This window comes from Chlamydotis macqueenii, chromosome 7 (genome assembly GCF_036417535.1).
Source record: "Chlamydotis macqueenii isolate bChlMac1 chromosome 7, bChlMac1.mat, whole genome shotgun sequence".
Taxonomy (NCBI): domain Eukaryota; kingdom Metazoa; phylum Chordata; class Aves; order Otidiformes; family Otididae; genus Chlamydotis; species Chlamydotis macqueenii.
The window spans coordinates 36,227,484-36,494,343 of record NC_141562.1 but is presented as its reverse complement, the minus strand read 5'-3'; the positions used below and the strand labels follow the sequence as shown (position 1 = coordinate 36,494,343).

Sequence of the window (266,860 nt, the reverse complement as noted above, 5' to 3'; positions counted from 1 at the left end):
ACTGGAGGAACGCTTGGCGAAAAGATATGATATGGTCTAAGGTGACAGAGCTGGTTACTCAGGGAGTGGGGAGCAGCAGCCGAGTGATACCTGGCTCCATGCTCTGTCGGCTCCAGCAAGCCTCTCTGTTCTGGGCTACAAAAACACTTTCCAATCCAATAACCAGGCAACCTTCAGGTTCTTTGCTGAGATTGCCAAAGGTGCCCATTTGGGTACTGATGATGCTCTGTGTCTGGATGGCTGCTGACCAAAAATCCCATTGATAACACCTGCTGCGTCTGTCAGCTTTTGTTGCTACCAGATGTAATTGGATTTAAGTGGTGACACAGGAGTATGAGACAATCTGCCTCTTAAAATGTGATCTTTTGGACACAATAAAAACTTCTGAACCTTGGTCTGTCCTTTTGTTAATCATCCTGCCAGTGTCAAGATTCCATCTTTCTTTTGGATTTCTTGCTCAGATTTATTCCCACCCGTATCTGGTTTTTTAGACCGTACACCGGAACAGCTCGCAGGTCCATTTGCTTCTATTTTCTCTCCTTTGACATTTTCCTTGTCAAATTTTCTTCAGGAACAAGTATTTCAAGAGGCATTAGCTTTTCCTTGCTAGCCTGAGTGTTGCAGTAGTGGATTGTATCGTAATTGGGTCTTGTTCGTTACAACTAAAAGCCGGGCTCATTGGTTGTACGAATTTATTGGTTTGTAGCCAAAATCAATCTGTGCATATGTTTGTCATGCTGTGACACAGTTACTGGTTTTTTTTAAAGCAGTAGTTTCTCTGACAGCTTGGCTCGGTGTCCTCTGGATAATATCAATTTGTTGTAGGTAGACCTTCCTACTGAGTCGCAAATGCTTCCAACCCACCGGAGTCAGGACTGAGCTTGCTGACCGTCAGTGGGGCTGTGGCTGTAGCACGCTCCTGGTCTTGGGTCTTTTCTCGGAGCCCCATCTGCAGTTCAGACACAGAAACGGTGGCCTAGGTTTCTCAGTCCCCACATTGTTTCTGCTCTCTCATTCGCGTCTTGTAAGTCTGCCTTTGTGGACAACAAAAATGAGCAGGCAAAGCAATGGACTGATGAGGTTGACCTTGCTCATCAAGGAGGCTGCAGAATAGCAGTTTCTTCAAAGCAGCAAATGCCATTGCGCTGTCCTTGATCTTGGTTTTGTCCCTTTGGCAAATCCACAGTTTTGTCAATATTGTACATTAGGAAAACCATCATCTCTTCACGTAACTTCCAGACCAGTTTTGGTGCATGCAAGCGGAGGTACGGTCAGGCTTGTCTGCAGAAGAGTCACTGCCATGGAGCCATCTCCACAGGCGGTAGCTGAAGGACAGTTATGTGTAGGTCTTAGATAGCTCTGCCTTAGCTTCTTGGAGATATTCAACTGGATATCAGCCTCCTTCCTCAGGCAGGTGGTTCTGGATATATCACAATAACCTTGTGGTGGATATTTCTCCATTTGTTCGGCTTCAGACTGAGGCTGAAAGCACTGCTGGAAATACACTTTAGCCCAAGATTGTTTAGGTCAATTGTTCCTGCTGGTATTAAAGTTATGAATCATCTTGGCATCAAGGTGTGACCTTTCCTCTTTACACTATTATGTCACCAAAAAGAAGGCAGAAATGGAAATAGGAAGATGATTGCAATAAATTTCTCAGCACTGATCTAATGTCTCGTGTGCACTAGGAGTATTGTTCTCATAAACTTCATCTGCCTTGGCACAGATCCATGCTAGACTTTATTTCTACGAACAAAATCCTTCACTTCTTTTCCAGCACAACTTTCTTGGCATCATAACCCACCTGCTGGAGTGAGTTCTCTGAAGTGACAGCCCAGAGATTTCCATCCAAAACCGATACGGTCTGTCCGAAGAGCTGTGCTCCTGCAATGCCCAGTCCCCACAAGAATGATCTTTCCAAAGAGTGTTTTGATGTTGCTTGTCCAGAGGTGATAGTGAATAAAAACATTTGAAAAATCTAAAGTGTAGGTAACAGTGAGGGAGTAAATGTCAGATCTTGATCTGTATCTGCCTTGGAAACAGTTAAATTTGCAGTGCTGGTTACTTACTACAATTCTAATCTCTCACTAAAAAAAAAAAATATTTTCCCCTACAATAAAAACTCTTGAAATGAAATTTGACACATTGGAGTCTGAAATAAACTCTATTTCAAATAAAATTGTATCTTTGGAATAACATACATGAAAATATAGAGGGAAATTGCAGGGAGATTACGATGGGATTAAGCTCTCCTGCGCAGAGCCGTAGTGCTGCAGCCCTGTTGGGAGCTCTTCCCCAGGATAATGTTGTTGTTCGCCGTAAAGCAGAGCTCCTGGAGGATGCTCTTCCCTCTCTAACTGGAGTGTTGTTAAAGAAATGTTGGTGCTCGGAAGTTTGTCACCTTGTATTCCATCTTATTTTAGTTCCATTGAGTTCAAGTGGACCGTGGTACCCTGGGCCAGGTCCTCCAGCTGAAGAGCGGCCCCCAGGGACACAGCGGTGGGGTTTTGGGTGCTCATCGAGCTCTCAGGAGAGGGAAAGGCGCGTTAGCTGTCTCTGCAATAGCACTTTGCTCAACGTGAAGGGCAAGGAGGGTGGGAAGGGAGGGCAGCAGATACGGCGCATGAGAAGAGAGTGCACAGTGCTCTACCAGAGCATCTGGGTGCAGGCAGTTGACCCCAGAGTTAACCAGCCTCATCCTCGCTGTTCCAGAGAGGAAGGAGAGCTCCCTGTCACCTTCCTCCCATGTTTCTCCTCAGACACGCTTCCTACAGAATTGGTGCATTATCAGGATTTAGAGTAGTGTGAAGACCTCTTACATCTTGCAAACCACTTCTCCCATTAATCCAGAGGATTTTACAGCATATCAGTCCGGGTGTCAGTCCATCATCAAACCATACATGTAAAATGGTAATGGATAAGGGGGCCTACAGGAAAGACAGGGGAAAACTCTTCAGTAGGGCCTGTTGTAATAAAACAAGAGGTAGTGGTTTTAAAATAGAGGGAGGTAGATTTAGATTAGATATTAGGAAAAAATTTTTTACACTGAGGGTGGTGGAGCACTGGCCCAGGTTGCCCAGAGAGGTGGTGGTGGATGCCCCATCCCTGGAAACATTCCAGGCCAGGTTGGCCGGGGCTCTGAGCAATCTGATCTGGTTGGAGATGTCCCTGCTCCTTGCAGGGGGGTTGGACTGGATGGGCTTCGAAGGTCCCTTCCCACCCAAAGCATTCTATGATTTTAAAAGAAATTTGTAGTTTTCCTATGCTTTCGTAAAAACTCTTAGGAAGATGGAAAATGGCTCGCTCTGCAACAGAAGGTCTCCTGAATGCAGCTGGTGCTGGCGTGCAGGAGACGGTGTTGCTGTGCAAGGGCAGGAGGAGGCTTCCTGGCATAGCTGCATCTGCAGGCAGCATGCTTTGCCAGGGTGCTTGCGGTGGGAGAGCATTCCCACACAAGCCTGCCTTTCAATTATTAATAAGAATTGGACTTTCTCCTTGAAAGTCAAGAATGTGATTCATGTTGAAATTTTCTTCAAAAAATGTCAATATTTTGTGATGTTTTATTTTTTGATAGCATTATACATATGGCTCACCATTCCAATTTGAGAAAAATCTGAGAATTATATCATTTTTTTGATGAAAGGAAAAGAACCAGAGCATGCTTCCTTTAATTTCTATTTAACTGTTAGTAGGGGACTAATTACTGTGAACTTTTGTGTCATGATTTCATGTAACTTGTTTAAAAAAATATCTATTTATAATCTGATTCCTGTATTTTGACTAATCAAATAATTTGCAGTAATTAGTTTTCAGGATTAATAAAAGGAAAAGGAAGAAGCCATGGGAGACTAGCTCCATACTTTCAGCTTGCATAAGGAGTTACTTCTATTTACATTTAACTTTATATCCAGTTTGCAGCTATTCCTGGGATAAAATTAACACATAGCAATATTATTAATATCTTGAGTTTATACAATGCTTTGAATGTGCCAAGATCCTCCGGGGACCATTCCTACCTCAATGGAATTGGGTTTCTGCCCTGCCGTCACACGAGAGCTCCGCCTCGTAAACCGTTAAATTGTCCTGCAAATCAAAATTTCTCTTATCCAGACCATATTAGCGGGATCAGTCAGATACAGCACAATTCCCAAACCTCTCTTTTAACACTTTCACAATTTATTTCCAAAAGATCTGGTCCTGCATGTGATTTGATCAGGCAAGTGGTGCTGTTGAAACCAGCTGCTACGGTGGAAGTTGGGCTCAGGTTTATGTTGTCAGCTGGACGGTGGCCCTGGCAGAGGAGGGGATGGGAGGTTTGGGATGTAGAAACACCATCCGATTTCTTGCGAAGAGGAGGGGTCCGCATCCTCCCAAATCAAGACTGACACTCCCAGAGAAGGCAGCATCCACAAGTGACTGCGGCCAGCAGGCAAAAGAAGCTGTTGTGTGGGGACATAGAGATCGGGGGACAATCAGCCCAGCCAGAAGGTTGCACGTAGAGGTCACCATCAGCTATGGCTGTCTCCTGGTTTGACCGTACGCTCTCAGAGCCTGATCTGCACCTACCTTACTATCTGACCATCTTTTGGACAGGTGACTGCACCTTTGCATGCTACCGCAGCACAAATAATAGGAAGAAGAGGGGGACAGTGGCTAACCAAAAATCAACCTTCTGCTCGGGGCATGTGCCACTGGTCATCGCAACCAGCCCACATGTACCTGATTGCTCTGACTGGGGAATCAAAGCCAGCTGACTGCAAAGTCTAGGGTTATCGTTCCCGTGTTGGCAATGCCCACACCACATTAAGCCCTTCTAAAAGTGTAAAGGGTCTTGTAAACTCTAGCACGACATGATGGGTGAATAGTAAAAACAGGGACCTGGGAGCACCATATGGCCTTTGACACCTTTTGTTATGTTGCTTTATAACAATAAAATTGAAGCTTAATTATATTTACCAATACATTCACAATACTTATTTGGATCAGATCTTCCGATTTTAAAAAATGCTGAATTCTGTCTGTGTTCCATTACTGACAGTCTAGATCCCTGTTTGCTATTGGTGTAGTCAGTATGTTTTGTGTCATACCTAACACCTAGATAATATCTACCCCTGCCCCATGGAATATATGGTCCTTTAGGGTCAATATCCAACCTTGTAAGACTTGTTCACCTCAAACTGCTGTTGAGGTAGAGGTGTGTGCCTTCAGCCAAAGTTTTCATTGAGTACGGACAAGACAAAAGGTCACATGTTGTTGTCATAGAGTGGCAATTGTTTTGTGAGGAAATATATCGAACACTTCTGAAGTAAGATTATCTCACTCCTTTTCAACATCTGAATCTCTACAAATATTTCTAGATTAAACAGAGTTGGAGGAAAAGCATCCGAACGCTTGAAATAAAAGAGCAGGAGAGGTCAGCCCTGATCATGATGATATTTTTACCCTTCTAAGTGCTTTCACCTGGTACATTGAAAATACTTCTTGCAGAGAAAAGAAGCCTTCCTGAAAATGCCACCAGCTGTCATTTATAGGTAGTCCCTGTGTTTTTCAGTGGGTGTTGACACTACAAGGCCACTGCTTATTCCACTTCCAACATGCAGGTTTCCCAGTGAAGCAGATGTGAGTTACACCACAAACATGTACGACATGTCATGTCACTTCAGACCAAGGATTCGAGTAGCCCAGTATCTTCATATCTTCATGTAACAGTGGCCAGCCAAGGATGTGTGGTGAAAAAGAAGAAGTAGGTTAAGAGCAAGCACAGGGTCATCTTTCCACTGGAGTATATTCCCAGCTTCTAGGGAGTTTTAGGGTCTTCCACAGTCCTACCATTAGAAATTACAGTGCTAAATCAATTATTTTCATGTCCTACAGGCAAAAAAAAAATCATCTGTTTCATTTCATTATTATATTTCAGTAGAGATTAGAGCAACTAAATACCAGTGTCTTGCAGATAGAAGGTGCTGTTGAACTGCAGTGCTGCTCCTGCCGTCTGGTGCATGTTGCAGCTGGAGCTTTGCTCCTAAGTGAGAATTGCAATCTTTGCAGAGGAGCCAGTGTTTATTGACTCTGTTTTTACAAAGAAGTGTAGCAAAGCTAACCGTCAACGTTTGCCCCGCTTGTAAGGCTGTGTCGTTTCTCGTACCATTCCCACCACCACGTATCGCTGTACTCCAGAGCGTTCAAAGATGACTGACGCCTTTCAGATGCTCTCCTTCTCCTGTCCTCCCTTGTGTAAGCAGTGCGGTGTTTTATTTGGAAAGGTTTTGTTTGTGTTTCTGGCGCACATGCTGAGCATTTATGACGGAGGAGGCAAGTTCAGGAGTACATCTTGTACTTGGAGTGGAAGGTGTGTGGGTTTGCGATTGCTGTTGTTTCTTGTGCGAGCTGGCTGTTGGAATTATCTGCCACAGCATTATGGAGTGACTTGCAAAGATGTTGTACCTGGTATTGTGGACGTTACCAGCCGTGCTGAAACCTTAGGCCTTTTAGCAGAAAGAGTTGGGGAGAAGATAGTGTCTAAATACTGGAGCAGAAATCAGAGCCAGCCTCTTTTCTTCTTCCATACAAATCACTTCTGCTTAATTAGCTATAAATTCCCATCCATTAAGCTTCACAAATTCCAGGAACAGGGTAGGAATTAGTATCCTAAATTTACATATGGAAATCCAAAGCTATGGAGAATCCATTATCCAACACAGTATGGGAAAGGAAATACAGATTTCCTGACATCCGTGAGGTTGTCCTCTTAGCCAGCTGTACAACCCTAGATTATCTGAGCATGATGGAACAGGATGGAACGGCAAAGTTGCCGGTTCACATAGGAGAAGATTCCTGAAAATATGCTAAGGAGTACCAAGCTCCTCGTGTACCACCCTGTGCGATCCCTGCCCCAGTGAAGCCAGGAGATTGCACGCAGTCAGGAACAACCAGGAGCAGAACCTTGCCCTGAGGATGGACATTTGTCTTGTTAGGTACTAATTGTTCAATTCCAATTTTCAGCTATGGCACTGATTTGTAGGGATTCACACTTGCAATGAGTACACCAGGCACAAGGAGAAGCTTTTGCACTCCTGTGCAGAGAAAAGAGGGAACTGTTGCCCAAGTGTCAGCCTCTGTGGGGTGACATGGTCAAGGGGAGAGGAGAAGAGGTTTGAACAGCGAAAAGCAGGATATCCGAGATTTTTTTTTAACCCCAGCTGAAATATTTGGAGTCATCCTCTGTTCATTTAACAGGCCCAGCAGTTTGATGAAAGTGAGACAAACCAGAAGAACAGCAATGATAAAAAACGTCAGTCTTGGTAAGGAAATATTGGCTGCTCAAAGCCAGCTGAGTGCTTTCCTCTCACAGCCTGCCCTGTGACGGGAGGAGCGAAGCAGGAGAGGGAGAGAGTGATCACCTGAAGCGGCCGAGATGATTAAAAGTGTAGCTCCCTCGTCACATATGATGTTGTTGACACATTTTCTTCAAGCCCTTGTGTGCTGACTTGAGACTGGAAGGCTACTTTCTGAAATGGCAGTGTGCCTCTTGTAACAGGGCCAGTTTGTTAATAGAGAGATGTGTAAATGTTGGCAGCCTCCCTCCGTTTTCTAGCAGAGAGATAGCTACATTCTAAAATCCACCCTAGTTCCCCGGCTGGTACCGAACTGGGTGAGAAGAGCGATTTTGGAGCTGATGCGGAGGCAGCGCCCCCAGCCCAGCCCCTGGCTGGCTGCTCTCGGCACTGGAGTCACCACGACAGGGCGATGGGAGGAAGCATTTATCCTACTGCATGTAGCAACAGGCTTTGGTCTCCAGAGCTATCAATCTGCCGTCTTTCAGCAGCACTAAATTAACTGGGGAGGAATCTGTGAACGTGTCTGGAGAATATATAGGAGGAGTTCAAAAGTTTAGCGTGCTGTCGAGGCTGTATGCTCGCTCCCCGTATCGAGAAGGAGAATAGCTTCTTTAGAAAGGAGACCTTCCTGAGCCACCTGTTGTAAAGCAAAAAAAAGAAAAGGAAGCAAAATGATGATGCTGTTTCTGAAGCCAACCCTTGGTTTTGGATCCAACTACTTCTATGTGCCCCTGTACTTGGCACAAGTGAGGCCGCACCTCGAATACTGTGTGCAGCGTTGGGCCCCTCAGTACAAGAAGGATGTTGAGTTGCTGGAGCATGTCCAGAGAAGGGCAACGAAGCTGGTGAGGGGTCTGGAGCACAAGTCTTGTGAAGAGCAGCTGAGGAAACTGGGTTGTTTAGTCTGGAGAAGAGGAGGCTGAGGGGAGACCTCACTGCTCTCTACAGCAACCTGAAAGGAGGGTGTAGGGATGCAGGTGCTGGTCTCTTCTCCCAGGTAACTAGGAATAGCACAAAAGGAAATGGCCTCAAGTTGTGGAAGGGGAGGTTTAGGTTGGATATTAGGAAACACTTATTTTCTAAAAGAGTGGTCAGGCACTGGAGCAGGCTGCCCAGGGAAGTGGTGGAGTCACCATCCCTGGAGGTGTTCAAAGGACCTGTAGACGTGGCACTTCAGGACATGGTTCAGTAGGCATGGTGGTGTTGGGTTGACAGTTGGCCTTGATGATCTTGGAGGTCTCTTCCAATCTTAAAGATTCTATGATTCTATGATATGGGACTGTACAATGTGGATGTTACTGCAACAGTGTCCAATTTCTACTTTTCATCATCAGTGTCCAACATACTATAAAGGGCAAATACTTCAGGTCAGAATTTTTAATAGTTATTAGAGCAGAAAGGAACAAGGAAAGATGACAAAATTTCAACAGAATCCTTGTTCTCAATATGATGTGTCAGGATAGATTGTTACATTCGCTAAGTATCGATTTTGTTTTTAATTAAATATGAAGTCCATTCCTTTATGGTAGATCAAGTAACTAGATTTTTCCAAAGCTTCTGCAGGTTTATGTGAAAAATCATGTGACTCTGAATGCTGACAACTCATACACCAGCAACAGCTGGAGCCCAGTAATTCCACAGTACTTATGCAAAACTCCAATGGAAATGGATCTTTAAAAATTAGTCTGGCAAACTTAATTTCACACCAATTTCCTTATTTAGGAAAGTATTCATTTTTAATTAAAGATAATGTGGATATACACTGTACACAGCATTATTTTTTGTAGATGTTCACTGATGCTTTGAAAGGTTCATTATGCTTTGTCATGCTACGAATATCCGTACCGGACATCAGAGTACAGTGGAGGACTGAAAATCCACTTTAGCTATTTTACAAGCCTAATGATGCCTTGAAGATCCCGCAGTCTAGACAACTACTTGAAGAGGATATCAAACCCATGTAGGATGAGGAGACTTTACTGTGGTCAGACAGTGGATCTGTGGCTGAGCTGGGAGTAGACACAAGGTCCTACCTTCCTGCTCCAGACTGCATGTGTTGGACCATGCGAGGTAGCCCTTTTGGACAGATACCTTTCTTTTGTCTTTTTCATTTGTGCATTAGGTCTTCGTACATTTTGGGTCCTGCGAAAAGGAAAGAAGCAACTGCTTGTAGAGGTGGGCTTTTGCAATATCAGGAAAAGCCACAGAACTCTTCTTCCATTTTAACATCACTGTTGATAAATGTGTTCTGATGGACTACTCAGTTTCTCATTCATGGAGATATTTAGTACATTCCTTTAATGGTTGGTGATGCACAAATCAGTTTTAATATCAATAATGAACAATTTGGATGGCATTCAGATTCAAGATCTGCCAAAAAAAAATTTGCTACATGTCAGGATTTATTGAGTACAATACAATGAGGTTGCCAAAGAGGCTGGAGTTCCTTCAGCAGAAAAGTAAACAGATGGTCCCAGGAAAGTGAGCACATTCTTAAACACTGAATTGCATTTGGACAGAATGGAGTCACATCTGCCAAAGCTTGCTGGCCAGAAGTATGGCGGAAGGGAGCCATCAGAAACTAATGTGACATTCTTCAAGCTCTTTCACTTAATATTGATATTAGTAATCTAATAGGAATGTTCCAGAACTGCCAGGTGTCCTTTTGGTTGGCCAATTTGGAGGAAGGAGACATGATTAACAGTTAGTAACTGGATACGCATATGCACTGCGGTCTGAAGCGTTCATTGCTAAATATATCCTTTTAGGTCATCCATGTCCACCTGGCCTGGAGCTAAAATGGTAGACGCTCCTCATTTCAAATAATCTGCTTCTGATTTCTGCTACCAGAAGCCAAGAGATAATCTTGCAAATGTGCCTGTCCCTCTGAAAGCCTGGAGTTGAGAGAAGACACCAGACGTGTGAGTGCATAGCACAGTTATTCTGGAGATCTTCTCAGGCTTAGCACAGTCAGGGGTTCAGGATCAGGATTCAGGAGATGGAATGAGTAGGAGATGTTGGGAAATATATAGCTTGTATGAGTGTGGGTGTATGTGTGCTTGTGCAGTACTTTGTAAATATGAACTGCAGGGGAAAGGAAAAGACTGATGTGTTCTTCAGCTGCATTTAGATGGCAAGAGTGGGAAATTGTCCAGGATAGTACTGTGAGGAAGACACATCCTCTGGTTCAAGCAAAGTCTTCAGAAATGCAAGATGGGGTTCTAGCTCTTTGCAAGGAGTAAAAATGTTACTAAATCTGCCCATGACTCAACTTCCCATCTTAATACTCACCTCACAGGACTTAATTCATCAATAAATATGAAACATTAGGTTCTTGTACGGAAGGAGCAGTAGGAATGCGTGAACTGGGTATCACTGAGAATCACAGGAAGAAATCACGTCACTGCTGTGGTAGAAGAGGTTGTCTGGAGAGCAAGGAGCTCTGGTGAAGGTCGAGGTGAGATGCCTAACACACTCAGTGAGTTATACAAATGGTAAAATGTTAAAGAAATGCGAAGGTTCAGTCTGAGACTGGCACCTACGCAGCTGTGCAGAGGTAGCATACCAGCAAATGCGGTTGACCAGAATGTATTCTTTCTTGCACACGACAAACAAGTTAATGTCACCTTTATATTGCCTACCCAAAGAGCTGGCACGCGGGGAAATGGTGCAGCACATCTCACACAGACCTGAGTGTCGCAGCAACGGCACTCGTGGTTAATCAGTTCTTAGAAGATGCCAGGAGAAGTGGGAGCTGGGAGCTTCACCTTATCCCTCTTGTTTGCACCTTCCCGTCGGTGAGTCTGCGTACACCTTTGGGTACAGAAAGACCGATAGCATCTTTCCTAGGTACTGGGAGAAGGGGAGAGCGTTGGTGTCTTTGCTAGGTGTGAGGTTCCTACGAAGGGAGAAGTTGCTGTGAATTCTCCATGTTCTGGATATCTCTGTGGTGTGGCTGTTCTGCCCATGCTGCCTGTTTAATTGTGGAGCGTTAATGGTGTCGTAGGTAACGCACACTTTTGCCTTGACTTTCTCATATATATATATTATTCCTTGGGATCAAGGGTTTTTTCCTCTCACAACGCTAACGACTGCCATGTCCCTTTTCTACCTTTTCATGAGTCCTCCCTGCCTAGAACAGCCAAATTCATCCTCCACATCCACCCAGCATGAGTGTCAGTACTTCACACCTCAGCCTGTGCTAACCTCACTGCAGACAGGAGCAGCATCTTGGTGTTACAGGCAAAAACCCTCGAAGTGAAAGGGCTCACAAACCGGGTGCAACCAGCCCTTTCATCCTCTACCTCCAGCCCCAACAGTGACAAATGCGGCACAGACTTGATTTGAGCAAAACCTTCTGCTGCCATCAGGGGCGAGGGGAGGATGCTCAGCCCCTTACAGCGGTGTGCGGCGTTCTCCCATCACGGTACCAAAGCAACTCCTCTGCCGGCGTGAAAGGAATAAAATCTTTCCGTCAATCATCTGCGTGCGTAATCAGGAAAGGGGTAAAATTTTTTCGCCTGTGTTTATGCAGGACATCAGATTATATGATCGCAACGGTCTCTTCTGGCTGCAAAATCTATGAATATACCTCTGTGCTTACCAGAGTGTTTCATGTACGCATAGTGAGCCTATTTCATCTCTGGTTTAACTCTGCCGACATCAGTGAGTTACACCAAGGATAAATTTGGCCTTGTCACTGTGTTTTGTCCTGTAATTCAGTTCCTCCTTTGTTTAATGCTTTTGGCAGCTTAATATATTGTAAGTGCCGCGTACGTATAAAATGCATTTCTTTGAGGAAAGAAAAATATGCTAATATGCATATTCCTACTTTGTCTCTTTCTTGTTACCAGTTAATCAATCACCCAGAATGTTTGTGACACTTATTAAAGGGAATGAGTAGATAAAAGCACATGACTTTCATTTATGAGACCCTGATAAGTTGGAAGTACAAAGGATCCTACCAAAGGGAGTCAGTGTATACTAATGGGTAGAACAAAGAGCTGAGAAGGAAAAAGATGTTGAACGTGGATCCTGGTTCCATTAACTCCCTATGTGATCTCGTGTAACGAAGCTATTCCGCTTTATATGTGTGAGCAGCTCCAATCTGGAGGCCAGGCTTCAGTTGAATATCATTAAGCCAATCCTTCTTTTAAATGAAATACCTCTGTGCTGTCAGCTTTTAATTGCTATCAGCCAGCAATCCAGATTAAAATCCTGGAGCCTGGATCTGGGAAGATTATGTTTTTAGTCTGTGTTCAGATGCAGCTTCAAAAGAAAAGCAAATCCCAAATGCTGTGAATATCACTTATCTTCTTTCTTCCCTCTTCATTTCCTTCTGTATTCAGATTGAGTGGCAAATCTGCAAATTTTTATTCCACCTGGTTGCACGGTATAAACTGAGCAGTCTGCTCTTCCCTTGAGAGCTCTGAGGCCTTAGATAAACTTGGAAATACCAAGTTGAGGAGCAGGATGGCCGTTGATCCAACACGCAGTGTTTCTCAGAACACATTCCTGTCCTTTTCTGAGGAGAGTGGGTCTTCCCGAGGGCAGGACTGCCGTCCCAGTGTCCCAACGCGGACAATAGCGGCGGGGTGAGGGATGCGCTCTGCATCTGCAAGGCCGGGAGGAAAACCAGCGCTGCAGCCCAGTTGCCATGGGGTTGTCCAGGTGACGGTTATTACAGCTTATCTCAGCACGAGGGACCCTGGGAACCTTCATAGGCTAATTGACATTTGAGACACACTTCTCCTTACATATCCTTACTCCAAGTGTCCCCAGCAGGGAGGGAGGTGGCAGCCATCTAAGCATCTCGAGCAATATTGTGCAAGCGGAGTGGGGAGATCTTGGCCATGGGCTTGGCTCTGAGGCACAGTCCCATTCCTGGGGACGAGTAAATTCAGCACCACGGGACAGCAGTGCTCCTCGCTGCACCCAGGCAGGCGATGTCAGTCCTGGGGCTGCCCTCAGTGCGGCTCGGAGAGAGGATCGGGGTTGCAGAGCTGAGGAAAACAAACATTTCATGGGCGTCTTCTTGTGTTGCTTTTTCCTTACATTATTTCCTGTAGGCTGCTATAAAGCTTTTCAGTAGCTTTTGAAAGGCAAATGTTAAACGTGGCCTCTGAGAAAACAGTACTTGCCTCTGCGAGTTAATTTAATGGTTGAGTGTACGAGATGGTGACAAGTGGCAATGCACATTTAACCGGACAGCAGACCCCTCTCTGAAAGCTGGCCCTCTAGTAACCGCGGAGGTTGGGTGTCTTCTTATTAGAGTGTTTGGCTCCGTCAGAAGGAAGTTTGTGACAGGTTAACTCTTAGGGAAATGAACCAACTGCTTGGCCTTGTGCTTCTCAGAGGAACCTCCAGCTCGCAGTGTCATGCCCTCATACGCGTGTTGCTTCTCCCTGGGAAGAGCGTGGAAGAGGAGAGGTACAGGTCTCGAGGAGAGGAAGGGGTTGCAGAGGTGTGTGGATCCCCTGCTAGATAAACAGCTGGTCTGGGCACTGCTCAGAAGCAAGGGCTGAGGTCTGCTGTTTTCTCACCAGGTTTAAACGTGCAGCTGGATCGGGCCCAGTGCCCTGTCTGGGCAAGGGCAGAAGGAGCCAACGGACAAGAACATGGGGCCTGGGACAGTTCGGTGGCCCACCTCTGAGGCTACCAGGTCCTCATGCTGTAACTGAGCTGTGTGGTACATGACATGGGTAACAGGTGCCCATGGCAGTGTTGGTGCTGCAGTCAGTAACACGTCCTATTGACCACACTTGGATAGGGCTTTCATTTGAAAAGACGAAAAATTAATCAAATTTTCTGATTACCTAAAAAAAAAGATTATGACTAACCTTAACTGTTAATCAAAATTTACAGAAACAAATGTATGTGAAGTCCAGGCAAGCTAAGAAAAGTCACTGTATTGCAACCAAGGAAATATATTCAATTTTATAAATGGTAGGAAAGATGGGGAGAAACTCTTCAGCAGGGCCTGTTGCAATAGGATGAGGGATAATGGTTTTAAAATAGAGGGAGGTAGATTAAGATTAGACAATAGGAATTTTTTTTTTACACTGAGGGTGGTGGAGCACTGGCACAGGGTGCCCAGAGAGGTGGTTGATGCCCCATCCCTGGAAACATTCAAGGCCAGGTTGGCCGGGGCTCTGAGCAACCTGATCTGGTTGGAGATGTCCCTGCTCCTTGCAGGGTGGTTGGACTGGATGACCTTTGAAGGTCCCTTCCAAACCAAACTGGTCTGTGATTCTGTGACAGAGCATGGTCAGCCCTGAGGGAGAGCTGAGCTCTGCTCCTGGCTTTGACGCTGCTTCGTTAGCACCGCACAAGTCATTTTGTCTCTCTCCTTTCCCCATCTGCAAAGCTGGGATGATGACACTACCCTATTTCATAGCGTTCTTGGAGATTTGCAAGTGAACAATGATATTATGTTATTATTAACAAATTTGTACATCTGTTAACTCAATGCTGCAGCAGCATAACAGCATGCAGTACCTTGAATATGGTGTGGGGTGGCTGTATGAAACATACGCTGTTGTTATTTTGACTTCTTTGAATATTTTCTAAATTTGTCCCTTTTGGTTAGAACAATTACGTTATGAAGTTTGGAAACCGAGGAGCAGTATGCGGTGTAAGTGCTCAGGAATGCCTCATTTTGAGAGTCTTTTACGACAAAGAAGCTCGAAATTCAGAGAAAGGCCTGACTGTTAATGAATGAAAAAAGTAATTTGGACACAACCGGCAGTGCAGGAGGTACTTTTATTAGGTAAAGCAATGCAAAAGTTTGGCACGGGTTCAATAATAATAAAAGAGCAACTTTAAAGAGTTAATTATCTCCAATCCCTAAAGGAAGTAGATCTTTCCTATCATCGCTGAGGCCCTTTGTAGCGCAGCATTGGGAAAAACACGACATTTTGGCTGAGGGCCCAACACCTGGCCTGGGAATCGTGTTTTACGGTGGCCAAAGATCATCAGCTTCTGCTAGATAGAGTGCTAATAACGTGAAATTGGTGCTGAAGTTACCTCATTAGTAGGACCACAAGTAAACTCCGCAGCATTCTTTTATGGAAAAAAAAAAAAGAGAAGAGGCTTGGAGTCATGGTGTTTGTCTTGCTTTGATCTTGAAATAAAAGTGTCATTGTAGTTTCCTAAATAAAAAAAGGTATGGCTGTCGCTGGTCTGACCCTTCCTCATCAAGTCCTGCCCACTGCAAAAAATGGCAAAAAAAACCCCATAGAGACTCCGTCATCTGGCTTAAAAAAGGGAAAATTAGGAAGGAAAAAAACCAAATTTTGAGCTATTTGGAAAATGCTCTTCTTCCATTCACTCCAGCTGAACATTTCTAATTCTTTTTTTTCCTTCAAACCAGATACGGGTGAAATATTTTGATTCACATGTAGCGTGTCGCAGTGGTGCTGCAAGTGCATCGCGATGATTCCCCGCTCCGCAGCAGCCGGGACGGTGGCAGCCGTGGTGCTTTCCACCTGACAGGGATTTGAGGAGAAGACGTTGTGGTAGACGTGCATGCCTGTGTGCACAAATGCGTGTGGAGTCTGTAACAAGTTGAAGCATGACTAAAAATATGTATTTATGGGCACTTTTTGCACGTTACGACAAGTTGCTACAGGTTGAGGGTTTCGCTGGCTTGCCCCAGGCCATCAGGGATGAAGCACCTTGGCTGAGAACAAAAAGAGGCAGGTAAAGGAAAGCTGTAAGGTCCTTTACAAAGAAATAGCCTTTTTTTTTTTTCTATTTTCCGGCTGAATAGTCCCATCTTGTTTGTATTACCTGGGCAGCGATTAACTTGTGGTCTTATCTTAAACCTCCCCTGCGTTACGCAACCGCCGCATGGCCCTGTGATGGCGGAGCAGCCAAGGAAGATTTTAGCAAGGCTGGTGATTTTAACAAGGTTCAGACCTTTCCAGTGGGGAGGGACCCCAAGGCAGGGGCTGCAGCCCTCTTGCTGCGAGTGTGGGGATGAGAAGCCCCGGCAGTGCCGTGGGGTCCGTTGGGAGAAATGAGGTGCAGCTCCTGGGACCCCAGGAGAAGGGAGGACCCCAGCAGCAAATCCAGAATGATGGTTAAGGCGGTTTGGTCCTGAACCAAGACTCCTCAGCTTGATGAGGGGAAAATAAAAGCCAAAAAAAAGCAAGTAGTTTCTTTAAAGAAAGTAACAAATGTGAAAAAAAAAATTCTATAGTCATTTGCTTTGCTACGTAATAAATCTTTCTTTAAAAGCAAATGAATAGAACCAAAGAAGTTAAACTACTGGAAATATCTTACACATCTAGAACAAGTCTTTTCCCAAACAGTGTGAAATATTTCTGGTTTGTAAGGATTTCACTTCAGCTGCCCCTGTTCAGAAATTCAAGTTGGAAAGCAAGGCTGCCCTTTATTATGTATGCCAGCCAACAAGTCCCTTCCATCCTGTAATAACTGTGTCACAACACCTTTTTCAGATGCTTGATGGTATAACGCCGAGGTTAATTGGTTATGGAAATGGCTGCTAATGTTAGAAGTACGAGGACAATTTGTTCCCCTGAGCGGGAAGAAGACGCGGCGGCACGTGAGCAGTCGCATCCCCCGCCCAAGGCTGGTCTCCCTGCTGTCCCCACCGCCGTGGCTGTGGGATGCTCTCCAGGACACGTGCTGCTGAACTTCCCCTCCACCCTGGGCTCCCCTGGGCAGCCGCGCCGGAGGGGGACAGCTCATGTCTGTGCTTCTCGGTATCTTCTGAACCTCCCAAGAGGAGCAAGTGAGGCAGTCTCGCATGAGCCCCCGTGCTCAAGGAAGTCTGGGTGGCTGTGTCCCTCCTGCCCAAAGCTGGTCAAACGCCCATGCTCTGGGGATGATGGTGCTGCTTGTGCTGCATCTGCCATGGACATGGGTTTAAGATGTGCTCTGTACTTCTCCCAGAACCAACTTTCCTGTAAGTTGGGAAGCTAAATCCTCCTAATGGGCACAAACAGCATCCAGGTGGAAGCTTGTAGGCCATGGGAGGGTTTGGATGCGTTTCTGCTTTGGACACCCTCCCTGTGCCGGTATTTTCAGGTGACTGTGTGTAGACCAGGCAGGCAGCTCCCAGCCCAGCTCTGCAGTGACGGTGTGTCCCGTCTTGGTGAGATCTGATGCTGTTTAAAGCCAAACCTTGGTTTGGCTCGTTAGCCCTGGCCCAGAGCCCTGGGGGAAGTGGCCTTTGGTTCCACATAAGGGAGGAGGCTGGGTCCCAGGTCCAGCCGGAGCCTCTCCACCTCCGCAGCGGGGGTCACTGGCTGTCGATGGCAAGCATGGCTGATACATGGTGCAGCGAGCAGCAGGAGGGTTGGCTGTCTGGGGTGGCCAGCACACATCCTGGCAGGCACTGGTGCCTACACCAGCAAGGTGCTGCTGCCCCTCGGGTTCCCTCAGGCTACTCTTTGGGTTGACATCATGCTGTAACCCCAGCTTCTCAGTTAGGGAAGGAGCATGTACATTGCCAAATCCTCTATCTTGTATTCACCATGGGTTAAATTAACATTCAAAGTGCAACAATACACTGACATCACAATACTTCATTTTGCAGGTTTCCCTTGCTCAGTAATGGGGGGCATTTTACTTTGGCAAAGCAAGAGTTAACAATCCCATAGACATACTTATGTTTATAACATACTCATCAAAAGCTTTTAACCCAGAATAACATTTACACGAAGGCTGCAGAGCTCCATCGTGCTGCTAATGCTTACAAGATTTCCCTAAATACTTTTCCAGCAGCTCTTCTTACAGACAGAGATTCCAGAGGGAATAAGTGAGCGGGAGCCGGGCACGCTACCCCTGTGCGCATCCTTCCCAGCGATACCATTGCTGGGATCCGCTCACCTGCGTGCCTCGCTGGGGTGGGGAGCTGCGGGGGTCCCACACTCCCACGTGGGCTGATCCAGGGCGGCTGGAGAGGTAGTCGTGGCCACGGTGCAGCCAGGCTGACGCAAAGGGACAGTGACAGATCGGCTCATCGGATCTTGCACGTCTTGACGAGGAGGTGGGGAGGCTGATGCTCGAGACTTTGCCACCAAGACAAAGAGCTCAGGCAAGTGCCACCCTTCCAGGGAAGAAGGACGGGACCTGCAGTGCTGCACTGCATGCATTTGGCTTTCCTTTACACCTCCAGTAAAAAAGTTGAAGGCTCCTACCATTTCATTCATCCTTTTCCAAATGAGAGAGTGAATAAGGCTCCTCTTCCCTCCAGCTTCCTCATTCCCCAATCCAGTAAATAATGTGCCACTTAAACATCCGCCTTTCCCTTGATGACAATCTATTGCAGCAGAAGCACTGTGAATTTGGCTGCGTGGCTTCCAGGTGGGGCTGTGCTGGAGCAGCGTGTGTGCTCGCTGCCCTGCCAAAACCCCTCGCCCCCAAGGAATCCGGCTGGCGCCCGGCAAGGCACGGCATCCCTCTGGAGGGGAAGCATCCAGCTGAAAGCCTCAGCTATCGAGGATGGGTTTTGGTTTTTTTTATTTCTAGCCTCCTTGTGCTTTAGAGTATTCTAGACATTAAACTGCAAGGCTGGACCTCTGAATCCAAAATGCAGTGAGTGCAAATAGATGTAGTGAAGCCAACAGAGCCGGGAGGATTTACAAGAACTGAGGATCAGGCCCCCAGTGGGTACTCCACGGCGTGGTAAATTCTTACCCAGAGGCACCAACATATTTAGTCCTGACATGATGGGAACATTACCTACCTGTAGCGGCTTAATTTACACACTCCCCAACACCTTTAAGATGCTTTATAACCTTGAAAATCCCCTGACAACAAATATTCTCCGCTAGCATATGCCGGCGAGGAAGCGGTGCAGTAGAGCCGTACCAATTAAGACCGAACATTTCATGCAGCCCTGGTATTTTTTTATTGAGGTGCTGTCTATCTTTTTAACTAGGTTTGTTTTTATTGAAGCAAAAACCTGCCCTTTCAGATGAGCAGGCCAGTCTATCAGAGCTGACATTTAGTGGAAAACAAAGTGCAAGCATGAGAAGGTTACGAGAGCTGGCACATGCTTTAGCCCAGATTAGCCCATAACGGAACTGGACTCGTCTAGTTTTACTTTCAAAAAAAATCCTTCTGTCAGGAAATTTTGTCTTGCTCGTGAGTGGAGTAGGAGGCTGGAGCAGCAATGGTACTCGACAGCTGTAGAAAATAAAGGTTTGGGATTTATTCCGTTGTATCCACTCCAGAGTGGATGAAACAGGTCAGGTCTGTCTCCAGTCGTAAGCTCGGTGGCTACATCTACGGTGGCTTTATGTTTTGGCACCGAGGGGGACATGGTCAATGTGCAATGTGAGGCAAGGAGCCAAGCGCGGTCCCCTCTCCAGGACTGAGATTTGTCCCCAGTCCTGCTGTCCTCCACCCCATCACCCCATCACCCCGTGTCCAAGCTTAGCCCAGGGCAGCGCCTTCTCTCCGAATAACCTCAGCTTCCAGTGGGATTCGAGCCCTGGAAGCTGAGTCCCTCCCAGGCTGTCCCTCAGGCCTGGCAAGATGTGGTGTTGCCGGTTCCCAATTCCAGCAAATCTGGCCGTGAAACCGTGATCTGCTCCTTGCTCTCTCTGTGCAGCTGCCGTTGGGATTGGCAGGAACCTTCAGCTTTCTTAACTGTGGGTTTCTAATGGCCATTTTGGACCGCTGTAGGTAAGCAGGCTTTATTGTCCATGTCCAAATAACACTACATTAATTATGCAACCTAAACTTGTGCAGTAGATACCCGATGGCAGTCCTGACATTTGCTAACCACCGGGGAAGACTTTTCCTGGCGTCTGTTATTTGCATCGTACGGTCAGATATTGACCCCCAGCTGAAGGGCAAGGCCCCTTCGTCTTCAGCATGGCCCAAAGATGACGAGACTGGCCTGACCCTGGGTACGATGGCAGGAACGTTGGTCTTGAAACCACGGAGCCAGTGGTCTTTGCAGAGGATGGGGACTGGGGAGGGACTGGAAGAGAAGCAGTGTCTTCCCAGGTATTGGTGGGAAGTTTTTCTGCAAGTGAGGGAGTTATAATCCCGAGGTTTTGGAGCTATCCTCACTGAGCAGCGTAGTATTTTTGCATTTGAAAGGGTCTGGAAGCAATAATCAGTGGATCTCATGCGCAGGCTTTTGGGATTCGTGCTGTACTCTCAGTGAAACGGGAAGGGCCAGTCACGGCCGGTGGGAATCTACTTTCAGGTTTGTGCCAGAAGAACCTGGTCTACTCAAACAGGGAGCACAGAAATTAATCAAATCCACAGAGTAAAGATTTTTAGGAGAATATTTGCTTCTCTAAAACTTGAAGTCTGAGTGTATTTGCTTTTCATACAAATGTCATTATTTGCTGGTAACTATTAATGGTGGAGATATTTAAGTGAAATGTTTGGAGGAAAAGCTTTCCCTCTGCAATTCAGTGCCTTTATCTCCCTATTCATAGACCCAACTCAAAATTCTTTACTCTTAACATCATCATCTGTTGTCATAGAAACTATTGCCATACATAAGTACTCTAAATGACTGCAACTTCGTTGAATGGCAAGGGATCAAGATGGACTGTGATGGGGGAACACTTTAAGCGGGTTTATCTATCGACAATTGACGGCAAGAAGAAGTATTCTGTCTTTCAACAATGCAACGTGTACAACATTCATTTTTATGCTAACAAAATCACAGAATGGTATTTACTGAACCTTTTGTTTATCCAGTGTATTCTTTCCTCCGAGACCTATAAACCGCAAGGCTCTTTGTTTTCTCTAAACAAATCTGTGTAGTCCAGTTCTGAACCAGTTTTACTGGGACTTCTTGGTGAAATTTCCTACTGAGAGTTGGTGTTTACATTCCTTATTTCTTAAGTTTATGCTTGTTTGTACCTTGCTAGCAAAGAAATAATACATCTGCTTGGTTTCCTGTGGCTGAGAAAACTAGCACCGAGCTTTGCCTCTTTAGCATTTTTACACCCATCTATTCAAACGACCAGCAGAAATACATTCACCAAAACCAGTTAGATTTTAATCCTACAGGAACTTATACATCTCCAGTGAGTCTGCAGTCCTTTAAGTCCCGTTCATCTCTCTGAAGCGTGCACCGTTCCCAAGAAGCAGAACAGAAGGTCAGTTACAAGTTATCATCTTTTTTTTCCCCTCACTATAGCTGCAAAATGCCAGAAGAGCTTCAGTTTGAAGCCTGAAGAAACTGTTATGCCTGCATCATCTCAGTGGAATGCAAAGCTCAGACAGGTCCTTAGGATGTGTAAATGTCACAGAGATTCAGTTTTGCGGAGAAGTCATTGACACTTTGGTGACAGCACAGCAGTATTTTGCTTCTGGTTCAGTACAAATTACAGACAACTTGACATTAGAGACCTTCGAATGCAAGAGCAGAGTGAAATCCTACATGATCAACTGACTTTCCCTATTTACGAAAACACAGCTTTCATGGAGACGTCTCTTCGGGGACAAATTGATGGAACGGAAACGGAACGGGGAGAAAGCCGAGGAAGTTTCTGATGGTACCGCTTGCTCCGTGCTGAAACCTCTGACGTGTGGCTGTGACAGCCCCTTGCAAGATGCTGCGTGTAAATGTTCCTGGCACATCCTTGAGCTCTAACGTTCAGCCTGTGCTCTCTGAACTCCCTCTGCATAAAGCACAGAGATCCAAACCACTTAAATAAGAAAAGACCTTAGTAGCACTTCCAGTCCTTGCTGGTATTGTTTATTTCAGATAATTGCCTGTGTTCCTACACAACACCTCATCACAGCCCGGTGACCATTCCATTAAGGTGGTCAGATGAGGCCTGATTCTGCATTTCAAATAAGTCGTTTGCTGAAAATAAGACAAGAGAGATCACGGTTCTGCTCAGAACTACTGTGGGCCATGGGTCAAAGTAACACTTTGGGCTCTACAGACAAATCGGGAGTTGTGTTTAAGGGGGGACCAAGATATTGGGTGGATGGCAAAAGGGCTGGAGCAGCGGCTTTAACAGCTTGTAAAGTGAAGCTCTCATGACATTCTCCCAGCTGGATCTCATGGAGATCAAGAGAAAATGCAAACATTGCTTTAAACAGCATTGGAGAAAGACTTAACAAGAAAAAAACTGTGCCAGAATAAGTGAAGTGTGGTTTGCCCCAAAGAGTGACTGCATGACCTCAATTCCTACTGGCAAATGAAGACCAAATAAAAAATGCAGGAAGCATTTTTGTGGCTACACTGCCCATTTTTTTGCTTTCTTACAGGTTGGTAGGGTCTTTTTAACCTACGCCCAGCTGTGGCTGTGGACTGCCGACAGAAGCAGCGATCCCATGCCTTCCTCAGAATAAAAACAAGAGGTTCCCTGCGAGCCTGAGCTGCGTTGACCAGTGATGTCACGGCAGGGGCTGGGCCATCAGGAGGGACCTTGTGAGCCCTTCTCTGCCGTTAGAGTGGGCAAGACTGCTCCTTGGCAGCTCCCAGGGCCTTTCCAAGAAGGTTGGGGTGGCTCACACCTGGGGACCTGAGCACCTACTGTGAGGTCCAGGCTTTCAGCTGTGGGAGGACTTTTGCATTTCCATCCCATGACCAGGATCCAAGGAGCAGCAGCCCAGGTGACACCAAACTCCTAACTAGCGATGCCACTTAGTGAAGAAAAGTCATTGCAACTCGCGACGCCAGCCTAGCAAAGCTTGGGCCAATGGGAAGGCAGGCTTGATATTGCCTAATTAATTCAACTGTCAGGAAATTAAACTATCATGTACTTTGATATCTGTCTGTTTTCTCAGGTGCAGTTATATTTGAAGAGACCCCACGCCTCTTTAGCTGTGATCCCTTTTGGAAATAATTGGCGTGGTTTTGATTGATAATGTGTATTCCTCTTTAAAAGAAAACACACTATTTTTCATAATCAGAGGCTGAATGCGTAATGAGTGCTCTGGTGCTGCCTTTAGCATCAGGTCTGTCAAACTGCACAGTTATTTCCATATTGATGCAAACTAAGATATTACACTCCCTCATTACATTGACATGGCACATCTTTCACCAGTCAGCTTCCAATCATACGTTCCTTGCAAACAAAATTACCTTCATTTTCTCTTCTGCTACAGAAGAAACTAGCGGTGGAAATGTGCCCTAACAAGCTAATCAACTAATTTTTAGAATATGTTTGAACCATTTAATATTCTAAAAGAAAACAAGAAAAAGTTGCTAATGGGTATGCTGGCATAAACAGAAATAAATAGACAACTGGTTGACTGAACATTAGCATGCTTAAGTTTTATCGAAGTCACAGCGGAATTCATTTTGCAAGTCAAAAAAGCGAGATCTATTTGTATCCATAAGCCGAACAACCTCATTTACTGGGTACATTCCTCAGCAGATAACCTTGGTTATGAAGGTAAAAGAAAAAGAGGAAACTATCCTTTTATGAGCCAAATACTTCAGGCGATAAATTGATTTTAGTGGGACCAGTGTGTAGGGCTATGATAATAGTTTATGTGATGCTAATGGCCCCGCTGCTAGGAGAGAGGAGCCGGACTCTCGGTTATGGGCTGCCATTCACTGGGTTGGCAGGGAGCGAGGGTGTTTCCAAAGCAACATCCAGGGATGGGAAGAAAGGAGCGGCAGCTTTGCATCGCTAAATCCTTACTCCTGTCCCAAAGAGGCAATCATCAGCCAGGAGAAGAGTTGGTGTTTTAAACAACCCAGTTCCATGAAATGGGAAGGGTTGTGGCAAGCAAACTTGAAAGGGACCCCAGGTGGGGAATATTGACCAGAGAAAGCATTGCTACATAAGGAAAAACCGGGCAGGGAAGTTCGCTGCATCGGGTGAGACCACAAGGTGCCTCAGCAGCCCGTGGCCAGGTCTCTGGACATCTCCCGGAGCTTGGCAGGGACCCTCCGGTTCTTTCAGGAAACACATCCGTTGTTTTTCTGCGGAAAGATTACAAACCCTGTGGGAAGATCATCGTTCTGCCTCACATTGTATGGTTTGTTTTCAAAGAGGAGCTTGGTTACATTTCCTATCAAGATATAGCTCTGCATTTGTTACGTATGTTAATTTGCTCTGGAAAATTCATGAAAAAGCAAATTATTGTGCTGATACGGTGTTTAGCCAAAACTCCAGGTTTGAGTGTGGAACAAGTGACAGTTCTTCCCCGTGCCGGCGTATGATTGCAAAGCCCAGTTTCAAAATAGAAGGAGGTAGATTTAGATTAGATATTAGGAAAAATTTTTTTACACTGAGGGTGGTGGCACACTGGCCCAGGTTGCCCAGAGAGGTGGTGGATGCCCCATCCCCGGAAACATTCCAGGCCAGGCTGGACGGGGCTCTGAGCAACCTGATCTGGTTGGAGATGTCCCTGCTCCTTGCAGGGGGGTTGGACTGGATGGCCTTCCAACCCAAACCATTCTGTGATTCTATGATTCTCTAGCTACACACTCCACAGGACGTGAAGAGCGTGACTTTCAGTCCAGGCTCAACCAGGAATTTGCTTCTGCACCATCGATTATCCTCAGATTTCATTAAGGACCTTGAAGCTTGCAAGTTGATCCTGATATTTCAATGTCCAAATCATAGTCGTTCCATGCGCAGGTCAGCCTAAGGAATATATGGGGTGAGCTACACATCAGAAGCCATCATCTGGTAGAAGAACCCCATCTTTCCAGCTGTGTGTCTAAAATTTGGGCACTGTATTTTGCATTTATTTTCCCATAGGACATTAGATAATCCAGCCCCGAAGGCCATTGAGTTAGAGTTGCTGTAAAACCTGATATTATTTATCAGCTGCTTTTCCTTATATATCTGGGGAAAAATACCTTCCAAAGTTGACAGTTGCATGGGAATGCACCAGACTGTTCCCTGACGTGGGATTAAACAACATACTGCGTCGCAAGAGAAACATCTGCTTGTTCTTCAGCTGAGCAGCGACTGTCTCGGGTGAGGGTCCAGAAGAGGAGAAGGACGGCTCAAGATGAAAGCTTGCACTTCAGCTGGCGGGGGAAGGAATACATCCATGCTCCTGTAGAATATTTCCGCTCGATTGTAAAAATCAAGGCAGTGGCTATTCCAACAAATACCCCAGCACCACTGCGGCGTGACAGCCAGCAAATGAAACGGGAAACATTTCTATCATAAAATCATATCATGCTAGTCGAAAAGGCAGGCTCGAGAACAGATGTCCCAAGATCTGTGAGTGTATCATACCCGTTATGGATGTCTTTTAGTCTAGAAAACAAAAAGGGGGTGCTGCCGATGAAAGTGGCTGTTGGAAAAAGAAGGGTGGGAGAAGCTCGTGTCCGTTGCCATGACTCTGGCAGCCCGTACCCCACCAAATAGAGCACGCGGACGTGGAAGGGAGCAACATGTAAAATCAGAGGTTGTGGGCGGCCAAGGGAGAGGACTTGGTGCGTAATGCCGTATCGTGGTTCTCAAGTGGTCGGGCTGATGCGGAGCGCGGAGGCGGAGAGGCAGCTTTCCTCTCGTGTGTCCTTCTTAAAAGGTTTTGAGCATGCTCCTCAGTTTGCAGATTCAGATACAAATTTGTACAAAGAAGTGTGATAACTCTCCCTGAAACCTGATTTGATTTTCTGCCTTCGCTATCTTATCTGGCATGAAGGAGATTTAAGTCATACCAGATTATGAAGTGTTATCCTTTCTACTCAGCCAGAATATCTCCAGACAGTGAGCTTCCAGAGCTAAGCTTCAGGTTGCCTCTGACTGCAAGCTTAAATTTTGAAGGTGCTTTTCACCCGATCGCTGACTCCAAAGATACCAGCGCAGAGTCTTACGCCTGGTAATTTCTTTACATAAATAACAATTCTGCAAAAGATCCCTTTAATGACATCAATTATATCTAACTAAGTGCACTTTAAAGACTCATTTCTTTTTTTAGGGGGTTGTTTTGAAGCGTCTTTGAATTCATTAAGAGCAATTTTCCCTTTACAAACTAAAACCCAAGTTTCCCGTAGAAGCTCACCCCCCTGACAGGTACATTGTTCCACTTTCAGGTCTAGTTATTTACTTGCCAAATGCATCAGAGCCTGAGAACAGCTGCACAGATACAAAAATACACGACTTAACCTTCCTCTTTTTCCCAGCCAGTGAAGAGATGGGAAGGGAACATGCCATTGAGGGCATGTGGAGGGCTGGCCTCCATCCCCCGGGCTCCCCTGGCGCTGCCTATACAGGGAAAGGAAGGAAAAAGAGTTCAAATTTCATCATTTAAAGGTTAAATAAAGAAAGGTGTGAAAGTTAAATGTTTTGCGCTTGCTGTCCATACCCATTCACTGGACAGGCTCTGATACCAGACCCTTGGTGGGCATCATTCCATCCTTTCACCCAGGCCATGTTCCCAAGAGCATCAAGACCACCTGAAAATACAGCAACTTGAGTTTCAACTCATGATAGTTTTCCACAGCCTGCTTGCAAACCTGACAGAGCTGTGTCCAAAGCTACAAGATTTCTTCCTTCCCTCCTGCTTCTCCTGACGGCCACGGGAGGTCCTGTCCTGACAAAGGGCTTTTTTCCTTGGCGGAGAGAAGGAAACATTTCTCTTGAATTAGGTATGCAAAGCTTCATTCTTGGCCAAAGATCTAAACCTCGACTGCTTGAGAGGTTGTTTTACATTGTCACCATTCACGGTCCCTCTGGGCAGGGAATGGGGACAGTCATCTGTGCCAGCTCACACCGACATTGCAAGAATAACTACGTTAAAGACGTGAGGCACTCCGAGCTTATGTTCATATGGGTATCAGAAAAAGACCTCAATCATGCCATGTGAGCCCCTGTTTCTACTTAAAATTTCCCCGGCAATATAGAAAGATGCCATTCAAGCAGAGCAACGTGCCTGTGCGTGGTGGATGGCTGGAGAGTATAAAACAACAGCCAGCCGGCAGCTGATAATCTGCTTGTAAACTCCTGTTAGGAAAGAAAGACAATCCCATTTTACAGCAACCAGATGTTTAACAGAGTGTTTGTATTTACAAGCGCCTTAGGCTGTTGTTTTATGAAGGTCTGAAGAGGGCTTACAAAAATGTAAAATCACAACCAGCGTGCCATTCAAAGGCTTCTGGAAGCTGAGAAGTGCTGGGTATGGTGGGACAGACTGGTGTTCGTTTGTGCCCCGTGCCCTGGGTGGGACTGGTTGTTCCTCCACAACTCACCTAACCAAGTTCCTCTCCGCTCAGACTTTTCCCTGTTCTTTATCATCCATAATTGGATAACTTCTCTCCAATTTTCTCCTTGGAACGCTGAAGATAAGGTTTCTGTTTAATCATCCCACTTTAAGTACTTGCAATCAGACAGGATATTGCTGCTTTTAAAATAAGACAATGACATTTAATGACTTTCATTTCTTCCTATACAAAAGATTAATTTATATGCCGGAGTCATCTTTTTCCTTGGGAAATTCTCTCCACTCTTTTTGAAACAATTCAACCTGATTAACAACTTCATTCTTCTTTTACATTTCCGATGTTGTGCCTTTCACTGCAAGCATTTGCTTGTCATCTTTTTTACCAAGCGTCATTCAGCTTTGGTTTCTGAATTAGTCTGGAGGTAAGAAGGGTTTGAGGTGTATGAGGGCAAATGTGCCGGTGCTGCTGGTCTGCGGCGTAAGGGAGGAGGTGGGGAGGGTGGCTCTGTGCTGGGCTGATGGAGCGGCGGACAGCATCATGGCACTGGGAGATATGGCACTGGATGCTGTGGGAAACCAGAGGGATTCCCTTAACAGCTCCTACAGGCTCCAAGGAATTCAGGGGAAGGACTGTGGGGTCTGTGTGCGTCCTTGGGAGAACACAGGGTGGAAGCAGTGCTGCTGTTCAGCCTGGAGAAGAGGAGGCTCTGGGGAGACCTTACAGCGGCCTGCCAGTGCCTAAAGGGGGCCTGCATGAAATATGGGGAGAAACTCTTCAGCAGGGCCTGTTACTTCTGTGGTGTTCATGTATATTCTCTTAGCTTCAGAAAAAAACTTCATTTTTTCTTTCCAATCAAGCTGTTTATGCTTCTTTAAGTCACAAGGCCTTCTCCTGCGGTTATGGGATTAGGGTTTTTCAGCATATTGGAAAAGGTACTTGAGCAATCCCCATTATAAGTTTGGGGTTTTTTTTGACAGAACTCTTCTGGCCAACAGACTCAGCCCGTAATTGTTTTCTGGACTGTGAAACCAGTCTTTCTAATGGACCTGATCGTTAAATACAATGTTGAAGTGGGTTAGCATAAGCCACTTTGCTGCGTGAGAACTTCTCAAAAGCTCTAATGGCTTTTTCTACACTTTTCTGTCTTTGTGTGAGACAAATGGCTGAGCCCAGATGCTTTTATTTTCCCAGTACAATCTCTGTATGTGCATGGGTTGTCCTTTCCCTGGGTATTTAACAAATTTAACAAGGTTTGCATGGATACCATGTTTCCGTACTCCCGTTAGTGCCACAGTCAATTTTTCTTTGTGTCACAACATTACTCCCTGTCGCTGCCATTGCTGCTGAATGGCACTTTGTTTCCAGTTGAGTGGCATCTTAATTGTCAAAGATGGCACCTTGTTTCCAGTTCACACCTTATAAATAAAATCTTCAGGGGCCACCTCATGCACGCAGCCCCAGGACATCAGGAATCTCTTCATTTTTTCCTGCTCCTGCCCTGACCTAGATGTGGTCCTGGGTAGCGCTGGGTCCAGAGCCTTGCTGGGCATGTGGTGGGCAGCCCGTAGCTGCCCCAGCTCTCTCTCACGTGGGAATTGCTTGCAGCCCAGCCTTGAGGGCTTGGGAAAGGTGGGCGTGGAGATGCAGAGTGCGATTTGGGGCTGTTAAGCAGGTGCTAATCGTACTTCCCATCCAAGGGCTGTGCAGTATTGTAATGATGCTTTAACACAGCTCAGCAATCAAACACTAGAGCGTAATGAAAACAGGAATACGTGTTTACCGGAGTATAAAAGCAGATAGAGAACAGAATGAAAATGATTCTTCACTTAAGGGCACGCACACGTAAATACACGTACGTGTCACTTGACTGCTCCCTGACACTTAAACCCAAACACAAACCTCAGTGCTGGGGCCCGCAGCCATGGAATGGAAGTCATACGGCGGACTCGATTGGATCCACTTTCCAGATTAAGATCCTAATCTCGCAAATAACTCCAGGCTGCTGAAATCCTACAGCCACGTGATATTCTTTCTCCATGCGGTGTCTTCTACACTTGGCCCTGGTATCTGCCCTGTGCCCCGTTTCCACCAGGACGGCAGCGACTATGCAGCAGCTCACTGGGAACGCCGGGGTGCCAGGCAGGGCCCAAGAAAAATGCATAAGGCACTGAAGATGACAGATAACAAAAAGCTAAGTAGTCTAGGGGAAAAAAAAAGTCTGGCTCAGGACATGGCCTCTCCCATTGACTTGGTTTTGCTGGCTAGAGAGGCGGCTTTGATGCTGTTAGTACTCCGAGTGTAATTTTGGCATGGTAATTTCCTTGAAGGAAAAAAATACCGTGAAGTGAATGAGAGTTGACATGACAGATTGTATCTGCTGTGCCTGTTGGCCCCAAAGGCAGTCATTTGTGTTTTAAAATTCAGTAATTACGTATGTACACAAATGTTTCTAATGGGCCCCAACAGTCAGCGACGCGGGCCACCATCCCCGAGCGCTGCGTAGCAAATGTGGGAAAGATTAAAATTAAATAAACGAGCGAGGAACGCGAGGTTCACCTGGGTGGAGAGAAACGTCTAGAAGAGAAACCTCAGAATCAGGAAGGGCCACAGGTTCCCCTGTCGTGAGGAAGGGATGTTGGAGAAGTCTGACCACAACAACAAAGCAAAACCCACCGGGAGCTTTGCAGGGCTTTGCCGGAGGAAGGCCCACGTCCTCCTCCGAATGGTGCTGCCCGCGCGGGCAGGAGCTGTTAGGCGCACAAATGCACACCCTTTGTCCGGCTTAATCTGCATCTTGGGTGTGCCTGACGCGTGGGCTGGCTCTCGTGTGGATTTTTATTCTGTTCTGAGCAGCTGATTCCCCTCTTAAAACCCAGCAGAGACCCTTGACCGGGCAGGATGAGCTGTCGGGGCAGCGCCTGGTTAATGAACCACCGCGGCACCTTTGTTTCTCTGGCTGCCTGGTGCCCCATTCTCACTTGTACGATTATTACAGAAATCAGACAGAACCTTGCCTTGAGATATGATTTTCATAGTGGGATAGATTTTATTATACCAGCCGTACAATACCCGCCATTATCATTTTGATTATGTGCTCCTCTCATTTGCACTATTGGAACATTATCTGTGGTACATTCATTATTGCTTTATAAGAAACTGAAACTACGTCCTGAAGATGAATTGTAAGGAGGGATTTCTATTTCCTCCGATAGATACTTTGGCTGAGAACATTAAGTGGCAAACATTATTTGTAAAAGTTTATTTTATTTTATTTACGTAAACTCTAAAAGAAAGAAATAACACAGATATTTCTAACAGACAGAAAAGCCTGCGGCTAGTAGCAACAGATGACTGCAATTTAGAATTCATGTACTATTAAGAAGTTCTGATTAAACTGTAAGTTCCTTCGGAGGAAGGAAGTTGGATAAATGGAAGTCTGGCGTTGGCCCAGTGGGCTTCGATGGGCTCGCGGGGAGTGAGGGTTCAGTGGCCGCTCACGGGTTCCTTCTGCCGCCTCGACCCAGGGTCTCTGAAGATCAGATCCATCACGAAGCTGATGGGAGAGGGCAGAAGGTCAGGAAGATGTTTGTGCTTAATAGCCCAGTTGGGGTTAAAACAATGGGTTTAAAGAGATGCTGGATCACTTGTATGGCTGGTGAGCATCCATCACTGGAGCACGGCACGTGCCATGGGTGAGACCACCTTGCGCTGTATGTCTGCAAACAGAGGTGGCCTTTGCTCTGAGGAGTTTGCTCCCCACCTTTTCTCTGTGTTGCCTTTACTGGGCAGGAGGCCTCATCCTTCTGTACACACAGGAAGGGAAAACCACCAGCCACAGAGACCTGACCCAGCTCTCTCAGTGCAGGTCCACCCCTGCTTCCAAACCAAACGTCTCACTCCTGCCCAAAGTAGCTGGGCCTAAATCCTGACCTTATTCAAGGTCTAAAACTTCCCATGACTGCAATATAACCAGGTTTTCACAGGTCCTCTGCATGAACAGTGGCAAGAGCACCTGCCTCATGAAGCGTTCCGTATTTTTGTTGAAGATGTCCCAGCTCCTTGCAGGAAGGTTGGACTGTATGACCTTTAAAGGTCCCTTCCAACCCAAACCGTTCTGCGATTCTATGATTCTATGACAAATGTCGTGGCCAAGTAGGATTCAACGCTCATGTTTAAAGGACATCAGTTCTTTCAGCTGCCACAGAGCAGTTAAACCCCAAATTGTTGGTGGAGCTGGACCATCTTAAGGAACCTGCTAATATGTGAAGCCTGTTGCCAATTTTAAAAAGACACTTTGTGACTTCACTGGAAGAAATCACACTTCACTGTGTAGATAAAGGAACTTTTTCAGGTTGATTGCAAATCATAAATATTTGATGTACTGTAATTACTGGTTCTTAAGTATCATTTTCTAAATTATTATTATTTCTAATAAATGCGTAGAAACTTGAGATGGAAGAGTGAGTTAATGCAGTAACACTTCATCACTGAAGATCTGCATTTGTGAGAGGTCGTAAGTGAACTTGTCTTTCGCTTCTTCCCACCTACCCGTATCACAGACCCCTGCAAAAATTGGAATCGGTGCTCAGATGATCCCAAGCTTAGCAGGACAGAAGTCATGGGCTATGTGACACAATTTAGGCATTTCCTACCTGCATCACGCCCAGCTCTGTCTGATATTTCTAGTCTCCGGAGAACCGAACTCATCTAGGCACAAAGAGCTTTTAAAAATACCATTAGTCATCAACTAATAGAAGCTAAAACCAACAGTAATGCAGGCCCATGAGAATAAGGACTGCAGTCTTGCTACGATTTTATGCTCCCATTTACGCCTCCCGGCTGTGTCATCGTCGTGTCTTTGAGCAAATTAGTTAACCTCTTTCCTTCCTCAGGGCCATCAGTTAAATGGGTACAATAATTCCTGTGTCATGGGTCTGCGATAACGTTTAGCTGATGTTTGTAAAGCGCGCCGAGATCTCTGATAGGAGGCATCCTATGAAGCATGTTCACCTTCAAGCTGGTCAAAGGAGCAGGAGATGGGTGGCCCAGCAGGACAGGGACAGAGGTGTCGCTGGGGGATGAACCACCTGGGAGTCTGGAGCTCCAGTCCTTCTCTGCTCCAGCAAATCCAGCCTTGACCCTCTGGGAGACCACCTGTAGCCAGATCTCTGAATCCGAGTTATGTATCCCATCACCAAAATTTCCCACTTGGCAATGTTGGCCTTGAGCTGCTGGTGGTGAGCCAAGGGGTGCAGCTGCAGCAGCCCAGGTGAAGATTTCTCCTTCCAAGGCATCAAATGGCATCCTACAGCCACCGCTCCAACCACGGGCCTGGCACTGGCCGAGTCCCTGCTGGTGACAGAGGTGGGTGGCCGCAGTCCCCTCCCAGGCCAGCAGTTTCTGGACCCGCTCTGGATTCCTGGCGTTTGGCTGGTTTCTGCCTGACCCCTAGCGCTACCCGAGTGCACCCATTCTGCGGCTCAATTATTACTTACAAGTTGGTAAACAGAAGGAAAATATTCAAACTAATCTGGAATAAGTCAGATATACTTTTTTTTCACCTCTGGGGAGATTTTCAACTATAACAATGTAGCTTTGAGCTTCTGACAGATGCTAATGAATTGTTGTTTACATGTTTGATTTACTGCCTAAACAAAGATAAGACATGCTCTTGAAAACACATTGAATGCACAATCCAAACACATCCATTAAATCTGTCACAATAAACATGACAGCTTTCTTCTAACCTAACAACTGGCATGCCTCATTTACATATTAATGAGAAAACTGGGATCAGTCGGCACAAATTGCTTCTATCTTGCGAAGGGGAAGCACTGACTGACAGTGCAGCTCTCCGCAGTGTAAATACGATGAGTAAATACCTCTGCCATCCTAATGGATTTTATTTTTATTTGCCTATTTGGTTCCACGGTTATTGATTAGTTGTCTCTCGCGAACGGCAGTGACAGCCGATACGACTACGGGGAGAGACGTTAAAAGAGTTCCTACGGCTTCCCGGGTGCCTGAGGTGGCTGCTGGGCTTTGGGCTTGGCAGTTCCCAAAAGGGCTCGGTTGACGGCTGGATCTACCTCGAACCCCTCTCTGGTCTCCATCACCACGGGATTCATGTCACAGCGCTGTCAAGCACTCTCTCGTCCTTAAAACGTGTTATATTGTCCTTACATCAGGATGAACCGTGGGAAATTAAAGGCCCAGAGGGGGAAATACTATTAAAAACTGTGGCCCTGGGCCACTTTCAAATGTGACTTGGGAGCTAAATTCTTGAAGTTGTTGGATTCCTAATTCTGCAAAGGTTGTACCTTACTCCGTGCCATTAGCATAACAGTGCCGTCCGAATACCATTGAAATCGGAGCTTTAGGCATAGTGGTGACCTATAAATGAGTTTTTCTCGGACCGTGGAAACTCTGAAGTCACATCAACAGGGAGTTATGCACCATCTAACTTTTTTTTTTTCAGTATTTACGCTCTACATTACATTTTAGAATACTAAAAACCCACTTTATGTATCTGTAATTCTCTAAAAGTTAGGTATCTGGTCTTAGCTGGGTGCCTAGGCTCTCCCTGTGCCGGTGGAGACTGGCAGACCATGCTATCTACGGATGTCACCGGGCTCAGGAGCGTGGCTCTCCACTGCTTGTGGAGAAATCCCAGGAAGCCTCGTCCAACTTTTGGACAGCTAAGGGAGATAAGATGAATTGCACCTTCAATGTCACTGACTTTCAATCAGGTTTACACTCTGAAGTGCTTAAATTACCTTCTAGAATGGCACTTAGTTTTCTAAATCACCCAGCTACTTTTGGAAAATCAACTTGGAGCAGCGCTACGTGGCTGCGAAAGGCACTCCAAGCCTTGAGATGTGCTGACGTACTGAAGAGGAGATCCACGCTCAGCTTCAGCGGTGGATGCTCAGGATCCTCAGAAGTAGATCCCAAATTACCTTACGGAGCCTAGAGACCATATCATTATATATGACCATGTCATAGGTATTATTCTATATTACCATACCATCAAGGGATCACGCCATTGTACGCTGCAGTGGATTTTCCACAGAGCCAGAGGCCGTTGCAGCAGGGACATGGGAAGTTGCGCGCTCCAGGTCTGATGAAGTCATTGCAGTCCTTAAATCAGGCCAAAACCTGACTAGATCAGGAAGAACGGTATGGATTCAGAATCCAAGTTTTCCACAGAAGCGGCTTTCAAGAATTCAAACGCGGTGCTTCTGCCCATTATATATCTGTTCAAAGGCATTGGAGAGCTATTTGCAAAATTTTGATCTGCCTCTAGTTGTGCACTTAAGACATAGCTCGAGCTTTGGATTTAGGGAAGTTTCTTGTTGTAATAGTTTGCTCTGAAAGGCTGTATGAATAACACTAGAATGATCCAAACCGCTCCAAAGGACTCCAGGGAAATTAATGCACTCCTATGCTTTCGGTTTGAAGTTACATTCTTTTTGGTCTCAATGAACTATTTCTTTCCTACAATTGTGCACGCTGCTTTATTCTTCTGAGGCCCAGAGAACCAGAAATTTCAGAAGGCGAATTTATCTTCTGAAATTTATAGTCCTATTTCTAGATTAAAAGGGATGCGTTCAGTTACTCTTGGCTATGGATTTCTCCTCCTCTCCAAGACTCTGTTGTCTGACTCATGTCTCCAGACGCTAGTGGTTTGCCCCTGAAGTAGTCTTTCATCTGTTTATGGCTGAACAGTTTGTGTGCTACTGGGGCATGGCATAATAACAAAATTTGTATGAAATAATTAACATCAAACGAAGCAGATTTTGCTGTAAATGTTATTCCAAGCCAGCCTTACGGAACTACGTTCAAACGAGTGAACGCACCCGGAGAAACCCAGCTTTCCCCAAAGTGAAACAAAACCCCTCAGTTTCTCTGGTGACAGAACTCTTCATTCAAAGGCAGAGCCCCCAGCCTCAGCCAGGACGAGCCCTCCCTCGCCCTAAGAGGCTCTGGGGAAGTCGACGGGGTGTCTGGTAGAATAAGCCACTGCTCAACCATGCTGAGCAGAATTAGTCGCGTACAACATCCAAGCAACAAACTGATTTAATTTCACTGTCAATCAGCACAGAAAAAAGGGCCAGCATAACGCAGAGAGTCGCTTCCCTTCAATCTGAGAAGAGCTCTGGGGGAAATATTGTAAATGTCATAATACAATATGTTAAATATAGTAGTTAAAATACTGTTCTGCAGCCAAATTCTCTTCTTAGACACATACACAACTCCCCCTGGCAGGAGCGGGAGTTGTGCAGGGTAGCCCCAAAGGAGGAAAATCTTTTCCAGGGACGGAAGGGAGGGCTGCTCAGCGTGTGCGTGCCCTCTGAACGGAGCATCGACAGGGACCTGTGGGTAGGAAAATGTTCAGGATGACTTTGAAGGCTAATGAGGAATCATTCTGGAAGAGATTTTGAATCTTGTGCTGCAGGACGCTGGACTAAATCTTAGGTCAAGGCCAGCATTTCTGTTCCTCCGTGCTAATGAACCATGGACTAAGTAAGCACAGGAGCGAAGCCAAGAAGACCCCAGTCCTAATCCTGATTTTAACACTCCCTGTTTGTGGTTGCATGCAAATCACTTAAAGCTGCTTATTCCGCCCCGTGTAAAACCTTAAACGTAATTGTGCTGATAAGGGCAGCAGCTGTGGAGAGGCTGAACACTAGGGCTGTGCTTCCCGCGTCCTGCCATCGCTTTTTCTCATCTAAAATTACAACAGCTGCACGGGCAGAGATTGGCGTTAACTAAGGCCGTTGCTAACCAGCGAGCGTCGACACGGCGAGGTCCCCGTCTCCGGCACTTCCAGCTACCAACGGCTTCCAGTCAGTCAAGGCTTAACAGATGGATGAGACTAACGGATGGGGCAAAGCTTTGCTGTGGGGACAGATGATAAATACAAATAGATAAATATGGTTTTCCTGGTGATGGTGATGGTGGTAGCTTAGTCTTCATAATTATGGGAAAACTGGGATTCCGTAAGGAAGACGAAGACAGTGAGGAAGTAAACTTCTGATGATCCTGTGACACCAGGATCACCTGGCAGGAGAAGATGGTTTAAATAAAACACCGTGACACCAAATATGCCGTCATCGATACTTTCCATTCACTACACCTGCTCCCTGTAAGAAGCTGGAGGCATGCTAAGGCCATGGTATGACATATTCTTCATATTTGATCATATTCTTCTAGTGACCAGTGGGAAGCTACATAAAGTAGAAGCTGCATGGAGTAATCAGCACATGTGGACACTGAAGGAGGAACGAGTCATTACAGCTTGGTGCAGTATAACTAGATGACTAAAAAGAGGAAGAAAGGCACAATCCATCCTTTGGACCTTTCCTATGTAAATTTGTCTAATCCCTTTTAGATCCACTATTTTATTTTATTTTTTTAACGTTGACGCACCAAGGCAAATGAATTTCACAATTTCAATAGACTTTATGGGAAAAAAAAAATGAGTTCCTGGTGTTTGCTTTACCTCCTGCTCAAAAGTTTCTTTTGGCATTCGCTTATTCTTAGATTGAGCAACGCATAATCGCTCCCATTCCGCCTCCTCCGTGCCACTCAGGCTGTTACAGATCTTCATGTTATTTCTCCTTCAGACGTCTCTTTTTCTAAGCTGAGGGGGATACGGGAGAGCCACACGCAATATTCAAGAGGTGAGCACACATGAATTTCAATCGTGGCACAACGGTGTTGTCTGGTTCAGCAGCATTTTGCTGCAGTTGTGATGGTCTAAGGGTACAGGTGGCAAAGAGTTCACAGGCAGACGTAACACCTTTTATTACAGCAATGTATATAGGTGGAAAAATTAAACGAGCTTTCAGGCACACATGCCTGTAATATTCTAGTTGCCTTTCAGGCTGCCTAGGAGCTATGACTGATGTTTCTTCAAACTATCAGCAGTGGCTCTCAGATCTCCCTTCTAAGTGGTAATAGCTGAAGAAGAGCTCATCGGTGAGCACACAGAGTGAAGCTGGGGTTTTTTCCCTTTGAGCCTACCAGAATGGAATTTGATCTGCTGTTTTGCCACGGAGTCATTTGGCACTGTGAGACCCTCTGCGGCTCTCAGACGCCTTTGTGTTTGACTTCTGCACCATTTCGTATCATCATTTCATTATTCATCTGTTTTCCAGAGGAAATTTGTAAAAAGAGGTGAATAAAACGCAGGGGTCAAATTAGTGTACGTATTTCCTCTGCGCAGGTATCGATGGGCTCGATAGCTGTTCGGAATGAACAATCACTCCAACAGAAGAGTTTTTGCTGAGGTGTTGGCAGCTCAGTTCATGCGTCCTTTTTTCATGCTGGGTCCTGACCGTTCCAGTTTCCAGCTGAGCAGCTGTCAATTTGGGCTTACCTCACCTCTAGGATCCCAGTTGGGAAAGCCTTGTTAAACTCTGGTGTTACAAAGCAATCAGACATGTTTGTTTGTTTTTTTGTGACGATTTATGCTTTGCTTTGATTAGGCGTTTGATATTACACCGGTTAGGGTAAGGTGCAAGCAATCTCTTGAAACAGTGCCAGCACTAAGTCAATATTTCATTAAGACTCATTTATGAGAGAGCAGATGAAGTACCGTAGTGAGGTGTCTACATCTTTCGTATAAATCTATTTGGGTAAGGCAGCTGATTTTTTAGAATACATTTAGATACTCGGTATAGATATAACTTGTACAATTCCTAATGTGGGGACAGTTATAATGATTAAAAGTGCCTTGTATGGACAAAATTTATTCTACTTCCCTACAAAAATGTGATTGCAAATATGTGTGTGTAAAGACATTGATATTGCTACATCTGAAGGGACGTATGGACAAAGCTGTACAGAGCAGTGGGAAAGTTTGAAGGAAGAGCCTGGGCAATATCAAGACCAGGCTGTGCTGCTGCCTGTGGCAGGATTTATTGATAGCATTTTTGGCAAGGGTATATATTTCCTCCCCGGCTTTTCCGTTGCACTCAATCTCTTTGCTCTCCCTATTGCACATGGCTGGTCCACGCCACGCGACCCACGCTTGCCAGCTCGGCTAGGCTGGGAGCGGCATCGGGATCCATCCACGACGGTGCTCATCCAAGGCGGGACAACAAAAACGACAACGGCTTTTAAGACAACAAAAGTTGCCAAAAAGTAGACACAAAACCAAATGCAGAGCCAGCTGAGAGATATAAAAAGCAGAGTACGGGCCGGGCGTGTTGCAAGAGCTCTCCTTGGCAGACAGCATCTGTTGAAAGGACACGGCCTGTTTACACTGACAAGTGTGCGCTTCTCCTGGAGACTCAAAGGAGAAAATGTGGTTTGCTTATATGGGAGCCCACAGACACCTTTTAACCCCAAAAGAGATTATTCTCCAACCCAGTAGCACCATAATGCAGCACATGAGTGAGAAGCACACAACTAAGTTGTTGGCCAGCTGAGGATGCATCCACACGATGAGCTCCTCAGCCAGTACCACCGACAAGGAAGGCTTGAGCGCCGCAGAACGTCTCGTGTCAAGTGAATGAATGAAGTGAAATGTTAACGCCGGCCCTGACAAACGGTCGGCACCGGTGCCGCCGAGGAAGATTAATGCCTCCCTTCTCCTTACCTGCACCGACATGATGTTCTCCGACACTCAGATCCAATTGTAGGGGCTGAGGTGTAGGAAATGTCACCCTCGCTTAAAACGTTATCACGACATCAGCCTGTGATGATGTGGAGACAAACAGGAGGTTAACAGATAGGGCTTTATCTTCTGCATGCGGAAGAAGGTCTGCGTGTCTGCCGTCATGATAGCAATCGCTGTGGTATGAGCTTTCCTGTGCCGGGAGGGAAATTATAAAGTGAGGTCAACATACTCAGCGAGATGCTGCCAAAATATGTATTTCCTCTCTACAAACCTTTTTTGCAGAAAAGCCTCATGCTGGAGACCGTAATTAATAAAGGAAATATTTATACAGTGTCACAAAATTTACCAGTCACTTTATAAACATAGATGATCCATGTTCCCTGTCCCAAAGCACTTACAGTCTAAAAAAGGCAAGAGGCAGAGAGCAGTTTAGATGAGGGAGAGAGCAGGGATTATTAATGGTGAGAAGGAAGAGGATGGGTTGCAGGGGAGGCTTCGCGAGAAAGGAAAGGTTCATCATGGAAATGGAGGTGGTGGTAACAGGATGGCAGAGGGCTGGAGAGCCCCACGAGCTAGGAAAGGCTCTGGGCCCAGGGGAGCTAAGGGAAAGACGGAGAGACAGCGATGCAGAAGGGAAGAAGAGACGAGGAGTCGTTGCACGAAACGCTGAACGAATGTGCGGTGGAGAGAGGAGAAGTAGGAACGTGAAGCTGCAGAAAGGGGAGGAAGTGAGATAAAGGAAAGGAAGTTCAGGCAGCAAGAGTTAAGAACTTTGCCATTGATTTTGGAGACAAAGGAGGAAAATAAATAAGAATGATAAAGAAGTGAGTGGGATTAGGGGAAGTGCTTGAAGATAAGTGAGGCAAGAAGGTAGATAGCAAAAGACAAAGGCGGGTGGGCAGCACGGGGGAAGAATTAATTAGAGTCAGGCAACTGGAGGCAATGGCAAAGCAACCAAGGAACCCGATCCAGTTCTGACATTGTCATTTTTTCCCTCTGCTGGGGGAAAAAATAAATTGAGATAACTTTCAAACAGCAGGGCAATAAAACTGGGGCATTGCAACTCCCCCCAGCCCATCACTGCTCGATTCAGCCCCACGTGTGTGTTGGCTGGTGGCAGCAGCAGGCCGGGGTTGCGGTAAATACCGCGGCCGTGTTCCGCTCGGTGCGTTGGTCCTTTTCCAAAAACCGCAGAGTTCAGGCAATTCAAACAGGCAGTAGTTTCCAATATTCCCTCAGAAAGATAAAGTCCACGTATGTCTGAGTTTTGAAGTGGTAAAATGCCACAGTATTTTTAGTCTTTGTTTGATCAAAGAAAAATGAAACAGATAGACAAGTAAAAAATTACCCAGGAGCTGAAGTCACTGGTGATGTCTTTTATTGCACTATCATACAAATAGGAAGGATGTTCTTTTCATCTGACATAATGAAAAATGTATACCCTTTTCAAACTCACTGGTATTAATTCTGAAGTTAGCCCAAAAAAACCCCAGATGTTACCTAGAACTTGACGACTTCTGATTAATTTAATAGGAGAAATCTCTTGATATCAAATACCAGCTACTGTTCAGGAGAAGGTGAAGAGAATGTGAATTTTATTTTAAACTTGTCTATTACATACAAGTAATGATAAAGAGCAATTTTCAGACTTTTCTCATACTAATATTTACTGTTCATATGAGATTAATCAGGATGGAAATGTTCTCAGAAGAGGTAGGGATGGTTCGCTCCTGAGTAGGTGCAGCTCAGAGTGCTATCCAATCAAATAGGCAAAATAAGATGTTTTTTATCCTATGTGAAAAAATGTATTTTACTTCAAAATACAAGTGCCTTTGCATCACAGAGGTGTCAGCCAGCGCTGGAGCCATGTTGTGCAAAGTATGAGGGCACTTTGAGGAAGACCTCCTCTGTCCTGCCTTCCTAGAAGTCCAGCTGGAGACCAGAAAACAAAGTGGTGGTGGTGTACAACTGGGGACAGACACCTACAGTTAAGTGACTTTCCCAGGGTTGCACAGGAAGTCTACGGCAGAAATAAAACCTGAAATCAGCTCTCTTGGGTCCCGTCCAGTTCCTTAACCAGAAAACGCTCTCGCAACATCCTGTGCAAGCAAAGTCTACACACACGTGGCAGCCCCTGCAGAGCAGACCCCCAGCCACGGTAAGAGCAGGCTGTTGGGTCTCCTTCGGGGTCTTGCTCTGCACCTTTATAGAGCTGATGGTGAAAGTTCTGCTGAATTGAATGGCCAACAGTCAAGCCCTGAGGTGCTTTCATACAAATTATGAAAAGTATAATTAGCTTGTATTCACTGCATTGCAGCCACGAGCTCTAGCGTTAATGCATTTACCGTTGGTATTTGGTGATTAGCTTGGTGGTAGACCACACATTCCTGCTTTTGACTGTGGTCACCTTTGATCGGTGGTACATGATCCAGAAGATGAAGGCTTTCGCTGCAGTATGTAGGTAATTACATTCCTAATTTTATATTCCAGCAAATGATGGAATGAAAAAAAAAAAACGACTCACCAGCCACAGCCTGAGTTCTCATGATACTGAGATGCTTGGAAGAAAGGGGGAAGATGACTTTAAGTCTTGCTTTTGTCTTCCAGAAGGACTGGAAGCCCCTGTCCCGATGAACAGGCAGGGCTGAAAACACCTGCAGACACTCCTGATACCAGTTGGAGTGGGGTTTTTTTGATCATAAACCAAAGTGGGCCTTGCCCTGGAAATCACGTTGTGCACAGAGAGACGGGGATTTGTACATCAGAGAGCAAGGCGCGCGAGATGAAAGGACACATCCTCTTTCCTGCAAAAGGGCCTTGCAAGCAAATCAGGCAGTGGTTGTTTCGTGCACTTTTATGGTCGGCATCCTGTCTTCAGGTTAGGAAGATGAAGCAAATGATGTTCTCATGTTTGCATTTGATTTGTCAGCTGGGATATTTAAAATATGTTTCTTCTGTGTACTCAGGATTGCTTAGAGGCAAAAAGAGAAAAATACGTGGAAGCAGCTGTGAGATGCTCCTGTACAGAGTCTGGACGTACAGATCTCCAAAGTTTCTTGCCTAGCCACGCTTTCTATGGTCCTATGTTTGCACTACTTTTTTGCATAAGAATGAGATGAAGATCTCCTTGGTGACCATGCCTCCTTTATTAATCCTCCCAGTGCAGCTGCTATTCAAACGCAGACCAGTTTGCTATCCCAACTCTTTATACCCTCTCTCCTGGAAGGTGTGCACAGCATCGCTGCCAGGTGAAGAACTGTGGGAGCCTCATCCCACAGCTTTGCCACCGACCGTTCTTCACAGACTCAGTGATGCCACAGACAGTTCAGGGCTTCTCAGCAGAAAAATGCAGTTTTCCCGTCCCAAGGGTGATGGGCTGGGCTCAGACCTCTCTTGCCGTAGGAAGGAACAAAGCTGGGAGCTCTGGATGTCCAGGCTTCTTCCCTCTTCTGACATTTGGTTTTTATTAGGGCCACCTGTATGTTTTGTTTTGCTGGAGTAGCACTGTGTAGGCGTCTGCGTACCTGTGCGACGGAGGGACGACCTGCTCAGACTCCTCGGAGCGTGGTCCCCAGCGAGACCCTGCCATTTGCTCAGGACTCTGAAGGCAATTACACTGTTTTGGTTTTCTCCTTCAGTGCATGTATCGCTGCACATCTCTTTCTCTCTTTCACGTCGTTTTGGTGCTCTGCTTGCGTTTTCGTAGAGAAAGGCGGCGGTCTGGTCCCACACGTTCCAGGTCAGCGGGACTCCATGTCTGTGTTTGCTGGGGAGGGAAAGGGACAGGCTCAGGTTTTCACAGACTGAAAGGTCTGTCTGTTTAAGCTTTTTTTTTTTTTGCCAGATGAATCATTTTGCATGCTTTCGTGCTCTTTATCTCTCTCAGTACAGGGCAAACAAGGAAGGAGACAGTTTTGTAGGAATTACCCTGCATGAACCTTTCCTGTCCACTATCAGTTCTACAGCAGATCCTTATCCAAACCTCTGTGGTGGAGGTTTCCTGCAGGTGGAGGCAGAAACATAGTCTTTTTGTATTTCAAAGAGAGGGAATTTTTTATTTTTGAACAGTTTTCTTGCGTAATAATGATCCCCACTGCTTTGCAGGATCCTTGTCATAAAAGACTTCTGGGATGGATTAAACTCCTTGGCACCTCCTCAGTGATTAATCAGTCTCAATGGGCGTTTATTGCTCTGTTCACTACAGCACAGGAGAGATTATCCCTTAAATATACTTGACTCTTTTGGTACCATTCAATTACACCAAAAAGAGCCCCAACACATATACAATTATTTTGAACTACTTCTCCAGCGAGGAGCAATTGATCTTTGAGAGTCTCTTCCTCTTCTTTTTATGTTGATTAATAACCTTGGAGTTAGTCCCTGAGAGGAAAACATTTCCAAAAATAGATGACAGTTTCCATCTTCGTATTTTAATCCCCTGAGGGCCCTTTACATCCACAACGAAGCCTGGAGGAATTTTCCCATTTCTCCCCATCTTTTTTAACCTCACCGCCTCCATGACGGAGCCCCCAGCTCCCAGCATGGGGGAACAAAATGGGAATTGTTGGCTCCTCTTTGCTCCCTTCCTCTGTGGAGAATGGTTGGATCATGGAGAGGTGGATGGCTGCGGCCAAACAGAGGGGGATCTTCTCCCCACAAAGGCTCATGGGTGCTGGGAGCATGGGACAACCTGCAGCTAAAAGCCAGTGCGTGTCCCTGCCATGACAGCAGAAGGAATTTGTCCATGGGATGTAGATTTTTACTGCTGCTGAATTGTGATTATTGATCTCATTCTCAACATCTATTTTTTCTCTACTACCGTTGGCCTGAAGTTTGGTTCACCCATGACACCTTGCCTTGCTACTGAAGTTGGCCAGCCAAGACTGCGTCCCCCAACATGGGGTCCCTGCATAAATGAGGGGGTCACGCCAGGCCATGCCAGCCAGATCAGTGCTGCTGGGGCAGGTTAAAAACGTTTCACCTCCCCTTAGGGCCACCTTGTGTGCGCCTGTGTCCCATGAAAGGATGCCAACGTCCTCATGGTGAGGCACCACAGGGGAGGCCACACCAGTGGCCGTGGCAGGGGAGGAGCGGGAGAGCCCGATGCTTGCCAAGCAACTCTCCTCCATGGCTGAGAGAAGCTGGAGCATCACCCTCACCTACTGTGGTGGAAATTCCTGAGTAAATCATGACAGAAATCCCGGGAAGGGGGAGAGGGTGCGTGGGAAAGAGGGGGAGGGCAATGTGATGAATCGCAGAGCGTGGCCTGGGGAACCCACCTTCCTGCTGGAGACGAGCCCGTGCAATTTCCTACTTTTACATGAGACTTACGTCTAACGGCACATTTATAGCTGCTCTCCTGGCGAGCAGATGAGTCTGCTAGTCGGTTTGGGATTGGGTATTGTAGTTACTCTTATCCCAGGAATGTTTTTTTAATTCTATCCCGTACCAAATGAAAACAGCCAGAAGGAAGAGGTGACTGTACATCTCAGACCTTCCCATCAACCGTGAGCAAATAAAATCTCCTGTGTAAGCAAAGCAATGCTGCAAAAATAACCACTGGTCTGCCATCCTCCCTGCATCCAACCGCTGCTGACGGGGTTCGCGTTGCCCTGGCGTCGCACCGTCATGGCGATTTCCACAAGGAACGGGCTCCTTCAGCGCGAACGGCATCGCTCATGGAACGCTGCGCTCTTACCAGGAGAGGTGCAGGGCTGTTTGCTCTCTGCTTCTCGGCTCCGGGCGCGCAAACCCCGGTGCTGTGCGAGCGCCACGGCCGCACGTGTTTTCCCTTTAAAGGAATAACACGGTGTCGGTTTGCAAGCAAAATAATGATCTTTTGTTACTTTTCAGGAAATGATTTTTAATATTCTTTATTGAAGCGAGGGAAAAACAATTTAATTGTGAGGGCTGCTGTGAACCATATTTAACCTCTGAAGTACGAAACGGAGTGTTTTCAGATAAGTTATGGTTTTTAATCTAAGTTAAACCATTATGTACATAAGCACTATGTTTTTGCTATTCTAATAACTGCCAGCTTGGACTTACCAATTTTTTTTTATCATCTTTTTTGTCTCCCAAGACAGGCTGCTCCATTTGAACTTTAAGCAATACTTCACATTTTATTCTTCCTCATTTCTTTTCTAGAATGTGCAGTGCAATACTGTGTTCTTAAATCTGGGTGTGATTCTCTTCAGCATTTCTGGCTTTCCTAGGAGTTTTCAAATGTCTGGATAAGATTCCTGCTTTCGAGAAGTGCATGCAAAGTGGTTGCATTTCGTCCATCCTGGATGGCATCCAGTGGGCTGTTGTGAGGTCAACACTCTGATTAATATTTTACGTATACTTTACTAGCACTTGAAATGGAGTTTCTTGCCTGCAAAGATTAATTGCTGAATGAGCAATATGGAAACCATATTAGTCTCATAATTCATTTGGGGAGATAATCTTGGTAAAACATGGAGTTAATTACATGACAGCAATGGAGAGGGTTTAAGATTTACTCTGATTTCCTTACCCTTTGAGTAACGGTCCTTAGGTCACAACAAAACACTCTGCAGTAACAATTTCATGTGCAAGAGGCAAAAAAAAACATTTTAGGATAGAAAACTTGAATTTTTAGTTTGTCTGTAAGTAAACATCACATCGTCGCGACTCCTTCCCACTACTTTACAGATCCGCTCTGCCTTTCACGCAAAGGCCCAGAAATGCTTTACAACCATTAATTAATCAAAGTTTCTCGCCAGCCCTGTCCGTGGGTCAGGGCTGAGTGCCCCGGCCGCGGCAGAGGCAGGTCGGGCACAAATCGGTTCAGACAGGGAGGGAGCAGGCAGAGACAAGACGAGAGCCCTGGAGATCTGCACTGCTTCACCCCGGGCACGACTCACCGCCAGGTCATCCTTACAGAAGTATATTAATAACTCTTGTTTATTCCCACATCCGGCCATCTTTGTTATTAAAAAATACATCAGAACCACACACTCTGTTCCCAACAAACAATAATCCAGAGACACTCATTTTAACAAAACTTCTTAATATAATTTACCGAGTCTTCTAGCTGTGTTGACTCACCAAGATTAACTTTAATCTCATGGTTTGCTCCCTTACATACTCTTCCCCTGGAGGTACGGCACTTAGCTGGCGTGACTTCCAAGCCCTTCCCTCTCCGCAGGGTGATGGACCAACTTCATTCTCCAAGATCCATCCTTCTGTGGAGTTCCTTCCTATCAATGGGAGGAAGACAACCTTTTTCCTTGGAATGATTTCCTGTAGCATTTTCACCGTTCTCTCCCAAACACATATTAAGTATTATTAATATTAATATTAATAGGGGGTTGGACTAAATGACCTTTAAAGGTCCCTTCCAACCCTAATTATTCTATGATTCTGTGATTCTCAGTCTCTAAAAGATCTCAGATTTTTTGGGTTCTGGGCCTTTCAGTGTCCTTCAAGAATAACATCACTCACCTTGCCATGTTGAAGTCAACGATCACCTATGCACAACCTCAATTAATTGTGTTGAGCCCGAGTTGTGGAGTTCATATGCCATGAGCAGGTCTGTTCTGAGGGAGATGCTGACAACATTTGTCCTCCAAGTGGTATTGGCACCAGGAGGTTTAGTCTACAGGCAAGAAGGTCTGCACAAAGAGGCACTGTCACTAGAAGATCTGTCCCCACACGGGAGCAGACGCCCTGTCAAGCACTAGAGCCATTAGACCTGCTTCAGTTGCAGTCCCTCTGGCTCTTGCTGAGATGATCTCTCTTTACCACCATCACAACAGTCAGTGGTTTCGCTTTTACTGTCTGTCCCTTCCATCACCCACAGAGAGGTTTCCACCTTTGTTACAGGAGCCGGCACATGCCAATGGTGATTTCCTCCACAGCTCCTGGACAAGGCGGTGCTCTCCTGGGGATTGTTCGCTCTGAGCTGAAAGGGTCCGTTCAGCAAGCCAGCATAACAAGAGGTGGCCCCTAAAAAAAACTGATGCCCTGCTAAAAAAATTTTGACTGACACAGGAGTTTATCTCTGGGACATGATCAGTGAACAATGATGAAAAAGCCACTCTCTTTGGGACTAAAACCATCGGCTTCTAAACTCCTCAGGAGGCTGTAGCACAGGGACAGAATAAAAGGGAAGAGCAATCAGTGCTGGAATCATATTTCTACTTTGTAAGTCAAGCGGGCATTCTTACGCAGCGTTTTTCCACTCTAAGTCAGCTTATGACAACGGTTTCTACCAACACAAGCCGCGTGCTGGCAGACTCCCTGTCTCTTGCTTGAAGATAAAGATTACAATAGCATCTGGGTGGAGGCCTGGGTGAGGAAATGCTTCCCACAGCATCTCCTGGGATGTTGTCCGGAGCCCCGGCAGGCGTGCCTGCGATGTCCGAGACTCAATGCTCCTGCTGGGATTTGCAACGCCCAACCACCGAGCGTGCCAGCGGCCAGGTCTCACGTCCCAGGAAAGAGAAGAGCCCGTTGGGAGGCAGGTGGGTAACTCCACTCTTGTCGGCTGCAGGGCTCTGCCACCACACCGGCCAGCATGGGACAACGGAGGGAAGCGGGTCTTACTGCTTCCGCTTCCAGCTGGAAAAACAGAAATGCTGAAAGACCTTGCGAGGTCATGCCCAGCGATAAAGGACTTGGTCCTGCTTCGCCCTGAGCACTCTTTTTCCACATCAGCCAAGTCCTTAAGCATGTGAGCAGCCCTAATGAAATCAGAGGGATTACTCCTGTGCTTAAAATTAAATGCATACATAAGTGCTGTGCTGCGCCGGAGCTGGGTGATTTGGCATCTTGCAGGACTTGGGGAGAAAACACTGCACCTGAGGGGCTGCTCCCCATCTCTGAGCCCCAGAGGTGGCCGTGGGTCTCCCGGCAGGTAAAGCTCCATCGCCGGATGCCGGCCGCATCCCGCAGCAGCGCTTCCCTTGAGCGTGGCTGTGTGAGCGCTTTGCAAAAGTTTGGGAGCTCCTGGGTTAGAGGAGCTCCAGGACCCCATCGCCTCCACACAAGCGAGTCTCGCTGGTGCCACCCCCCGAAATCCGTCGCACCGCTGGCGGCAGACTGATGAGCACTACCCCCCAGGCTTTGCCGAAGTAAACTCTTGACGTATTGCTCGTCAGTCCCGCTGTCAGCTACACTCACGGTGTAGTGTATTCACATTTTTCCCTCCCTGACCCTCAACATCTCAATTTTCTGTCTGCCTTTGAAATCTTGGCTAATTAGGAGGCTACATGTTCCCTGTGAGACTGGCCTTTTGTGCAGAGTTTGTAATTAGAGTGACTGTGCAGTGCTCTATTAATTGCAAGAATTGTGATTTTTAGATTAATGAGTTAATTGCTAATATCTGCATACGACGTTCCCTCAAGATGTATTACATTACAGTAAATAAACCTTGTGTCTGGGATGGCAGACATTAAAGGAAACTGCCGTGATTAGTTTGAATGCTTTAGATAGCTAAAATAATATTTACTCAAAACACAATGTGTGTAAAACTGGGTTTTAAAGCCTTCTCTTTCCCCCAGCGCCCCTCGCTAGATAACATTTATAACTGATAGCTCGCAGGCAGGCGCTGCCGGGATGCTGCTCTTCCCATGGAAGTCCTCCACTGCTTTCCCGGCCCGTCCTCCTGACCCAGCCACACCCTCCGTAGAGCCCTCCATCTCCAATTACACTTCAGATCTTCTTTGGACTTTATCCCCCACGCTGCCTTTTCTCTTTATTTCCTGCCAAAGGGATGTGCCCGCCGCTTGCAGCAGCTGCTGCCGTCCCCATACGTGTCCCCAGCCTGCAGCAGCCAGTGAAGAGCTGAAGCTGGAGAAGTTGCAACAGGATGGAGGGAATTATCCATATTTAAACTCCCAGGCCGCTCCTGCTTAACTGTTGTGGAAAAATCCCATTGGAAATGGAACAGCCGGAGCTAGCCAAGACCTCGGTAACAGCTGAGGGGTTTTCGTCAGACAAGGAGGTGTTTGCTGAAAAGTGTAATTTTGGGACAGCTGAAACTTTGCGAAATCGTCACGATTTCGGGAAATAGTCTCATGCAGAAGAAAAGCCCCAAATGAAAAAGTTTCACCCATTTCCAGTTTGATATTTTCTGGATGAAGTGCCTCATTTTGTTTTGAAAATGAAATTTGATTTAGATATTTATCTAAACTAAATACAAATCTGTAGAGAACGATCGCCAACACCAGTTTAAGTGACACAAACCCTTCTGGGCTGGCTCCGAGTAGTCTTTCCCTTTTTGTACGTTCTGTATATTTGTTCAGACAAAACCTAGGCTCTACCCAAAACAATTTCCCAAGATCTCAGTTTGCTCCATGGACTGAGTTACTCACGTGAGTTATTCTCTTACTGGATAATGCACAGAGAGAAAGGGAGGATGGGTTCGTTCTGACTCAGTCGCTATAGCTTTAGGTACCTTGAGCTTTAAATAAAAGGGTTCGTTACATGAATTAAAATGTCCTAAATCCAACTGAGAAAACAGTAGCATTAATGACAATCAAAAAATCCTCTTCACATGCTGAAGTATTTTAGATTGCAGCATTTTGAGCCTGGTTAGTCAAAACTTGAGACTGCGTTGCTGGGAAGAGCAGCTGTCCGCATCGCTGCCTGTTTGTGCGCATGGTGATGTTGAGCCACGCATGCTTTAGCGAGAGGATTGCACGGTGGCTGGGCGTTATCCTGGTTCGGAAGATCTGACTGTATCTCAGATATCCACCCAAGTACTGCTGTGCCTTCCAGGGCTCTTCATCATCGTTACTGTGGATGCTCTTACTAACAGCTTTGAGATACAAAGGTGTGGTAGCAGAGGCCGTGTTTGTACACAAGATGTAAAGAAGGACATGTCCCAGAGAAGAGTCCCAAACCAGACCACAGTCTGTATACACATTCAGTACCTAAGACCTATTATCTCAGCACTATTAACTAAAAAAGTCACCTTGGGGTGTCCTGAGTCTCACCAGGTTCTCTCTCTGAACTGCATGGAAGCTGGACTCCAGGCAGTTCAGATTCACTCTTGCGTTGCCCATGGGTCAGATGATGTGTAGGCCAGTAAGACGCTCAAAGCATCCTGGATCGATTCTTAGTACATTGAATCCATGAAGAACTTGTTGGCCAAGAAGGTTGGAGCAGGTATGAAAGAGAATGGTGGAGAAGGAGTACTTGACAGGCAACAGGTCTCCTGTAGCAGCTGTCTCCATTGTGCCAGCCCCCTTGCTCTACTTCTTGCCTCCAAGAGGCAAAGGTTTACATGAGATGCCTTCACTGGGCATCTCACCTGGGATGAGGCACCAGAGACAAGCTTGCTCTTTTTCCCTTAACGTGAGTTAACTGAAATCTGGAAGTCCACCAGGGCTGTGACCATGCTAATGCTCTGGCCATCCTTGGTAACCTTTTGAAGATGTGCACCTGGGGTAACAACACCATTTAGAAGCTGGCTCCATTTGCCTATCATGACTGAATACATAGCGCTTGTCAAAACATGACATGGAAAAGGATCGGAAACGTCTCTTACTGGAACCTCCCACAAACCAAGGCAGAAGAGCGTATGTACAAAAACGCAAGACCCAGCAGAAGGTTGGTTGGATCACATGCCTCCGCGAAGATGCTGGAGCAAACAGGAGCATCCATCCTGTCTCCGTCTTTTGGGAGATTTTTTCCTGACCACAGATCCTGGGCATCAGGATTTCCCGGGGATTGAACGGCAAAGGTTGAAGGCATTTCTCTGACTGCCCTTTTCTGAAGTCTAATCAGGAAGTAGGAACAGAAGAGACCAGATTTTCTGTGACTTTTATCTTTCTCTTTAAAGGACTGGGTTCCTACAGCTTATTTATTGCCAACAAAAAAGTAAAAACGCTTACTTAGAAACTAAGGACCAGTCTTCAGTGCAAAGGTCTGTTGCTTTAATACCATTTCTGCTAAAGCAGCCAAAATCCTTGTGGGGACACAATTCAGTCGCTGAAAGAAATGCACGCACCAGTGCAGCTTGTTCCAATTCGGAAAGTAAAATAAGCAAGATGGTACGGGGCGTGTTTACGCCAGTATAATTATATCACAGTAGGACTTCCAGTGTATAACTATTTCAGTTTTTTTTTTTAAAAAAAAAGAAAATCGTATCTCTAGCTGTCACTGCTATAACGGTAGCACTGTTCTCGGGCGGACTGTCCTTTGCTGTGACGCATGCAATCTGGCACTGAGCAGCTTTTGGAAGGATGGGCTGAGATTTGGCTACGGGGCTTTGTTTGCCCATAAGCAATTCTTCCTTCATAACGAAGAAGAGAAAGGGTGAGTGCAGGTAGCTTTGCTGCTCGCGGATGGGTGGAATCACTCCCAAATTCCCACCAACCTCCGAGACAATGTCCCTTCTTTAAATTCCCAGTTAGAGACGGTGGCAGCCCTTCCTGGTGACCGTGGCCATCACAGGAGACTGTGCTGTGGGTCATTTACGGCAGCAGGTACGAGGCTCACGCAGCCCATCCCTTTGTGCTGTACCGACACCGGATAAACGCCCGGCGACCCACGGCTGCTGCCTTATCTGCGTTTACCTCCCTCGGTCTTGAGCTGACGCCACGCTCACTGCATCTCTGGTGACCAGAGAGATTTAAGACACAATTGTACTATCAATGAAATGCAACTTTTGCCTTCCAGGCACTGAAATCCTTGGAGGACCTCGTTCAGGGCTGCGCCGCTTCATTTTTTTGCCAGTAACTTCCTAATTAGCATAAAAATGAACAACCAGTGTGCTGGTGAATAGGATGCTGGCCAGGGACTGCTGAAACCAGCTTCTCCCTGACCCACCCAGGGACTTCATGTGAGGCACTTCGTCTCTTTTCCCCCGGTATTTCCTTTGACTCTCTAGCCTGCAGATGCTTTGGGACAGAGATGATCTTCCCAAGGACAACCAGCGTAAGGACAAGGTCAGATCTGTCCAGGCCAGCTCTGGTCCACCTTGCCCCAGCTCTGCTCTCTGACAGGGGTCGCAACGGATCCTTCAGGACAAACTCTGAGAAACAGCAAATATCCCTTCCGGCTTCCAACAACCGGAGGCATGAGGATTCCCTGAACCCAGGGACCATGTCTAGATGGCCATGTGCAGCCGTCACTGATGGACCTGTAGCCCATTAATTTATTTCAGCCCCATTTAATTTGGCTTCACGGTATTTTGGTGGCAGGATGTTGCGCAATTTAATTTTCTACTCGCTTGTAGAACCTGATACCTAATTGTGATTTGATACATTTTTCTCTTATCAGAATTCGTGAATACTCATTCCCTGTGCCCTTTCCCATCCCCTTCAGGGTTTACAGACATCTGTCGTAGCCCCTTTGGCCAGCTCTTTTCCAGCCAGATCTCAGATGATGCCCCGGGCAGGACTGTAATTCAAACAGCAAGTGACAGCTAGAAGACGGCGCCCGGGAGTCGGGTCCAGCCTGCCTGCAACGCTGAGGAGTACGAACAAAACACGTTTCACTTCAGCCACCGATAACGGCCATGCAGCGCGATTACCAGTGTCCCAGCAAATGGCAAATTAACTGGAGGGCCCAGTTCACGCTGTTGTTTCATTACCAGACTCCTTTCTATTGACATCATGATGTTAAATTTCCCAATAATTGGCTTCCAAACCAGTAACAAATGTGGAACTGGAGACTGAGGGCTGCGTATTCCCCATTAAGATACTGAAGTACGCTGAAAGCACAAGCAACCGAAGCCGGCCGGCGTTCATGGAAGGTGAACGTTGAGGAAGCCCACGGCAGACAAGAGCAGGAAGGCCCTGATGGGTCTTTATCGAATGACTCGTTGTTTAGAAACACCTGGCACGTACATCAAATTAGTGCCTCCAAATGCCCTTCGAACTTTAAACCAGCCAGATTGATTCAAGAACCTTTCATTAAACTTTCCTGGAAAGATTAAACATCAGCCATGTGTTATATCAGCGGAACAATTCCGCTCACGCGGTGACGACCTTAAGATGTTTTATAGAAGGGGTGCACAAATGCGTAAGAGCTCTGTGAGGCTTTTCTCCAGGTTTGTAATTCCTTGCTTAAGAATACAAAATAAATAAAATGAAAAAGAAAAAAAAATACCCCGATGGTTCTGCGTAATCATTTCATACGTGCGGGGTGGGGGGGGAGAACAGGATTATCAAAAGAGAAATTTCTTGTATGTTTGCATCCTTTTGCTCGTGTTTGCAAAGGGAAATGGATTTGAGAATTTCCCACCGACGCTGAATTCAGTGTCTGTAGCAGGGCAGAAGTAATACGTATTGCCTCTCGCTAATCATCTATTCAGTTCAAGAGTTCTCAGCATGTAACTCCTTTGCTTCCTCAATGGGAATAGATTGGCCGAGGAGGGATAACACCAACATATTATGAAAAATATTATCCGGCCCCTACTTTTGTGTGACTTTGTGAAAATCAGTCAAAATCTATATTTAATTTAATGTGAAAAAAGTGTGATACCGAGACCATCGTCACATCACAAAACAACCGCTACTGTTACGATCGATGTACTATTGAATTAAATTAGTTTCTGTATTGTGTTAGAGCATCCCACATGTTTTGCTGGCCTTACAACGCACTTGTTGCTGCGGTCGATGCCCGCGGAGGGTTGCCGTATTCCGATAACGTGCACGGGCACCCCTTTCCCCGCCGGCAGCCCCTCTGCGACCCCGCGTTTGCCTCTCTAATGCAACCGGGGCCCAATATTGAACAGGGAAATATTTAACGCCACTGGAGTCTTTTCAGCCACGTATCCTGCAAAATGCAGCGTCACGGTTCCGGGGCTGGAAATCCAGCACCGTAACCTCCGCTGCGCGGTGCACCAAAACAGTAATGTATTAACACGAGGTCGTAGCCCGACAAAGGATTTTAAGTCGGCCTAAGCCGGCGCTGCCATAAAACCAGCCCTGCACTCCCTGCCCCAGCTGCTCGCTCCCACCCGCGCAAGCCGCTCCCCGCGCGAGCACACGTTTCACGCGGCCGAAGGCAGAGGCAGGTTGGGGAACAGATCCAGCTGAAAATAAGCATTTTTTTTTTCCCTTTCCCCCAGGATTAGCGTTCAGCTGGATCCCTTCCCTGCTCCACTTCACCTTGCAGCTGCACAAACGCCCGTGCTGGCAGCCGGAGGAGGCAGCGCGGGCCAGGAGCGCGTGGCCGCGGCCCAGAGGAGCCAACTGCTTCTTGAGGCACTTGCGGCGGCAGCTGAGCACAAGGCTGCGGAGCGGCTATTTTTTTTCCAAGAGGCTTGTTTTTCTTTTAAAATCAGAAAGAACAGAGAGGTTTTGCGCAGACTGCAAATAACCCTCATCTTCCCAACGAGGAGCTCAAAGTACTCCTTGATCCGGTGCCAGGATGCGCGAGGCCGTTGCCTGTGGAGCTGCTTCTGGAGGCATGGAGCCGGCAGGGTGGGATGTAGGAAGGTGATTTGGGGTCTCGGCGCCGTGGTAGAGCAGACATGAGCACCCATGCTGGTTTGGGATCAGAGCCTGGGGGACCCAGCACCTCGAATACAAAGGCAGCATCAGTAGAAGATGACAAATGAGGGCTATCTCCCATGAGAAATCCACTCAAAATACTCCCATGGAAGTGGGGAAGGAAAAATACTGCGTATTATTCCTGGCAACCTCATAACAAATAATGTTACAGGAATTAAATACTAAATACCAAGCCTAAAATCGGGGTGGGGAGGGGAGCTGCTGATCTAATAAAGATCACGCGGTGCCGTCAGGAGCATGATCCCTCACACTGGATGGCATCCTTACGGAAAACCACACACAAAGTGGTCGGAACCACCCTCTTCATGAGCTTGCTGTCTTGGTTTTGACACCAAACGTTGGGTTTTGGACACCCCAGTAGAAGCACTTGGGTTACAGAGCAGTCTACCACATATGTTTTGGGCCAAACTCATCAATCACATCAGTTACAGCAGTGAAACGAAGGATGCATTTCTCCCAGTGCATTTTAAAGTTAAACTGGAGTACTAACGTTAAAAAAGTGAAGTATGCAGCAAAATAAACCAAATTCATTTCTCCAAATTGACGCACACAAAAATCCTTAAGGGAAATTCCTTAATGTATTCATATTCCTGCTTCTTGTACCTGTATTAGAGACAGTTAAACCAAATGCTAGGCCTAAGTTTCTGTGTGAACAGAACTGGTAGAAAATGAATGTATTCTGCCACTAATGTGCAAAAAATATGAGCACCTTCTTAAGAATAGATTATTATTTTAATGAGTAGCCATGATAAACTAGCCAAAACCAGCTACATTTTTAAAAACGGATAAAAAAATAACGGGATATCGCCATCGGTGCTGAGTACGTGGCGTTACTCAACACAAAAATTGCATTTCTAACGATCAAGCCTGGTCTCTGGCTGAGAAGGGCCGAGGCAGGATTTGTGTCTGCCTGTTCCTACGTAGCGCCGAGTAGCTCAGTCACGCAAACGCTCGGGGCCGTAAAATAACGGGTCTGTTCCAGTCAGCAGGCACTCGCTCTGGATCTGCGGAGGGAGATGCACGCGCTTACATTCATGCGCTGAGAGCCACCCAGCTGAAGTCGCTGACTCCTCACGCTACAGGAGCATCGCCTTCGCGGGATCACGGCCCATATTTGCATCTGCAAATCAACCTCTTTACGAAAACCAGATTGTAATTTTTTTTTTTATTTTTTTTTAGGTTCCTTGCAAGGTCTTGAGATGTACCAGCGTAGCAGGAGGTGCTGCACCCGGGCTGACGTGTCGCTGAAGCGCGGAGGGAGAAGTGTGATTGTGCTCCTCATGTGACGCGCGTTCAGCTGCTCGAAGCCAGCATGTGGGTCAGGAGACAACATTTCAACATCACCGTTCTCCTGACTCCGCTGCTAACAGACACCGAGTTACTCACAAGAGAAGCAGGTAATACCTCACTAAAAATCATGACCAATCCATCAAATCCAACTATTACGGACTGAGGGGCTACAGCGTTTCTGTTCCATTTTAGTGAGCAGTGAAGCTGCAGCGCTGGATGAGCACCGCGAGCGCTAAGGTTAACGAGCAGCGGCGTTATTTCGGGACTCAGAAGTGAATTTTTTTAAAAGTTTATTTGATTTCACCAAAAAATTACGCTGGGAGAGCTTGGTTCCTAAACACTGTGAGTAACTTTTCAGTACAGCTACCGATAGATTTAAATAGAGGAGAGGGAGAGGAGCAGCTTGGTTTTGCTTTGCTTTCCAAGCGTTCCTCATGACCACAGTTTTCAGGACTGTTCTCGCAGGGATTCTCTGTGCAACCATCCTCAATTTTTCCTTAAGGATGGGAGCCTCGGTCTTTTAAAACACAGTCAGAGAAGGAGACATGGGGAATCCGCCTTTGCAGCAACAGCCTAGTGCCTGAAACATCTCTCCAGAAAGTGGATAAAATACAGAAGTAATTTGGAGGAAAGAGGCCAATCCTCATCCTTCGGCTCTTGGCTCTTTCCCTTGCCCCAAAACCGAAACGCCCCACTCCGAGCGCGTGCTGAATTTTGCACAAACCAGTGGGATACTGGAGAAGTTGAAGCTCCCTCAAGGTCAGGCAGGAGCTGAATGGAAGTTTCAAAAGGTACAATTTGGCGTCTTTTCAGGCCGCCCACCCAACCTACCGAGTGTCTTCATCCCCAGCGTCTAATTACAAAGGCTATTTCACACTCGATGAACGTTCGATCGCAATCCAACTAGTTTGGAGAAAAATCCACCTGCCTGAGGATTGCCCCCTGCTAAACTCGAAGACGTTTCCTTCACAGCTTTCTCCTTTACAACCTGAAATCTAATTGCTCCAGTAATTAAATAATTGTTTGTGTCTTTGGCCTCAACATATGTCACTTTACTTTGTTGATATCATGACCTCAACGTTATTTATTAGGAGCAATTACTGGTTTCCGCGCCCCCGAACGCTGCACGCGTAATGGTCAACAAAGCAAACTGGCCCCAGCAAAGAGCGATGGTGGCTGTGGGTTAAAAAATCACCGCAAGTCCTCGGTCGGAGCAAATTGCTGTTATTCGTTGCGGCCCAAGGAGCTGCCCCAAATATTTTGACAGTTAGCAGCGTTGCTAAGGGTGGGCACCCAAGAAACGCCGCTAACAGGGAGACTGACTTTCACGGTGACGTTTCCCGCAGGCAGGCAGGGTTTTCTCTTCTTTTTGACTCTTGCTGAAGGGAAGAGTGCAGAATTGGATGCGTCTTCCAGCTGAACGCTGCTGAATCTCACTAAAATCAACTTGGAGGTGCCCGGCGTCACACAGAGCCCAGGTATCGCGTAGCGGCCATCTCGGCACCGACCCGACGGGGAATCTTGGTGAACTGGGGCTACGCACGGCTCCCGCTTTTGCGAGACGGAGGCAGCAGTTTGGGGGACAAATGATGTAAACATACAGCAAGGATCTACGCCGTGCTTCTAAGAATCGAGGTCTTAGGCTCTTCCCCATGTAATTTTGCCCACAAAAACTGATGCTCGCTTATTAATTTTGATGGGCGATCGATCTGGGTCCAGGGTTTTATTGGACTGGAGAAGGAATGTCTTTTTTCCGCAGGCTGATTGGACGGGATGCGCGTAACGCGGCAGGCTCAATGATGGTACAACAAAAAGATGGGATCACCACCTGCCCGCGTTCCTGCGATAAGCAGATGAAGAATGTCTGTCAAAACATTAATTCCCCAATCTAGGGGGGTGAGGCGGAATACAAATACACGCACGTTGCTCGTTATCTCGCGTTCTCGTTATCGCAGCCCCGGCGTGAATTACGCGATGGTGGCCTCAAACTGGGTGCTCGGCGGGGACGGAGGCGGCAGCCCCTCCGTCTTTGGAGATGTCGATCCCTTTATTCCCCGGCCCCACTGCATCCATTTCGGGCCCTGCGTGGGGGGCGAGGAGGGGTGGGGCGGCCAGTGGGTGGACACGAGCGGGGATGAGGGTGACACAAAGGGCTGCGGGGCTGCGCTGGGCGCCACCCCCCCCCAAAATCGCGGTCACCTGGCACTGCGGGCCGCCCGGGGAGGCGGGGTGGGGGGGCGCGGAAGCTCCGCGGGCGCGCTGGTGGCCAAACAAAGGCGGTGGCCGGCCCTACCCTGCCCGCCCCGCTCCGCCCCCCCCCCCAAAAAAAAAATCCTCGGGCCGCCGTTGAGCGCAACAAGCGCCGCGCACCGCGGAGCCCCCTCCGCGCCCGCGGACCTCCTTCCCCGCGGGTGGGCCCGGCCCGGATCCCCCATCCCTCTCCACCCCCCCCGCCCCTTCCTCGCTGCGTCTGTTTGTACTTTGGCTGATCCACTAATCCCCCGAGAGAGCCTATTTGTAGTGAAGAGTATCTATAGGGGGCGAGGCCGGTCCATGTGGGTTTGTGTCATTGGTTTGCAGGGAGAGACCCCGCCTATTGCCCAAAAAAAAAAAAAAAAAAAAAAAAAAAAAAGGCAAAAAAAAGAAAAAAAAAAAAAAAAGGCAGTGAGAGCTTCTACCTCTCCCTTCGCTCACCCAGCGCGGCGAGGGGGAGCGTCCGCTCCGCCCAGCACTGCCCGGGCACTTTCTGGCTTAAAAAAATAAAAAAAAATAAAAGAAGGGAAGAAAAAAGAGAGGGAAAGAAAGAGAGGGGGAAAAGAGAGAAAAAAGAGAGAAAAGAGGAAAAAAAAGAGGGAAAAAAGAAGGGAAAAAAAAAAGAGGAAGGGGGAAAAAAAAGGAAAGGAAAAAAAAAAAGAGCCAGCGGCCCTCCCCCAAGTTGCAATCAGCATCCTCCGCGCTGCCGCTGCGCTCCGCGGCCGGCTCGGCTGGCCCCGTCCGCTCCCGGCGGCGGGCGGAGCGGGGCGGAGGGAAGGATTAAGTTGTTTTTTTTTTTTTTAATTTTTTTTTTTTTTTTTTTTTTTTTTGTGTGCGGTGTGCGAGCGGGTGGCGTTTTTTAAGGTGGATCTCCGGCAGCGGTTGGTGGATGCGGGGAGATGCGGAGCTGAAGAACGGGTGCGGGGCCGCCGAGCCGAACCGCGGCGGCCGGGAGCAGGTAAAAAGGGGAGGAAGAAGGGGAAAAAAAAAAGAAAAAAAAAAAAAAGAAAAAAAAAAAGAGAAAAAAGAAAACAGAACCGAGGACATCTTTGCTTTCCTCCTCCGGGCTGGAGGAGGAAAAGAAGAAGGTGGGGAGAGGGAGGATGATGATGATGGGGATGGTGGTGGTGGTGGGAGGCGGCCGCGTAAGTTACGCGGCTGGGAGCGGAGCGGCGGGGCTTGAAGTGGGAAATCTTTTGTTGTGCCGGGGTTCCGCATTGTTTACTTTCGTCGCCGGCGTCGCCGACAACATCTGCCGGGGGATTAACGGGGGAGGAGAAGGCAGGAAAGTTTGGGCGAGGGGGGGGAAAAAAAAAAAACCGCTGCGCGGTGCGGCCGCCAGCTCCGCGTCCCCCGGAGCAGGCGGCCGCAACCGCTGGGTTGGTATTTTGGGGGGGGAGATGTGTCTTTAGGTTTTTTTTTAAAAAAAAATTAAAAATTTTTATCTTTTTTTTAAATAAAATTTTTAAATATTTTTTTCTTTTTTTTTTTTTTTGGCTCAATGACCTCCCTCGCCCACGAATCACTTAGCAACTCGGATTTTGGGGCCGGCTTCTCCGCAGGGTATCGTTCTTTCCTGCCTCATCCCGCTCCAACAGCACTCAAAATGCTACGTTTCCCCCAATATTTATCTTTTTTTTTGTTTGTTTGTTTACCCTCCTCACCCCCCAGCTTGGAAATTTTAAGCCTATCCTGATATCACTGGAAAGCAAAAGCAGAGGGGAGGGTGCATGGATTGAAGCGTGTTGCTCTGAGGTTGTCCATTTCACCCTAAAAATTAAAAAAAAAAAAAAAATCCCCTTTTTAACTTGCTAAAGGGGAAAAAAATGGCCTTTTGTCCTGGCGAGGGACGTGTCCCCAAGGTAAATCCTGCCTGGGGCTTAGCGCTTGGGACTTTGTTGGGATCCCGTGGCTCTCGGCGGGGCTGGGGAGGAGGAAAAGTGGGAGATGGAGATCTCAAAGTAGTCGAAGTAATTTCTTCTTTCAGCTCCACTTCTCCGCTGCCTTTGAATTGTCTGCGATGAATGTACGTAGCTCTAATTGAAGGACTTTAATCATTCACACTTGATTAAGTATACCGTGACCGGCGGAGAGGAATACGCGCGGCTCCCTCCGACGTGAGGGATGGTATGACATTTTAATCCCGTGTTTTTAAAAAACAGGAGTGAAGCAGGAAAACCGATAGCCGGTGACGGTTTGGTAGAATGGACCGTTGTTTTCACACAGATGGTGGCTTACCGGCGGGAATGAAATTGCAGTTATTGCAGATATTTTCTGGTAGGGGGGGAAGGAAAAAAAAAAAAAAGGCACGTACTTTTCAGTTTGTTTAAGCGGAGTGAAGAAAATAATGATAGACGAGATGCCTGGTGACAAAATGCTTTTGTTCCTGTTTCCATCAGTGCATAAGGGCGCCGACCTGCTTTAGCATTCTTTAAAGGTCTCTTTACCGAGGAAAATTGAAGACGGTCTCATTATAGGAGAGTGTGTTTGGAATACGATGAGGTATTTATGAATTCCAAGGTGATTGTTGAATCGCAGACGTTTCAATTACGCATCCTGTAGTCGGGGAAAAAAAAAAAAAAAAAAAGAAAAATTATTTGTGGCGATGTGTTCTGTAATCTGTTGTTCCCGGAAAGCTGATTTGTGCTCCAGCTCCGGAGCTGGCCGAGGGGCTCGGATCTTAAACAAAGATTTGTATTCTTCGCCTCACCAAACTTTCTGCTGCGGGGCCAGCCTGGAGTTCCTAGAAAAGCGATTGTTTGGGGAACGTCAGCTAAGGGCAAGTGTTTTTCTGGAAAATCCAGTGTTGTGAATGCAGGGCGGTGTTTTTAGAAAGGAGCTTTTTGGGTTTTGGAGGCGTTTGGGAAACCCACCTGTGAGCCGTTACTGGCTGCGGGGATGGGGCTTTACCCTTGGCAGCAGCAAACACGGGCGCGTCTGGGGGCTGTGGGCGGCCGCTTGCTCGGTCAGGGACCACCAAAATCTCTTTCCCTTTCAAAGTCATAACCAAGTATTTCTAAAACGGAATAGAAAATAAGAGAGTTTAGTCAGGGTGGTGAGCCACTCCTGTGCTCAAGCTTCCACTCGTGCTTTTCCTAGGAAAACGTTCAAAGGAATTTCCCCGTGGCACAACTCGGAGCACAGACCGTCGTCTTTAGCGCTGTCATTTCCGTACAGAGACTTGTCACCCGTGTCCGGTGACAATAACCCTCGGAATCGGGGGAAAACCTCCGCCTCAAAAGTATGAGGTCCCAGACGGGAGCTGGAAGTCGCGTAGCGAAACTTTTGGCCGGGAAAGTTGATTTATCCATCAGGCTGGCTGCCATTCAAATCAAACTTACTCACTTCAGCTGGCTCTTGTAAGAATATGCACATTCCACTTTAATGAAAAAAAAAAAAAAAACCAAAAAACAAAACCCCTGAATCTGAGTTTGCCCAACCCTTTGGAAAAGGTAGATTAATTTTTGCCGGGATTTTGGTGCTGTTTATTAGCTGTGGGAATTGCAAGTGGCTTCGTCTTTATGCAGAAGGAATGGAAGAGCTGCTCTACACACAGCACTGGCAATTTGCAAGTCTTCTGTTAAAATCTGCTGGATGATGCTGTCTCATAAAATCTGATAGGTGTCATGTTTGCTCCTCACATCAGATCAGCCAGTATTCCTTCCTCGGCGTGGTACTCCCGCTGCAGTAAGTTAAAGAAGTGGAGAGCGGGGCGGCTGGTGAGGAGCTCTTCAAACTGGGGTGATTACACCTGCCCTAGAAATTTGGGATTTTTTCAGAGTACGGGGACCCCTCACCTCCAGCGGTTTCCCTCCCCCCAGACCTGTTTGCAGCCCACTCCCACCCCCCCATTAAAATCACCCCTTTCTGTCTGTTTGGTTATTCGCAGAGCTTGAGAGCAGCAGCCTGAGCCACTCTCCTGGCTCCTGGGCTTTGGATACAGCAGAGAGTAAGGAGATGTGATACAGATCTTCGACCTTTTTATACTTGTTCTCCTGCTCCTATAGGGATTACGATTTTGTCTTTTATTTCCTCTGCACAGACCACTTAACCCTTAAAATGAAAATTACACTTGCGCTAAGGGTGTTGAAATTCTGGGCTCTGGCAGGAGAAATGGCACTGGTGCTCTCGGGCACGTCAGGGCTGGGCAGGGTGGGTGTGCGGGTCCCCTCTCGCAGGGAACACTGCGACTTTGGAGGGGAGGTGTTGGCAAATCGCTCCTGGTTTTGCTCTTGACTGGGAAAACACAAACATTTTAGCCAGGATTTGATGTTTTTGCCACCGCTGTGTGTGATGCTGGAAGATGCGATTCCAAAAGGCGCTTTGTCACGCCCAGATGCGCCCGGGCTGACTCTCGTTCCTTCTCCTGCGGTTCCTTTTTTCGTTCCTCCTCCTTTGCCAGAGGAACTAAAATAAGGACAAGTTTTAGGTGAAAGGATGAGCCCCGAGCCCTGATGATTTCTTAAGAACCAGGAATTACTTCCACAGGTAGAAATATCCGGCGTTTTGAGACTATTTTTTGTTTCTCCCCTCTGAGCTGGTAATGCTGATGGGCTGTCGCGTTTGGGGAACGTGGTGGTGAGATTGCAAAGAGAAAGCTGAAGACTTTTTGTTCAGCAGATACTGGACTGTTGAGAAACAAAAATCTTGTTTTGTCATATTTACCTTCAAGGCAAGAGGAGCCTGAGTCCCAATTTGCTCTGATATCACCAAATTGGACACCTTACTCAAACTTTCGGTGCTGAGACGGTGAGATGATCCCTGCCGCATGCTCGTCCCTGCTGCGTGGGCATTGGGCTTCGCTTTGGTGGGTTGGCTTTGTGCTTGGTCTGGTGAGGGAGGAGCACAGTGCTGTGGCCTGGGAAGGTCTCGGTGGTCCTGCGCGCAGAGCCGGTGGCGGTGTTTTTTCTCCGTAATAAATTTGTTAGCGACTGGGTTATGTTATTTGTAACTTCCAGGGGATTATTAAAAAAAGAAAGTGCAGCTGGAATAGTCAGAGGGGGGCAATGCGGGATGGAACCAGAGTGGCCTGATGGAGAGGTTTGGTGGGAGCGGTGTGCGCTTGCATGACATGGTTATTTTGGATAATTCAGCCTTGTTTGTCAAATACATGGTCTTCTGAGTGGATCAAAGTAGGCATCTGGATAGGCATCCATAAAGTCCCATCTGTTCTGGGGCTTTACTGTAAAATGCAAATAAACCCCAAGTTACTTGTATACATTAGTAGTAGATTTTAATTATTAATGACTTGCTCTGCTAGCCTTCTCTGGTAGTAATTTTGTGTATCCTTTAAGCCAATAAAAACCAGTGGTCATGCTGAAAGTAACTGCCCTGCTTACCAGCAGGCTTCTGCCCATCCCTCCGACCAGAAGTAGGTTTTATATGGTTAAAGGAACTTGCTTGGTTGTTGAATTTTGGGCCCTTCTTCCCCAGGTCCTCTCCCTAATCCCTTCCAGAAATCTGAGTGGTGTGGGATTATGAGGAACCTTTGCCATGGTGGCCAAATCAAGGTTGACCAAATCACACCCAAATCTTGACCAAAGGTCAGCTCAAGGTTGACCAGCTCTTCAGACCTGGGTGTGGAAAGCGCAGGCCACCCTGGCTGGGAGTTTTTTGCAGAGATGCTGGGAGGAACCTGGCTGAATTGATTTTTCACATGAGGACCACCGCAGTTCCTCCCGTGTACATTAACTTGTGTAATGTTGTCAAACACTCAACCACTATTTCTTTGCGACAATGCATACCAATTATTACTTAAATAGACCCCTGAAGCACGGTGCAGAGGGAAAATGTGTGGATTAGAGACGTAATATTTACAAGAAGCCAAGTCTTTAATGAGACCTGGAATAATGCAGATGGATTCTCTGTTGCTAAATATAACAGATATGTGATGGATGCTGCCTGTCGTTTGTTTTTTTTTTTTTTTGCGGCCCGTTTGCTTTGGAAAAAGAGTAACTTCTGGGCTGAGGAGGTTGGAATATCCTACAATTTTGTCCCTAAATTATCCTGGCTTTTTGGTTATTATTGTAATGACTATAATGTCTGGCTCCGCAAGCTATAAGCAACCCTGACTGGGAATATGGTCGAGCCCCTTGGAAGTGCTGGTGAGTTTTGGGAAGAGCGATGGGTGTATGAGGAGTGTGGGATCGGCCCTGGAAGAGGCAGAAGGAGGAGATGGAAATCTGTTAGTTTCTGTGCAGTTGACGGTCGTTGTCATCATCGTCAGGGCAGAAAATAAAGAAAATCGACAATTAAACACATGGCTGGCTCGTGCGCAGGCAGTGGGTGTTGTGCCATGGGGTGTGATGAGCTCTGCAGGTCCTCAGCCTTTCACTCCCTCTGCCTGTATGGATATTCTTGTTTATGTTTAGGGGAAGGCACTAAAACATCCCTGCCATCTCTATAAACAACTCCCTTTTGGCCGTGTTCGTGCCTGTCGGTGTGAGCACGGGGGCAGCCCTGTCATTGAGGGGGTCCCGTGACTTTTCTGCATCTTTTCTGTTCCAGCATCCCAAGCTTGCGTGCTTACATCCACAGATGTTCCTGTCTGAGGATTCCCCGTGGTGCAGGGTCTCCATGGCCGCCATTCCTCTAATGCACTAGGAACCTTTGGGCATAAGGAACTCATAGTTTATGTGCCAGGTGAAGTTTTTAATTAGAAATTTGCCTTCTGCAGGCTCCTTTGAATAACTACATCTTGGCTTTCCTCATCAGCTCTCCTCCTTGCTTTTATCAGCATACCCTTTAGTTTTACAACGATGTGTGTGGTGGGCGGAATGTCTTTTATTTGTGTTAGCTGGAGGGAAAACCCTGTAAATTCCCCTTTAAAAAGGTGCTTGGCCGAACAGAAGAGATGGTAGTGGTACCTGTAGAGCTGTCATAAAGTGTTGACTTTTTTATTATTCTTACACTGAAAGCCAGGTTCTGCATGAGAGGGGGTGTTGGAAGAAATCAGCGGTTTAAGTAAAGTAATTAAACTAAATTCTAGCAGTTACACTTAAAACTTGAGAGACTTCAGCTTTGCTGTGATTAGTTGTGGATGAAACTAATTTCATTCAATATACGGAGGAAAAACCCCTTTTCATCAGCTTTCATGATCTGGCAGTTATCTGGAGTGTCATGGTCCCACAGCACGAGCTCATGTAGGTTTTATATTTGCCCCCCGTCTGAGCTTTTTGAACGGAAGTGGTACGGCACAATGTTCGGGCCTAGAACTGGGATATCCAGAATTTTAGTGCTGAAACACCTACGCTCACTTCAGCTTTTCTTCTTTGCTAATGACAACAACGTTTCTCAGATTAAATACCTATTCTATCTATTTTCCTTTCCTACAAGGAAAGAGATTTTTTTTTTTTTATATGCTGTAATATTATTCCTAGGTGAAGCACCAGGACGACATATTTTTCCAATCCGCAATGTCTGAAGAGCAGAAAGCACTTATCTGTATCTCCGTATCTGGACAACAACAGTTTTGAGTGTTAGAAGCAGCATAGACAGATTTGGGGAGACAAAGTGCCTTTTTAGTTTTGTCTAGCCAAAAGTTCGATGTATTTCTTGAATTTGTGCTTTCTTAGAGGTGACCCAGCTTCGCTAAATACTGATTCTGGCCTTGCTTGGAGTATAAGTCCTCACTCTTGTTTAGACCCAGACAGTGACGTTGTGGCTAGTCATTTTTTGTTGCAAATTTTTCTGAAAAAAATTGTAATTGAATGATGTTTGAGGAGGAAGAATCTGGCCAAGTGTGTCTCCATGTGCCTGCTTCACCTTCGGCCATCGCTGTTCTGGCCTGTGCTCCGGGCTCTTTAAGGTGCTGGACGCTAAAATGGGGTGCAGCAGCCCTTATGATACGGTCAGCCAACATTAACAGAAAAAACCAAAAATATTGCACTTTTTTGGGGGATTGTGGTACAAGTGCATGTTAAACAGCAACTACTGTAGTCAGACCTTTGTACATGAGCCCCGGTGCCTCTTGTTGAAGAGTTTTACCAGAGTAAACTGAGCCAGCCGTGCGTATTTTTGACCGAATCTTGAAATACTGGAGAATTCCCCACAATCCGTAGCAATGCTGATGTCGTATTAGTAGAGAAGAGCAGTAAATGGGCCACGCCGAGCGACGCAGGCCTGCCAGCTCACCCTGTGCAAACGACTTGAGGGGTAGGGGAGTTGTTTAACGAAGGAAGGAAGGACAGCGATGCACTCAGTCTCCATCAGCACGAGTTTAGAACTAACTTTTCTTTTTTCATTAACGAACTCGGTTGATACAGGTAGCTGCGGGGATTTTAATTTACTTAAAATTCACAAGAAGTGCAGCTTGGTACAGCACTGTTGTTTTGGCTGGGGATGTGCAAAAGAGCGACTGGCTGAGACCCAGCAAAGTGTCAGTTCTTAAAATACAGTTGTAAAATCAGAAAAAAAAATCCAAGCATCTATTTCGAGCAGCCTCTCTGAGCGCTCGTTTTTTGTCCTTACGCTGCTTACTGTGTTTGCAAGCAGCCCGAGATAAGCTTGAAATGTCGCTAAGATTGGGAAGAGTGGTAAATAATGAAAAGGAGTGACCGCTAGTAAAAGCAATTTGTATTGCTTGGATACAAGCCGGTTGTATTTCTCAGATGACCAACTGTAAATTTCTCTGTCTAAGAGCAAACAACGCAGGCCGTACCTCCAGGATGCTGTCTGGAGAAATCACGTCTTTATAGAGGAGCGAGGAGTCACGAGCCAGTGCCGCTGGTGCAATGTTACGGCCAAAGGTTTGGGGTGCCGGTGGCTGCCGGGCTGGAGGAGGGATGCGGCCTCTGCCGTGTCGCCAGCGCCTGGCGAGGAAGGGCTGTGGGAACACCAGAGGAGTCGGGAAGGGTCCAGGACCTCCGTCCGCTTGACTTATCTTAGAGGGTGTCGGAAGGTAAATTGGTTAAGGCAATTAGTGTTGTCATGGGGAAAATAAATTGAATAATAAAGAGCTCTTGCGTCTAGCAGGCAGAGTTTTAACAAGACTTGATAGCTGGAAGGTGAAGCCAGTGAAAAGCTTGAGCCAAAGTCCACCGTTTTGGCACGGTTGATGGTGGATGAGGCTGCTGAAGGTGGTTTCTCCAGTGCTGAAGGCTGCTGGTGGTTTCTCCATTTTGGAAACATCAAATTCAGAGGTGTTTGTTCATTGGAGCAAATGATGCTTAAGCAGGGATTAATTGAGGTAAGTTAGCGTGCAGTGTGTTGGCTGGAAAATCAGAGTGGTCTCTTCTGACCTCAAAATCCCTGAAAGCTCGTTGTTTAAATGAGAGCGACCAGATGTTTGCAGATCCCGAGCACCAGCATTGGGGATTTTCTTCAAGAGGGTGACTTGCAGAGAGGAGACCTGTATCTGAAGGTGGAGATTGCAGGATGTGATCTTTAGCGCTCAGCGAAGATTGTAGGTTCTTCGTTTCCCCCCATTTCCCTAAAAAAACTCCTTGTATCAGTCTCAGGGCTGAGTTACCTCCAGTGTCAACACCAGGTACTTGGCAGTAGGTACGACGTTAGCAGGGCTGCGTTAGCCCGTATTATGGTTAATGCTGGGGTCAGATGCAAATTAATTGAGGTGCAGGAAGGAAATGAGGGAGAATTGCTTTTTTTTTTTATAGTCTGTGCCTTACCTGTTTGTGCAGAATTTATTCAAACTCCGAGTCAGCTCTCAGTGACCATGAGGCATCAGAAATAACTCCAGCCATGGAGGGAGACTTGTGAGCAGAAGAACACAGACAGGAGTGCAAACTGACCAAAACAGGTCAAACCCAGATTTAAAAATTAATTATACGTTGCTTGTGTCGTGGATGGAACAAAACCCATGCATTGTCGTTCATGGATGAGGTTTGTGTGATCACCGGGCTCCGGTCCATGATGGGCTCGTGTTTGCGGGAGCAGTCATGGTAGGAACGTTGTTCCAGATCCCCTCTGGGTATGTTTATGTTTGTATATATATCTGTTGGGTTTATGCTGGCTTTTTTAGGTCTAGAAGTTGAGTATGTTGAAAGCCTAGTTGCAAAGAAAATAGGGAGTGCCTGAAAACATTAACGCGTGGCAATGTTTAATGGTTTATTTGGCCACTCCAGCTCTCCGTGTGCTGGCTGACCTCTGCGAGCAAAACTGGAGCAAAATAGGAGGTGGTTGGTGCAATTAAAAGCAGGATAGGAAGACGGGCTCACGTGGTGACACAGCGTGGCCGAGCGCTGTGAATTAAGGACGTTTAGGTGTTTGGCTTTGTATGATTTAGCTTAAACAAACAAACAGCGCATTAATCTCATTACTCTAGCAAATGAAATAAACCTTTAAGGCACTTAAAACGCGCTGATGATAGTTAGCCGTCGGAGCGACGGGACCCGTTTCCAGCCAGCGCCTCACGTTACCCGCGTGTGCGAATGCTCGAGGTGCGGGGAGTTACGCCGGGGGTGGCGGCGGGGCTGGCGTGGCTGGGTGTGGATTTCCTGGGAATTGCAGATGCACTGGGAATTGCATTGACCTGGCTGGGGAGAGCCAGGGGCACAAAGGACGATAATTTTTTTTGCCACTGAGTGCCGGGCACTGTTGGCACTGGACATCCATATCTCTGCATTAGCTCTTTATCTTTCCTCTATAAAGATGTGGCTGCAAAGGTCCTTGTGGGGACTGCAATAAAAACCCCTAAAAATGTCATGAAAAGCGATGTGTTCCTACGTACCGTGTCTTTACATCGCTCTGGTAGTGTAATGGATGTGACAAACTGAAGCCCAGAGAGGTTGGTGATTTTTTTTTTTTAGTATCCTGTGCATTGCACTTACTTTAGAGGAAAACATAAGAATTTTATTAACTTTGATCTGTTGAGCAAGCCCAAGAATTTTCTGTTGTCTTCCAGTTCTGTTTGTTTGGGCTTTGGTTAGGCAGAGAAAAAAGTGAATAAAGTGTCGTGTTTATAAAATCAAGAATACCTAGCTATTTTCATACAAATCTCTTAATAGAGATTAAACACAAAATAAAGCAGAATGCATCAACAGTGATATTCCCATAAGAAATATTGTAACTTGTGTGCGGTGTAATTATATTTTGTACACTTGCCAATTAAGCAGTTACACTTTAGAGAAAAATGACTTTCAAGAGATGGAGGAAAAGTATCACAGTAAATCAAATAAAATATACATGTGTTAGAGGGTTTTGTGTATGCAGCTGAAATTTTAAAATTTCCTGCTGTGTTCAGGTTGCAGTGTGCATAGCGATGCTCTCTATCCTGTAGCTTTTGTTGAAACTGGAAAGTAGCAGATAGAAAAAAAAAGGTGTAAAATATAACAAGTATATTCCTCCCTGGGACGGCTGTATGCCATGTGATGCTGAGATGCTCAGGCAGTCCTGCTCTGCATCCTCACTCCTGCAGAGCTCCTGCCCCGTCACCCTGCCCCGTCGTCGAAGAAGGTGTGGGTACCAGCTGGCCCAAGGTGGACGCCCCTGCCTCACAGCAGGCTCAGGCTGCTTTTCTGCTGTTTTCAGACAGACTCATAGAATGGTTTGGGTTGGAAGGGACCTTAAAGCCCATCCAGTGCAACCCCCCTGCCAGGAGCAGGGACATCTCCAACCAGACCAGGTTGCTCAGAGCCCCGTCCAACCTGGCCTTGAGCACTTCCAGCGATGGGGCATCCACAGCTTCCTTTACTCTTGCCGTTCTCAGGGCAGTCGTCCTTTCACCCCTTCACCTGCTGCAGTAGCCCACCGCACGATGGCCATGGGACCACGCTGAGCCTTATTAGTGATTAAAAACCCCCGAACGAACCTCCTCCCAAGGACTTATTGCTTTCTTCTCTTCACCTTCACTGACAGCAATGGCACCTGCAGCGTGGGGAGTATGTAATGTCCTCCTTTGGCTAAAAAACTGACGTTTGCCTGTAATTTCAGTGATCGTCCTTGGGTATCTCGGACACCTTCAGAGGTTCGACCTGCTGTGAGGAGTTGTGCAAAGCAGTTCTCTTACGCCTAGAAGAAAACATCTTATTTCCATCCAGGTGTAAATGTGGTGGGATAGGCACCCGATGCCCAGCGTTGCGCCGGGTGGGTGATGCCGCCTCCGTGCGCTACAAGCCAAGACCTGAGTGCCTGAAATAACTTGTGTGGAACTGCGACCAGAAACGCCAGCCTTCCAGCACGTGGCCAGGATGGGCTTGCTGGGAGTTACGGGGAACTCCGTAAAGCCATAAGGAAGTTACCAAAGTACTGTTATTTGCTGAACAGGCGCAGTGTGGGGTCAATATCTGGTTAATTCTCTTTCCCAAGGTGCAAGGGAGTTTAAGTTGCTGATGGAAGAGATAAAAGATTTTTTAAATTATATTGTGAGGTCTTTATTTGAGGATTTCAGAGCACTTTGCGGAGCGGAGTGGGGCTGGATGAGTTGGATGAGCTGGCCAAGCCCATGCTGTGTGTCCGAAACGGGGAGCTCGGTGGCTCCTGCTCCCACTCAGCTGTGGGAGACCTTGCCCATACAGGATCTCTTCTGGTTTTTTCACTCTATATCGCTAAATACTTGTTTTTGTCAGTAACCCACAGTGCGACTTTAAAAATCATTTTCTACTGTACAGAATTAGGAAGATCTCACTTTAAATGTGTCAAACAACTACACTGAAGTGAAAAACCAACCCTCAGAAAACTCAGGATGAGGTCAACTGGGAAAAAAAGTGCTGCCGACAACTTTTCCTTGTGCCGTGGCCAATGGCCCGGTGGCCATCCTTGCCTCGCTGTAAGCCCAGGGCCACATCTGGCACCGGGACCTGGCTGCCGTGCCGGGCTCCTCATTCCAGCGCGTGGCTGCCATTTGATTCAGAAACGGGGATTCCTCAAATCGTAGTGTTTATGGGTGTTGTCTCCGCAGTTTAATGAATTGCTGGTGGTCGTTCTTGAAGGATGCATCACCTTCGTTGGAGGATACATCAGCATTTTCAGCGTAATCCCCTTTTCTTGTAAGGGTTTAACCAGCCCAGAGTGTAGTCTCCTGTGATGTGCATCTTTCCCAAAACCAGCTAATTTTAAAAAAAAAAAAAAAAAAAAGCTTTTGGGTAGTTCTGATGTCCTTTCCTGAGCTCTCTAACACAAAACCAGCCCTGTAAGTCGGATTAAGAGGGAATCCACGTGAACCAGGTGTTTGCTTTTGAGGCGTGGTTGCGTTTGCGAGGCACCGGACTGGCAGGGGTCGGCGGTGCCGGACACACCGGCCTTACGCGCTTGCGGCCTTGGAAATAAAATGTTTGCGGTCTGAACTGCTGGGGTTTTAAATGGTGATGTCGGAGCGCGCTTGGCGTGGTTTGTTGTTTCAGCGTTACAAATCTGCGTGCTTTCAAAGACTTACTGAAGATGTTTGTGTTAAAGCTTGCAGTGAGAGTTTAGCTTGAAGATGATGAAATAAAACAGTAAAATAAAAAACCCTTAAAATGTAAGTGTGATGCAGGGTAGGGTTACCAGCTGCCCTCCCTCGCTGTTGTGCTGGACCCTGGCTTGCAGCATCTCCATCCCTTTCGGGTGGTGCCGGCATCTCCCCTTCCAGCTCTGCTCCGGGAGGATGAGGACGCTCTTGGTCTCCGCGGCCGGTGTGAGTCTCTCACCTTTTTGCTTCTGACGCCGTCCCTTTGCTGCGCCGCGCAGTACCAAGTGCTGAATGCAAGTTGATGACTGCAGAGTTGTGTTTTGTTTTGGGTTTTTTTTTTTCCCCTCAAGCCCTGTGCATTTGGGTTCTTCAGGAGGCGGGCAGCCGAGGCAAGTTTATTTCTGTCCGTTTATTTTTAGCCTGATGCTTCTGGCCCCGCTGTTGACGCCCGCCGTTGCTTTGCAATCCCATGGTGTGGAGCGGTGTGACACGGAATCCGTGCCTGTGTGCGGGGTTTGTTTCCGCGGGGTGTTTACCTCCCTCGTCCCTGGCGTGCCCGTGTCGGTGGGTATGAGCAGCCAGCTCCTTCCATCCGCGCAGCGTGCAGACGGTGTTTGGAAGCGATGAGGGCTGAAGGGGTTGGAAGGGACCCTTAAAGGCCATCCAGTCCAACCCCCCTGCAAGGAGCAGGGACATCGTCACTGATGGTTTTTTGAAATTTTTTGCAACATTGAAGAGTTGCCTTGTCATACCTTGGGTTTATCCGTGCCTAACGTTTCCTCTTCTCCCTCCCGCCGACCCAAGCCTTTCTGCTAATTTTAATTTGAGAAGAAATAAGCAAAGGTATGCTTTGAGTATAAGGAGATGATTATCACAATAGAATAATTACGTTTTGGTACTTGATTTGATTTGTTAGCTGGAAGATTAGTCTGCAAGCAGAGAAGAAAATGAATGCATTGTTGACTGCAGGAAGTTATTTATGAGTTTTTCTTATGTTTAAAGGAATTCCCCCTGTGACTTAAGTAGCAGTACAATTTATGGCCTTTCATGTTGGATAGCTGAATAAATAAATAGAATCAAGACAGGAAGAATAAAAAGAAATGGTCCCAGGTTTTGTGGGTGTAAAGTTTCTGTTGTGGAATGCAGGAAGCGACGCCTTTGGGACACCCAGCCGGACGGATCAACAAAAATAATGCATGCGTTGCCCTGGAAGAAGAACGTGATCCCAGTGTGTTTTGCATTAATTATGTTATGGCAGGAGAAACACTTACGTACTCACATGCTCTGTGTGGGGTTTGTGTTAAGTTTCTATAATTTTTTTGGTAACTATCTTCATGGAATATTCCTCCCATGACTGCTTCTCCTGTTCCTGCTTCCACAAATCAAGCAAATGGCACGATCAGGGAGGAAGAAAGGGTGTGTGTGCTGGACATCCAGCACTGGGAGCTGCTGGTGCTATTTGGTGTGGTGGCACTGTGGCAGATGGAGGTGGGTCTGCTGGACATGGGCAAGGAGACACTCAAGAAGTGAAGGGGTGAGGTGAGGACAGGTTTGGACAGGACCGACTCCTGCAGAGGGGACTTTGCAGCCGTCATTGGAAAGCTCGTGTGTGGAAACTTCACTGAGAAGCCCATCTGAGTGGAGTTAGTGTGTCTTCTGCTGCTGTCATAGAGGACAGGAGGTTGGCATGGCCCTTCTGTGGGCCAGCCTCCTCAGATGAGTCCGTGTGCCTGGGTTGCTCAAGCAGAATCACGAAGTACCTGTCTCCCGGAAGCAGGCTCTTAGCACCAAGTGTGCGCTAGCACTTGACTATTAAATCTTGTCACTCCACACTCGGCGTTTTCATGTCGAGTCCTGGGTCAGCGGGGTGCAGTAAAGTGGAAATAAACGGCAAACCTCCTGCTCTGGCTCTGGCAAACGTCGGTGACGAGTGCGCTGATTCTGTCAGAGGAAATCAGGGATGCTCCTGCGCCTTGGAGCGGCGACGGGGGCCAGGCTCCACTCTCTGCCGTGCTGCCGTAGCGATGCTGATTTACACCAGCTGGTGATGTGGTCCAGAATTGTGTTTCGGAGTAGCTCAGACATGGATCAAACTCGCTGCATTTTGGGGGAAACCCGCTGGGCAGATTTCCTGTCTTTTCCAGGTGGTGTGTCCTGGTGTTGGCAGTGGCTGGGAAAAAAAAATGCCAGACAGAAAGCAGCCCAGTGACATCTCCCAAGGCTTAATTTCGTGAGTATAACCTTCAGGGTTTGAAGGTATTCTCAAGGGAGAGGCCTGCTTGCAACTACTGGGTATACAGGGTTTGGTGCTTGGTTCCTTCACCCTTTCTTTGGAAAGGCAGGAAGGGAAAGGAGTCCTGCCTGAAGTCCAGACCACTCGTTTCTGTGGACAAAACCTGTAAGAAGACGTTACGGAGGCTTGGAAAGTGCTGTGGACTGACTGAAGTTGATTTAAACATTAAAAAAAACTTAACTTTTGTGCTCCCCAGCACTGCAAACCAAAGGGACAGGTGGGACTCGACTTTGTTTTAAAATAGAGGGAGACAGATTCAGATTAGATATTAGGAAAAAAATTTTTACGCTGAAGGTGGTAGCACGCTGGCCCAGGTTGCCCAGAGATGTGGTGGATGCCCCATCCCTGGAAACATTCCAGGCCAGGTTGGACGGGGCTCTGAGCAACCTGATCTGGTTGGAGATGGCCCTGCTCCTTGCAGGGGGTTGGACTGGATGGCCTTGAAAGGTCCCTTCCCACCCAAACCATTCTATGATTCTCTGATCCTATATTTGTTGTTCCAAAGAGGGTCTTTGAGAGACTCCAGAAATCTTGGATACCCTTTGTGACGGGTTGTGGGAGGAAGGGTGGGGGACTGGGGACAGTCACTTCGTTGTCTTTCACAAGCTGAACCCAATTGGTGCGTGTTTTCCATGGTGTATGGGCACACACGTGATCACCTTGGGGAGAGCGTTGCTTGTCACAGACAGTGGTGGGAGGTTGGGTGTGGAAGCCCAAAGCAAAGTTCCTCTCCGTCCTTCACTACATTAAATTTGTTTATGGCCTGATGATGAATGTCACGCATGAATCCTCCAACAAAATGCTGATTGTGGTCCTGGCTATTTTCAGGCAAACTTGCTTTGGACACTTTCTGCGGTGTGATCGGCACAGAGTGCTGCCAGCGGGCTGCGTTGTGTCCCCGTTGCCTGGCACTGACGTGCTTTCTGCATTGCTAAGAGTCCCGTTAGTAATTTTCTGGTTTTTAAATACTGAGTGTGAACTTTAAGTAAGCCGGAGTTGGTGGTGATGGTGATTTATGTTACGATGGCCGTGCTGTAATTTGCTGTGTTATGCACCAGAAAGTTGAGAGCATTAGGATAAAGTCTTCCAATAACACGCAACAAATTCTCGTCGTCAAGGAGCAACCGTTGCATAGGTTGTGTTGAGTAATTATAGAGTACAAGGAAGATTTGATATAGGAATTGTAGCTTAATCTCCTGCACTTCATTACATTTTCCCTGTGGTGGTGGCGAGGAATGGGAGGTATATTTTATTTTCCAATTTGAGTCTGCTTGCTCAGGGTGGCCTTGCTCTTAATGTCGCTTCACGGGGGAGAATTTACAGCGGGGATTTCCATTAATGCTGATGAGAGTTATGCCCATGCACTTCACTGGCCTGGCGACGAAGGAGGAGAAAGAATAATTAAATTCTTTGTCTTCTAAAAAAATTAAATGACCCTAAAACGTCCGGTGTGTTGGTGGGAAGTAAGTGAGAATAGGAGCTGCCATCGTTGCCGCACTTGACCGTTCACCAGTAGCTGAAAGCGTTTTCCTCTCTCCCTCTTCTCTGTTACTTAAAATAAAGGGGAAAGGGAAAAAAATCCAGAAATGCATTCTAACTGTGGAAATAATAAATGATCTAAGGATAGATATTGTGATGATAAAACAAAATGTAGAGGTTTCTAAGCTGGAGTTGTCTGAAATGAGTTGCAGTAGGTTTTCGTTACGCTCATGATGAATGCACTCTTCCATTTAGAGCCATTAGGTCTAGCACCGCGCTTGATTTAAAGTAAGTGCAGTTCATATTTTTGGTTATAAATTTCAGGCCTGCTGGTAAGAAATCATCAAAAAGTACAATTCTTCATGTAAAGCAACCACAAATTCGTGTTAGTCCCCGTAGGAAACAAGAGGCAGGTTCTCCTCCCGCAGCTGGGTTTGGCTGGTCGGGAAGGGCTGGTTGCACGTCGGGGAGTTACAGCGCGCGCGGCGTTAACGGGAGCTGTTGTGACACGTCTTTTGTAGGGGAGTCTGTCGAGAGGGAGTGAGGAAAGGGCTATACTTAATCAGTATAAATGTCAGTAGCATATTTTAATAAATTCTTGATTTTGCTTGGACTGTTTGCAATTGCATATTTAAAAGGAATCTGCCATCCCCTTTGGAAGGTATGTGACATTTAAAAGATCTGTAAAGAAGATTGGTTTGACAGCTTCAAATTACATTTGAAAGAGTTTTTTCCTTTCAAAACAGAAAATGAATACTTCCTATTCTAAATGTCACCGCAAAGACATAAACATGTTTAATCAAATTATATATTTAATTTATGTAAAATGTAATTTTTTATTCATGCAAGAGACTCACTTGTTACATTTTTACCATCTCCGAAGCTTCGTAAAGTTGGTGAACTGCTGAATCTCTTGAATAAATCACTGCTCCGTGGTTTTTCAGATTATTTCAAAATAGCCATCGGCTTGCTATTGGATCTCCCTAATTCCAGGTGTTTGTGTTTCACCTCAGGCTGCCGTGCTGCCTTCATTAGCAGAGCTGAGGAGTTGGACGGGTCTTCCCATGGAGGAGCCAGGGTGGATGGGGTGGTTGTGGAGAACCTGTGGGCTTGAGGAGCCACAGCTGAGCACAAAGGTGGTCACTTGTCTTCTGCACCATCGCAAGAGGGTGAGGGCTGTTGACCATCAGCTTGCGTCCTCTTGGGCAGTCATTTCATGGTGAACCAAGGCCTCCATGATGTAGCTGCTGAGCCGAAACTGTGAGACCTCTCCTAGGAGGACAGGAAGAGCTGTTGGATTTGGTGTTCTGGACTCCAGCTTTCGTGACATGTGTAAAGGGCAGATGTCTGAAATAGCCCAGCAGGTCCCCACAAGATAAGGAGCTTTGGCTCCTGGCATGGTTGTCGGCCGTTCTGTGGTGCCGTGGATGAGGTCACTGAAGCAGCTACCTGCCCATCTCTGCCTCTGCCAGCAAAACCTCACAGGCTGGAGCCGCCAGCAGCCACGCCAGCAGTCCAGCACTGGCTGCCTTCAAGGATGGGCTGCTTTTCAAGAAAGGAGATTGAGCAGTAATCCCGGCCGAGTCCCGAGAGCAGAAGCCTGCTTTAAGTAGACATGTGTCATCAGGTGGTGTCACCCGGCTCAAGATAGATGGGCGTCATTTTTCAAGAAAGCTTGGGCTTTCTTCCTTCTTGAGAGGAAGCAACAGAAGAGGAATCAACGTGAAAAAGGCAAAGCCGGGAATTCAGCTGTTTCACCTTGTTTCTGTTTTTATGTCTGCAAACTTCGTGTATTTGCTGAGCAAATACAGATGCTAAACTCATGCTTGTTCCAGAAAAGGTCGGAACTGTTAGGTCGTACCTGCCCAGGGACGAATATAGTAAGGCTTGGCAAACCTTTGAGCATGCCCTGTTGTCTTGCATCCATGTTTTGGGATGACCAGGCAGGCTGTGGGTTAGCTTTAGGAGACTGGAGGATGTTGTGCAAGTTCTAAAGGTCCTGGAGACTGCTCCGTGCAGATGTGGTGTCTGTGGTGGCTCTGACCATCAGACCTCCATTGGAGAGGAAGACTTTCTTGGGTAAACCCAAAGATCTGGAAGAGTTTGGGTCTTTCAGCTCTTTTTTGCTATCAGCGAAGAGTGGTTGAGTGAATGAAGTAATATTGACAAAGCTATAATTTAGGTAATTAGCCAGCTGTCGTGTGTGTTGAAGAGGACAGGGAATATTTCTTCCCTGGTTTATCGTTTCCTTAGAAAGAAAAATGTATCCAACTGCCGTTGCTAAAAACGGATTCAGCAAACGAGGGGAGACGTGCATTTTTAGAGACCTCAACGGGAGCTCTTGAATGTTTTTTAAGCCCTCCTCTATCGCTTTACCTTCAGTGTTGGCCTGATGTTGACACAGTACAGGAGATAATAGATTATTTTGTTTTGCACCTGCTAATGTAAAATTTCCTGATCCTTCTCTGGGATTTGAAAGCACCTCTCTTCAGGCTGAGGGACACAGAGTTCCCATGTGGTGGGGTCAAAGCGTGGTCAATCAAAAGGGTTTGTACTCTGTCTCCATCCTTACGTTAGGCTGGACCGCAAACTCAGGCTGAGGAGAACATTCTGGATTCGGGGTATGTTTTATATTTATTTTTTATTTCTCAAAAAGAAAGAAGAACCTTGAAAATATTCCCAGCAATATTTATAGTTCAAGCACAGTGGATTGGTGTGGAGATTTTGGAAGACAGAGTAGTGTACAGTAGAGATCTTCAGTGTGTTCCTCCGTTATTTTTCAGGGGAAATGCACAGTCTAGAGGTTTTTTTATTACCCGTTTCAGTGTGAAATATGTTGCAACATTAAGTTGTATATTCCCATTGAAATATATGGCAGGAATAAAATTCCAGATAAAAGGTAACTGTTTGACGTTCTATATAGTTGTTGTCACGCTGTTAAATTAACATATTGACTACTAACTTGATACGTGACGAAGATGAAGAGGAAGCTGCATCAGCAGGATTTTCTGAGGGACCCTGTCATGCCGACATCGGGCACTGCCTTCCCTCGCCATCCCCTTTCTTCTGAACTGCAAACGCAGAGGTTGCCCTGAAATATCAACGTCCTGAGAACTTCATTTTCTAAGTAGAATAATCCACCCTGCCTCTTCCAAAAGAAAATATACTTGCGGTACATTTCAGCAAAGCACAATGTTTAAAATTTGTTTTTACCCCGCATGTGCTCTGCTGTAGAGAGTTTAAGTCGAAAATTAGGAGAAGGTGGAGGCAAAGTGCCGTTAGTTGGCCGAGCTAACGAGATTTCAGGAGATTGCAGTTCCACAGCATACACTGGCCAAAGCCTTCATCTTGTGGGGTGTAGGACCACCTCAATGGAGACAGTCAAAATTATTTTAAATCTTGTGTTATGTATTTTACCCATCGGTCCTAATTGCTGTCTTTTAAGCTCTTGCTGACCCACTACCTACCATCCGTGGGTTTTGTCCCTTGTCAGGAGGTCATCCTGCCGTTGCTATACTCAATGCCAAACCAGCTGTGTGCAGAAATACGTATTTTTGCTATCAAGGAATATTTTACACGTCTGGTTACAGGCTTTAACAACATAGCTGAAGTCTGGTATGAACAGTAAGTCCAGCCATGCAAGAATTTTGCGGGCAACCTGTAGAGTATGAAGTAGCTGAAGGCAAAGGTGTCTAAAACAAGAGCAAAGCCAGCGCGGGTTTTATCAGCGGTTTGACACGTTGCCGTGCGCGACAGGTCTTCAATGTCTGAACTGTCCCAGTGGAGGTGGAGGTTGTCCCCCAGAGCCACGAGTCTGGACCATGGGCACCTTTCCTGTGCAAGCTGCATGGAGCTTGTGGAGGTGCAGTCATGAACCACAAACATCTCCTGGAACCAGCAGACCAGGAGAAGCCATTGGGGGCCCAGCTGTGTCTGGGTTGTTTAAGGTAGTGCCAGACAGCAATGGAGATGTATGGGAGAGCAGTGCAGGATGGAAAGAGCGGACTCGACCTACCACATCCCTCTTTCCTCACCTTTTTCCTCAGCCAGGTTTATTTCATCTCATGACCTGGACTATAAAGCCTTGTGAGACGTGGGAAAGACGGAGATCTCAGTTTCTAGAGGGGTTTTTTTTGTGCTTGGAATACACAGTGGTGGCTGAAGCTGTGCTTGTGGTTTCTCTAGTTAGTACGTGTGAACATTTCTGAGCCACTAAGGATGCTGTATAAAAGCTGAGGTTTCTGCTGAAGGTGATGCTCTCGTCTGGACCGTGCTCTCGTGGCTGCTGATGCTCCTGCTCAGCTGGAGGTCACCATGGCCACAGCTGACACACGGGCTCTGTGAGTGCTGCTCCTCCACTCCAGCGCAAAGTGTGCCACGGAAGGGGTGGCGAGGACGGTACCTGGGGCAAACCTGGTGAGACAGCTCAGGAGGCACCACCAAACCCTTGCTGCTGACTCTGCCCTGGGAGCAGTGAGCTTGTAGATCACCACTGCTATTTCCAAGATGATTGTGTTTTTAAAGTATTTTAAAAACTAGTGCTCGGGGAGTGACTGGGTAGGGAGCAGTGTGTTGCCCAGCAGAAGTGCTCCCTGCCTTACCGCTGTCTTTCTGATACTTCAGAATTTCATTTCTGGTGGTGGCAGGACACGACCCTTAGCTGCGCCGGCGTAATCGTTTTGGCAACTTTTGATGCTCTTCCCTTCTGGCGGTCTGTGCGGTAAAGCATCCTGCTGTGTGTTTCCTCCTATGTGCTCGTCCTCTCACTGCCCGTTCCTGCTGATTTTAGGAGGTGGTGGGTCAAGTCCAGCGTCGTGGTGTTCCTGCCCAGACTCTCCTGTAAATATGAGCTGTTATTAAAAGATCCTGGAGATAACAGTTGTAGCAATCTAGCAGCAAAATGGAATAGCCTGGTGGTAAATTAGTTTTTTAGTCAAAATAGAAAGAAAAAAATGTTCATTTTTCCATTGTGACTGACAAACTTGTTTTTTCACACAATGTGCATTATTTCTTCACTTTTTGTACACGCGTTTTCCTCCCTATTTACAGCTTTACGTGTGTGCAACTTGAAACCAGCCAGTTTGAAATGTTCTAATCTCCAATTTTCCATAAACATTCCCGCCTGTACCGAGACCCCCTGCGCACCGAGTTTATGAAAACAATCCCCTCTCAGCAAAGATTTTTCTAATTCCCTGAATATAAGGAGAGAAATTTGTAATGGATAGGACCTTTAGTGTGATGTTGTGAGTATGGTTATCTACAGACATGGTAAGAATTACTTCCCAAGCATTTTGCTGAATAAAGGATAATTTTACACTCGTTTTATTGTTTCTGTAACTTAGTTTCTCATAAAACATCCTTTTAAATATGCAAATAGTCCTGCTGTGACAACATACACTTCCCAGTTTCCAAATACCTCTTTTGGTATGAATTACTGCAGAAGAATTGATTCTGCCCAAATGTCTTCTACTGGGCAGGTTTAATTGGGCAGGCTCTGCCGTGTTAAGCAGTGTTTAGTTGAGACCAGGAGGAACTAAAACCTTATGTGGCCATTGATCCCAGCATGAGAATAAAACCAGTCTTGGTGGTGTGATGTTCCTTGGTGGATCCTTCTCTGCCAAGACCCACGGCACCAGGGAAGGGAAGACGCCAGCCCCAACACCTGGGCTTACAGCCTTGCAGATCACTGAAAAATAAGATCGTGTCCTCAGGTGCTGCCATTGCAGAAGCACTGTTTTTCAGGCTGCTGGTGAGATAAATAATAATAAAATCTGGACTGTGCCCTGGGTTATCCTTAGGAATCAGCTGTGGATTTATACCAAAGTCCTTGGTGGCTTCCAGATATTTTCTTGTGCTGGAGTTTCCTCTTTCTCCTGTTTTCTTTTTTGGTTTTTTTTGGTTTTTTTTTTTTTTTTTTAATGCCCCAACAGTTTGTTAATGAGATTTATTGTCCCTTTGAAATGTTCAATGTCATGCGGGTAGTGAGCAGCGTGTCTGAGCACCAAGACCCTCTCTGGAGGCTGCCGGCAGTCCCATCAGGTGTGGCTGGGTGCAGGAGAGTGCAGGGGAAAATACTCGGAGCGGCCCTGACAGTTACAGGCTCATGTTTAGGGACCGTGTAAGTGGTGAAATCCTGAGCGTCCTGGCAAACCAGTGGGAGATGGGTCCACGAGAGAGCTGAGCTGCAGCCTGCGCGGTGCTGATCTCACCGTAGGGTTGGCGGAGGTGCTCTTGGTCCTTCTCTTACCAAGAGCCTTCATGGCATGTTTCAGGAACTTGAACTTCTTTGGCAGTCCTCATGGACAAAAATCCTAAATTCACCCAGCTGCAATCTTTACACCGTTCCCACCTCCCTCGAGTTACCTTCAGAAGACTTCGACTGAGTCTTACTGGAACAGGACCATGGCTTGGTCAGCTCAGCATCTCTTCAGTCTGCTTTCAGCAGCACTTTAAAAATGTTGATTGAGAACAGCGTTTGTGTGCATCTCATCCCAGGCCTGGCTTCTGTGCTCCTGGGTGCTCCAAATTACTGTTCCCATCTCTTGGGGCTTCTGGTTGTACGGGGATGCTGGAGGAAGACGCGCTTAGAGAAACTTTTTGGTAATATGGCTCCGTAGTCATGGGCAAAGATGGAACCAGGACTTCTGGATCGGCAGGTATGAGTTGCTGCTGCCGGTGCTAAAGTCATTCTGTTTCCATAGCTTCCAGGATTATTTTGTAGCTGTACTCCAGGAAAGGTGGGCTGATGCTTTTGGTTCCGAAACACCTGACCCTTGGCAAAGGATACCTCAAAATTACTTACCTTGCTTCACCTCTCCAGCACATAGCTCTTTTGTCTAAGATTAATTTGAATACAGCTTTTAATAGGTATTTCTCTCATGACAAACAATTTTTTTGGCAGTTCTGCCTCCTCAATTTCCTTCTCCAGCATCCTCGATAGCTGCCAGGCTCGAGGTGCAGCCCGAGACCTGATATTTGGATGCCAAAATCCTTGCTTGCCGTATTTGAAGTATCCATGGTAAAGGACCCCCTGGAAAGAAAGGTTTGCGGCAGGAGCTGGGCGAGATCGGTAGCGATGGTATTGCAGGCTGCGCAGTGCCGCTGTAATGTCGTGTGAAGTACTGTACCCTCGCATTATGTTTTCAGAAAAAAAAGGGTTGTAGCGAAGTGACATTTCCCTCTTGGTGTTCAGCTAGTCCCTTCTGTATGCCATGATGGACCGTGGGTAGCGCTGCGGAGGAAGCAAGGTAGGAAAATAATAATAATGGAAAACATGGGTTGGAAAAAAGGAGAAAAATGCAGGTTGGCATTTAGGGGGAAGAGGAATAGTTGATAAGATTACACCAGACCCATCCATCAAAAGAAGAGCTCTTGGGCCAGGGTTCCCGTCTGCAGTGCCCAGCCCAAGATGCTGCTCGCATCCCTGACCGGGTGGATTTTCCCAGCCTGTCTGAACTCACAGGGTATCGCACGAATTCAGGGGGGCTGCAGGGAGGATGGAGGTGGATGTGCCACCTGTGCCAGGCGGGAATGGACCGTGCTTCTCCTCATCACGCTGCGCCCTCCCAACGCACGTGAGCGCTGCTAAATGCATCCCCTCGTTTCATATTGTGTTTGCAGAGAAAGTCCAATTTTATTGAACATTAGGATTGAATTCTTAACTGACTAATCAATTTTAGTAGTAAGTTAAAATGCCTGGTATTAATGGCCAACCGCAGCCATTCGTCAGGGTTACAGTGGATTAACGCGTGTCAGCGTTTCTGCTAATGGCACCTCCATACCCTGGGCTTTTGGACGGCACTCGCGCTTCCATACTCTTCTAAACATCTGTAACGCGCCGGCTTTGCGCCTCTGGATTATTTTCTGCCTTCTTGACCTCTTGGGAAACGCAAGCCTAACCGACACGGGTGTCGGGCTTTTTTGCGCACTGGGTTTCGTGTCGAAAGAGATGGAAAAGGTTCATTTGTTCAACTGTTTGACTGTTTAATTTGATCTGGTATGTGACTAAAGCAAGACAAATAGAGTGGGTTTAATGAAACTATTCAACAATCTCTGGCAGCGCCGGAGAGCGTGAGGCATTAGAAAAATACAATTCAAGGAGTTTGACTGAACGTAAATAAGAAACACACTTCCGGATTCACTTACCAAATTCATTTGGCTTTTAGTATTTTATCATGGTAAGCGGGTTTTTTAAGCCAGTGGAGCAAAATTTTTTGTCCAAAACCACTGAAAATAGAAACAGGCCTTAAACCTTCGTCCATTTTATTTGGATATTTTTCAATTTGAAGCTGGAATTTCCTAAAATCTTTTCAGTTTGCAGTCTTCAATTAGCTGATTACTATAGATTACTTTGGATACCTCATCCAGCTGTCTGATAGCTGGATCATATTGATTGTCCTTCAATTAATCATGTCCCCTATTTTCATTTATCAAAACCAAAATACATGTAATTAACTCTGAAGTGATATAGCTCACCGTAAAGTGATTTTTCTGCTGCTGTAGAGATAACTCGGTAGATTGTACTAGTAGGAAATGGAAGTTGAAATTAAATTAACGGTATCATCTACATCACAGAAGAATAATTAAAAAAAACTAAAAGTGAGTGACCGTAGCAGGAACCCTTTGTAAAAAGCAGATGTTTGTGTCTGTTTTCTTATTTGTATCTTGAGGACTTTCCATCCTTCAGCTTTTGAACCATTGCCATCAAGATGCAAGAAGTGCCCCAAATTTCTCGCCGGGGGGGGAGAGGGGACTGAGGAGGTGCAGGGTGGGTAATTGCAGGGTTGTTGTTTTTTTTTCCATCAGTTGGCCAGTTTATGAAGAAACTCTACCAGATGACAATGTTTAGCTTTAAAAGCAACTTTATTAATTTGAATGTAATCTCTCCTTCCCCCAACGTATTGAAATTGGCCCAATGTGCTTCATTCCATGACAGACTGACTTGTAATAAATAATATACAATATCCCTAAACCAGCTTGCTTCCGTTGGCATAACGTTTATGAACAGCGAGTTTCCAAATTGTTCATCACGGTTGAGACTTTAAGCTGCAGTTTTATTCATAAACACAACTGTGTGTAAACTAGGGGAGAGCAAGAGTGGTTGTGTATGTCCTCATTCACACTTCCAGCCAACATGGACATGTTCTGTAAGTGCAGCCGTTTTTGTAATGCATTGGCACTAATTATTGAGGAACTCGTATTATTTCTTTTTTTTTTTTTTTTTTTCCCTTTAAACTTTATGGATGGGAATAGGTTTGTTTCTGGAGCAGAGGAGTTCCCTAGGTTATCTTAGGACTTGTCACCGATCCTTTGATATCCCTCAGGACCTTACACTGGAAAATGTTTGAATTACCTTGGTTATTTTTTTGGATAGCCAAAGTAAAGAGAAATATGCTTATAAAGTGTTGCCCAGAATTTCTGGTATACTTCATTCGCATGATGTCTGTGATGATACAGATTAAAAATTACTATTTTCTTTGAGCTGATCCGGTTAATCCTCGGAGAACAGGAGTTGGAGCTTTGTCAGTAGTGCTGCTTCGCCACCTCTTCAGCTTTCCTGCCTCAGGCACTTTGTTAGCAGCCATTAATATCTGCAACAGCAACCAATTATCTCATAATTTTAACGAAGGTATCAGAAAAGAGAAAGTGCTTGTTGGTTTGATGGTGGTAAATACATAGATCACAAGCAGAGAGCCTTTACTTCTATTATGCAAAATGATGAGTATGTAGCTGTTAATGGAATTTACTTTATACTGTGACAATTTATACTTCTGCGTGTCTGTGGAAGAGCTTTCCCACCAGGCTGTTTTGACAGCTCTCTGTAATAATATAGGAGAGTGATGTGTCTAACGAAGTCTCTGAGAAAAATATCTGGTTTGCATTTCAGAACGTGTCATTCAGGATGTTTTCCGGTAGGAGATAGCATGGGAGAGATGCCTTCCATCTCAGGCTGCCATTGTGGCCGTACCGCGCGTGCAGGGGCCACCGCCTCCGAGCGGGATGGGGGAAGGCGAGCAGGGTCCAGCCTTCAAGGAAAACTCGGTGTTTTCTGAAGTCGTTGTCAGTGAAAAGACTGGCAATAGAATCTGCTCTGACAAAACTGATCTGTGCATGTGTATGAAATGATGACTGTTGGAAAAATCGGTAAATAATGTGTACGTATCAAAACCATGCCGTCAAAGCAGTAAGCGAAGTGTAATTGGTTGGGGTTCCCATATGGCTGGAGCTGGGAGCGGAGGAGGGGTGCATCCATGCTGATGAGAGGTAGCTGTGCCTGCTGATTCTCCATGAGCTTCACGGAACCGCAGAGATCTGGTTTCTGAGGTTTGGAACCAGAGGGAGAAGAATTATCATCCTGTCCTCCCGTACCGCCGTAGCAGGGGTGTATGGCAGGCCACGGTCCTTGCTCTCTCTCAGCGAGGTGGCCGTGGCCAACGGGAACTGCGTGATGAACTGTCCTCCCTGTTTTTGGGCTGCCCAGCGTGGAGGTGCCTGGAGACCTTCTGGAGGTGATGGTGGAGCACATGCAGCCCCCCAGCGCTCCTCGGGGCTTCCCTGACCTCTGACTCAGAGAGGGCTTTCAGGGTGCAGGACACTTCGTTACGCATTAATTAGCTTCATTAACTCCCCTCCGCATTGGCAGGGCCATGTTTACTGGGAGAAGAGGCCGTTCCCGCAGCACTGGGATCTCCCACCAGCTCTTCCCACCCACGGTGCCGGCATGGACCAGGGCAGCGTGGGAGCTGCGTTCAGCCAGGAATGCGGCCGAGTTGAAGTGTTAAGTTGGGCTTTGTTGTTGTTTGTCTCTTCCTTTTCCTCAGCCAGCTTTTCTTCTCTGCTAATCCTCAGAAGCAGCCCAAGAAATGACATTTATGCATATTTCATAATGTGATTTCTGTAGGCACACAGAGCAAACAAATCAATTTCTCAGCAGCACGCTGTTTAAAAGAAACAGCAACAACCTGTGGGATAAGTTGCAGAAGCTGTTAAAATTAATTATAAATGGCAGAAGATATAGCATTTGGGGGAAAAAGTGCTAATGTGTGAAGAATAATAAACATTCAGTAGATGAAAAGGAACCCTCTGTCATCTGATTATTTAAACTTCGTATATTTATAAATATCATAACGTGTTAAAACAATGTACCGCTCGCTACAAACAGCGCATTACCATTTTATTCTGGAATCGCAACAGCCTAATCTCTCTCAAATATTAGCTTTCACCTTCCCAGGCTCGGGGTTTTTACTGCAGGTTCATTTCTGCGTGACTAGAAATGCACTGTAATATTTTTCCAAAAAAAAAAAAAAAAGCAGGAGTCCATCAGTGGTGAGCATTGATGGGGTTTGACTGCTCTATGGGATTAAGCTGCTCCGCAGGAGCTCCACGATAGATACGGTCTTGCTGAAATATCTTATTTTTATTGGGATGTTTAGGATTTACCCAACCTAAGTGAGTTTTTTTAATGCTACAGGCTTCAGCGAGAGTGGGGTAGGGTCTGTGCCTCTGGACCGCAGCGCTGGAATTTCTGTGCACGTAGCGCTCGAGTTTCCCGGAGTTCGTGGCACTGTCGTTTTTACAGCTATTGAGAAATGTGATAAACTTTTCTCAGATTGCCTGTACAGTGAACAAGTTAGGTTGTCAGTCAGCAAAATATGTTCTAATTAGAAATAAATTGTTCTTTTCGTCCTGCTTTTGCAGATTATGTGAATGGAAAATACTCGGAAGAGAGCGCGTTCCTGCTGGGGATGTCTTGTGGTCCTGGGTGGGAGGCTGCTCCTGGGCAGCCAGAAACGCTGCTGGGTGGCCAGCAAAGGGCAATGTGGGCAACGAAGGATGAGGAGCATCCCTCTGCCACCGAAGGGGCTCAGGGAGGTGGCCGGGATACGGAAACCTGCGGCAGAGTGATGCGCTGAGCGTCATGAAGCCAAAGGGCTTTGCCAAGTTGTGACTGGGTTTTGCCCCCGGTGAATTTGGCTGGGTTTTGCTGTTGGTTTCTGTGGCGCGGGGTTGGGTCTCCACCATGCCCACGAGCCTCCCCGTGGTTTTAGCAGTCGCTCGTTGCAGTTATTTCAAAATCCGCCGGTTTTTAAATTTCTCCTTTTCCCTTTTCCTGAAGGTTCTGACCTGATAACGCAGCGTCAAAACCGCTTGGTCCCCGTCACCCCGCGGCCTGTCCGATGCGATGTGACACTTGGTCCCTAACGTATGTCACTCCGCGCTAGCGTGTTCTCGCTCCTCGACTGCTGACGGGAAACCTCCTCGTTTCCACGGGTGCCATCTCCGGAGCCCTGCTCCGACCTCGGGAACATCGCGTGCCCGCCGTGTCCCCCCCAGTACAGGGATGCCGCACCGGTAGCTCGGCGGGGAGCGTTTGCCAAAATCCGCGCTGGCTCGGCCTTTGCGGCCGTGACCTGGTCAGCAGCAGCACGGCTTTGTCCCGGCGCGGGAAGGGAGCCGAGGTTGGGGAGCGAGGCCGTTTCGGCTGAAAGGCTGTTAGATTCAGGTCACTGAGTTTGGGCTGCCGCGTTTTCTGACAAAGTCTAAAAAATGCAGATTTGTAGCAACCCTCTGTTAATGAATTCAGACTGCTTGAATTTCGCACCGAATAATGGCCGGAATTACCAGAGATAGTGACTTATGAGATGTGATTGAATATCATCCTTTTCTCCAGATTAAATTGATAAAATGATGTAATATCACATTATTTTTATTAGCAGGCTTTGATACAAAAATCTCCGCGGAGCTGAAGATTTCGTTATGATAAAACAAAGGTACTAGAATGACAAAAATATCCAATAAATTTTTAAAACGTAGTATCCCAGTTTAAATGCAATTTTGTGCATATGGTGAGTGAATGCAATACCTCTTTACCCTCAGGCCGCCCACTTTCATACATTAAAAATATTCTATTTAAATGCAGATTTTGATTTGCTATCTGGCATGGCGTTCAAGGAGAGGAGACAGGAGAAAAGGAAGAGTGCATGCGCCTCTTAATTTAATTGCATGTTTCTTTTGACGCGCAAAGGTACCAGCAGTTGTTAGGTGTCAGGGCATGCATGTATAAAAAAAAAAAGCAAGCTTGAGTTCTGAAAATCTATAAAAGAGAAGATAATCTCACCCAAGGTCAGTCCAGTGAGATCTTAGGAGTGTAAATGTGTATATCTGTATGTGTGCATGCTTTGTCACACGTGTTACGAGCTCCCGCGTCCCTCGCGCCGGGCGGCTGGTTCCCAGCACCATAACCGTGTTGGCGCAGCCCTGCTGAAAATCAGGTCTCGGTTGAAAATATCTGCCTGCTAAACCGGAAAGGTTATTTTTAGCCAAGATCGGTGCAGTAACCTGGTTTCTGGTGTGGACCCGTGCGAGGTGCAGGCTGAGGGCCTCTCCCAAGCCTCGGAGGTGTTGGGGTGGGTGCCCCTTGTTCTCTTCGCTTGGCATCATCCAAATGGATGTGGGTTTCTGGAGTGAAAACCCAAATTCTTTTTTTTTTTTTTTTTTTTTTTTTTTTTATAACTGCCTTAGAAATTCTGGAGATTCACTGCATGGGGCAAAATTTATGGTAGTAAAATGCTTTGAACACCATGGAACTGATTTTGCCGTTTGTGTAAAAACCAGGGAGGTTGTGTTTGGTGTTGGCACTCTTTGTCTTCGTTTGTACGTTGTACGAGTGAAAGCCTGTTTTCAGAATTCAAGAATATTTGAATTTCAGTGCCCTGGAGCAAGTAGGTTGAGTAGTATCAGAGATTATCAGATTTAATTCATTTATTTTAAATGTAAATTGATTTGAAGCCACTGGGAGCCGTTAAAGCGTGCCGTCGTTGGCCTCCACTCTTCCCGTCTGTTATTTCTCCTGCTATCCACCTCTGTCCATCCCTTCTCCCAGTCTTTTATCAGACTGGTTTGTTCCTCCTGTCTCAGAGACCTGAGTTTTGGTGCTTTGTGTATTTCAGTGTCATGTATAGCGTGGTGCCTGTTCTCCTGACAAGCATTGACCAGTTTGGCTTTGCCGATGGCATGCTGTGGCCGCATCCCAGTCATCATCTCCTGTGGCTTGAGGTTCTCCATGTCCAGCCGATATTTCTGCCCCTTGTTTGTAACACATAGATGGGGATGGTTTAATTGGGGTGATTATTCATTATTAATAATGGTGATTATTCCTGTGGCCGAGCTGTGCCGGCTCCCTGGGCACAGCTTCTCTGCTCCTTCGACTTTGGTGCGAAATACATGTTTTCGGGGGCTGCCTGATTCACCACGAGCAGCTTATAGTTTCCTGTAAATATAAATTCAGGGCTGTGCCAAAAAATGCCAAATGTGTATTTTTTAGTCTGTATATAAAATTATTTGATCCCTGAGAGCATCGCATTTGCCAATTTTTCTCTCAGGCACAAAGATATTAAAATCATATTATGCACAATATGCGGTAGTAAAATTGAAGTTGCAATGGAAAGCAATGTTATAATTTTTTCCCTTTAATTTTAGTCTCAAAGAATCTGTCCTTCTGAAGAAAAGGTTATTTGTCCATTATGCTGGAGAACAGCAAAATTAGGTAAGAGTTATCCCCATAAAATGAGCTGCTAAGAGAAAGCAAGCCATGGAAACACTTGGGACTCTCAGCCCAGCTCGGTTTCCCGGCACAAACACAAACTCTTTAATTTCTTGATCATTGCCTGTATTGAGGTGGCGGGTGGCATTTGGGGGTGCGAGGGCCGTTCTTGCTCTTGGAGGCAGCACGGAGGTTGCTCCGCCTGGCACATCCACTCCTCAAGCTGGCTCGTAGAATCACAAATGGGTTTGGGTTGGAAGGGCCCTTCCAAGGCCATCCAGTCCAACCCCCCCTGCAAGGAGCAGGGACATCTCCAACCAGATCAGGTTGCTCAGAGCCCCGTCCAACCTGGCCTGGAATGTTTCCAGGGATGGGGCATCAACCACCTCTCTGGGCAACCTGGGCCAGTGGCTCCACCACCCTCAGTGTAAAAAATTTCCTGTATCTAGCCTGAATCTCCCCTTTTTTAGTTTGAAACTATTACCCTTCGTCGTATCACAACAGACCCTACTGAAGAGTTTCTCCCCATCTTTCCTGTAGCCCCCTTTAGGCACTGGAAGGCCACTACAAGGTCTCTCTGGAGCCTCCTCTTCTCCAGGCTGAACAGCCCCAACTCACATCCACTCCTCAGACCAACGGGGCGGCCTCGGGAGATATTTAAAATACGCCCTTCCTTTTCAGAAGAAGTAAATCCCAATGTAGCGCTCTCCTCATTCGACGTTCAAAAATAAAAGCGTTTAGAAAGGGCCACAGCCTTAAAACAAATGTTAATAGGTGAATAATAAACAGCTGATTTAAACATCCAAGGAAGCGCTGATGATGGTACCTATCTCCTGAGCGCTTAACTTGAGACTCCTCCATTTCAGGCTGATAAGTTTCGCTGCATTTCAGGTTATTTTTTATTCCAAACGTGGTGGGGGGAGGAAGAAAATCAGTGGAATTGGTTTACATATTGCTTTAACTACTCTCACAATAGTGAAAAGCTCTCATCAAGTATGTATCAGATTATTTTATTATGCCAGCATTAATATTGGAAGCACACACGTAATCTGGAGTCAGCAGGTTCATACACTACTATCTCATTAAATTTTCAGGCAAAAGCTGCAAAAATTAATTGGAGGCGTGTAATAGTTTAGAATGTGAGCTGGCTTATGGTAATATAAATTACGCGAGGAGAAGACAGTTTTATATACTGAGCGAGGGAAAACTGGTTTACTTTAATGAGAAGAGATAGAAATGTGGAGCTATTTTTTCATTACAGATGCACTCTAAACTGTTTGGACTTCCTTGATGAATAGAGTTAATTCTCCGCTACAGTTCCAATAATTCATGTTGCACAGTTTAATGACTTCTAGATAAAAACAGGATTGAAATGTTAATTTCTATGAAGAAATTGGAGCACTCTCATACATCACGCTTTTTTTTCTATTAAACTACTAGTTAATTTCACTAAACAAGTCTCTCAGAGATATTTCATGCTACATAGATTTTTGTATTTCTCACCTGCTTTATTTTGTTCCGCTGGCCATGAGCGTTGGCTACCGCAGAGCGCCGCTGAGATGTGGAAAAAATTCTGTTGTACTTAACCTGCTGTTATAATAATTAAAAGATTTTTTTTTTTTTTTTCTGCAGCGCACACGGTGGTGTTTAGGCCTTTTGGCGTTTTCTTCCGTATTTCCAAGTGGGTGCTGGTGATCCGTCTGGTGAGGGTTTTGGGTTCACGTGTTCACCACCCTGTTGAGGGGTGGGTGAGGGAAGAGCTGTTTTTTTAGGAGTTTCTCTGCTACCTTGCATTTGTTTCTGTTGTTTGATTTTGTTTTCATTGGCATGGACAGGTGACCCTTGCAGCAGCCTTGCCTTTCCCTTCCGTGCGGTGCCATACCGCTCGCCGGTGCGTGGGTTCATTTTACCGGGTGTTGCACACGTGCTCCGTCTGTTCACCGTCCGTCAGTTTGGTACTTCCAGTTTTATATCTGTGGTTTCATGTTTGTGCGCAATGTCTTCACGTGGAGACCCCACCATCCAACCTCAGTTAGCAGAAACCAGCATGGTCTCGCCTTTCATGTGGGATCGCAGGGCTTGCTCACTTCATGTTTGCTGGGAGCCAAAGCCCAGATGTGCGAAACCACCAACCTGTTTGGAGGTCGAACCTTTCCTGTCCATACAGTGAGGTGATGGTCAGATGGTCATTATTACTTTTTATTTGTTTGTGTTTATTTCGATGCAAAGCTGTTCTGCTTTTCTTTCTGAGCATGCTGAAGAACATTCCCCCGTAGGCTGGTAAGATGAGGGTGAGGGAGGTGCCAGGGCTGTCGCAGGAGTGCCAGGCTCCACTGGGCTTCTTGGTTCAGGTGCTGCAGTCGCCTTCTTGGTAGAGTCCGTAGGTGCACGTGTGTTAAAACAGATGATGCCATTTTAATGTTTCATCTTGGCTCTGTGCTGAAGTGTCCCTCTCAGCCTTGCTGGGACCCCGGGTACCATCAGGAGGACTCATGCCCATGGTGGAGACCTGGGGTGAGTGTGGGTGGTTACAGGGGCTCGGGTTCCCTGCAGGGCTGGGTGGGTCGTTGCCACCAGCGGTCCTGTCCCCACATCCTCTGGGGCTGGCGCTCCTTTTGCTTGTTAACCCATGCTTCTTGAGAACAGGTTTTCGCATTTTATGTTCGAATAAAGCTGGGGTTTGTGCATGCAAGAGGAACTTATAACCTTGCACTCTAGACGTACACGGGGGTTTTGTGTGTGCGGAGGTGAAGAAAGCATCATCTGGGTGCAAGCTCTTGCAAAGAGGTAAATTTATCAAGGGGAGCTTGGCCGGTGAGTCAGTGGCTGTGGGGACAACCACCGTGGAGCAGCAGGTGACCTTTCCGTTGGGACTGGGAGTGCTTGTACCAGCTCACCTTTCCCACACCCTCCTGGTGTGGCCATCTCCAAACCCCGGTGGGAAGCGACCCATCTCAGCATTTTCCCCAAAGAAGGAGGAATTTTGGGTCCTGGTGACGTCAGCCAAGTGCCCATCCAGGTTGGAAGGTGAGGGTCTGGCCACCGGTGGGAGGGAGCTGTGTCCCTCAGCCTGGTTTTCCCTGTACGGTGCCTTGGGCTGTTTGTCCTGAAAGGCGCTTTTATCCAGCGCCCTTGTACCGTATTGTGCGGCCCCGGTGTCTGACACCGGATTAAACAAAGTGTCGCGCGTGCGAGGTGTACGGTACAATTATTTTAACCCATTTTGCTTTCTAGTGTGGAAAATCTGCTTAAAATAGGACTTGCTGAAGTCATTGTACCATATACAAAGGAGTTATTAAAATGCACTCTAGAAATAGAAAATAGGATTAGAAGAGACACTTTGGCTTTGAGGCCTTCTCCAGCCGAAAGAAGGCCTCATGGCCAAAATGTCTCCTTTAATCTCGTTTTCTGTTTTCTGGTAGGAATTTCACTAACTCTCCTCTCCCCATCCCACCCCCCCATCTCTTTCTGCCCGCATGCTGCTATCGCACCACTTGGCTTTCTTCTCACAATTAGGGGCTCGTAAGACAAGAGGATAATTTTCTCCTGTCATAACGGCAAGGCCTTTTCTTTGTAATCCAAAAAAATCCTCCCCAAAAACTGAAGCCCAGTTTCTATCAACTGATTTTGGGTTGTTTGTAGGGTGTCTCCCATCTACCAGGATTCTTTGCTCTTCGTTCCTGGCGAAGGCTCGTTATGCTTGTGTGTCCTTGGTACAAAAACCATCTGGAAATCCTAATTATTTAACGTGAGGTGCTGCATTTTCTGTCTCTGATGGTAATTCAACAGCAGACACCTGTGGTGTGGAAACCTAAATATCTCTGTATCTCTGTATCTATACATCTATATATTAGTTAGAAATGCAAAAACTGCATGGTACACCAACAGGTTGATGTTTTAAACATGTCCTGTGGTGTAAATTTGACCTTTCCTGGATAATACTGAACTGATACCTAGTTGCTTCACAGCCTTCTAACATTTTGGTTCCTAAATGGAGTTTTTTAATTTAACATGTGAAAATTTGTGCCTTAGTTTAGGGGGGAAAAAAACCCCAAATCTTGCTGTAACTCTTAATTACAGTTAATTACTGTATTTCTTAATTAGAGTGTTAATTTCCAACTATTTAACTTCAGTGAAACAAAGTGAGAAGCAGCAGTCTGCACAGAACCCATCTAAAAGCAGCAGTCGTGCTGTTTTCATATTTTGGTGTTTTAAAGGAATCCTAAACACATTGAATTATTTCTGTAACTGGGAAGGACAGCAAACTTTGGCTGTAATTGCAGCAGGAAAATTCTGGGGGGAAAAAAAAAACTCTGTTTGAAAGGATTTGCATCCAGTTTGCAGGTTGGAGGAGGGAGAGAGCTGCTCAGAACTGTAAGCAGGGAAACGTTTGCGGAGGGTGAACTTGTAGCATCTCCTGTAGGTTCCTCACCAGTTGGAGTAATAAATGTTTGAAGAACTTGCCGGTGGCCAGATTTTGAAATGGGAAAACCTTTTGGGTCTTTACAGTTGAGCCTCAAAATCCTTCCCAGTTAATAACGGCGTTGTGTACCCACCCAAGGTCCTGCTGCGGCAGCTGGGGCTCCTCTGAAGATGCGTGCTTCAGAAATGCCACCTGCCCAGCCTTCCCAAGTCATGGCATCCCTGCTCCCCCGGGCGCCCTGACTCATGATTTTTATTTTTTCCTCCCAAAACAAAAGTAAGCGTTGGAAAAAAAAAAATCCTGGGATGTTTACTTGAAACGCAGTACCAACCGTGAGTGCATTTCTGCTTCAGAAAGGCCAGTTCTCCCTCGGCGATGGATACAAATGGTCAGATTTAAAACTTATAACAAAAGGTTAATTTTTCTTCCTTGACGTCTTGCTGACTAAGTCAAACCCCGAACACGAGGTCGGTGGCTGTTTCCTACGTTTCCAGAGACGGCTTTATACACCCGGGATATCAGTTTTGTGTCTCTTGGCAACAGATCGGTTCTGGCACCCCGAGGACAGGGCGCCCTGGCATTCTTCAACTGCCAAGAGACACAAAGCAGATTCTGAGGGTATTTGATGCCTCGCTGAAAATACGTTAAAATACATTTTGCACAATAATCATGTGTTTTGAAAAATGAGCTTTTTGGGATTTTTTTCCCCCAAGCCAGATCTCCTCCTTCCCCGTGTTTTTAATGCCTTGGCTCCCGCTGCCCTTTGTGCATGGACGCGTCTATCTGGAACGCCACTCACCCTCGCCCAGGGGTGACGCCTCTGTCGCAGAGCTCTTTTCTTTCCCTTTTCCCTCTGCGCGGAAGGAGAAATCTGCTAGAACCACAAGATGAAAACATTTTTATTTTTTTCCTTCAGGGAAACTGTCCACCCTGGAAATGGCAATCTAGCATTTTATTGAGGTGTTCTCCTCAAAAAAAAAGAAAAAAAAAAGTATAAAAAGAGATTATTTTTTTCTATTATAGGGCTAATTATGATGTATCTATTAGATGATCTTGGCAAAGTCTTAAGTGCCTTATGTGCATAACCAGGGCAAGTGCTGAAACCACGCAGAATAATTTATAATGCACGGCACAGCCAAAAATCTACTGTCATTCAGTTGGTGAATTAAATAAGCATCATCCCACCTGGCTTTGAACCCCGTTTTGTTACCACAAATTACTCATACAGTGCCGAGGAAGGATGACAGCCGGGGAGGAGCTGCACAGGTATCTGCTTGGGGTGGGCGGCACGGAGGTGCCCCTGGGGATTTCGGCAGTTTCTCTTGCCCGATAGCAATTGCCAAGCTATGGATGTGGGCGGAGGAGTCATTATGACCAAAAGCAGATCCCCACTTTTGTTTGGGTCCGCGGGCTGTTGACTTCAGCAGGACCAGGCTGAGGTTCTGCATGAGGGCACGGTGTGGAAGACCCAACTCAGAAGAGGTGGGTGCAGGAAAGAGGAGCTGGAGGGAAGGAGCAAAATGTGAAATTTTGAGGTTTTGAATGCGGTGTGGATGTGCTTGAGGAAATTTTGGGGAAGAGCCAAGCAGCAAGGCAGAGGTTTGGGGTGGTTTGCACTTGAGTGGCTCTGCTTGAAGGGGCTTGGGCTGGGACAGCGGTGGCTGCTCTGCCTCTGCCGCGGGCTGTGCGGAGCTGTTTGGGGCGTGTCTGATGATCGCCTGAGAGCTGCGCAAACGCGTCTCTGCTTTATTCAGAAAGGTAGGCTCTCGTTTCCTCGGCGCTTGTGCCACTGAAGACCTCTTACCTGTTGTTAAGGAGGTGCTCATCAGGGTGTGCAGATACTGGTGAGATGCGTCTGTGTCGGTCTTGAGCTAAACCCTGGTTCCTTGCAGGCTCAGAACAAGTGATCTTTGCCTTCCTTCCTTTCATGTTAGATTACACCCTTCTCTTTTCACAGATCTTGAGACTTGACTGTCATCTTCCAGTTCTAAACAGAGCACATGGGAAGATCTAAACAGGCAACTTACTCATTCTGCGTCTAGTGGGGACTTGATACGCTTGCCAGCGTGCACTCTTCTATTTTTTCCTCTCCATTAAATTATACGCTCAAGACCATTTTGAAATGTGCACGTACCCAGTGTTAATTTCAAGGAGCCAGACTTTTAAAAACACATACACTTAAGTGGTGATGGGACCCATAAAAAAAAAAAATCTATTTAAAATCAATTGTGTGCGAGAAGAAGTCCACAAACAAAAGGGCAGAGACAAGCATATCAGCTTTAATTTAGTACTGGATTCCCTTTGACAGGAGCCGTTTAGATAGAGGGCAAAAAATTATCTCACTGAAAAAGGCAGTGATTGATCACATGTTGGTAAGTGAATCAAGCCTGCGAAAAACAGAGGCGATTAAGGGACAAAGAGGAATTATCATATTACAATGTTGCTGCCTGTCAAACCTGCCTTGTGTTGTGCATTCATGTGTCACGTTGTGACATTCGATCAGCGCTTAACTCCCCGGGACAAAGGGATGGTCGTTAAAAATCTTTAAATGCTGCTAGGAATTGTGCTGGGAGCGTAAATCCGTGTTTTGACTGCTGACAGGGATCTTTATGCCCACAAGAATAGATAAGTGGGACCTGGCTGACAACTTATTAAGTAGATCTTTATGCCAAGGCGTCTCCAGCTCTTGCTCGACTTTGTTGTTGCTTTGCTGGCCAAACTGGGATGGGTCGGGAGGTGTTGGGGAGAGCAGGCTGGTGCTGCTCCTGGGGGAGGTGGAAATGGGTTAAACCAAGCAGGTTGGTCTCCACAAAATGGAAAATGGCCCAGGTGAAGCCAGGTGGTAGGCTGGTAAAATCCGCTAGGAAAATGGAGAACCTGAGGGTGAGGTGGAAGAGGATTTGTGGGAAGATGTAGGAGAAGAAAGCCCGTGAGCAGTAAAGCTGTGTATGGAGAGGCTGTCTGCTCCAGTGGACTTCTGGGGGTTAAAAGCAGCCGTTAATGAGGCTGGATAGAGGAGAGAAGACGTGAGAGAGATTTCTGCGTCAGCATTTTCCACGGTCTAGACCAGGTCAGCTTCTTTCAGGCGGTGGTGTTGGAGATGAACCCGTGGGACGCGGTCGGCGGGCGCATGCCGATGAGGAGTGACAGGTACGGGAGAGGAGTGCCGGAGAGGCTGAAGCAAGCAACCTCATCCTGCCAACACTGGGCCATTGTGACCCATGTCCATGTGGGTCTGTGTCTCTGGGGCGGCAACATCGCCCATGGTTCATCGTGTCCTGTGGTGAGATGCTGGTATCCTGCTCCTGGGGGGGAAGAAGTTTGTGGAGACCATGGTGCATTCAAAAACCTTCTCTAGAAATGTGTCGTATCATGAAAATACTGACTACACTTAAAAAAAGTAACAGATCCTCAGTTTTAGCATTTTGTGGTTGCAGGAGGTGCTCCCAGGGTACCACTGGTTTGGCTCTGTCCTTTCCCACCCGCGTGGCCTCTCCTCCTTGGACACAACAGGATGCTTGGACGTCCCCTGGGTTGCCAGGGCAGGAGCTCCATCAGAGAAGCTCCCTTCACTCTGCTGCTTTTCAGGGTCGTGCTCACATCTCCTTTTTTTGTTTTTTTTTTTCTGCCTCCAACACAAATGACTAACCCAGGTCTTGCCTGCCTGGGTCTGTACAACGTGTGTGGCTCCACATGGTTTACCTGCTTGGGTATTTTTGTAGAAAAAAAAAAAAAAAGCAAGGAGGACAGTCCATGCCTCATCACCAGTGCTTCTGAAAAAAACACAGTTAAGGATACCTACGTGACAAGGATAAGAGAAAAACAGGAAAATTCCAAATCTGGGTGGGTTTTTTTTTTAAAGGAACTGTAACCACTGGGGAAAAAGACCCAAGGGTCACTGTGGACAGCTTGATGAAGACATCTGCTCAGCGTGCGGCCGCTGTCACAAACGATCAAACAAGACGTTATGCCATCGGAAGGATGGGATGGGTGAGAAAATACGGAAAATACGATAATGCCCTTACGCGGGTGTCCGCAGTGTCCTGATGTGAGAGTTACGTGGAGGTCAGCCCCTCGCTCTGTGGCACGGGAACCCATCGGTTTTGAGAGGTGGCAGCTGGAATGGTCATAGCGTCACTTCTGCGTGGCTGAACAGATTGGGGCTGTTCAGAAAGATCATGTGAGTAAGAGGATTCATCGGAGGGGTTTTGTAAACTAATGCTTGACATAGTTAACCTTTCTCAAAGACCAAGAGCAAAGGGAAATCCAATAAAAGCAGAGATGTCCGTTGAGTGTTCTACAGGGTGACGTTTTTACCTCAGAGCTCACTGAAGCGCTGGGGCCATTGGGCAGCGGCGTGAGGTTGTAGCGGCGATGGCTGCGGGCGCGGCCGGCCCGCTCCGTCCTCCCTGCTCCTGCCATCAGAAGCGTCGTCTGCTTATCTATCAACAAGCATATTTTAGCCCGTTTGACACTTTTTGGCAGCACGAACTGAAACTGCTTTTCATACCATGTCAGAAATACGGTCCGTCACAGCGTGTTCTCCTCTGCTAGCAAATCCTCGCTAAGAATCTGAGATATTTTGAAGTCACATTCAATTAACGTGACTTCTTCTGGAGCGCAGGGCTTCACTCAGCAGTGTCTTCACCAGCTTCACGGTTTCCCTTCGTCATGCAGAAATGTTTCTTACAGTCCAGTCTTGATGCAAGTCACAGGGGAGCCTCATACATCCCCTGGTTGGGGATGGGGTATGTGGAATGGGCGTGTAAGGCCGTACAGGATGGTCAGGCCACAGCTTTTTTGGAGGGAAGTATGCTGCACACACATTTTTCTTCCTCACACTTCTTCCTTTGCACTCAAAAAGAGTTCTTGAACTGCGAGGGATGATTAATGCACAGATCCTGCAAAGCATGGTTGGCTTTTTAAGATTTGAGTTACTTGGAAATATGGGCTGGCTGCCATGGAAGAGGGTGCTGTAGGAGTTTATCTGCATACAAAATACTGGAAAGTCAAATTTTACAGTCATTTAATTTGTCCAGTGTTTTCAAATAAGGATTCTAAATGGATATATTTAAAACAGCGTTACCTCGGGAGAAATATTTATTTGACAGGGTCACGGCGAGTTCACTGGTACAATACTGAAACAGCACAATGTTGTTTAAAGGGAAGATGGAGAGAAACGCCTGCTCAGTTGAAAGCCTTGGATGTGCTGCCCCAAATCTGAGCACGGCGGTGGCAGCGAGCGGTCCCACGTCCCCGCAGGGCACGCTCCATTGCAGGTGGCTTTCTCTGCAGAGACAGCTTCCGTAGCTGCGTTTCACGTGTGTGTTTTAGAAATTTGCCTTTTTTTGGTCGGTTGGTTTTGTTTTAAATAGTTGTGAAGGTTTAAGTCGAAGGGTAGCAGCATGCCACTGTAACGGAGTGGCTGGGGCTCGTTTTCTGGTGTCACCCCAGTCCCATTAGTGGGAGATGTGGTCTGGGAGGTGTCAAAGTGAGGGCAGATGTTGATATACTAGCTATATAATTACATCTGAGCCTTAATCGGGAAAAGATTAATTAAAGTCATCCAATCCGTATAAAACCTGTAGAAGTAGAGCTCTCTGGTGGACTGGAGGGCTTCGTTTGGGATGCTGGTGATGGAGCAGGGGTGAGAGCAATGCCAGGTAGGTCACATCTTGTGGCCCGAGGACATCTGTCACCTCTTTGCTGTGGTCTGCTCTGCCGAGTGCACATCTGGCCAGAAGACACCAAGAGTGGTCCCCATCCCATCGGGTGATATTTGAGCCATCACCACGAAGCAGGACGCTGCTCCGTGCTTTGAGTGCGGTGGGTGAGATGGTGGAGGGCTCTTGGGGGAGGAGGGCTGCTGGCCATTGCCGAGGCCATTGCAAGGATTCAGAAATGTTTAAAGAAACCTGGCTTCTCCAAAGAGTCAGAAGCAGCTCCATCCAAACCAGGCCGGTGCCAGGAAACAGCTCGGATGGTGGAGTCTCCAGCCGCTCTGCCAACAGCTAATCCCCCCGCAAGAGCATGGGAACAAAACTGTGCCGCTCGCCCAGCTACTCCTCAAGCGCAGCCTAATTAATATTAACCCCGTAGCGCTGCAAAATTCACGCTATATTTTTGGTAGCTTCCGTGCTAAGCCTAGCGCTTTGCCAAGGATCACACACCAAAACACGGAGCGCGGAAGGAGGCCGCCAGGTTTGCTTGGAGGTAAACAAAAACCCTGGCACCTCTGCAGATGACAGTCTGCTTTGTTTTCCGCTCCTTCGAAAGCGCCGCTTCTCCCTGGGAGCGGGCTGGCGAGGCCGCGGAGGTGGGAGGACCCACGCCGTAGCTCATGGTACGTGCGGAGAGCCAAGCTTCAGAGCCCCCAGCCTTCATTTCGGTGCCAAGCCCGATGTTTTTTGTGCCCAGGAGCTGGATGCGTTGCTTGCTTAGTAAAACAGGTTAATGCCTCGCTGGGCTCCGCTACGCCAGCGGCTCAGTCAGTTCAAAACAAACAAAATTCCAGTTTGGACTGAGCTGGCCCAAAATGAAATGCCTTGTTTTGTTTTTCCTCCTGGAGTTCTGGGCACATTTTCCCCGCATGAAGTTTTCTAGTTGGCTGGAGCTGCGTGTTGGTGATGTGAAAGAGCTCCGGAGGAAGAGTGGATAAACATTTTGATGTCAAGGTGTCTAGCGAGGGAAAGTTTTCACTCAGGCTGCCTTCAAATTAGGGGGGTTTGGTGGGCGCTTCATCTCTGTCCAGGATTTTTTCACATTTCCATCTTGTAATCTGTGGACCAATAGAGCCAGGTTTTTAGGAGCTTTTTGAAATGAATCCATTCCAAAAATGAGAGTCAGAGGGCTGCTGAAGGCAGGTCTCTGCTGTCTGAGGCAGTGAATTTGGCTCACGTTTCCAACACTGAAACTCACTCAGTTCTCAGAGGAAGGATTTGAAAAGGAGGAGGAAAAAAAGCATAACAGGGGAATTGCGGGTGGTTCGGAGGAGGACGCTGCTGCCCCATCACTTCTGTCGCTCACCTCTCATGGTGGCACGCTGCATCCTCGCCCGTGGACACAGCTCCTCCATTTGCTCTTCTCATCGTCAGTAAAGATGTGACAACGTTTTTTTAAGAGCGGGAAGGCATGAAGTCGTCCTTCGTGCTGTCTGTAGTCGCATTGTGATTCCTCAGATGTCCAGTGATGGGTGAAGTGTTACGTCTGCATTCATGGGGCCCTTTAGGATGAAAATACGAAATTTGTATGTACCTTTTGCTGCAGTTGTTTAAAAGATGTTTTTTTTAAGTATTGTCATTGCCTTTAGTTATAAAAAGCAGACGTTGAAATGAAGGCTACGGGGATTTGAAATCGTGACCAGAGAAGTTTAGCCAGTGCCTTCTTCCTTCACAACTGGTGAACCCTCGGAGCCATTTTAAGCAGACCCAGGGTGAAGGTGTTGGTGGTGGTGATCTTTGAAAACAGGCAGAAGAAAACATCCACAGAAATGTGTACACTGAAGAAAAACCTACAACAGGAGGCATCCAGTGGGGAAAGGTAGCTTTAAAATGTCCCAGTTCTGAACGAGCTTTGGTCAGCATTTGTGTAGTCCAGGAGACATGTAGGGAAAACGGATTTCATGAGCTCCTGTGCTTAAAGAAGTGGTTGGTGTGGGTCATAATTCCCATCGTTTGTCTTTTTTGTGTTCCTTGGTTACCTCTTATGTAGTGGGTGTTACTCTTAGGTGATGTGTAGATGGACGTTCTGCTCCTAGGAGTAGTTCATGTGCAAGAAGCACGTCTCAGACCCCACAGCCTGTTTGCTCCTCTGCATTTGTAGCCACGGTGAGAAAATTCCCAGTAGCCTTGTTCTGTCAAATGCTTTTTATTTAAGTCTCCCAAGTTTTCTAATAAGTTTGCCCCTTTGTTCTCAAGTCAGTAGCTTTTATTATGAAATCCCTGGTGTATTGATAACTATTGGGGAAATTCCATGAGGCTGCTGGGCAGGAATCTGCCTTGATGACAGAGATGCTTCCAATTTTTAAGCAAAACAGCCTGTAAACTGTGCCATCAACTAACAAGTATGGGTTCCCTGCTGTGTAATGTGTGGGATCCTGTAGTATTTTTATTTCCAGGGTGATACCCTCACGGTAGCGTGTGGAGTTACAGCTGGGCCGCCAAGGAGCATCCTGCTTTGGGAAGATGAACGGAGAATATGTTCCTCAGAATTGCCATGCCTAATTAGCCTCAAGTTCTGGTATTAGGAGATGTTAATGAGCTGGAGCATATAAACTAACCGCAGGAAAAAAACCCTTTTAATGGCTACACCAGCGGTAGGAAGAGTAGTGCTGCTGCGGGGGGGAGCTGACTCACAGCTCGGGACCGGTGGCCATGGGGTACGGGGTCGTGGTGGCCAGCTTGGCTGCAGGGACCCCGTGGCACACGTGGACGTGGCCCGTCTCATCTCCGTGGTAAACCAGAGACGGGTCTCTCTAAGCTTGGTGATTGCGAAGAGGTGTGATCATTTTCTGTATGATCTGATGGTCTAATTAGCACAAGGACGGTCTCTTTTTTTTGACTTTTTTGTTTGTTTGTTTTGGACACACAGCCCTGGTGTTGACCAGTATACCCAGTACCTGCTGTTGGCCAGTATACCCAGTATTGCAAGCCAGCAGCGTACAGCTTCAGTTAGCACTGCCTGCTCGTATTTCTATGCTGTATTCCATTTACCTTTTTTTTTTCCCCTTTTTTCCCATACTGAAGAGAAAAGTTGAAAAACAGAACTAGGAGATTTAATTCATTTGCAATTCTGTATCAAAATTCAGAGAGGTCAGAGAAGTTCATTCTTTCTACTTCATTTTGGCTGATTTGACATCTTTCTTTAGAGGCAGGTGAGGAGGTTGCGCTTCCGTTCCCTCTCCTTCCCATGCACCTCCATCACGCACTGTTTTACCACACCAGCTATTGTATTCATTATTTCCAAAAAGTGCCCTGTGTACAGGCAAGCTAAGCTGCCGCAGTGTAAGATTTTTATTCTTCATACTGGAAAAAAATATCTTTTTTTTTGTTTCCCCATTGCTTTGAAACTGTGTAAAACAGACATGGGGGGAAAAAAAAAATAAGCCAGCTTGCCAGGCTCTTAAGTGAATTGATTGCATTGAAGAGCGGAGTTGGAGAGGAGCCAGCACAGAACCCCTGATCAAGCAAGAAAGGAAGGGATAACGTGGGCATGGCGAGGAGAAGAGCTCTGAGAGGAAGAAATGATTGAGATGGGGAGGGAAACGAGAAACTGTTGATAAAAGGGTGTTGGTTAGCTACCGGCGTGGTGCGAGTCGAGACGAAAAGAGACCCGCATCAGGTGGGGAATTGGCAGAGAGGGGTGCTAACGCTGGCCAGGATGCTGTCTGTGTTGGCAGCCACCATGTCGATACGTTCAGGCTGAATTTAAAGAAAGCTTATATTCAACTGAAGAGTGAAGTTTCACGAACTTTGTGGCCCAAAGGAGTCGGTTGGTGAGGTCCCTTCCGGCTGCGGACCCCTGGATTCCTGTTAGGCATCTGCCCTGGGGAAGTGGGACCTTCATAATATTTTAGCCATAAGCTCGGTGTCTTTAAGCAGGAGCTCTGGATTATCCTGTTGGAGTTGGTAGGAGCACATCTGTGTGTGCTGCAGCAGCTGGCCTGTAGTCATACAGCAAGTAGCCAGGGATAAAGTGCCTGTGTCATCGTCTGCCAGTGAGGGTGGCAGCTCCCGACGGTCGGTTGCTTCAGCACGTGGCCACTCCAGATAGGCTTTAGATCAAAGTTCCTGCCAAGACCTGAGAGATGAATGTATTTTTCCAGGATGGAGGATGAGCATCTGGGCACTCTGACAGCAGAGAAACTGCAGCAAGAGTGCTCTGCTTGCCTGTCGTAAGGGCAACGCAACGAGGTTCTTGTAGGAAGATGCCTTCCAAGCCTGACTTTGCACTCTGGTGCCACTGGAGGTGGCATGGAGGGGGCCACATGCAAACAGCGTCCTGTTATAAATGCTTCTTCTGGAGTCTGAGTAATGGGCCAACTAATGATTGCAGATGCTATAATCAACATTTTTTGTTAATGATTTAGAGCTCTATTTGCAAAGCAATTCGTTCTGCGGAGTTCCGTGGTACAATACGAGAGGGATGCTCTCCTGACTTCTTGTTGCCACAAGTTAATTGACTGAGGGCGAGCCCGGAGGCCTCAGCCCCGGGGTTATTTTAGCCTGATGGGTGTGAAATGAGCTTAAACGTTGGTCATGGATCTGCACTGCAACGCACTTGGATGTTCGGAAGAACCTGTGTGGTTCCTGATGGCAGCATAAGTGGGTTGTAGCTGTTGCCTGTTGGGTTGTGCCCTTCAATGACGTTCCTTGCAGTTCTCTGTAGGTTCCTTGTAGTTCTTTATAGGTTCCTTGCACTTTTCTGTAGGTTCCTTGCAGTTTTCTATAGGTTCACAGAAGAGCTGTTCCAAGGACGATGCAGGAATAACAGCTCTTGAGGATGGGGACCACAGGGAAACCATCCTGGTTTCTTACAGCAGCAAACGTAGAGTTGGTGCCTGACAAACCCAAACACTTGACCCGTCCTTACTGAGGGGCAGATATATCCTGAGAGCTTTTAAAAACCACTCAAAACAATCTGCTTTTGCTACTAAAAAAAAAAAAAATAGATGTGCTCTGTGTCTTCCCACATGACCAGGACAGTGGTTGGGTGCAAAGCAGATGGATTTTGTTGCTGCTGTGGCTCCTGGCCACACCAGGCAGGACTGGTGAGGTCCCACGCTCAGTTTTCCCTTTTGTCTGTTTGGATTTTCAGCTCATGAGCAGAAAGGTCTTGATTCACACTTGGCACAACATGGCTCTGATCTCAGCGGCAGATGCCAGATGCTGCCGGAATACAAAGAAATAATGAAAGTAACCCGAAATGTGTGAGTCAGCAGTAGGTGTGATGGGGGTGCCTCCTCTGCTTTGTCTGTCTCTCTCTGGCTTTTCTTACTCCATCCACTCTGCCATCAGCTTTAGTCTCAGCTTCTCGTTTTTGCTCCTATTCTCTTCCTCTGGCTGCTTTCCCTTTTGTCCTTCTCTGCCTTTTGCCGTCTTCCTCCTGCCCGCTCGTGTGATGTGACCACGTAGTAGGAGAGCGACGTTCCCTGCGAGGCTCAGAAGAACTTGACTTTCCCGGTAACTAGAAATCTATTTCCATTCCGCTTCAATTCCCTGGCATCCCTGGTACCGTTAATGCCGTCTCAGCAGCGGACCTTTCATTTATGAAAATTTGGAGTGTTCCTTCCTTCCTTCTCCAAACACGACGCTGTGTGCCGGTGTCATTGCAGAAGTGCTAACTGCTGTCAGTACCTCTTTGAAAAACGCTGAATCGCTTCAGTTCTTCATTGCGAATCGCTACTTTTATTTCCTCCTAACGCCACGCACCGTTTCTACGGTTCTGGAGGTCACTGGAGCTTTGTAAGCGCAGCCAAAAGTGTTTTAAATAGTCATTGTGCAGCATGGTGATGCCATCAATCTCCCGTGCCGTTATTCTATCTAGAAAGTTGAATTTGATATCCATTTTCGTATTTAAAGCGAAATTACTGGCAAGCTGCCATATCCTGTAAGGCACAGAGAGCGGTAACTCGTTCGTAAAGGTTTAGATGAGTGTAATAGTGTTACCTATTGGTTTGGGATATTTTTGACAAATCAAGACCTGCTGGCAGCCAAATGGTTTCTGAAGAGGGTCTTTTCTCCTTAGCTGGTCTTATTTTATGCTTTCCTTTCCAAGCCTGTCCACAGCCAAGCTCTGATAATGATTAGATCTTTTTAATTGGACTTTCCTAAGCTTCAGTTACTAGCTTGCCCAGAAATACTTTGCTTTTTGACTTATATATATATATATATGAAAAAAAAAAAAAGAGGGAGGAAGAAAAAACCCAGTAAATAATAGTGGAGTGTAAGTCTGTGGCATATTGAATTAATTTCCTGTTCCACTTCTGCATCAGCTAACCAGACAAATAACCAATTTGTTAAGGGCTCTGCTACTTCCTTCCATCGCTTGCTCACAATACACTTTTTAAGTTTTATTTCCTGGTTTTTCCATTTCAATTCCTCCCATCCCCTGCAGGTCTCTCTGTTTCGGTGCCAACAGCAACATACACCCAGTGAGGGAGGGCAGGGGTGATCCCGCTCTCTGCTACGCGGGTTTTCTGCAAGCTCCTCCGCTCAAAGGACACCGCGCTCTTTGACGAGCATCCCCTTGCCAATTCCCGAGGACCCAAACCCAGGATCCCGTTGGTGCCGCCTCTTTCTTCCCTGCCCTTGCCGTATCGGTGGCGTCAGGAATTACGGCCGTTTCAAGCGAGGTCCCAGTTTATCGAGCTGTTTCTGAGAGCGCTGAAACAGGAATATCGCCACGGCACAGCGGAGGACGGTGTCAGGGCTCTGTGTTGGGCAGCGGGATTAAGCGATCATAACAAACAGGGCTTTTATTATTTTCCTCTCCCGGCACGATGGGTTCTTCTGGAGACTGGTACAGCACAGGGTAACGAAGTGTGATGCGGTTGTTTGCTCCATTCGGTGTGTTTTGCGGGTTTATATTTATTGAGGAAATTGATTCTGGACACTCTGCCAGGGATGTCTTTCCAGAGAAATGAAGGCGACAGGGAGAAAAAACCCAAACATTTCTGGGTAAACTGCCTTCACTGCCAAGTGGTTCCTTGCAGATACACAATCCTATAGGAAAATCTGTAAGAAAAATAAAGATGTGTAATCTGAGACTTCTCGAGTGGCAGTTAAGGAGGGCTTTCAGTGTACTCTGATGGCTAGGGGAGAAAGTACATCCCTTCAATCGCAGTATTGTGTAGAGCATGATAAATATTTCATTACCACAGACTAGCATTTAGTTACTAAACAGCACGGAGCGGACTCTGCTCTCGGATGGTATCCGCATATCTGCAGCTCCGTGAAGATTGCATGAGTTGGTTTCCGCGATCGAGGACAGTATTTGGGCCAGACACTGCAAAGTGTGTGTGTAAAATACTCAAAGCCTAACGTAAGAAAACGCCTTAGACTGGCACCGCAGCAGCATTAGGGCAGCAGTTGTTCTCAATCTAATGGTATCTCTGCTTTAACCATAAAAATACTTCGGCCTAAGGCTGGAATTTGTAAAATAAGGTGAATTAGACTGTTTCATTGCTGATGATACAGGATTGTGAGTATTTGGACACACAGTGCAGCCTTGGCTGTCCAAGGGGTGGTAGCAAATGCTGCTTTGTAGGGCGAGCTGAACAGGCACAGTTGGTTAAATAATCTTCAGTCTTTTTAAGAGAATCATAGATATTTCCAGGTTTCAGGAGTTTCTGCGGGTGTTTGCTATCCAACGTGTACATTTTTGTTGGAAACGCAACTCAAGGGAATTGTGAACACAAGGTCTGTGAGGATGGGTGGTTGGGAACCGACATCAATGTGGATGGTGCAGCATTCGGCTGAAGCAGTTTAATGGATTTAGTGGTGGGGAAAAAAAGAACTTGGGCAACTTTTTACCATTTGAGTTTCTTTTTTTTGCGTTCAGTGTGATGCCAGGAAGCTCGTCGGAAACTGGGGAGGGAACACACGTGAAAACCAGCAGCAGAAATCTTGCCGTTTTCTGGTAGTGGTTTGTGAGCTTTCTGAGCAGCACAGTCACTTCTACTTTCTGGTTTTCCTGCTGTCATACAGTCATGGTTTTAAATTTGTCATGCTGGAGGGAGGTGCCAATATCAAACTGGGAATTAAGTGAATAGTTTTGACTGGAATTGAAAAGAAAGCGTTCCCTGCTATAAGCTAAATTTTAATTTAACCTCATTAGACAACAATGTAATTGGTGTTTAGTTAATCCTGACAGGTAAAAATCCAGAAGTAAGGCGAGAGGCATGTCCTCACCCAGAGCCGTGTTGAGTGCTGTGCAGGTTGGCGAGGAGATGTGAAATTCCTTGCTTTGCCTGTTTGCGTTCGAGTGACTCTTCGTGTCCCCTCACGTGCTTTTCCCTCTGGGACGTTTTTGGGGCCGCGTTTAATACAGGACAACGAGGACCCCCGTGAGTTATGGGATCATAATTCCATGCCGGATACTGTGAGAATGAAGCTTATTTTACAAGAATTCTCTTTTATGGAAATAGGGCCCCTAATTCAAACCTGAGTGCATTTTAAGAGACATAGACATGCACACAATAAAATCCACGGAGAACAATTTGCATAGAAAAGCCAGGAAGCAGCTGGGCTTACAGAGCGCTGAGATTTTAGGGCTTGTTTTCTGGGGGAATAGAGGCAGAGTCAGGCAAAAGAATTTGACATCCAGGCCACTTTGGAGAATTTTGCTTAATGTTGTATATGTTGGAATAATTTTTAAAAGCACAGCTGTGTGCTGGCTCCTGAGAGCAGGTAATTTCACCTAACGTTAATCCTGAGGTGGTTGCTCTTTGTTATTATCAGCTAACGGTAACGGTAAGGGACACTTAGTGTCTGGGTCCTACATGTGTGTATTTGCTCTTTCTTCAAGTTCTTTCCCATAGATAGAATTCAGCGCAATCAATGCCAACAAAATTATTTTGAAAGCAGATTAGATTAAAAATCTCATCCCTTACTCAGCTTCCCATTGGCATATGAGACGATCCTTGGAGAATTAAGATTTGTGTCAGTGACAGAAACGCTCGCGTGAGATGGCTCAGCCCCTTGCTGGCCGTTTTTTCTTTCAGTATTTGACGGAAGTGCCTGGCCAGCCTAAATTCGGTCAGAGTAGTAGATACTTCTGGAGGTGGATGACTAACCCTAGAGCCGGAAAAAAGTATCTGAGAAGCGATTTTCTGTACAAGGATGTTTGTAACTGGTTTTCTTCCAGATTGTGTTGCTGATGAGGGAGGTTTTTCCTAGCAGGAGGTCAGGACTGTTCGGGTTGGGAAGGCGTTATCGGAGCGTGGCCTGAGTTCATTTCCAAACCCCAGCTGGCTGGGGTCTGCGTTGGGAATACCTTGGGTTGGTTTTGTTGGTTGTATGTAGAAAAGTGATACCATTTGGTGATAATTTAAGCGCGATCCTTGCCCTCACGGGGCCGGGAGGATGCTTTCCGGTGATGTGTTTGGAGCTGGAGGACGGGAAGACGGTGCGGGCAGCCCTGGATCGGAGCCGTGGGACTTGCACGCGGTGGAGGCAGAACAACCTCACCCCCTCTTTCTTCCCCCATCTCCTGGACACCTGGAAACATCAACCCCATCATTTAGAGGCATGACCGTGGACGTTTGCACACACACACACAGATCTTGCCACTTCGTCTGTTGGTTGTAACAAAGAATTTAATGGAAAAATAAGCGAGGCTGTGACTTTAGAAATAAAGTTTGGGAGCCTCCCATTGTAACTGCTTTTGTTGGTTTTATTTAGAACAAGAGTAACTCTTTTTATAGATTTATTGCCCCAGCCTCTCTAAAAGGGAAGAGGGATGGGACAATCAGGAGTGATTTATTTCTTTAATGCATTTTAAATAAGTAGACCCCCAAGAACGAGGCAACGGTGCATAATTACATTACACTGCTCACAAAACTTGGGCTGTTCTGCTGCAGGCTGCTTATTTAACACCTGGGGAGCGTCACTGAATGGGCTGCTGGGGTTGAAAGCTGTGACTTAGTCTGGTTTGTACAAAATCTACTCTCTGGTAACAATTTCTCTCCCCGTTTCTGAAAGCTTAACAAACATTTTTGCCGTGTCGGGTGAAGCAGATTACCATAATGTTATCTTCCAGTTAAGGCGCTGCGTAGAGAGGTTTCACTGAGCGTTGTACGAAGTTTGGCTCCTGGTGTCCTGCCTCCTGCTCCCAGCATGAAGGTGGGGACCAGGGGATGGAGGAGGAAGGGCTGGGGGGTTTCCCTGGCTCACCCTGCCAACAAAGAGGTGCTGGGGCTCGGAGACCTTTCCTTTGGAGACAAGGCTGCGTGGAGAGGCACGGAGCTCCTTTCCAGATTGCCATCTCCTAAATGAAAGCAAGCAAAATCGATTTGAATATTACATTTCCCTACAAGGACCTCCTGCTAATTTATGTGTTTTTTACAATTGCATTTTCCTGGTTTTGTTTAGGTTTTTTTTTTCATCTTTATCACTTCCCTGCTGCTGACTAAAGGAGCTACACAACAGGGGAAAGTGTGACTAACTCAGTGCCGGCACGGGGGAAAGAGTGAGCCTGCTTCTGCACATGCTGGTGATAAATGCAGAGAGTAAACAGAACGGAAAAGGGGAGAAAACCAGCTTTTTTTTTTCCTGTAATCTCTTTTTTTTTTAATAGCAATATTAGTCATTTCTTCCAGCAAGTATAGGTTAAAACAACTTCCATCATAAGATTTCTCGCAGAAGCAGCAGTGTTTGTACTTCCTTCTGAAATTGTTTTTAACGTCTCTTGTTGTAAGAAAGACCGCAAAATGTTTTTCCTCTTTTTTTTTTTCAGTGTCTCCTTCAGTTTGACAGCAAGTCACATAGATGCAATTTTTCTCTTTCTCTCATGTGTTCAGGTCATGTGTCAGCTTGGCAGATATTTCCTATATCAGCCGGGAGGGAAAACGTTTAATCAATGGGAAGAGGGCAAGGGGATTCACCCATGCATAGGTCCTGAAACTGGTTTTAAGTTGGGTTGAAATGGAATAGATTCCAGTTGACAGCGTCCCTTTAATTAAGCAATATAATGCCGTTGATTTAAAGCCTGCAGAAATCAATGGGAAGACGCCACGGACTGCAGAGGGCTCTGGAACAGGTCCGGTCTCCTTTTGTGGTACAGAAGTGATGCTTCAACAATTTAAGAGCCTGGGGAGCCTGAGTCAGAAGCGTGGCGGGTGACCCGCTCGCGTATTAGGTCAGCGGCAGGGAAGAAATACAGATTTGAGCTCGGCCCTCGCTGGCTCGGGTGCTAATGAACGGCCACGTTTTCCCTTCATGAAGTGTTACAGCAGAGCTCCTTTCCTATTTTTCCACTGAGTATCCCAGCATGGCTTGGGAAAGGAAAGGGAAATCTATTTTGCGTGTAAACACAGTATTGCGATGTTTGTTTAATGTCTTTGTTTGCTTTGAAAGTTAGCCCCATACTAATGAATTTATAAAACCTACAGTATCCATAAAGCTGTCACTGGTGCAAAATTTAGTAATAACTCAGGTAATGTATTTAAACCACCAGTGAGTTTGCTCCATCCTTGAGTTGATAAATCGTATAGCTCCATTTGGTAGGAATCAGCAATTTTTATGCGGCAATTAATTTTAACGGCAATAGGGAGCCACGGGACTGAATTTTTACCCTTGGTTTTCTGCACGTGTATGGGAATATCCTCGTGTGTAACGTTCGGGTTGCAGAGCTGGGAAGCAGCGTGTGAGCGGAGAGAGCGTCGCTTTGCAGGCGTTACGGCCGCGCTGCTCCAGCTCACAGTCCAGCCTGCCAGTTAAAGCCTTCTGAGGGCTTCTCATCTTTTAAAATATATGTCAGAAAGACGGCAGATGGCAAAAACACATCTGTCCCCACGACCTGTCTCGCTTTGCCTTCTCCCTTCTGCATGAACTCCTGGTTGCCTTTTTTTATTGTGTGAGTCGCCACCATCAGGGATGACGCCAAAATCATGAACTTGAAGCCAGAGACGAGGAGATAAGTGTTTCTGAGGTGATTCCAGTTGTTTGTTTTCCCTTTACTGGTCTCTGATACCCAGCCTGGAAAGGTCTCATTTGTACAGTTGGCTGCAAGGCTATGGTGTAGGATCTGATCCAGGAATCGACAATGCCTCAGTTCTCATCGTAGCTCCGGCTACCAGATTTACATAATGGTAGCAGGTAGCAGGTCATTTTACTTCATAATTTATGTCTGTAACACTGACTGCATCCTCAGCAGTGTACAAAAACCAGCGTAGTTCCCCTGAAGCTAAAATTTGTCTTGTAGCAATAAAAAAATAGCAAGGGAGGTAATTTGAAGGGGATTTATTTATGATGCTGTTAAGTAACATCCACATTTTGGTTTTTGCTGTTTGTGAAACTGCCTGAAGAGAGCTGGGCTGCAGGGTGGCTTTGAGCATTGCTGAGCAAAACCCCACGGACATGGTAGAACCCGTGGGGTACATGAGAGTTTTGTTTTGAGGCACCCTCCTTGCCGTTCCTGCAGCAGCACAGAGGTCTGAAAGGTAAGCTGGGACCGCAGAGGATGAGCGGGGATGGTTCCTGTAGCTCCTGAGCCTTGTAATTCGGGTGTTGGTCTCCCATCTGTGACCTTGGAGCCATCGGTGGCTCCGTGAGTGCCGCCGGCTCGCGTCTGCAGGTGGGTCTGCGTTTCGAATATCATTTTTGTTACGACTGTGTCAGTTCCCAAAGTGGGGTGATGGCCCCGAAATGAGCTTCGGGGAAGTTATGAGTGAGGTCGTGAGCCTGGCAGAAATTTCATTTTGTCCGATATTTATTCTGCTGTTGGGGGTTGCACAGAGTTACTGGTCTGTAAAATGAGGTCGCACCCAGGAAAGAAAGTTTGAGAGCCACTGCTTTAGAGCTTGGATTGAAATTAATTATTTGTATACCTTGGAGGGTTGCATTGGTTTTTAAACAAGACAGCTGGGTTAGAAAAACAGTCCGAATCCGTTGTGAAATACGCTGTGTGACCGCCAGCTTTTGAACTTTGCACCCTCTTGGTGCGCTACCAACCAGAAATTTCAAACTGGCTGCTTAAAATTGGCCATGCAGTCACCCAGATATTTCCTCATGTTATTTCAAAAATCCCAGTGGCTCCAGGGCTGCGGAGGAGTTTGTTGTGGCCGCAGTTGGAAAAGATGGGCTGGTGCAGCGGTGTAACTTGCCGTATAGCCACAGATATTCAGGCAGCAGAAATGCGGATGCGGAGAGGCAGACTGGCCTGACTAAAACCAGCTTGAGAAGAAAAAGCCTAGCTGACATAGAACTGGATGTGAAAAATGCAATACCGAAAGAGTCAGCTTTCTGGCTTCGAAGGAAAAGATTCTCTGAATTTTTCTAAGCTTAAAATGCCTCTAAAATAATACCCTTTAAAAAGCCGAGTACTCCTCAAACACCGATTCAAAACGCCAACAATTCTCAATTTGCAAAAAGAAAAATCTACGGCAAAATTACTGTGGTTTTGCGCACAAAACCTGGGGGCTGTCTGGAAAACAAAAAGCTGATAAAACAGTAGAGCCAGGTGCTTGTGTGTGCTTTTCAAGGGGAATTTCTCTATATAATTTCTCCTTTCCTAATTGCTCCCTCACTACCTCTTGTCTCTTCTTTCTGCCAGCAACCACTCTGATCTCCCTACCCTCCTCTGCTCTTCTGATGCAGTATTGCACAGAGGATTATTTTATGATTCTATGATTATTTTCGAGGTGAATGTTTATATGCAGGCCATGTTTGTAAGAATGAGTCATTTATGTATTCTTTTGAGATGTGAAGTGCTGACTCTGGACATTTATTTGTTTTTCTACTTGTTGCTTCCTTCTTAAAAAGTCCCGAAAAAATATTGAAAGGTCTTCTGCTTAGTCTTGAATTGCTAATCCATTTCCAAATTGCTGTGCTTTGAGGATATCTGGTCCTGCCCGCCGTCCGTGCCCGAGGGATGCCGCACGGGAAGCTGCCAGCGGCTGGTGCTCCTCCAGTTGCAAACTCAGCACTTGGTGGAGAAATTTCTCTTGGCCTCGTTGTTATTGTTTGACTTGTGACTTTATGACAGCATATTCTGAGGTCCAGGGAAAGGGGGGAAATAAGCAGGAGAGGAAAGTGGGGTTTCGGTACGCTTCCTGCGCCACGGGGAGCCGTGCTCTGTGGTGGCTGCTGATAAGGAGGTCTTTAAAGCCACAGGTTTTCAAACCCAGCACATGGTTAGGCACCAGGGAAAATAGATGCCTTCTCTGTCTCTAAAGCAGCCATTCCCTGGCAAAGTCTCTGCCGTTTTGGAGCAGTCCATCCCCATACTGTTTGGCTGTAGGGAAGAAATAATACCGCCCAGCTCAGGGCTGACACAGATATTCAGAGCAGCTCCTGGACCACTGGAGCCCTGCCCCTGCGCAGAGAGGCGTGAAGAAGTGCCGAGGACTCAGAAGCAGCAGATGCTGCTCTCCAGCGTAGCTGTTGGCTTCCACATCCCTGCAGCCGTCGCTCCAAGTAGCCAAGCAGGGCAGGGCACTGCCGTGCTGGCATGTGTTAGATGGCTGAAATGAAATGAAGGCCGCATCAGAAAATTTGGATGGGTTCCTTCAGCTGTTTTTCTCCATTCGCCTCACTAGAAATGGTGGAGCGATGCAACAAGTTGTTCATCTTATTAGATGTAGCGGTGATGTGGATTCCCAGACAGGTCCCAGGCAGCTGCAGAGGAACGGATTGACTTGTCCTATTAGGCCGTGTATCACTGTGTGCATACTCAGTGCTGTTGGCCAGACTTTGATTAAAAGTACTTCATCCCTAGCTCTCTTCAGCCTACAGAGCATGCTTTGATTAGGCAGGACTTAGGATCGTCCTGTGCTCTGTTAGATGCACCATGGTCCCCAGGAAGGAAAGCGTTCATAGCTTGCTCCCCACTCAGGGAATGATCCATGGGGATATCTGATGCTGCAAGCAAAGCCAGGGCGGACGCTTGCAGGTACGATGCAGGCCCAAAGCCCTGCAATATGGCCTTGCCAGAAGTAAACCCCTTTGGTTGCCACCATAGCTGGCTGTGGTGGTGATGGCTGGCCACTCCAGAGGTGGCTTGTCCCATCACAGACACCGTCCAGCCTGCAAGACACGATGGCACGCGTGGCAGCCATCTCTGTATTCTGTTGGTTCATTGTGCTTTGAAATGCTGAAGCTTCCTTATTGCTCCCTCCTCCTCTCCCTCTCTCCCCTTCATTCCTCAGTTTCACAGCCTGCTCTCGCAAGCTTTGCATTTTTAGGGAACTGAAGAAATCATCCATCTCCCAGGTTCCTTGTGGGTGGCACTGTGAGAAGACCATGGGTGCAGGTGTTTACGCTCAGCAGTCACAGAGCCCCTGCACGCTTGCAGTAGGCCTGCGTTCACGACGGTATTTTATAAACCCCTGCCCGTGAGACCATTCTTCCCCGCGAGCACTTAAGATGGTGTCTACGAGTGTTGGCAGACACGGCACCGGCTCTGCGGCAGGCTGCCCCAGAGCGCTGATTGTATTTGCCTGCTTCCTAGCAACTTTGTGTGCTGGTTCAATTACAAAGGACTCGGGGAAAACGCGCTCCATCTGGTTTTCCAACCCCAGATGCGACCACCCCAAAGAGTGATCTAATTCTTCTGTATTTAGACTTGAAAACTTCTCACCAGTTGGTGGTGCGGGAAATCAAATACGAGTCCTTAGGAGCAATCAGATCCACATGCTGGCCTAATTGCACATGGAGCTCGACTGCTGCTCCTGCTCCAGTGTATTTGCAATGCTGCTGTCAAAGGCGTATTGTTAAGGCGAGGGGAAAACCCACAAATCTTAATTTGAGTAATAATTTAATGCGGTCCGATACTTTGCCCCTTCACGTCTGGTGCGGTGTGAGGAGAAGGCAGGCAGGACTCGCGGGCAGCGATGGTCTGTAGACCAAGGTTTGTGGGAAGGGGTGGTATCTCGACCTGCTTTTCAGTATGGTCGTTTTAGATCATCTGAGAGTGTTGTTCTTGTTTTAATGTGGGTTTTTATTTTTTTTTTTTAAAAAAGCCGCTGTTTTCCACCTCTGCAGACTGAACCAGGAGAGCAGGGTGTGTGGCGGGGAAGGAGAGGCAGAGCCTGAACTGGGGAGTTACTGGGCAATAGGAAAATGCCGCACAGCCTCGGGCGGAAAGCTGGAGCGTAAAATTTCCTCCCTCCTCCGTTCTGCAGAAGATGCAGTCCTGTAATTTCTTGGTTGTGAACTTTTTGTCTTTTGGAATCAGACTCTTATATCGTTTTAAGCTTGTTCTTAGGTGTCCGTGGCTCGTCCTTCCTGGCCAGCCCTGCGCTTTCCAACGCGTGCTGGGGACCCAGCAAGGGAAAGTTTGAAACCACTTTCCTGCACACGTCAAACTTCAGGCTGAGTTTTAATGGAGGAGGACCAGCCCGAAGTATTCCCTCTGTTTATTCAAGCGAGCCCTGATTCTCGCTGGTGGCTGTTTTCTGCCGGGGTTTCCTGTGGGAGCCCCCGCGCCGCTCACAGGAAGCGTAGCCAGGCCGGCCGCCATCGGCCTCCTCGGCCTGGCCCTGCTGGCAGGGCAGCGGTGGGGAGGGCAGCCGTGGAGGGGAGCCTGGCTGTCCACAAAAAAAAAGTGTTTAAAAATTATAAAAAGGCACGACCCCTTGGGACTCGTGTTTTGTCAACAAATCAAGCAGGCACTATTTTAAGCCGCTATGTACCTAACGCTTCCTGTTTTTCAGAAGAAACTTCTTGTTTTGTCGCTTTTATGTTGACGGATTTATTTTAATGGCTTGTTCCTGAGGCGGCGTGAAGGATTTTTTTTTTTTTTTTTTTCCTCCTCCCGAAGCGTTGCGGGGTGGTGGCCGGTGAGGAGGGAGGGCACGAGCCAGAGGGAGGGGAAGGCCACCCCCGGCCCTCTCCCCGGGGATCGTTGTGGGGTTCCTGGTGCACCGAGGGGCCGTGAAGGTGGACAGCCAGTGGGACGGCCGCCGCAGGGCTTTGGTCGTTCGCTAAGCCATGTGTGGTTCTCTTTCGAGGAGCGGTGGCCTAACCAATAAGGACAAAGTAAATAGCATTCATTTCCTGCTGACCTTTTAACACGAACAGATGTTTTCTCTTACAAGTACCATAGGCCACTTCAGTCCCTGACCTCATCAAGTGGGCTGCTGCTGTTTTCATACTCGGCAGTTTATAAAACTGCTTTTTTAACCTGTTTTGCTGAGACTCGGCTGCAGAAAGTGGGTCTCCTGCCTCTCTCAGGACCTGTGTGCCTTTAATGTTTCTGACTTTCTTTTCTCTGGATGGACCAATCACTTCCTCCTCATTTTTGTGCTCCACAGAGGATGGCAGATGTTTCCTCCGATGGGGTCTATCAGGCATCCCAGGGGAAATGAGTTTCCCTTTATAATATTTTCCCTAGCACTCCTCGCACAGGTTGGACTTGCAACCCCACAGCCGGAGCAGTACGTCCGTCACCCTTATCCCCGCTTGTGGTGGTTGAGCAGAAAGAAAGGGATCTTGGAGTCACTTCCAAGCTCAAACAGTCAAAGGGTGTCAGTGCCAGAGCTTTCGTCGGTGTGTTTTCCCTTCAGTGCTCACTACGATGCCGGAGCCATCCTGGCAGCTGCTGGTGCCTCCTCCTCTGCCGCCCTGTGGGTCTTGGTGCTGCCCAAAAGAGTCAAAATAATCTCGGCTCCGTCCCAGGCTGCTCTGCTTGGAGATCACCCAGCTGTTGCTTTTTTGCCGTGTGGTCTTCCCTGCTGCATCTCTAGATCTGCCGCTGCAGGTGGTGCTGGGTGGGGATCTGTGAAGGAACGGAAGCAGTTTGGGAAGCAACCATGGTGGGAATGAGCAGTGAAGCTTCCTCATTCCTGTTGCCTTTTGGTTTGCTTTGGACCAAGGGACGTGCAAGTGTGAGCATGACTTATGTGTCAAAGAATATCAGAGATGCCTAGTTCATCCAGCTAAAGGAAGTTTCTCTGCTGGTTCTCCTGGCCAGAGCCTGCTTTCTTCTGCCAGTCCTGCATGGAGACCACAAGAACAAGCTCTGGAGTGAGGTAACGGAGGAGAGAAACGTGGAGGAGGCTGTTGTGTATGGTATGTATGCATTTAAGACCTTAGCATGTTGGTGAAGAAACTTTTCCAAAGTTGGTGTTGCAGTAATGTCTCGTCTGGTGGCATCAATGGGGCAAGGTGTCTCCATGTCTGGGATGAAAAAAGTGGAGCGGTGGTGCCCGAGGGCTGTGCTGTGTGGTGCCCAGCTTGTGTTCCTGGGTTAGTGGCATTCGGTTCGGAGAGGGAATCATTTGCTCTTAATTTGGTTTCAGGTGGGGGACATTGAGGGTACGAATAAATACCAGTATGATTTTTAGTTACGCAGTTATGCCATCTGGAAAGGGATCTGTGTTAATGTAAAGCTAATGGAGTTACCTTCGTAGACTTTTTTTTTTAATGCTATACTGACCGTAGGTTGATAGAGATTCCCAGCTTGTCGCTTGTTGTGTTTTTCGCCTTTCCCTCGAGATTTTTTTCTTTTGTATTTTTCTTTCTTTCTGCTCTCCATACGTATTTAGCGGACTATATTCAGAAGTTTTACTCCGTGAGTTGTGATTTCTGTCCAGAGCAGTGGGTCTGTACAGGACAAACAAGGAAAAAAGCTCTTTCTGTGGGTCAGATCACCCTCTTTTTCCTGTTCAATTGAAAAGAGAAGTATGCAAAACCTTAAAAATTCCTGAGTATTACCCAAATGTTACCATTTTTATAGTTTTGAGTTTAGAGAAAATGACTCACGGGCATTTTTAATAAAGGATTGCTCAAAATAGAGTGGAGTGTGATTCACGTTTAAAAATCAAGACACAAGAGAGACAACAAAGAAGCCTTTAACCTGATACTCACTCTTCCCCGTGAAGCGGATGGCTGAGATTTCCCTCTGCCTTTCCCTCTGGTAGCGGGGGGGGAGCAGCACACAGGGAAGGAGCAGCGATGGACGTTGCTGAGCGGTCACACCTCTGCTGCTGGGGCGTTTGAGATGCGGTGGGAGCGGTGCAGGATGCAACCTGCCCCTGCTCCAGTCGCAGTGCACGTCCTCTGTCAGCCCACGTTCAGTCCATCCTGCAAAGCTACCTGCTAACATCTTCCTGGGCAGGCTGGTGGACAAAACGATTACATCCTAAACGTCTGAGTGGCAGGAATCCTGCCCGTCTTGTATGTTGATTTTTAGTTGTCAGTTTAATTAGGCAATGCCTAATTGTTGTAGGCAACTGTGAAGATGGAACCTTTGAGCCTGAAGCGGAAGGCGGCCTGCAGTTGGGCACCTTTTGCAAACACACCTGGCTTTCCCTCACCGGCACTCGGCCCCGAGCGTATGTCCAGCACCGCACCGGGTTGTTCTGAATTTTGAGGTCAGCCTGGCAGGAGAGATGTCACATCTACAGCAGAGCGCTGCTTGTAGGGACTTTGAGCGAGGAGCTAGCTTCTTTGGCTCCACCTGAAAGCAAGGAGTGTTCACAAAGCACACTTGTAACACAACCCCTGTGAGAAGAATTGTTTAACAAATAGCGAGATAATCTAGTTTGCCTTTTCTGCGGTGTTTTACTTTGCCCTGTGCTGGCAGTCAGCCTTTCCCAGGTTTAACCTTGCATAGAAGATTTTATCTTGCCAGTCTGCAGAGACGGCTGCCGGTTGTGGAAAACATCACTGACTTACCGAGTGGATTGCTGGGCAAAATCGATTTTACTTGGTACGTTCGTACGCTGAAGAGCGACATGATAGCGTCTGCTTTCCTTCCCCGCCGGCGAAGGGGAACTGCCCCAACACGTGGTGGAGACCCTACAGGAGTCTGAGAGTCAATGGAATGTTTTGGACCGTATTCATCACCGGCGTGATTCCGATGGCTCAGTTTCAGCTGACTGAACAGGACCTGCGGAACTGCCTTAGGTATACACGCTGATGTACATTTTGTGGCTGTCTTTACTTAAGTGTTAAACATTCCCCGTGAGCAATGAGAGCGGAGACCTGCCCCATGCTCCACGCGGCTTCTTTGGTTGATATATGGTGTTTTCTCTCCTTTTTGTCAAAGTGTCCTCCCTTCCAGGGATAATGCAATTGCTATGCAGTGCCGTGCAAATACTCTTCTGTATTTGTATCTCTTTTCTATTTAATTACACTGTATAAATGTCCCTGGTAAATTTGATAAGTTGGGTGAAGGATATTGATTTTCGAGTCCGTCTTGTGCAGGGCTCCTTGTAGTAGCGGCAGCTGTTCACCAGGCCCATTTCCTGAGGAGGTTTGGAAGGTTCAGCGTTTAACTAGCTACAGGATGACAAAGGAATTTCTTTCTCTGTGCTCCTGGTTGAGCTGCTGATTGCAGGGTTTAAGGCCGTAGAGAAAACATTGGTGTTGGGTACGTTTTTTTAAAGCCTTAGGTTCATGTCATCTGCAAAGGCAGGTGGGAAAGGAAATGGAGATACAGAATAGGCGCGTTGCTTTCGTTCTTGCAAATAAAGCTTTGGGAAAAAATGAGAGCGGGATGCTCCCGGGGTTGGGTGAGGTCCTGGGGCGGCAGTGAGGACGCCGGGCTTGTGTCCAGGCAGCCTTTCCTCCTCACCCCACGGCTGATGGCGGGGCAGGAGGAGCGGGAGAGAGGCCAGCAGACTCGCGGGGAGTCAGAAAGGAGGAGAGGGAGCGTGCAGGGTTAAAACGGGAGGACCAACGGTCTATTTTTAACTGCAGTTTTGAATGTGAAGTGTCACCAGTGTTAAAAAAAGCTCCTGGTAAATAGTGGGGAAGATCCACACGATAGTGGAAAGCCAGCTGCAGCTTTTTGAGTTTTCGCTGCTGTTTGTGAGGAGGCTGCGAACACTTGGTTAGTGTTAATGTTTTAATTTGCCTTTTCTCAGCCTGAGGTCTCCCTACACGAGGGACTTTCTTTAAACCCTGCTTAGCTTTCAGCCTCTTAAGATTATTTTTGTTCTTCAAGAGGAAAAAAAAGGAGAAATGTAGATATTTGTGCACTTTTCTATTGCGCTCGCTGTCTTCACATCCTCTTGGAACACAAAATGTTTTCTTTTCCTTTTTTTATGCTGAAAATTGGACCTTGATTTTCTTCTGGCTAATTTCCATGTGTTTCTCATACAGGATTTTAGCCTTGATCTATAATGCAGGCTTGTGGCTGTTCTTGCTAAAAGTTTGGTCCCGCTGGGGCTTTCGTTATAAATCCTTATTTTCAGTTAGCAAATTGCTGTCTGCAAATACCACCTCTCGGAGCCAGCTGGTTTGGGTGGGTAGAGGGGCAGCATCCCCACACCTCTCGACCATCTGCCCGTGGTTCCCCAGGATTTGGGAACCTGGGGATTCTACATATTTGCCTGCTCGTTGCGTTAAGGCAGGAGGCTGGAGCCATTGCGACCTACTATGTCAGTGACCCCTGGGATAATATATCCCGAAATAGTGGCCGTTTCTGTCTATTGTGTCACCGATCCAAGCATTAAGGGGACCCCGAGTAGGTGTTGCTACAATAAACCATAACAGCTCTATAGGAGCCGTCACAGTTCATTGCATCAATAATCCGTGTATTACAGCGTCCGGAGCAGGCCTCGGCACACAAAGGACCGTTGTGGCTCCAGATGAGCCTGTATAAATTTAGGTCAATAACCTGAGTGTTGTTAAATCCCAAAATAGCCTTGCTACAATGAGCTGGCAGGCTGATAATAAAGATGTGTAGATTATGCAAACCTGTGGTGGTTGCAGAGGATACTCTGACTTACCGCTAAAGGTTAGCGGCGGGAGAATTATTTCATCTTATTTATTACTGTTATCTAGACCTCTCTCCGCTCACTTGGCTCCCTCCTTCCCTCTCCTTTCACTCCTCTGGAAATTAAACCACGTGAGTGATGCTGCAAGAGCAGCAAAGGCGAGATGTGGAGGGACAGGGATGGAGGAGCGGGGAGGAGGCAACGTTTTGCAGATGAGCGGTCCCAGAGCCACCTCGCGTCCCACCAGGCTCTTTCCCATGGGATTTCATGGGAACGCTCACACATATCCATCCTGACTTATGCCTGACCCCATGGGGCTTGGTGTTGTCTGGAGTCTGGGTTTAGCATGAGGGAGCTCCAAGAGCAGGAGGGGTCTCCCAGGGTTCCCCAGACTCTTGGTTACTCCAAAAGCCACCCTGTGTCCTCATCCCTGACGCATTTCGTGATCCAAGCCCTCCTTGGTGCCCCAGCACCTGGCTGGGCTCTTCTCCTCTCCACTGTTCTTAGCATCCAACTCTTTCCTTCATTTCTCATTTCCCTCAGACAAGGCCCTTTTGTAGGTAGGTGGTGGGGAGAGGAATGCCTTCAGCACAGGACGGAGAGGCCCATTTGTATTGTGGGTGTACGGCTGAATGGAGACGTAGCCTTGAACCTTTGAACTCTTTTTTTTTTTTTTTTTTTTTTTGTGTGTGTAGAGTAAAGCTGCTATGTGCTGACAACAAACAGGACACACTCCGATGGAAAGAGGCTGTGTAGTGGGAACAGATCTCAGACCACAAGAAATGGGGCTTTCCACATTTCCATTCTGAGACTTTCCATTTGAGATTTTGCCAGCAGTCGGGCAGCAAAAGATGAATTAGCTGAGCTGTTAAAGGTATCACATGTGTTTCCCCCTTCGGAGACTTGTTACAACATATTTTTTTCAGTGATAGTAATAAGTGTTACAAACAAAACAGTTTTCCTCTTTGAATATTCCTTTACACAGAGCATCATCTACATAAAAAAAAAAGTACGTTAAGCAACATGAATAGCTTCAGGCTATTTTATTTCATGTTGCTAAATAAGTCAATGCAGATGAGGACTCTTTATGTAAGAGTGGCTTGTAAATATAAGCACTAAGATAAGGGCAAATTATAACTCCAAAGATTTCCTGGAGATAGATGAGCGTCACTGCTCCTTTGTGCTGTTCCCAGTCCAGGCAGAGCTCCCAGGACAGGCTCTGGGAGATTTGACGGGAAAAATAAACTTGTGATATAATGAGAAACACAGGGAGTTTGTTCCGTATGGGGGAGTTTGGTGGGCAAGTCTCCTGATCTGCTGGGGCATGAGGGGCTTCAGCTCTGCTCTTTGGGTGAGCTGGGTCCATCCTCAGTGAAGGGTGGAGTCTCCTGCCAGGCGACCACACCATCCTGGGGCATGATGGTATGGGCTGGTGTGCACCGCTGCGATCTTTCCCGGGATATGGGCACCCGTCCCCTGAGGAACTCATGGCTGGAGCCACTTGGATCTTCGTTGTCTGATCCTGAGTATGGAAGAATTAAGAAATTAGGCGTGAAGGGTAATGTTCCAGACTTGGAGACACTTCAGCTGTGCATCCTGTAGGTCTGTACGTGGGCTACGCTGGCAGGGATGAGGGTGCTGTCATGTTCTTGTCGTACGGCAACCCGCTGGCGCAGCAGCACCTGGTTACAACTCGCGGTGCAAGGTGGGTGCCGCTGCGGGAGTGGGCTGCCTTCTCGGACAGACTGCCAGGTGGAGACGGTGCCGAGGAAGACTGTGCTCGTCGAGTATCCCACGTGTTTGCTTGTAAGGATGCACTCATCTAGTTGCTTTTTTTGTTGTTGTTGTTATTTCTTTTATTCAGGAGCGATACAGAGCCAAGGACTTGAAAGGGTCACAAAGGTTGTGTTGGAGACCAGCGAGGGAAGAGGGCTTGGTTGATCGGCAGCACGGAGTCATGGGGATGGGAGAAACGTGAGGCTTTGCAGGGGGGCGCGGGGTGCGTGTGTGGCAGGAGGGTGGTACGGAGGTTGGGAGGATGTGGCTCTTGGCCACATGAAGATTTTGGTGTGCAGCTCATACTCAGGAAGTTTGGCCACCCTGATTACAACCATACGTATATTTGGAGATGTATAGAGAGATATCTGTCTCTTTCCTAATTTGATTTGTATTTAGATGGAGAGAGGAAAACCACTGAAGCAGGGGAGTGGGTGGCTTGGTGTGGTTTCCTAGCCAGCGGAAGCTGAAAACGGTTTAAAGCTCGCATTTAGCAGTACAGTGGTAACGAGAAGGAGATGTCTGAAGGTAAGTGGCCGTGTCCTACCTCTTGGCGGTGAGGAAGCTGGTTTTGCCTTTGTTCAGCTCCCGAGACTGTCGAGCTCTCCCCTCTAGCTCTGGAGACAGGTAGTGGTGATGCCATGGCACAATTTACAGTTTTTCTTAACTTAAAACACAAACTGTTGTTTGTGAGAGTAAAAAGGATGAAGTTTGCTGCATTGGAGTCAGGGAGAGGGAAGAAGTGACCTGAACAAAACCAAACCTTGGAAGCAACAATAGCTGTGCACCAATGTGTGTGTTTAACCAGGACTTTTTTTCATAGCTATTTCATATGATTTTTCTCTTGTCCTTGCTTTTGTTTGCTCCTCTATAGGCAGCATATGGAAAGGTTGAAAAGTGGCAATTACTAAATGAGAGCAGACAGAAACTGTTCTCCAGCAGCTCCAGATGGGAGTTAGTGATGCTGTTTCGCGTGCTGCGTGCTGGCGCTTCACTCTGCAGTATAAAATGCCCTCTAATGGCCAAGAAACTGCATAACTCATCCGACAAACCAGCAAACAGTCATCTTTCTCAGGGTTTTGAATTTGGCCGTACTGATTTTGGTACAGGAGCAACTAATGGCTTGAGTAGGGGACAATATTTGGTTACCCAGATGTGCTAACAGCGGAGGTTCACCTTGCTCCAGCATTAGTTTGCAAGTAGTGAAAATCAATAAGAAGCAATTTGAGGAACTCTGCTAAAATGTAGAACGAGATTTCATTTTTCAGTATGGCAGGGGCATTTGGAGACTGTAAGATTATTGATGTATCATTTCCTCTTGTTTTATTTGAAAAGTTAAGAGTAGTTTCCCAGCTAGTTATGTGCTGCAGCAATATCAGTGTGCGCGTTATCAGCGTCAGATACGTAGAAAAACAAGATAAGAGAGGCTGAAGGAGGCCCATGATTAATTAGCAGATGGATTAGGCACTCTCAAAGCTAAGTGGATAATTTGGGTTCAGCTCCTGGTTATTGTTTTGCCCATCACCAGGCCCGGAAGGCTGTCAGTGCAGGGTAAGCAAAGCATCGACTAGCTTCACTTCCAGTGCCAGGAAGAGAGATGATAGTTGTTTTCCTTAAAGCAATTTTCTTGCTGTCTGTTTGGGTTGCTTGTTTCTATTTTAGCTTTAGGAATGAAAGGAGTGCCTCTTCTGGTACTTCCTAGTTTTCCTTGAAAACTCACAGAGGATCTGTGGAGGGTTGTTACCACTTGACGTGGGAGCACGCCCGGGTCGTCTTTTCTTAAAGCCAAGAGCTAGGCACTAATGCTGGACAATAAAATTGGGAAAAAATATTGAAAAATAAAATAGAAGCAGAAATCCAGGGATCTCACTCTCCTCTCTTTTGTACCATGGCTATTCTGGCAACCTGAATATTGTCGTTTCAGTAACATCTTTCTAGCTAATGAGAGCCCACTCTGGAGCACAGTTTGTAACTGGAAATACAATTCTTGAAGAAACTTTTTTAAAAAAGTCCAGATCCAAACCTCTCTCATGCTTTCTGCGTCATTAAGATGCAGAGGAAGGGAAATGCTACAAACTCATATGATTATTTCTTTTCCCCTTTGAGGGGGAGATAGATGTATAATTGTGATTCTTCTTTTACTGAGTCAACTGATAGCTTTGGTGGAGTAGAACTGATGAGGTATACTCGCCGTGACTTTGAAGGGCTGAAAGGAACACGAGATCACGCCCTCTGTGTTGTCTTTGAAGCCTTATTATTTTAGCACAGTCTGTATCTCTTTGCATAATGTTTTAAGATGTGGTCTGCATCGTTATGTAGCATGTTTAATTTAGCAACAGATGTGCGGGCGCATATGCCGTTATGGTACGTTTTGTTCACTCATATAATAGCAAGTTCCTCAAAGTTGTTACCAGTTCTTCGGCGCAAGACTCCTACAGCATGTTATTTTCCTTTTCTGTAGGGTGAAGAGCAGAAGAGCTCTTTATTTGCCGTCAGCAGGTGCTAACGTGGGAGTGCCGGCTCTCCGTAAGGCACGTTTAGCCTGCTGCGTTGCAGCTTGCTTTGCCAGGCTGCGGCACCCAGTGAGTGGGTTTTTTGAGGGAAGGCACCAGGTAGGCAGTGGAGAGGCAAGACTTTGGTTGTTAGGCTTCTGGGCAGGAAAAAAGTGAGTCACCTAGAGAAAATCTACTTATTGCCACCCACGGCAGCATCCAGTCATTCCCACGGAGAAGCTTTAGCGCAAAACATCGCTGAATGCTCTGTGGCAGTAAAATCATAGTAATGGCTAATAAAAGCATTAATCCTAATTAACAATGGTTTTGTAGCAAGAGTCCTGCCTTCACTATTTTGAGGGTGCTGGAGGTCCAGCTGAGGTTCGATTTACAGACAAGGTAGTTCACTCAAAAACTGGGAAAAGGCCTTTTTTTGTTTCCCCCCCGGCATCTTATTTCCCATGCAATGGCTGAGAGCGTTTAATGGAGCAGAAGTCCAAACCCTGACCACAGAGAAACTGTGTGATTCCTCTTCCTAAGTGTGAGGGTTTACATCCCTCAGGCATTTAAAAAAAAAAAAAACCCTATTTTTTATTTTGGCTAATGAAAATCTATGTTTGTTCTCACTACCCGTATAAATGTTTAATCAATTTTTGGTTCCTGCTGGGCTATTGGGCTTAATGGTATCTTGACATTGTGAGTTCCGCATGTTCTTTTATTGTTTAAAACATCCAAAAAAAAAGATCTCAGGAAGGATCGTGTTGTCTGTCCCTTCCCTTCCACGTGCTTCCCTCCTCCCCCGCGACTGTGCCAGGGCTTTGGAGAGAGGAGAAGGTGATGGGGGCTGAGCAGGGCATCCCACCGAAGGATGCGCCGCCAGCGCAGGGAGGAAGGATGACACGGTGTTCGCAAAGTGTTCCTCCCGCATTGTACCGTCTCCTTTGTCCGCTTCCCTCCCCTGTCATTATCTCTGCGTGGCTCCTTCTTTATTTCCTCCGCGTTTCCTTTCTTAGGGGCTGCTTCTCAGCCCCTCCTGCCCCTCCCCACGGCAGCTGCTGACGTCTGAAGTGATCGGCTGTGGAAACGGCCAGCTAGTTCCGAATAGTTGACGCCCGGTGATGCTAATGCTGGGCTTAAACAGGTCACAGCTCTCAGGGCTGTTCCCGCATGGAAATCTCAATTTGAGTGAGATCGAGCTTTGTAAAACTGGACCTTAACGTAGAGGAGGCTGCAGGGAGAGCTGCCCTTGGCACTGGCAGATGCTAAGTTCACAATTACGGACCATTTGATCTGCTCCCAGCTGAGAGGACTGATGTCCTGTGGTAATCACAAACACAAAACCTTCTCCGGAAACCTCTCTTTTCCTGAGAGCTTGGGAAAAGCATGACGGTATCATCAAAACATTTTGACTGGATTTTCCCGTGTTGAAGTAAGGAGTTGTACATGTGGAAACCCAGTTTAGGTGTTAGGAAGGACAAATATTTTCCTTTTCTGTTTGGAAATGGGAGCTTTTGCAGTTCATGGAGCTAGAAGTTTTCAGTAGTAGGGCATCTCCATTTTCTTGATGCTGTATTTCGTGGAGGGCAGAAAATGTAGTTGGAAATTGTGAGCAGTAGGTTTCTGACTCCACTAAGAGCCTGGGAGTGTGCATGTGCTTTTTTTGATTGTTGAGAAAGATCCTTGTATTCGAAGTTAAAGAGGAGCCCCACTTAACCTACGACCATGTATTATTTGGCAGAAATGGTGCATTCGTACCACTCGTTCATTCACACCTTGCAAGGCAGCGATCGCGGTGGTGTTGCATCCCCGCCGATGAGCTGCCTTTCGGGCAGGGCTCACGGGTGCAGTTTCGTGATGCTCACCGAAGCCTACTGTGCTGCATCACCTTTGGCTCATTGCGAAACAGGGTGTAGGGAACACCCTTCCGCTTTCGTGGGGCTGCGCTCAGAGATGGAGCATGCGAGACACGGTTTTGTATGGAGCGGCAGCTGGGTGCCACGATGGTTTGATGATGATGCCCACCATGGATGCCCACCATGGATGCTCTAAAATAGATGTTGTCCCTGTTTGTGGCGCTGTGCTACCTACATGTGCGGTGAAAAGATCACAAAAAGTGCTAATTGAAAGAGAGCTTAGAAGACAACACATTCTTCATGAGGTCACCTTTCTCTTTTTTTTTGTGTAACAGTGCATTGTATTTTGGAAAAATCACCTTTTCTTTCTTCTTGTTTTCCATTGAAAGTGGGAAAAATAAGTCCTAACACAACTTTCTCTGCTCTCCTTTTCTGTCTCCTGGGTTGTGGTATTTAACGGGCGGTTTTAAGAAGCTATTTAAATGTGTTACGTCAGAGTTGGTTTTTTTCCTAAAACCTTGTGTTTAAGTACATTTCTTCTTTAAATACATAAATAACTGTTGGGCTATCATTGTGTCCGAGGGTTTTCAAGAAGATTTACATTTTGAAAGACACTGTTGGAGGCTAACATGGCCATGCAATTACTGTATGTAAATCACTTCACTTGTTTCCTAATCTTGCTGAAGATGAAGTGCAATTTTTGTGTGTGCACCCCCCTCTCTCAAATTTCCTTACACAATGAGATTTTCTTGTATTTTAATTGCAGACCGTGATTTTTGTTCTGCCTAGCCTGATTGTATTTATTTTCTTGTGGGGACAATTAGCCTGGTGATTGTTTTGAGATTTGGTTGGATGGAGAAATCATTGAGGGTAGATTGAAGTTGGGTGTGCAACTAATTGTGTCCTCCATTCCACAAATGGAAGAACTGCTTTCTTAATTACAGCTTCATAACGAAGGCTGGGGAATATCCACTTGTTTCTGTGCCCTGCACATCTGCTTTTCTCCATTTTATCCGTCCCTGCCAAATCCTGCTCAGCAGCTCCTGCCATATTTTTAATAAGTCTTCTGAGTTGGGTTTTTGTTGCCAGTTGATGTCATCGTGGACACCTGTCAGACAAAGATGGAATAGTTAACATCGTTAGGAAGGAGTTCATTCATCGGCGTTGCATTAAGCTGAGCAGGATTCTGTTAATATGAGCGGTAATTTCTCTGATTGTTATTAGTTTCTTTTGTTGAAAGTTTTCCTCCAGGGAGTAATGCAGGAAATTGAGATGGCAGGAGAAAAAAACTTTAATGGAGGCAATTGTCCATCAGAAGATGCACTCTGTCAAAATTAAATACGCTTTGCATATTGATTTTGTTGGGGAAAATAATGGGAAAGGTGTTGCCGCCCCAGCATAATGAACCATTTGAGCGTTTTCAGAACAAAATGCTAACTTTTTCTCTCCTGACGTGACTTTTTTGTAAGCTGGTATTTCTCCCTGCAAGTGGAGTGGGATGTAATAGAGGTGAAAATTCATGTGTCTGCTTTTAAATGTTGATCGTGGAAATGCTGTTAGCTACTCTGACTTCAGCTACACTAACAGTTTAATTTTTGTTGTAAGAATTTTTTTGACTGTAGCAAGCTTCTGCCTCTGGAATAGAAGTTTTCTGCTTCTTTTAGAATGTTGCATGAATTATTAATGTGAGTGGGAATCGTGCTCTTTAGCATCCCTATGTTTAAAAAAAAATCAATTAATTATTGCTATAAATCTCGGAGATTATGCTGCAGTTGCGCTGCTGGGAAATTGGCCATTAACTACCAGGAAATCGCCTATCTTCCCTCAGTCAGAATTCAGTTGTACCAACACAACCCTTTTCCTTTTATAAATTAACTATCAATGTGATGCATAATTGATAACCATTTATAATAATAACAATAATCTCCATGAAATTGTCATCTCGGTCGGCAGCGGCTTCGTTAGAGCCTTCACCCCTCGCGTACTCAGCCTCGCCTACTGCATTTGTTAACTGTGTTTTCTGGGAAGCGGCTACTTCGCCGGTGTGTTTTTAGGAAAGCCGTTCGCCATTGCGGAGGAGCAAAATATAGGGTAGAAACACTTGGCTGGACTACGTGAACATGAAGGACCTGGAGTGTTTCCAGAGGATGGGTTAAGTGTTGCTATCCCCGCTCTACGGAAGGAGAAGCAGAAGTCGAGGTTATAGACGTTGACCAAGGTCAACTCTTGGACATCAGCCTGGATTTTCCTGATTCGCAGCGTCTTCTTCTCATGCATCCTTTATTATGTGAACCTAGCAGTTTTTTAGTTTGGCGTGAAAATTTTGTTTGCAGATAATGCAGTGTGAAAATTCTACCACGGAGGAGCCGTTTGGGGGTCAGTTTGAACGGGCGGTACCAAGTTTGCAGTTATTGCTGGTTTTCCAGATTTTTTTTTAACCCTTTCTAGGCATTTGTCGGCAGAGTGATTGAGGCTTCGCAACGCAATACAGATGGTGATTCAGGGAAAGATTTCTTGCTGCGCTTGCATTTGTGCCTGGCTTTCTGTTCCCCTTCTCTCTTTGCAAGGCCTCTGAAAATGGGATGGTGTTTTGCTTTGTTCCTAGAAATCACAACTTTTCACTAATTCTGCTCTTTTGGTGCCTTTATGTGGGCTTAAAAGGGTGATGGATGGCTGGTGAGGGGCAGGAGCTTCTTGAACAGGATCCATCCCTGGAGGGTTTGTAGCTCTTCACCTTAAAATATAAAAAGAGGACATTGAATCACTGGTAGTATGGCATAACTGGGTAAAAAATTGGTGCATGTAGTGTTGAATTGTTTGAATTCAGTTGTCAGCATGAAGTCTTTTCTTGTATGTCTTGATTCACGAATGCTGTTGTGAAACTTGAAAAGCTCGTACTTGGATTTCACAACGAAGCTTTTGGGTAAAAGTACCGCAGTGGCACGTTCGGGGTCTGCAGCCTGAGCTCGGGACGGAGCATTCAGGGACTGAACGAACCTTCGGCTCTCTGTAGGAACAAAAGGAGCAGACCTGAGAGGATCCATTTAGGGTCTTCCTCTGTATCACCAAAATGCAGAAAATCCTGCTGTTCTCCCTTTGCAGAGCATTTCTTCTCAACCAGCCTCACATACCTCTTTACGGATTGCTTTATTGCATCAGCGTTTAAAAGTGTGCATGCTACAAATGACAGCTCTGGCACCCAGAGTCGTCCTTAGGAAGGTAAGGACAGGCTACGGTGGCAGCTAGAGTACGTACCAAGGTCTAGCTGCACATTCAAGGTCCGTGGATGACTTTTACAGGGCAAGGCTTAATAAGACATGAAAGTGGTTTCAGTGCGTGTATATGTGCGAAGTACTGGAAGAGCAAAAGCTACTTTCCCTTTTTTATATACTCTCTAATAATCTTTCAGTGTCTGTGAGCCTACAAAATAGCTTAATGGATTTTATCTACTAGGAATAGATTTTTAAGGCAGAAATAAAACTGGGATGGCCGTACAGCGCTTCGGCAGCTCTTGGGTACAGCGCTGTTTTTTTTCTGATCGTGGGGAAGATAAAGGGGCTGTAAGCTTCATGTGCAGTATGAGATGTGTGACCGGTGGGACGCTGGGGTTGGAAGCACTGAACTCACAGCTGTCCTTCCAGAAACCCATTGGAGATGGTCAGATCTCACCTGGTCTGCTGGAAATCCTAATGAATCCTTCCGTTTTTCTGCAGGGTCGACAGTGGCGGTATGCACGCCGATTCCTGTGAGTTTTCCTAAGTTCCTAGGGGACTGCTTTTCTTTTTGAATCAGAAAGTTGCAAAATACCATCAAGAATGGCACTTGTGGATAAACACAAAGTCAAGCGGCAGCGACTGGACAGAATTTGTGAAGGTAAGAGTATGCTCCAGTATTCTTGTAGAAGCTGATGAATGATCTTACTTTCCCTTGTTTTTTGCAGCGCTTAGATGTAAAGAGCTCCAGATCAGGCATGATCCCCTGTCCTCTGTGTTCTCTCAAAATACAGTCATACTGGTATTGAAACATTGGGAAGGGATATACTGGTTACTCATCTGAAAGTAACTTGTAGTCTTCTGGGCAGGATTTTTGTTTAATTACCGGCTTTTCTCCTTTCATCCTGATTTCTGTTGAAATGATCTGGTCAGTCCTGATTTGAATTTACACTGCCTTGGGAAGAGAGTTGTGCTCTATTAAATGTGATGCTTTCTGGAGGTCTCTGGCTGGGGGAAGAGGTGGGACGCAGAGGCTGGTTCCGTAACAATTTCCTCCTTTCCCTCTCCGAGCAGTGCCAGTTCCAGTGTCCCAAGACTTCAGACATGAGCCCCTACCGCTGCTGTCCCCAGACTGGCTGCAGGGCTGGGGAAGCACTGTGCGAGGAGTTTGGATAAAGCTCAGCATCCTCCGCTTCCATGCGGCTGCCCTCATCCTTCCCCGGGTCAGGCTTTGACTTGCTTCTCGAAGAAAGGCAGAGATGTGGCTGTTTCAGAGTTGCTTCTTCACTCAGAGGGCGTGAAAGTAGACCATCTCCTGTAATATTGGCTATCATCCTATGGAAAATTAGGAAGTCATTGCTGGAGTGTTTCTTATGATTTTGTGAAGATTGTTGGAATGGCTTTTCTTTTGTTGGTGTGTGGTGATAAGGCAGATTTGCTGAAAATCATTCTTTATTAATAGTATGTTACAGTGTCACAGCACAGGTGACTTTTACCTTCTATTTATTCAATTTTCCAGCAGAAAAAAAAAGTCTATAGGTAACATTTTCTATTGCAGCTCACGTAGTGTAAGTTGCTTACGATAGAAATCAAGAGATGGCAAACAAGCTCTGAGTTTTTTGGTGTACACTGTGATAATTCTGTCATGCTAACCAACACTCATGCAAGTTTTACCATCAGCAGTAAAAGCAGAACAGGGTGTTATTTTAGGAAGAATATCTTAAGTCGTATCTCTTAAAAAGAGTTCCGGTGTTTATCTGCTCTTAAGGAGATGCAGAGGTGGCAGTTTGCAGTATGATTTGAATGCCAGCGAGGTGGAAGAGGTTTTGCTCTGGGATGAAAGCAGAGAGCTCACAGGGCAGCTGTACTGCATCTGTTCGAGCAAAATGTGTGGGGCTTTGTGGAGTTTCTGGTGAGTGTAAAATGCTGATCTGCAGGACAGGGTGGGTTTTGCCTTGATTTTTGTGTGTTACATATTGCTTACTCTAGCACGTCAAAGTAAAACTCCTTTGCTGTTGCTTTAAACTTGTCATGAGTTACTTAGCTCTGTTAATTTTGCTCTGCTAATTTTGGAGGGGGGAGGTAAAGCAGAGAAGATGAGAGCTAGGACGGAGTATCCAGGGTACGCTGCAGTGCAGAGCTGCAGATTTCTCCTATTGAATGTCATAAACACTCAGGTGTAGTGCGCTATCTCGACTTCAAAATTTGCTTTGAACTTGACTTAAAAGAGTTGTATCAGCTGAGCCTGGATTTTCAAAAGCCGCCTTCCCGGTTTGATGTTTACTATCAGATCCAGTTGCTGAGTGTACAAGAAATTCAAAAGGGTCGTACGACAAACCTGCTAACAGAGCTTTAGATGTGATTGAAGTTTAGATTATTTTCCTCTGATATATGAGCTTTTTTCTTCTTTCTTGGTCAAAAGATATTCTTTTCGAATCTGTAAATGTGCAGAACACGTAACTTTTTAAAGTATACTTTGTCATTTGCCACTTGTTTTGCGGTTTGATTGAAATGATGGGATTCACCGTTGTAAAGCACTGTTGCGTTGTATTTATAAGCAACAGATTAGGACTGAGCGTAAGCAACATTGCAAAAATTACCTTGAAAAATGCAAAAAGCTTAGGATTTTCCAAAATACTGGACTTGTAGGCCAGTGTACACTGTACTGGCATCTTGGATGGCTATTTCTTATTGCAGACTCCAAATCTTGGATTCAAGCATAGCAAAGCACCCAAGAGAGGCCATTGCAGCTGCTGTGAAAACACATTGTGGAAAAAATGAGCATTTTTCTTGATTTTGTCTTGTGTGGAATAATTGGTGAAAGATGGTGAGAAATTAGGGAACTACTTCAGCAGGCTGATGAGAGGAGTCTTTGCTAACAGGATGGTGTTCAGTGAGAAGAATCTCCACCGCTCCATCAAGCCAAGTGCAATGTGCTCCAAAGAAGCCGCTCTTAATGCGTTCCTGTTCCGTGGAAGCACTTGTGCAGCTTTTCTCTTTAAAAAGTAAATGGGATACAAATCTGTATTCACCTGGTGAAAACCTCAGTGTTTTTGTAGTACGCAGGAGCACTTCTGTGCTTTGTATGAAGTTGCATATACTGTGCCATCCCTTTTGCTACTCACAACACAGACCCTTGGAGAGTTTGCTAGGAGTGGACTTTACTCCACGCAGCAGGGTGGCGACGGGTCTGGAGGTGAAACATCCTCGGGCTTCGTGTCACAATCACTGGCCAAACGATATCGTACCACCAAACGATGATCCTTAACGCTTTGATTCTGCACTGTGCAAACTGCCACTGAGGAATTCTTCTTCACACGGCCTTGCTGAAAACGGAACTCGTCGCGTGTTGAGGGAAATAGCTTACAAACTGCCGCGGTATTAACAGAGTATATTAAGAACCTGCAGTGTTTGTATTAATCTGTTAAACGTGCATCTGGCATGGAAAAATAATCCAAGCCATACAAGGGGGTGGTGTCTTTGGAAACGCCGGTTTATAGCCTTTTTGAGCAGGTTTATGAGTCTTCCAGGAAGAGAAGCAGTTCAGTTTCATTGCACCACTCAGCTTGACAGTTCCTCTGTTTTTTTTTTTTAAATATACAGTTGTGATATCTTAGTATGACAGCGTTACTTTTCCCTCTAAGCAGGCTGTTTTGAAGAGGTGAGCGGTGCCCCAGGTAATGGATTTTGCTCTCTACGGGTGGGATAAAGGTGCGGACTTGAGGGGTTAAAGAAATTTTAGGGCAAGAGCCTGCAATAAAGACGTTTAGAGCAGTCTGCTAAGAATTAAGCAGGTTTGTGATGCCCGTCCCAATGAAGCTAAGTCGGAGTGTGCTCGCAGTCATCTTGGCTTTCCCGTTCCTTTCTTTTCTGGCTATCCCAGAGAGTTTGAGTGACGATTCTGTAATCGGATCCATGTGGGAAAGATGTATCCAGCGAATAGCTGGGGCTATTGAAAATAATATATGCGGAGTGGTTTACATAATTCCTGTTTATGGAGTTGTGTCTAATTATGTAGTGGGTCAAAATATGCTTTAGAGGTGGAGCTGCTGGTGCTGTGTTCAGTTAGACTTGTCCAGCACCCCCTAGTTTAGATCATGTTTCCATTAGATTGTCATTTTCCCACATTTTAAATTTGTTTGAGCTGAAATTTTCCATTCCATGGTGCGTTTTTACCTCAGGGCGAATGAAAAGGAGAAAAAAACCGGTTCCAGCAAAAAATTGTGGAGCCACGTCTGAGCGGGAGATGGAGAGGGTTGTTAAGTTTGAAAGAAAGCAGAGCCACAATACTGCAGCCGCGATACCCTCTTGCTCTGTTTTGGACAAAAAGGGGCTGAATTTTGCAGCAGAGCTGCTGTGGTGTCAGGAGCGTGCCTGTTATTGTTCTCAAATTTGGGGCAATTTCTCAACCTTTGAAAGAAACGAAGTGAGCACAGCTAACGCAGCTGACATCGTGTCACATGCTCTCTAACACGCCCCGGGGACAGGGGCAGGGTCCTCTGCCGGGGCGCAGGGGGAGAAGCGGGGTTAGGTGAATATGGGTGCAGAGTAAAATTGGAAGATGAGATCAGCTCAGACAACTGGCCCTCAAACTTAGGCACTGCAAGAAGTAAGGTTACCTTCCTGTCCTTCACGGCCACTTTGATTTTAAGTTGTTACAACCATCTCAAATTGCATGATCTGTGTTCCCTGTGGCAGAACAAGGTGTTTGACGGTGCCTCCAGGAAACCCCAAGTTCAGAAGACCATGGCGATCCTGATGCGTGGCATCCATCTCTCCCGTGGGGCTGCGGTGCTCACACGGGACATTCCCATGCAAGGAAATAATGTGAAGCATCGTTTCTGCTGCCCAGCCTGCTGCTTGCTCGGCTGTTCTTTATCCTGTGCTTCTGTGAATACAGTTAAAAAAATATTAAGTAATACCACGGGCTAGATGAAGAGTGAGGAGCAGCCCTCCACAGTTGCTGGTGGTGTCTTTGGGAACAGTCTGGCCAGAAAGCCAGAGAAGAAGCTGCTATGGCAGTGTGCAGAGTTGCGCTGGCTTTTCATCATGAAATGTAGAAACTTAACGGGGACAAGGCAGCAGTGGTGGCACATCCAGGATACAGGATGGCAGTGTCTTGCCTGTGTGTAAAACGCAGGTTTCCCAACCCCGCCGAATTCCTCTCTGATAATCCCAAGCACTGCCTCTGCTCCATAGCATTGTAACTGCGCTAGCCTGCTGTCTTCAGCGCCAGTGCCATGAAATTTTAATGCCTGGCTTTATAGGTTAAAGTTTGCACTGACATTTATGAGTCAGTTAAGCTTTCAACACATGCCCCGAAAGTGGCAGCCCTGAGATGAAGAAGAAAAAAAGAGGAAAAAAATAATTGCAAGGCCAAGTGAGCTGAGGCATTTTCTGATAGAGTTTTTGCTTCAGGATTTGTCATTATCCAGTGGGAAATCATGTCCTTACGTGTCAGTTTGTGCCACCAAAGCTGTCTGTCCTTTGCGAAACAGCAGAACTGTTTGCAGTGCCAAACAAGCCATTCATATTCTTTGTTTTCTTTCAGGCCCTTTGATATGTCTAATGGCCGATAAATGCCAGCGCTGTCACATAATACTTCTCAGTGCTTAATGCATGAGTCTCTCAGCTTTTTGACTTCCTGACTTACATTCTGGGTGGCACCCTAGTGTCCTCTTTGGATGAGGCTTCTCTGATGCTACCCATAATTACTATTTCCTCTAAGAATTCCTCAAGTGTTTACCTTCCAGTCACTGTAGTATCTATGTGTGGCCTTGACCCTCCACACACTCTTATTTGTCAGTGGGAGTGGGACACGGTCATGGGTCGTTTGACGCAATAGTTCATCTTGAAAACCTTGAATAAGCACCTTCCTGTGAAACACTGGCCAGTTGGGATGGTGGTTTTCTCTCCATTCTCATATTTTCCCATTGATATTGTGGTCATTCAACGGAAAAGGAACAGGAGCACTTGAGGGAAACTCAGGATGAACTTTGTGCCTTCAGCAGCCAGTTGGGTTGATTGCTCGTTATTTTTTTGTTTGCGGTGGTGTCTGCTGTGTGCTGGATTTGGACCAAGCCCTTTTTAAGGAGGGTCTCTGCTCTGAAGAATTCACAGCATAGGGCACCTGATGGTTCAAACAGAGTACGTATGATCTGAAATGGAGCTGACGTCAGTAGCTGCACGTCCTGCAGCAGTCGGGAGATAACGTGACCCTATTGCTGCGCATCCATGCATACGTCTGGTCGTTGCTCTGAGTCACTGAGTTGGGGAACACTCCCAGTTGTAGTTGCTGAACCAACCACGAACAACCTAACAGCCAAAAACCTGGAGAATTTTCTGCTGGGTTAGTGGTCTGTGTTTCTTGCTGAAGGTCCAGCAGGATGTGGGCAGGGTGCTGGGGAACACGATGTGAGCGGAGGAGGTGGGAGAAGGGTGGTAGCACTGGTGGGGAGCCTAAAGCTGGTTCCATTTTTTGCAAAGGTGGGAAGGGGTCTTTGAAATGGGGGGGGAATTTGGGGAAGGAAAGGAAGGTTTCGTCATCAACCAAGTTATCTCGGCTGTGGCCGCATGAGGCTGGTTAAGTGATTTCAAGGGTGGGCAGAAATTCTGTATTCCACATTTCCGCCTGTGATGGAAGTCAATGCAAACCACATACAGTAATATTTGAGTAAATACACTGTGTAATGCAAGGTACTCTGGTAAATACAAACCTGGGTCTATGGCAGGGGTTTATTTCAGTTTCTCATCCATAAAAGTGGATGTAATATTCACACTGTCCATTATTGCTTGTGGCGCACTTTCTTATTGTTAAAAACGTGTCGTTGAAAGAAACCCCAACAACCCTCGATGGAAGTGCCCCCAGAGAACTGTAATAGCTCTGGCTTTTCAGCAGAAGTGTGTCCTTGAGGCCTGGGCTCGCCCACCACTAGCAGCAGTGGTTCTTGTTCAACAACTACAGTCCATTGGTGCTGAAAATAGAGGGATTTTGCTCGTGGAAGCAGATAGGGAAATGTACTTTAAAACCACAAGGCAGTCAGAATGAAAGTTGTACAAGCAACCTGAATTCTGGTGTTCTCTCCTTTTCCAGGCCTTAGTGTTTTGTTAACATGGTGTTGTGTGAGGAATAATCAGTTATAAGACATGGTGGTACATGTGACACCAGAAAATGGACTTTTTTGATGCTTAGCATCTCCCAGACCATTGCCCATCTGAGGGTCTTGGGACTGACTGAACAACTCTGGAAAGGGGCTGCCTCCAGTTCTTGCTCCTTTGTGTAACTTAACAGTGGCCAAAATGAGTACATCTGATATTTGGGTGGAGGAATTTTCTTCCATTCTTGCAAACTCGAATGCCAAGTAGCATCTGATAATACTTATTATTACTGCTTAGAAATAGAATCCTGTTATCTCAGGAAATTCTTATCACCACTAGTCATTTGATGAGAAACAATGAGTTAAAGATGATATCGAGTGTGGAAGAAACTGCTTGTCCTGAGTAGAAGTGGCTTACTTAGAATAAATATAGACCTTTTTTTTTCCTAGTGGATTTGAGTTTCTTTGTTCCATGAATATAAAACACAGTACAAGGATTCCCCCCTACAATAAAGCTTTTGATTTTTTTTTCTTTTTAACTTTCCACCTCAAAGCACATAAACATCAGGCTTTTAAGGAAGGGTTGCTTACCACATTTTGCCTAGAGAAAAGGCAGAGTTAGCTTGTCAGATCCTCTGCCGTTGAGCCCTGTGCTGATTTATGCTACTGAAGATCTGTCTGACTGCTCCTAATGTTTTGTTCTTCCTGAGAGTCCATATGAAGTTCATTGGCCCTTACGGAGGTTTCAAAAAATCACTTTGAGTTCACACAGAAGCTAGATTACACCTTGTTTTACCAATGTGGATGGTGAAAAGTGTGCCATCCAGCAGTCCTCTTCATTGCCTGCTCACTGATAGAGGCATAGCCGGTTTGGGAATTACTTGTCATTAGTAAGTTTTGTTAAAATTTAAAGATATTTTTAAATTCAAGAGTGTCCTAAGAATGAAGAGAGTTCAAGCAACCTCACTAGTTTCACAGACATTATTCAGGCTTCTTGACCTTATTCCAGGATTCCCTTTTGCTGTGCTGAATCAAGGACTCTCTATTTTTGTAAGTGGATGTTTTCTACCTTGTAATAGAGGTACTACATAGCTCGTATCTACGGTATGCTGTTGTCCTTAAAGCATGGAGGCATGGGCTGCTCAAGTTGTCTTCCAGTTCTGTGTAGATGATTTTTTTTCTATACATTGTCTTAATATGCAGTCTGTCTCCTGTGCCGTGCCGTAGGGGGCTATGCATGACAAGATATAGGACTTGAGGCAGATAACGACACCAGCCTGGCAAAATCCCCCAGGCGTCCGGTAAAGAGTAAGATACATTGAGATAAGGTTACAGACAAAAATTTCATGAATTCGGCATGCAACTGTTTTGTAATAGATATGTGACTCGAGCTGTTGCGAGAAGGAGAGCTCCCCTTCCCTGGAACTTCCATGCTATGTGCACAGAAATAGGAAAAAAATACTTCTGTTGTGTTCTCCTTGCGTTTAAGCCCGCATTTATGATAACTTAATACATGTCTAACTCTGACTTCTGCCTCGTATTTTTCCATCTTCCCCAGCCTTAAGACAAAGTTCCCTGTAACACGCTTTATAACTTCATGTCATTAATTAAGAAACAATTACAGCTGATTGCTTCAATACCATCAACTTAATTTTCATCCTTACCACGTTTCCTGTTGAAGTTAACTGGTTTATGGATTAATATGTTGTCATCGTATCTGGGTTTTTTCTGCTTGCTCTAAATCCTCCCCAACATTTAAAGATTACTCAGAAAAACAATAATATCCCCAGAATATGCAATGGGAAGCCACGTGAAGGGGTGACTGGAGCTGCGGCCTCGGGGCAACCCTGTCGCCTCTTCCCGAGCTCCGGAGTCTGGGAGCACTGCAGAAGCCGCCTCCAGCACCCAGGGGGTGGAAGTTGGCTGCTTTACCTCTTCCAGATATGTGATGGGAAGTGAGCAGTCCTCGGGGACAGATGAGAACAGGGTGGATTTTCCTCCAGAATACCAGAAAAAAACTCATCTGTAACTCCTAAGTTAGAATCTTCCAGGGACTGACAGCGTTTGGATCTGGCCCAGACTTCTAGGCTTGGTTCTGATTCTGCTGAATATTTACTAGTAAATGTTTTGACAAGAGTAGGACATCTGGCTATACTAAAATAAAGCTGCAGAGAAACACATTACACAACTTTTCTTTTATAGTTTTTGCTATTCACAAACAGATGTAATGGATCGAAGTGCCAAAACAGTGAAGGTTTTCATTATGGCTTTTGTATCTGAGAGCTTTCTTCAAAGAACAAGTTTTCTAGAGATGGTTGTGGATTTTTGTTGCCTTAAAATTAAACGGCATTGATCATTTGTTACTGACACTTTTATATAGCCCATTAGCTTAACGCTATTTGTCTTTTTTTTTAGATTGTCTTTTTAGGGTTTTTCTAAAACGAAACACACTCTGCTGCCACCTAGCACCTCAAAAGTTAGTAATAAGCAGCTTCGGTTCACAAAAATAGCCTGTAGTTATAGACTGACATCCATTTTGGAGAGAATGGGCCTGAGGAAGGGACATGGGGCTGGCGGCTTCAGCCTCGGGGTCGTCGCCATCGGGTAGCAGCCGTCCACCGTAGCCATCCCCATGGATGGCGAGGGACCACGGTAAGACATCCCTGCATCTGTGGCCCCTCCACGTTTGATACTTTGATTTCGTTATTGCAATACAATAATACAACATATTAATACTTTTTTAAAAGCAACGCATACATATTTTTTAACCTAAAGTACTATTTCCTCCTGGTTTGTTTTGGTTTTGGTGTTTATCTGTGTTGGGTCTGCGAGGGAAGGACGTGTTTCAAGCTCTTGGCAGCATCAGGGGAAGCAAGGCCGAGAGACACCCTGAAGCCCAGCCTGTTTATCTCCTCAGGACCGCGTTACAATCTAGTAATTAATTAGTTTTTATGCAAAGCCCAGACACGCATGGCAGAGTTCAGAATTACAATATATATTCATTTAACAATGGATTTCTCTGCCGCTTTCTGGGACAGATATAATTCCCATGCTTTTCATTACGCGTGCTATTTAAATCTTGATCCTGAATTCTTATTAAAAATGATGAGATTTGACCTCAAGGTTTAATGCCCAGTTTCGGAGACAAGGTGCTTGATGTGATTTCTAGAGGATTATTTTTAAGAGCATTCGTAGATTAGATCTTTGCAAATAATTGAGGGATGTGCCCAGCGAACCTTGTCTGCTGGCTTTTAGATGCTGTTCAGCACCCAGATTGGTTTTTATTTGGTAGCCCTTGAAAGTGCATAGTTTTGTGGTGTTATTATCCCTTTGTCGATGCAGGAATGTGACAATTCTGTTTCCTCTAACTTTTAAGGGAGTCTTCCCACACTTGAAGACAAAATTGTTTCTGATTGAAGTTTCAAGAGCTTGTAGGGCTTATTCCAGCAAATGAAAGTGTGTTTTACAGCTGGGCTTCTTGGTTTTAACTGCGAGTGTATTTTAGATGATTGCTAGCTTCCTGCATTTGTTACCTCCAGTTTGATTTTCAAACGGCAAATCAGCAGGGCTTTGCCAGGGGAGCAGGATGACACGAGGTGAGAAGTTACTGCATGCTTGTCGGGGTGCTTCTTATTCTGCGATAAACACGAGGTAATTGGAGGTAGGGTACCGTTCAGTGAAAGATGGGTGAAATGCCTCCAGCCAGAGCGTTGCTGGCGCGTGGCAGTGATTTGAGATGTGGCACTGGCTGGCCAGGTGGGTGGGAAGGAGCTTGCCTCCTACCCCAAACTCCTGAGCAGAGGAGCATGGAAAAGCAGTGGAGAGGCAAGCAGTCGGGTCCACAGTGATCGAGTGAAAGGTCAGTGTGGTTTTATTGTGTGAAATGCTTCCCTGCGCCTTCTGAGCACGACGCCAGCTGGTATGGGTGGAAGAGGCTTCGCATCCTCTCTTGTCACATTGACCTGTGGGGTCTGGGGAGATTCTTGGGAAATTACTCGGAACGGCGCTGCCATACTGTGTCATCAGTTCTGCGAGTAAACGGCCGCTTTATTTGGCGTTGGAGGTAGGCTCCTTTGCTGTGCCTCCACAGTTGTTTAGGTGCTATATTGACCTTTTATTTTCCATATGCATGGACCCGCTTGCCTGTAGCCAGTGGGAACAGCAGTTGAACCCAGTTACAGCTTCCAGTTTGTGCGTAACAGTCGGAGGCAGTGTGCGCTAGTGCTTGTAATGCACATGAGCCAACAACGGTTACGGCACATTTCTATCCCAGCGCTTGGGGGGCTGAGTTACAAATGGACGTAAGCTTTTGGGCTTTGCTTTAAAGTCATCAAAATACCGAGTTACACGAGGCAATGATTGTTTAATAATCGGCTGATCTTAGGAGTGTTCTGTTGTAACGCACCAAGTCGGTATTTGAGAGTGTGTTGTTTGAAGTCATAAAGCATCTATGCTTTGGGTTTGGAAATTGGTAAAAGCATGTGGCATGGCTTCAAGCGCTGAGTGCTTTCAGATGCTGTTCCGTTCCTTTGATTGTTGAAAATTATTCCGACACAATCCTGCTAATTTTCTCTTTGTACTCCTCTAATTTCAGGAGGCTGTTAGAAAGTCCATCTAGGCAGAGTACTTATTGCCACTGTGAGAGAGATTTTTCCAGAGCCAAGTTTCAGCAAATATAGTGATTTCAAAGGATTTGGAACAATTTCTTCCTGCTTTTCTTCTCCTATTTTTTTTTTTTTATATTTGTGTGTGTGTGTGTGCATCGTTTACGGTGCATGCTGTTCCTTTTCCTCTTCATAGCATCCACTGTATACCACAGCATAGTTTAGTACCAGCTCATTTCTGCTTCCCCGGCATCCTGCAAGCTGAACGTAGGAGGACGATGTTCAGAAGATGCTTCCCGAGCTTTGGTGGTCATTAGCCTCAATCACACGCCATCCTTGAAAGCCCAGGCGCTGAGGGCAGAAGCATTTATCCTACCGGTACGGTGGCTTTGTACCTTGTCACCTGCAAACGTACGACAACCGCTGATTAATCTTAACACCATCTGAGTGTGATAGGTGTATATTATATACCGTTCTTGATGGAAGGGGAGTCTGTGAGTAAGAAATTAAGCAATTTACTCACTGACAGTGGCAGAGCGAAGTATAAAGGCTGAGTGTCCTGATACCTGCCCTCTCCATTAACATGAGATATGTTTGTTCTCTAGAAGATTTTTCCCTACCAGGGGTAGGATTCCTTTGCCTTTAAAAGAGAAGTAACCTTTCCAATACTCATGCACCTTATAGTTCTTGCCAGAAATGACATTTGGCATATTCACTATGTTGTTTCAGTTCCGCTCTCTCCCAGAAGGAAATAATTTGGGAGAAAACGTCAACATTTTGCTGCATTAAAAATCTTTTTATTCCAGTAGAAACAAGATTTAAACTTGTAACTGAAAAGTAAAAGTAAAAACCAAAACTAAAAGCAATCTGTACTGTTTTGTGGCACATCGTAATTCCTCCAGCAACTTGTTTTCAGAATTTGAAATGAAATGTTTTAAATCGATGTGAACGAAATGTCACATCCAGCCTCCCCTCAGTCAGCACTACAGACACCAAAAAACGTTGTTTACACAGTTGTGTTGCAGATTTAGCATCCTGATTTCTTATCACAGATTTGATGTGTAAGACAGGCTTTCTCTTCACGGAAAGCAAACAGCACTTCCTAGCACTAAGATATTTGTTTCGTATCCACCGCGAGTGGTTTCCAGAACCAGATTTCACGCCATCCAGTTTGGAATGCAGTGTTAAAACAATGGGCCCGCCTTTCTACTCTGTTGTTACCTTTTTTTTTCAGAGCAAACGGCTTCTGTAGTTGTTGTATCATGGCAAAATTTGCTGTGTATTAGATCAGCGCTAAACTGAAACTCGGGGTATTAAGTCAAAACTGTGCATTTTTCACGTGATCTGAAATACCAGAGCACTTAATCTCTTGATCAGCTTTTTTTTTTTTTGCTTTTGTGTGTGTTATTTTTCCCCCAAATACCTCTGGAATTAAAAGATAAAGGGAGAATAAATGTTCTGCCTGTCCCGCAGTCCTTCGTCTCCCCCTTATGTCAGAAATGCGGGTGCCGGTGCCACCTCCACTCTCTAGAAGTGCAGAGGAGATCGGTTATGTTGGGTTGTGCCCCGGTGCCTCCGTGTCCTCTCTTGGCCATTGCTGCCTGGATCTGGATACAGAAATAGCTGTGGAGTTACAGGAATTTGAATAGGCGCTGCTTTTAAGAGTACTGGAAAAAGAAACATAGAAGACCCTTACTGCCCATCCATAAATATTTTATTCCGATAATTTCTTATTCATTTTTTGATTCACTGGGGGTGTAACATTTCCGTTGCTCTGACGGTGGCATGGTTGGCTGCCCAGCTCCATGGCTCCTGCGCACATCTTCCACACCAGCTGCAGGGCTGGCGGCTCTTGGTCTGCAAGAAGAGGGGCCAACAGAGCCCTCCAAAGAGGACATCTGCCCCATGGCTGGAGAGAAAAGCACAAGTCCTACAGGCCTTGGTCCTGCAAGTGGTTACCTCTGCTTAGCGTAGAGCCCAGGAATAGTTATTTTGTTCCATTGAGGTCAGTGCGTGTGGGATAAATCATCCATATGCATGAGCGTGAGCGTTCCCAGCGGCAGGTCTGAAGTTCAAGTTTCCTGACTCCTGCAAAGCACACATGAGAAGAGCATGTTCTTCTGCCCAAGGGCTGCAAAGTTCTGCGCGTGCAAGAGCAGGCCATTGCAACGGCTCATGGGTGGTTTTCAGAGCCCAGGCGTGCGGCTGCTCCTGCGGTTGGGCTGGGCGGCGTTTGGAGATGGGTCTTCTGGTCCTGCTGTCGCCCATGTGTGCACTGGAGCCGGGCAGGGCACAGCTGCCAGTTATAGCTCTGTTGGTTTGGGCGAGCCCTCTTTTGTGTGTCCATCACGCGACCCAAGGGCTTAGTAAAGCTTTTGGTTTTTTTCAGAGGTAGTAAACACTCAAAGCTCCCTTCAGACTTCCCTTGCAGTTGTTTGAGATCAGCATTTTTGAAATTTAATTTCTCTATGGCATCGTTTTTTACACTGTCAACCAGGGCTTAACATAGTGGCCATGTTCTTTAGTGATTTCTTTGAAGACCATGGTGGAAGATGCCCTTGATCTACAGACCAGGATTTTATTACTTTTTCATATACATTTTTGGTAGCTTTCTTCTGCTGCTTCAGAACAAACAAATGGCACGGATCTGACTGTATCCAGTTGGGAATACATTTTATTCTTTAGCAAAATGTTGTTGTAATAAAATGGTTTTGTTTGTTAAAATGTTCTCTGCTTTATTTGTAAGCCACAAATGTGTCTTCCCGTTTTGACTCTCACAAAAGAAGAAATTTTCCAATGCGCCTTAAGTTTGTTAGCTAATTCAATATGATGCCAATCAGATATTCTCTGAGAATTGCATAAATAATCTTTCGGGGCCCATGTTTTGCATGTCTGTGTAATATCCAACATCATTTTAAAGACTGTGGTTCTTGGGGATGGAACTGGAGGGGAGGATGTTTGAAGAGGGTTTATAATATTTACTGCAATAAAGAAATTTAAGGATTACTTCAAGATCCTGTCAGCATTTGGGTCAGAAATATAGCCCAGAGGTATTAGTATGATAGGCAAGTATAAGCGTTAGACTGTATTAGTGATTTAGCTATCATAATAGCACAATAGTCTATCGTGTGGTGGCTGGTGCACTAAACATTTATTGCGGATTAACCGGGAAAAATGCGTGAGCTGCCTTGCAGACAGACCAGGGACGGTGACTGTTACTCCTGTTCCTGGGTCCGTTCTGGAAGGGGCACGTTGGAGGTGAAGACATTTACGATGGCAGTAGAGAAAGGCAAAATAATTTCCTTCGGAATTTTTTTTAGTTAAAAAAAAGGAAAATGTTGCTTCACTCGCAGCGGTTAGCAAAATAAGTAACGGTTGACCTATTCTTCTCCGAAAAGGAATATTTGAGCATGAGCTGCATGTGATAATTTAGATGTGTTTTGGGAAGCTTTTTAATATCTCCTCTGAAAACAGTGACTATATATGGAAATTCTTATTACGTTTCTAAATAACCATTTTCTGTGATGTGATTCCATCTAAATCCTTCTGCCTACTCTAAGTGTAAAAAAAAAAAGCTTAATCCATATGGATATTGAATACCACTAGATACAAATTGAGCGTTGTCTGATGTTTCTGAGTGTTTTCCCATCTCACAAACCTGTAGTTTTTTCCGAAGGAAGCCGGAGATAATAGGCGAAAGTCTGCTATTCCTTTTTGCTTTGTAAGACCAGGCTTTCGGTCCTTTGATCCTCCCCTCCTTTTCCATGACCTCTGCTAGGGTCTTAAAATTATACATTCCAGATTACACCTCCACAATTTTCTGTCCTGGGATGATGAAAGGATTTGCGTATTATGATAATAATGTAAAGAATCCTTTTGGAGCCTAGTTAGTGTGGCTAATTTGAAACTACAACAAAAAAAAATGTAATTTCCAAAGCAAATGGCAATATTCATAAAGTGTTAAACAGATACCTAACTAATTTCTAATCGCTTTTGTAGTCTTGAGTATCTTGCATTGGCCTTTTTTAAGGCCAGCCTGCTTGCTCCCATTTAATTTGTCCTTAGCTGTGTGCAGTGGATTAGCATGTCATCAGGGTGGATTAAGATTGAGCTGACACTGAAGCTTTCTTTTTTATTTTTACATGCGCGCGTGTTGGGGACAAGCAGATGCGTGCCCGTTTCGTTATCTCACTGCCGATTCCTGGTGGGTGTTGGTGTGGACGGGACCCCTGGGCCCACGAGGAAGGAGACAACCAAAAAAGATGAAACCTGTGTTAAAAAAAACAATGCGCAAAAGAAAAAAAATCATTCCCCGGGGAGAAATTGCATTGAGGTTGCTGGCTGGGTCAGCGCAGGAGATTTCATCGGGCTAAAATGATGTCACATGGAGCGAGGGCTTTAGTGGTTTTATTTAGCTCCTAATCCCCACGCACTACTCGGCCAGTTGTCCATGTGCGCGCCGTCCCCAGCGGCAGAGGATAAAGCATCTGGGCTGAGCGCGGCCGCCCTCTTCTGCGGCTGCACTGCACGGGAAGGGTCTCTTCCTCCGCCGACCTGGAGCGAGAGCGGGCAGCGACGGCCGCTGCATGCTTTGCCTACTAAGGTTTCAAAGAATTAATAATTCAGCCAACGCTTTGAAAGGCAAAACCGCCAGCCGGTGGTTTCTGAAGTCCTGGGAGGGCTCAGGCAGAGCACGGTCTGGTTTTGATGCGTGCCGGAGAAGCGCTGAGAAGGAAGGCGCCTCCTCTTCTCCGTTTCGGTGGGAGCAAGCGGCCTCGTGGCGATGCCCATCCCCAGCAAGCACCCCAACATCGGCCGCTCGCAGAGCTGGGACGCTGCCGGCTGGTATGAAGGCGCCTGGGAGAGCGAGAACGCCTTCGAGTACCAAAGGCCGCCGGGCCGGAGGAGCTCCCTGACCTACGGCGGTGAGGGCGGCTGGTATGAGCCGCCGCGAGCGAACGATATCATCTTGCAGGGCGGTGCGGAGCTGAAGCAAGAGGCGTACCCGTACCAGGATGCCGCCTTCGCCCCAGGGCCCCTCAGGAAAGGCTCCGTCCCTGACTTCACCTACTGCGACCGGCAGGCCGCCATGGCAGGCCGGGGCTCCCTGCCGCCCCAGGATTACTACAGCGACCCATCCCTGTCGGCAAGGTCGCCCAAGGACCCCCGCTGCTACCGCGACCACGTGATGAGCAGGCCGCTGGTGAACTACGGGATGCCCGGCAGCCGGCTGTCCTGGGACCAGACCCTGGGCCGCCCGCCTGCCCCGCCGGAGGCTGCCCGCCTCTACAGGGACCCCAAGATGGCCCTGGACGGGCAGCGGATGCGTGGCAGAGATGTCTCCCCGGCACGGTACGGCGCGGAGCCCCCCGGCCCGCGGTATGCGGTGGAGCCACCCGCCTTCAGCGGCAGGCAGGCCTACGGTGACGGTGCGGAGCGGCCCCCCGAGCCGGCGGGGGCCAGGCAGGCCGCTCCCACCTGCCTGGTGGTGGACCCCGCCAGCAGCGCCGGCAGCGCCTACGGGCCAGGCCGGGAGAGTGCTGGCACCAAGGGCCCCTACGACAGCTACGAGGCGACGGTGGCGACCCCTTCCCACCCACCGGTGCCCCCCTCCTTCCCCGGGCCGGAGGGGAAGAGGAGCTTCGACCCCGAATTCGTGGCGCTGCTGCGCGCAGAGGGCGTCTCGGAGAGCACCTTTGCCGCCCTGCTGCAGCAGGGTTTCGACTCCCCAAACCTGCTGGCCATGATGGAGGAGAACGACATCAAGTCAGTGGCTCCGAACCTGGGACAGGCTCGCGTGCTCTCCCGCATCGCCCACAACTACAAGGCAGAAATGCAGCTGCAGAGGCAGGAGCGGAGGAGCGGGACGCTGCGCCCCAGAACCCGCTCCAACAGCTTCAGCCACCGCAGTGAGCTGCCGGGCGACTACGGGGTGCCCCTCAGCTCGGGACCCACCGCAGATGGCCCCGCCGCCCCACAGCCTCCGCCTCCGCTGCAGCCGCTCTCCCCGAGAGCCGGGGAGATGCACCGCCGGCCATCCAGCGCCCCGACCCAGCACTTGTTGGAGACCACCACCTACCCTGCCTCCGCGGGGGCTCCTCAGGGGCCACACTTCCTCCCCAGTTCTGGATACAACACCCCTCTGCCTTGCAACACGCACCCGCGTCCAGCCTCTGCCTACTCGGCTCCAGCCGGCATGCCCATGACCACAGCCAACCCGCACGCCAGCCCCAAAACGGCCTACCCCACCACCTACACCGTGCCCATGGAGCTGATGAAGAGGGAGCGGACAGCAGCAGCGTCGCCAGCGCCCAGCCCGCACGGCAGCCCGCAGCTCCTCCGCCGGCCGGGAGCACCGGGGGACGGCAGCCTGACTCCCGCCGGACCCAGTTTCCCTGCCCAGCTCTCCCCGTTCCCGAAGCTCAGCAGGCGCACGGGGCCCCCCGTCATCGTCTCCACCATGGCATCGCCTGAACCAAGTAATTTCTGCAGGGTCTTAACCCATACAGTAGTTTAGAACCGCCTTGTTGTTGCTTACTTTACCCTCCCTCAAAAAAACAGTCAAATATATTGAGATTTCACACCTAAATATCAGAAACTTTTCTATTTAGAAAAGGAGGCGAACAGGATTTCTTGGCAGCTCTGCGCTGGCTCCGCAGAGCTGCAGATGCTGGTTCTCGCTCTGCGGTTCAATTCCAGATTTTTTGTTTGTTTAGCCAACTTCAGTTAAAAGTGAGCGGTATCTCAGATAATGCTTCCAGGGTTAATCTTGCCATTTCTGTCGTTTGTAGAGAACGGGAGATTAGATACTGTGCCGGCTGAGCAATTAGGACGACAAGGTTTGCTGCAGATTGACTTTTTACCGCTGTTATCAGGCGCAAATGTGTTCCTCTGAGGAAATGGTTAGCGTTGTTTTGACTGAATTCATCAGATAGCTAATGGTGTTATTCGAGAACCGACTTACCTTTGGCCATTACCTAAGTCTTTTCTTCTTATTATTAATTTGCTGTTTTATCAGGCATACAAAATAAACCCTTTGATTTCCTTCTAGAGATGCCTGTAAGTGAAGTGATATAGCTGTTAAAGTAATAGGGCTGTGCTTAAAACTAAAAGCCTGTCGTTAAGCACTAGAACAATAAAAATGAATGGTGGCTCCTCATCTTCCCTTCCCCTTCCAGAAGGGCTCAGGCGCTGGGCTGCTCAGATGGAAAGCTGGATAAGCTGAGCGGGATCCACTCCTCCACTTCCCAGATGAACATTGACGATAACCCTCGCAGCCTGACAGAAACTAACCCCCTAAAACGCGTGCTAAGTATGAGGAAATTTGGCAAATCCCTTCATTTGTGGCTTGACTCGTTTGAAAAAAACGGGGCAAGAAATCCCTTGAAATGTTTTTCCTGGTCGTGACTGTATGAGCGGGGAATTTTCTCCCTGTGCGGTTCAGCTGAACTCCCATGCAAACAAGCCTCAAACAATGTGCCGTACCAGCGTGCACGCACAAAGCTTTAATAAAAGGATACCATTTATAGGCATAGAGCCGGTGCCAAACTGGTGATGCCATTCCCCAGGAATCTAAATAAAGAATGATTTTGTGAGTGGAAATGATAAAGTTGTCAAAATGCAGACGCTTGGCGCACCCCTTTCCCTGACTTACCATAATTACACAGCAAGGGAGTTTATGCCGTTTCTTTCACGCTTATGCTTCCTTTATGTAGCTGGTGTCATGTATTGATTTCTAAAAAATGCTTAAATATTAGGCAACGCGTTCTGTGTTGACATGGATCAGATGCGAAAGTGGTACATGCAGGCAGTATTTTTAAATCAACAATTTCCCAACGCCTGAAAAAAAAAAGACGAACTGGCATAACGCGGGGAACACAAATATGTTCATTTGTTTGCGGTATGTCGGATCGAGCCGATCTCTTCCACCCCTCCTTCCGTGTTTCTCCGTTCTCTAAAAATCTAGATATTGTCGCTTCCCTTTAAAAGAATTACCAGTGCGCAACAAGAGGAAGCCAGCAGCGTTTCTGTGCTGCTGAGCTCTTTCTCGCTACTCAACTCTCTTTTTTTTTTTTTTTTTTTTGCCTATGACCAACTCATTTGCATGAGGATGACATTTGTTGCTCCAGTAATTTCATCTGATAATGGCCAGCTTGCAAAGCGGATCTGAAAACATATTCCTTAATTATGTGTTGCTAAGCAACGGGAGGGTTTGGCCATAATCACAGAAAGATTATCTTCTCGTTGAAGTCCCTGAAAGGTTTAGCTGAAGTAGGACCTGTGAAATTGTCTTCATTTTTATTTATTTCCCCTTTTTATTTTCCAAATAGCCTGAGAGGTTTTCTTCCTGTTAAGCTATATTTTAGAAGTAGAAGCCAAGGTAAGACACACGGCGAATGGAAGGATGCGGATTAAAAATGGAAGGCGTGGCGGTTTGTAGATGTTTGAGCTGTGCTGAGGAATTGCTCTTTCAGGAACACCGCTGCTGAGGAGCGTTCACACTTACACGCGAGATGATAAGCGAATATTACAAATACGTTAAGATGTTTTTGAAGCATTGAGCAGATGACAACAAGTTGACTAGATCCAGGAAAATGGTATTTGACAGCAGGAAGAGACGGGGTGCGGTTTTAGGAGTGACGAGCCTTCTCCCGCTGTAGTTTTGGCTGTGGGTAGTTGAGTTGCAAGGTGAAAGCAAGTTCAGTATTAAACTCTGTCTCTAAACGGCTGCAAATATTTTCTGTCGGTATAGGTTAATGTCTTCTTGGAGTCAGCGGAGTGTTATAAAAAGTGTGTTATAGTCCAGGGACATTTTGAAGCTTGCTATATGAAAATAAATCGGTTTGGTTATTTTTGAAGTCGTCTTGGACTATATATTGTAGTCTTTCTGTAGTGCGTTGTTTCTCGCTGTGTGATTTTGTGATGAGCTTTGATGCTCCATGTGGGTTCTGCACAGCTACTGTTTACTTTGGCGTTTGGGCAGAGGGCTTGAAGGAGGATGATGTCTTCTCCTGCTCAGTGTTTCCCATAGTAGGCAGCATGCTGGGCAGGGATACAGGCACGCGCCGCATGCTTGTGGGCCCCTTGCTTCGGTACGGTTAGATAAGGGAAAATCAGCAACGAGATTTATTGCTGCAACTTCTTTGCATTTGATAAAATCATTATTCAGAAGAAGTTAGATAAATTGCCCTTCCTGGGAATTGCAGAGTTGTATGAAGAGAAGGTGGTGAACGAGCTCCCTAAACCCATCGCTGTGGCAGCAGAGTGAGCAGGGCGTAGGAGCCGGGAGTGATGTCTGTGGAGCCCAGACGGCCTCCTGTCCCGGGAACTCCCCAACCATGGCTCTGGCAAAGCTGCTGCTCTCTGCGTCATTGAGCCCTTGTGAGTGAAGCTGTCAGGAGTGGCTTCCCCAAGGAGAAACGTCCTTGGAGCCAGCTGCTCCTGCAGCCTCGTTATCCGTAGCGTCACAGGTAGCGAACGCACCGAGTCATTTCAGTGGCGAGCAGCAGCAATGAACGCTGCAAAGTCTGAGCGACAAAGCCATGTTGGCTGGCGGTCTGCTGCCGGAGCTGGTTGGTGGCCAGCCTCATGCTGCAGTGGATGGTAATGCTGGGAAATAAATAGTGCAGCAAAGCTGGTAAGGGCAAACCACCTCTAACGGTCACCGATCAGATTACTGGAGCTCCGCCTCCAAAATGTTGCATCTTCTAATTATTATATTTGCTCGTGTTTTTATTAAATTTCTTGATTTATATTTTTTTATCCAATATTTCAGTCTTAAAGTAGTTGACTGCTAACAAGTCTTGCATTTTTATAGCTAGCCTGGACTTCTCACAAACGAGGGGTTGATCCAGCTTTCTGTTTCTAACGATGCACTTGGGGAGCTCCAATGAGGAACAGTGATTCGTTGCAAATGTGTGTCTTGGATGGTTTTTCAAACTCTAGTTCACATACAAAGATATGGAAGCAAATGATCACAGAGGGGGAGATGTTTCCCACTGGGATGAGGAACATGGCAAGTTGGGTAGGTTTTGATCCTTCTAAGGAAGGAGGAGCAAAATTACTTGGCTTGGTTAAAAGTCTGACCTTTTCCTGAGCACGGAAAGCCAGGCTGAGGGTAGTTGCCTTCTGTGGACAAGTAATTCTCTCCAGTGTGAAGGGAACTCATCTTCTCTTTTATCAACTTGGAGGCCAGCTAGAAATGCCTTTCACTGTGATTAGCTCCGCTGTACTATTTAATACTGGGTTGCTGAAGCTCTTCATGTGGGCAGCCTCCGAAGGTGAGAGGACACAGTCAGGAGTAAGAGCCTTGGTGGTTGTTCAGGGATGGTTAAAAGAGCCCGTCAAGGATGGTTGAAAGAGGACATTTGCCCATTCTTTTAAGAGTACCATGTTGAAATTGTCATAGCTTTCTACAGGCAGAGAGAGTTTAGTGGTGATATTTCATGCACAATATAAATTTCATGAGCATTTGTTGTTGGTTTTTTGTCCTTTGCTCAATGTACCATATAGCAGACAGTTCAGAAATCAGCTTCAGGGTTTCTTCACTGTGTTTTTTCTACAGACTGTAGCATGTAATCACAATGTATACATGTAAGGTAGCTCAATTAACAACCCAGACTGAAGCAGCACCAAAGGAAGCTCCGTGTGCTGAATAAATCTGATTTAATTTGCACATTGACCTGACAGACCATAGCAAGTCCTTGGAGCCGTTCCCAGCTAGTGTGTTACTCCAGGTACAGCAAGTCTGCACTGCCTTCACTAGCAAAACCACAGGCTAATGGTTTTAACTGGGGCTGTAACACCCGTACAAAAATACTTTTTTGAAATAAGCAGATGTGTCTGGCACGTGTCTGCCATCCTGATGGTCACAGCATCGTTTGCAAGACATTGCCACGCAAAATGCTAAGGGTGCTAGCTGGAAATACGCACCATGAGTTTGGGGAAGCCTTTGGCAGGCTCACAAGGGCTCTCACCAACCTCAACTGGGCATGCAGATGTGTATCGTGTGTGGATCTTAAAATTGCAGCCATCAGACTGCTCGTATCAGTAGGGTAGGTGGCTGGAGAACAGAGCGTGTAAGACATGAGCCGAAAACGACCTTGATAAAATATTGACTATCTTGGACAATATGCACACACAATTCACTGATTGCAGAGACTATGCCTTTAAAATACTTTCTTAAAGGTTGCAATACACTTTTTATAATGGTTTCATCAAAAGCAATAGAAAGTGTCAAACTCATTCCAGTTGCAATTCATTGACTTTAGTGTCATGGCAATAAAAATTAATTTGGCCTGTCAGAGGAACATGTTGTCGGATGCACAAGTGTTGTCATCTTCAATTTACACTTCCCTTTTACCCTGTGCCTGTAGTTCTCTATCATTGTTAGGACTTTCATATATCCAGATCATTCTTTGACTGTATTTGCTGACATTTTTTTTCAGCTTTCTCATAAGTAGTTTCCATAGCTACAAACTTAGTGTTCACAGAGGGAAAAAAAATTTACAGGTTTCTGATCATTATTGTATTAAACATTTTTTATATTTCTTCTCCTTGTCTTTCTCAGAGTGTTATGCTACAGACCAGTTTAATGAAGATGCTGCATAACTGAATTGTCTGTTATTTTTAAAAGTGAAGTGGGTGCTGAGCTGAATCCTTAAAAAGCAGAAGACCACAATTATTAAACCACTGATTCAGAGTAAATGATGCAGCTGTAGGACATATATTAGTAAGATTTATATATAGCAACCGGCAGACGAGCTTTTGGCTTTTGTGCCTAAATAATACCTGACATTGACAGTGTTCCATTGACTTTTGGTAAAGAAAGATAATATTTAATCTCTTCTGTCTGCTGTTTCTAGTGTTTTGTTGAAGATGATGTGTAACTTGGTGGGAAGATCACGTATGTTGTTTTTCCTGGACAATATTTGTTCCACCTCTCCATTAGAGAGGTGCTGGACAGCCCTGCCCTGCTTCAGTGCGACCAGGTACGTCCTTAGGAAGGGTTTGGCCAGAGATGTGGTTCCACAATGTGGTAGGACCCTCACCCTCTGCAGCAGGGCAGCTTTGTGTAGCAAAATAGGAGGTTTCTGAGCGCCTGTGCCTGGCCAGCGTGACCATCAGCACCCGGTCCGGGGGCCTTGTCTTCCACACTCGCAATCCAATTAGCTGCTCCGGAGCAGATGGAGCGGATTAGCGCCCAGCTTTCCTTCCTCTGTTTTCTCCCCCAGTGCAAAGGGTGTCGAAGCCAACAATCGGCTTAAACGTGGGTCCCGTGGCACAACGTAACACGGCCCTAGCGCTGCCTACACGGGGCCACCCTGTGCCCCTTTCCGTGTGACGCAGCGTCTCTGCGAGGCTCCTGAAGTTCAGTTCCCCAGCGTGGTGGCTCCAGGTCTCAGGTAGTTTGGAAGACTTGACCTAACATCATTTGCCAGGCACAAATTTCACTTTTTGTTTGCAAGGAGTGCCTGCAGACCCCGCTGCCACATGCACGAGCTGCGTGCCCTGCGTTTGAGCAGCCGGTGCTGTCGCTGCCAGCAGTGGGGTCAGTGGTGGAGGCTTGTGGTCCCTTCCCTCTTGCGACATGCCCTCCCAGAAGCACTCTTGGCCTTGGGCATGCATCTCAACCACCAAACATAGAGTGGCCAAGGGAAATGGCCTCTTGCCATGTCAGAAGAGTGACAGTACAGTACTCTTCCCACAGTTCCCAAAAGCGTCATAGTCCCCGGGAGGAAGGTGGTTTAGGCTCCGTAATCCGAGAGATAAGCAGGTTGTCACTCTGAGAAGGGAACCAGCAGGGCTTACCTGAAAGGTTGGAGCTGGTGGAGATCCTTGGTAGACACTGATACGAACAGCCAAGATGGCATTATTCTGTTTTATTTGTATGTGCAGATACATACATGCATGGAAATGGGGAGAACTCTCAAAAATGTAATCAGTCTATCAGTCATTACCCATTTGGATCAGTACTTGTGGAGAGTCTTCATTGTTTGCAAGGAGTGACTTGTTTTCGTTATCAAGTAATTTATTATCTTCTAGACTGTCGTACTGACTTGGCAAGTAAATAAGCAGGAGGGACTTTGCTTAGACCGCAAACACAACGCTAGGTGATAATTTAGGATGTACTTTCAATGAAAAAAGTCAGAAAAAGAAGATCAAAGCTGAGGTCCCGTTGAAATGTTTGGTGTGTATTTTCCAGATGGGAAGGTGATCTCTTTGGGTGGGTTACCTCCATGCTGAGGAGCCGCATTGGGAGTTGTAGGGTGGTGGGATGCCGGAGCCTGATGATGCGCCCTTGACTTCCTTACTGGTCTTCTTAACCCTGACACGTTTCCTGATGCTTGTTCTAACGCTGCAAATCCCTGACCGCTTTCAAGCTGCCTCCTCCACGCTGCTTTACTGACCCTATAGATTGTCAGCCTTTTCTTACGATGGTCCAGTCTCTTACTGGAGTCTCTTGCTGTTAAGCGCAGAGTGAAAAAGCCAGGAATGGAAATGTCCCACGCAGTCATTTGTTGTGTTCTCTGCCTTCCTCTGAATGCTTTATTATAAAGTTTTAGATTAATATTCAAAAAGTACAGTAGTTCATGCAAGTGCATCTATTTTGCTTCGTCGATGAAAGGACTCTTGATTAGTATGTATTATGAAAGAGAAAAGGGAGTATTCAGTGTGGACAGCAGGCAATTTATCAGTATCTAGGCTGTCTTGTTGGGACACTGACGTGATCAGGAAAGCAAAAATGTAGCTTTAGTTATTCCACCTGGCCAGCTGCTGCAATTCCTATTGATCTCAAGCTTCCCCTGCCTTTGAATTCTTGTTCATTGTTGAGTGGACTTGCATAGGAGTGGAAGCTCTTACCTTACCAGCTGAAACATTTGACTTAAGAATCTCAAATTTCCATTTCATTCTTGTTTGCAGCGGTTGTGGGGCTGTTTCACCGCAGTCAGGGCTAAAAGGTCCAGAAAGCAGAATTACCGTAATAACACCCATGATTGCGCTGTAATGCGATGCTGAGCAACCTGCCATGCTCTGCAGTGAGTTTTCCCCTCACAGTTCATATTTTTTCAGCAGAGGAAGGTTGGCGTTCATCCTAAAAGCCTGTTCCTGACCAGCGGTGTGGCATCGCCCGTGCTGTGCTCCGACCGGAGGGTGAGCCTGCGTGTCACCTCGCTGGCGTACGATAAGCGAGATACAGAGATATGTTGTGTGGAGTAGCAGTCCCACGCTCGGGCTCATCAGCTATTTTACTCCAGTTTCTGTTTCCCAACATGAAAAAGGCCAGCGAATTTAATATTTCTCATTTTTGGAGGATTTCTTTCTGGATAAGGAGCTTCCAAAACAGGGCAGTGAGAGAAGTTGTGCTTCCATCTAAAAAAAAATTGTAATTTTGCCATTGATTTCAATAGAAAATTTTACCCTCTCCTGCAAAAGCCACTAGCTCCACATAACTTAATTTTATTGCATTTCTTAAAATTAGATCTACGAAACCAATGGTTTCTTTAAGCAAGAGAAGCTGTAAATTTAATACACTGAATGCCTGTGCATTATTAAAAATAATAGGTTATATTTGTCAAATGGATAATGAGTAGGTTTCTTTCTCTGTTTTTCAGGATTTTAATGAGTACAGGAAATGTTTACTATTTATTTGCTTTCGGATTTTACCAAGGAGCTCTGGAGATAATTGTCAAATTTCCAAGTGCGTATCAATATTTCATGAAGTGCTGTTTTTCCTCTGCACGTTCAGGAGTTAGGTCGTTAGCACTGGAGCTGTTATTAACACTCTGAAGGGATTCTATCGAACGCTTGCAAGTTTGCAATTGAAAATTTCCAAACCAAATTCTAATCGAGGGCTTACAGGTAAAATAAATATCGGTGATATTGCTCGGTTTCAAGTGTTGCCTGTTAAATCCGTCAGAGGGTTTCTTGCTTGATCTCGGTTTCTGCGGTTTGCAGACCTGATCTGGAGAACTCCTCGGCTTTTTTTGTGTGTGTGTCTAGCCTGGCACTAGCTACAAACCGGGGTGTACCTTACAGAGGTAGGATATCCATCCACGTCATGCTCTGGAAAAAAAAAAAATCACCTTTCTTACTACCAGCAAATTAAATTCTGTTGAATTATTAAAGCTCAAGTTGCTTTCGAACACAGTACGGATCGGCGCTGATGTTGACTATTTAGTTTTCGGTTATTTTTGCACGGTCAGCCTGACGTTGAGCTGTAGTACTGGCTGTGTGTTAAGAACTATTGTTCTGGTTTGGACGTTTGCCAGTTAAAAGCGGTTTAGCTGTGCCTATGGTTGAATGTTTCTATTTTCTTCATTTCTGATATTCCGGTTTTACGTGAAATCATAATATTCCTGTTCTTGTTCTGATCAAGCAACTTGCCACATTTTTGGTTTACTGAGCCTAAAACTGGAACAGATAAGCCAGTCCAACTACCTCGCTGCGATGCTCTCAAGAAAAAAATTAACTCAGAAGATGAAAATGATTCGTAGACACGGGTCTATTGGGCTCTGCTGTAGAGAGGGTGCTGTGCAAAAATAGTTGATAAACTATTGTGGACGTTTGACCATTATAGATGGCTGGGTTGCCATACGTGCATCACCAGGCACAGTTGGGTGGTAGCTGTGCAAAGAGCAAAAACTGAGACTTTAAATTTGATTCAACTATCTGGAGCGTTAGCGTGGAAATTTGAAAGTTTACAGAGAGCTGGAAGGTGACTGGAAAGAGCGTCCAGGTCACTTGTGAAGGCAATGAGAATCGTGGTAGCAGTTGAGGAGGAGAAAGAGAAATGGTGATTGTGCAGTATGGACGTGACAGGAGTGGGTGGAGGTAATGAATTTGGTTGTGGCTCAATATTACAAGGTTTCAGACTGTAAACAGGGATATTTGTCAGAGGGAAAGCAGTGCTCAGGGTGACAAATAGGTGCCTTGCTGAGTAAAAAGCACCTTGTAAAGAATTTGCAACTGTGAGATGTGTGCAAGAGAAATCCAGAGCAAATCTATTTGACTGTCTTGTTGTTGTAAGGTGGCGCTGGAAAAGAGGGAGTTTGGGAAGTTGGCAGTAAATATGACTTTTGTAAATTGTGCTTAGTTCTAAAACTGGATTTTTTTCCCTTGGTAGTTGGTTCATGGTAGTAGATGAGCTTTGTCCTGGGAGATGCAAAGGAAAGTCCCGTCCTACTGTGGCTTCTGTTCCTGATACAGCAGTGGGACGGCTCGAGCAGAGGTTGGAGACGACGCGTGGCCACGGTGTTACGTCCTTAGTAGCGGTGGCATTAGAGAGAAGCGTGGTCCTGAGAAAAGCGAACCCAACCATTTGGTACCCATCCACGCGCATTTGTGCGCAGCCGGCAGCCGGGTGGAGGCAGGGAGAGGGATGGGATCAGCGGAGAGGGAGACTGGTCTTTCGCGATCGTGAAGAAGGCAAGCACATCAGCAGAGACATACGGAAAGCGGATCTCACAGAAGGGTTGGGAGAAACTACATTGGTTCCTACAAGGCTTGGTGCTCGAGAGGTTTTGCACAGTGCAGATTTGTGTTGCACAATGGGTTTATGGTACGGGAAGTTGCGGAGCACTTAGTGAAAGCCAAAGGAGATGCTCCACTGTTCTCCCAAGGGGACGGTGAGCTGCTTCTGTGCCAGGAAGGAAGAGGCGTCAGATGCCAGTAAGGAAAAGTGCTGCTGTAACTCCTTCTGAAAAGCCTCTCGTACCCTTCCCAGAGCCCTCGGGCTCCAGAGCAGCAGCTGGGATAGACGATAAGAGAGAGAAGCAGTTTGTAATGCAATTCCTGTCTTGCTTTTGGTGATTTTATGGTTGTGGATTGCCTGCACCAGATCCCAGGAGTACGCGGTTCCTCTCTGCGATGGGGAGAATCTGGCCCTGCTCTGCATACTGGGGCAGTTTCCTAGGGAATCTCCAGTTTCCTTCACTCCCACTCTGGGAAGTTATTAGGCATGCTGAGTTAATATGCCTCGTACCTATTTGTTTGTTTAATCCGTTCATCGGGCACGTAGCCAACGCACCGCAGTACCGAACAAGAAGTGCATTCCTAAGAAATGCCGGGCAGCAGCCAGGCTGGGAGCACCGCGGAGCGTAGGCAAGGCTGGAAGCCGCCCCGCCGAGTCAAAGGGAGCAGCCTTCCTTCCGTGCAAAAGCCTCTGGAAAGCTGGGAGAGGAAGGAAGAAGGTAGGAGAGCAGAAGAGAGGGGAAAATACCAGAATTGGCAACAGTAAGCCAACCAGAATACTGCAGTGGGACAGACGGTGCCCTAAAGGTAGCCAGTTTCTAGGAAAGCATTCCATGCTCAGGAGCAACGCTGCCAGTAATTCACAAAATGTTTGTGTTTTGAATTTTTTTGTACACTCCTCCTCTCAACTTGGCGTAGTTACGTGCTTTGTTTGTTTGCCTCTAGCGTCTACCCTTCATGGTGTTAGAATTACTCTGACTTGAGTCCATCCAAATACAGCAGTGTTTGCTAAGAGGGACGTGAGCCCTGGGGGTCTGAGCAGTGATTTTCAATCAGAATTTGGCAAAACAGCAAGTTAAAATTGTTGTTTGTTTTTTTTTTAAATAGATTCCCAGATCGAAGATTTCACTCCATGTCATTTAAGATTAATTTTCTCGTAAACAGGATGTGTAACCTTTGCTTTGCTGCTCTGTATCAAGCCACGCAGAGCTGCTGGGTGTCAGATTTAGGGTAATTTTACAGATCTCCTCGGCTGATGGCTGTATTCCTGCTGCAGAGGTGTTCAGGGCAGACACCCTCCGAGGAGCTGCACCTCTCCCTGTCCAGTTTGGAGTGATTCTTTTTCGTCTCCTGCATGGAAGAGGATTGCAAGCGTATCTCTGAGATTTTCTTTTTGGACCCACGCTCAGAAAAACTCAGCCTTCCTGCTGCCATCGCTCTCCTGTCACCTGCCTGCAGACTGCAGCCGTGCTCCTCAGCTTCCCTCGTGTCAGCACCCACATTTCATTTAATCCTGGCGGCTGGTTTGAAGCAGAAAAACACCCCGTGCTCCGTCATACAGGGTGGCAGCGCACTACGGCAAGGAGCGTGCGCAGCCGCGGGAGCCCACAGCTTCACATTCAATTACAGTAAGAGCATCTGAAGTGCACCCTTGAAATGGTCCACGACCCATGTTTCTCCTTGGCCAGAGCCTTGTGCTTAGGAGAGGCATCAGTATGTTGGTTTTCTGCTGCAGCCAAGAAGCGCTTTCTCGTTCTGCCTTCACGGTCTCCCCAGACGCACGGCACAGCTGCCTCTTCCCTGGCAGTGCTGTTTTGGCACCGGCTGCTTGAATTTCCGTAACGAGATGCTCGATCGTCTCAGCACGACAGGTATCAGCTTCTTTCTGATCGCAGGTGTCAGGTGCTGGTTGGATTGACAGACCAGCATCCCACCGGCACAGGGAAACGCTGCTGTTTCTCTACTTTTTTAGTACTTTTTTTCACTTTTCTGTGCAGTGACCCATCTCTCCATCGGAATGTACCCTGCGCTAGCTGGAGAGATGTGCACGGTCTGAAGTGTCTCTTTTTACAGAGTTTGTTGTGCTTTTAGGCCAGGATCTGGTCTGCTGTTTAAAAAATCACACAGCCTTCCCTTTTCTTCCTTCTTGTTCTCCGTTTGCTACACAGCTCCCTAGTTCTCCTGCAGCAGCACACCGGATCTCCACAGGTTTCTCAGGCTTCCTTCCAGTTGATCCCAGAGCACTGGATGTCTCTGGGCTCTCCCATTGCCCATCGCCGAGCACCAGAGCAGGGCAGAGGGCTGAGAAGACCACCACTGCTCTGAGAACATGCCGGTAGTCTCGTGGATCACCTTGTGTGATCGCTGCCCGTGACGTGAAATGCTTAGCTGCGGTAGCGATGTCCGGGGGATAGAGTGACAGCTCATCAAAGCTAGAGAGCAGTTCTGTATTTGACATCTTGAGGTCAAAAACTGTCAGTTCCTTGATTTTTTACGGTGTCTTAAATCGCCTGGGGAGCGCTTTGAGCCTTGTCAAAATGTATTCATTAAGGCCAAGTCGTATTCACAAGCTTGTACTGCTCTGATTCAGCAGCAGGACCATGCTTGATTTTCAGCCTAATAATTACAAGTGGTTTTGGAGGATCTGGGGGGGCTGATAGAGCTGGTTTCTGTTTTCTTCAGAGCTGCATGTGCTACAGTTTTTACTTGCTCTTTGCCTCGGCTGTCTGCAGCATTGTTTTCCTCCTCCTTACAAACCCAGCCAACTTTCTAATTAAGGAAACCACTCCGCAGCCATTGTGGCTGCTCATTTCAGTTCTTTGTCCATACCGAAATTTCCAGCTCCCCGAAAGATTTTAAGTCACTCGTTGCTACAACTACAAAGATCAAGACTGCCGTGTGCAGCACATCCACTTCGGCAGAGCTTCAAATCCACCTCTGGCTATGCCAAACGCCCCTGAGGTTATTTTTCTATTGGATTCTTACGTGAAAAAAAAAAAAATCAGTTATGAGGAATAAATATCACTTTGTGCTGGGCTTTACTGCTTACTGGGCTTTGAGCCTGAAAGGATTTAAAAGTCATCATGCGCTAAGGGAAAGTTGTAGCTAGAAAGAGGAGGTGGAGGGTTGCTCCAGCCAGCTGTTGTGATTTGGGAAAAGGCTGCTCCTGACCAATGGAGAGGAGACGGAGAGGCAGCCAGCGCTGGCGCGGCTACGCCCAGTGAAATTCATTCCAAATTGGAAACTCGGCTTGCAGGGGTTTATCATTTCCTTTATACTGTGACATTTGTAAAGGCAGATCTTTTTTCTCTTGGTTGTTATCCTCTCTTGCATCTTTTGTTAGTGGGCATTGTCCTTACTTATGCTGCTCTGTGTGAAGAGGTTGGGGACGTATTCGTGTGCGTTGTTGTGCCGTGCAAAAATACCTGGGTGTGCGAGGAGAGAGTGTGTGCACTTCTTAATGTCTGTGTGCCAGCTCCTCTTCTCAGCCTGGAGTTGGGCGAGAGTCCCGAAGACAATGCCATGTTAATGCATCACAGTTCAGTGCTTTTGATATTTCACAGCGAAGCACAATAACTTTTTTTCTCTCGTTTCATGTCTGAAGTACACAAAATTTGGAACATATGCATCGCATCAGGATTAATTGCTCTTGCTAGTCAACCCAGAGGAAACGCTCAGCTCAGGCCTAGTCACTCACCCAGAGGGAACTCTTCGTGTCTGCTACTCTTCCTTCGCGTCCCTAGCAACAGCAGCACCTTCCGCTTTCCACATTCATCGTGGATTCAAAATAAACCACAAAGACCACGCGCACCTGGTCGCTGTGGCAGTTTGCAGCTCTTGGAGCAAAGCAGCGTTTGTTGCAATACCATCGGAGCATCCTTGCGGAAGGACTGGGTGCGTGGAGGGACGGTGCTGGGTGTGTACAACACGGAGGAGGATCTGCCCGGAGCCTGCTCTGCCACCATCAGCCCTGGTGGCTCGCTGCTTGGCTCTTCATCCCGGTAGATCTGCTTTCCATCGGAGATAGGTCCCATATGGAAGGGAGCTCTCTCGTAGCCAAAATAAAGACACTCAGCAGTCTGCCAAAGCCAGTTAAAGCATGTAGTCTGTTACAGGCAGAAAGAAATGCAATTTGGGGTAGAGGATACAAAATACATTTGCAAGGCATCTGAGCCTGATGCTAAGACATTCTTTCTTTCAACGTTGTTGCCAATAGCTACTCTTGTGCTCAGACCGAAAATATTTTGGGTGGAACGTTTGCTCCCTACTTTCTAGCAAGCCGGGCCGTAGGAATGAAGAATGGATTCTTTTCACCAGCCGCAGCTGGTTTGAATGATCCCCACACTGAACCTGTTGACTCCAGGCACTCCTGATGTGAATCGCAAAGAAGGAGCAACTGATTTTTCGTTTCTGTGCCTGATGGGCAGAACCAGTGAAGCAGCCTCAAGTCGCCCGAACGGGTGAATCCAGGCACATGCTGGGGAGGAGTCCTGATGCATGCTCTGTACCTGATGCTGGTGACAAGCGTGGTTCATCAGCTCAGTCTGAAATAAGGAGGCAGAAGAGGGTGGCATGTTTCTGTCATGGGTGTCTGGGCATCTCCAAAGCTTCCTGCAGGGCTCTTGGAGAGCGCAGCAGCATAGCTGCCTTTGGTACAGAAGATCCATCATGCTCATTTGATGAGAGCCTGAAGAGGAGTCCTTCAAGAATCGTGATCATTGCATTCATACAAAGCAAAAAAAAAAAAAAAAAAATCTCAAAACCCATCAATGTCAGTTGCCAAGACCTTCAACAAGGCATTGAGAGGGATCTGCCTCAATGCACTTCTCTCAAGGGCTGCTTCTTTCAAGGAGCAATCAAATAGCTTGGTTTAGAAAACTCAGGAGATCATTTCCAGACCTTGTGTCTGAGATCTGTGTATCTTCTTGTAGGTGATCTCTCTCGAGAGCAACTCCTAATAAGTTTCTGCAGAAGAATCACCTTCCTTTTTCCTTCCGAAGGAAGAGGATCTCAAGGGAACAAATGGGCATAGAATTTGTCTGTCTGCAGAGAGAGGACAACAGGTCAAGGAGTGTGACTTGTTTGTTGGGCTGAGAACCAGGGAGAGATTTGGGAGAACTCTTGCCGAAAGTAATGCCACTAAATAGAGGTCTGAGGGTAATTATGAAGCCACCTCTGTATTCCTAAGTATTCTTGAGAAAACCAGCTGGGCATGTGTTACAGATTTTTTTTTGCAATATTGAGTTTTTCCTTGTACTATCAAAAGTCTTAATTAGAGGAATAGATTATACCGAGTAGTGTACAGCTTACCTCTTGGGGATTTGTGGAACGAACCATGAAAACACAGACATATTTGTGTATGAAGCTGTAAAATGCTCGTTTAGCTGGGTTTCTTGATGAGTACCGTGTCTTGCTTCCCCTCTTTGCCACGTAGCCTGTACCTCTTGATTACAGCCAGCGAGGTGGTTTCATGTCAGCGGCAGCCAGCGTGCGAGGGGCTTTGGGATCCCCTAGGGCACGGGCGCTACCTAAGGCTGTTGTTGCTGCAGGAGATTTCATGATCCCAGGGAGGTTTCTCAGCCTGCTTGGTTCGTTTGATCAGTTTTGTAATCTGTGTGATGTAATCAAGTGTACAGATTTGGAGGCAGGGGAATGATGCATCAGCATCCGTCTTTGCCAAGTGCTTTTGACTGCGAGGCAGGAAACTTTGTCGGCTTTCTGAAACTTCAGTGCAGGACTCTCCCTTTCTCCTCCCTCCCTTACCTCCTTCCCAGGAAAGAAATGAAATCTGAGCAGTTCATTTTGCCGTACCTTGCTCTTCCAGCAGGTTTGTGGCACAACTTTAAAGTTTTAAAAATCAGTTAATTGAGAGTAACCATAGGGTGTATAACTGCAGCTTTTAGGTTGATAGGTGATGGGTTTTATTGAACCGATGAAATATAGAAAGCCGTTGGAGGAAAATGGCTACTGCAGTGGTGTCGTTCAGTGTGATTTAGTTTTATAACTGTAGGCAAATGTGAAATATTTTTCACTCTCTTCAGTATACATTATTAGATAAACCTATAGCCTGTGCTTACCTACATCAGCACTGACTTTCTACTCTGGGATAGTGAAGAGACATAAAAATGAAGATGCTTTCAGCCTGTTATAGTTTAACGTGGTTTCAAGAGCAGTCAGTTTCTCTACAGTTTGGATTTAATTCATCTCTTAATGCACCGAGGATGTCAGTAGGAAATGCCTCCCGGCAGCCGTGGGAGTTGCAGCGCAGCTATCCCTTGCGTGCGGAAGAAAATAAGAAGCGTAGAATCACAGAATGGTGTGGGTGGGAAGGGACCTTTAAAGCCCACCCAGTCCCACCCCCCTGCCAGGAGCAGGGACATCTCCAACCACATCAGGTTGCTCAGAGCTCCATCCAACCTGGCCTTGAATGTTTCCAGAGATGGGGCATCCACCACCTCTCTGGGCAACCTCTGCCAGTGTTCTACCACCCTCAGCATAAATTTTTTTTTCCCTTATGTCTAATCTGAATCTGCTTCCTTCTGTCTTTATACCATTACTCCTTGTCCTGTCACAATGGGCCCTGCTGAAGAGTTTCTCCCCATCTTTCCTGTAGCCCCCTTTAGGCACTGGAGGGCCGCTCTAAGGTCTCCCTGGAGCCTCATCTTCTCCAGTAGAATCTTAGAACCTTAACTGTGAACGTTATCGGTTACCAGCCAAAATTTCAGTTCCCAAAAAAGAGAGAGAAAATACAGATCCTTGCCTCAGCACTCTATTTCCAGCATCCTAGTCTCCCTCCTTTAGTTTTTGGTGTGTTGCTGAGGTTGCCGCATGAGAAAAGCGGTGTGTGAGAGCCAGGGGAGGCAAGGGCAGGGCTGCCCCATGCTTTGGTGAGGTCCTTCATGCCCCATGCTGTGACCAAATGAGCGTGGTGAACTTCTGGGGCTGCTGGAGCCGGGACAAACTGGGGCTGCAGCGCTATGGCCCCTTCCCAAGGCAGTGGGAGGGTAGGAAGGAGGCACCCACAGTGCTCCAGGGGGTGGTCAGAGGCATCCGTGGGGCCCCGCGTGGTTGGGGGAGAGGTGGGTGTTGAACTGCAGCTGCACAGGAATAGCTCATCGTTCTTGGAATCGAAAAATAAGAATCTGCTAGTGTGTTATCTAGATTAATGAAGATGAAATGTGCTGTATAAATACATCAAAAGCGTGATTGTACCGTTATTCCTTGGGCTACTCTGGCTCACAAGGAGAAAAGGTTGATTTGTATTTGTAGATGATTTTGCTTGCTCTGCCAATGTTCATTTTTATTTTCTTACGAAACCCAGGGAGCGTGCATTTCTTTTGCTCAAAGATGTAGCAGATTAGCAAGGATTTTTCTAGATCGTCATCGCTTATAGCTCTGTTTTAAGATTAATTTTTCATCTCTCATTACTTGGGAGAGTTTGTGATACTATTTTAAACACTGATGATAAATTAGGGAGGTTGTAAGCTCTATTATTCAAGGAACCGTGCAATATTTGGACATTGAACGTGGTTTCCATAAACCAGAAAGCGCTTGTGTACGGCTGACCGGGCTGAGTGCCCTCCAACTGGTGCGGGAGAGATGGAAGTAAAGCGGCTACAAGGGTAGGATTTGCAAAATGATGAGAGGTGGAAACCCTTGACGGGGTGATGGTCACTTGTGCTGACAGATGCCATGTCTTGAGGTGAATAGGTGGTTTTGGTATCCAAATCCGTGATGGTGTTTAGTAGGCATTGCTTGGTTAACTGTCCTAGTTTAAGATGTGAAGCGTGCGGCCTTTGGTAATCGCTCATCAGAGGAGAATGGTTAAAATTTGAGAACTTTTTGGAAGAGTTTTGGGTTGTTCGGCCACACTCGGGTGCGGAGGCTGTCGAGGCGGTGATGTATCAGGAGGAGGTGGGTGGATGCAGCCCCCAGACCTGCAGCCCGTGTTTTGCAGCAAGGCGGGAGTGCCAGCAGCCAGGAAAAGCCTGATGAAGGGGGAAATAGAGAATGTGAAAGTTAATGATTAAACTTTTTCTGTTATCTTTATTCAGCCAGGAAAACTGAAGCTAGGCAAGGTTTGCAGGGAGAGATAATATCTTTTATTAGACCAACTTGTACAGTCAGAAAAACACACGTGCTTTTGGGACCACGTGCTTTTCTTCAGATCTCCACAATTGCACGTTACGTTAAAAATAAAATTCATTTCATTTTCAAAATCTTTAACCGATATTTGAACTGAATTTTAAAGCAACTTACAAAAAAAAAAAAAATATCATCTGGTTTAATTTGGTTTGGACATTTTAAGAAAGGTTTAATACCCCTGAATTACAAAAGACTTTTTTTCTGGCTTGACGTTTACTGGGAGAAACCTGGCGTCTGTATACGTGGAGTCAAAATTTCAACATGCAATCTCAAAAGTGTGTTCTTTTATACACCTGAGAAATCTTCATAAGTGCATGGACACGCTCTTACTTCTTTCAGAGATACTTACAATGCCCTTTTGTCGCTTCAAGATGCTCTCAGCACACAGCAGTTATTAGCGAGCGGCTAGTGAGTCTCTACAGAGGTGCAGAGCCAGAAGGCTTTAAAAGGGTGGGTTTGAAATACTGAGAGTTCTCTGCCCTGACCACCGCTTTTTTCCCCTCAGTCTAAAAAATGTGATTAAATTATAATATTTTAAGATTTGGGACTTTGTTACTTATCAGTGTATTGTTATTAATCAGTGTGCTTTCTATGTTACAGGAGATAAGACACTATTATTAATAACGTTTCCCGTGAGAGGTTTTGTACATTCACCCTGACCTCATGAAATCTTCAGCTTACAATCCAGTTTTGTGTGGAGTTTTTCATTTTTGCTTTTTGGAGTGCTTTTTTTTTTTTTTTTTTTCAATAGCCCTCTACATCATCCAGTACATCAATCTAAAATTCCTTCAATCCAGCTTCGTCTCAGCTGTGTTAATGCATGGCTCAAGGGCACAAACAGCTAAAAAGGAGTGTATTGTGTGGCATCTCTACAGTCTTTTTTTAGAGAAGTTGGATAAAGAGATTGAGGTTTCGGGGGGGTGGTATATTAGGTTTTTTCTTTCCAGCTGAGTGAGCAGCCTTGCAGGTGACTCAGAAGACAGGGTGGGAGGTGCTGCTGGGCCCCGCATCTCCCCATTTCTGTTGACCTCTCCAGCAGAACATGCTCCTCTGGGAGGATGCCTGCAAGCACAGCGTGGGATCCTTCTTCATTTTGCTGATGTATCTGGGGAGACAGTTTACAACGATTTAAAAATAATAAAATGTATTAGGTAAGGAACATGGGTTGAAGCAGGAGTGGGTTTCTTTTCAATACTTTTCCTAGGACATTACAGAGAGCTCTCTTCTTAATGCAGTTATGACCTGCCCGAGGTAGAACCAGTCTTTTCCAATATGTAGTTTAAAAAAAAAAAAAAAAAAGGGAAAATATTTGGGTTCTGTAAGATTCAGAAAGTGTAACCCAAGGGCAAGGTCGGAGCCTTGGTTGTTCCCCTAGCACTGCCGTTGCCCGCAGGGCCGTGCGCGGGCAGAGCTGCTGGGCTGGGGTGTCCAGGGGACGATGCTCCCAGGTGAGCTGCTTCCCTTACCCTCCGTAGCTGGGAAGACCCACAAGCAAATAGCTTCCTCCACAGACCGTTCCTCCAAAGGATGAAATTGATTCTCGTGTACATGTTTCCTGTGCTGTGTGGTGCAATCATGTCCTTGATCTCCCATGACAGCGCTCCTTCTCGCCTGGGAAATAATTGATAGTGCGCCTCCAGGGGATATTGGCCCGATCCAAGAAAGTGTTTCTGCTAAGGATGGCACGCTCTGAAAGACATCCTGAGCTGAAGTGAGCGCTTGAAGGTCATCGTCTGCCGCGGTGGGGTTCCTGGTGGCCCCGATGACTTCTGTGGGTGAGAGCAGAAGGTCAAGGAACTGGGGAGCTCAGGGGTGGACATCCTGCCTTTGGGGGACCTCCTGCCCATGCCGGGGCCACGCTCAGAGCTGCAGAAGTAGTGGAATGCAGATTTGGTTTGCTAACCTGTAGGGACCAGGTGGGTTTTCGTGGTCACTGCCGAGCCCGAAGTTTTGTTTGCTGTGTTTTTATGGTTCTGGGCTGCTTTAAATGTCAACAGGAATTCAATTTTTTCAGTGTAGCCATGATAAAATCCTACGGTATACCGGTAAAGCATTAGTTGTAAAAGTAAATCAGCTTTAATAGCAAGTGGGTTGCAGTTAAGTGCTTTTGAATGTTGGTATTTAGGGTTTTTTTCTCACTTAGTTATGATCCAATGCTGCGAGGAAGTGAGGGTGTTTATCTTAGGGAAATGAGTGGGATTTGCAGGCATTCAGCACCTCCTAAGACCTTCCAAGGTTATTCCCTTGCTCGTGTATTTCCATTTTGCCATCCTTTCCCTACTAAGCAGAATCGGTCTCAAATTCCTCAAGGAGCGATGGGAGAGCATGGTGTGCTGTGGGTACAAACTGGGATGGGGAAAAAAAGTGAAGCGAGAAATTGGGATGACAAAGCAGGATCCCTGTGCGGGTTGTGAATGTGCTGCAGAAAAGCTGGAAATGTGGCAATGGTTGGGCTTCCTCTCCACAGCGAGGTTTCCTTCCTTTGATCTTTGCCGTGGAAGAGGGGTGGGGATCTGAGAGCGAGGACGTGGCTGGGAGCAGCCATAGGAAGGGGGAGAGTTATCATCAGAGGTCACAGGCCCTCGGCAGAAACATTTCGCGTTTGTAGGTCGAAGAGTGGCCGTTTTCGGTCTTCAGAAGGGGTGACCTTGCAACAGGGTCACTGAACAGACGGTTCCAGCTGGGCTTGTGCGCTTGGCAAGTGCCCAGAAGCTATTTTAATTTACAAGGGACGAGGCCTTGGCAAGACCTGTGGGTTTTGGAGTGAGCTCACCATTTTTTTTCCTTTAGTAGCTAGCAGGCATCACTCAAGCTGTGGAACAGACCTCAGGAGCACACCCAGTGTGTCTCACAGGGCTCAGGGACCGGTCTTGTGGTCCCTGGGGTGTGTGTCACTGGGAAAGGCATCACTCGCTGCCCACGACTTGAAAGTTCTGTGCTATTTATCTCTTTAAACAAAGGCACTGAAGATGTCCAGGTAGACTTCAGAGACTGAAACTATCCCTCACCCCAGGCCAAGGCTTTGGGTGGTCCCAGCTCCCACCGCAGCCCACCTGCAGCATTTGCAGGAGGAACCAAGGGAGCTGACAGCCCATTTTGGCACTTTGCATTTGGCCAAAGGTTGCTTTGGGGAGGCTCTTAAGGTCAAGCTGGGCTTTCACTGAAGGCTCTCACATTGCCCTCGTGGAAAGCCTGGGCTGGACCCCAGTGGGCTGTTCGCCCTTCTTGCTGCAAACCAATGACTTGAGATGACAACAGCTACCGGCGGACGTGGAGAGGAGGATTTAGCTTCCAAAAGGCTGCCCAGGCTCCCACCACAGACAAGCGGTCCTGTCTTGCCTGTCTTATCCGTCTGTGCCACCACCAATCTCGTGGTGGTCTCAGGCAGCAGTGTTTCAGGCTGTCCCCATGCCAGGGCTGTCGCCGCTGATCGGCGGGCTCATCTTTAGCCTTGATTTTTACATCTTATCTTCTAAAAATGTCCTTACAGCTTCCAAATCCCTCGGGGTGATTTGAAGTCTGGGCAGCCTCCTGCCCAGATGGCTAATATCAGCGGCTCTCCCCTGCGCCCTCGTGTAAAGCATCAGCATCGTTTTCCTTCGTTTTATTTATTTTATCCTTTTTTTTAAAAAAAAAAAAAAATCAAGAGCAAGCTATCCATTTCCTGGAGCAGTTCATTTGTTTTTTTTTCACTGCCCCTGCACAGTGGGATGGTTTGAGAGTCCATTTGGTGTCTGAATCGTAACCACAACACAAACCCTAACTGGATTTTTGCCTCGGGGCCAGCGCATCCCTCGAGCCCCCCCATCTCCCGTCTCCTTGTGTAGCCATTAGGAGTTTCACCCCTCAGACCTTGCCCCTCCTCTTGAAGTTGCTCCTGGGGCGTAAAGTCCCGAGTTGGTGTTTGTAGATACAAATATATTTGGGAATAACCAAACCCCAGACAATTTGCTAGGGCAGGTGTACAGCAGAGGCTCTGTGTTACTATTACATTACTTTTTTGTTGTTGTATTACACCAGTTTATATATTTGCAGCTGCATCCAGATGCTCCTGGATGAGGTTTAGTTCAGTCCGGAGATTATTTCCTAGAAGAAGAGTGCTCTAGAGTTTGGCAAAGCTTGTGCTTGGCTTTCCTGCCCCAAGACTGCGTCCCCAAGGCTTCGGGAGTGGGTTACGCGTGTTTCGGTGCTTTAATGGGGGATGAATAGGTATCTGTTTCTAGTGGGTGTCTAGACAAATTCAAGTAAGAGTAAGAAAATACTGTGTATGTGTACTCTCTGTATTTCTGCCAAGCTTTTCTTTGCGGTCGCTGTCTGCTTCTGCAGTTCAGTTGGGGACTGTAATCGTGGTGTTCGTATCAGCTTATGAGGATGTTGTTTTGTATGGGAATCCCCTATGAATTTTTAAAAATACCTTCTTAAAGGAAGCCCTGAAAAGTTCTCCAAAAAGGGAACTGGCTGAAAGCCAGCTCTTCTGTGCTGACAGGAGGAAATGCGCTGGAGAGGTCAGGAGTTTGCCCAGGCTCTTCCCGACCGCAGGTAGGAGTTTCTTCCTTTCCGTGGAGCCCGTCAGCTCCAGCTGCGGTACAGGTGTCAGTTCAGACACCCAGGTCTCTTCTGAACGAGAAGATTTTGCAGTCTTTTCCTGGTAGGAACTTGGCAGTCTCAAAGAGGCTTTGCTTGGAAAAAACCAAACCACCATGAGTATTTATAAGAAGGAGATTTGATGTCACTTTCTAAACAGGCTGTGTATTTGTGTGGCTTCAGTCTCTGTCGTATTTTGGTTTTTTCATATGCATTTATTATGAGAAGCATTTATTAACGGGAAGAGTTGAGTGAAAGAAGGAGCTTCATTTGGGAGTACGCTGCAGTTGAGCATGGTGGTCCCCTCGGTCCCGCAGCATCCACAGTGCTTTCCAAAAGCATCCCGCTCCGCACAGAAACCTCTCCTCAACACTTTTTGATGGCACCTTCGCAGCTTGAAGCTACCTCTCTGCTTGCAAGTGATACAGCTAATGCTTGAAATCAGAACCCTGTGTGTTTTCTTGACCCATGGAGGTGACTTCCCAGAGTTTTTCCCTCCACGCACCCGTGAAGTAGGATCAGTGCCCGTTTACAGCCCATGGAAAGGGTGGCCCAGGGCCACCAGAGAGTGGGGATCCCTCAGCCACCTTCGGAAAGGCGCTGTGGGACGCTTTCCAGCTTGTAATGCAGGAGTGATGGCTGGAGCAATAAATATGTGGAAATTTTGAAGTCCTCAAGCAGTGGCAATGTAAGATCAAGAGAAAGATGTGCCTAAATCCTCTTGCCTTGTACGAGGACACTGGATTTTAGGGAGACTGACAGATCTTTTGATGTCTATCTTACAAGTCAGTCCCAGCTTTGGGAAATAAACCTTTGTTCTTATTCCTGACCCCGTCCTCCGATTCCAGGACTCGCCTGAGCATCCAGAAGCGTCCGACGGGGTCAGCAGGACCCGTGTCTGTTAGAGGGCTGCGTGTGCAGATGGATTCCTGCCCAATCCTCCCTCAGACTGGCTCTGGGTGGCTCAGACCCCTGGTCTGCAGAGGGGAACGATGTTTGAACCATCAGGATGGTGATGGAGAAACAGATCTGCACAGGTTGAACTCAGTGCTGACAGATTTCCCTATGTTTTGTCCCAGGTAAAGCGTAGTAGCCAGTACTGCCGGCACGCCAGCAGTGCTCTGGTTCGGTTTTGGCTTCCGTGGCTGAAAATCAGTTTGATGGATCCAAGGTATTTTGCACAAAGACCACCTAGATCCCTCTGTTAACTAACTTGCACCGCTCTTTAGCCTGGGAATGACAAATGGTGAAGTGCAGTGCTAACAGTATTTAACTGGGAGTGAGGTGCAGATTTTTTTTCCTTATTTCTTGGATGAGGATTGTCTCTAGCTGTTGCAGCCACGCTGGAAAGATAAAAGCACCCATTTCTGGGTGCTAGGTGAGCTCAGCGCAGCCTTGCTTTCCCCCGGTGCTTTGTGTTTGAAGGCTATCAGCCCGTTTCTGGAGCCTCGTTCAATACACTCTGCATGGAAAGGCATGTTTCATTTTTAAGGTTTTTTTTTTTTTAAAAAAAAAAACAAAACCCCACAAAAAACCCAAACAAACATAAAACGCAGCATGGCACAGATTAAATCCATTTGAGACGACTCGAAAAAAACGGCCGTATGTGCAAGTCAATAGGAGGAGGGGAGTGGAAGGGGGGGGAAAAAGCAACTGTGACATATACAAACCCTTTAGTGTGCATAGCATAAGATTTTTTGGCTGGCACTCACATGATTTTTATTCAAGGGCTGGGAAAGAACTACGATTAGTTAAAAGCTTCGGCAAAGTCTGGAGGGAGCGCTCGGAAGAGTTGGGAGCCGCGCGGAGGTGACCGTAACTCCTCTCGCAATTTCAGGCCGTTCTTCTGCGGCTCAGGACAAAAGCCTTTTCTTTTCCCTCCGCGTTCAAAGAGACGTTTGTCTTGAGATGTCGCAGCTGCGGGCCGCGGGATCGCGCGTTTGAAGATATATACCCCCTCGTAGACGAAAGGAGAGGCGACGCGCTGAGAAGTGGTAGTATTTTCTGGTGTGTGGGTTCCCCCCCTCCTCCCTCCCTCCTCCTCCTCCACTGCCATGTGTGGTTTTTAATAAGAAGAAGAATGTGGAGGCAACATTTTCCAGGCAAGGGGAAATTTCCTGTTTCTTTTCTGTTTGTTTAATAAAGTGTAGTTGACTGTAAAACTGTAGCTACTTTGTCGTGCGCGGGTGATTCAGGCGAGCGGCTGGATCGCTTCGTGATGCACTTTTATATACCGCAAGCGAACATGTTTAAAGCCTTTTTTTCCTTAATTTTTTTTTTTTTAATAACGCTGCATGGCGCAGGCAACTGAGATTAATAAGAATTAGGCAAATGGCTTCTGCTTTTGTTTCTGCAAGATAGTACCAGCCGTCTTGCGGTCACACAAAGGCTGCCATTTAGCAGGGAGCGCTCCCTAATTCTCTTGGCAGGGGTGCCATTGGGATCGGATACAAGTGGGTGGCAGAGGGGAGGAGCGGCAGGAGAGGACAAGCAGGCTTTGTGTATTAAAAATGAAACAAAAGCACTTTATATGCCGGGCTGCGCGCAACAAGCAGCGCTGCCTGTGAGCTGGGGTGGAGTTTGAGTTCTCACAGTGACTGCAAAACCTTTCTTTCTATTTTTTTTTTCTCCATAAACTCTTCCTCCTCTCTCTCGTCTTTACCAAGCAATGCTGGCGAGGGTCCACGGGCAGCCGAAAACCTCCTTAAAAAATTACGTAGCCAACAATATTTGCCGCAACTTTGCAGGAACGGCTGGGGCTTTATCGGCAAAATCGGATTCAGATGGCGAGGGAGCCACCAAATTTGAGAGGCAGAGCTGATCCCACCCCAGCCCCAAGCAGAGCTGGTCCCCTGCCTCCCACCCGCGCCGTCCCGCCTTGCTCTGCCGCCCACGCACGGGGAGCTGCGGTGGGCTGGGGTCCGTCCCGCCGCGGTAACGCAACGCGTGGCAGAGCGGAAGGGTTAACGGCTGGGGCGTTTGATCAGAATTTAGAGGGGGGTAGCGTCTGGCTGTTTAATTACTTTCTGATCCGTGGCATACCTCGTTCTTAATGAAGCAGTCGCACACAGAACAAATGTGCCGTATGAGCTCGGGCAGAAGGAGAAGGGGGCTGAGTGTAGCTTGGTTTTGCCAGCCCAGATGTTTTGGTTTGAATGTGTTTGTGCAGGAGGTAGGAACCGGGACGGTGAAGACTAGATGCGGGGCGGCGGAGAGGCAACCAGAGAGGCAGGCAAGGAAAATATACGGTGGTTTAAATTGCAAACCTGCAATTTTATTATTAAAACGTGATTTCCATACGTTAGGCACTTCCTCTCCTATTGATTTGCTTCAAAACTTTCCTTGTCAAGCTGAAGTAAATTCCCCCATTAGAGCAGGAGAAATGGGAGATGTTCCTCTGCCTACCTCGCGGTTTCCAGCCAGCATCCGTCCTCGGCGACTGCACTTTTGTGCGCGGGCGAGGGTGACGTGCCTAAGGAGCCCGTGTCACCATGCACAATTACATCCCTAATCCCGAGCAAAGACACAGATGCTGTTTCCAAAAAAAAAAAAAAAAAAAGCTGTGTTTTGTTTGACTTTCAAAGAAGCTTATGTAATGGCGGCATAATAAAACCGTTATTTGGGGGCTGGGATTAAATGTCAAAGTTTCAGATAACCCGTGGCTTCGTCTTCCGCGGGCCATGCTCGCAGGAAGCCACCCCCAGCCTCTGTTTGCCCGCCGCCCTCCCTGAGGACGGTCCTGGTCCCCGGCGGGCGCGGAGCCCCGAGATTGGCCCGGACGGAGCCATACGGTTGCGTGGCGTGGGGACAGGGATGGGACCACCATGGCCACCTTGCCCCTGCGTCAAATTCCTTGTTATTTACAGCTGCGGTGCGAGGCTGAGAGGTGATGCTCTAAGCCTTGGCGATCATACGCGTTAGTAAGCGTTTAAGTCAGTGTTGTAACTCACTTGCTTGTTAACCTGAGGAACTAATCCAGCTGCGGCACGGTGCTTCGTGTAAGGATTGTGTAAGCGCTCTGAGATTTGTGCGTGTTCTTATTCTTGCTTATCTGCTTACGGCAAGCTCCTTTCGGTTATCCACATCGTTTCGGCGCTCTACCCTGCCTACCGACGCGGTTGCGCTTCCATCTGATGAACCGCGTGCAAACGCAGTGTGTTACTCTCGATGGGTGCTAATGGAGATCTCAGTGGGAAAGACAGAGAGAAGGACCTGTTCCAAAAACATTCACGTGTAATGCTGGAAATCTCCAGTCAGGACTGCTGGGTTGGTTGGTTCTTCATTTCTTGAAGCAGATTTGATGAAGAAAGAATGGAGAGCAGTTAAACCTGCCTGTTTCCATGGGGTTAATTTTTCCCATGCAAAATAAATGTAACATTACGTTTTGTAATACTCCATGTGAGATGTCTGACCCCCCGAAAATACCCAAAACCAACTTATCCAGCTCACCAGCATCAGTAATTTCATTGTGAATTAAGTAGCGATCCCTGTGATGTTGTGTGGCAGGGGAAAGTGCTCGATCCAGATGGAGTGAGGGCATTTATTGTGTCTGATAGCCCCTCAGTAGAAAGATCGCACACCCGCGATGCGTAAAGGCAAGACAGATGTTGGCTGGTAACCCTGGAAGGTTCTTGTGCAGAAAGGGGGGTTTGGTAAGGAGAGGGGCTTCTCTGGGGGTTTGAGATCATAGAATCATAGAATCATAGAATGGTTTGGGTTGGAAGGGACCTTCAAAGGTCATCTAGTCCAACCCCCCTGGCAAGGAGCAGGGACATCCCCACCTAGATCAGGTTCGAACCCAAACGCTCCAGACCTGGCCGTCTCGTGGCGTGGCAGTGGAAATAAATAAAACACCCCTTTGTGAACCAGAGCACCCACTGCCCCCCACCTACTGCCTGTGTAGCCAAAAAAGATAGCTGAGATATTTTGTACGCTCCTAATGTAATAAATGCCCCTACTGAGTGATAAATGGAGGTGTAGAAATTTCTAAGTGACTTGTTCAAAAACAAACCGGTTAATATCCAGCAGAGCAATAAGTAGGATATAAAAATCGGGCTTCTGTGGCCCTTGGTGGTGATCACTCCTTTCCTTGCCTCCTCCTGGAGAACATGTCACTGTGAGATGAGGAAAAACTAGCACAGCTGACCAGACCCCTGAATGCATGTGTTTCCAAGGGAGCAGCCCGTGGCGAGGCGTGTGTAAGCGTGAGAGGAGCCGTGTCCTGCACTGGCTCCAGCCACGCATCCCAGAGCATCCTGTGGGGTGCAGGGATAGACCAGATTTGGTTTTACAAAGTAAGCTGAGCTTTGCCATTTCCCTCTTCAGGCCTTTTGGCAGATGCTAACATAACAGAATGTAGACCTGTGTGCTAAAGAGGTCTCTGGTGTCCTGCTCTTTCTGTACTTTCCTACTAATCCTTTTTTTTTTTTTTTTTTTTGGTGGATATCTGTTCAGACTTGTCTTTCTGAGGTGGTCAAAATGGTAAAGTCGTTCCTTAAAAAAACCAGATCAAGTGCCAGCGTGCATTTCAGAACAAAATCCCAGCCCTCCTGCCATCAGGGGAAAAAAATTACTGCTGGCTTGGGTTTCACTCCTAAGATGCTAAATAAGCCGGTTGAAGGGGCTGGCAGGTCTGCCTTAGGCAGTTTGCTTGGAGCAGGTTTGCCTGTGTTGGTGGGGATCAGCACAGCGGAGATACGCTCCCGTAGTCTGTCTGAAATGGGATTGCCCATTGCTGTCCTGGAGCCTCGCTGCGTTTTCTCTCCAGCCGGGGCAAAACCGCAGCCATACTCCAGAGAGAAATCCGGACCTTGTGCTAAACTTCGCACTGCGTTGCCATCATCCCCTGAAGTTCAAGCTGAAACCGGGGGAACCTTCCCACTGCCGCCGGTGTAAAAGCCGCTCTCCTTCTGCTTGCAGGTATTCGCCCTCAAATCATGAACGGCCCCATGCACCCCCGGCCCTTGGTGGCACTGCTGGATGGGAGGGACTGCACAGTGGAGATGCCCATTTTGAAGGACCTGGCGACGGTGGCATTCTGTGACGCACAATCAACTCAGGAGATTCACGAGAAGGTAACGGGCGGGTCGGGCTAGGGGACGGCGGGCTCCAGCCTTCCTCTTCCAGTTCTTCTTGAGCAAAACGTGTACAAAGCTGCAGTTTGAGTCGATCAGCAGATAATGTCAAGGGAAGTCCCTATAGATTAAAATTCATTTTGAAGGGATCGGAAATCACTCCCAGGATGTAGGAAAGCGAGCTACAAATGACCGATCTTCACAGTGCTTCAATTATTAAATGCAGGGGAAGGAGGATGGAGTTTTTTGTGAGACATTGATAGATGATAGGTGAGCCAATCTTTGGATAGGTCTTGGGTTTCCAGAGTGCTGAGATAGCTTGTGGTGGGCACTGGTGAAGATTTGAATCTTCACTGAAGGAGATGAAGTACAGCATTATGAGACTGTGCAGCCTCACACAGATATTTTAGGTACTCTTGAAAACATGCAGGAGAGGTTAATGTGAACAGTGTGACAGGTATTTGAACTTCTAACGTATAAAAGATTGTGGAGTTATGAATGACACACGGTCACATTCAAAAACAGATAGTGCTGTAAAACCTAATTCCTTTTTAAAAGCAGAAGCACTCCTGGTTGGAAGCAGAGAGGTTAGCAGATAACCACCTGGAAAAGGGTCCAGGTGAGCGACCAGCTCAGTTTTCCTCTGCCTTGTCTCCCCAGACGTAACATCATGATTTTCAGGTATCCATCCAGTTTGTTCCCAAAGGGAATGGCCTCGGTGTGGGTGGGTCACACCTCTGATGGTTTTGGTGACACCTGGAAGTGTCGGCTTGCACCGTGCCTGGGTCAGACAGGAGCTCAGTAGCAAAAGTGAACAGTTGACTGTGTAATATTCCTGATTCAGGAGCTGCAGGCATCCCCTCCAGGTGTCCTGGTGGCTCCTGACATCTCTGTTCTGTTCCAGGTATTAAATGAAGCTGTCGGGGCCATGATGTACCACACCATCACGCTGACTCGAGAAGATCTAGAGAAGTTCAAGGCCTTACGGGTCATTGTTCGAATAGGCAGTGGCTACGACAACATTGACATCAAAGCTGCGGGGGAGCTTGGTAGGTCTCAGCTCTGCACCCCCATTCCCTCCCACATCCTTCAGGGTCTTCAAAATCGGCACAAGTACCTGCCGCTTCCCACGGGAACGTGCTGGCAACGTGGAGTTGCAGGCAGGACGTTCTGAAAGGGGGTTGATTCAGCCCTTAAAAATACAGATGGAGTTTATGTTTTTTGCATGTAGTGAGTATCCGGGTGCCCCTTTGTGCTGACACATATTTGTGTGGCTGTTCTATTTCTGGCACAGGAGAGTCGATCCAGCTTTAGAAAAATGGGAGGAAGGGTGTTTTATTACATTTTGTTAGGCAAGATTAGTCACTTGGTCTGGTCTGGTTCTCGGAGTCGTGCCCGCACCGCTGGGAAGGCGGTGTGTCGGGCAGTGGAGCAGGAGTTGTGTGTTGGGTTGTTGCTGCCTCCTTTGCCATCTCAGGAACTTGGAAAAAAGAGATTTCCTGTGGGGGCTGCCAGAATCCAGAGGGTCACGTTGTCAGCAAGGAGCCCCTACCTCCAGCTGTGGAATTTTTCTGCACTCCTGAGTTTGAGGTGCATGCGGGCTGCATTGCATGGCTATCAGATGGCACTTGGGCCACCCAGTTTCCATACTGGTTTGGGTGGTCACAGAGACCTTTGGCTGCACACCGCCAGCTGCAAGAGCTGAGTTGCACTCCATGATTTTAGCAGCTGAGTTACAACCGTTTTTGATCACCTGATCCCAAGATTCGGTCGATCAAGCAGTCCTACAAGAGTGTTCAGGATATCTCATGCTGGAGGTTCTCTCTGGGGAAGTGGAGAATAACCATTTCCATGCCATTTCACGTGAGCCGCTTCAAAAGGATAATTGCTATAAGAGAGTTTCAAATAGTCATTCCTAAAAAAGCAATTCTCAATAGAGTGAATTATTTTTTTTTTTTGAGAGGAGAACAGTGTCTTCTCAATGTAATGGTTTCTTCATGTTTTTAACTCGTATTGTTATTATCCATTATAACAACGTTCAGAGGCTCTGAACAGCAAGAAAGGAAAAATAGAACAAATAAAGTAATGGGATACTGCAGCGTAATCCTTCTTTTTATCCTTGGCAAATTGGGTGGCCAAATGATGTGGTTTCGAGTCGAAAATGTAATGACTCCCCACAAATGTAGCGGAAAGTTTAATTGGTATTGCCTTCCGTGCGGTAGTTTTTAAACCGTGCAGTCCATAAATGACCAGGGTCTAAACCTGATGCCTGGCCGCGGCCTCTGCCTGCGATCCGGCAGGAGCAGTCGCCTGATACGTAAACGGGTGGGATTCTTGGGGAGACCCTCCCTCCCGCTTCATTAGGGGCTGGGGCAGGTGGTCACTGTGGTTTGAGGGCTGCTCCCGAGTCCCTGAGGTAAATCTGAAGTTCCCGTTGTGGAAGACACAGGGAACGTCAAATGAGAGCACGTCGGCTTTAGGAGCTCGCGGGGACCGGAGCATCACGTCCCTGTCACCTGAAAGGGAGAGGAGGTGGACGGTGTTTTCAGGGCTTGGGTGGTGATGGATTTTTTCTCCCTGTAGAGTCACTTTTCTCCCAGTTTCTGTAGGTCTTCCAAACAGCCATAGGGTGGGAAACAGTTTTAAAACCAGGTTCCTGGGAGCAGGGAGGTTGCCAGGAGTATGGGAAACAGATTTTTCGATTTTGAACCGAATCAGTCACCTTTACAGAGGAAGGGGGGATTTCCTGAATATCTTCTTCTCTCTTTATCTCCTACTTTTTCATGGCTTCAAGGCCCCAGTCCAGTAAAGGACTCACACACACATCCATCTTTAAATGTGTGTTTAAATCGCATCGAATCCAGTGGGATATGAGCCTGTGCTTAACTGCTCTGCCCCATGGATGTGAAATGGAGCCCACCCTTACGCGCTAGGGAGCCAGAGCCTGGACGGGGCAGTGGTTGTGAAGGCTTTTTCCGTGGACTTGACTTAATACTTGCAGCTCTGGGTTCCTCCTGCAGCACTGGGGGTGGGTGTTTGTGGCGGGCGGAGGCCGCGCTGGCGGTTCGTGTGCCGTGGCGGCGGTGGTCACCCCAAGCCTTGCCGTGGGGTGTTGGGAGGTGACTGTTTCGGTGCTTGTGGGTGGAAGAGGCAGCTGCCACGCCAACCTGGTGGACTGTCCTGCTCAAGTGCACCGAAATATTGGTCTGTATATAATTTAATGGAAAATTGTGGAAAAGGAGTGATTTCTGCCAGCGCGATTTAAAGGGGACAAAGGACCCCTGAGCATTACTGGTCACGGCGGTTTTTGCAGATATTTCAGGCTGTTGTACCTAAACCGTGCACATCCTGGGAAAACATTCCTCCAGATGCTTAAAATATGATCGGCTGGGTCAGGGCTGTGAGGATGAGGGGCCAGGAGAGGGGCAGGTGGCCGGGGCTGCCCCCCCTGAGCCACCCTTGTGCTTTGTGGTGTTGCCTCTGCAGGGATCGCCGTCTGCAACATCCCCTCGGCCGCCGTGGAGGAAACGGCCGATTCCACCGTCTGCCACGTCCTCAACCTCTACCGGCGAAACACCTGGCTCTACCAGGCGCTGCGGGAAGGCACGCGGGTGCAGAGCGTGGAGCAGATCCGGGAGGTGGCCTCCGGCGCTGCCCGCATCCGGGGGGAGACGCTCGGCCTCATCGGCTTCGGTATGTGGGCCTCATTGGCTTCGGGAGACCATCTTGCACTGATTTTTTGGGGAAGGAGCTGTATTTTGTGAGCTTTGGCTCCGACCTTGGAGGAGCACTGGTGAAACCCGTCAGTGCCCCAGGAGGGACCACACAGTGACACCAACCCGACCCTTTCTGAGCCGTGCCCCCTGCGTGGTGGCAGGCCTGCGTAAAACAAAGTTTGTCTTCAGCTCACCCGTAGCTGTAGAGAGTTTCAGCATCAGAGGTGGAGTCAGCACCTCTGCTGATGGATCCTTGGACGTCCCTTTTGGGAGCTTTTGTCCTGCAAAGCCCAGACTAATTAGTGCAAAAAGCTGGCATCTAAGTATGTTTAAATGGGGAAACTGAGGCAGACTCTCTCTGGGGAGACCTTAGAGTGGTCTTCCAGTACCTAAAGGGGGCCTACAGGAAAGATAGGGGAGAAACTCTTCAGCAGAGCTTATTGCAATAGGTAATGGTTTTAAACTAAAAGAGAGTAGATTCAGACTGGATATAAAGAAGATGTTTTCTACGCTGAGGGTGGTAGGACGCTGGCCCAGGTTGCCCAGAGAGGTGGTGGATGCCCCATCTTTGGAAACATTCAAGGCCAGGCTGGACGGGGCTCTGAGCAACCTGATCTGGTTGGAGATGTCCCTGCTCCTGGCAGGGGGGTTGGACTGGATCCCTTCCAACCCAAACCATCCTGTGATTTCTGATTCTGAGATGAGTGGGTGAGGTTATAGCAGGAGATCTGGGTTAGCCCAGGTCCAGCCAGGGTGTGCCCAGCTGTGTGCTGCAGCTGGACATCCATGCAGGCACCCGTGCGTCCCTGGTGCACCAGGGTGCCCGTTGCTGTCTCCACTAACCAGGCACATACTGGGATGCCGCACTACTGCTAGCTGGAAAAATTCAGAGAGAAATAAATCATTGAGGCTGGGCACATGGAGCCTGCGCAGCCCTCGTGGCGGGGACAGGCAGGGGGTCTCCAGCCACCCCGCAGTCGTTCTTCCCCGGCACAGCGGCCGTACGAGCCCCTTGCTTCCACACCACGACAGTTGTCTTTGTCATGCCTAATTGACCAGCCATTCAGCGAGGGGCTGAAAACCCTATCGCAAACAAGTTGCCTAAAAAAGACGATGCTTTTTTTTTTTTTTTCCCCCCTTTCCTTTTTTGGCTTTTCTTGGTAGACCCAGCACCGCAGAGGATTGTTCTCTGTGATATCCAGAGCTGTACGTTGTGCCTTCCCTGCCAGACCTGCACGGCCCTGCATGGTGCCGTGGGTTTGAATGGCTGTGGGCCAGCAGGTGCCTAATGGCCTCACTTTTTTTTTTTTTTTTTTTTTTTTAAATTTTAACACAAGCAACTCACATTTGCTAGAGCCAAGCACAACTCTCCCTGTGCAAGGTGGCAGCGTCCCTGTCTGGGGAGCCCAGGACGTCCCAGGAGACCCCCATCCCAGCCCCTGGACCAGGCTGGGGATCAGCCCACAGGGCAGCTCAGCTGTGTGGAGCCGGGGCAGTGGGACTCAGTTAAATTAACCCCCCACCTTGTCTTTCCTTCACCCCCAGGTCGCACTGCGCAGGCGGTGGCGGTCCGAGCCAAGGCGTTCGGCTTCAACGTGATATTTTACGACCCGTACCTGCAGGATGGGATAGAGCGGTCCCTGGGAGTCCAGCGGGTCTACACGCTGCAGGACCTGCTCTACCAGAGCGACTGTGTCTCCTTGCACTGTAACCTTAACGAACATAACCACCACCTCATCAACGACTTCACGATTAAGCAGGTAATTCACCTCGCCCGCGCAACCAAGGGGAGCACCCTGCTCTTCAGCGGGCAAGCCCTGAGCGTCAGCGCTGGCCACAGGTCCCTCTGGGGTCATGGCCACAGCAAGCCGGTGGCTCAGTGCCTACGGGCTGTCTCCAAAAGAGCTGGTTGCACCCGGCTCATCCCTGAGCACCGAGCTCACCCTCATCTCTCTCTCCAACCGCCGCCAGATGAGGCAGGGAGCGTTCCTGGTGAACACGGCGCGCGGGGGGCTGGTGGACGAGAAGGCCTTAACTCAAGCTCTGAAGGAGGGACGGATACGAGGGGCTGCGCTCGACGTGCACGAGTCTGAACCGTTTAGGTAAAGCCTTGGCTTCTCCTTGGGTCGCTGTCCACAGCGGCGTGTCCACAGGGTGCACAGCACCCATGCACCTTCTCACACTGAGGGACAGTGCTGCTGGTTTGAGAAAAAGCCTGGCACCTTGCGGCATCCGTTGGCTGTGGGTTGGCACCGGGGTTGCAGGTGTTTGAAGGGAGCTTAGAACAAGAAATCCTGTGGGGTTGTTTGGAAAAAGGACGAATGTACTGCGTGGAGTGTTGGGCATTTGTGCCCACGGGCTGCTGCTGGCTGGGAGGGGCTCAGCTGTAAGTGGGAGCGCAGCTTCTCTCACCGCAGCCTGGGGACAGGGGTAGTACTGGTAGTTTGCTTGTCTTTTCAGAAACAATATATATATAAAAAAAAAAGAAAGTATGCTCCTACAGAGGGGGAACCCCAGTGTCCACCCCTTCCCACCCCGTGCTGGGTGACCCACAGACTGTCCCCACATCCCACGCTGCTGCAGAGGGGCCAGGGAAGGAGGCTTTTGTCTTTTGCCATTCATAACTTATTTTGTTCTCTTTTTGAACATTGATTAATCTTTTTTTTTTCCCCTCTCTGCTCCCAGTTTTGCTCAAGGCCCGTTGAAAGACGCTCCGAATTTAATCTGTACTCCGCACACGGCGTGGTACAGTGAGCAGGCGTCCCTAGAGATGAGAGAAGCTGCTGCTACTGAAATACGGCGTGCGATCACAGGTACCCAGCCCGCGGCGGAACCGGGGATGGCTCCCGTGTGAGCCAGCAGGGACAGAGACCCCTGTCTCACCAGGGGACTGGGAAAGGGGTCTAACCCTGATTTTTGTCCCAGCAAAAGAGCTGAGGAACCAAACCTGACTTTTCTGTGGTTGGGTGAGGGTTTTTTATTGGGTTTTTTTTGTGGGGTTTGTTGTTTTGGATTTATTTTTTTAGAAATCAGTGGGGCACTTGTGCAGCATGGCAAAGACTGTGACTGGGAAGCAAAGGCCAGTGAAGCAATAATTGCTGCCCCTTTTACTGGTGCTAACCCAAAAGACGGTGCAGACCATAGCCGACGGCGTGCCAAAACCACATCCCAAAGCAGGGAAGGCGCCTGTGTCCAGCTCTTGCTCTAACTGAGCTTGCTCCAAAACGGTGGACACGATACTCCAGCAAATGAGTGGTTCTCTTGTCCTAAAAATTGCCCCCCTCGTTAACGTGGAAGGCATAGCTTCAACGTCTGGCCAGCCCCTACTTTGAAAGCAGTGGGCTCAAGGGAACAGCTTTTCTGAAAGCTGAGCGTTGGGACTCAGGGTAGGAAACCAGTCTCCAGCAGCCCTGCACCTCGGGACAGCAAATCCGTCCTCCTGAAACAGGGATGTGGGACTTCGTGCCTCCCCCCACATTTATACTAACAAATACAGTGAAGTGGAAAAATTGTACCTTATTATGACACGTATTTTTGTTACCGACTGCAGGGCGCATCCCAGAAAGCCTAAGAAACTGCGTGAATAAGGAATTCTTTGTCACAACAGCTCCGTGGTCAGTAATAGATCAGCAAGCAATTCATCCAGAGCTCAATGGTGCCACGTACAGGTAAGCTGGAGAAGGGACTGTGAGCCTGGCCCGGCTTGTGGGTCAACGAGCCGGGGTAGAAACTCCAGATAGAGGTCCAGAGTCAGGTGGCCTGATTTCCACCTAAATCCCGAGATTAGGGTTGATAACGGCTCAAAGTGTGCTCGCAGGAGGCATCAGGCATGAGGACTCAGCTGGGGCAGGGGCCGCCTTATATCACCATTGCAAAAACACTCTGAGATATAAAAAAAAAAACCCAAAAGCTGTGGGGAACATCAAGTCGTGTTACAGGGCAGGAGCGCGCCCGGCAGCAGAGCCCTTGAGAGGGCCCCGAGCCACGCACATCCCGTGGCCCTGCACGCTCACAGCTGCCTGCAGGTCACGGGCGGCGATTGCTCGCTCGGACCAGTAGAACACGTAGACTGGAACATCCAAACTGGAACATCCAGACCTGGTGAAAGCCTGCTCCTGACTGCTCTGAAGCACGTGGGCAATGCCAGCACCCTGGGGCCCAAGCCTTGGCTTCGCGGCTTAACCCCTGCCTCTGCAGGGCGCTTCATCCTCCCTAAGCTCCTCAGCTCACCTGTAAGCCGGGGTCAGCTCCCCACGGCTGCGGGCAGGGCAAAGCTCCCTTCCCCTCCTGGCTTCCCCCTCCGCCTTTCAGAGAGCATCCAAGATGATTCCTTACCCGGTTTTTCCAAAAAAGAAAGGCTTTCTCATGGCCCAACAACCAGTCAGAAGGTATGGAACGAGACGCAGTCCCAGACCTGTGTCCAGCCTGTCCGCCTCGCCGTGGCCGTGTGGGAATGCTTCCAGCTGGTACAGAATTACTCAGCAAAGGCCAGACTAGAGCTTTGTAGAAAGAATTGCAGGGGAAAAAAAAAAGGCCTGGCAGTAAAAAGGAACAGGAAAAGAAATGGAAGAGCAGAGAGAAATCGATGTCACAAAGGCAGAGCAGCGTGACAGGCGCAGGGCCGACAGCCACCACCCTTCTGTGCTGATCGAACGCTGCGCCAGGGTTTACAGACAACAAAACGCAAACGGGTGCAGGAAGGGGATCCTGAGAGCACTGATCAGTAAATGCTGTCGAGCACATCAGCTCACATACTGCTGCTGGCGTCCTGGTGAGCTGCAGAAAAAGCCAGAACTCGCTCCCACTCAGGCTGGCTTACTCTTGTCTGGGCTTTACCTTTCTCGTGAGCCAGCTTCCAGCCTGATGCAGTTCCTTTCGTCAAGGGCATTTGGTTTACATTAAAGGAAATTAATTTGTGCCCCGCTATTAACGGGGTACTAGGAGTCTGCCTCCACTGAGAGGCATCAAGCACAGTTTTTTTGGGGAAGCGCACTCAAAGCAAGTGATCGCTGTTCAAACAGCTTTTAAAAAAAAAGCTGAGGCATTAGGTGTTGCTGACAAGAAACTTCAGTTCCAGGCGTAAATGCTTCAGTTAATTCACATCTTCTAGGAAATACCGGCTCCGACCCAGAGCTTTATGCTCAGCTTTCCCCGCTGCAGGATCAGGGCCGGCGTCCCCCTGGCCCCACAGAAAAGCAACGTTCCCCCGGTTCAAAGAGCCTGGGGAGCTGGCTGGGCTTTATTTATACCTGTTGTATTCCTCTCCTTCAGCTGAGTGGCAAAAATTATGTCTCCTTGGGCAGTTAAGCACCAGGAAATTGTTACTGTAGGTCACGGTATCGCATCGCCAGTTTGTACTTTTAGCATTATAAGTAAAAGTGTTGCGTTCAGGCAAGTAGTGCAATAATGGTCTAGAACAATCTGACTTCATTTAAAATACCTGGTAATTAATAGAATCAGTATTTGCTATCATCTTCCTCATCCCTACTCTACCACGGGAGTGTTCAGGGTTTTTACATGTATGAGGCAGTACTCGCTATAAATAAAACCTGTTTCCTTGCCTTTCAAAAGATAAGTGGTACCGGCTCATGAAGCAGTGCCAGCGCTCAACTACGCTGTCACAGCGTGCTCGAGGGTTAAAACCAAAACAAACCAAAAAAAACAAACCACCCCACAAGTTTATGTTGCAAAGTCAGGGCAGTGCTCTTGCAAATCTGTGCAGGGGGGCTGGGTGGTGGGCACCGGCTGTGGCCAGCTCCGACGTGACCAACCTGTCCCCTCTCCCAGGTATCCCCCCGGGATGGTCAGCGTGGCACCGGGAGGAATACCGGCAGCAATGGAGGGCATCATTCCCGGAGGCATCCCTGTTACTCACAATCTTCCCACGGTGGCACATCCTTCCCAAGCTCCATCTCCTAACCAGCCCACAAAACATGGGGACAACAGGGAACATCCCAACGAGCAATAGCAGATAATTTAAAAATCATTCAATAAACTTGGGACCAAGAGACATTGGAAAAGAAGTTATACACAAACTGAAAAAAAAAAAAAAAAAGAATTTGATACGAAATTTGTAATGTGGATTTTCGACAGACGCATCATTGATGTTCCAGTGTTAATGACCAAGGGATAGCAGTCAAGGCTGGGGAGAAGCCCTGAAGAAGTCACCTGCTTACCGAAGCGCCGAAAACTAGGCTGTGACATTAATGATCAACTTCTGTTCTTGTGTGTTAAGTTTCCTTCATCTGTGCATCAATCAATCACATGAATAAAAAAAAAAATAATTTTTTTCCCCCCTCCTCAATTCCTTGGGAGGGACAGGGCTTCTGCCCCTGTTTGCCAACCACTGCATTAAGCGATTCTCACAGAGTTAACCTAGAAATGTAAGAGGAAACCATTATGTGGCTTCAGCCCTTTCCTTACTCTTGTAGCTGGTTCCCTCGTCTAATGGGAGGCAGCACTACTGGCTTAGAAATGGAAGAAAAAAAAAAAATATTAATAATCCTTTTTTGCAGTCTCACAGGGCCAGTGATGTGTAACAAGTTCTCCTGCCAGGTTTAAGTTTTAGCCGTTCCAAGCAGGAGCTGTGGGATGGGGAGGGCAGAAAGGGGCTCCTGGCACCGCCCGCTGCCCTCCCAGGCTAACGAAAAAAAACCAAACGGCCAGGCTCTTCTGTGCCCAACACACCGGATGAAGGAGCTGTGCATTCACCTACGCCCTGCAATGATGCAAGGAAAAGAAAAAAGGAAAAAAAAAAAAAAAAAAGAAAAAAAGAGAGAAAAAAAAAGAAAAAAAGAGAGAAAAAAAAGAAGAAAGTATTAAGAAGTTTCACACACTATTTGTACTCAAATATATTTTCTCAGTTTTAAATCTGCAGCTATTTTATCAAGTGGAAAAAGTCTTGAGCTGGAAAGGGTTCAAGAATAATGTTGCATTTCCTTATGTCTCAGGAAACACTTTTTATGGTAACTTGTCAGACTGTCTATGAACAAAACCCACTTTTTTAGACATTGATAAAAGTCTTTCTTCACGTGCTATTTTATACAAGAACACTTCCAAGTGTGTTATTAGATGTGACTGATTTTAACAGATCCTGTTAGGTTTGTATCAGCTAGTTACATGTTATATTCATAGTCTTTTGTGAGTCATCGCCTTTTTGGTTTTGAAAAGATGGCCTATTTTGAGCCTTTGTATGGGTACATTCCTGTTTCTGTGACAAAAGAAAAAAAAACTTAAGCTGTCCCAAACAGACAAAAAAAAAAAAAAAAAAAAAGCAAAACCAATGGCTATCAGAAGTATGTTTTGTTTTAGTGTGTTACCGTTATTGTATTTGTTTATTGTAAAGGTGGACATTTAGCGTTCAGTGCAGTTTTCAATAAAAAGTGATAAAATTTCTATAATTTCTGAAAGGTAAGAGCTCTTGCTGCAACCTGATGCTTTAAGGTTCAGAAATGTAACCGGTCACACTGTGCCCTCCTCCGAAGCAGAGTACGATCCCACAACAGAGAGCAGGGAGTGGTCCTCCTCCAGCAGTGAAGCGAGGGAAGCAAGCTGAAACACGCCAAGAGGTGCGAGCAGCTTCCAGCCTCGCTGGACAAAAAGCTCCTCCTTTCCTTTCCACCCTTCCACGCTGCGTCAGAGCGCCACGGCCTCAGATGGGGCAAAGAGCTGGGTCTGGGAAGGGACTCAAAAAAAGCTGAAACCAAGAAGTGTCCAGGTTACAAAACTCTGTATTTTGTTTGCTTTAAATTAAACTGAAAACTAGTTACCAGCTTCAAACGTTAAAAAAAGAGGTCGCCGTTCCTAGATGAGCGACCGCTCTTTGTCAGTGATAGCACAGCACACCAGTGATTGTCCACAAACGCCATGGGAAACCCGGAGGAGAAAGCAGGTGAGTTACAGAGAAGGGATCTGGGAAACACCGAAATTACGGTAAAAACCAAGAGGAAAACATTTAATTGATGTTAAGGTTTAGAGTTGTTTTAAAAATAAACTAGCTCTGGTACTTTCTTTTTTTTTTTTTTTTTTTTTAAATAAGCAGCTGCATCCCAGATGGGTGCGTGTACTTCCCTGCGTCACAGGATCCCGCGCGCCGGTCGGTCCTTGTGCGCCTGCTGCCAGCAGCGGACTCTGCACCGCGACAGCGAGAGGCTTCGCTGGGACCCCACAGGGAACGGGAACCGCTGTGGTTTTCATCCAACGCCCAACCTCCCTCAACCAAAACCAAGGACGGATGCAAACGGAGGCAGGCAGCTCCTACGGAAGCGCTACGAGCTCAACAAGAGCAGAAATGAGGAGATCCCAAGGGTCACAACCGAAAGGACGCGTTTTAGTAACAGACCGCAGGTTTAGAAGCTCCCCTCCCGCTGCTGAGCTTCCAGCGCCCGCAGCGCCAACACCAGCAGAACACGCACAGAGAAGATCCATGGAAGTGGAAAGGGAAGAGCAGCATCGCAATGAAGATACGGTGAAGCGCCAGGGAGCGGCACGCCGCGACGCGCAAAGGGAAAATTATTGGGCAAAGGAAGGGGAAATGAACAGCTGCTGCTGAAGGTTCGTGCCGTTGCTTCACCGACGGAGCCATACCCCTGTTGTCACGCACCAGGAAGGCAGGCAGGGAGGCTCTCCACCGATGACGGATGTCAGAGGAGCTCAAAACAAGCAGCTTGAAGGCGACAGACACTAAATAAAACCTTAAAAAGGGGTTAAGGAAGATATTGAACATGAGGGGGGGAAAAAGGAAAAGCAGCAATGAAATAAGGGTCTCTAAATGCACACAAACAGATTTTGTTAATGGAGTAAACAAAATCTAGTAGTACTTGCCGTAAGCCATGCAGCTGAACTTTGGAAGAATCCAGAATTACTAAATTTTAATATATTAAAACCAAAAGAAATACCGGGACTTTCACCGAGGAATTCATAAATAAAACCAGAAAAACCGACCGAGTGTAAAGGAGGCAGCAAGGAAAAGCCAGATTCCGTGCTAGGAAAGCGTGCGCTACTGCGAGCAATAGCATGAGGAAAATAACACTGAAAACCCAGGTTTGGATGGCTGAGAGAGCAGGAGGTGCCCACAAGCTGCAAGGCAGCATTTGCAAATCATCTCAGTGGTTGTAAAGTTCCAGGTATGCAATTCAAGGAGAGGACCCATGAACATACACTGACTACTGTGCTAGCACAAAGCAGGGGTTTGCATCTCTTTAATCTACAGGTACAGGAGGTTTGGATTCCTTTGATTTTGAAAAAAAGAGACTTCACCAGCTCTGAAATGACCTGTGAAGCGCGTTAAACCTGAACATACCATTTTACAGCACATCGGAACAAAACAACAATGATCAAAAAAGCCAAGAGCTCTGGAGTACGGGGACTGTCCTCTCATACCAGAACGAGAGAAATACCGGAGAGCACAGCGCATGCTTTTGGAAAACGGCTGAACCGACTGCACGCCGGACTTCCACTCGCTGTGGTGACGTGGGACGGGGATCGCGGGCTGCCCGCGTACAGCAACAGGAGAGAAGGGAAAGCGCGCTCGTCGAATTTGGCTCAAGGTAGACTTTCACATTGGTTATTCTCCCCATGTCACAAGGAAGCTTTACTTCCTTAAACGGAACAGTACTGCAGAAAGCAAAGGTGGAGGGATGTTCAAATCCTGCACAGCGTTTTGCACACCCCTTCAAGTAGCCTACGGAAGGCAGGAGCTTATCCTCCTGTCCGTTCCAACGGGGGTCTGCGCACGGAAGCCAGCCCCGGGTACGCCAGGATCTGAATTCACAGCCATCTGCTGGCTGAAGGAGAACTGCTGCTGCTGGCACGCTTGGTCCTCAACGAGAAGGACCTCCAGCAGTGACTGGGTTGTAACGATGCCACCAAGCACTGCTGCAGGCCAGCTCGGAGCATGCAAATTCCCATCCCAGCTTACTCTGCGTTCAGTTCCCCTGGCAGAAAAGCTTTACGTCCTCAGCTAGATAAGGTAAAAAAAGGATTTCACTGCAAGGTAAGAAAAAGGATAAAAAATCCCCAAACAAACCAATTTAGAAAGCGAACCTGAAACAGGACCATATGCTTGCAGAGAACCTCTCCAGAATCTGCGGTTTGCCTATTTAGTCAGGTAAATAATCCATACGTCGCAGATAAGCGTGCATTCTTTTACCTGAAAATTTGCGCATGCACCAATCGGAGGTGATCTAATGGCCAAAAAAAAAAAAAAGTAAAGACATTTTGTAATCAACCTCAGTGGAATCTGTGAGGGGCAACTGCTGAGTTAATACAGTACTTCATTATTTCTCGACTTTTGGTGTCATCACCAAGTTTACGTAGGAGTTGTGCACATTTCAACACCGTCTAAGCAGCATTTGGAAGAAAAAGCAGCAAGTTCCTCAGGGTTTCCATAGCTCTGAACTGCATAAAAATAGGTGCTATGGGGCTCCTTTCCAAATTCTCAATTAAAACAATTTCACCTACTACAAAAGTCCTTATTCAACCACCACACCATCAAAAGTGCTCTTCCAGACAACCTGAATTGCACTGTCTAGGTAAAAACCGGCATTAACCTTTAGTGTTTCAGCGAGATTTTCAGATAAACTTTATCCATTACAGGTTACATGGCTAAAGTTATCAAATAGAATAAAGATTTCTACTGGAGAATATACTCTGAACTTACAATCTTAGGAACTTACATGGGTTTAAGTATGGCCACATCAATCAACATGCAAGAAATTCCCAGGTTTACAGGCTGAGAAATACATAACACAGTGCTTAAGAACAACTTTAGCATAGATTCTTCTTTTTAATTAGAACTGCCAAGTGTATTCTCACTAGATTTAATGACCAAGGAGCCACCCTTCAAAAAGGTGTTTTTTCATTTGCAGCCATGTTTTAAGTTGATGAAAGAATAAATGATAAAATAATAGTTTGGATCACAGCAAGACAGAGTTTTGACAACAGGAAATTCTCAATCGTGTCCGAGTTCTCAAATTTCACACAATTTTGTTTAGTGTATGCTCACTGGAATAAAATCCCTATATTTTAGGTCACTTCTCTGAATAAATATTCTTAGATATACTGAAAGGAATCTATTAACTATTAGAAGAATAAAAAAAAAAAAACCAGAAAAAAATCCAAATCATTTCACTCAATGAAAAATTTAGCTTCTCTTCCAGTTTGTTCCATAGAGTTTAGATTTTATTATAGGGGCACAGCAGTAACTAAAGTATTAGTAAATTAACGAACGTATTTTCACTTATGACTTGCTGTGGGTATTTTGTGCAAACAAACAAAAAAAACCTCACGATCTGACCTGGGCACTAGTGAGATTGCACAAAAAAGGGCCTTTCACGGAAATGTGTCAGAGTATCTAAGAAGTGATGTCGAATTACCAAGTTCTACTGGAAAAGAATCTTGGAGGGAAGAGATATCCATCTAACGTGTGCTTTCGTAAGTGCCCTTAGTTGAAAGATTTCTTCGCAATAATTAAGATGCTGGTATACTTTTCCTATTACACAACCTCTTACACAACCACATGCGGTACATTTATAGACAGATTTACAATCAGAAAGAAAAATGTGGGGTTTTTTCTGTCTTGATAATAAAATTAGCTGTTTTTTGATTCTTTTTCTTTGTTTTTATACAAACTGTAGTCCAGCCCATTTCGCTCTCTTCACGCAGCAGATGAGCTTCTAGACTCTCTCCACGCTGGTTCGGAAAATTCTTTCCAGCATGTTTCCCCTAGGACTGGGTCGTTCCACAACAAACTGCTAGAGCACAATGCTAACTCCGGGTCACACACTCTGCGCTGGTAATTTTCTTTACAATTTCTTCAGCATCATTCATCGTCGTCATCCTCGTCTTCCTCGCCATCAGAAAGGGATGTACAAGGGCGGATCTGTCGGTAGCGATCGAGCCACTTCTCTACCATCTGGGTGACCAGCGGATGATTGCGCCTACGAGAGCTTTTCTGCATCGCGACGAGAACCCCTCCTTCCGTCACACAGCAGTCCAGCCATTCCCGAAGCAGCTTTTCTTGCTGCTCCTCGTTACCTATCTTTGGGGAGGGAGAAAACACATTGAGAATGAGGCTTGAAACATTACCAGCACACTTTAAGCAAGCCAGCTGTGGTATTCCGAAATACCCAGGCTAGGGGAGCAGTGCAGTTCTTCTCAAAGCTGGCAGAGTTGGTACACTACTTCACCGCAGCTGGGAGTCTCCAAAAGCCAAACTGATGTGTTTTCAACCAAAATTTGAAGGCTCTGGAAATATTCTCCAGCTATTCATTCCAGGAAACATTCCAGGCCAGGTTGGACAGGGCTCTGAGCAACCTGATCTGGTTGGAGATGTCCCTGCTCCTGGCAGGGGAGCTGGACTGGATGACCTTTGAAGGTCCCTTCCCACCCAAACCATTCTGTGATTAATCATAGAATCACAGAATGGTTTGGGTTGGAAGAGACCTCTGAAGCCCATCCAGCCCAACCCCCCTGCAAGGAGCAGGGACATCTCCAACCAGATCAGGTTGCTCAGAGCCTCATCCAACCTGGCCTTGAACGTTTCCAGGGATGGGGCATCCACCACCTCTCTGGGCAACCTAGGCCAGTGTTCTGATTCTATTCATCCCTTCTAAATTTTTCAGATGCATATTTCCAATACAGTCTTCCTGTATTTCAGTTACTTGTGAACAACTGATTATTTAGGCACAATACGTAAGGAGGGTAAGTCCCAAAAGAGCCTTCTGGCTTTACAGAGCAGTTTTTAGGAGTCTAACAGTTCCTAAACATTTCCCCTTTTAAGACATAGCAAATGTTGGGGCTTGCTGAAAAATTATCCCTCTCAATTGAAAGCTCCAACTTTTTCTCCTTTATCTACAGGATGCCCAGGTTTTGCAATGACTTCAGGTTTTCCAACACTCCCTCCCCTCCTCCATGTACACACTTTACTGAAGTGGTTCCCCATCTTTATCGTAGTTAGTAAAGAAGAAACAAGTTGAGTTTTATTAGAAAAAGAGGTAGAGCATGCTCCAAGTCAGGCCAATATTTATATTGCATGCTTTAAAAATATTTCGGTCTCGCACTAGTGTCAGAATCCTTATTTCTTGGTCCTTTTCAAGGTACGCTTGTATTCACATGCGGAGTGAACGGAGCTACAAATAAGCATCAAATCTGTGAGAAAATATCCTTCAGAATCACCTCAAGTGATGGGGAAGGGAGCAGTATTAATTAAACAGAACAGCATATTCCCTGTCATTCTTTGACCTGCAAAAGCATGGGGCTACAGAGATAGCTGAGGCCACAGCTTAAATAAGCAGCCGCCACACAGGCTCCCAGCTACAGAGCTATTCCTTACCTCTTGAGCAGAAAGGAAGTGAATGTGCAATAGCTTCCTCTCACTGTCCACCAGCGGTAGAAAAGTAACAGTAACATCATCATCAGTGTTCAAGTTAGCACCAGCACCTCGATTGCCGTAACCATCGTTCTCCATGGCAACCAGAGCAGAGAAATGGCCCCTTGTGTAGCCCAGAGCAATAGGACTTTTCCAACAAAAACTCTGTTCCCATAACAAAGGCAAATAGACACCTACGGCAAATTAAGAGAGAGGGGGAGACTCAGCTACAACGTCCAACAGTGAGGAATTACGATACAAACCTTTGGCTTTTGGCTAAACACAGTAACAGCAGCACATTAACAAGCAATTAAAATAGAGTTGGTTCGGTCTGCATTAACATAGGTCACGCTTTTCAGTACAGCTAATTATTAATAATTATTAATAAGAGATCAGTCAAGTGTCTCTACAACTGCACAAGTTTAGACATAAAAGCCATTACAACAAATACCACATTACTATTCCCCCAAAATCTATGCTCTATAGTATGGTGATGAAAAAAAACCAGGTTTAGAAAAGCAGTCTTACGTTCGGTAACTCTTCTTAAAACTAAAAAAAAAGTTGGAAAAAAAAAAAATCTGATTCTGCATCACAGAAATAAAAGCTACAGTCAGATGTCTATTTTTACCGGAAGAAAAAATCCCATCTGCTTACAAAACTTATTATTAAAAGAACTTACTACACTAAATGTTACTCAGCACCTAAGTATGCAGCCCATCCCAGAGACAGCGGGACTCCTCAAAAACATTGTATTAATAGATTAAATTAACCCAACCCACCACCAAAAAGCTGATACTATTTTGCTCAGACACAACAAATTACTGATGTCACAGATTCGGAAAGAAACTGCACTTTTTCTCCCCACCGTTTCTAGTCATCGAGACAGTAATAATTCGCTCGAGGTGCATCAGGTCTCAAAATAAAACTAGAACTCCTTTCTTCTAGGAACGTAAATAATTCTTGGTGTGTACTGCTGCAAGACAACTTCGGCAAAAGCACGCCTCACCTTGTGACAGTTTAAAAATAGCCACGCGTAAACTTCAGCGCACACGTAGCATAGCAACCTTTCATAGTGCAGCTGCTGCCAGCCACTTTGGAACAGACGCTGCGGAAAAAACAAGGCACTTCACTTCTCCAACGTCCATGGAGATGGAGGGGCAAGGCTAAAATGGGAATCTGAGGCAGGGGGTGGTTTTGGAGGTTTTACTTCAGTTTAGAACTCATCTTTCGTTCTTGCAACAAACGTTAGTGGGGGCTACTGGCAAATATTTGTCCCTTTTTCCCTCCCATTCTTGAATTAGCAATCACAAAATACCTAAAAGTCTTTCCACTTCTTTCAGATTAAGATTCACCCTGGTTTTTACAACACCTAGTTCTAAGGGCAAAGCCGTTTAATACCTTCTTCGCCCTCCCTTCATCCCATCCGCGTTACAATGCGGTCTCACAGTAATTCCACGATAACTCTTGTTCTTAAACCTTGTTTAAGCGTTAACCAATAAATTTCAAGCCTTTACATTTAGGGAAAGAACCAAACATCTGGCTGAAATTCAAAAGTTACACTGAAAATAACATACGAACAGTCCAGTGTAGCGAAGGCAGTCGCTCAGTCCCTGGAAATTCATTCTTCATGTGTACGCAGAGAAACAACTTCATTAGCTTCTTTCAAGCTTTGGTGCAAAGCATCAGCCAAACGATCAAGCACCAAGGGTTGGAAACTCAATTATTCACACCGTGTGCTTTATTTAAATACGATGGTGCTATCTGTACACACGTTGGTTAGGTCACCGAGGAATTTCAGGCATTACCAGGGATAAAATCTAGTGCTGTGACGACTTATAAATAAGTCAATCTGATATAAATTGAGAAGGGAGTGTGACAATCCTGATGACATGCACACAAGCCACAGAAAGTAACGGGCATGGGCTAACACCCATCCCAGAAGCCATCCACTAGGATTTCATTTCTCCAGCCTGAACTGATGATAATTTCCGTCAGTCACCTTTTTTCCTGTTTAATTTTAAAAGCCATACATTCAATGCCACCAAATACACGCAGCTAGACCAGATGGATACTTAAGGCTGAGTAAATGGATCTTTCACTGTCAAAGCCTTAACAGTTAAAGGAGCAATAACAGCCAGTTGCAATCTAGGAAGCAAGGAGGCTGTCAGCTACAGGATTCACAGCAGTTAGACCAAGGATGCCAAGTTGGAAAAAGGAATCCCTGGAGAAAAAAAAAAACATCTGATCAGGGAGAAGATTTCAGAGGTGGACAGGAGGTTTAGAGCACCTTCCAAGGTGCTACGAACTGAACCATGGTGTCAAGTAAGCACTAAAAAAATTTCATTTCCCATCTCTATTATAACCTGCAATCTTTCTTTCCTCCTTTTTTTGGTGAATATGATCTTGAACACAGGCAGGGTGCTACATAGCAAGTCAGAGAAGCCCGAGCGCTCCTCAAAGCTCCACCGAAGGGGCACGTACGAAGCAAAGCTGACACACAAGCCCGGAACAGCAAGTCTCGTACCATTTACGGGAGCCTTGTCTTGGCAGCCCGTACTACACTGAGTCTGACGGCTGTTTGGTTTCAGCTATGCTGCTAGCACTTAATTAGCACACATTAACCACAAAAATGTGGTGGGACAAGGATAGGAGCAACTCCAGGTAATCTGACACAGGACTCCTAAGTTCACCTGTTCCCAGTGTTGTGTGTTTCTATGTATGGATGGATGCGGCTTGCGGCAAGCAAATTACAAGTCATAAATATTTGTCTGGCTAAATTCCTGGAAACACGTGCCTAGTAAAAGGTTGTTCCAGACACCCAGTTATCTTCTGGTTCACAGAGCAAGAACACAATTTCAGCCTATGTGGGCCATGTAACACTTGTCTGCCTCAATGTCAAATCTATAAAATAAAAAACGTTTTGCAAATCACTCAGCCTTTGACTTAAAAGCAACACAAACCTGAAGCATCAGATCTGTAATCACACAAACAACTGTTCTTCCCCAGTCTATCCTTCATCATCTTAAATACAAGAGAATATGTAACTACAAAAGGTACCGAATTTTTATACTCTTCAAAAAAGTATTTCACTTCCTCACACAAGGAAGTTTTGTCAATGCCCCAAACTTACAAGGTAAACCACTTCTCAGATCTTCTGAAGACTCTGAACAGTTATAATAGGTCACACATTTGACTTCAACTCCGCAGCCCGGAGTTCTTTTCAAAAAGTCCCATTCAGAGATGTTTCGGGAAGTCCTCTCCTAAGCTATAAATAAATAGTGATGCACTGGTGAAAACAACTGCGGGGAGAAGTCAAGCAGATGTACTTGAGGCCAGGAAGATGAACCACGGGCAAAACAAACGCCCTAACCCCCTGGAACCCGGCCGCAGCGCCTGACTGGTTCTTCCCACTTCGGCTTCCTTTAGTGCTGAGCACGTACAGATGCTCCCAATCCCTTTCTGTATTTTGTATTCCTGTAGACAGGCAAATATTGAAGTGCTAGCATCTAATACAGAGGAAAGTCACCCAAATACATACCTGGCTTGCGAAAGAGCATACGTATCTTTAGACTAATCTACAAACATATGTCTAGGCAAAACTGGACTGAGCGAGCTAAATGTCTTTGTGTTTATCTTATCTTAATGATATCTAGGCTGTTTGCCCAGAAGACTAGGAGGAGAAACAGTCAGAAAGAACCTGATCAAGCCATGCAAAATTATGGTGCTACCTGAGAAACAGGTGAGTATTTACATCACACCTGCTGTGAAGTGGGAATTACTGAAACACAGATAAATTTTATAAACTTCCTTTTAATTACATCATGGAATTCACTTTTGCAGAAAGTGAGATTTAAATTATCAGTTGATGAATATTTTGTAATGGTAACCAAGTTACCTAATCTTAGACCTCATGTAATAACTGTTGGTAGAGCATTTACGAACAGAATTCCTTTTCAGGCTCTATGGCACACATTCAAGTTGCCACCTCTTTTATTTTAATCAACTAAAAAAAAAAAAATAAAAAAATCCTGAACTTTATTATTCTCCACCCAGCAGATACCGCTGTCACTCTGGTGAGAAACCACGCCCCTGCAAACACCTTGCCTGCCTCACCTCCAACTTCGGGAGCCTCCTTCAGGAAACACTAAATACAGTTTAGTTTCTAAAATTAACATTTGCAGGCGTTAATACCACAAACAAGTGGAATTTCAAATTCCATTTATTCAACTTCTTGTGTCTTGCAGCAGTACAAACCACACAACCTTTGCTAAGTTCTCACAACCACAACATTCTGTATAAGTTACAGACTAGAGGCATGTTGAGCGGAGGTCACGACAGATTTTTACTGTGGCTAGAGGCAGCATGCCCACTACACAGTGAAAAACTGCAGGTTTTGATGGGCTTGCTCTGTTCTTTTTAACAGCCAACAAACATTTACCTACCACAATTCCATCCTCTTCCAGCAAGTAGCTTAACGTCACTCTCCTTTTGACTTCCTTTATGTTTATGATTTATAGCTGAACCTTTTTTAAAAACTGTGTTTGAAAAACAAAAGGCTTACCTTGAAAGCGAGTATATCCTAATGTTTCTCCTCGGAAACTCTTATAATATTTTACTCCATAAACTATAATTGGTCTTCTAAGAATATGTGCAAGTACAAAAATGTGTGTCTGCTCCAAACTCGCTCCAGGCTGAACCAAACACAAAGACAGACATCACTTGAAACAGAACTTACCATTCTCTACTTTGAAAAACATTCTCCAAATTGAGACAGAAAATGCTTTTAAGAGTGACCTAGCTTCAACAGGAAAACTGAAAGACTGGAAGACTATTACATATCAGTTGGAAATAAGCAAAAACATTTCAACTTGCACAAGAACTCAGTCTGTCAGTGGTAATTCTTGGTCCTACTCCCCAGATTCAATCTAACGTATTTCATTCCCTAGTTAGAAGTGAAACTCTACATAATGTTTAGTCTAAAAATAATTCACTCATCTGAGGAAAGGTTAAGGCAAATACCTTTTGATGACAGGAAAAGGGCACATTCAAAACAAATCACAAGAAAATAGCACCAAAATCATGTTTATACTTCAAAAGAGGAGTTAGAAATATTGCTGTAGTTGGAAGCTTATAGGAACGTACATCTCATTTTGGAGGGGAGTTATAAAATACCAGCTTGCTGAAATTTTAGCAGTGTAAGCTTACAGATCTGTAGGTATGTTCTAGGAGGTAAGCACTGCAGGAGCTAGAAGGTAGGACATTAAATAGATTATTGTGTATTAGTTAATTCTACAGACTTCACTCTGACACCAAAAGAAACAGACTTTTTTGTACTTTACTGCTTAATAATAAGTTCAAGCATTAGAATTTTAATGAACTTTTCCATCTTGGCAGGAAGAGTCTACCCAGTAATACTTAAAATTGCTGGCTTAAGAGGAATGTTTTCCTTTATACATGAAAATTCTTTTTCTTGAAGAAGACAGATTTTTGAAATTTCTTTTCAGAAAGATTAAAATAGCCTAACAGCCATCTTATAAAGAAGCTTTCTTACCTGGCTCGCAAGAGAGAGTATGAATGCCCAGTCTTCCTGCCACTGTTCCTCTCGCAACGAGAAATGTAAACCAAAGCTTTGGGAATACCACGATTCCCACTCTTTCCAGCGTGTATAGAACCTAAAGTGTTAAGGAAAGAGTGGAAAAGACAAAAATATTTACTCAACCACCATACACCTGATAGCAATACTCAACCCTTGTAATTCTTTATCCCAACTCTGTATAGAAGCAGAAAGAAAGAGAGCATACATCAATAAAACTGTTTGGTTTGGTTTGGTTTGTTTTTTTTTTTTAATCTTTGGGAAACTCCATTTGCTAATCTAATTTAAGAAATCATTTGGGATTGCAATGCCTACAGCAAAAATGCTATAATAGATGCAAGTTCTTAACAAGCTCCTGGCTAGTTTGATGCTTCTTGTAATGGGCTGTTTGCAGCCCTCTTTAGGCTTATTTATTTTTAAGTGTTGATGTACAGGGGAAAAAAACAAAGATATTCCATTTCACATAAGAGGAGTTGCTCATTCTTCTCATACAAACAACCCAGGTATTCTCTATTGTTGATCATATCATGAGCCAACTGACTCCAAAGTACCTGCGTATCAGCTTCAAACAGACCATGGTTAAGAGGCACAATCTGTTTTACATCACTTTCTGGAGGAAAGAGTATGGTAATTTCACACTATATGGAAAAGTTATAAAGCAGTGTGGACAAGAATCAAACACAGAAAGCGAGATGAAAACTTTCAGTGTAAATCAGATTAAAGTCTCAGGATTTCTATTTTTCTGTTTAAATTAAAATCAGCATTTTTGTATGCTACCTTAGTCCTAAATGTTTTATCTTTCTTAACCAACTACAAAGAAAAATGACCTACACATTAAAAAGCTGGCTTTTTAAAATTTTAAACTCAGTCCAATCACTTTAGTATGGAAAGACCACAACTCCACATTAGGAACATGGGTTTAGCGAAGGGTGCTAAGCCAGCTCTTAAACAATGGCCTTTACTATGAATACAAAGAAACCATTCTGAAGTGCAGCTTATTAAAAAAAGTCATTGAAATGAACTCATTTAATTAAAATCTGAGAAAATTAACAGACTGTGAGTGTGTGTGGAAAAAAAATCCTTCCTATGCTTTCAGTAAAGATGTAATCTTCCTAAAATCTTGGTGTCTGTGACAGCTGTCACCAACCAGGCTGCTTTCCCAAGTACAGCTAAAACCTTTGTGTGGATTTAAAGACCTATTCTAAGACATTTTGATAAGGCTATGTGCTTACTCACAGGGAATGTTCTGGATCTATCTACGTTCAGTTTCTGTCCTAATACATCAATTGCTTCCATCTTTGCAGCTGATAGATATTTTGCCTGCTTTCCCCCAGAAATGTCTAAGCAAACACCTTGCGATAAATGAATTAATTGCCAGGTCTCCTGAAAGAAGTTTAATCAGACTCTGCTAAAAAAAAAATAAAAAAAAAAAAAAAAGAAAGAAAGAAATCTGAAAGCCAACTTAGGGCATGTGCTCATTCTCCATCAAAAGCTAATGGTGCAATACTGTCGTAGTTCAGCCCAGCTTGGAGCAGGGGGGACGACAAATCGGTAAACTAAAAAAGCGTAGTCATCTAAAAGGCAAGTGGAAAAGACTCCGCGGGCCAGAGCCTCTGGGAACTTCGCTACTAGCCCTGGACTGTCTCTAGTAAATAGATTCTTCTTTGTTCAGCATCTAAACAAACACAACACAATGAGACCAAATGAGTTAACAAGAGTGCTCTGTGTCTGACTATAAAAATACTTGGTTCTAAGTGTCTTTGTGAAGGCTCTGAGGAACAATCCCACTAGATAAAAGTTTAAGCATACTGCTGTGGGGACTAGTGACTGCATTTAAGAGACCACTCCTTTAGCAACTACCATTAAAGCCAGAGACAACAACGTTGCTTCCCATCCGCTACACATCCCATCCCACACAATTAAAAGTAAATGTCTCTTGGCCAACACCAAATCTATGCAGCAAGTACAGGATGCACAGGATGAGAAGTTTACAACAGAACTTAAAAGACTTCTACTAATTTTTCCAATTACAAACTAGCAAATAAGACTATCCAGATGGAAGTTAGGCAACCGTATTCAAACAACTATGAAGGAACACATGAATCAGTTAAAAAATTGTGCTTCCAATAGGGATGAAGATGAAGTAAATTCAGAGTAAAATGCTAATTCTGTCTAGAACATGAACTAAAAAGCCTAACTAGATTTAATACACTCTAAATAATGAGTGTATTAAATCTAGTTAAACCAGTTTATTAAATCTAGTTGAAACAGTTAACACTGACATTTTGAAAGACTGGTTTAAACCTCAACAGTTTGCAGCATGTTTATGGATTCCATGCTTGGTTTGGTTACCGTAAAGAACAAAACCTGATCTACCATAAATTTCTGTTCTGGTCTCAAGGGAACCACTTGTGATGCCAGGGACATTCCGGCGTGGTCGAGATGCACGCTCCCTTATAAACAACTCTGAAGTCGTGACAGATCCATTGAGAGATAAGTTCTCAAAACTGTTACTGGAGCACCACTTTACCGAACACAGCTCTGGAAAACTAACCTTTGTTGCTGAGCTCCTGTACAGCACACAGAGCAAGGGCACAGGCTCTTTCTCTAGCATGCCTGCTGATCGTGTTTCCCTTGTCCTTCACTACAAGAACATAAGAAATCTAATCGTCTGTGTCTTACATTATTATCAGTCTTTATCAGTCTTCTCCCTTAGCCCTCTTACACATTTGAGAGCTGGTGGACACCACTGAAGGTCCAACTGTAAGAATTTTTCCTCTAGCAGATGCAAACCACAGTACTGGACTAAAGGTTGCTAAGGTAAAACAATAAAAGTTGGTTTACAGAATGATAAATTTATTCTACGGACAAGTGACAGGACAAGTTGTATGTCACCACCCTGCTTTACTGCCATTATTTTCGCAGACAGAACAGGAACAAAAATAGCAATACCGAATAAAGCTGTAACTAAGCAGATGGAATGAAAATACTGAGAAGTTTACACAAGAATAAAAGGCTATCTTCTATTAACAACCTTCCACCAACAGCAGCAAGGCATGGCACGCACATGATTTACATTGCAAGTAAATTCCAGCCTTAACTGCGGTTAGCACACTCTTGACAACACACAGCACAAAATATTTCACCGTTTTAAACGCTATTTGCTGAACATCACATGCCGCCACCGAGTTCAGAACGTCCAAGTTTCCAGTGCTCGCAGTTAAAATACGCTGGATTTAGGCTGCTACGTGAATCACACTGGGACTCAACACCTTTGAGGCACACAATCCACAGTCAAGTGGGGAGCGGTGGCTGTGTTTCTTTTTAATGCTATATATCAACTCCCATGCTACTGGAAAGGTATCTTTAAAGTTGACATAAAAACTAAACTTACCAATGCGAGCAGTCGTGTAAACTGTCGTGAAGAGCTTTCCGCAGCACTGAATCTTTGTCGTAAATGCCCCAAGTGGCTTGTAGTACTGAATCAAGCAGGCAGTCCCCTGCAGTACGATTCCAAAGTGCGTATAATCTGCTGTCCAAGCGCGTACCCAGTTCCAGTGACCAGTTAATAATGGGAGATTCCTCTTCTAGCTCTGCAACATGACAATAACTTCTTTTAAAACCTATATTAATTTGAAATCTCAGAGAATTTGAACAGCACAGTAATAGCATCATCTCAACAATTCACCCATTTACATGAATAAAACTAAGTTTTCCTTCATAATACAAAAAAAAAAGTGAACTACAAGAGCTAAAGGCATTCCATTCTGTCAAGAAAAGAAGAAAAACAAGCAAACAAAACAAACCATAGCCTTAAACAAAGCACTCAATCATTTGTTAGAGGATTGTTACTGAAGTGGAAAGCTTGCTTCAGTTTTCTTTACAGAGCTTGTGACTTAAAACTGTAAAGCTTTAAAAATCTTTAAAATTCAAAGATATATTAAGAACATTAATTTCTACAGACTCCAACCTTTGCCTCTTAAATGTAAATGTTAAAATTAAAGTAATTCCAAGGTGCAGATTAACTTGAAAGCATCATATATACATACATACACTTTTTTTTAAACAGAAAAAAAAACAAAACCAACCAAACAAACAAAAAAAAAAAAAACAAAAACAAAAACAAAAAACCACACACACCACAACAGAAATATTCTCTAATGAAGAGCAAGGAGAGATTGTAGCCATTCTCAGAGCATTTACCTTTCTGAACGTCTCTATCAAGTACTTCATCAAATAACTTTTCTTGGACTGTGGGCGGTAAGTCTTCAATATCTGGAAAAATAGAAAGCAAATACAAAAGTCACTTAATGTTACTGCAGAAGACACACATTGCCAGCTGATGCTCAGGAGAATTTGCACAACAGCTTTTGCCCTATCCTCCCTAATGCCTCCTGTTATTTTCACATCTCTCATTTATGACCGTATCTCAGACGGACTGTCATACCTTTTACGCAGGCAGAACCTCTGGATCTACCTTTCTGTAGAAAGAAAGGGCAGAAAATTGTGTACTGGGCAAAACTCTCGTGACTCCTGTATCGCGTAAAATCTCTCTTAATTCCAGTGCTGTTTCTGCCAGTCCTGCTCAGATGTCCAATACCCTAGGGCTTCTATAAGTGAAGCTTATAGGCACATCAATTGCTACTGAAGCATCCTATTGTTTGATGCAGGCAGGATGTTGTTGGGTGGGGTATTTTGTTTATGATTGATCTGTTTGGTTTTTTTTAAACTAGAACTGGCTTATAGTGCCCAAATTTAAAAGTTTTGCACTCTAACGTCTGTTGGGACATTGGCTCTTTGGGAGGATCCTACCCATTTATTTTAAAGATTGAGTGGAAATTGGTTCCTAAACTACGTTGTACAGGTAATATCTGAATAGGATCGTGTGATTTACACCACTGTCCTTGGAAACGGTGAGACCAATTGCTAACTGACGACTACAAAAGACATCCAGTTGACTAAAGAGTGATGGAATTGGAAATACACTAACAGTCTTGATGTACAGAAGCTTTTAACATTCTTATTCCTTAATTATTTAATGGCTATTATGTGTCCAAAAGCTGCACAGTGGTTTAAGATGTCTCTCTTGAAAACAGCAAACAACCTCCTCAGTTCTGGCAAGAGCAACATTTCTCAAGTGTGTTACAAAATCATTCTGTTGCCCGTTTCCCTTCTCTGCCCTAAACAAATGGATCTGTTGATGAGTACAGTTTCCACCTACATATTTTCTTACCTCTGGCAGCATCTCTGTTAAAGGAAAAAGCTAAGCTTCCAATAGCTTTTTGTTAATAGCCAATTTCTTGATCGCAGAGCACCTCAAAAGTATTCCAAAGGTGCTATTGCTGGAACCAGGTACAAATGCAAAGAACAGCTCTGAGGCGTACCAGCAAGGACTGAAAGCTAACACAGCTAGCTAATCTGTGGAAAGTCAGATTAAAGCCCAGAAACATTTGGTCTCCAATCTAAACTTTAACAGAGCCCTTCCTTAGAAGCCCCTTCCTTAGCCATTTTTTCTTCAATTTCCTCCTGTCTAAAGAGGACAACAGATATTCACTTCACAGGAACAACATATGAGTTGAGGTGTGCAAAAACTGAATATTAACAAGCAAATTCAACTACCAGATCTGACCTAAGCTATCAAAATTTAATAAATAAAACCTACATACACACCACCACCACCAGAAAGTCAAAGTATACACCCAAAACGAGCAACTGTCAACTAAATGGCAAAAGAAAAAATAGTAAGACTTTTGTCACTACCTGCAGGTAACGTAAACGTTACAAGGTCAGTCAGAAAATAGCACGCAAAGTCTCCCTTTCGTTGATGAAGAGATGCAGCAATTTCACGACGAATTTGTTCCGTGACCTCTGGACACACCATGGCAGGAATGCACTTTGCTGCATGTTGTGATACCTGTAACATAACAGAGTTTACGGCACTCAGTATTCTTCCTAGTTAAATACGAAGTCTTAGGAGTGATAATCACTAGCAGATAGTATTTTGTTAGAAAGCAATGCAGTAGAAATATAAAAATTAGTATGCTGAAAGGTTAAACGTCTAATGACTCAATCAATTAATGCCTTTCATTTGTCATGTAGGTGATAACATAAAGCTGGTTAAAAACTTCTTTAAATCAAATAAGTGAATTAACAGGTGACCACTTCCAGTAGGGAAAAAAAAAGTAAATATGTATGTCAGATAGACAACAATAGGAAATATACCTCAGAACTTATGCACAGTCTCAGTCTACATTTAACGAAGAACATCATTACCACACCACAACAGACAACTTCCTACAAAGAATCTTCTCTAAAACTGTTAAGCTAAGATACTCAAATTCCTCCAGATTCAAGTCATCACTGGCAGAAGGAACTCATTCAATGATAAAGGGCAAGGAATTCAAGGATGACACTGGATATGTAAAAAAAAGCCTTGAAGACGTACATTTTCACTACGTAATATCCTAGCAAAGGAACGTATCACTGTGGCTTAAACACTACTAAGCATTTTCACAAATGCTACATTGAGTAAGTACCCCCAGAAACTGAATCAAATACTGTATTTCAGCAAATTAACTTGTTTTTAAGTGTGCAACTCTATCCACTCAGATAGCTACGTAAGCAGCTACTGATATTAGCCACATATGAATGTATACTCTTCTCAAGGCTTCAGCTACATTTGTCTTGCTTTATCTGCTCTGTTTAACTGCTGAACTCCACGCGTTCCACCATCCTGACGTGCTTCTCAGGCGTGCTGCTTTCCTCAGGAACACAGGCTTTCAAAATTACATTGAGCATCAAAAGAGCAAAGGAGGCAAAATAAAGGAGGGGCAGAGGTAAAATAAAAATTTAGCTCTGGTGAGGTGAAGAAGTAGAAGTCTGAGATGAAGAAAACAGAAAAAATAAAAAGAAAACAGACAAAAAAGATAACAGAATCAGTTATGGAACTAGTAAGAGTGCAAAGATGGAGAATCACCAGAACTGAGGTCCCATACAAAAATACACAAGGAAGTGGAACATACAAGAGCAAGATCACAGAGAAGAACCAACTGGTCTATAAAATGGGCGCTTACAAAACAAGAAGTTTACCTTTCTCTAGAAGAGCAGCTCCCAAGAAAACCAGGGATGACAGAGTAGGTAGACTTACTCATTAACAAAACTCAGAAAAAAAAAAAAACTATGCTGTCATTGATCTCAGTGTTGTGCTTTCAAGGCATTTCCTCTCCCCCACCCAAACCACAGGAAGCCTCACAATAGCTCACTTCCACCACCAGTAAGGTCAGAACATGTGCCAAGACTGCCTGTTAAGGAGAGAATTGGACATCCTCAAGACCACCACATACCTACAGCCTGAAAGTAAACTCGCTTCTTAAGGAAATACATCAACAAAGGCACAAAGCAGCAATTCACGTATTCTAACAACCTCAGTGTCTATCTACTAGCAAATAAAGTTACAAGCCACTGGCCGCAAACAATGGCGCAGTTATGTAAGGTTCCTACTCAATCTGTGCAAGGGCCAAAGCAACTCACCTCTGTAAGCAAAATGGCTAGCATATCTTGTCTCTGAAAGCGTATCGCCAGATGTACAAGCGTGTACCCAACGTCAAAGGCAGAAGGGCGATTTAGCAGGCGTACTTCATCTGCAGTAAGCTGGCGGGCAATATCTCCTCCTGATGACTTGTAAGCTTCAACAGCAGCTAAATCACCTTCTACAACTCCTGAAGTAAAAAAAAAAAAAAAAAAACAAACAAACAATAAATAGATTTTAGCTAGTGAGTGTGCCATTCTGGATCAAGCTACCTTATTTAACAGAATTTACCTTTATCTAGCCTGATACAGACCTAACGTATGAATTGCATAACACAAAACCTGCAAATTTGCGTTTCTTTTTTTAAACAGAAGACTACAAAATACTTATACTCACCTCACCTCCTAGACCATTTCCACTACCCAAACTAGATGGAAGGTATGGCAGATCAAAAGCCAGCTATGAAGCAGTGATAAGGACTCTTGATGAAATACCTAGCGTAATATACTCACTGCTGTTCCATCTGATCAACAGTACTGAGGGGAAACTGTTCGTTCATAGTACAGAGATTAATTTGATTATTGTATCTTCCATTTTAACTCACCTTAAAAACAAACTGTGCTACGAACTGAACTCAAGCACTTATCATTCAGTGTACTCTATTAAAATTGAATTAGAGAAGTCGCACGCACTGCGTGTACTTTCTAAAGCAAGATAGAGGGGAACTCTAATGTCTTCTAGAGTCCCTGGGAATCTCTAACTTCTGTACGACGCTTGCACTCCTTAGCTGCAATTATCAGAATACACCATCAAAGCGTGCTGGTCTTATCTTTAACAGTATACGATTTCCTAAATCTAAGAATTCCTTCAACTATAAAGTTTCTATATTAGATAAATGCCTCAGGAGAGAACAGCGTAATGCTCAACTGATGAAACAGAAAAGCAATCTTTAATAGAAAGGTAAACACAACACTTTAATTCCCTAACGTGACGCAGCCCTCTTTGCTGCAAAGAAGAGTGAGAGCGCAGATCACAGGAATGAGAAAGCCCTCTCCCCAGTTTTCTGCAGCTCAACCTCCTTGTCAACTCCAAAGAGTCAGCAGTTGAGCAGAGGCCACGAGGCTGGGAACCGAGACTCGAGTCCATCCTTCACTCAGTTTGCTTACCAAGACTCAAAAACTGATCAGAAGGGAAAGAAGTAAGTCGCAACCAGGGCCCTCGCTCCCATTCAGGACTAAGATTCTAACAACAATAACAACAACAAAAAAAAAAAAAAAAAAGAAAAAAAAGAAAAAAACACACAAAAACAACAAATTGAACTGCCTACTACCAGAGAAGCAGACTAACTGCTGGGCTGCTGGTTAATCCAGGATTTAGGAAAGCATTCTTAGCTCAGTTCAAGTCTATCATTTTCAATACTGAGATCATAAAGCTTTCAGCAGAAACGTAGGGGGGGAAATGGATTATCAGTGCAAGACATTTCCCTACAAAGTTAACGGCTCTGCTTAATAAGCCTCTACAGATAAAAGTTAGATTATTCTTTTCAACAGTGGTCTAAAGCAGAGAAGTTCCAAAATACAAACTCAACTGCAGATTTCAGTCATAAAACATGGACCCATTTATCACAGACTCAAAAGTCCTAACAGGCCAGGGTAGCATGAAAACAACAGAGGATGACAATATATTGGTTTTCTGATGCATGTTTCTGGGCTGCTTGTACAGGAAGACATTCCCGTTCCACTCTGGCATTAATTTTATTTAAAATAAAGGTGCTGCTAGGGATGGAGACAAGCTACTTCAGTGAAGGAAAACGAACACTGAAAAAATCCCTTGGCCAGAGTTTCAAGATGTTCTCCAAAACATTCAAAGGAACGCAATACGGGATGTGCGACCACCGTAGCTGTGCTCCTGCTGCAACACTTTCACTGCCAGGAGGAACTAAAACATACCAAAGCAAGAGGTACCGTTTTATCCATACATGCTGTATCCGTAACAAGAATGCCAAGGGTAGCATTTTATTTCCATGCAATCACATTTATGCCACTAATAAGGCAATCCCAAGGCTGCTTGTGTCGTATCATTCCAACCAAATGCAGCAAACTGACTCGTTGGGTTTGTGCATGTATACACAGATATCAGAGTCAGACAATTTCTCATGGCCTGCCCTCTTAAAATAAATTATATTACAGCTCTGGGACAAGATCACCTTTCAGCAAACACCCAGGAATCCCTAGGAAGAATCTTGATAGTAGACAAAGTGCTCTTCTGTCTTATGACATTCTCAATTCTTTTATCATGTTAACAAATTGTCTTTCCCAAGTTGAAGATTAATAGCCACTTCATACCCTTTGGTATTTTAACCACTTCTACTGACGCAGGAAAGCTTCCTGTTACCCTACCCGCACCTTCCACCACACCACCCAGTGACAAACACACCAAAGACCAGGCAAGACTGGTAGGCAGTCATCCTGACAATCCAAATAGCCCAGGCTAGGTTCAAAATTCAAACAGTCAAACAACTCCAAAACGATACTTCGATGACAGATGATCAGACCCAAATACTCACAATCAGCCACTCTGCCAGGTACACACCACGCAGCACACGCACACTACTACAGCCTTAACCCAGCGCCAGATCAATTCGTATTTGTCATTGTTCTTTGAAGCTCCTACCCTCAGCTGCTCACCGAGCTCCGAGACTGATGCTGAGAGGCGGTCGCGCGAGGTTTGGGAAAGCTTTCCAGCACTCACTGCTACAAGCTGCAAAAAGGATCCAAACCAGCGCCACGCGCCGCACGCGGCACTGCCAGTTCCTGCAGTTTATTCCCACGTCTTGCAATATTTGACATTCCTAAAAGCCCCATGTCCTAGAATTAATTACTAAAATTGTTATATAAGGCGTCACTTTAAAAGTACATTTCTAAACCCCACTGGTGAAGTTTAAGCTAAAGATCAACACACACATAAAAAAAAAAGGCAGGCTGTACACACTTTCTAGGCCTCATTTGAAAACTGGAGATTGTCAAAGTGTTTTAGGTACAGGGTTGGCAATACTTTATCCAGAAATGACGAACAGTGATAGTGTGCTAAAGGACACGTCAAACTAGCACATTTATAGCTCGGATGGATGCTGATGTGACCATGTATGTGCATCACTACTGCAGGGCCTATATTCTGTGGTCCCTCTCAGTCACACCAAGAAAAGTCCAAGTTTCTCAGTACTCGTCCTACCAAATATCTTCATTTCAGCCACTTCTAAAGAACAGGGAAAATTCCCGACAGTTCATCAGGTGCCAGCCTGCTTACAGTGCCAGTCAGCACAATCCAAGGCCACAGTGAACACTGAGCATAAATGCAGGAGTAACAGGATCTCAACTAGTAAACACAAACCTTGCCCCAAAACTGTGGGGTAAACTTGCCCACACACAATATTCAATTCCTAAATTCAGTATCACCACTCCAAAATGAGGTCTTGATACGCTTTTATTGACAATAGGAGGCATGTTCCTCCAAAGGCTTTGATTTCTGTCAGATGCATGAGAGCCTCCAATTCATTAAGTCTATTTAAATAAAGCTTAACAACAACAAACTGTTTACAAGAAATATTACCGAAATATTTACTGATGTTACAATTCACTACATTTCATAACACACAAGTGCCTGATTACTTACACAAGCAGCCTCTGAATCGAGTTCCGACGCAGTGCCGTGCCAGTTGGATTACTCCCCGCTGACACCCACTGCATTCCTCAGACCGTTAAAATGTCAAAAGGAAGAGTGGCATTTGCCTGAAGATTGTCCACGCAGCACCCGTGTGCGTTCCAGCAGCCGGACCTCTCGTGAGGGCACAGCTCTGATGGGTTATAAGAGCCACACAAATGCAAACAGACCCTTAGGATTCAACGTCTACTTCTGACCCACAGCAAGAACAGCTTTTCTTTAAAGTGGACTCCAGAAATGTTAGTTTGGTACTGCAGCTGAAGTCACCGGTCCGTGTGTTTCCCCCAACAAGTCTTCCTTCACTTAATGCACAAACACACGCCTGACATCCCAAGTGATGGGACAGAACCCAAGTGCTGCAACCAAGTCATGAGAAAATACAAGCACAAGTCAGTATTCCACATTTACAGGTTCAACTGTGGTCCCACTCGCAATTCAAGCTTTTCCTCTTCTTGGAATATTCTTTCCCAGCACCGGCAGCCAAGGTATTTTTCTCCTTCTAGTAAAGCCCTGACTCTTACAGATGGCACAGACTGGGAATACGCAATCTCAGTATACATAAGAAGATTCACAATAGAGATTAATTTTAAAATATTAAATTTAACAAATATTAACCAAGCAATAACAACTATTTGTACTTAGTCCTACATTTTTCCTGCTATAACCGTTAAAACCATCTTCTCTATTAGATATCAGATAGTACCTTTGCTAATATTAAATAAACTCGTAATCAGAGTAGCTGCTAAAACCAAACTACTTCAGCTAAGGCGCTGTTAAATTTCCTTCTTTAGAATATGTAAATATTTATAGGGTTTAGTGCAGTTAAGTAAACTTGGAAGATATACAAGATCTTACAAGAATGTCTAGAAAACTAAGTACTAATTGCACAGTCCCCATAACTTTGGAACAGCCAGGTGTAAGAGTTTCCAGAGAAAATACCGTAGCAGCAGCCTTTTTCTATTTCATTACCTTACTGACAGTTCTGGAGCACGCTGGTTGGCCTAACTTGCGAATGAAATAGGTAAATTCTTTCAAACAGACTGATGCAGTTCTGCCATTCACCCACAGGGCAGCTGAGAGGCTGGGGGAGACAGAACTGGGCAGCAGCGCTGCCTCAGCGGGTCAGGAGAGCGGCCCACCAGCCCCAACAACACTTCCCTACAGCAGCACGGTTTAAACGCGCAGGGAGAGAGACTAAAAGCTGGTACGGGCAGAAAACAGTAACCCTCACCCCAACCACGTCTGCGATCGGCTGAGTTAAAAGATTCCTCAACAATAGCCCAGCTGAACTGCTGTGGAGATAAATGAGCAACTGCAGAGCAGCCAAGAGCAGTAGGTCAGACAGCCTACGGTAGCTGATTCGGCGGTAGGCTCCCGACCCTCCAAAACTGTGAAGGCATCACTGTATAGGAGGCACACGCAGTCTTGCATGTACTACACAGCAGGCATTCTAAATCTTTGAAAAGGCTGAACAAGATTAAGCCAAAACAAAACAAGCAAAACCAAAGAGAATTAATTTCAATAATACACCTGCTAAAATAAATACAATATTTTTTTGCTAAATTAATGGAATAGTGTGAAGATTATTCTGTTTAGATCAAATACGTAAAGAACAACACAAAGATTCAAGATTTCTTTGATTCAAGGAGGTAGCACTGCTACAGTAAACTAATGTTCTCACATTTGAGTAAATTACAAAAGGAAACACTTCATCTTAAGGAGGTCCTTGTGCCTCGTATGTGGGACAACCGTAATCAACTTCACTATTTCCTGACCTGCTTGGCAATAAAAGGCAAATTGCTCAACCAACCAAACTATACATTTTAAAACTCAGGAGAGAGATTCCTCTGTAGCATACACCAGGTCAGAAACATGGAGCCCTGTGCTGCTTCTCTTCTGCAATGGATAGAATTGGAAGGGGTCTACAGCATACACACGCTCTCATTTACGGAACGATCCTAGGATTGGTTTAAGTGCCAAGGCGACCCTCCAGCTAGTGAGGAGCTGCTCGACTGACACATTAAAACCTCTGACACCTGCTAAAAGCCTTACTGCTCCTCTAGCACTGAAAGTGCCCAGGAGCTCTGGTTTGACCACACAAGCTGTAGAATTCTCTAGAGCTCGGCCCTCACCCTCTTCCAACTATTCACCAGTTTTATTATCAATAACTACTCCAGGCAGTGACAGCTCAGGACAGAACCTTCTATATACTAAATTTCTTAAATTCCTCAATCTCAGCAACTTGCATCAGCTTAAAAATAAGTAAATAACTTCCAAGAAGACGCATACCTTAAACCTGAAGCCATCCAATGCATGAGAGTATGACTATCACCTATTCTTTTTTCCGCGTAAACAGCTCTTACCCCTTCCTGCGGCTCATGCGGTATGTTTCTAACACATCATTACAAGACAAAGAAGCACACATGTAAGAACTGTTGAAAAATGTCCTTATCCCCTCTCCCACCTGTTGGAGGCATCCACACCCCTTCTTGCATTAAAGTTCGATCACTTGCTTGCAGGATCGCACCCTAAAGAGACGCTGGACAGTGGAAAATCATGAATTATGTTAATCATCAGTGCTTCCAAGGCAAATTTAAATAACTATTTTTAACTTGATTATTTATTCAATTATTTTTAGCGTAAAATATCACTGAGCATTTAAAAAAAAAAAAAAAAAAGTCAAGAGACCAAAACAGAAGTGTGTTTCAGGAGATTTTCTACCAGTGAGTAAGGCATGCAGCGTTTTACCTACTCTGAAAGACAGACACACACAAATATAAAGTAGTTACGATAGAACGTATATACAGGACATAGATAACAATACAAGATTTCTTATCCAGGTGAAAGTTGTACGATTACGTCACTGGCACCTGGCACAGCAGACAAGTATGCCAAGTCACGCTTCTCGGTATCACAAAGGAATGGGGGAAGGAGGCCAAGCTGTACAGCTCACACCGGGGACTCTTCCCCTCCGGTCATCCCAACAGGCACTGTTTGTCCTACGCAGCCAAGGCCAGTGTGGCAGGCAATCACCTCTCAGTGACTCATTCGTGCCGTACAGCCCCAAACAGTTCAAGCTAGCCTACACTGACACCAGCAAGGAACGGTACAGGGCCCTTCCTCACCTCCAGCAGCTCTTTCCCACCCACTCCCTTAATACGGCCCAAACACCCCACAGCAGGGTTCAGCTGTGCCACGGACGTGATGAGGAAACCAGTCTGGGTTTACTAAAACAAAACAAACAAACAAAACATCCACCACACCCCTCAACAACAACACCACCCCCTAACCAAGCTTATCAAGCTTCATTTTAAGCAAGAGTAGTTTCCGCTGTATGTGGGCATGCAAACACGCCAGGAGGACAGGAACAAGCAGCCAGGAGGACTGCTTTGGGTGGCAGCGCCAGCTGAAAGCACCTTGGTAGGTCAGCCCCTTCAGACTGCCTTTACCACCCAGCCAACCTCACACCTGGATCTGGACAGAAATGTTCTCCTTTCCCACGGGGTTTGTGGATGTCTGGGTAACACATTTGGCGTTATTTCAGAAAACCGAAGGGTAAAAAGGACAGAGGGGAAAAAAAACCCCTGCAAGAAGTAGTTGAGAAGGGAAGAACTAAGCAGACACATATGTAGGAATACTAGGAATGGAACTAACAGTCCTTTTAAGGATGTACTGCAAAACAAGACTCATTACAGATTGCTCTAAATATTTGGGATTTGTTTAAGAAACACACTCTTAGTTGTTTCTTTCACACAGCTAAGAAGAATGCATGGCTCCTTAGCTCTGGTGCCACCATCCCCAGCCTGGGAAGTCTGGCCCATGATGGTGGCCACCGTACTGTCATGAACCGAAAAAGCAGAGCACGCTCTCTTGCAGCAGTTAATAAGTAGAATTGAAGAACAAAGGAAAAGGAGAAGAAATGCAGCTTAGTTTTAATCTCTGGGCTACAGTTCAAGCTCAGGAGTTACACACGCAACCCAGGAAACCCCAGCAGTGCCCTGCAGCAACCACACGCTGGTAGCACCACTGTAAAACCCAGTCCTGACGTGCCAAGAGAGGGGAAGCTTCAGCAAACTCTTTGTAAGCCCCAAGCAAACTCTGAACACTAGAAAGGTTTTAGTCACAACCATCTTCATCCATTGGTACTATCAGATTCCCTAAGTCCCACAGGTCACCGAACCTCTCTCACAGTCTCTTTGGCATAGATACAATGAGTAACACAAAAAAAAAAAAAAAAAAAAAAAAAAAAAAAAAAGGGACAATGGAACTTAATTTTAAATCGACATTAGCTCCCCTCACCTCCCGAACTGAGAGCCACCTTGGACTTCGCATTAACCTTGTGCTAGGCCAGTACAGTAGAAAGCACTGGTGTCCTTGCAGAAGCCATTGTAATTTCTCCTTGCCATTTAAACCGGCATTTGGAGCAAGTCATGTTGTTCAACAGCCATCCTTACTAGATGTTCTGCTTTGATTTCAATAAATTTTAACCCAATGAATCAGTTCTAAAACCACCCTTTTGAGAAAGAATAATTTGATGGATACATCCACTCAAAAATAACATTCAAGTACATTTACTTGCAGAGTTCGAAAGGAGGAATGCCACTAACCCTTCTGATTCAGAAAGAATACCCTCCATCAAGGAAACTACTCGTGCTGAAGTGCAAGAGTTGCACTCATCACATTTTGTACAGCCTAGATTTGCAAGGAATAAAATCCTTGATGGCGTATTTATTTACTGGGGTGGATAGAGCACTAATGCATGTCTCCAACAAAACAAAAAACCACAAACATGCATGCACAGGTGCTTTTCTTAAATCCACACAAGATACATGTCTGTCGTCATGTCTCAGCTAAAGAGAAAAAAAGGGAAAAAAGTCTGATACTTTTTTAATGAAACTTGACATTAAACTTAAAGTCCAGTAAAAAGAATTTTATACTAGAGTTGAGATGAGAAGAGGGAGTTCAAGTAAATAGCTGTCCTAAAGCATCAAACTTTTCCTTGGTACCTTCTGAAAGATAGCACCTTCTAAGAGAAAAGAAAATAACCAGTTTGCCAAGAATTACTCCTACTCCCACTCCTCTAATCTTTATTTTTAACTTCAGGGAAAGCTACACTTTGTACATCCAGAAACTTTAAACTGATCCAACTCTCCCACGTAAGATAGACTCAAAGCAAACGGACCCTCCACAACTGATTGAGCATAAACTTGGAGGCTCGCAGCCTGAAGTTACCAAATCCTAACAAGCCACCTGAACTACAAGTACAGAAAATTGTACAGAAATTACAGAATTCCTAGGGTCATAGGCTGGAGTTTCATGTACAATCGTATAGTCACAAGCGACATTAAATACTTGCAAAACTCAGGTTCTTAAATATAAATATAACCATTCCCACACAGATTAAATCTGAAAGTGTGAAATATTTTAAGTAACATTGGAATAGACAAAAAAAATTTCCGCTTTTCAAAAAGCGGACAAAAAAACCCTAATACTTAATATAATTGCTATCAGAATGCAAGATAGACACTTGTAAGGCACAGAACGACCTGCAACAATTGATCTTGGGTATTCGATAACTTACGAAATACCACACAGAATTTCGCTTGCTGCATTTCGGAAGGGAAAAGCACTGTGCATCTGCTAGCAAGTAAGGTATCAGGAAATACTGAGGCATCTAACTGTTTTCAGAAGGAGATGTGTTTGTCCAACTATCCACGCAACACAAAAATAAACTGGAGTATTTATTAGCTCAGAGAAACCAGACCCATGATATCCACAACAGCGTTGACACCTGATCAAATGTATTAAATAAAGCAGCTCCACAAATTAGTTTCTCAATTACAACGACCATGAAGAGACTTCACGAAACACTAAGGAACAGTATGAGACATACTAGTAGTGCCAGAGTTTCAAACGAAGTGTTTTACTCTAAAAATAGTCGCGTATTTCAAGCATTTAACCTGCTTGTATGCTAGGGCACAAGATATCTGCTTCTGGGAAGTTACAGCACAAAAAGTTAACTCACAAGGTCAGTAACTGAAGAAAACCCTGCTCTCATATGTCTCTGTTCTTTAACAGCATTGGGAGAATTATCCAGAATTTCCTTAGGAAAGCACTAAAATACAAAACAAAATTGGTATTTGAATTTTTTTTGAAGCAGTTGACTACAAAAATCCTTTCAGAAAGCCTGTAAACATTTACAACACAGTCTCTGTATTAATACAACATTATTACTTTCAAGGTCAGTATTACACATGCAGTTTCTTGGAGCTACGTATTTTGGTGTTATTTTTAACATCTGACAGAGCATCTTGTACTGTTGCAAGCTCTACACTGTTTACAAATACTCCCAAGCTGCAGCTGCTGATTCTACTAACGTTATCTCGCCATAGCAAAAAGAAGAGTCATTTTAATTATCCAGTAACGGCATTTTTTACAGTACTATACGTGTTACATTGTTCCGTAGACAGGTTTTGTAATTTTTCCACCTTTCGATGACCACACAGAACAACAGGATTTGGTTACAAGGATATCCATTTCTACAAAAGGTCAAAAAAGTCCAAGAATAGCTGGGAAACATGTCTAACCCTATTCAGATTATGGATGAACCCTGCACCTTCTCTTAGCAGGTGCTACTTCAGGAACTTCTACATTTGGTTTACTTTCCAGAATTAAAATGCAGCAATTAAAAAAAAAGTTGTTTCACAACCAAATATCAAGTTTATGTTTCAACTCTTCATTCTCCCAAAAGAGCTAGGCACAGGCATAACAGTATAAGGTAGCAGCAAACAACTTACCAACACAAGCGTTTAGAAACAGCCAGTCAGTCTTTTTCATTCTATTTTTTATTTGCTTTAGCTTTTTGAAGTCAACTTCAAGTTCTTCCTTGCTGCCAACAGCTCCAGCCAATTCGATTCTTTGGAAGTCCATTTTCACATCAGATTCACGTTTGGTTGTAGGTGGAGATCTTCTTTGGCTATTACCACCACTACAGCTTCCCCTCCATCGAGCTCTGTCTTGCTCGTTTATGATTGAAGAAGCCTCTTCCGTGTCCGCGAGTTCTATTGCTTCTATGTTGTTAGGTCTGGGATGATCACAGACAACACATTTCCTGGCCTTCGCCCAGTTTTCGTATGTACAAACAGAACAAGTCCAGTGCTGAGCCCTTGTGTTTAGTTTATTTCTGTCATTATATTCCTCACACGGATCAACAGAAAAAGGGACCGGTCTTGAACCAGAACCTGAAGACTGAGGAGACTCTGTGGGACTCCTGGTCCTACGTTGAGACAAGCACTGAGTACACCTTATCGCTCGTGGCCAGTTCAAGTACGTGCACATGTGGCACGACCACTTATTTGCACTTTCCATATTGTAAGATGATTTGACCCTTGGTCTCGCACTGGAATCTGGACATATCAAAGGGCTACTCCCTCCTTCAGTGCTCGTAGGATCCCAGTCTCTACCAATATCACTTGAACCACTTTTAAATGGATCTTCTGTGATAATTGTTCCACTAGGTCTCTGAGCACGACACATGGTACATTTGATTGCAGATGGCCAGTTTTCGTATGTACAATACTCACAAGCCCATTTAATTCCACGCTCTGTCATCGTGCACTTCTTGAAATTAACTGCGTCAGGCAGAAAGCTAAGTAATCAGAATACATCGTTAGTACACAATGGTTGCATAGGAGCTCTGTTTCAAAAAGTAAATGAGATTGAGATTTAACCCAGATGATGTGTACTGCATCAATTATAAAAATCAGGCTGGGCAAACGGGCAACCTTTTCTTCTTCACACTATTAGAACATTTAGGGGGAGAAAGAGGACTATGGAAAGGTGAAGACTTGAGCTAACTGCATTTAAATGCAGAATTCAGGATACCCTAGTGCAAAAAAGAAAAGAAAACTCAGTCCTGCATTTCTAGGATTTCTGAAATGTGAACAGAGGCTTCCAAAACAAATTCAGAAAACAGATACACATTAGCACTGAAAATACTGGAGAAGAGACCAGTACGGCTACTGAAACAAGTCACAAATATTAAATTATTAAAATAAAACTCACTATGAATACAGCAGTACAAGAAAAGAAACGTGAAGTCTAGATGCTGGGAGGTCTATCATAAGACCTCACAGCACTTGGAAGGAAGGAACGTATCAAGTGGGCAGTTACACAATGAGTAAGCAGTTCTTCCAGAAAAGTAGGGTGTAGGAGTTTAAATAAAATGCCTCCATTTGAAAATTTTATACACATGCTTAACCAAGACTAGGCCTTGACTGGGCATCACTGATAACAGTAGCATTATGAAGCTAAAATACCACTTGACAACAAGCACAAGCCGTGTGTGTTGACAAGCTAACATAGTATTTTCATTCTACAAATCCAGATTTCAACCCAATTCCAACTCACTTTTTCTCTAATGAAGAGGGGATTGTGTCTTCATGCTGGCTCAGACCTTTTCCTCAGATTGCCAAGTCTGAAGGATGAGACTAAGCAGATAACTATTCCTGTAAACAAAATGAAAAGAGACTCATTATAGGTTTCCTACTGGACCTGAGTAACCAGAAAGTTAATTATTAAATGCCACACCTATTCTGATCCCAATTTACTTGTTTAAACTCAGTCACGACCTGCTGAGACCGGTTAAAATGAACCGGTATTTACATAATATATTTCTATAAACTAATATAAACCGGTTAAATAAACCAATATTTATAAAGAACCAGATGCCACACAAGTGATCAGTCTGCTGAAGTAAAAGAACTAGATCCAGGCAATGTCAAAGTCACACCAAAACATCTCTAAACACTCTTACTGCAATCTGAAACTTAGGATGGGGAAGAAAAAAAAAAAAAAAAAAAGCTTTGTGTAGAGGGCATAATAGAGGGAAAGGGTGAGGCAGGTAGATAAAGGACAAATAGAAAAAACGTATACAGTCTATTTCCTCCCTTACCACAGAGTAGTTACCCAACATATAAGACTCAATTACGTGCTATTTTTAAACATGCAAAACTGTTTAAAACATAAATTTGCCCTATCAATTGACTGACAACTCTCATTTATCATATTGCAACTCTCTTGGCTAACAAAAACACCCAGAGACTAGTAAACAAATAAACAAATAAATATCAGAATAGAAGTTACACAACAGGATTAAATTAAAAACTAGACACATGAAAGTAAAAATCAGTTTATACCTGCTCTCCGATGAGGAAATGCTGTATGAGTTAGTACATTTTTCACTGAAGTCCCTCCACACACATCTTGCTCTACCAAGGCACAGCTAAATGTCCACTTAAACTTGTCACCCTTACTCCTATCTCCTTTCCGTGGACTCCGGCACACACCAGAGGTTTTTTCCATCAGCTCAACTCTGCTCTATTCACCAGAATCAGGTGGCTGCATGAATGAGGGGCTATCGCATGGCCAGGCCACAGGAGAGGGCAGGACTATCCTTTTCAGCAGCGATGCGCATTTACGCTGCCTGAAAGCAGATGAGCAGTCGGGAACACACAAAGCTTTCTCAGAAAGCTCCAGTTCTAACATTACTTGTTTGAACAGCCCGCAGAACGCTTCCCTCCTACCTACAGGTTACAAAACCGTGTCAGACTAAGGAATGCGCTGAGAACGCGACTGGACTTCCTACTGCTTCCTGTCCACCGTTTGCTCAGAAAAATCCATGCCCATCTACAACGGGAAAAAAGGAGCAAGATCACACTAGGGCCCCTGTATCTGTAATACAGTAAGTGAAGAATACATATATATACACAAGAATACAAAGCCAGCTTGATTTTACCCTTGGTCAAGGCTTTTTTCCCCTCCAATTCCCAAAATAAGGTTTTTTGACTTCAACATTTCTTAATAAGCTTATTCTCTCTACTAACGGTAGAGAATTTTCTGAGATTTTAACTTTTCCTAGTTAGGAACCTAAGACAACGGAACGCGGTTTTCAGAACATAGAAGGAAGCAGCGCACCGTCCGTACACCTGCCACCAAGAGAACCCCCAAGAGCAGTTTCACTTGTGCTACGAAGGACAACCAGAAAGCGGCTGTCCAACACTTCAACGCCCAGTACAAGCCTGAGAATAACTTCTGCCTGAGCAGAAGCTGGTATGTTTTGAGTAGGTAATGCTTCCAATCAAAGCCAATCTGTATGCGATGTGTGATGAAAGCAGAGAGGGATCTGTAACTGTAAGTGGTCTCTTACCTGTCCTAGTTTTTAAAGCCTTAAACCCAGCAGTTCCCATCGCAAACAAATCCCAACCCACATTTGGGATGGGGCAAGAAAACAAAGCATCATCTGTTCACTGACATTAAGACTCAGAAAGGAGATTGCTGCTCAAGTTGAAAAGCAGCTGGTTGCAAAAACAATCTAAACAAATACCGAGATATTCTTTATGAAACTAAATAGCACAGTACACACTGCATTACAGAAAAGCTTTTCTATACGAGATTAGGTTTTTAGCTGCATTTATTCTCTGTGCTCCTTAAAAAGCTAGATGCTTTCAGACATAATTCTTAGAGAGGCTGAGTATCTGCGGCTTCGAAAGCCTCTGAGATATGAGCTCACTACCTCCAAACACGAGGCCTCAGGTTATTACGAAGTAAAGAATATAAAAAGGCTCAACGGAGCAATGCAATTTCTCTTCTTCGATAGCTCTGCCAACATGCACTACGGCACAGCTAGATGAGGAAATTCAGCACTTTCACATACAGGAGATTTTCACGTTCAGGTCTTGGTCTGATCCCCAACTGCACCCCCCTCCAGGGACACCGAACCATCTGATTTACTGGTGATACAGGATCATCCTCCAGCCACTGAGCAGTTTGAAGCTTCTTACATTTTTTCAGAATTACTTCTTCGCCACTGTGTCTTCCAGTTAACTTGTTATTTTAGATTCTTCACAGAGGAGTAGTTGAATCACCTCCTCTTGCAAAGAAATAGCACAGCAGTGACTGTGAGGCGCAGGTGCATACCTTCCTGTCCAAAAAGCATGAGCAGACAAGAAATTAAAACCCACAAACCTCCACACAAGTTCCAATTGATCAGTTTACACAGCGCGCTAAATACCTTCTGGACAGACTAGTAGAGTAACTCAGTACATTAAAGAGTAGACTATATTAAATTCTGATAAATCCAGTAGCAAAGAAAAATCAAAACATTATCAGACTACCTTTTTACTAAATAAAGTCAGGAAAAGATCATCCAGAACAGTCACAAAAGTTGAAACAAAGCAAAAGAAAAATTCAAGAATATTCTTCCTTTCAGGTGCATAGGAAAAAATGGCACACAGAAATTGAGAAGGACAATGAAGTCGTCAAATAACATTTTTATGACAGGATATACTGCACTCCCCTCAATTTAATTATTCACTGTGTCCAGAAGTTATTTTTCCTTTGGCTCAAACAAGGAACAACATGGAGCTCCATTTCATTAAATGATCAAGCCCTTCCCCGTAAGCAGGCCAGACGCCGATTTAGACCAGTCTACGCTACGGATTTTTTGCTGGGATGGTTATGTCAGAAGCACATCTGTGCTAGCAGAAACCTTACGTAATTATACTGATCAAATCAGTGCTCCCACCTCAACTCATTTTGCTGGTGTGTACGGATTTTCAAACAAAGCTAAACGCTTCTGCATTTGAGGGAAAAGGGAGCTCAGGCATCAACTTATGCCTTCACCAAGACTTGCCGGGGACAAGAGATCCACTCTCCTTCCCCTCAGTGTAGCTGCTTCTCTTGGGCTGCTCCAAAAAGACAGGCAGGCTCATTTATCTATCTTTGTTTTAAAGCCTTGAAGTAACTTTTCGAAGGACCAAAATGAGCAGAAGCATCTTGTTCTGAAAGAGAGGTCGGTCTCTACAACCACACGCAGAACCTATTAACTCAACAGCTTACGAGTGTGGAAGTAACATCTTTCACACATCCAACCACAAAAAGGAGCAGAGAGGAACAGGACTGCAAGGCCAAGAGAGATCAAACAGCAGCACTTTCACCGACTGTATTCTTCACATATTACGAAACGCGGTGTACTTCTACGTACATCCACCAATGAGACCAAAGGGTCTCAATCCGACAGCTGGAATTGTTCACCCACAGCTGGGTAAGGTCACTGTGAAGTTTATATACACAGCTTTTTAAGAAAAATTTCTTATGATTAACCCCGCATAATCTGACATATTTTCAGAAGTGTTCCCCCTTATACATCACTACCTCAAGTTCTCTTCCAATTACCCATAAAAAATTTGCATACCACTCAGAAAACTGACATTTTCTACACAAGTAAGCTTTCTAACTAAAGCTGTAAAAGGAAAACCTGTTAAAATCACACATCTGGATTATCACCTTAAACGGTTATGATAAAATATGCGCTATTCTGAATTCAGACAGCTGTAGCTGGTTTTGTTCTGCAAAACTGCAGAACATTTTTAAAAGATGCATAAGATGAATTTCAGTCAACTATTCACAGTAGGAAACAAAGCAACGGTTTGATTTCACTGTTTCCAGACAAACAAATGTATTAACACTGCAACTCCGCTGCTGGCTCTAACCACGCTTTTTAAAGCTCACACAAGAGGCATCAAGGGACTCTTAACACAAAAGTTTTGCCAGTTTTTAAACACAGTCAGTAGGAAGGTCTAGAAGAGAGCAGAGCAGTACACAAGCTTTAATCAAAAAGGTCAGTTTGTTCCTTCCAAACCTGTAAACTCCGAAAATCTCCTCAATGATTGCTTACACAAAAGACATTGCTATTTAACCGGCTAAAATTCACTTTTGTTATCTGGGTACAAGAATCCTTGGGAAGTATCACACTGTAAACACACTTCAAGAAAAACAACTTACATTTTTAAACAACCTATTTGAAATTTATTGCCAAGCATTAAGAATCGATTTTGCCGTGAAATTTGCCTTGGCTAATTTTCTACGGTGGAACTTTACCGACACTTCCTTCTCTTAACTTAATAACCTTACTTACTCCACCTTCAGCTATCCACTATTCTTGCATGACTGCTTTTTCAAGAACCCAGCTCAGTATATTAAAAGCATAAAACTTCAACCTAGGCTTCTAGAGTTTGAAGGGAACGAACAGTAAGTTCCATTGTCGTCTCTGCAAATTAGTTTAAAAAAAAAAAATTAAGACTATCGACCTTGTCAACAGAACAACCAAATCAGATCAGCGCTGAATCTGGAAGCTTTGCAGTAAGGGCAATAACTATGTATAAAACAAAGGATGGAAAGAGTACTGCAAAGTCACAAATGTGCCTTGTAAATCACAACACGATCTATAAACTATAACATTAATGATACATGAGAAAAGAAAAGTTGAAAGTGTTTCAGTTACAACTGAGTAACTATTTACAGTCTAGTATGTTGAGTGAGTTTTAACGTTTTTCTTCAGTTTTGATAGTCTAGGCTGTCAACAAATACTCTGTACTGCAAATTTTTAGGTACGATCTCCTTCCTTATGCACAACTTTTCATCTGTTCTTATAAGCGGGCAATTAGTTACAATCCAGAAGACTTAATCTTTCACAAAGAAACTGCAAGAAATGCAGGTCTCTTAACCAAAAAATTCTGAGAAAGTACATAGTAACTTTGGAAACACTTAGAAGTCTGTTCATTGGGTAGATTCTGATGGATTTCATTTCTATACAATTAATAAAAAAACTGCTATCATTTTGATTTATGGATTCGTATCTCATTTCAAAGCATCTTAACTCTACTTTATTATGTATTTATGGTATTGAGAAAAACTACGTTGATTTTGCTTCAGCTTTCTTTTCAATATTCTATTCACACTTCCAATCCAACTGCTATCATTTCCAGTGAACCTTAAAGCCTGACTTTGCATAAGCAAGAGAATTTATACGCAGTTTTAACACAAGAGAATGCCTAATTTTGCAGACATTCTATGCAACAAGAAGTCAAACACTCAGGAGCTCACAGATTTTAGGAGACACTCGAAATACAAGAACCAACAACGAACTTTAGGTTAGGATGTAGACGTAACTATAGACACACTCTTCTGCAAAAGCTGAGAACTCATCGCAGAACTAACAGGTATCCGACAACGCTAAACATTCACACTCTCTGCTGTCTGTATTTTCACCTTTATCTCCTCTGAAGTATTTCTGTGCTCTTTACTACTACAGTTAATCCTGCTGTGTAACCTGCAAAGCACACGTTTCCATTTCATTTGTCACTCATCTCAAACGGGTCAAACTACACGCAACTCCATTAAATTTGTGACTAAAAGCTAGGAAAACCTGAACTGCTGTAAACAACCTTCCAAAAACAACAGCAGCAGCTTGCAGTCCAGTCCTCTTTTTTTAGGAGAGCGCTACATTTTTGAGTGTTTTTTCTGTTTTGCTTTAAACTCAATTAAAAGTGACCAACTTTTTAGATTAAATGCTACTACACATTAGGATGGGCTAAATACCACAGCTTACTTTGAAACCAATACCATTTGGAAAAAGAGAGTAAGCAGATCAACAGTTACATAACAGACAGCATCTCCCACACAATACTAATCAAAACCAAGCAAAGGGACTGAAAATAATGAGCGATGATAGAATAGTCGCATAAATGCAGCCAGTGCCATTTAATGAATCTGATCACTGTGAACAGTCAGCGACAGACTAATACTGACTCCAGATAAGACAAACACACGTACTAAAACACAACAGAATTGTTAAAACTTCATTTTTAAGATATTTGCATTGGACAAAGTACACAAGTTGAACAAGAGGATTCTTCACAAAAAGCGCAGTCAAATACAAAAATTTAGTTTATCTATGTTTAGTCTGTATGCCTAAAACACAAGACTCATTTCTGTTTAGATCTCAGCCATCCTCACACAAGATGAGGAAAACCAGATGCCATGCCCTGAATAAAAACACACTGGCGTCAGACATCAAAACCTAAAAACATTTAACCTGGCCAAAACATTATCTTAAAACTTGTACATTTGACGTTCAGTTCTAGTAATTATCCTCTGGACCTCCTCAATGCTGGCTGCCCATAAATCAGATCATGGTTAGATGCAGACATATTCCCCATTTGCTGGAGAAAAGCCACCTGCCTCCAAATGAAACGGGGAAACACACACTCGACATCAACTATTGTGCGGTTTCCTCCTAAAAAAATGGCAAGCCACCTTCAGGTATACGCATTTGCAACTGGGCTATATTTAAGCTCTAGTTCAAGATTAAGACACAAGCTACACTCATTTTATCCAGCTCTTGTTAACAAACTGGCTAGAGAGCAAAATAATAAAAAATAAAAAAAAAAATAAATAAAAAAAAAAAAAGGGTTGGGGGGGTCGAAGGGGAATATTTCTTTTTTCCCCCAACTTTTATGATGAGTAACCTGTATTTTGCTCATAACACATGCCCAACAACTCCAAGTTAATCACTGCAAGGTACTCTGAGCTGCTAGAAATACTCAGAGCAACAGCTCCAACACAGTAAGCCTTCTGCTTTTGAGGAGTGGGAGCAAATTTCTGCTAGAGACAACTCTGAACAACCTTCTTTAAATAAACTACTTAAAAGCCATGAGGCGACAAGTATTTCTACCCCTGCCAAACTAAACAGTAACGTGGAGGTCAAAACCATGTAAATAGGCCAGCAGACCGTCCCAGGCCTTCAGCAAGATAAAAATGAGCTTCCCAACAAGCACACAGCAAGGGGAAGCCTTTGTAGCCAAAACCTAAACCCAGAGCCCCATCTGACAGAAGGCATAAATGACCATCACCCAGTACAAAGTACTCCTGACGTATCATGGTAGCGTGAAACATAAATAATTAAAAAAAAAAAAGAAAAGAAAAGGCCTAGCAGGAAAACAAGTATATACACAACACTTCTTGAAGCTGCAGAAGACTTAAGACTCAGACCTGTTGATTGAAGCTGTTCCAGGGGAGCATTCAGATAGCAGTAACTACTAAATATGCCAGCTGTCTCTGCTAAATCCCTCTTTATTTACTGGGAAGATGAATGGAGACAGGAGAAATACTTTCAAGCCCATTAGCCCGAAAGAAGTACAAGTCAACACCTACACAATGCCCTTCCAGTCTTCACAACCACAAGAAAGAGGATTCTCCCACAAACCAACAATCAATCACCTTCACAAAGCAAATTTCCTAATTTTTGCTAGAATTATCCACATTTATGAAATTTATGACAATTATTTTTCACCCGAGATAATCACCTGACTAGGCACCAAGAGGCACACGGTTCTCAAACAAATGGACCTACAAAAGCGCGCGCAACGTCAAGGCCACTGAAAGATTACTTGATCATACTAGTTCTAATTACTGAAAATAAAACAGGCCACTCATATTTCTTTCCACAGTCACATAAACCATGGTTCAGATGACTTTCTTCAGCTCAAGAAAGCTAACCCCTGAATACCTAGAAGACAGCAGAACACCAAGGTAACTCACAAAAGTTTCTTGATGTCTGTAAACTCCCCAGTAACTTGGACTTTTTCTGTTTCATTAAAAACAGCTACTCAAGGCTACGGGCTAAATCGAAGAATCACATGGAGGATTTTTAAATTTTGATATTTGTTTACAAAAATAACAGCAAACATAAATCTAACAAAACATTACCGTGTATTGGCTTCTGGCACAGTGGGAAGAAGGAGAAGGAAAAAAAAAAAAAAAAAAAAAAAAGAAAAATAAGAGTGCCGCATCCTTGCTCACAACTGACAGTTTCAGAGAAAAGTCCTATTTACACTTACCAAAATAAGCACAAGCCCATCCTTCCAGTCCCCCCATCCCCTGGACAGCGGGTTACACGTCTGGTGTTTGTTTTGTACCGAGCTCTCATTACTGCAAGTATTTGCAGCCCAGTTCTGAACTCAACCTTAAAAAGACACATGTACATTCTGTGCCTCCTTCAGCACTTGTCTTAGGAGTACTAACTTTCGTTAATTTAAAATGCAGATGTGAGTACAAGCAAAATTAGCAGCCATTCTCAGCAAAAATAAATTCCATCTTACTAGAAATAAAAAATGATGCAATAGTATCCTTGCTTGAAGAACAAGCAGAACACATCATATCAGGATAAAGTCAAACAACCAAAGGGAGAAATGCCGACTTAATTACATATGTTGTACAGTAAAAGACGCAAAAGGGCTGCAAACCTGGCTGCTTCGTAAGCAAGATGCTCTGCACATACCAGCAACCGCCACTCTTTCCAGTGTACTACCCTCCCATGCTCCTCGTAAAGAATCTACCATTCCTTCTGCTTTCTCGAACCAAGGTCTCCCTATCAGCCCCTTCTTGCAAACAGTCCCCTCGTCAAACGTCACCACGCTCATTCCCTTCTCCGCTCCCTCCACACCTCTCCTCCCTCCTGTCCTCACCAAAACGAGCTTTTGCATAAATGGGACAGCAGCACAGGAAATCAGTTGGTTTTGAAAAACGCCCGGTGGATACAACTCAAGTTTGACTACAGAGCTTCTAAAAACCTGCCCGTGTCACAGAAGAAGGAAATAGAAAATCATCCTCATTATTACAGACCAACATGTTCTCAGAATTGAAGTACTACAGTTCTTCTTTTAACGTACGTTAACTGTTAGACACCAAAGAGATAACAATCCTGTCATTAATCTTGTATTTCAAGAAAGTTCCAAAAGAATTAACTACATATGTATGAGAAGCTGTGCTTCAGCAACTGATGATGCAAGAATGAACACAGTAACAAAATCAATCCCATTCTGGGCAAGTTGAAGCAACGTCAGCTATGCAAGACGTGCTACAAAAAAGAGTAAGTACCAGGAAAGTGTCTGAATTCCTCGTGTTTGAGATCTTAATTAGAAGATACAAGTTTTCTTTTTAAGGTATAACAAATCCCATTCAACTGGCATTACAGTGTTATAATTATCTGTTATTTAACTGATTTTACCAAGCTATGACATTTGACAAGTGAAGTGGCAAGCTCTTCATCAGTTGTGTTGAAAAAAAAATTCTCTTTTCAACCTCATTTCCCTCTTCATATGTAGTACTACTTAAAAAAATAAATAAATTAAGAACTCTCTTACAGCTAAGGCAGCCATTTTCAACTGCCAAACTAAAGTTTAGTTCCATTTTTTGTTCCATTTTAGAACCAGGAGACTGTGGATCATAACTCATGAACTTAAAGTGAGAATTATTGGTACAAATTTTGAGGAGCTTAAAATAACCCAGTCTTCGAATTCTGCGGGGAGGAAGGGGCATGAGATTACTAACAGAACTGGCAGTAGCAGTTTAAGTGCTTTGCTGCGATGAGTAGATGGTGCATCACGATAAAGAATTTCTTGATCTAAAGTTCTGCCCGATTTCAACGCGACGCAAAACCGATACGGTAAAGAGAAGCTGGAAAGAGAAGCGTTAACACCTAAGTTAATACCACATGAAGGAGCCAGTAAATCTCACATTAAAGTGCCTGAGAGTACATTTGATTATTTGATTGACTGTATTAAAAATAACCTCCCATACAATCAGTAAAGTATTTTCTACTTACACTCTGACTTACTTACAGATCCATCTTGCAAAGAACGCCAAAGATAGACGGGATTTCCCCTCCTCAAGGAATTCACATATGGAATGATGTGCAACTTAAATGGCCACGTACAGGGCTAAACACGACTGAAAATGTTGCCTTGACCAATTCTGCATTTTAAGTAGTCTCCAATTTAAGTCATGCTTCTGCGATGAATCCCGTTGATGCTTTTATGCCACTCAGTGTTCCAATTAAATTAATATTTTTAATTATACTTCTGAGAAAATGCTAATGGACACAACTCTACAATAACAGACTATGGCTTCATGGGTCATCCCCATTTCCCTGTCCTTACTTAAGCAGCATACGAAAAATAAAGGTCATAATTTCTTTTTTCTTCAAGAGAATTACACCATATAATTAGAGTTTCACAAATCCTACAAAATGCAACGCATCCAGAACCATTATTCTCTTTTCATGCTGTGACAGACTTAAATCAGAAGTGATCTTTTACATATGACATGCTAGGATCTGCACGCTGAGACACCAATTCAACTTGGCCTTCGGAAGGAGGCAAACAAATGGGTTCCAGAACACCTCATGCTGCCTATCTGTTTCCCCCTCTCTGACAAACCACTGAAAAACAAAAGAATGAAAGAAAGAAAAAAGAAAAAAAAGAAAAAAAAAGAAATAGGCTTCACAAATCTCTTCTGCAGTAAAAGACAAAATGCTAGATGAGCGGAAGGAAAAGAAAAACTAAGTGCCACAAATCTCTACTGAACTACTGTTACAAGGTTCTGCTCACATCAGAACGAGCTTAACACAGCGCGTGCTAGAGAAAGCAGGAAGTTAAGGCAGTACACAGAAGACATCTCACCTTTCAATTTTTGCATCAACAAACATATCAACGTCCTAAACTCACATGCCAGTTCCACCACCTACAACACAGCAGGCAGCGAGCGAGTAGAGACTGTTCAAGCACAGCACAAAGCCTGTCAAACAAGGTTTGTTTACTACATCAACTCCCAAGGATTCCAGAAAAAGTTGTCATTATTGGTATCGCTGAAAGCCACTGCGGCAGCAAAAAGTTCTCAGCAGCGGTGCTGTGTCTGCCATGCAGGACGCCCAGATTAATCTGCCCCCATCAATTCTCCCACCCGCTGCTCCTCAGAGAGCGGCGAGTGCTCTGGGGACGGAGCGCCCGAGATGCGGGTCGAGTGCTGGAAGGAAAGCCTCTTGTCACAACGAAGGAAGGACTCACCAAGACATCTGCCACCTCCGCTGAGAAGTTTACCTTATCCTGGCAGGAAGCTGCCGCAGCGTGGGACTGCAAAGGTAGAGTCGGAAAGGCGCTGGAAGCGTGGATTACCAAGGTTTGCCTCACTCGTTAATCGAACTTTTCTAAATTTTTTTTTCTAAACTTCAAAATCAAGCTCGATCCTGAAACACTTCCCACACTGTACTTTATTTCTGATAACGCATCGCCAATCCATCCTACGATACTATAGGCAACACCATGGAAGTTCTGCTCTCCAAAATACACAGACACAAGCAAGCAGCTCCCATCACCTGTTCTACCACGGCATACAGATCAAAACAGCCATCTCCAAAAAGGGAAAAAAAAAAATAAGCAGGAGAGAAGAAGTGGGAGGCAGCAGAGGCATGATCTCACCCCAGCAGACCGAGGTACTGCAGCCCAGCTTTTGGAGAAGCAGCCACGGGAGAAAAAAAAAATCAGACTTTCCTGCCTTTGTAGAGAGACTCCGGCTGCTGTAGCAGAGCTTTCCCCTTACACACGGCGGGACGCAGGCAGCGGGCTGCCCTTCCGCCGAGGTAACCCCCCCTCTTCCACGCGGGACGGTGACCCCAGCAGGGCCCCAGCCGGTCACGGAGGGGCCGACCCCCCGACACCTCCCTTCGGCCGGGCCGCCCCCCCGGCCCCGCACCGAATCCCGGCGGGGCACCGGCCGGGGAACCCCCGCGGGCTGGCTCGGCCGGAGCCGGCCCCGTGGCCCCCCAGCGCTGCCCGGGGAGGGGAGAGGGGCTTTACCTCGCCGCCGGGAGCCGTTCCTCAGGCACACGCTTGGCGCTGGAAGCCGACGACGACGACCCCCCACCCCCCCCCCCGGCCCGCTGGCTGCGGCGTCCTCTCCCCGCTCAGGACATGGTCTCTCCCAAGGCGGCGGGCTGCCCCGGCCGCGGGCGCTCCCACTCGGCACGGAGGGGGGGGGAGAGGGGGGGAAAGCCTCTCGCCCCGCTCCCCGGGCTCCGCTAATGGCGGCGGCTGGAGCAGCCCAAAGCAAAATAAACCCCCATACGGCCAGCGGCCCGCACGTCAGCCCAGCCTGCCGCCCTGCCCGGCGCCCATTGGCGGAGCCTGCGCCTTTCCCCCTCCGCCAATGGGAGCGCGCCTCTTTGGGAAAGAACGGGTGATGTCATCCCTGCTGCTGGGGCGCCTCGCTCTGGGGGTGCTGGGGTTCGCCCCGCCCCCTGCCGGTCCCGCCGCCGCCGCCCAGCCCGGGGTCCCGCCCGGGGACCCGCTCCCCCCCCCCCCCCGCCGGCTCACGGTTCCCCGGGCCGCCCCCTCCGGCTGCTCCCCGGCAGCCTTGCCCTCACACATCGCCCCGTCCGGACCACCCGCTTGGCTTGACATCCACCGGCGTAGGTGGTGTGTCGACTTCCAAGTTTCCTACAGGAATAATCCTTCATAAATAAATAAATAAATAAAAAACCAAAATAAGCCTTGCGATGGCACATGGTCAGACAGCAGCCGTCAAAAACACCGCTTCTGTGGCAACTGAACCTTCAGTGTCCTGACGAGAAACGTCTCCTGCGTGTGACAAATGGAAAATGGCCATGGAGAGCCTCATGCCCAGGCCATACGGCCCCCAGCCCTTGGCAGATTCCCGTTAATTCCTTCAGTTCTTCCATGGCAAAAAATATTTCCCTGAGTGCTGCTAAGAAATCAACTCATGATTTCCTCCTCAATTCCAGCCGTTCGTCACTCAGCACGGAGGGCGTGCGGGGTGGGAGTCCGGGATGTTCACCCTGGCTGGGAGCACTCAAAGCCAGCGGCAGTCGCGCGGTGCAAGGCCCGCTCCTCTTCTCGGGGGGAAAGGCAAGCAACAGCTGCTCCACCAGCCTTTGGGTTCAGTCCTTCTGCTGGCCATGCAATCTTTTTTTTTTTTTTTTTTTGGTTTCTGCTCAAAAGTTGTGAGTCTGCATCTTCCTTAAGCTGCTTGTTATAGGCTCACTGACAGAAAACGCGTATTTGCCCGCATCCTCGCTCTTCCCTCATTTGATACCTGACTTTTTTATTTTTTCCCCACCACAGTTCCTACTTTTTATTTCAGGCTTTCTCAGATGTTCTAGAATTTTTAATTTCCAAGGTTTCATTCCCTGTTCCCAGCTGAGGCGATGGAGGGGATTCTGCTAGCTAACGCCTCGGGCTAGGGGTCACCTTGGGAAACCCGTCCTCTCCTGACCATCTGGATCCATCCCTGCTCGCTCAATCAGCGTAAAAGAAAGGCACCTGAGATGTTCAAGCAGAGCACTGACGCCTTGTGCTAGAGAAAATCCCTTTGTCCAGCAGACAAACAATGTAACTGGAGTCAGGACAAGTAAAATGTAATTACTTAGGGAGACTGCAATAGAAATTTGTCTCCATTTGCAATTAAGTTAGTTCCCTATAAACATCAAAAACCGTTGCGGGAGGGTAACGTGATTTGTCTCTCCCAGACTAGTTATTTGCTACGTTCTCTTTCCGACTCCACTGAACAAGTTGGGCCCCAGTCTCTGATTTGGGAAACGTACCAACAATTACGTATATTTTGCTGGAGAAAAGATGGAGACAACTGTATTTTCTTTCACACGCCCACGTAAAAGATCCGGATGAACTTCAATAAGTCACGTAAAAGAAATATTCCCTATCCTAAAGAATCGTGCCATCTCTGTGCTTGGAAGCATCAGAAAATGTATCTCTTGCTCTTGGCATCGAGGCAAGACGATGGAGGAGCTGTTGTGTGAGCAAACAAGAAGTAGTGGGGTAAATCCTAAATGCTGCCACAACTGTCCAACAATGGGAAATTTCCAGAAATAATCGTTATAGATTAGACTGCACAAAAGGAATGTATAATTTTGGGGAAAACATCACTTCAAGTTTTTCTAGCACATTTCCTAATGTCAGAAAACCATTTGATGGTCATGGAAACATTTTAGACGAAACGCAGTGCGCCGCAGCACATTAGGAGCATGTGCTGCACTTTTACACGAGAGAAAAAGAGATTTAACGAAGCTAGATTTGCATCTCTTCAAAGAGTTCTTTTGCATCGTTAAGAAAAAACGATGGCCAACTGAAAAAAAAAAATAAAGATGATTCAAGAATTCTACAGACAAGTGATTTTCGTATCTGCATACTTGTTCCGCAGAACGGAAGCATTCCGAGTAACGAAGCAGGTACCTGCATGGTATACGAAGGCAAACACGTGGTAAAATTGAATTTGAAAATAGTTACCAGAGCCGTTAGTTTCAAAAGCGAATCCTGGCTGTCTCTCCAAATTACAGGATGTTTCTGATGTTGGCAATATTATTCCTAAAGCCACATCTTTGGCTTTATCTCAAAAACTGCTGGCATCTCCCGCCAGTTTTACCTTGCAGGAGTTTGCCGTTTGTTCTAGACTTAAACAATTGAATATAACAGGAATGACCTTTCAGCGGTTTAGAACATTGATATTTACATGTATATTTTACCCAACAATAGCTTTCAGACTCCTAATTTGGAGAGAAATCAAAATCTACATGACTTGATAACCCAGTTCTCAATAGATTTGATATTTGATCATGTTTTTTCTTCTTTAAATGTCAGAAAGATAATTCTATTTTTGTTAGACGTAGCAGAAGTTGTATGCAAGTACTGATTTCCTATATTCCACCCCAAAATTTAATTTTATTCCACCAGTTTAAGGACAAATTTTAACTCCCTAGTAAGGAATTTGGAAAAGTCATACCAGTTTGACAGCTTAATGTGTTATTTTGGGAACTTTGCTTTGCAGAGCTGAATTCACTCATGCCTTGGAGATTATGTGCCTTCACTAACTGTGTGTGCAACTGCCCTCCGTAACTCAGAATAAACCCGTAGCAAAACTATGCACCTTCACGCACATCTAAAAATATAATTTGCACACATACGTCTTCCAGCTTTCCTTTTTTTTCCCCCATCATCATAAATCCCTGTTCCTCTAACGCCCGCTGCTTTCTCCCCACCTTCCTCAGGCATCCTAGATCTCTCCAATCTCCTTCCTTTCCTTCCAGTTCCTCTAGACCAAGAAAGAGCTGCTCAGGAAAGGACTGAGAGGAAATTTCCTTGACAGACCTCACAGATTTGATGAAATCTGAACGGCGTGCACGAGGCAGGTGATTTTGCAGAAATATCGGTGGAACCCAGCTAAGGAACCCACCCGGTTCCCCCATTGTCAGCCTGGAGCTGCACCACCAGCGTGGTGGCACAGATTGCCTGAAGCAGGAACCCTTTGTGCCTCCGAGGCGCGAGCCTTGCTGGCAGCCAGCGAGGCAGATGGCGGGGAAGTTCCCTTCCTTTTCTGCAAAGAATTTATACATTTAGGATTTTTTTTTCAGATTTTTTTCAGGATTGCAAATTGCTGCCATCTCCTATTAAACAGGAGCACTTTGCACCAGGCTCCCTTACAAGATGCCCTGTTTCTTCTGTCCTCATGCTCACTGTTTGTGAGAGATTTCTCCCCTCAGCCCTCCCTGGCGTTTCTGTTCTGATTCACCCTGCTTATAACGAACGATATCAAAAGCTATAATTAGAAAGAAAGCATCAAAACGTTTTTCAGTAGCGTATTTCTAGCTGTTGCATACAATAGCTGCGAAGCAAAATTGTGCTTCAGGTAAGCAAAAAGACAAATGCTGAATTATTTGATGCTGGCGTGGAGTGTTTTTGCGCTGCAGCAGAATTGCCTCAGCCCGAGTGCAAAGATTACATCTAGTTAGTGATGTCTAAGTGCAGCTCTCGCTCTTATGTAATTCTCTTTACCCTGGTAACTACGCGCTCGCAGGCAGAGCGCTGGCTCCCATTAGGCAATTCATCCTCGGCTTACCCAGGAGCAGAGACCTACGTGCTCACCAGATGGTTATTTCTCACTAGCTGAACTTTGAATATGCACAACTCACGCCGGCTCCTTGCATCCCGCTCTTGCCGGCGCTTTATTCAGCGTTTTCAGGCTTTTTGTGATCAAGGAAGACTTGCAACTGAACGGAAACACTTAGGGAAAGGGTGAGGAATAGAAATGCACAAAAATTCAAAGAAAGCACAGGTTTTGACGCTATTGAGAACAGGATATTTTAAATGGTTGACTGATTTGTTACCATTTTCCCATCCTCTCTCTGAGTCAGTCGCAGCCTTCACACTCAGTAAATCTCATACTTGTAGCTCTTTTCCCCATTTTAGTTTGAAGCATAAAAATATTCAAGTGTAGCTAGACCCCTGTCCTCCCTGCGCAGACGAGGATGAAGTCAGAGAAGGCGTAATGCCCCGGCCAGATTCGTTCTTCCCCGCCACAGCTGCTGAGTGTTGTTTCAGGCTGCCACCCTGAGACCTGTAAGCGAGCTTCAAATATTTGCCGCTGACCTCCGGCCAGGGAAGGAAGACAGGGTCCTTCCCCGTCGTTACCGCACGCTCGCGGTCGTGATGGGAGAGTTCCTGCCCTCATGGCTGCATCCAGTGGGAAACGGCTTTGCTAATTCTACCCGTTCTGTTGGCTCAGCTTTTAGCTGTTTCCAAAAAAAAAAAAAAAAAAAAACATCCTTTAGAAAATATTTTCAGAGCCACAAGTTTTTTTCTGGCTTCCCCAGGGGCTTTGAGCTGAGAAGGGATGTCGTGCACGTGGATCAAGCCTTTCTCCTTTCGGTGTTTTTTACCACAGAGTTTATCCCAAACCCTGAGCCACCAAACACGTCGGGACAAGGGGCAGGGAAGGACCAACTGAAGAGGCAAGTGGTCCTTTCTGCCTCGCTGTCTGTGCTCCCACCTTCTCCCAGAGATAGGAGCAGCTCACGTTGTGTAGCGAAACACTCACGCGTTCATCCTCTTCAGGTACAGGGCTGCCCTCCTGCGAAAGCGCCACGGGGCCAGCAATACGCACCTCGCACCTCTCCAGGTGATGTACGCCCAGCAGAGGTGGTGGTGGGGGGCATGGGATTGTTTTAGGGACAAAATGGCTAGGAAAGAGAGAATAAACAAATATAGCTATACATATATACACATAGCTAGGAAAAACTGTGCAGAAATACAAGAAAAGTACGTACTGAGTTGTTATCTCCTCAATCACTTTGAAATGTATCACAGTAGCATAAAAGTGGGGAGAGCTTGTATTGAAAGCTTCAACATGCACTGTATTTTTCATGCTTTCCAGTTCCACAGGGAGCAGAGGAAGGGGATGAAGGAGCAAATCCATCAGGATAAGGATTTCCAGCCGAAGAGCTTGAATGACATCATCAGGAAACCTTAGAAACTTTCCACAGTTGGGCAGATGCTCAGTAGGTGAAGGAGTCTGCGCTGGGTGTCTGACAGAAAAGCAACGCGCACACAGGAAAACGGGAAACTGGGAAGCAGTGGGGTGGCTGTAGTCCAGCCTGCTCATTCAGCGTGGTTCAGGAGGCTCCGCGAGGCTGCAGGATCTGCCCGTCCCGGATGGCGAGCACAGAGTGGCTGCCGCCGCCGCTCCGAGCGTGCATCAGCAGGTTTGTCACAGCAAAATAATGCAGGGGGGAGGACAAAGAGAAGAGGAGGACAAGAGGGAGAGAATGAAGGAAAATGTGAAACAGCGTCTTAAAGGGAAAAGAAAAATAAAACAGGGAAATGCGAAGAACTCTTTGAATGCACTCTTAAAGAAAGCCGTGAGGGAGGACAATGCCAAGCAACAATGCAACTATGAAAGGAAGCAGCAGCCTGGGTCCCTTTAGGGGAATGTAAGACATTTGTGAGGACTTGAGACAAAAATCCATGAGAAAAATGAACTAAAATCCATAAACTAATTGCTGTGTAGAAATGTCAGGCCGAAAGGGGCTGGGTTCCTCTGTGCAATGGCCAGCATCTCTCTTATCCTCAAAAATGATACATTCAACCACTACCAACACCAGGACCAACCCCAAAATGCTCCTCTGACGCTGCTGACTGAGGCTAGATAAAAATACCACATTATACAACCACTAAGGTGAGCACCCCACTTTTCCTATGTAGCAAGTCAGTATTATCAGGTGGCATTGATATGCCCCAAATCTGAGCCAAAGTTAGCAGCCGTTAGCGGCTGGTGAACGGGAAAGGGAATTTATTGTAAAAGAAGACTATCCAGGAGCGTGTGAGGCAACAGAGAAGGGACGTTCTGTGTTCGGTTTCCAGAACACAGTACATCATGCTGAGCATAATCAGTGCCAGCTAATCAGATTATTTGATGAGCCAGAGGGAGCAAAATCTATCTTCCAGTTGACGTAATCCACCAGTAGACTGCTTAAGGATTCTGGATATGTTCATTCTGCGGCTCAGAAGCCTTCCCCTTACCTATTCATTGAGACTTATCCTTTTTTTCTTATGAGCAAATCCAGGATTAAACACATACGGTTCAAATAAAAACCAGAAAACAAAGCAGGTAAGAGTGAGACTCCACGGGAGCGTGGCTGATGGAGCGGTGCCGGTTGCCACACTACCAGTTTAGCAAGGAAAGAATATCAGTGACACCAGGGATCGTTTAATGCTATTAGTGGAGATCTTATAAGGATGGTAGGTGATGAAGGTAAGGAATACAAGAGTCTGGAATTAAAATGTGGAAAGGAGGATTCTTCTGGAAAGTCCTGAATTTTGCAAGAGAATAGGTTTTTATTTTAATTCAGGCCTAGCCTGAGCCATGAATTCTTATTACTTTAATGCCGTTGCCTTATTTTACAGATATGTTCTGCAAAAAATCTATACCTTCTCCCAGCATTTCTCTTCACAAATAGGCAGCTTCAACAGCTTTCAGTCTTATTCCTACTTTTAATCTCACAGAAAGCCATTTAGCAGGATACCTCCTAATGCTATGCCTTATTTACAGATAGAACGAGGGGAAAATAAATCAAAGAAACAAAAAAAAATTAATTTTCTAACCAGATTAGTTTTCTGGAAGGACAGTTCTTTGATTGCTTTTATTCCTAACTTTAAAAGAAAATAATTTAGTAATTATACATTGAGCAACTACATGTTTACTTGTATCAGGCATCACAGAAGCTGCCGTGCCTCCCCTTCCAGTGTGTTGTGCTGAAATGATGGGTAGAAACAGCATAAAATAATTGCACTAGAACATCGTCTGGGATCACTGTCTCCCTCCAACTGCACAAAGGAACACTGAAGCAAAGCTAAGACATTTATCGAGCAGCAGGAGCTCATTAGCCTGTTGTCAGTACTCTCTCCCGTTGATAGCTCATGTGGATACCTCGTAGGTAAGCAGCGTTATAAATAGTCTTTTTGTAGCACGCGTTTCTGCTTTCATATAAAAAAATATGTCTGTTGTCTCCCCAATAATCCTTGCCACCCTGAGAAAGACAGGTTTTGTGATTCAGGAATGTGTTGCTTCAGTATTCCAACCACGAGTCTCAGCTGCATGTGAGTTTGTCTTGCCTAAGCTCTTTGAAAGAAGTTAAAGCTTCAACAGCCTCCGCTTCCGTAAGACAGGCAGCTCCGGAACGGGCCACGTCCAGGGACAGGATTAAATTTACAGGGTTTTAATGCAAAAGGACAATTTAGAATATATATTGGACTTGTATACAGCTGAAATGGCTTAAATATTACAGCAAGTTAGATCTTCCGCAGAGGTCAGAGTAAGGACTGAGCATGAGAGAATCCAGAAGTACGTTTCACTGAGGGGTGAACTCCTGCCTCAGCGATTGATGTCGTAAGCGAGCCAGATCCATGCGTAATCATTTGTCTGTACATCTCATTACTGGCCAAGCAAAACAGAAGCAGAGAGGGCGAGCCATTGCCCAGTGCAATTCAGGCTAATCAATAAAACCAATTTTACAAAATTATGCAAAATGTTGAGCTCCTGCTGAAGTAATTGGAAATTGGTGAAGCTGCTCGGTCTCATGAAGGTCACGTTCCTCTGCTGGAGACTGAACCGTTACAGACCTTGAAGTTCTTGACATCGTGCTGCTCTTCTTGCACTGCCAGGGTTTTCACGTAGCCCGGTTTCCCCAAGACTTCCCACCACCCGTCTCTCTATCAAGTCAACTGCTACAGTCAAGGGGCCTGGGCAAACACCCAAGGCCCGGTGAGAAAGTTCAGATTTGGACCTTTGCCTGCAAGCTGTATTTGATCGATACAGAAAAATCACATTACACTGAGTATATCTGTAGTATTTGTTACACAACTGATGTAGACAGAATCCAGGCTACGCATGTCAGAAGGCGGCTGTTCAGATGGATGAGGCTGATGACTTGCATTAAATTAGGAAGCCTGTTTCTCAAATGGAGCAAAAATCTGTTTGGATTGGTGTTTTCCTACCACTCTGTGGAAGAAACAGAAGGTCTGCTCTTTCATTTTGGTACTGTTTCTCTTATCTTGCCATCCTGGCTTTGAATTTCCCATTCCCTTCTTGCCTGGATAGCTTCATCTTCAAGAAGTTTCACGCTGCTCTCAGGCACCCAGTGAAGAGGTCAGGTGGAGCTTGTCTTCCCTCAGAGCACACATCTCCGAAGCTGAACCGTATTCTTTTCTTGGCTGTCTTCCTCTCACATCAGAGGATATTCCAAATAAGGTCTCACTGGTGCATTGCTCCAAATCAAAATAGCTTCATCTTATTTAAGCTTGATAACCCCTTGAGAAAACTCCCTTGGACTTTGACTTCCCTTTCGAGCTGTTGACTGCCTCGGCATATGGTCCCGTTAGATCTTCTCAGTTAAACGCTATTAAATCACAGTTCTGTCAACTCGCAGTATTTTAATGTTTTTCTTGGAATATTTGCTTTCTGTCCTAGACCTCTAGAGTCAAGTGATTAAGTTAAACTCTGAGGTTTTATTTTCAATGTAGATTTCTAATCCTCAAGGCAGTGAAGAAAAACATAAATTATGGACTAAATATAACCTCAGTGCAATCTGAAGGTTCAGAAACTAGAAGTTAAGACAAAAAAAAAAGAACCACAAATATTGGTTCCTAAAACTCATTATTTAAAAATGTATTTCAGATGGTTTTGAAAATGAGAAATTGGTTAAGGTTTTTTTTTTTCCTAATGTTTTTGCCAGTTCCACAACGCAGAAAACATTCATTTTTGTGCCAGTGCTGGACCAATATCCCAGCTTAGTACAGAGGATTGAGTAGGTTTGCTCTCACCAAGAGGTCGCTCAGGCTGAGGTCCTTAGACCTGGCAGTAATCACAGTCTTCCAAAAACATGCCAGGAAACATGAGAGATGTTAGCATCTATGTTCTGAGTTACGTTTGGGGTAGATACGCTTTGTTCAGCTATTTTTTTTTTCATATAGCAGAATATCTGTGTACTCCTCTTCTTTCCATTCCACCAGTCATTGCATCTGGGCTGCATGACTGCAGTAGTCCATCCCAGAGATGACTGTGCCATTGCTCTGGCTACAATAATTTCTTTGTATTTGTAGGTGTCACCTACAATTTTACACAGCTTTGGTGTGAAATGTGTATCAGAATGTCATGGAATCCTAGAATGATTTGGTAGGAAGGGACCACCAGAGGTTTTCCGCTTCACCCCCTGCTCAAAGCAGGAACAACCTTAAAGCTAGGTCCAGCTTGAGAGTCAGATCATGTTGCTCAGGGCCTTGTACAGTTGATTCTGGATCACTCCATGGATGGAGATCCCACAGCTTCTCTGAGCCCTGTTCCAGGGTCTGACTGACACTTTTTTTCCTAATATATAGCCTAAGTTGGACTAGTTGTCTCCAAAACCTGAACACTCTGCCTCTTTTCAGTGTTGTAAGCCTATATGAAGATTAATTTAGTTGTTTTTCGTTATCAGATAATGTGGCTAGAGATAATGAAGCCCCAAGTTTCCTGAGGTTGCGTGAAATAAAAGAGATTCTAGGTTAGAAACACAAGCCATTAACGAAGAACACCACGAAAAGCTCTGGCTTCTTTTTCTTCCGGTCTAATACTGGAGGAATCATGACAAAAATAATGATTTAATTTCTATTTATCATACAAGTTTATAACTAGAACTGCTCAAAAGCCATTATTTCTCTTCTGCTTGAATTTTCAAAGTTCTAAAATACTTCATTCTACAAAAAAATATAAAAATATGCCAGAAAAAGGACAATGTTATTTAAAAGAAAAATAAAATGATCACAGAATTTGAGGCTTTTGTAGTTTATCCAGGAACTCTGGGACTTGCTCTGTAAAGCTCTGTGTGATCTCCTAAGGTCTCCCGTGTCCAAGTCAGGGAGCCCAGCGTGGCTGGTCCAGAGATGGTCTCTGACGTGATGGAGACGCCTCGTCACGACCCAGGGTTCCTCAGAGATAGACTCCATCAAGTCCAGGCCACCTCCCAGTCCTCCTGGCAGACTGGCAGGGAGTTGGCTGGAGCGCTTGCTAGCGTAGCTCAAAAATGTGCTGAAACTCATGAGCTTGTGCAAAAAGTTTGGTTTCAACAAACTGCCATTTACCACAACATCTGCATTTTTGGAAACCGCCTAGCGCGCAATATTTCCCATCTAAAAGGAAGTGTTTTGCTTATCGTCTAGTCGCCGTCCCTCCACCAGCCATTTACCTACAAGCCGTTCTGAGATGCCGTGTCTTCTAAAGGCGAGGAGAAAGCAACATGTGCAGCTCACCACACTCAAAAACATCTCTGCACACTTTGCTGCATCCAAACTCGGCTAAACAAGTTACGTCCTGGGCACGCTGACCCCTCAGGGGATAGCAACAGTCTGGTTCAGACCACAGTCACATTTTGAAGACCTAATTTAGTCCCGATGTTTTGAGATACACATGCAGACTGGTTTTTACAAGGTCACCCCCAGCAGAGACGAGGAATTTTTTACTATTAGTGTGAAGACCTTGAGTTTTGAAAAGCGCTCTTGCCTTTCATCATCATCGGCATGCTGGGTTTTTTCCGTCTTGCTTCCATTAAATCATCGGTAGACGAGGCTGTAATTTATGCAGCGCTCCAGACACCTATCTCAGGGCTTACGTGTACTGCAACCAGCTTCATTTTCAAAGCTATTTTTAAATAAATAGTCCCAAACCCACTGTTTTAAAGTGAAAAGACAGCAGACGCTACCTGGTATGGGTGGAAACCTGAACTGCACTTGGTGACAAATCATAGAATCATAGAGTGGTTTGGGTTGGAAGGGCCCTTCAAAGGTCATCTAGTCCAACCCCCCTGCAAGGAGCAGGGACATCTCCAACTGGATCAGGTTGCTCAAAGCCCCATCCAACCTGGCCTTGAATGTTTCCAGGGATGGGGCATCCACACCTCTCCGGGCAACCTGGGCCAGTGTTCCACCACCCTCAGTGTAAAATATTTTTTCCTTATATCTAATCTAAATCTACCTCCCTCTATTTTGAAACCATCACACGTTGTCCTGTCACAACAGGCCCTGCTGAAGAGTTTCTCCCCACCTTTCCTGCAGCCCGCTTTAGGCACTGGCAGGCTGCTCTAAGCTCTCCCCAGAGCCTCCTCTTCTCCAGGCTGAACAGCCCCAGCTCTCTCAGCCTGTCCTCATAGGAGAGGTCCTCCAGCCCTCTGATCGTCTCCATGGCCTCCTCTGGACCCCCTCCAACATGTCCAGATCCTTCTGATGTTGGGGGCTCCAGAACTGGACACAGTAATCCAGATGGGGTCTCACCAGAGCAGAGTAGAGGGGCAGAATTACTTCCCTTGACCTGCTGACCATGCTTCTCTTGATTAAATTAAAAAGTAAATTAAATTAAAGCGTTCAGCCACAGAAATGATGACTAAGAGGAGATACAGAAAAAAAAATGGTAGAAGAATATTAAAGTAAGACATTTTGATGTTCTTAGGCACACTCACTCCTTCTTCTTATACAGAATATTTTTAAAAGCCGAGTCCTGATCCTGTGTAACTGTCCGTAAGGGTTAGCACCAAACGCTTACAGAGGAGAATGATTTAGATCTGGCGGTCACTAACGACCCTTGCTCGTGGTGCCCATTTCCTGGGGTGCTCTGTTTTTTTCCATGGCTGTGACAACGCTTCCCACACCAGAGGAAATATTTGGCTCGCATCTTCCTGTGGAGTAGCAATTTCCCCATTTTCATAACCCAAGCCTTCCTCACCCAGCCGCTGCAGTATCTGCTTGAATTGTGGAGTATTTATTTTGTGGGGTTTTTTCTTTTTAATTCCTGATCAAATTAGTTGGAGAGGAAGATACCTACAGCATCTTAAGGAACAGCTGCTCTTTACAAATCAACCCCAGGAACTATTTTGTCTGTTTATGCTATGAATTGGCAGAACATAGGCTTCTGTATCCTGAACTATTCCATCATTTCCCATTAAACAAATAGGGAGCCGAGTCTCCGTTCCTAGCTACGGATCACAAACGTAAGCAGGAGGAAAATAAACATCCAGTTTAGCTTCTACCTCGCTGCGTTTGCCGAGATCTGTATCGCAGTATCTGGGTCCGCTTCATCTGAAGTTTCTCAACAATATCCTTAGGAAAATGAGTACATCGTGGCTTTTTTCTTTTTTTCCTCCACAGCGCTCACATCCTTCTTGGCTAAACTGATACGTGCTAGGTGGATAAAGATGTCTGTAAAAAAAAAGGAATTATTTTCCAACCTTTGCCTGGCCAGGGCCCAAAGAAAATGTGTGATGTTTCATCTTACGTTTGGACAGTGCAGCACGAGAAAGAAATGTGGAATTCTGAGGGGCTTGGCCAGCCACTTCTCAGTCTGGTTTTCAGCGCTAAGTTACATGGAAATCTTCCCCTTCAGTTAAAAAAAAAAAAAAAATTTAAAAAATTTAAAATCATAGAATCATAGAACGGTTAGGGTTGGAAGGGACCATTAAAGCCCATCCAGTCCAACCCCCCTGCCAGGAGCAGGGACATCTCCAACCAGATCAGGTTGCTCAGAGCCCCGTCCAACCTGGCCTGGAATGTTTCCAGGAATGCGGCATCCACCGCCTCTCTGGGCAACCTGGGCCAGTGCCTCACCACCTGCAGAGTAAAATATTTTTTCCTAATTTCTAATCTGAATCTACCTCCCTCTATTTTGAAACTGTTTTATTTTAGCACAGTGACATTGGTGGCTGTGGATTTTGGGTTCTGATTACTTTTTCCTGTAGGATATAGCATTCCTGAGTCCTGCATTCATCACAATTCTGCTGGCTGCAGGCAGAGCAACAAGGACGGGGCCCGCGATCCCTTGCCAATCTGGTAATAAACAGTAATAATAGACTCTAAGCTGTCATAAGAGGATATGACCAAGCCTTGTTTGGGTCATGGAGAATTCGGCCACGTCTGGTGACTGTCAGCTGAGATGATCTCAGAGGGAAGGGAATCTGCCCACAACAGATAGCTTGTTGCCCGCCCACAAATGGGATTTAGCCCTCCACGAGCATGTTCTCGGCTTCTCCCCGTCCAGCATCCCTTCTCTGCTGTACTCACCATGTGCAAGGGTTTGTTTTAGCCAGCATCATCCTTGCAGGGGCAACCTCAGCTCTCTCCTGTTCCAGACCGGGTGATCAGAACTGGATGAAGCTTATTTTGTCCTAAATGTGATGTAGAATCATATAATGGTTTGGGTGAGAAGGGAAATTTAAAGCCCATCCAGTCCAACCCCCCTGCAAGGAGCAGGGACATCTCCAACCAGATCAGGTTGCTCAGAGCCCCGTCCAACCTGGCCTGGAATGTTTCCAGGGATGGGGCATCCACCACCTCTCTGGGCAACCTGGGCCAGTGCTCCACCACCCTCAATGGAAGCTCTGTGTTCTCACCTGGGACCAGGCTGAACTCTTTCCCTGAGTAACAGGGCAAGCAGCTTCCCCATTTTTGTTTAGGAAGTCACACTAATTACAGAGCTATTATCGTCTCCATTTAAGCAGACAGCATTAATCCCGATGCCATTAAAACCTCCGCGTTTCCAGCTTTCCTCAGGAACAGCGAATGAAGAATGGAGAATCCATGGACCAAGTCCACACCCACGCTGCTCTTCTGTGGTGACACTGGGCAAGTGGCAAACACTGCACGGTCACTGTAAGTCCGTGTTTTGCTGGCCTCCTTACCTTGGAGCCAGGCCAGAGCAGCCTGGCACAGGACCTGTGCTCCTGCTTCCCACCGTGACAAAGGAGGCGCGCAAGGAAAGTGAGTCATTCCTGTGATCATTAATTAATTAGTGCCCTGCTGCTCCTCCAGGCAGGCCGAGCAGATTACACATGGCAAAATGGACATAAACAAGGAGAAAGTTCTGCTCATAAAGAAACTTGAGGAGGCAGTGAATCCCCAACCTGACGAAGCCGCACACAGCGATCCAGTCCGCTCCCATTTCAGGATGCTCTGAGGTGCTTGGACCCGTTAGGCTTCTCCCTAATGAAGGTGAGGTTCCCGGATTAAAGGATGCTCAGAAATGACTCTCTGAGGAGACAAATGCTTCTTTCTGCAACCTGGAGAAGGGTCAGGAGCCTTCACGTTTGCGGAGACTTTCCCTGCACCCCATCCCAGAGCCACCCCAAAGCAAAAACCTCACCAGAAAAGGCAATATTACTACAAAAAAATAGGGGATCTTCCAGGCAGAAGGGTCCCTCTCAGCTTTCTGTCCCGCTCCCCGAAGCTGCTGGCAGAGGGGAGGCAGGGACCGGGCACAGCAGAAGACAGCAAACACTGGTGATGCTCCCCAGAGCGTGGGCTGCCTGCCAAAGTGCGCTGCCAGGTGCTTGCTGTTGAAATTGCTTAATATAATATATTAAGCACAGATCAATGTCAGATGGACGGTCTCCGTCCCTGTCTGAGAGCATGAGCTTGTCCAGAGCACACAGCATCCCACGGCGGTTGCGCCGAGGCACGGACCTCGCCACGTGGACGCGTCTCCTGAAGACAGAGCTCGCTGTGCCGCGTTAATCATTCTTACCCCGGCCAAAGGACTGGAGGCGTTGGGAGAGTGCAGATAGCTACCGCGCTTAAAACGACCCTCTGCCAATTCTGGGCGAGCTTTTTCCTGAGAACAACCTCAGCAGGGAAGCTTCGGTAGGGTGACCCTCCGACCTCCATCTGCGCAAATCTGCCTGATGTTGGAAAAGACCTCAAACCTCAGAGAAGGGTGCGTAGCCCCAAACTCACCTTACCGAGCCTGTGGGATGGTAAGGCATTTTGAGACTGACAGGTGAAGCCACACCAGAGGAACCAAACCTTGTTGTTAGCCACCAAGGTCCATCATCCTTCCAAGTGCTGTAGGCTCAGGCCCAAACTCTAATTGCGTTACTGTTGGTGAGTTGCGATGGTCTGTGATGAAGCCTCCAGCTACACGGTGCGTTCCCCTGGCACGGATTCAGAGCAGCAGACGCACCTCGACGCCTGAGCCCTAGCAGAGCACCCCGCCGCCGTCCACTGCCTCGGCATGCAGGGCACAGCCACCAAATCCCTGCGGCATTTCACGGCCTCTGCTCCAGCATCCCGGTTGGCAGCAGCCACACAGCACTGAGGATGGTGAAATCTGTTCATTAACAAGCAAAATGCTAAAACAAATCTCCTGGTAGGTCACCACAACCCCTGGTAGATCAGATGGGAGGTAACCTTCCCTTGTTTACCCCACCAGTTAACGCGTGTGGTCAGGGCCACAATTAATACTTCGATATTTTCTGTAAATCAAACCGGGCGGAAGATTCGCTTTCAGATTTTCAGGAATAAAAATTCTTCCAAGTCACATATTTTAGCAGAAATTTTCAGAAATAGGCTGGAAGCTGGCCTCTGATGAAGAGCTTAAAGGCAGGTTCCCAAGACCTGTTTACCTGATTTTAACGGCGGCTGAGACACTTGACTGAGAGATGGGTTCCAGGGTTTAACCCATAACCATGCAGAGGCACTGGGGACACCTGGAGCCGAGTAGAGTTTAGGGATTCTTCCAGCATGGGGTTAACCTTTGGTATGTGTAAACGGGCATTTCCAAAATCCTCATGCAGAACAGGGTCGGCCTACCTATCTTCTTCCACAAAATAGGCTCTCCTGTAGCAGTTGTTACGTTTAGCTGTTTTACATGGCTGGGTTTCCGTTCCCTAACTGCACAGGATGTCCCAGCTTGGAACTACCATCAGTTAGATACTTTCAAGGGACTGCTCTCCTGTAGACTTCAGAGATTTCAGACTGTAGCTTGTCAGATGACTCCCAGCCCTGGTCCAAACTGCAGCTCAGTAGTTTCTCTCCCTTTGCTGTAGCATAAACCATTTCAACAACCCTGTGAAAAGCACCAGGTCCTGTACTGTCTCCTCAGAAGGCAATTAAGCCAAGACAAGGGTCAAGATCTGGTTCCATCTCTTCAGGATTTAATAATCCTTTCATCGTGGTGACACTTTAAAAGCCATTAACTGTTTAGTACACCTCATTTTCAGAAAGTTTCCAGCCCAGCTGCCAATATCTGCTTTATCTAAATGGAACATCGTTGTCATTTCTTACTCAGATGTCTCAGAGGTTATTGATCATGGACCATCTCAACTTCTGCTGCAAGATACTTAGTACCTGCAGATAATTCAAGGGGACCTTGCTGGGATAGATTCTTTTTTTTTTTAATTTGGAAACCTGTGGATGAGATGAAGCATTCATCAGAGCCCATATTCAAAATGAGCCTAGGGTGGCAAGGGGGTGCTGGTAAATTTAAAGCAGATTATCCCAGCATTAAATGGCTCAGGCCACCAACATTGGTCCTCCAGGAACAGAAGTAGTGAGGGTGGGGGACAATATCTGGACAAGTCCCTGTCCCCTCACAAAATTTGGGCCTGACTGGAAGATATTTTGTCCATCAGACACCAGCCAGTTTTCCAAGCAAGCATGATCTGAGCCTGCCAACCCCATACCAGGTGTCTGCAGTGAAGGGTGACTGCATGTTCCTCTTGGTTTTGGGGGGGTTTGTGCACAAGAGGGATGGGTGATGCACGTATAGATGGGCAACAGCCTGGCTTTTGGCTTACAGCCAGCACTAGTGGTGGTCACTCAAATGCCATTGCTTGTTCTTTTGCATGCACTGGTGTGATGCTGGGACCGCTTTCTTCCCAGCCGGTGGTAGGGCCGTTCGCCTTCACCCACCACTGATTTTCACAAAACTGCTGGGAACTGCACGTGGGTTTGAGCATCTCCCTGTCCGTCAGCCACCTGAAGCCATCTCCAGAAGCCACCCAAGGTGAGCATGAGCCCAGCCACTGCCAAGCAGTGGGATTTCCTTGTGAAATCAGGCTGGGAAATAGCCTGGCTCCCATGAGGGCTGTAAATAAACACAGAGTCTCAGAGGCACCATGACGTGTCTGTCGGACACCCGGGGACATTTAACAGTGCTGAGATCCCCAAAAAGGGGCACTTGGTGGGGGGGTAGGTAGGCATCAGCTGCCAGATCATAAACCCTGCCATGGCAGTGACTCAGTGAGGAGTTTTAGGATAATTTATTCCTCTCTCTGCTCTCCCCCGTGGAAAAGGGATTTATGGTTTACTCTCAGAGATCCTGAACTGCAGAAGTTTCATAGCTTCAGCAGAAGAATCAGCCTGAAGTTCACCTCCACCAGCTACACAGCAGCGGTCAGAAATGTCATTTAACCCATTTAACCGCACACCCCACCACGTGTGCGGGGAGCCGCGCGTCCCGCTGCCCCCACGCCTCCCTGCTGTCTCCCGCTGCGTTAACCGGGCCTTTCCAAAGACATTTACTGGCTCTTTCCCTGTTCAGAATCCTAAAATCATTGTCGGTAGCTATTTAAAGCCCTTCACAGAACGGGTGCAAACAAAACCCTTCTGGGCCAGCCCGGCCGGGCTGTTTGTGAACAGCACACAAACAAGGACAGTCACATTGCCCAGATACGCACAGGGGCTGGCGCTTTTCAAGAAAAACCCCGGAGGTTTGTGCGGTGAGGACAATCGGTCACAAAACTCCACTTTTTTTCATCTCTCTGGGTCATAGCTAGAACAGGCATCGCAGGTTTGGGTAATGCTCCGTGACCCTGGAGACATCTCCAGCTTAATCGATAAAAATACCGCTTCAAACACACGCGAGCAGCAGCGCAAAGGAAGAGGGACCTCTAAATTTTTGGGGGTTTGTGGGATGCTGCGGCACTGCTGCAGGAAAACACAATGATGCTGCTCAGCGTGGTAGATCAGCAGCGCTGGGCTTCGTATCTGGACAGGGAACGTGAAAACACGGGCACGGAAAACAAGCAAACCACGGAGGCGTCCGGGCCGTCGCTCTGCGCGATGGTTTAATCCTGAATTTAACAAGCCCTAAAACAGATTGCAAAATCTTTTTTTTTGCAAATTGAAAGGGGAATTAGAAATACAGCGAGTTTCTTGCCACAAGTCCTAGGCAGCACACAAATGTCAGCAGAAAAAAAAAAGTCTTCAAAGTGGTGGTAAGGTCATTCCTATAAATAAATCATCCTGGCCCTGAGGAACCCTACAGAGCTTCCCAGGAAATATGTATCCCGGCAAATTTGATCTACCCTGAAAGAGGGGACAGGTAACGACCGCTCCTTCCAGTGCTGCGGGAACGGGGAGTTTAAACGGGACCGACAGCAGCGACTCCATTTTTTCATCTCTCTGATGAATAATGCAGTGCATTCAGTAAGGCGATGGGCAACGTGTTCCAACAAACTGCTATCGAATACCGGCGGCGCTGGCGCTCCCAGGACTGCCTGGCCACTCAGAGGACAAAAGCAGAGATGGAGCCACTGAACAGGAGCTGGATTTGCATGCCCGCGTGCGCCGACGTGCAGCACCTGGGACATTCAGCCAGGCTGGCGTCTAGCGCCCACGTGCAACGGCGTGCCTTGACCTGAATATCAAACCTGGCATCGACCAGCATGCAACACCTGCCAAACAGCCACGAGGAGCAGAAGTGCGTGCACGGGGTTACAGCAAGGGACGAGCAACGGACATCGTTACCTGGACTTGTGCAAAGCATTTGACGCTGTCCCGCACAACATCCTTCTCTCTAGAGCGACATGGGTTTGATGGATGGACCACTCGGTGGATAAGGAGTTGGCTGGATGGCCGCACTCAGAGAGTGGTGGTCAACGGCTCAATGTCCAAGTGGAGACCGGTCACGAGTGGCGTCCCTCAGGGGTCCGTGCTGGGCCCGGCCCTGTTCAACATCTTTGTCGGCGACATGGACAGTGGGATAGAGTGCACCCTCAGCAAGTTCGCCCATGACACCAAGCTGTGTGGTGCCGTCAACACGCTGGAGGGGAGGGATGCCATCCAGAGGGATCTTGACAGGCTGGAGAGGTGGGGCTGTGAGAACCTCATGAAGTTCAACCAGGCCAAGTGCAAGGTCCTGCACGTGGGTCATGGCAATCCCAGGCACAAATACAGGCTGGGCAGGGAATGGATTGAGACCAGCCTTGAGGAGAGGGACTTGGGAGGGATGGTGGATGAGAAGCTCAACATGCCCCATCCCTGGAAACATTCCAGGCCAGGTTGGACAGGGCTCTGAGCAACCTGCTCTGGTTGGAGATGTCCCTGGTCCTTCCAGGGGGGTTGGACTGGATGGGCTTCAATGGTCCCTTCCAACCCAAACCATTCTGTGATTCTATGATTTTAAATTACATCCACCCAACCTTCTGGCACACCATAGAGGCACGAGCCGATCAAACAGGCAATCTTTCTGCCTGGCTCAGGAACCAACAAAGAGGCAGCTGCTTTGGTGGCTCCATGTCTGAGAATTTCTCTGAAACCAAAAATAACCAGCTGGCAGACTGGGTACCACACAGGAGGCAATGTCCAAGCCACGGAAGCGCATTACGTGGGTTACGGGGGACAAACAGCTCATGGCTACCTGGTCTGGGTTTGGCTGCTTGACTGCTGCCAGTAAAAATCATCTGTGGGTGAAAGGAAAAAGTCATATGCAGAGAATAATCTGATTATCTGCTTTAATATTTATGCATCGCAGAGCTTGCTATAAACTGTTTTGCAAGCAGAAATTTAAATGCTGAAGAGAGAAAGCATCAGGGCTGATGCAAATGTTGTGAGCCGCGTGGGGTTTGTGTGTCTTGTGATCGACGTCCATGGCCGTTACACTGAGACAACTTGCTGTTCTTCTGCAAAATAATTGGATTTGCAAAGAATAAACCATCATTATTTTTTAAAGTACTATTACGCCATCCTCATCCTAAAGCTTCTGCTGACCTTCAGTAGCACAGATCATACCCACACGACGCCTTTTAACCTCAACCCGCTTTAAAATATTAATCCTCGTGCACGGCATGGCATTATTATCCCCTTTCTGGGGCTGGGGAGAGCGTGGCGGGGAGATGGGCTGAGCTGCTGGAGCTGTAGCGAGGAAATCCAGGAAGGCGGCACCAGCCCGGCACACGGGCAGCTGACCAAAGCCGTTACGAGGGAAAAAGGTTCTTACTAGAATTTCTACTCTGTTTAAAAAAATTGTTACAATATTCTCATGGTAAATTTATCTGTGCCATTTTTCAGTTAACATAAAAAAAAAAAAGCTATCCTGGGATGCAAATCAACCTCTGATTTTAATTATTTTGCTCTGGAAAAGAGAAGGGATGGGGAAGGTTTCCAAATGAGAGGCGACTGCATTAAAAGAGGGAAGGTGTTCTTTGTGATCACGTTTCATAAAGGATGAAAGAGGTTCATTAACCTGAAAACACGTCAGGAAAGGTTCACTTTGGGCTGAAAAAGGCTTTTCTCTCAAAAGTGGTTTAAATAGAAAGTGTTTGATCAATAGCCAGTTCAGATTTCATAACGAACTCAACTGTGAACGGGTGGTAGACGCGTTCACATCCTACGGTAGCGTCAGAGGGATGAAGCAACCTCCTCCCTAACTTCCCACATCTTCTCAAACACTGTGCAACCAAGAGATGTTGCCAGGAGCAACGATGAGCGTTTCACCTGTTTGAAGGTCTCTCTCTCCCCTTTGCTTTCGCTGCTTCCCAGGCCCTGATCCTGCTGCACGTGGCATAGTACCAACAGCTCCGCACTTCACAGTCTGTCCTTCCTTTTCCACCGGGCGTGCAACTGGAGATCATGGGGGCTGACGCAGACCTTTACAAGATGTCTGGGCACTCCATTTCATGCTCTGCTTGTTTAGCAGCTCCATAAAGCAAAGTCCCTGACATCAGAGTGGAATGGGAAAGGACAATTCAGTTGGAAGGAACCTACAGCAATCGTCTAGTCCAACTGCAATGGGATGGTGTGGGTCAGTCCGTTGAAAATAAGGAGCTCCAAGAAGAGACTGTGTGAACCTGCCCAAGGTCTTGGTAGCTCATCCATCCTTCTGGTTATGAAATCAGGAACTGCCAGGTCACACTCTGAAAACAAATGTGCGTATATCTTTTGTCACACGTAAGCCAAGCAACGTAGGGACCTTACCTTCTCCCAGCGTGGCCAGCGGCTGACCTTCAGTCTTCGTGTCTTCAAAGAGATCCCATTCCCTGGTGTCCAAAATACTTATCTGCTCACCCCACTCGGTTTCACTGAGTGAAATGTTTTCTGAAGATTTTGTTAAACTGTAGGAAACAAAATGAAAACCGCAGCTGGGTTTTTTAGTGAGTAAATGCTGTTAATAATTTAAAACTTTTTTTTTTAAATTAAACTGTTCTAGTTAAAAAAAAAACGAACAACCAAACCAACCAACCATCATCCATTTCTACCAGTGAATCTTCTCCACAAATATGCTTCGCCCTCCTCCAGCCTCCCCCCAAGGGAAGAGAGCCAAAGCCTTGCTGCAGACAGCAGTTGTCAAGACAGTCTCTGATTTAAGCAGGGGCTGGGTCACGTAATGCGTTACAGATGGTAAATAGCACATCACATTTCACCGGCAGATAAGCTGGCAGATGCTGCTGGGAGCAGCGGGCAGGCTGCCACATCACGTTGCGGCTCACGGAGTCAGCACACGGTGAGGACCCAAACAGCTTCTCCTTGGGGACCTCTCCTACGCATCCCAGCTCTCCGTCCTTCCAACCGTTCCATTACCAGTCAACTGCACTGTTCATCTGGCTGGACTGCAACATCATAGAATCACAGAATGGTTTGGGTTGGAAGAGATCCTCAAGGGTCATCCAGTCCAACCCCCCTGCAAGGAGCAGGGACATCTCCAACCAGATCAGGTTGCTCAGAGCCCCGGCCAACCTGGCCTTGAATGTTTCCAGGGATCATCGGCTGTCAACACCAGCTCTTTCTAAACATTGCTTGGTTTTCCTCAAGCTCTTACCTATGCGTAAAACATCCTGAAAGACGGAGACCAAAGGGATGATCAACATACTGATCTGCTCTTCCAGCACTTGCCAAGAAGTTGTGCTCAACTTTATTCTATTTAGTACTTTTTGGGTTCTCTCACCCTTCCCCAAAAAACCTTTTTTTTTGGTTGTTATTCTGAATCCGTTTTTGAAATGACAACTCTGAACGACTTGAGTCAGTACCTTTTGTAACTGCAGCTAAAAAAAGAGGAGGTGAAATATCTGCAGAGAAGTTTGACGGAGCTAAAAGAGCATCAGCACAATAGCAGGTGTCAGTCTGTGAAAGTATTTCTGGAAGAGGGAAAAGCACAGAGCGTTCATATCAGAGACGGTTTGATTATAATTCCCCCCTACAATGACTGTGCACTTACAGCTAAGAATTATTCAAAGGTATTAAAAATGATAATTGAAAAAAAATAGAAAAATATAAGGAAGACCAGCACCTTCTGTGAGGTGAGGTACTGGGCCACCTTATCTCCGTAAGATAATCATGTTGTACTCATGAAACACTGTCTCCAACGAGCCTACACACGTGGCTGGAGTTTGCCACGGCTGGGTGTTCACTTCAGAGCGTTTATATGCTTTTTTTTTTCCAGATGAGATGCAAGGGTTCTCTGCCTTTGGGCTCCTCTTTCAGAAGCGACATCCCCTTTTTCACTTGGCAGCACTCTGCCAAAATGCAGTCCTCAGTGGTTGCTGCCAGTCTGTGCATCACAAAAAAAAAGCTGCCCTTCCTCTGCATAGGATTTCTTTGAAAAATGCTCTTTTAAAGGAAAAAGGCACAATTATGAACAGAAGCCAGCAGAATACGATGAGTTTACACCTGCAGGCCATACCCTCAAAGATCTGCTTGGTCCATCGCTCCTGAGAGATGATGAACAGGACTTGGAGAGGGGCTGCTCCGGCGAGCTCGCAGGACCGCCTTCCTTCCTCTGATCCCCTTTCAGCTCTGCCTGGATGTTTTCAAACCTTCCCTGGGTGCTCTTCAAGTTCAGGAGTCCTTCAGAGGAACGGTTCACGCGATGTTTACCCATGGGTAAGCACAACCCAGCTGGCCCAGAGGGTTGAGCACAGCCCGTTTCTGCCCAGTTCTCTGCGCTGGAATTGAATCATTGCTCAGTGCAGATAAATTAGAAAAGAGCCAGCTGCATCCTGCTCTCCGCCTGGCTTGCAAGACGTGGTTAACTTAATTTTGTCCAGGCGTGCTCGGAGCCGTGGGTCAGCTTCCCAGGTCCAGATCTGCGCCTTCTCCCCCAGCCCACACCAGAAAAACCCATCACTGCTGTGTGGAAGATGGGGTTTCCCAGCAGAGTCCAAAGGATGCTACTGCATCCCTGCAGCCCACACGAGGACCTGAACCTGCAGACCTACGAGGCTGCATGAAAAACTGAAGAGTTCCTCTGCCTTTGCCCATTGGATAGGCTTCGAGGCCACTGAGTGAAGCCTTTTTATGTGCTCCCCAGCTCTTTTATGAGTTTTCCAGCCAACGTAGGCTCAAGCTGTGATCTAAGCAGTGGAAAAAAAAAAAAAAAAAAGAAACCTGAGCACAAATTAAAAAGAAAAAAAAACCCCACCCCCAAAATCTTAGCCATTTCAGGCTTTCTACTAAATGAAGATAAATAAGTAAGAACAGAATGAATATGAACCCTTGTAGGTTTGGACAGATGGGTGAAATCTCTCTGAAGTAGCTTTGCTATCCCATACAGCCTCAGTGAACATCTTCCCTACCCCATGGATCCAGTGAAGTCAGCTCCAACGCAATGTCCTGCATTGCCTCCAAAACCATGAGTGAGTTTCTCCTGAACGTTACCAGTCTACCACCAATGATCCTGAAACCCGCCAGAAACTTTGGGCAAGTTATCAAACGTCAGAACAAACCTCTCATCTCCTGCTTGACAGCCAGCAAATGCAACTTCAAATCAGTATTTGTAAAGAAAACAATTTTTTCAGGGTTCCTGTCCTCAGCTAGAGCTAAGCCGGCATCTTGGAACCGAGCAGATCATTTTAAGACTTGAGTCTTTCACTCACATCCTATTAAAATTGCAACGGCCTGCAGCCGCAACGCGTGCTGTAACCTATTCTGCAGACAGATAAAAACCTAAATGCTATTCTCAGAGATCAGTTCCATCTACACAACTTACCCATCAATGGAATTACATGGACCCAAAGTCCTATAAATGCGCTGCATCATCAGCTAGCGACATGCAAGAAACTGGCTTGAATGCAGCTCAGGAGCTCTGAGTCCTCTCACGATCACTCGTAAGTCAGAAAAAAAATACCAAACCAAAAAACAAACCCAAAGTTAAAGTAACCTCAAGGGGGCCTACAGGAAAGACAGGGAGAGACTCTTCAGCTCTTCAGTCCTGTTGTGACAGGACTAGGGGTAATGTTTTCAAAATAGAAGGAGGTAGATTTAGATGAAATATTAGGAAAAAAAATTTTACAATGAGGGTGGTGGAACACTGGCCCATGTTGCCCAGAGAGGCGGTGGTGCCCCATTCCTGGAAACATTCCAGGCCAGGTTGGATGGGGCTCTGAGCAACCTGATCTGGTTGGAGATGTCCCTGCTCCTTGCAGGGGGGTTGGACTGGGTGGCCTTTGAAGGTCCCTTCCAACCCAAACCATTCTATGATTCCTCTCATGCATTCATGAAGGTCATCCAACTTGTTAGATTTAAAACTTAACCAAAAAGCAGTTTGCCTGCCAGTGAGTCCTGAGTTGGCTTTAAAGCTTATTTGCTACCACAAAAAAAAAAGTACAGTCTCATTGTTTGGAGAAAATTCAAATTTTGAATGCACTGGTTCGCTGGATTATGTTGGTTACCAAACCCAAGTGGACCCTGCAGCTGAAAGGCATGACCAGGGTAGACTTCACTTCATGAATTAATTCATTTCCTCTCTCAAAAACGTGCTGACAACCAACAAACCCCACTGCCCTGCAATATTTCTTCCCGCTCCTTGAGCGCGTCGCTCCGCTGTTGTAGCGGAGGTTGGCAGGGATTTTGTTTTGGAAAAGCGATCTTCCTTGAACAACCACCAGCGGACGGGAGTTGCGAGACAGCTCAGTGGTGGGGTCAGCTGAGGCGAAGAGCGCCTTATCCCGAGTCCACGTCCAAAGCGTGCGAGCTATTTGCGGCCTCCTGCGCTCCATCTCCAAATATAGGCCCCGATTCAGTGAGACGGCCCGGCACGCGCCCCCCCTCAAGGATCCTGTCACAGCGTGCAGGGCGGGATGAAGCTCGTGGTTCGGTGTTTTTCTGAAGCTGGCGTGGAGATGCCAGCCCTGCTTCTGCTCTCCTTTCAGTCAGGAAAAATGCAGATGGAAAATAATTACGCAGAAGGGGGAAGGAGCTGACCCAGGGTTTCTGGCAACCTTGGCGAGACGCGCGAGAGTAGAGCGTAAAGCTCCGCTCGCTGCCATTCCCCGAGAGGGAAGGTCACATTCGCCAGCGGGATTCTTTTCCTCCCATCGCAGACGTATGCGCCGTTCAATCTGCCGTCGCCACTTTGGGTGTGCATACCAGTAACTGATGCTGGGAAGGTAAAACTAAACACAGCCCCACCAGTAAAAATACACCGCAGGGATGGCCTGAGGCTGTCTCTCAGACTCGGAAGCAGAGAGATTCCTTATTTTAGAGCCTGGCGCAGAGGAGCGATGGCAGAGAGCTCTTTCGGGGGCCAACTAAGTACGAGCACATCTTTTTATTCCTTTTTTTTTTTTTTTTTTTTTAAATGGAGGTGAATGCTGCTGTGTGCGCTCGAAAAGGATTTTTAAAAATCACCTTCTGGCAATTGCACCGATCACCCATCAGCAGGAGCTGGCCATTTGGAGAACAGGTTTCTTGGAAAATCAGGCTCTGCCCCGCTTCCACACAGGTGCTCTCAAATCCTGCAGGAGGAATTTTGAAGAAAGGATTTTTTTTTTTTTTTCTTTTAAGTGACAAAATTCTGGTGTTTTATGCTGACTCTGTGTGTCCATGCCATCAGGAACATCCCACTCCCACCGAGGTATTTCAACAGTCCTAGTTTTAGCCTCCTGCTGTGGTAAAAGGAAAATACCAATATTTTCAATGCATTAAAGTATTGTAGGAAAAAAAAAAAATAAACCAAAAGACACCCAAACCGACCCTACTCAGGACTCACAGCATCCCTAGTAAGCTCCCCAACCTGCCCGTTGCCACTGCAGCAGGGACGTAAGATCGCGGCGAGGTTGCGTGCGGGTGGGAGAGGCCGCAGGTGGGATGACCGTGCTGGGAAGCAGGAGGTGAGACAGGATGAGCAGGGCGGCGTGCACGGAAGATGCTAATCCCACGGTAAGAAGCCTTGCAGCACAGCCGGGGCGCTGCTCCTGCCCAGCAAGACGGGGTTGATGGCCAAGTCCTCAGCAGACCTGGCATGACCCCTCTCAACCCTCCAGGGGCACGGAGGTGGAAGGCTAAATTGCTGCGCACTTGACGCTGGAAAAAGGAACACTTTATACCACACACGGCCTCCTGAGACATGGCACACGCGTTCAGGTGAATTGCTTGGGAATAAACAGTCTCATGGAAGCCCCGTGCTCCCTCCTTCCCTCGGACCAGCGAGGTTGTTAATGGGGTTTTTTGTGCAGAAAACTGGCTTGAGAAGAGCAGTTGGTGGCCTCAGCCAGCCCCGCGGTGGGAGAAGGCTCCAAAAGCCTCGGTCACCAGGAAGGCATCCTGCTGCGCTCCTTGGGCATCTCCCTGCCGCCTCGCAGGATTAGGGAGCAAGTAGCTAAAATAGAAGTTAGAGAAACACTGTGCACAAGGACGCTGGATTTTCAGGGCTCAGGAGCAGGAGACTTTTCTACGATTCCATGATCCTCTGGAGCTCCTGCTTGGTCCACCTCAGTGGGGAATAAAGCCGCATCTTTATATCTCTGAAGGCTCAGCTGCCACTCCAACAGCTGCTTCATAAAAGTGCATATATGTGCCAAAAAATCATAGGCTCCATGCTGCTAAAGCTGTCTGGTAGAGGTGCACCTGGTAGCAGCAAAAAGCATCATTTTGCAAGCAGGAGTCCCCCTCTGAATTACACATGATGTATTCCTTTCCATCTCAAAATGCTACTGGGTTTTGTTACCTGACATTTAAAATTAAATTGTGAAAGTGTTTTAAATGAAAGGGGAACGAAGATTCACAGTTTTGCAGGCGATTTAAAAAAAAAAAAACTAGGTTGCAAAAATCTGAGATTTGCCCCTTTCTAAAATGGGAACCAAGGTACTGGTGAGTCCTAAGAGACCCATTTGCTCTCTCAAACGAATAAGGAACAAAGCCTAAGAGGAAATAAAAATAAACAGATAGGCTGGAATTTAACTCAGTGTTAATAAAGCTTTAGAAAGGATTAGGTTAAGCTTGAAAAACACATTTCAGCAGCTTGTTTGGCTTTCCCTTCAAACTGCGGAGAGCTCGTAACAGATTTCTCTGTTTGCAGTGTCAACAGGCTGCTCCAGTGGCGCGGGAAAAGCAGCCGGCGAAGCGGCACCGTCTGGCTGCAGGTGGGACGGGCGCTGGTGTGCAGAGGGTGGATGGAGCTCTGTGCCCGTGCGCTTCGGGTGGCGTGGGGAACAGCGAAGAACGTGCATTTGCCTGGAAGGAAAGGTCAACTGGAAGCAAAAGTAATTCTGCATCTTCTTATCATAGAGTGGGTTGGGTGGGAAGGGGCCTTTAAAGGCCATCCAGTCCAACCCCCCTGCCAGGAGCAGGGACATCTCCAACCAGATCAGGTTGCTCAGAGCCCCGCCCAACCTGGCCTGGAATGTTTCCAGGGATGGGGTATCTTGAAGGAAGCTGCACTCAGGCGTTGCACAACTGCGATCACTCCGTCTTTGTTTGTATTTACTGAATTAAACCAGCTTCACAGTGCGGCTGCTCTCCTTCTTCACAGCCACTATACTGGACTGGGGATAAAATCTTCCCCATTTCCATGGCCTCATGTTACAACCGAGAGGAGCCCTCATCCTTACTGCCACGATCTCATTACACGTTGCATTAACGCTGAAAATGAAAGCCTAACATCTATTATACGCATTACAAGAGCGAGTAAGGGCCTGCCCCATTCGAGGTCCCATAAAGACAGCAGATTTTATGCTCTTCAAAGCAAGGAGCAGTCAAACAAAACAGGGGTGAAGGGACAACAGAGACAGTGTCTCACGCACGTAGAGCGGGACAGGGCTGGAGGGAGGAAGGGGGCAGGTCCTGCAGATGCATTCAGCATCACAGCCCTCAAATCAAACCCAACCATGAAACGGAAAAAAAAGATCTAAATAGTTGTACTTAGTGACAAAGACATGAACAGCAAAAGAGAGGAAATAGCATTTGAGTCAAGCAGAAAAGCCTTGTGCTGTTAAATTACAGCTGTCAGTGATACCGACCCGTTTCTCGTGCTGAGGAGGGGCTTCTCCAATGTGATTCCCAAGAGCAAAGGATGAAACGCGCTACAGTGGGGTTTCTAGGACAGCTAGATAACGGGAATCACCTGGCTTTCCATGCGATGCTGGGTATTACGAATGTGGATTTCCACTGATACAGGCTCCAACCCATGTCAGTCTAAGCTGAAGATCGAAGCAACCCTACTCCTCTGCCTCCTCCGCTGCGGTTGCTCTGGTGTTACAAAGGGAGTTACGGCACGTCTGTATGTGGCACAAGGAGCTCCTGGTGTCTGGAAATCATTGATATGAAAGGGACAACCCCGTCAAAAACTTGGGGGTTAACTCAACACCAAGCGTTTTTCAAATGACCCTTCTCACAATGTTAATGGCCAAGACCGTTTTTTAAATCCCACCAAATCAATTGCCTTCCTCAGGAAGGTCACCACAGAAGAGATGACCACGATAAGTCCCATCCCCTGTCCCCATCAACTGTACACAAAACATCTACACACACTGAAGGGATCTCTCACTGCTCGGTATTTTTTTAGTGCTTCACCTGCTTTGAATTGCAAGCGCTTTGAAAAATGAACTGAGAAGTTCCCTGGCTCCTCCGCTGCACGGGTAAGTAGCTCGATATGAACTACCAAAATTACAGAGTGATTTTTCTCAGCGATGCTCGCTGAATCACTGCTAAAGCCTCTATGCCTTTTTCTGCGTCACACCCACTTATTTATTCTTGCAGGCTTACCAGCTCTTCCAGCACTGAGGCACGTGGACGTTTTTGGAGATGGGATCAACAGGCAGAGTTTGAATTTGGATATAAAAGCTCGAATTAGGGATTTTAGCCCAAAATCATCATCTCAGCAGGAAGTAAGCAAACATTTCCCTGCTAGCAAGCTGCGGGAGAGACACTAAAATGGGCTGGGCTTCCTGCATCCATCATAACTCACCCATTTTTATTTCCTAGGGCAAGGCATGGCTGTTGCTGTCACTAGATTAAGATCCCTGAAATGTACCAAAACCAACAACTCATCTGGTTTTGGACAATTAGCAACCAAATATAAATGGCAGAGGGAGAGCCACCCCCCTCCTCAGGCTCCTCCGCTGAGTGGCCAAAGGATTGACCAAGTCGGTGACAAACCTGCTGCTGAAATAACAGCCTTCTTCCCACCAAAGCGCCCGGATTAGGCATTTATGAGGATAACCAGCACATCCCTCACCCCACTCTACCGGCACTTCTCCAAGAGGATGAGGAGCACGAAGGCCATGGAGGTCCAGGAAGTGGGCGCCTCATGGGAGCTTGGTCCCCCAGTCCCCTCTGATCAGGTTCTCTCCCGATTTTCTGTTTGGGGGCTTACTGCATGGCTGAAGCGAGTTGAAGGTGCAGTATTCTCCATCCTCTCTCTAAATTCCAATAATCCTGTTTGTGCACAGAGGAGACAGTTCCCATTTAGCAGCTGTGGCACTGCGTTAGCGCAACTGTCATCATCTTCTACACTGTGTCCTCTATTAAAACAACTCCCCGTGGTTTCCCTGGGCTCCTGGCATCACCCAGCTGTCCTTGGCAGCAGGTATATTACATTTCTCATGCTTTCTGAGAGTGTATAAGGTCCACCACGGATGCAATGTGCAATCAAGTATTTCCAATATTAGAGGAAAATTAGTGGCCTGCCCAGTGGCGCTTGCTGAAACAAAGGCCTGAGGAGCCCAGCGTTATGAAGAAACCCAGGGAAAACATCTTAAATTTAGGCAACAATTATAGTTCTCACCTAAAGGAGAGATACAGGTGGTTTAGTTGGGAGGCATGGGCAGGTTCGTCACAATCCACTCACGTAGGGGTGGGCAGCACAGCAATAACGTGGCTTCTCCACCATGGGTGGATGTCAAAATGTTCTCTGACTGCTCATGTGGTGTTTGAGACCCTTCGACGGAAGGGCAATATGGGCAACGATGCCCCCAGCACGTTAGGAAGAACAATGCAAGAAAGACTGTAAGGAGAGATGGTGGGAGGACGTACCCAGTGTTCAATTAGCGGCACGGCAATCAAGACTCCCACCTTCAGCTCCGCGGCTGATGCAAACCGGTACTCAGCGAAAGTTCAGCTTTCCCTTCTTTCAAGCTGTATTAAATTTAACATCACTATGTTAAGAGTTATTATTAGCAAGTGACAGCCAGTTTAATATACCCAAAGTCAGCAAAGCATTAATCTTCCTGCACACCAAAGCCTTGTATTATTTCACTGGCGTGACAGCCAGCAAATGAATGGTCCAGACCTGCAAGGGCTCAGGGAAACCAAGGGGCCAGAGGTTTGACTGCCAACTGGAATCTGGTCCGAAATAAAAGCTTATCATGTCAGTTTACTACTGGTCAGAGTTGGGTGGGTCACAGTCCTGCTCACACTCCCCTTTCTAGATGTTCAACAAGCACTGATGGGTTCCCATCTTACATCCCCTCTCCTTTGAGGTCTCCCATACCGTTTCTAGATAGTTCTTCGCATTTCCGCTTCCGTGGAACGAAATACTGAGACAGTTGCCAAAACCAGTGCGATGGCTGCCCAGTCCCCAGGCACTCCAGTAGCGTGTACCTGCTTTCCAGAAGCCAAGTGTTAACGCGTGTTTGATTAACCAGAGTCTTCCAGGGATACAGATGAGGTGAACAATGTGACAATTATTTTGTAATGATTTTTTTCATAAGACAGACTTATAACCAAACCCAAAAAAAAGATTGCAGCAAAACTTTAACAGCATTCAGGAAAACTGTGTATACAATTTATTCCCTCTACGTCTTCACAGCTCCTGGGAACATCTGGGGTTCAACTGGTGCTCTAAGCAAACCAGGAACCTTTTTCCTCTACACCAGCATAGTCTCACCTTCTTGCTTTGGCAGCCTCTTCAAACAGATAGTGAGAAGAAAAAAAAAAATTAAAATATTTCCTAATCTAGCCTTCTAGCCTGCTCTAGAGAGATGTCCCTGGCAGGTGAGGAAAGATCTCAAAATTATCCAGCACTTGCTTAATCCACAGCACACTTATGGAAATACATTTGGGCTGGAAGATTTCTGTCCAAAGACGGTCAATTCAGTCATCAAAGTTGAATAACTGTATATTCTGTGCAGGAACCTTGCCTTTCAGTTGAGTGGCTACAGAGCATCCAAGGGCCACGACACCCACACCTCCAGGTCCACCATAAGGCTGGTCGCTCACAGAGCAATACTTGGAGACTCCAGGATACAGATGACAGTCAACTAACCTGCTAGAATCTCATGGTAAGTGAGAAAATGATGCTCACAGAAGTCAAATCCACAACAGATACCTGTTTCCTAATTCGTGGTCAGCACCAAGGCAAAGCTGTGCTTGGGAAGTTACCTGTCTTCATACCTCGAGGTGTCTCAGGTTGGACATCGGTTTTGCCTTTCCCTGCTTGATCAGCGTCTGGGAAGAGCCACTCTGCCGTCTGTTTGCCCAGCACCAGGAGAAATGACACAGCTGTCCAGGGGCAAGTCCAACACAAACATCACCAGTCCCAATGCTTTCACCAGACATTTATATGGACTTTAACAAAATAAAAGTCCTAAAAAACCCAAACCCAACTATAGCTAACACCAAACATCAGAGTTATCCTCAGATCTGACAGACTTATGAAGCAATTGCTTAAGAGATAAATGTACATTTTTCTCTAAGCAACTGTTTGCGCTTCACATTAATTGAGTACGAGGAGTCCAGACAACCTCACAGTGACGTACCACGCACTGGAGGAATAAATTCAAACTTCTCCACGGCTTACTTCAGACAAAAACTAGCTGAACAGCAGCAATGCCTTCGGTGCTGCCTTTCAACCAGGAACTCTTGCGGCTCAGACCAGAAAATTACAGCCACGGCGTCTGAGTGATATAATTCTGTTTAATGAACTTTTCCCATGTGTCTTGAATAAGAACATGTTATTTAAGAAGGCTAAAATTAGCTGTTCCTTATTAGTACTACAGACCACCAACGATCTCTGCTCACAGCGTCGAGACGGCAGCTATAGCAGCCTCTCACTCTTGAAAATGTGTTAGAAATCACAAACTGGCACAAAAAAAAAAAAACAAACCAAAACTTGTTGGAACAATCCCTGTAGTGGAAATAAGCCTTCTGAAGGGAAAACCCTTAGCAGTACTATTTTCCTCTCCTTTGGAAAAAAAAAAAAACATTTTCCCAAAGAAAAATACTGAGCAGGAAAATAACTGTTAATTTAAAAAAAAAAAAGCTTATAATGGAAGAATTTCAAGACACCTGTTTATTCTATTACTGACTTGTCTCTTGAGGATTTTCAGATTTTTCCTCCCCAACATCTTCTCCTCGGTGGCCTTGAGCTCCTTCGGCAGAGCTCGGTGGGCATCCTTTCCCTAAAAAACCTGGAAAAGGCAAGAAGGTATTTTCTTTTCTGAAGAACGCCTTGGGAAAAGGCAAAGAGCTGCAAGAACCTTGTTTATGGGTCAGAAAGAGGTAAAAACCCACCTTCCGTGATTTCCACCAGCACACAGCCTACTGCAGGATTTAATCCTGGATCTGGTATTAGGTGCCAAGAGACGCGGACGTGCTTGTGACGAGTCCCTTCTTCCATGAAGGCAACTCGCACTGACTGGGCTGACCTGCTTTAACATCCATCTTCATTTGCAGGACTTGCCCTGGAAGTTGAAGCTGAAATTCTCTCTAAATGAAGAGAAGGTTGAGCTCCTAATGGATGCTTTACCAAGGCTGAAGCAGCTGGAGCTCTTCCAAAGTCAGCTCTCCCGAGCCTCTGCTTTTGTTGCCTCGCAAGCCAGGTTGTTCTTGCTCTAGGTAGGAAACAAGCGTCTTTGTCCAGGGTCTGTGAAAAGGCACGGTCATCTTACAGCACTGGGCTAAACTGGGAGACCTCAGACACAAGCTACACGCCGCACTGGGCTGTTGGGCTGGAGGACACATGTACCAATTGCTAGTTCATCACAGGGACGGGAGCAGAACCAACGCAGCTCCAAAGCAGGCGCTGCCGAGTCTCCGGGGCTGAGCCATCCTTTCCCGCAAGCTCTTGGCTGCCTCGGTAAAACCTGAGCATTGCAGCCTGGTTTCCTAACACCACCGAGATTTTCACCCATTCTGCCTCCTCTGTCTCTCATGATCAGCCCCCCTCTCCCTAATTTGGTTTGAAGCAAGAGACAGCCCTCTTGCTAGCACCAGTGGGAATAACACAAGCCATTCCCTGTGAGGAATCGCAGGTATTTTTGTTCACAGCAAGGGAATCTCTCCTTTTTTTCCCATTAGCCACTTCAGCTGAGATGCTGCTATGCAATAGAAGGTTATTTACAGGTAAGCAAGAGCTAAGAGTAAGAAAACAGGAGCCAACAGTTTGAAGAAACATCCTTACACTTCGTTAGATGAGGTGTGAAGCAGGTGAGAGTTTTGCAGGAGTCCTTCGAAGGTGATAAATGCAAATTGCAGCAGTGCGATGTCAGGATCACTGTATTTTCTAGCTGCAGGCAGGGAAAGGTGTCCAAGTATTTAACAATTTACCAACGAAACCCTGTAATTAAGCTTCTGTTTTCTTCCTAAATCTGTAAGCTGTAAGAGTGAGCAGTATAAATGTGTATGTACATGCAAATACACATAGAAGTCTAAGTCTGTATGATAGAGAAGTGTGTACGGGAAACCACCACAGTTTTATACGCCAAGAGAAAGTCGGGGGAAGATTGTTCTCAGAGGAAGCCAGAGAGACCAATACCTTTCAAGCTCATCTACAGACTGCTGGTAGGCA

The 266,860-nt window shown here is 46.0% G+C and overlaps 2 protein-coding genes across 10 annotated transcripts; one reads left to right on the top strand and one right to left on the bottom strand.

The window, feature by feature from the left end:
* The first annotated feature begins 58,745 nt into the window (after positions 1 to 58,745).
* CTBP2 (C-terminal binding protein 2) lies at positions 58,746 to 189,628 on the top strand. 8 transcript variants are annotated; one of them, XM_086752296.1, is made up of 10 exons: positions 58,746 to 59,059; positions 131,403 to 131,562; positions 177,724 to 177,878; positions 178,783 to 178,927; positions 181,365 to 181,571; positions 183,140 to 183,354; positions 183,566 to 183,696; positions 184,280 to 184,407; positions 185,145 to 185,262; positions 187,382 to 189,628. In XM_086752296.1, exons 2-10 carry the CDS (start codon positions 131,505 to 131,507, stop codon positions 187,560 to 187,562), a joined length of 1,338 nt encoding a protein of 445 aa, XP_086608422.1. In that variant the 5' UTR covers positions 58,746 to 59,059; positions 131,403 to 131,504; the 3' UTR covers positions 187,563 to 189,628. The 8 variants fall into 8 exon arrangements, with proteins under 8 accessions (XP_086608422.1, XP_086608427.1, XP_086608425.1 ...); XM_086752301.1 differs by lacking the exon at positions 58,746 to 59,059 and adding an exon at positions 59,172 to 59,189; XM_086752299.1 differs by lacking the exon at positions 58,746 to 59,059 and adding an exon at positions 59,644 to 60,228.
* A 1,139-nt stretch (positions 189,629 to 190,767) lies between these two features.
* ZRANB1 (zinc finger RANBP2-type containing 1) lies at positions 190,768 to 232,598 on the bottom strand. 2 transcript variants are annotated; one of them, XM_086751972.1, is made up of 12 exons: positions 232,339 to 232,598; positions 231,961 to 231,988; positions 220,214 to 220,311; positions 218,602 to 219,452; positions 208,087 to 208,274; positions 206,317 to 206,470; positions 204,760 to 204,831; positions 203,951 to 204,149; positions 200,515 to 200,635; positions 199,525 to 199,654; positions 194,928 to 195,157; positions 190,768 to 193,634 (listed from the first exon to the last, which is right to left on the bottom strand). In XM_086751972.1, exons 4-12 carry the CDS (start codon positions 219,413 to 219,415, stop codon positions 193,416 to 193,418), a joined length of 2,127 nt encoding a protein of 708 aa, XP_086608098.1. In that variant the 5' UTR covers positions 219,416 to 219,452; positions 220,214 to 220,311; positions 231,961 to 231,988; positions 232,339 to 232,598; the 3' UTR covers positions 190,768 to 193,415. The 2 variants fall into 2 exon arrangements, with proteins under 2 accessions (XP_086608098.1, XP_086608097.1); XM_086751971.1 differs by lacking the exon at positions 231,961 to 231,988.
* Positions 232,599 to 266,860: the final 34,262 nt, after the last annotated feature.

What these genes read in the sequence shown, in the direction of transcription:
- CTBP2 (XM_086752295.1), top strand. Translation starts at nt 147,386, where the DNA reads ATGCCCATCCCCAGCAAGCACCCCAACATCGGCCGCTCGCAGAGCTGG. An exon ending in CTCAGGAGATTCACGAGAAG is followed by an intron (nt 177,879 to 178,782) that starts GTAACGGGCGGG and finishes GTTCTGTTCCAG; the next exon opens with GTATTAAATGAAGCTGTCGG. An exon ending in AATACGGCGTGCGATCACAG is followed by an intron (nt 184,408 to 185,144) that starts GTACCCAGCCCG and finishes TACCGACTGCAG; the next exon opens with GGCGCATCCCAGAAAGCCTA.
- ZRANB1 (XM_086751972.1), bottom strand. Translation starts at nt 219,415, where the DNA reads ATGACAGAGCGTGGAATTAAATGGGCTTGTGAGTATTGTACATACGAA. An exon ending in AACGTTTACGTTACCTGCAG is followed by an intron (nt 204,832 to 206,316) that starts GTAGTGACAAAA and finishes CTATTTTTCCAG; the next exon opens with ATATTGAAGACTTACCGCCC. An exon ending in TGATAGAGACGTTCAGAAAG is followed by an intron (nt 204,150 to 204,759) that starts GTAAATGCTCTG and finishes GTCATGTTGCAG; the next exon opens with AGCTAGAAGAGGAATCTCCC.